The sequence below is a fragment of the Galleria mellonella genome, unplaced genomic scaffold (genome assembly GCF_026898425.1).
Source record: "Galleria mellonella isolate WM207_F2 unplaced genomic scaffold, CSIRO_AGI_GalMel_v1 utg264, whole genome shotgun sequence".
In the NCBI taxonomy this organism is placed as follows: Eukaryota; Metazoa; Arthropoda; class Insecta; order Lepidoptera; family Pyralidae; genus Galleria; species Galleria mellonella.
Window position 1 is genome coordinate 1,844,177 of NW_026442060.1, and position 288,358 is coordinate 2,132,534.

The 288,358-nt window shown below is 32.7% G+C and overlaps 7 protein-coding genes and 1 long non-coding RNA gene across 13 annotated transcripts; 5 read left to right on the forward strand and 3 right to left on the reverse strand.

Moving 5' to 3' along the window:
- Positions 1-40,117: 40,117 nt before the first annotated feature.
- On the reverse strand, positions 40,118-55,804 carry LOC128200732 (uncharacterized). Its single transcript, XM_052895066.1, has 6 exons — positions 55,730-55,804; positions 53,403-53,578; positions 51,271-51,430; positions 44,345-44,518; positions 43,151-43,317; positions 40,118-40,270 (listed from the first exon to the last, which is right to left on the reverse strand). The coding sequence occupies exons 2-6, from the start codon at positions 53,571-53,573 to the stop codon at positions 40,118-40,120; spliced, it is 825 nt and encodes a 274-aa protein (XP_052751026.1). The 5' UTR covers positions 53,574-53,578; positions 55,730-55,804.
- A 30,864-nt stretch (positions 55,805-86,668) lies between these two features.
- Positions 86,669-113,851, forward strand: LOC113510541 (uncharacterized). The gene is made up of 5 exons (XM_052895061.1): positions 86,669-87,485; positions 91,316-91,426; positions 96,681-96,768; positions 110,504-110,639; positions 113,565-113,851. The coding sequence occupies exons 1-5, from the start codon at positions 86,749-86,751 to the stop codon at positions 113,798-113,800; spliced, it is 1,308 nt and encodes a 435-aa protein (XP_052751021.1). The 5' UTR covers positions 86,669-86,748; the 3' UTR covers positions 113,801-113,851.
- Positions 113,852-118,326: 4,475 nt separating this feature from the next.
- On the forward strand, positions 118,327-132,569 carry LOC113509334 (nuclear pore glycoprotein p62). 2 transcript variants are annotated; one of them, XM_052895072.1, is made up of 13 exons: positions 118,327-118,549; positions 118,861-118,917; positions 119,332-119,445; positions 121,273-121,409; positions 122,317-122,371; positions 123,073-123,173; positions 124,452-124,647; positions 125,622-126,278; positions 127,405-127,489; positions 128,635-128,803; positions 129,379-129,554; positions 130,768-130,879; positions 131,847-132,569. In XM_052895072.1, the coding sequence occupies exons 1-13, from the start codon at positions 118,480-118,482 to the stop codon at positions 132,003-132,005; spliced, it is 2,088 nt and encodes a 695-aa protein (XP_052751032.1). In that variant the 5' UTR covers positions 118,327-118,479; the 3' UTR covers positions 132,006-132,569. The 2 variants fall into 2 exon arrangements, with proteins under 2 accessions (XP_052751032.1, XP_052751033.1); XM_052895073.1 differs by lacking the exons at positions 118,327-118,549; positions 118,861-118,917; positions 119,332-119,445 and adding an exon at positions 120,444-120,626.
- Positions 132,570-132,902: 333 nt separating this feature from the next.
- Positions 132,903-137,448, reverse strand: LOC113509422 (checkpoint protein HUS1). The gene is made up of 6 exons (XM_026892762.3): positions 137,278-137,448; positions 136,922-137,128; positions 136,078-136,178; positions 134,933-135,043; positions 134,251-134,428; positions 132,903-133,605 (listed from the first exon to the last, which is right to left on the reverse strand). Exons 1-6 carry the CDS (start codon positions 137,327-137,329, stop codon positions 133,376-133,378), a joined length of 879 nt encoding a protein of 292 aa, XP_026748563.1. The 5' UTR covers positions 137,330-137,448; the 3' UTR covers positions 132,903-133,375.
- Positions 137,449-140,075: 2,627 nt separating this feature from the next.
- On the forward strand, positions 140,076-212,109 carry LOC113509333 (myb protein). 5 transcript variants are annotated; one of them, XM_052895042.1, is made up of 17 exons: positions 140,077-140,269; positions 144,627-144,737; positions 177,789-177,918; positions 178,811-178,960; positions 189,031-189,128; positions 190,076-190,210; positions 191,240-191,435; positions 193,791-193,975; positions 194,177-194,268; positions 194,898-195,043; positions 197,251-197,400; positions 197,934-198,031; positions 199,362-199,557; positions 200,529-200,753; positions 201,401-201,574; positions 205,086-205,205; positions 206,271-212,109. In XM_052895042.1, exons 1-17 carry the CDS (start codon positions 140,247-140,249, stop codon positions 206,388-206,390), a joined length of 2,349 nt encoding a protein of 782 aa, XP_052751002.1. In that variant the 5' UTR covers positions 140,077-140,246; the 3' UTR covers positions 206,391-212,109. The 5 variants fall into 5 exon arrangements, with proteins under 5 accessions (XP_052750998.1, XP_052751002.1, XP_052751000.1 ...); XM_052895038.1 differs by lacking the exons at positions 205,086-205,205; positions 206,271-212,109 and having other exon boundaries at positions 140,076-140,269; positions 201,401-204,094; XM_052895040.1 differs by lacking the exons at positions 205,086-205,205; positions 206,271-212,109 and having other exon boundaries at positions 191,240-191,342; positions 201,401-204,094.
- Positions 211,840-216,132, reverse strand: LOC113523269 (gloverin). Its single transcript, XM_026909162.3, has 5 exons — positions 215,985-216,132; positions 214,947-215,034; positions 214,191-214,344; positions 213,039-213,224; positions 211,840-212,305 (listed from the first exon to the last, which is right to left on the reverse strand). The coding sequence occupies exons 2-5, from the start codon at positions 215,027-215,029 to the stop codon at positions 212,177-212,179; spliced, it is 552 nt and encodes a 183-aa protein (XP_026764963.2). The 5' UTR covers positions 215,030-215,034; positions 215,985-216,132; the 3' UTR covers positions 211,840-212,176.
- A 6,083-nt stretch (positions 216,133-222,215) lies between these two features.
- On the forward strand, positions 222,216-223,081 carry LOC128200741 (uncharacterized). The gene is made up of 3 exons (XR_008252855.1): positions 222,216-222,491; positions 222,825-222,946; positions 223,025-223,081. It is a non-coding gene; the product is annotated as an uncharacterized LOC128200741 (long non-coding RNA).
- Positions 223,082-223,477: 396 nt separating this feature from the next.
- On the forward strand, positions 223,478-224,186 carry LOC128200740 (uncharacterized). Its single transcript, XM_052895084.1, has 2 exons — positions 223,478-223,571; positions 223,659-224,186. Exons 1-2 carry the CDS (start codon positions 223,539-223,541, stop codon positions 224,139-224,141), a joined length of 516 nt encoding a protein of 171 aa, XP_052751044.1. The 5' UTR covers positions 223,478-223,538; the 3' UTR covers positions 224,142-224,186.
- Positions 224,187-288,358: the final 64,172 nt, after the last annotated feature.

Sequence of the window (288,358 nt, forward strand, 5' to 3'; positions counted from 1 at the left end):
ACCTTTAAATTCTCTCCCTCTCTCTCTAAGAGTAACGTATGACTCTCATTACATAGAAAATGGGTCGAGCTCTTCAAGAGATAATCATTACTTCAGATTCGTGCCACAGATACGCATAAACAGACAAGTTAGGCAAAAAAGCTACCCAAATAAATTAAACTTTAAAAACACAGAGTCATTAAATTAATATTTCTTTATTAAAATTTTATGAAATAACTATGTAAACACTTGACCAACTCGTTTGGTAAATTAAAAGCATTGGCCTTCTTACCATCTTGATTTTACAATTTAAAGTGTAAGTAAGTTCATCTATTTCACTATTTACCGAAAAATGGTATGATACCAGCGAAAAATAACAATTAAATCCAAAATCAGGTAAAGTTATCATCTTCATCCAGAAAGGTAGTAAGGGACGAGATGAGAGCGAAAAAAGATAAATAGAAAAAGATAACATATTACGTAAACTCCAAATAGATATAGGGAAAGGGTAGAAACATTATGATGATCAGGTTATGTATTTCTAAAATCCGTTTAACTTCAAATACACTGACAACTTATTACATATGGAATTCACCACAGAAGCAAAAGTCCAACACATCACTGACTACCCAAAATTACAGGCACGAATATCTAAATTTAATAAAATTAAGTTCAATCCGGCTTTAGCTTCTCAGTCGGTGGAATCTTTACAATAGGACAGATAATTACCAAATAACCGATGAACAAAATCCATAAATCACGGTCAACGATTCAGGATCTCTATGGCGAAACTCCGCAACTCAAGATAATCCTGAAGGATTTGTAAATTCATTGCCCACGATAAAACTCGCGCTGAATTAAAATGAAGATTATGAAAGGCTTCGACTGCTATAAAGTTGGATCTGATATTTTTTATGCTCCAATTATTAAATTCTCGGATTTGTTAAATTGTAATGAGGTTATTGATGTGAATGATTCTGTTTGGTAGAAATTAATTTTAACACTTGCCAGATGTGATTGTGTTTTAACCCGAAAATTTTAAATACATGTTTTAGAAGCATTGTCTATTTAAAAGTTATTTTTTATATATTGTATATGCCGTGAATGTATTTTTATTTATTTTAAATAAAAATCTGCATTTCAATCAAAGTTTGCTGTTTTTCATATTAGACAATTTGAGTAGATATCATTTTTAATTTTACATAAATTGTCTAAAAAATGTTTCATACAATATAATATATATATATATATATATATATATATATATATATATATATATATATATATATATATATATATATATATATATATATATATATATATATATATAGTAATGTTATTAATAATAACTTTCTATGACATTAATTATATTTTTATTTTCTTCTTTTGTGTATTATTTCATTGCACATACAATCTTATTAACAAATAAATAATCTATTCAAATTTACTTCTAACTTCATTATTTTAAATTATATTTCTGTTCTATTTTGTTGAATTGCTTGTTCAAATAATCACAGAATAGCATTGAAATACTCAACAAATACTATTTTTGGCAGTTAACGTCTAATATGATGATGAAACCGAAAAAATAATTAAATAGAGTGAAAATATAAATATTAATGTAAAACCAGTTGTATAAAAATATAATTAGGTGTATATACACGAGCGAGAAACGCAAAATATTTTATTCTCCTATAAATCTAACTTGTAAAACTTTCCACAAAAGTTTAAATGTGGAATAAATATTTTACTTTCATCCAGTGTTGTGGTTTGATAACTTTCTTTTAAATAATTCTGTCTTTTATTACTTACTTGATTATTTTGTTTAATTTCGCTACCATTAACATTCCTGCGACTACCAAAACTTCTTGATATTATTATTATTTTTACTATTATTACTGGTTATTTAATTACAATTATTTTGTTTATTTCTGCTACCATTAGTATATGTGTGACTGCCAACACACAACAACAAACAACAACAACAAAGCATCTTCAAGCAAATTATATTATTAGATCGTTGCTCTGAGCCTAGTGATAACCTTTCGGCGCCCTGCGTAATACTGGTATAAGTAGAGGTTCTATGACCTTTGCTATCAGTCATTAATGTCCGGTTATAATTATTTTTATTATTACTGAAAAGATAAAATATAATGAGCATCAATCTGGCCGATATTGAGTGTGTAATGTTTTCAGTTATTTTCTACGTCGAATAGTATGTTTACTAAATGAAATAAAATTTAGTCAAATCACGAAATAGCAAACCACAGAAATTTCTTTCAAAATACTATAAATACTATTATAATTTTATTGTTATAAGTTGCATAAGCACACATTATATTTTAATGTAATAACTACCGGTTTAACTTTCGTGTAATTAGATCGAAAAAGCTCGACTAGTTTCGGAATGTCTCGCGCTCGAGTCATAGTCGCTCACGACTAAGGATCACGAATTGATTCCAAAACTAGTCGAGCTTTTTTTATCTAATTGCACGTAAGTTATTACGATAATTATTATATTAAAATACTATTACAATATTTGTTAATACTCTACAACATTTGATATTTTTATTTTACTATTTATCATATATATAAAATGACAAAAATACGAAGATATGATATTAACTATTTTACTATATCAGACATATAATACAAGTACATTAGTAGATAGTCCTAAAATCGCTCATAAATATAATACACACAAATCATTGGTATTAATACCACAACACCAGCGGCAGCACACCTGCAATGCCGCTGGTGTTGTGGGTGATCATGGCCGGCGGTAGTCACTTACCATCAGGTGTCCCGCATGCTCGTTTGCCCCCTGTGTTGTAAAAAAAATCATTCAAATAAAAATAAATGGTGACTATTTTCATATTTTAACGTTACATGAATGATTTCATAGTATTCCATAACATAATAACCATACGACGAGAAGAATTTAAAATTAAATTCAAATTATATTATAATGAATCATACATTTCAAATTTGGGACCTAATAGAATATGACACAGATCATTTGCTACGCAAGAAAATAGCTGTTTATACCGCGAGGGGCTGGTTAACCGTGAAATTGAATATGTCCACTGGATTTGTACGGGAAAAGCGAATAACATAACATGTGCTTCAATTTCACCACGGCTATAGAGAAGTTGTGGAATGGAGACAACATCGTCGTCTACCTATTTACCTTATACAAATTTTAGTTGTATTTTTTTTTTTATTTGTGTTACCTCATAAGTTCGTCAGTTGTAAACCGATTTGTAAAGATAATATATTCCATAGAACTTTTATTAAAACCGATTCAATAGTTTAGTTTTTAGATCAAAGTAACTAGTTTTACTAGAATTGATGTCGATTTTTGGGGTATCTGTAAATTCCGATATTTTACTAATAATATAAAATTAATTATAAAAATAGTAGGTATTGACCCTTCTGAAAATTATCACTCCATTTTCAAATTGTACTACTTTAATTCTAAGAAATAGTAATCTGAGGAGAATCATGATGTCTTTTTGTCGAATTCAAGATTCAAAAATAACCACAGGTATACCTTAAATGTTTTGAATAGTCTAAAAACTAGAACCTTAAAAGTCATTTAGTATTTAATATAAATTTAAAATATTATCTTCAGTTTTTCAAAAAATATCAAGACTCTTAGAGAGCAAATAAAAACGAATTAGTAATTCTATAACCAAAACTAGATCTTTTTCATTTGATAAACGGAACTCTAAAAACAATAGGTATAAATCAAGATGTTAGTTTTGTTTAAATGTAACAAGCAAACAGAACTACGGCAACGATATTGCGCTTAACTAAAAAATGTCACTTCCAGAATATATTTATGTGTTTGTTTATACGCGGTTTTGGGTTAAACCGTGTGCCGTTTCTCATTCATCATCTTGTCTCTAGCCTCAACAGAAAAACGACGTATATTCAACAACTATACCATTCATTTTACACTTTACATCACAAGGCATAGAGCACTATATTCTATAGCACAATAAAAAAACATACCCGCCAGAGTTGAGCAAGTAAATTAATGTTTATCTTAAATAGTGAATTTTCTGACAAAATGTTGCATTTCTGTGTTCATTTTATTAAAAGTTGTTTATAATTTAAGTGCACTCTAATGTATAATTTTGTACCGAAATGACCTTAATTTACTGGCCTAAAAATAAAAAGAATACATGAAAAAATCCTAAAAAAATCAAAATTTTATAAAGGTAGAACCACGGTCACTCGTACCAACTTACAGGTATACATGTCAGTACTTACTCTCTAAAGCTAACGTGACCTAACGTGTCGATGTACTTGTGATTACTTGTTATTTGGTTATAGAACACGCATTGTTTTCAATCAGTCAACATTTCAGTGGAATTACGCAGTTCTAAAAGAGGTATAATTATAATAAGTGACATAAAACATCAAATAACGGGTTTAAAACTACCGTCTAATGGACAAGTTCTAGCAGTTTTATTTTACAATATCTGTGAAGTGAATTTAACTGTCAATGTAAGCTCGAATCTCACTATTCGCGAGTGTATTACGAGTATCTATTGGGAAAATTAAGTAAGTAAAAATTATTAATTATATATATTTTTTTTTGATGGATGAAAATGGTATGGTAACCCCGCCTTCGCTAACGGGATACGCTGGCGGAGCACCAGTGAAGGGTAATAGATGAGAATGAAAACAGGCCAGTTAGCCCATCATGATGGATTCATCAGGAATTAACCATGATAGTTTCCAGGGAGAACCGCGAGGAGGTCGACCTGAATGGGTATATTGTTAGCAATAGGATTCTCAGTCTCCATTAATAACAATCTCTTTCCCCCCTATTAATTATATTTACTAAGTATAAAATATTCTTATAAACTGAGAAAGATTTGCATTAACAGATCTATAACATAAAACATATTTCTATACTCTGATCTACTTTGGAGGATATGTTCAGAAAATCCAAATACCCTCGAAGCTGTACTAAGCCGCGTTCAACGAACCGCGCTAAGCCACCAGCGAATAGAAACTCCAATATAAGCCATCTATTTCTATACCGGTGTAGATGGAAACTATAAACAGTATTAAATAAATAAATACCACTGAGCATGTTACTCAGCGCCATCTAGGCGCAACTGATCAGAGCTTGTACTATGTATACTAGACAACTGATAGACATACTAAAATATTATTTTTTTGTAAATACTTGCATATCGTTATATTATATGTACTATTCTATAAATATTACTACTAGACATACGAAATAAAAAAATATTTTTTTTTGTGTATATATATGCATGTGTGTATATATATATATATATATATTTAAATTTCTGTCTTTACTACTGCCCACTCACTACTTCTTATATAACTGGAAGAAATCTCTTTTAAGAGACTTTTAGAAACTTATTGTTGTTACTGTATGTTTTAGTGCAATAAAGAATATAAAATAATAAATTAAATAATACAAAGGTCCGTTAACAAAATTTGAATATTTCAACTTCTAATGGATGAACGGTCTATGTCTATGGTTCTAATATTGCAAGTGCGAAAAATTTTACTTTTTATTAAAATTCTTATAATTCCTTATCTTAAACACATATAATAAAATTATTAAATTCAAATGTCTGTATATAAAAAAAAAAAACGCTAAAAACCGAGTCTGATGGACGTTAGACTTGAAATAGAACATTCAGATTGTTTAAAATTTTTTGTTTCTCTGTCTATTTGTCTGTTTTTCTATTTATCTGTTTGTATGAGCTAATCTCCGAAGCTGTTAGACCGATTTAAATGAAATTTTGCACCATGGTACCTTACATCCCTGGGCAATATTTTATTTATTTATAATCACGGAAAATTAAAGAGCTTCCGTGGAATAGTTAAAAAACTATAGTAACTTATACAGCTTAATACACAACCTACTTAAGTAAAGTCATTTTGACCTAATGCAAACAGTAAGAATGACACATCATTTGTTAATTTTGGTCCAGTATTTCCAGACCTAATACATAGGTAGGTACATGCATTGATACATACTAAACAAGAATTACAAATTCCACACGGATTTTCACGCGGCTTTGTCTGAGTACAATTTCCATTAGCTAGTACATATATAAAATAGGTATAGTAACTGGAACGGCAACGCATGAGGGGTATATAGTATATTCTGTTATGTCCATGGTACTGCTCATGTCTATAGGTAACAGTTACCACTTTCCATCAAGTGGGCCGTCAGTTTGTTTGCCATCCTAATTTGCATAAAAAAAGTATATTTAAAGAAAAAACAAGTATATGCTGCTACAAAACTTTAGTAGAAATTTGTATACAAACTGAATAGAAATAATTTGGCCTACTTATATAAAAGTGTTCCACTGATATAAATGAACATTCTCTTCAAAGAAACGTATGTCGAAAATGGCAAATAATTTTTAGTCTCCCATATTGATTCAGCGCAAAAAGCTGTCAAGTTATTGTGAATTGAAACACAAAAAGTTTATAAAATCTCTTCGTGTTCAATATCATTTTTCCCCTTGCATTTTCTTCGATTACGAAAGGAAAATATTTTAAACGTGGACTGTATCGAGAATTTACAATTTACTATAAAATAAAGGGAATAGAAAGAGAGAACGACTTGCCAACTTAACTTTAATTCCACATTACATAGCAAGTAGATATCTATATCCTTAAGTTAAAATCAAAAGCTGGCTGCTTACCACAATTGTTGCAATCTATTCTATCATACACTATATTGTTAATATAATAAATATATTTTATTTACTTATATATCAATAAATTACTTTAGCTGCCAACTAATAACATGCTTTCTAACTGTATTGAGTTGACTGGAAGAGATTTCGATCAGAGATAAGTTCAACCTTGCTCACAATATTTATAAATGCATTTACAATGTAAATTACAAGAGCAATAACGAATATAATAAATTACAAATAAACTTCCAGTTTACAAGAGCGATGAACTTTTGGTTTTTATGTCACGACAGATTTGAAAAAGCAAGAGAGAGGACAAACAGTTGCCATATTAAAGAACAAAAAATATTATTTCAACTTGCCAATATCGAAAAATATATAATATTTGAGTATTTTTAATAAAGTGAGTGAACACCCTTTTTTGCTTATTATTTTGAATTCCAGCCTCGTATATTATGCATACTTCAACTGTCTACCCAATATTATTACGTACATACTCGATACTCCAACTGGCTATCTAATACTGCATGTTACACAGGGTAATAAATTCCGATAAATTCGAACCCAAAAATCCGGTTCCCTTTGTCATATCACACACGTTAGGGGCACGGTATCGTACGAAACATATGCCTTATTCATAGCCTCTGCTGAACACGTGTACGGTATGCCTACATTAGTGACAGTTAGCGGAAATAACAGCGGTTTTAATAATACTAAGCAATAAGTGTTTTATTGGATGGATAAAAATGGAATGATAACCTCGTTTGCGCTAGTGGTATATATTTTTTTATATACAACTTAGAATGACAAACAAGCTGACGGCCTACCTGATGGAAAGTAGTAACCGTCGCCTATATACATGAGCAGTACCATGGACATAACAGAGTATACTGTTTCGCCCATGATACCCTCCATGCGTTGCCATTCCTGAGGAATCAGGAATGGCAACGCATGGAGTTATTCCTCTGTACCCAGTAAATTAACACCATATCCCACCCTTCAAACCGAAACACAGTCATGCAAACACAACTGCTTCACGGTTGAAACACGAATGGAACAGAGGTACCCAAGCAATCGACTTTTGTACAAAGTCTCCATCTGGTATATGCTGACAGAGTACTATTAAATGATGATAAATAAAGATGAAGCCAGGGTAGTTGGCTCATCGTGACGTAATAACCAGGAATTAATAACGATGGTTTCCAGAAAGTACCATGTAGAAGTCAACCTGACATACCCTGTTATTGCTATTGCTGGCTATAAGACTGCTGGTCGCTATTAATAATAATTCCTTCGAACTAATGGCCTTCCTGATGGAAAATAATAACCTTCACTTATGGTCATGAACCATGATCATGTAAAAAATTCTGTGATACTCTTGATACCTCTCCTTTATTTTTATTCCTGAGGACTAAGGCATTATGCCTCTATAGCCTGTAATTTCACTACCAATCCCGCCCTTCAAACCTCAAACTGAAACACAGCCAAAGACAGCTGCTTCACTGCAAAAACTTGAGTAGGACAGTCAAGCAGATGACTTTTATACAAAGACTCTCTCTTTTAAAATATAATACATATAAATAGTTCAGAAATAAATAAAATATGTGTTATTTCGCAAAAAACGAAACGAATTCTACGGTGAATGCACTGATAAACGTTTAAATGTTTCATAAATACTCTACACCCACTTATGTTGTAGACATTGTGATTATATTATTACGAGTTTATATAAGGATTTTCCATCGCAACAAACAATTTTTTTCTCAGCAAACATAAACGGCAGCTTCAATCGTAAAAAATACTAAAAATCGTAATAATATTAAAATAAAATGAACAGGATAATATACTTTATCAGTTGCGTATATAATTATGAAAATCTATTCGGATTTGAATTTAGTAACATAGTCTCAAAAAAATCATTTGAATTATGAACCTTCTTCTTTTAAAAGATGCTTGAAAACGCTCCTCTCGTCAACGAAGCTCAAGTCTCACCACGGCAGGCAAGCTGCCATCGATCACACGGTAGGTTCCGCCGCACCGGAATTGCTTCAGACCGATCCGGATCATGAAAAACAACCGTAAAAACTGACCGGTTTTAAAACGCTATCCTATGCGTGGTACATAATTGCTTTCACATTTACCACTGAACCAGTGACACGCAGAATGGGCATTTGAGAGGAATCGTTAGTAAGAGTTTGCATCGATGGTGAACCGATTTCTTGGTTAAATACAAAATGAAAAGAGGTCGGTACCTTTTTTAATGGGTTAAAAATGGAACGCTAACGCCATCCATTATTAGTAAATGCTAGCTGAGTACCAGAGCAGGATACTCAGTTGGTCCATTGTGACGAATTTGCCAAGAAATAAAAAGCAACGGGGACACGTGAAGGATTGTCCATTACTGAAAATTCCTCTTCCCCCTACCTAAGGCGAGTTGACACTTTAGATACAGTAGTGTCACGATTACCCGAATATTCGATTATTCGGACTTATTCTCCACAGCTCTAATTACCAATTTAGAAATAATATTATGTACTAATTAGGTGTTATGTAATCCGTGATATTTATAGCTCATAATTTTTTATATCGTATTGTCTAAATGAAGTAAGTAAAACCCTTTACATAATAAAAAAATTATAAAATTTAATTATGTACTGTTTGATTTGACTTTGAAATTGATTATCCGGATTTTCGATTATACAAAATATCTTTGGTTTTATTTGATTCGGATAATCGAGATTCTAATGTACTATTAATGTATGACGTCTTATGTTTGTGTGAGGGATTCATAATAAGTAATCTATTCATGACAGTGAATACGTTGATACAGATATTTTTCACTTATATGGATTCCCTAATTCCAATCGCAGTACCTGAATAAAATTTAAATAATAGCAATGATATAAAAGTGCCAGTTCTTACACATACAATCAGCCTATTTAATATGATTATCTCTTAACATTTTCTTTGTTTTGGTGCCTTAAAATAACTAACTCCAACAATCAACATGACTTAAAGAATAATATTATTCTAAGTGACTTTGCCTGTATTGTCAAAGTCTTTATCAGCGGAAGAATAAATATTTAAATGGCTTTACATCCATTATTGGCAATAAAATCCTTAACGGTAGGAACTTAAAAATAGATTAAGATTTGAGTGAATCGTGACCCAATAATATATATAGTACGCCATTTTATAAATACTTTATGTCAATTTAAATTTCTGAATGTGATAATACCAGTGATGGAAAACACCGTTAATAAAACAAATTCATCCGAGGAACGACGGTAGGCTCGCCCAATATCGCGTAGAATTGAAACATGTTCGAAGTGTGGAGTGTTACCTTTACCACGATGGCCAACAACAGTTATCAAAATTGGATCATAGAGAGAATTGAAATTTTCAATATTTTTTTAATTTTTATAATTTTATTACACAATATTGGAGATTGTGTTAAAAAAAACGACTTCCATTGTGCTAAAATCTTTTGATTTAAAGGCTAAACTATTGAATCGATTTTGATACAATTTCTATAATATCTGTAAATATATGTTTTCAGATAGAAAAGATATTTCTAAATCGGTTTTGGAACTGATGGGATTATAGGGTAACAAACATAAAAAATAGAACATAAACATAAAAAACCGAACTGAGTACCGCCCTCTTTTTGAAGTCTGTTGAAAAAAACAATTGTAATCTAAAGAAAACAGGGGGAAAGGGATTGTTAGTAATGGAGACTGAGAATCCTGTTGCTAGCAATATACCCAACCAGCTCGACCTCCTCGCGGTTCCCCCTGGAAACTATCATGGTTAATTCCTGATGAATTCATCATGATGGGCTAACTGGCCTATTTTCATTCTCATCTATCACCCTTCACTAGTGCTCTGCCAGCGTATCCCGTTAGCGCAGGCGGGGTTTCCATACCATTTTCACCCATAAAAAAAAAATCTAAAGAAAACTAGCCCTCAATAGCAAATATAAAATTATTAAAATCCTATCATTATAAATATGAAAGTGAGTAAGTTTGTTTATTACCTCTTAACGTATTAATGACTCTATTAATAATTATGAAATATGCTATACGGAAAGAAAAACGACATAAGCAACTTTTTATTTGGATCAATGAACATATCCCGATCACGCGGACGAAGTCGCAGGTAAAAGCTAGTCAGTTCATAACTGTCGACAATATTACGTAACATTTAATTGACTGTAAGAGCAGTGAAAGCCCTAAAAAGACATGGAAGGACTGTGTGAAAGATGATATGGCCAGAATGGGAGTGAATGCGGAAATGACTGCGAATAGAGAAGATTAGGAAAGAAAAACATATTACATCGTTCACAAATAATAATTAGGATAAGGGTAGGAATATGATGATGATGATGATGACGCAACATTTACACAAAGTAGCACAAACAAATTTAAGAAAAACTTCCCTTTTGGGAAAGGTCTATATTTAGCAGTAGACAATAGGTGACCGATATGAAGATGATGATTATTTAAAAGTAAAAAAAAAATTAACAAGCATCAATGAACAAAACTAATAAATCTGGCCACAAACTAGCAACACTACGCCTAAGGATGATAATTGTATCCGATTTTGCAATACTCATGCTACTTTATTAATTTTTAGACTTACGCGCTGCATATTTTATAGTTTATACGATACGGGATAACAGTAGACTACTAGAAATAATTCAGGTAAATTATCATAGTTTAAATAAATAACAGCGTCAATTCCTATACAATTTATCGGAACACATCAGATATTTTTGTTACTTTCACATTTATTACGTTAAGAATAGATTAAAAATATCGCTTCATGTATGGGATATCAACAATCATACATTCGAATATCATACATACATACATATATGTATCCAAAAATAAATTACAATTCTTTCTTTTGCCCGTCTATTAAAAAGTCCCGAAAACGAACAGGAATTTATTTAAAAGTTCTATTTTTAAATTTGAAAATAGAATCCGATTCCAATGTTCACATGTCAGCGCGTAGCCCCGTCTGTAATCCATCACAGGCAGTCAGTTCCAATCCGCGGCTGAGTGCGCTATGCATCTGTGGTACGTAAAATCAAAGTATAGTCATCGATATAAAAAATTCTAGATTCACATTCCCATATGTTATGGATACCTACTTCAAACCGTAACTTTTTTGCCATCCTTTTAAAATTAAAATCATTTAATATTTTATTGCGCAAGATAAGCTACCTTAATAAGTAGTTATTGTAGACCCAAGATTGTTATAATACACGTTATAATACAGGCAATGACATTTTAATAAAATAAAAGAAATTTATTTAAAAACTCTTTTAAAAATAAGCTTTTATAATTCAATCTGTCATCTCGGAGCAGCGGACATATTTAATTTAATATTATGTCACTAACTTTATAATTTTCTACTTTTTAAGTTCTTTTTATTTGATATTCACATTACGAGGAGTTGAAAAATAAATAATCCGCCATCTTGTGATGTCGGTCATTTTGAAGGTGTTACAATGTTTAGCTTTGAATCTTCTATTGCCGCCAAAATTGAAGCTGTAAGCAAAATTTCAACTCAGTCGAATGGCATGTAGTTCTAATTTAGTATGCTTGATTTGATAAATATAATGACAAAACAACTGGACGAAACATAATCACAAAAAACTGTCCGTTTAATTTTCCAATTTTTATCACTATAAGGCCGTTTTTACAATTGCAAATTTTACTTAGAAGGAAAATATTTAAAGTTGTCTGTGAGAGATTGCTTAGCGTTTTATATTACGTCTCATTAAAATTTTGTTTTTTTATTAAACTTTAATATTTCTAGAAAGTGTGTGACGGTTCGCCTATAGTACAATAGGTTTAATACCATAAGTACATAGAAAAGAAACAGGGGTTCCTATGGGTGACCGCTGCGAAAGCTGAGCTATTTAATATAAACAAACTTTAAAGTCAAGGTTCACAATAGCGTACAGAGAGTAAGACGTTACCATATATGAAATATTGACACAGAAGGGAAACTCCTTTGATGTGTTTTCAAAGTGTAGTGGATGTCACAAGAAAATTAAATAAATTAAACAAAAATATATTATATCTTATATATAACCAAATTATAGTTTACCTTTTATCATCAGGTGTAAAAAGGATGCATACAACACAGTTTAATAAGGTTTATGAGAGTCTTTAAAGTTTTATAAATTCGATAATCAATTTAATAGAAAATACCAAAATACGTTAACATATAATTAAATTGAATTTGAAGAAAAGTTCAGTTCAAATAATGGGCTAAATCTGATTATTGAAATATCTACCCTTCGGTGAGATAATCTATGACGTTATTAGAGAAAGAATAGAAAAAAAAAAAAAAAAAGAGAGTCGCTTTTTAGAATTGCGCAATAAAAAAAAAAAAAAAAAGAAAAAGAAAAAAAAAATGGCGCAGGAGTCGTGTTTTAAGGAACTGCGCAATAAAATAAAAAAATAACTAGGATATAGATCTAGGAGAGACTGGTTCGATGAAGGGGTTTGAGATCTTAGTGTATCACTATGGATTAAGTGTGTGAAATTAATCAATAGAAGACTGGAGAATCCGGTGAGCTTGTTCCATTTATTACTACGTAGTTAGATTTTTGACTGTGATCACAGGCAAAGTCTATACTTAATATTTTTCCCAACAACTATTAAAATACGTATTTAGTCGAGTCCATATACCTTTAGGTAATGCGTATATCGTTAAATGCAATCACATTTGAACAAATTTTACATCAATATAATTTACGTACTTACGTTATTCTACTCATATACAAAATCCAATTATATGGTCGTTTGATAGAACTTCATCAATTTGATTCAATGTTCTAATTTTCCAGTTTTGGAAAATACTTATGAAATCAGCTATTAAACTATTATAATACTAATTAGATTCATATCTAGTTACTATAAATTATTTATTTATTGAGGATAAATAGACTGAAGTGGCTGTGGTCTGGTCTCATTGCTGGGGAAACAACCATTGATGAGACAGAGATGTTATTGAGTGGCGACTCTGTAAATGCAAGTGCGGTATGGGCTACCTCCATTGTTTGGAGTGACTGTTTTATGTGTATTGTGGGGCCGTTCCTTGTGTCAGTCGGTGGAAATTGCCTGTGTTCAGTCGTGGGTTGGTGATGGTTGAGACGATGATGATGATGAAATATTTGTATTTATTACACTATTACAGTATTGGTTTGGAATATCTGTTCATACTTAACGCTTCATGGTGAAGTGTTTTTATACCATTACTCGGTCGACCAGATTAATGATTCTTAGTCTATATTTGATTATCCATGACTACATGTGGGGATTTGTTTTACACCAGATGTACAAAGAGACAGCTTAACTGTTATTTCACGAGACGTTGTTAACTTGTGATTAATCAGTGTCTTTTAAAGGACTTATAGTTCCTTTAGATATATCTCTCTGAATAAATAATTGGTTAATTCACAATGTGGTTAATCAACAATAATATTATATATAATTGACTGGACTTATAGTTCATTCAATAGCACTCATTACTTTTAGTAGCTCTCGACCTATGGGTTGGACTACTCGTTCTTAGGCTCCGGCCTAATCAACAGATTTAACTTGAACCTTGAGTATTCTTGGTATTAAGTAAATAATATTAAATTGACAATGCTATGTTATGATATAGCAATTATCAACATTATATGGCTTGGCCAATTCCAGGGTGTGGAAGGTATCCCCTATCACACAAATCTTCATCTCTATCGGACTGTCTTCACAGGTGATCTCTAATGTCACATTATAGGGCCGAAGGGTTATGTCCCAACAAAGTAAGTTCTGGTGTCTGGGTGATCTCGCTTCTTGGTCTGATCTCTTGTGGAGCCGAAGGGAAACCCCCATTGAGTAAGCTCGTAACAGGGTGACGCTGGGAAACAGTTTCGTACTGTTAGTGGGTGATCTCTATGTCGCCATATAGGACTGAAAGGGTCATCGCCCATGAGTAAGCTCTCGTGTCGGAGTGATCCTGGGATTTCAGTTCCGATCCGTTTGCCTCTGGCAAACACTAATTTATACTGGAAGCATCGTGGGGCTGGTGGAGCCACTGTAATGTTGAAGTAAATGTACTTATGTTTGGTTTGGAACTGAGAATACTCATTCCCTTATTACCATCAGAGTGCATTAATAAATAGTAATACCCTTCCCTACCTTTTAGGAGGAAGAGTTATAGATAGTTGGAAAGTCTTCCACTGGTCCGGGCGTGTGAGGGGCCCGACCGCTCCCCCATTTTTTTTATTATTACAGTTATTCTGTAATTTACTATTAAATTAACATAACTTCCTAGTTACACGAATAATGAGTATAATTCATTAATTATTTTTAATCCTTAAAGCTTTATCAATCATCTTCATTATTTAACTCCTATCATATACCAATTAAAGAACCTTTTGGTTATTACACACACAACGGGTCCTACATTACTAGACGATCACACATTTATTTATCTGGCCAAATGATCAAGTGTTCTACTATAAGATCTGTTCAATATTAAGTGTTTATTGTAAGGGTTTATATGATTCATAGGATGTTTGGGGTGTATAAGGCAATATAGGTATGGGGTTATATTGAGGGTGTTAGGCCATTCTTTAGGGTAAGTTTCATTAGATTTTCATATACTTCATTAGGTAAAGCCTTCGTAGGCTTTTCTTAGGCTTTGTAGGTTTTCCATGTGTAGCTTAGTTTAGAGGGTAGTTATTTTATAAAAGGGGTACACACAGGAAAGGGGGGGACCAGCACAATTGGTGCCGTGACCAGGATATAATTTGTTCATGGCTATTTACATATCAGATCAATAAGAACACTTGGTCACAATTGGAGCTTGTGACTTCAGGGATTGGTTATTAAAATATGAAGGAGTATAAAGTTAAACAGTAATATCTGCTAATAGTATAACTCAAAACCAACTTTGATGATTATGACTAAATAATTATACCGTCATAGATCTAGGATTTGGACCTAATTTCATGATTTCTATGTCTATAGGTAAATAGCCTATTTTACTGTTATCTCATGTTCTTAGGATTTAATTTATCAAATTCATTCAGTGGTTACCTATTGGAGTCAATTATACAACAAATTTACATAATTTGGTTTATATTTTATTTTACTCTATATCAATTGAGTAAATAATATTAAGTATTACACTAATAGGTACATAACAATAGTTGTGAGGATAGCTTACTAGGTTAAATTCAGTTCACATTGATCTAATTTTATGCTATAGGACACATTTATTATTCTTTTGCTTCATTAATTCTCAATACTTACTGAACTATTAATTTAACATTATATAAATTTTATAAACAATAATTATGCTATAATGACTTACACATAAAATTTATTAAATTCTTTTTATTGTGAAAGAAATGATTTAAGATGAATTAATGACATTATTTATTTCTGAGGAAATATCCAATTGACTTTTATTTCATAAATTTTTATGATGCAGTAACATTGATTATATATATAAAAAAAAAAATAATAAATAATTATGATTTGATTTTGATCATCCTAAGATGTTTAAATAGCTTATATAATGTTTTATAGGGGTTTCAAATTGAAAGTTAGACGTTTCATAAAATATCATTAAGGTTAGTTAGGGCCTTTAGTTACTTTATTTGATTACCTAAATTTGAAAATTTAATTAGGTGTTTTCATGTTGTTAAATTTAATTCCAACAATTTATTAGGATGCTATTATAATATTTTATTTATGGTTTTATACATAATTTCTTTATTCCACTTTACAATTATATTTCAATTTTATTTGATTATTCGCTTATTTTGACTTAGACACTTATTATAAAAAAAAAAAAAAAACTTTATACTTATATCAGAGGGAGATTTTGTAGGTTATTTATACATATACACTCTTTACATGCCTAAGCATTTTACATACTTAGATGTTGCGCACACTTAGTTTATTTTGCTCTTTGTAATTGCACATAATACAAGACATTTGTATCTTTTTAAATGATAATTTATTGTACAAAATAAATTAATTGATGTATCTAATATAGTTGGTTGTATTTATGTTGGGTTTGCTGTTGTGATCTTTTGGAGGAGGCGATGGGGGGTGTCTATCTAATGGGGTTACATAATATTTTATTATAAAACTTATTGATCATGTTATTTCTGAGAGTATTAAGAAATAGTCATTGGTAATTTAAGTATATTAAAGGAATTTCTTATAATAAGAATTTTAAACTATGGGGGCCGTTTGTATTATTTTATGCAACATATTTATAGGAGTCTTAAAATTGGGGGGCCGTGCAAAATTTGTCAGACAGATAAGAGTTTTAAACTATGGGGCCGTTTGTATTATTTTATGCAACATATTTATAGGAGTCTTAAAATTGGGGGGCCGTGCAAAATTTTTCAGACAGGGGGGCCGGTGGTGATAAATTATTATTTATATAAGCTTTACTTCTATGATTAAAATTAATAAATAAAAATTAAATTTATTTGAATTTTGTTAGGGACTATTATTTTTTTTTTATTCAATGAACACTAGGTTATTTCTTAGATGAAATATGTATTTGTGGTTACTTAGACGCTTCATAAAGTTTTATTCGTATTGTTTAAATTTATTTTAACAAATTTATTTGAACATCTTCATTTTAACTTGGGATTTTATCTAATCATTTATTTACACTTAGACAATTATTTTAGGATTCCTTTTTGCATTTATTACATTTTAATGCTTAAATTATTTCACTTCATTTCGCTTTAGGTTTTTACTTAGGCTCTTTCGCTTGTTGATATGTTATACTCATACATTTAAGCTTTTAATTATGAACTTCCATTTAAATGTTTTAACTCGTATCTTTTAAATAGATACTTTATCTAAATTTACTGATACAAATAACGTATCTATTAGGTTCTTTACTTGAAGCTCTTCACATATTTAGGTTTTATACATTTAGACTCCTCACTTACTTAGGCTTTTCATACATTTAGGTTTTATAGACTCCATTACACACATTTAGGATTGTATTCATTTATGCTGTTTATGACATTGTAATTACATGCATTGAATTTATTACATATAAATAAACGAGTATAAAAGTTTTAATTATAAAACTTAATGGATTCACTCTATCATTACAGCGTATGCAAATTAATTATAAATAATTATTTACAAATCTATTCATAAATAAATATTATGCTTAATTATTAATATATTGAGTAGAAATTTTAAGGCTATTCATACACATAACATTCAACAACACATAACTTCGGGTTTAAAGATCTTTTTAATACTTTTATTATTTTGAGTCTTAAGAATGTCAGAGTGTTAGGTTAGTATCGATGAATCAATGAAAAATTTAAATGATGATCTTAAGCTCTGTAAAGTTAAATTATATACACATATGTGAAGTACATTTTTAGGGTTGGGAAAAAAAATTGTAACAATAAACTTATCTTGTTGTAATTATCAATCCGGTAAACTCCTTGATAATTAGGGGGCCGGATGTGACGGTTCGCCTATAGTACAATAGGTTTAATACCATAAGTACATAGAAAAGAAACAGGGGTTCCTATGGGTGACCGCTGCGAAAGCTGAGCTATTTAATATAAACAAACTTTAAAGTCAAGGTTCACAATAGCGTACAGAGAAGACGTTACCATATATGAAATATTGACACAGAAGGGAAACTCCTTTGATGTGTTTTCAAAGTGTAGTGGATGTCACAAGAAAATTAAATAAATTAAACAAAAATATATTATATCTTATATATAACCAAATTATAGTTTACCTTTTATCATCAGGTGTAAAAAGGATGCATACAACACAGTTTAATAAGGTTTATGAGAGTCTTTAAAGTTTTATAAATTCGATAATCAATTTAATAGAAAATACCAAAATACGTTAACATATAATTAAATTGAATTTGAAGAAAAGTTCAGTTCAAATAATGGGCTAAATCTGATTATTGAAATATCTACCCTTCGGTGAGATAATCTATGACGTTATTAGAGAAAGAATAGAAAAAAAAAAAAGAAAAAAGAGAGTCGCTTTTTAGGAATTGCGCAATAAAAAAAAAAAAAAAAAGAAAAAGAAAAAAAAATGGCGCAGGAGTCGTGTTTTAAGGAACTGCGCAATAAAATAAAAAAATAACTAGGATATAGATCTAGGAGAGACTGGTTCGATGAAGGGGTTTGAGATCTTAGTGTATCACTATGGATTAAGTGTGTGAAATTAATCAATAGAAGACTGGAGAATCCGGTGAGCTTGTTCCATTTATTACTACGTAGTTAGATTTTTGACTGTGATCACAGGCAAAGTCTATACTTAATATTTTTCCCAACAACTATTAAAATACGTATTTAGTCGAGTCCATATACCTTTAGGTAATGCGTATATCGTTAAATGCAATCACATTTGAACAAATTTTACATCAATATAATTTACGTACTTACGTTATTCTACTCATATACAAAATCCAATTATATGGTCGTTTGATAGAACTTCATCAATTTGATTCAATGTTCTAATTTTCCAGTTTTGGAAAATACTTATGAAATCAGCTATTAAACTATTATAATACTAATTAGATTCATATCTAGTTACTATAAATTATTTATTTATTGAGGATAAATAGACTGAAGTGGCTGTGGTCTGGTCTCATTGCTGGGGAAACAACCATTGATGAGACAGAGATGTTATTGAGTGGCGACTCTGTAAATGCAAGTGCGGTATGGGCTACCTCCATTGTTTGGAGTGACTGTTTTATGTGTATTGTGGGGCCGTTCCTTGTGTCAGTCGGTGGAAATTGCCTGTGTTCAGTCGTGGGTTGGTGATGGTTGAGACGATGATGATGATGAAATATTTGTATTTATTACACTATTACAGTATTGGTTTGGAATATCTGTTCATACTTAACGCTTCATGGTGAAGTGTTTTTATACCATTACTCGGTCGACCAGATTAATGATTCTTAGTCTATATTTGATTATCCATGACTACATGTGGGGATTTGTTTTACACCAGATGTACAAAGAGACAGCTTAACTGTTGCAAGTGATATTATGTGAATGTAATACTTTTAATACATTATTAATTGTGTTACTAGATAAATTCATGTGACTGTGGGGTGTTTATGGTAAACAAGCCTGTATTGTTTAAATAAATATTTTGTCTTGATTTATTATAAACTTTAATATTGATTTTATTGTAGTGAGCAAGCTGACAATAACAACTCTTTGTATATTACTGCTTTTAATAATATTTAATTATATTGATATTATAGGTGTGGATTTATTTCCTAATGGTAATAAATGTACTAAAGGATTCTCTGACTATAGTTACTCTTAACTAGGTATGAGGTACAGTATAAAATTAGTACTAAATGACAAGTATGAGTTATGTATTTTACTCATATTTAGGAAGAAAGTTGTCATGGCGATAAAGTTGTATGTGTGTTGTTTGTTCATGCTATATTGACTAGACAAGTTCAGACAGGGTTAATATTAGTGAATCTTTATTGGATTTATATTTAATATGCATATTTTGAATATTTTATGGGAATAGAATGGAGATATACAAGTAGTAAAATATATTTTATGCATTTAATTATTGAGTTAGTTGTATATGTTGGGCTGTATTCAAGGGGATATGATCTTATTAATATCAAGTTAGGACAATTACTTTAAATATTAATAAAGCAAACACTAACACTGATTATTCACTTCTTTAATAAATTTACATTAGAGGTTAGAAATCAAATAGATAGCATATTGGGAAATCTTCACCACACATGTATTTGAGGAATGTTCTTGATAATTAGTACTGTATGTATATATTATTGCAAGTACAATTGCAATAAGAATGTTAAACTTCTAATCTTCTGTTCATTCTTGAATTTGAAAGTAAGCTTGGCTACTGATATGAATATAAAACTGCAGCATTACTGGATACTATTAATTATTTCTGGTGTAAACCATGATTATTTATGTCACTGATAATTTAGTTGTATATTACGGTTGATATATGATGATTTTATATTTAATTATATTAAACAAATACAAATAAACAAACTTGCTAGTATTTGTTACGTTGACAGTTGTGATAGATAATCAAAATTCAATTCAATACATCAATACGTCATTCAATACGTCATTAACGTGACAGATGTCAAACAAAAGGAGATTATACACGTTATGATTCTATATCTAAGTCTATAGAAAATTTATATAATTTTCAGTTATTTTATAATAACTGTAGGGGAAATATTGGAATTATTTATATGAGAAATTTCACTTAAATGATATGATAATTATTTAAAGACCTAATTTCTTAGGGATTTAATCATGATGATTTAAACACTAAAACACTTGTTTATCTGAGAAATCCTCTTAGTAAATAGGTTTAATAAGACATTAAAAGGAAGTAGATATAGTATAACTATAGTACAGCTACAATAATTGTATGGGACTTACTGTTCTTTCTATACAAATATATATTTAATATATATATATATTTCACATTATAATTATTCAATATACATCTACTACTCAACATACACAAATAGGACTTATTGTCCTTCCTATATACCTATATATAATAATTGACCTGGCACTTTAATGTGTAATTTATCAGTACTTATGACAACAACCAATTAGGACTTATAGTCCTCTCTATAAAGCTACATAATTATTTAATCTGATTATTTCACAATGTGATTAATCAAACCTCTACAAATATTACAAAAGATCTCTATTACTCTCAACACAATAATAGCTTGTTGGACTTAGTGTCCTCAAACTTATAGAAAACCCAACTGGTTATTTCACGAGACGTTGTTAACTTGTGATTAATCAGTGTCTTTTAAAGGACTTATAGTTCCTTTAGATATATCTCTCTGAATAAATAATTGGTTAATTCACAATGTGGTTAATCAACAATAATATTATATATAATTGACTGGACTTATAGTTCATTCAATAGCACTCATTACTTTTAGTAGCTCTCGACCTATGGGTTGGACTACTCGTTCTTAGGCTCCGGCCTAATCAACAGATTTAACTTGAACCTTGAGTATTCTTGGTATTAAGTAAATAATATTAAATTGACAATGCTATGTTATGATATAGCAATTATCAACATTATATGGCTTGGCCAATTCCAGGGTGTGGAAGGTATCCCCTATCACACAAATCTTCATCTCTATCGGACTGTCTTCACAGGTGATCTCTAATGTCACATTATAGGGCCGAAGGGTTATGTCCCAACAAAGTAAGTTCTGGTGTCTGGGTGATCTCGCTTCTTGGTCTGATCTCTTGTGGAGCCGAAGGGAAACCCCCATTGAGTAAGCTCGTAACAGGGTGACGCTGGGAAACAGTTTCGTACTGTTAGTGGGTGATCTCTATGTCGCCATATAGGACTGAAAGGGTCATCGCCCATGAGTAAGCTCTCGTGTCGGAGTGATCCTGGGATTTCAGTTCCGATCCGTTTGCCTCTGGCAAACACTAATTTATACTGGAAGCATCGTGGGGCTGGTGGAGCCACTGTAATGTTGAAGTAAATGTACTTATGTTTGGTTTGGAACTGAGAATACTCATTCCCTTATTACCATCAGAGTGCATTAATAAATAGTAATACCCTTCCCTACCTTTTAGGAGGAAGAGTTATAGATAGTTGGAAAGTCTTCCACTGGTCCGGGCGTGTGAGGGGCCCGACCGCTCCCCCATTTTTTTTATTATTACAGTTATTCTGTAATTTACTATTAAATTAACATAACTTCCTAGTTACACGAATAATGAGTATAATTCATTAATTATTTTTAATCCTTAAAGCTTTATCAATCATCTTCATTATTTAACTCCTATCATATACCAATTAAAGAACCTTTTGGTTATTACACACACAACGGGTCCTACATTACTAGACGATCACACATTTATTTATCTGGCCAAATGATCAAGTGTTCTACTATAAGATCTGTTCAATATTAAGTGTTTATTGTAAGGGTTTATATGATTCATAGGATGTTTGGGGTGTATAAGGCAATATAGGTATGGGGTTATATTGAGGGTGTTAGGCCATTCTTTAGGGTAAGTTTCATTAGATTTTCATATACTTCATTAGGTAAAGCCTTCGTAGGCTTTTCTTAGGCTTTGTAGGTTTTCCATGTGTAGCTTAGTTTAGAGGGTAGTTATTTTATAAAAGGGGTACACACAGGAAAGGGGGGGACCAGCACAAGTGTAAATGAAGACTTAACACCATATGACGTTATATTTACTTAGTGTATTTATTATTTTTTAAATGGTGCAGTAAAGTGTAAAGTAAATAAATAAATATTTATATCACTCAATGTGTATAAACTAAGACCATTGTAATATATATTTATATATGTAATTATACTAAATTTAATCCATTATTCCTCATAAAGTCATTTCGATTACTAAGAAGAAGAAGTCTTTTTTAACAGCCATCAAAACCATCTGGAACAATATGGCTGAGCTCTCTCGTAATATCCGGTGGCTTTAAAAAGAAGATGGCATTTGTTCGCATTCGTGTTTTTCTTCGATATTGATTGAGTGCTTTTGTTAGTACGTCATTCGTTGTTAAATTTAGTACCTCAACATAATTACTTTCAAGTACTTTCATGACAAATTTTGTAATTAAATATGATTTTATCCTAGAAGATTCTCACTTCGCGTCTTTTTCGATTCGACCAATCGAATCGATTATCTTTCTTTATGTAGACTGTCTAATTTAACTGCAAACTAAGTCTTAATTTATACAACATCATCATTGCCTTAACTATTCTCATTTTTTTGGGATCAGCGCAGTATGTGTTGTTTTTCCACAAATCACTGGCAACTGTAATTAATTTGTACAACATGGTTGTTAGAAATAAGAACATATGAGCAGTAGGCCTGGACATAGGCCTCCCCCATAGACTGCCATAAGGAACGGTCCTAATCCACTTGCATTCACTATTTTCGTGCAATGCATTTGTGTTGTCACTCCATCTAGTAGGGGGTCGTCCTACACTGCTTTTGCCCGTATGGGGTCGCCACTTAAGAACCTTTCTTCCCCATCAATTGTCGATTCTTCGAGCTATGTAGCCAGCCCATTGCCTCTTCAGCTTGCTTATCTTTCAACATCGAGCTGTTTTAATTTTATTATATTAATAAAATTTGTTTATGTCTCCTGTCATACCATAATACAAGCTACAATATTTACTATCGTCGCTTCCACAACACACAAATAAAAATCAAGAAACTTACCCCGTAATAGTACACATCGTATAAACTGATTCGACGTACACAAAGTAATTTACATTTACATAAAGCAATATACCTTGAAATCCCGTAAAACTGTTTCAAATTGGTTCCAGCGAGGCTATTCCTTTCTGTTACAACGTCTGCTACGTTTTATTGGCTCGTCACCTATTCTGTCTTGACTATTTTATGAGGACTGGCCATTTTTTTTATTCGAATTTATCATGCAACCAATGCCATTTTTTAAATGACTTCCGTAACAAATTACGTTATTTTATATTTCTAATACGTCACCAATTAGAAGCGATTTCTTTTATTTATGATGATTGATTGAATTTTGATTAATCTACTAATTTATCCGAAGATACCTCATTTAGAGGTGAAACACATTGCAAAACCTGCATGGACGAAATGGCAGTCGAAGATTAAGAGCTAATATGTAAGGTTGTAGAACTTCGGGTAGTAATGGTGGTGGTCAGCCTTCGAGTGTTGGCAGTCAAACACATACTAAAGGTAGCGGAATTAAACAAATTACATACATACATATCTGTCACGCCTGTCTCCCATTAGGGTAGGCAGAAACAATGGAACGCCAAATGCTTCGATTCAAACAAACCTCTTTCGCTTCTTAAACAAATTAAATCAATCAAAAATCAATACATAGTTATCGGATATATTTTAATGGATAATAATGAAATGATAACGCTTCCTGCACTATTGGTATACACTGGCGGGGAAAAGATATCGAATATTGCTCAATATTATAGACTACACTGTGATGCCCATGATACTTCTGTGTTGCCATTTACGACTTCGATGGTTTAGCGACTTAAAATGCCGCTTTAACTTCCAATGGGTTATGGGTTCGATCCTCGCTCAATACAAACTATTATATTTATGAGTATGATTGTTTGTATTAGTCCGAGCGTTTTCTATGTATAATCCTATCAATACCTATTCATGCGGTCGAAGCCGCGGGATACAACTGGTATACATGAATATACCAAAAAAGGAACTAAATGCTTCTATTAGTTGCCTAGCACCCAAAGTTCAAGTTATGTTTACTTTAGTACTAGATGGCGGTAAGTGATATGTCAGTTATTATTTATTTATTAATTTTTAAAGACTATGAAGTTCTACCGTCTGTACTGGATTCCTTCCAATTTTACGGATATCCAAAATTCTGCCAAAAGACCTAGTGCCATCCATCCCAGGCTTTGCTCCTCCAACGTAATCTGCTAGTTTCCACATGATATAACTGCGACAATACAAGCGGATTACTTTCATTTTCTCGGATATATCATGTACACAGCATATCAAGCAGTTTCCATATGAGACTAAATCCACCACATCATACAGAGTCTTAGGAAATAAAATTTGCAAGTTCAGCGGAGTTAGCTCGCTTAGTAACTCGTCGCCGGCGGCACTCGGCGTTATGGAATTAGAGAGCCACAGGTATATCTAATCGGATACTCACTGCTTTTACGGTTAACCAACATAATATACTTATTTGTATATACTTTTTTTCAAGCGACTTCACAAAAGGAAATTTTTAATTCGATTATCTTTTTTTTAAGTTTGTTATCTTATAACTCCGTCACTAATAAAATTTATAAAATTCTTTGTTATTTGGAAGGATATATATTAAAGGTTGTTTCCATAGAAATGTTAACAAAATCGGTTTATTAGTTTAATTTTGAAACCAAAATAATTGGTTATTAGAGTTTTTATTTATAGAACACATTCTTAATTATTATATTTTATAAAATAAGTATCATAAAGCCAGCAGATCATGTTTGTAATACGAACAGTACAATTATCTCACTTGTCTCTGTATCATTACTTATTACTGACAAATATATGTCTACGAGTCTATTGAGTTTTCGTGATAAATCCTCAGTTTTCACGAAGTATAAGCGATAAAAGATTGTTAATAATAGAAACTAGATTTTCCATTACTGGCAATATAGAGAGAGAAAGAAAAGAAGAGAGAAGTAAAGAGAGTGGTCGACTGTCAAGTATACGCAGATGGTAGCAATGTAAAAATGAGAAAGGGCATCTTGTATTTTTTTTTTTTTTATTTATTTACCTTCACGTCCATATATAGCAAATTGTATATATGGCGGACATTATACCAAAAGACGTTTTCTAGTGAAACTATTCTTTCTTCCTGAAGAGATCAAACGACTTGGCGCGATATACTTTGATTCTTTCTAAAAACATAACTTAGTCAATGTTCACCACACGTGGCGGTCGTGTGTACGTAATGCGGAGGATTTTCAAGGGATAACCTGCAACGTCGCCGCTCGTCGATTTCTCGCGCCAGCCCCACGTACAACGTTATATACTGATTTATTGGTTCCGTACCGGTGAGTTACTGTACTGTTGTGTATCGAACGCCAAGTTAAATTACTCAGTTTTATTTTCATCGTGGTATTGTTTGTCTCTGTGCAATGAGTTGAATGGATAACTCGATAAAATTAAAATTTATATGTCAAATACTTGTTTTTCAAATTATATGAACAATAAAGCCTATTAATGTAATAAATGCGAAAGTTTGTAACGATGAAAGGATGGATGTTTGTTACTCTTTTATGCATAAACAACTACTAAACAAATTTGAATGAAATTTGGTACACAGATAAGTTAAACCATATCTTAGCTTATAAAAATAATATATATTAATTCATGCAGACAAAGCTGTGGAAAACAACGTGTAGTATTATAAATGTGAAAGTGTATGTTTGTTACCGCTTGGCGTCTTGACTACTCAACCAATCATTATGCATTTATTCCGATCAGTGAGCATATCCCAGTCACGCGGACGTAGTCGCGGTTAACAACTAGTCAATTTAAAATTAAATATATTTTTTTCTATATAATCGATAATAGAATCAATTACATTATCGAGATATATTATCTAACATTTTGTAAAATAAAACTTTGGCTCACTACACGTTTTGGGAAACTGTAAGTGTGGTGAGTAATTTTCAAATAAATAAATAAATAAAACATATAACAGGTTAACTACGTAAATTCTACTGTAGATAGGCCAATGTGCAATTATATATTTTGAGAAAACATCAATTATTCGATAATCGATCGTTAGTTAACACTATTAAGCACTAGGGCTGTCATTTAAATAGATTTTTTATATTTACAACTTAGAATGGCAAACAAGCTAACGGCCCAGCTAATGGAAAGTGGTAACCGTCACCTATAGACATGAGCAGTACCATGGACATAACAGAGTTTCGCCCATGATACCCCCCATGCGTTGCCATTCCTGAGGACTCAGGTGTAATTCCTCTGTACCCTGTAAATTCACGCCATATCCCACCCTTCAAACCGAAAAACAGCCATGCAAACACAACTGCTTCACGGTTGAAACACGAATAGGACAGAGGTACCCAAGCAATCAACTTTTGTACAGTCTCCCTGTACTATGTCATAATAGGTATGAGACCTAAAAATAAAAATCGCGTGCGACACAATAATAAAAAAAAACTCATTTACAAATTAGCTCCTTATTAAACGAACAAGGTTCAACACCTCCTCGCTATGGTAACAAGTGAATTCATTTCTTACATTTATAGCCACTTTCAAATGATTCATTGTTATGTGAATGAAGGGAAAGTAAGTTGTATTTCGTCCCATTTGTAGTCGATTCAAATCGGCCATTGTTATTAATACAATGGAAACGCAAATTAATGGTGACTTTATAGAACGAGGGTGGTGAATAGCAGTTAAGCATATGGCCCGCCTGACATTAAACGGTAACTCAACACCTAGAGAACATAATGGTAAACTTTATCAAATTTAAAATAAAGTATTCTAAAAATAGGCAAAATATAAAAATTATTGTACATTAAATTTAAAATGAATTGTTCTTATCTTTTTTTTATACCACTGAAGTGGCAAACAAGCATACGGCCCACCTAATGGTAAGCGGTTACTCAAGTTTATGAATGCCTGCAATACTAGGGGTATTACGAGCGAGTTGCCGACCCTGAAGAAACCTCTTTACTCCCCTTTTGAAGAAATCCATGCTATCTAATGCTAGGTCTCTTGGGAGAACCTCGGCATTCTAATTATATTTATGTACAATAAATAATAAAAGAAAAGCTAATTTAAAATATAGGAAAACAATTGACCAATAGTGTTTTAATATATTATAATAATAATGAAATTTTACAATGCAATAAAAAAGTCCCAAATACATATATCAAACTCCCATCGATACGTAATGGCTGGCAAAAAAAAATCACAAGTATTTCAGAACACGTAAAAAAATAGCATTAAAATACAAGCGGGGACCGTGTTAAATGATGTAACGCGTAATATAAATATTATTTACGGTGTAATAACTGAGTTCCTGTGGCGTAATATATCATATTTGCGTTCACCTCACATTTATACGGGATTCGATAGCTGATAGGCAATAGAAAATCTACCTTCAGTATTATATAATGGTTGTGGTTGTTTTGTAAAATATATATTTAAGTATATAATATTAATAATTTATTGTTATTTAAAACATAATACCAACAATATGAACATTTGTACAAAAAATTATATACACAGTATGAATAATCTAAAAATCTTAATTTGTAAATTTAAAATGAATGTAAAAATAATAATATTATTTTAAACTAACAATCAGTCAGAACAATTTTCACGTTCCGTACCCGACCCAAAGGTTCCCATAACGCTTGCAGCGTTTCCACTTTGGATTGCCAGAGATATCCTTTGAGCCAGATATGAACCGGAACGGCGACCAAGACCCCTATCTACAATGCATTGATCCAACTCCTTTATAAAAGATTTGTATTAGTAGATTTATATTAAAAGTAATGTTTACGTACTATACGTGTATTTCTTATGTATAATGTATAATTACTTTAGTTTATTCCAATAATTATGTCACATATTTTTCACCATCTCTGCCCTTCATACGCTTTCTGTTTTTATCTAATAGTTAGCTGATAGAGAATGCCATATGACATTAAGCTCGCCACCCGCACAAAGTTTCATTGTATAATAAAGAATAAATAAATAAATGATAAACGAATTTATTAACATAGTCTGTTTTAATAGAACCTAATAAAAATTATAATTAACCAGTGCGTGTTGCCAGTGATGACTTATGGAACCGAAACATGGTACACGATTGCCCGTATGCGAAAGCTTCAAATTACTCAGCGGGCTATGGAGAGAGCTATGCTCGGAGTCTCTTTGCGTGATAGAATCCGAAACGAGGATATCCGCAAAAGAACCAAAGTAACCGACATAGCACAAAGGATAAGCAAGCTTGGCAATGGGCTGATCACATAACTCAAAGAACCGACAATCGATGGGGAAGAAAGATTCTTAAGTGGCGACCGCGTACGAGCAAACACAGTGTAGGATGACCCCCACTATATAGAGTGACGATCTGAAATACATTGCAGGGAGTCAGTGGATGCAGGTGGCTCAGGACCGTTCTTTATGGCTATCTATGGGGGAGGCTTATGTTCAGCAGTGGACAAATAATGGCTGAAATGATGATAATGATGACGAATAAAAATTGAATGAATAAGTGATCCGATCATAAGACATTCAACTAACGTTCAATAATAGTACAAACAAAAAATCGATTATTTGATTAAACGTTACGATTTGTTACTAATTTCATTTAAAAAGTGTTTCTGTGATAAATTCAATAAACGTTGATTACATTTTAATCAAGTTTTATTTAAATACACTATATATTATAAACTATATTTTAATTATCGCTCTCATGAGAAAGAACATGTCACTGGACATCACTATCTCATTCTGTAAATGGCCTAGAAAATACAGACAAATTGTGAATCTCCTCCGTTTGCAAATCGATTTAAAACAATCGACGTAATTATTGCAGAAATCAAATATACGTCTTACTTCCCAATTCTAACACATAAAACCCTTTATTACCACTCAAACTTCTGATAAAACATTCACAAGGCACTAAGTAAGGAGTTACGTGTTCTATTTAAAGGAAAAAGTCTGCCCTCGGATCAAATTTGATTTTGACAACCCTAATATATATAACCCTATATGTTAGAATAGTAACGTAATATGTATGCATTATTCCTTATATTGTTTTTCTCTTAAGGTTTTTCTTATACAACTTAGAATGGCAAATAAGCTAACGGCCCACCTTATGTAAACTGGTAACCGTCGCCTATAGACATGAGCAGTACCATGGACATAACAGAGTATACTGTTTCGCCCATGATACCCACCATGCGTTGCCATTTCTAAGAACTCAGGTATTATTCCTCTGTACTCTGTAAATTCTCGCCATATCCCACCCTTCAAACCGAAACACAGCCATGCAAACACAACTGCTTGAAGGTAGAAACACGAATGGGACAGATTTTGACAACCCTAATACAGAGAATAGTAACGTAATATGTATGCATTATTCCTTATATTGTTTTCCTTTTAAGTACTTCCTGTTCGATAATCTAAATAAATAACTGGCCAACTTAATTTTTTTTTTTGTTACTAAGTATTTCTCGCGACTTTATCTGTGCAAAATATATTTATTTCCATAACAATTTCAGCTCAATGGTTACTTCGTTATAGAACATTTGTACGCTTGCTTTTTGCGCAGTTTCTAGACCCAGCCGTTTCGAATGTGCGTTATTGAATTCAGACAGTTTCTTCTTCCATATCACTTATAGATTACAGTGAGAATATTCTACTGGGAAACTATATTTTTATTCATCTAAAAATATATTGTTATTCTAGTATCGAAAATGAATTATTAAATTTAAATAGAATTATTTGATAACTTAAATATAAATAAATAAAAATTATAAAAATGAAATAGAATGCTACACGAGCTGTTTCTATAGATCTTCATGAAAATGTAAATACAAATAATGGATCCGACTATAAGACAGTTTACCGATGTCAAATAGTAGTACAAATTGAAACTCGAATGACTGTTATGATTTGTTACTAACTTCATTATGAATATTTCTGTGATAATTTAATCAAAACTCGATTACCTTTTCATTATCATATAATTTTGTTTTTTATTTGAGTAAATTAATTAATACAATGCAAAAGGTTTATTTTAAATCATGTTAACAATTACAGTACATAAATAGATTAAAATTAAGATACAATTTCTTAAATAATATTACTAATTATTAATTGTCTCCCAACGCACCGTACCCAGGCAGCGTACCCAAAATTTGTTAGCATATCTTTTCTGTTCTTAGCTGTAAATTGTATTCCTTATATGTTATATGTTTATATGTTATACGATATCTTCAATAATTCTAAACCAGTTTTTGATAATTGTATGATTGATTTGTTCATTCCCGTATTGATCCCTTATTAATTTTATGACCATCTCCCGCAGGCAAAACCGCGGTATACGGGTAATTTATAATAACATATCGTTACACTATTCATTTATAGACTGGGAGTGTTATCGTGTATGAACACACGAATGCACACGCCGAAATCAACTGAAACTAATGTCTGAAATTAGCGTATTCGATTGATACGGCCTACCAGATAATATTATACTGCTTTATCTATCTTTACGCTTATTGTTTTAGCAGGGCAGACAGGGTACTCCTTCTATATATTTATTTATTTAAACTTTAATGTACAATAAAATTTTATGTACGTTTAGTGAACTTAACCAGAGGAAGACTTTGTGCAAAAGTCGATTGCTTGGATACCTCTCTCCCATTCGTGTTTCAACCGTGAAGCAGTTGTGTTTGCATGGCTGTGTTTCGGTTTAAAGGGTGGGATATGGCGTGAATTTACTGGGTATAGAGGAATAACATCTGAGTCCTCAGGAATGGCAACGCATGGGGGGTATTATGGGCGAAACAGTATACTCTGTTATGTCCATGGTACTGCTCATGTCTGTAGGTGACTGTTACCACTCCATCAGGTGGGTCGTCAGCCATTCTAAGTTGTGTAAAAAAAAGAAACCGAACAGTGTTCTCTACCATTCAACTATTGGGCAAGCTGAGAAATAAGTAGGCGATCCATTGTTGTATACAGGAGCTCCTTTTCCGGAGACTAATCTCTTTCAGAACTCAGAATGTCATAACACCTAACTATTACTGTTAACAAGGGTATAAGGTACCAGAGTGAGACTGTGCAAAAGTCGTTTGCTTGGTTACCTCTGTCCCATTTGTGTTTCTTTTTTTTTATGCTACTTAGAATGGCAAACAAGCCGACGGCCCACCTGATGGAAAATGGTAACCGTCGTCTATAGACATAAGCAGTACTGTGGACATAACAGAGTATACTGTTTCGCCCATGATACCCCCATGCGTTGTCATTCCTGAGGACTCAGATATTATTCCTCTTTACCCTGTAAATTCACGCCAATTACATACAGTGTAAAATTTAATTTTTTTACACCTTTTGTCATTCTATTTTAAACCATAAAACCATAAAAAAGTGGATATATATATAGATGCTACTTTATTTTACTTAAACTGCAAGGACATATGTCATTGTTTATTTATGTTTCAGGTGCAATGAAGAGTTAAATGAATAAATTATATGTACACCTAAACACATGAACTGCTTTATTATTAGTGAAAAAAGTGATTGTTACTTATAAGGTGTAATTGTCCATTTGCTAGCAATATACTCTAACTGGTCGACTTTCACACGATTCCGCCTGAAAACTATCGTGGTTAATTCTTTTTTAATTCGTTACGGTGGACCAACTAACCATGTGTCATTTTCACCCATCACCACTCACTAGTGCCCCATTAGCGTATACCGATAGCGCAGGGGGATTATCATTTCATTATCATTCATTAAAAAAATGGTAATTCAAAACAATAGATTGCTATAAAGCGAACAGTATTATATCGTCTGACGGTAGCTATGCCCAACCAGCTGCACTAATTATATCGGAATTATAATGTCAAACGATAGAGCTCGCATTGTGTGGACGAGTCGGCGTGCTTTGTTTGGGTAGTTTGTGAAATGCCACACAATTTTACGGGCAAATGTCGAGGACAGTGGTGATAAGTATGTGCCTATTACTCATTTAACGATTACCGCGGTATTGCCAACGCAAACTCGATTATCTCACGTTCCCCTGTGAATTTCTGAAAAGTATTTATTTATACTTTATTGTACACAAAAATATAAAAGAAGAATATTATTTACCTGCAAAGATTTTTCCACCGCCTCAAGTCCCGGTTGTGTATTTAAAAAAATTAAATTGTTATAATTTATATTTAATTGAAGATGTACAAGACTCTGTTCCACAGTAAGAAGTGGAAACGCCTCAAGTTACAGACGGTTGTGTATTTAAAAAAATTAAATTGTTATAATTTATATTTAATTGAAGATGTACAAGCGAGCTACCAGTTACCAGTAGTTACCACTCTTGGCAGGCGTATTAGCAACCGCAGTTAGGTTTCGGAGATGGATACTGAGATAAGAGGGATACTGCTGATCATTCCTTACCCTCGCTTGGACGCTTCTTACAAAACCCCACGAGACAGGAAGGAGTGACCTATTCTATGCCGGGACCACACGGCGTTCAGTGGAATATGACAGTAAAATTACAATATAAAATCATAGTTCTCGTAAATGGTAATGAATGATGGGTACCATGTTTACAAGCAAGTTACTGCTTACCATAACAAAAAAAAATACTCATAATAACTATTGATTTATTACAAAACCTAAAACTACTATATATCAAAAAGTCTTGACTTGTAAACACCGTAACTCCATCTATAAAGTAATGAAAAAACTTTCGTGAGTCAAACTTACGTTTATGTACCTACATAATAAAATAGAGAGGTAAATGATGGGCCCACAAATTAATTACCTAGTTGTAAGAAAAATTAACAGCGAAAAGAAGTGTCAAGGTATCATCAAATTAAGTTTATTACTCGGTTTTTATTAGCAGTGGAAGGGAGGCCATTGCAACATAAATGTCGAACATAAAAACACCTCATATAATGCCTACCAATTTACGTTGAACCCTGAATATTCAGTAGTATGTACTGGGTTAGAAGAAAGATTGATGGTAGTTTGTTTAAGAAAATTGTATAAGGGTTCCCACTATAAATAAAGTGGTAATTTATATCAATAGTTCCTGTTGACTCAACAACGAAAGGAGGCTTAGGGTAAAATAAAAAAAACCGGTCAAGTGCGAGTCGGAATCGCGCAACGAAGTTTCGCGAAGCCGACTCACATTATCATCTAGCATTTTTTTTTTTCGTGAAGTAACTTATAAATAAATTTAATAAATAAATTTATGATTTTCGGATTGTTTCCTTTACTTGTTCTAAATGACATTACTTCTTGTTAAATTTCATAATTCTAAGAAAAGAAAATTATACAGCACGCTTACCCAGAAGATATCATTCCACAATTTTTTTAAGAGTCCAAAAATGGGGGAAAAGGGATTGTTAGCAATGGAGTTTGACAGCCTCATTGTTAGCAATATGCCTTATTAGGTCGACCTCCACGTGGTTCCCCCTGGAAACCATCGTGAACAATTCTTGTTGAATTCGTCACGATGGGCTAACTGACCTGCTTCATCCTCACCTATCATCCTTCACTGGTGCCCCGCCGGTGTATACCGATAGCGCGGGTGGGGTTACCATTCCATTATCATCCATTAAAAAAAAAGAGTTCAAAACTATTATTTCTTTTCTCCAAGCAAACGGAAGATGGCAATAAATGAAAAAGGATAATTAATAACAAGAACTAGCGACTCTTATCGGACTGATGTTCTGGTAGTCGCTCCTGTATACTGGCAACCGTTGTGGTTAATTCCTGGTTACTTCATCACAATGAGCTAACTGACTTTATTTCATCTTCACCTATCATGTATCACATGCCCTGGTAGTGCACTAGTGAGTGATAAGAGTTGTGAGGATACCAATAGTGCTGACGAGTACACCCTTTCAGCCAATCTCCAAACGTTCCCCCCTGGAAACCATCATGGTTAACTTCTGATGATTCAATCACGATATATCAACAGACCTAATACTATCCCCACCTATAATGTCATTGGTACCCCATCAGTGTACACCGACAGCGCAGGCGAAATAATTTTGCCAGTAGTTGCTATGCTTGGCGGGCGGGTTGGTAAACGCAGTTAGGTTTTGGTGAGACTTTAAAAGAGGCGCTGCTGCTCATCCCTTAAACATTAAGTTCCCTTAGTCGCCTCTTAAGATACCCACGGACAAGGAAAGGGTGGCCTCTTCTTTGCTGGAACCCCACACCAACACAATGCATAGTTACCATTGTTATCTCTTAAAAAATCACACTTAGCAAATAGCAATATACCTGATGATAAAAACCATTTTTACAAATGTCAAGAATTCTTTATTTCAGTTAAAGCTCATAGTAGATTGGTTTTGTTTATTACATAAAACGCTTCCAATGGTAAACAAAGGAACTTGTACGCTCTCACGGCCGACCGTCAAACTATAGATACCTTGAGGTTCCGTATTTGCGAAATGACTTAGAAAACTAAAGCTTTTATTTTTGTTTGTGTTAGTAACGGCTAAGTCGAATGGGCTCTTGTTTATTTAGGTTTGCAGGAATGTAGGTAAGTAGTAGGCAGAAGTTTCTTAAGTTCGCGTCGGAAAGTTATATTAATTTCTATTCTTAAGTCGTTCATTTACTTGTGATGTAACTTTAGTACTTAGATATTTAGAAGACTAAAATATCGACTAAGTATTTGTAATTATATATTTTTGCAGTGGGAAATTTGAAAAACACATTTTCTTCGTAGGATCTTGTGTTATGGTCCTACTAGTACAACATATTGCAAATACCTCCACAGTTCTGCTCTCCTAGTACTTTATCCTATAAGATTTGTAAAATTTTATAATAATTAGCTATATAATTAATCAAGAATGGATGCTGCTTGTTGAGACTGAGCTCTTGAAGAATACTGCAATTGATAGGAATTTCTTTATTTCTTTTCTTTTTTAATTTCTTTATTTCTTTATTTTTTATGCTATTATTGCCAGTAAATTGTATCATCATATATAAATTTGATGAAAGCAACAACTGAGTTTTTCGCTTATTTTTCTCTACTGAAATTGCATTCTAAATTCGACAGTATAATTATAAAAAAAAATACTATTAAAAAATATTTAAAATTAAAATTACTTAAATGTTATTTCTCTATCAAAAATTAAAAGCAATAATTATAAGGAGTAATTCTTTGAGGTTCTTTTTACGAATATATACAGTGTTATTAGAAAAAATTCAACCATAAAGCAGTTGCGTTTGCATGGCTGTGTTTCGGTTTGAAGGGTGGGATATGGCGTAAATTTATTGGGAACGGAGGAATAACACCTGAGTCCTCAGGAATGGCAACGCATGGTAGGTATCATGGGCGAAACAGTATACTCTGTTATGTCCATGGTACAGCTCATGTCTATAGGCGACGGTAACCACTTTCCATCAGGTGGACCGTCAGCTAGTTTGCCGTTCTAAGTTGTATAAAAAAAAATTCAGTATGATAAAAATATATAACTACGAGAAAGGACCCGTTACTAGCCTGATGTTCAGTAGCAAATGATGAATGATTCAAATAATGGACCGAAGCACATAATTATGATACACAAATTTGAGACGCAGAATTGAATCATTTCGCGTAATAATGACAGACGTTTACGAGCAAAATGAAACTCGATTAATTTACATAAATTGAGGAATTCATTTTAATCATGGATGAACGTGACATTTGGAATTGATATGGCAATTTTTAAGTGAAAAGAAAGTTGTTCTCGATTCATCCGTATGCCAATACTGAAATAATGATAAATTTATTTTTAAAATCTATAGGATTCGCTACCATACTGTCACCATAATATGATAATTGTAGTTGCAGTCTTTCTTTATTAAATTTATTTCTCTACTGTGTTATTTCTATATATATATATATATTCTATTTCTATTCTATTTAACGCCTCAATAAGCTCAACGAAATGGCATACAATTTTGCATACACTTAGTATATGGATTGTAGAAGGACAAATTTCTTTTTATAATTGTCATGCGGACAAAATCATGGTACACGGGTAGTAAAAATAATAAACTAGGTGCTTAGAATATTTATTATATTTATTATATTTAAACTTAATAATGTCATTATTTTATTATTATGGTAATGGTAAAGTTGTCGGCTTATCGTCGCCTCCAACTATACCATAACTTAGATTTTTGACCCATAGGCTTATATGATCTCATGATGCGAACAAAACTTCACAAATAAATGCTTTAGACTTATAGATCTATATACCTTTTGTTTTACCGTCATCATCATCATCAGCCATTATCCGTCCACTGGTGAACATAAGCCTCCTCCATAAACTGTCATAAAGAACGATCCTGAGCCACCTGCATCCACTGAATCCCTGCAATATATTTGATGTCTTCACTCGATCTAGTGGAGTGTTGTCCTACACTGCATTCACCCGTCGCCACCCAAGAACCATTCTTGCCCATTGATTATCGGTTCTTCGAACTATGTAACCAGCCCATTGTCACTACAGCTTATCCTTCGTGCTATATCGGTTACTTTGATTCTTTTGCCGGTACCCTTCTTTATTTACTTTAACCTATACCGCATCAATTGTAAATTCGCATTATTCTTCATTACCTCCCAAAACCTAGTCCGTGACTCTAATTAATATTATTGAAATGGATTGTTTTTGATTAAACTTTTAAATAGCTAACCGTCTCTTTCCTACTGTAAGCCATCATAACCTATCTCGCTTGTCCCCAAAGAAATTGGCTCGGCATCTCCCTCCTACTCGAAGAGTCGTCGTCTCATTTTACCAAAAGATCATTTTGATTGACGCTAGTCTTTTAATGTTAGTCCAAATTGAATATTTTACTTCGCGAAGTGTAATTTGTCTTTCAATGTTCGTAGATTAACTCAACGTTTCAGTGAACCAAACGACCTTATTTCTGGAACTGTATAGATCATTGTGGAGACTACATAATTATAACACTTCGTCTAATTTGCATTGTCATAAATCTGAGCTAGTCCGTGTTGGTTGAGAGTAGATTTTATGGCTTATGTATGATGAACTTTAATTACATTTTAATGGAAGTTGAATCATCATCATCATCATCGTCATCATCATCATCATCATCATCTCAGCCATTATCTGTCCACTACTGAACATAGGTCTCTTAAATAAGATATATTACTGTATTACTATATCGCTTACTTAATAAGCCCTTTTTCATAGCTCCGATCAAAATTGTTAATTTATTTTATTTGTCAACCGACTTCAAAAAAAGAAGCTCTCAATTCGGTTGTATTTTCTTTAACCTTTGTTACCTCATATCTCTGTCAATTATAAATCGATTTGGAAAATTATTTTGTAAGTATATTTTTATGCTCCTTGAATAGCATGTAATCTGACAGTCTACAATGAAAAATAGTAGGGGAAAAGGGACTGCTAGTACTGGAAACTACCAGTCCCATTGCTAGCAATATACTCTGTCAAGTCGACTTACCCGTAGTCCTCCCTGAGAATCGTCGTGATGACCTTCTGACCTATCATCCCCAACTGGTGTCTCGCCAGCGCATACCATTATCGCAAGCAGAGTTACCATTCTATTATCATCCATTAAAAAAATAACACCTCATGGAAGTCGTTTAAAAATGTAGCACATTTTTATCTTTAAACATTCTAAATTAATTTTACACTGACCTTGTTACAAACTACAGGTAGTACTTATATATTTATTGAAAAACGATTCTTTTAGGCAACGTCAAACGATCCGTTTTTTAATGAGATTAAGATACTTATCTAGACGTCTTAACAAAGTTAGATTAAATAAGTTATTTTTCCGATGAATTTATAACGAAACTTCATTAATTAAGATCGCGAAGAAAAATGCCTCATTATTGGAAAAGACGTAATTTTTTAAAATTTTGCTATTTATAAAGCAAGGAATAATGTTTAAAATGTAGTTATAGGCAGTTTAGGGACGAGCATATTTTTTTTAAATAATTACGTGTATAACTGTTTCTTTTATAAAAAAAAAAAAAACTAAATACCAGGTACTAGAGTAATGAACGACATGCCCCGCTTCACACAGTTTTTTTAATAAAATAAAATAAATATATTACTCCCTAATAATGTAGCTTTATATAAATAAGAACATTTTTAAAATTGATTAATTATTTTTGGACTTTATCCGTTAGAAAAAAAAATTAAATCTTTTCCTCTTTATAATTTTAAATTTAAATTTTAAACTATAACAACCCTTTACAATGGTTGATTTATTTTTCCCAGTTATAAAAGCTACCCGTAAAAAACCTAGAAAACATCAATATTACTTCATTATCTAGAAAAATTCCGCATGGTGCCGGCATATAAACGGCCACTCTTTCCATTTGCCACGAATATCGTAAGAGGCGACTAAGGGGAATTAATGGTCGAGGGATAGGCAGCAGCGTCCCCCTTAAAACATTTCTAAACCCTGACAGCGGTTGCCAATCCCCTTACGAAGCGTGTCAATTGCTGGTAAACCCCCCAATAGAGGAAAACCTATGTTCAGCAATGAAAAGTTAACAACTGATATTATCATCGTATCATCATCATTTTTTTTATTTTTAAGTCTGTTTTATTCGTGTTTTAAATTCGGATATGCCCAACTAATTTCCAATCATTCCGAGTTCAGTGATTTATAAAGATAAATATAATAGGTATTTATGTCCATAAATCTTTCACTTAACTAGTAGCAGAGTAGAGAATTATAGATAATTATTACAAATTAATAATACTACTAACAATAGTAGAGTACTATTACTAAATGTTACTAACAATAAGAAAATTAAGAACATCGTTTTAATAATACTTTATTACCAAGTCAGTATAGCGAAATATAATTTTTAGAATAAATATGAGGCCATCTGATAGATAACATTAGGTGCTGTCTATCACAGAATACAGTGTGTACCATATACTTACTATGCCCCCTTTGTATAGGTAATATACAATAAAAATCACATAATTTTATATTCTGTTATTTTTTAAAAAGAAACTAACAAATAAAATAAATATATCATCAATTAACAACAGTATAATAATTATCATAAGAAATTCATATGACATCATCAATTGCCTCCATCGTCATCATCATCAATCGGCTGTATATTGAACCTTGATGATTGTTGCGTGTGTAACTCCTGAGACTCCTCAACATTTGGTATCCTGTAGCCCATAAGAGCAGCACCGTAATTCCCAAGTCCAGTGTCACAGAATACTATCTGATGACAAAATAATCATCAATCAAATAAATTATTTGCATAACATCAAAAAATCAAAATTTGTACACATTACAGGCGAGCAATAAATTGAATAAAAAAATCTATTTAACTCTATGTTTCCTTTGTATTAATTTCATTTAATATCAAATTTAAATATAGAACAATTGTTTCTGATTAGGTCGATGACCTTAACTATCGAATATAAACGAAAAATTAATACTGCAAAAGCATTAGTTACGCGATAATAGAATTATTGCGTAACTAATGCATAATTGTACAATTGTAGAATGGCAATCAAATTAACCACCAACCTGATATTAAATTGTAACCGTCATCTATAGATATGACCAGCACTATAAATACCACAAAATACTCTGTGAAACTCATGTTGCTTCGAGCACTGCCATTCGAGGACAATAGTGTTATGACTTTGTACTCTACAATTACACATTGTAAATAATTTTATATAGCACGCTATATTTTCACATTACGCCTAGTAATGGATTGGGATGGTAAATACATCGTTCTATATTTTCCATTTACTGGATATATAAATATTATTATGCTGTGATTTTTTTTTATTTACATATTAATTATATTATACATTTTATTTATATAATATTTATTACATCAATAATTGATTATGAGCCTGATCGCTTTGTGATTAAAAGACGGTAAGCCACGCCAAAATCCTTCGTATACAAGGCCGTATAAATAAGGTTTCTTCAGGGACAGCAATACGCACGTGACTCTCCTAGTATTACAGGCGTTTAAATTTATATATTTATACAGTGGCCGTTTACCATCAGACGAAGTGTATGCTTACTTGCCATCTATGCGGTATAAAAAAAACTAGAAATTCTTGATAATAGAGGGCGCCATTGTAACATGAACAATTTACTTTTTACTTAAAAGTCCACTCTCTGGTTTATCTGTGTCGTGCCTACCACAAAAACTTTAATTGTCATTCATGAATCCTATATCAATATTAAGACAAGATGATGTACTATGTCACAGATGTGTCCCTTTTGGATAATCTACAAGGAACGTTGTACGCTTTCTTACAAAAGCAATCTACATGAATAATGCAAGAGCCTATAAAAGTCTAAACAGTGTTTGGGAACCGATTTGAAAAACCGTTAGAACACATTTTAAGAACAGATGTGGCTAAACCGTTCCGAAAATGCTGCCGCTCAAAATCTAAAGGAGACAAATTAGATTTCACGCATATATAATGGTGACCATACACGATCAGACCTACCATGAAATGTTTTTCGCAATTTCCAGGTCGCACGAAACAAAAATTTGATGCTAAATTACATAATACATACCGTTTAAAAATATTAAAAATGTTAAAATATCTTTCCTTTGGGCTTTTATGGTGGGATTTATGACGAACGAAATATTAAGCTCCATTTTCTGAACCGATATCAGTATGAACGAAAACACGAAATTGAGTCCTAAAATTCGGAATTTCATTTTATGGTAGACCCTCAAGTTTCACGTCACCTAGATGCTGTATATCTATTAGTATGAGTGTGTGACAAGTCTATTTGAATTCTCAATTCAAAGTGGACAACGCTTTAAGGCCGCTACAAATGTGTATAACTACCATAAAACTAGTAAATACGAGTTTGGCAATAATATATAATGTTTCGAACAGAGAAAGCATTACTCTTTATTAAGAATAATGCTTTCTATTATATTATATTTAAGAATTTTTTTATTTAAGAATATAATATAAGATTATATTTAATAAAGATTATATTTAAGAAATAAAAAAAAGTATATTTCAATAAAATGAAATACTAAATGGACAAAAAAATTAACTTTTTGTTCGTTTAAATTCCATTAAAAAATTATACTGCAAATAGTAGAACTAAACAGACAAAAAAGTCCAACTTTGTTTTACTATCTAAAATGTGATAGAACTAAATCGTAAAACTATATAAATATAATGGAAATCAAATATAATGGAAATCATCACAGAACTGCTACCTATAAATGAAATTAAAGATAAATCGAAAAATCCAATCAAATTATCATTATTTATTTGTACCACTGTTGAACTTTTTGTATTTTTTACGACTTTTAACCGACTTCATTAAAAAGGTGTTCAGTAAAATAGCTTTCAAAAAATAAATCTCGTAAGAAAATTCAATGGTATTTTTTACGACTTTTAACATACTTTATAAAAGGTGGAAGTTCTTTGTACGACTCTATATATTTTTCAAAATATATAGAATAGAATAGAAAATATTTATTGCTAATAAACACACAATCACAATGGAAAATATAGAACATACATATACAAGAAATGCCCCATACTAGGCAAAAGAAACCGGCTCAGCTGATGCTGTGAGTGTCCTAACGCAATGTGAATAGCAGCCCAGCGCTGGTTTTCAGCCAGTCCCTCTCTTAACAAAACACAACAAAAACGCTGGGTTCCACTACAGTTGCCTCTTACAAGATATATCCACCGATTCCTCCGTCAATTGTGGTCCTAAAAACCCTTTTTTATTGTATTTACTCCCCAGGTAACAAGGTAATGTCTGCGACTCAAATAAGACGTCAGTTTTAAATCATTTTAGGGTTGGTCACATCAATATAGCAAATAATTGCTACATGTATTAATACTCTTTTTTTTTTATCAAAATCCTAATTTATTTTTTACACAAATATATCAATTTACTATTTTTATGCATTTTCGTAGTCGAATATCATACTATTTTCATTTTTATCACGTCCAAAACTTCCAACTGTCTTTGGACCTAGAATACTCTCTCTCTACGTATTTCTCATTAAGGGGAAACGCACAACAAATCGCGTCATGATGTATTACCGCCATTTCTCATTGCCGCTACTAATAACCAGTCTTACCTGTTCATCTATCAAGTATCTAATATAGTAGATTTCATTAAACTTCTCGAAGCCCAGCTCCTCGGCGATCTGCTGCGAGCGAGCGGTGGTAAAAACGCCAGCTATAGCCGGTACGTTCGCACTTGCTGCGAGTGGTATAGCGGCTTTTAGCATTTCTTTTGCTATGCCTAGAATTAAATAGGAATTTACTAATAAATTATAACTTATAGGTCGAGGGATGAACAGTAGTGTACTGTCTTAAAACGTCATCAAAAACCAAACTTTTTTTTGTATGCAACTTAGAATGGCAAACAAGCTGACGGCCCACCTGATGGAAAATGGTAACCGTCGCCTATAGACATGAGCAATACCATGGACATAACAGAGTATACTATTTCACCTATGATACCCCCCCATGCGTTGCCATTCCTGAGGACTCAGATGTTATTCCTCTGTACCCAGTAAATTCTCGCCATATCCCACCCTTCAAACCGAAACACAGCCATGCAAACACAACTACTTCACGGTTGAAACACGGGACAGAGGTACCCAAGCAACTGACTTTTGTACAAAGTCTTCCTCTGGTAAAATTGCGATTGTCAACCCGCCTGCCAAGCGTGGCCTCTACTGACAAAACCCTCCAATAATAAATTGCCATAGAAAATGGCCCCGTTCCTTATGACAGTCTATGGGGGAGGCCAATGTTCAACAGTAGACTGATAACAGCTGATATGATGACGATGATGAAATGGGAATTAATGTTGGTGATTATTGAAATTCTATCAAACTTTAAAATGTTTAACTACAAATAGTATCAAATGGTTGATGGTGCCTTAAATATCGAAATCAGAAATGTTCTGATAGTTTGTGAGTGCGTTCAATTGTTGTTATAGTTGTCTGCTGTAAACTGCATTTTATTGTTAACTAATTGTTTCCTGAGATTTCTTCTTGGATACTTTCCAAATTTCATGGAAATCAGTACAGCCGTTTAGTTGTAAAATCATTGAAACAGTTACATTTCCTTCAAGGAATGAAAGTCAACAATCCAATGACTTTCATTATGTTATCTTTTTAAATAATATTTAAGACTATATATAATTTTCTACTAATCTCTCTGAAAATTTTATAAATATATATTCTTTCTTTCTTTTATAATTATGCATTCTTTTTTATTAAAAAATATTACTGTCTTAAATATTTCTTTGTCAAACTAACCTCTGTGTCTGTACCTGCTTTTCAATGCCAGCACGTAAACTTTAAAATATTTCCTTACGCCCAATTTTTCGTAAAGACAAACCGGTTTCTCTATTTCGTTGTAAAAAGTCATCACAGTCGTGTACAGTGGGTTATGTGTCAGTTTTACTCTACTAAATGTACGGGAGAATGCACCTGAAAACAACAAAGTAATCTTTTAATTTTAATGTAATAACTACCAGTTTAACTTACAAGTAATTAACTCAGGAAACCTGCTCTATTAGTTTCGGGATCAGATGAAATCTGCTCGGATCGCTTCCGCTGAAAATCAATGCTGTATCTCCTTGGCTGCAGCATAACGCTGAGCGGGGACCATTTCAGCAAATATTGCGTAGCACCATCACCTACTATTCCTGTTATTTCACTCTATATAAACCTTTTATTCAAAAGAAGAGGCAAAATGCTGGGTCGTCTTATACACATGACGATTTTTTAAAGAGCATAGTAGAAGGAAAAATATATGGCAAAAGAGGATGAGGAAAATCGAGAAATAACTACATGGAATAGATAAATGTAACACTAGGTGTCATGTCGTATAGGGAGCTCAAGAATATGGGCTGAGATAGAGTTGCCTGAAAGAAGATGCATGATTTTTTTTTATACAACTTTGAATGGCAAACAAGCTGACGGCCCACCTGATGGAAAGTGGTAACCATTGCCTATAGACATGAGCAGTACCATGAACATAACAGAGTATACTGTTTTGCCCATGATACCCTCCATGCGTTGCCATTCCTGAGGACTCAGGTGTTATTCCTCTGTACCCAGTAAATTTACGCCATATCCCACCCTTCAAACCGAAACACAGCCATGCAAACACAACTGCTTCACGATTGAAACACGAATGAGACAGAGGTACCCAAGCAATCGACTTTTGTACAAAGTCTCCCTCCGGTGAAAGTGAGTGTTAGTTGTACCGACAAGAAGAAACTCTTAAATGAAAAGAAGAAACCTTTTATGTAAGTGTAACAATGTTTGCTGTATAAACTATTATTTATTTATTTTTATTCCATTTTCGTCCATTAAAAAAACACCTAACTATTTGACAATCCCAATTAATCTGGGGAAAAAATTCATTCATTTTTATTACTCGTACAATGGACAATAGTCAAACAAAGTCCTTCGATCGCGTCATCTGGTAATGCTTTCAAGAAAATATTCTAATCAGAGGACAGGCCGTAAAAATACGCATTTGGGGAAAAGACACTTCAATTTGCCTCCCCCCTCGGTTTCAGTTCTCTAATTTTGCAGTTTTAGAATCTTAACTGTAAAAGTGGGAATGCACAATTTTACCTTACGTTTTGTCTGTTCGTTGTTCCCCTTTCGATAGCATCAACGTTTCCCCTAATATAGACCCTGTCCCTATCGACTACTTGGAATCCAATTTACGTACAAGAATATTGGCGCAAGAGCGAGCTACAGCGGATACTGAAGTTTTTAAGTCTAGTGTTTCATATACAAGTATTTCGTTGCTGACTTAAACAGTTGACTTTACTGCCCGAATATTTTTCTTTTTTTTTTAAACGCCCTTAAACTTAAGCATTTTTTATTATATTTGGATTATTATTACCTTTTATTTATTTATTCCCAATAAGGGTTGACATCAGGCAGGTGGCCGGTCGTAAAACTAAGAGCCAAAACCTTGGGTAACATATTACGCCGACCTCATAACTTACATAATCAAGATAAGGGTAGGAAAATGATGATATTTTATGGTTCTAACATTTATACGAAATCAAATTTTAACTAAGTAAAATGGGCAAGAACCTCGGATGCTGAGTTGAATTTTACAAGTTATGAATTTGTATGAAACCTTACAAGCGGTTGTTTTCAGATGTTCTTATTTGAAAACGAATAAAACGCACCAATAAACAACGAGATATCTCGTGGAAACATTTGATTTAAAGTTGTTTTTAACTCTTAACGCATGAAAAGGAATAAATTGGAAGCCTTTTCTCTTTATGTCTGTGTATTTAGTCTGAACATTTCACTACTCAAACAAATAAATCAAATTTAATGCGGTTTTTATTTAAAGGTATTAAAAGGTAATTCAAATAGATGTTTTAACATATTTAATCTTTCAATTAACGCACGGGACCGTGAAACATCGTATAAATGTCGACTTTAATCGTCAGATTTCGGACTATATGCTTGTTTACCGCCTTCGTGGTATAAAAAAAATAAAAAAATAAATTAATAAATTTTAATTACACGAGAGCGAAACCTTTATTATCAAATAAATGTGCTAGATAATCTTTCACACTGACAATATAACTAAAAAAAAATGCTTCTGTTTATATCTAAAGGTTAGCTGATAAAGAAAGCCATAATACTCAAGTTATCCAGTTCTGCACGTGTTATTCTTACTAATATTATAAATATGAAAGTAAATTTGTTTTTTTTTTGTGATATACACATACTATACGAGATAGAGAAAAGCATATTTTTATCCCAATTATTAAACATATCCCGGTCACGCGAACGAAGTCGCAGGTAAAAGCTTGTAGTACAATCCTATTAATATTAAAAATATGAAAATTTTAACAATATATGGATAGATGTTTGTTACTTTTTCACGCAAAAAGTACTAAACTGATTTGATAAAAATTTGGTACACCGGTAGGTTTCATTGTAACTTAACACACAGGAAACTTTATGTACTGATTCATGCAGGTAAAGATGCGAAATACAGCTATTGAAAAGCTCTAATATCTGAAATTTTCTTTGGAACGATAGTCCATGTCTAGTTTCAGTCCGTCTAGTCTGACAGGATGAATTTCCTATTGGTAATATTCCGGCATTGTCAACCATTTATGACAGACATAAATGTAGGTGACTATAGGTTACGATAATAACCTTAAATCAATGTGGTCCTCTCTAACCGGATGTCTACAATGCATCAAAACATTAGTTAAGAACTAGCAGTTACCTATGGTTTTGTTTGCGTAATCCACCTCTATATTTTAATATACAGATCAAAATCAAAGTACCTTACGTAAATACCCATTTCTTATAAACCATAAAACATGCAGCGCGATAGTATAATAGTTAAAATTAAAATAAACTTTATTTCTATTAGCTTATACAAAAACTGTTTAATATCTTGATTTTTGTGATTTTTGATAGTTTTTTTCTGGTTTTCAGGGTACGATAGGGCTGATATACCTGAAGAAGGCAAAAGCCCTTAAAATGATAATAAAAAAAAAAGCTGAGATCCTATGTTATGAGGAAACAGGCAATTTATATCTGGAAGCAGAACCCGAAACACCCAAACTCAAGTCGATTCAAAAATTGAAATTTAAATTATGTAAATTTTTATATTTATAATAAGTTAATAACATTATCGTTGAATATTTAAAAAACTGTGGTCTATTTACTACATATTTTACTTACTATGTTTGTCGATTACTGACCAATTATTTCGACTCTGTTCGAAAAGCCCTAAATAAAATAGTGACCCCGCCTGCGCTATCGGTATACACTGGTGAAGCACGAGTGAAAGATGACAGGTGAGAATGAAAACAGGTCAGCTGGCCCATCGTGACGAATTCAACAATTATTAACCATGATGTTTTCCAGGGGGAACCGCGTGAAGGCCGACCTAATAGCCTCAATCAAATACCTAAATAGGGTATTTGATTCCATTACTAAAAATCCCTTCCCCTCCCCTTTCTTCTGGATGACTAAGGTGTTTACATCGTAGCGTCTCACCTCACACTGTGAATTATGTTTATTTTCAACAAACATAGTAATATATATTATTTATTATTCTTTAAGTAGCGTAATAAAGAATAAATAAATAAACTATAAATACTGTAACACTCGTCATGACTACATTACGCCGAGCACTTTGTTACACAAAATGGTAATTGCGAAGCAAAGTCTATGTACGCATACACGATACTGCGTTCGAAATTTAAATATTTAAAATCTAGTATGCCCACTAAATATCTTATCGTCGTTGTAAAATAATAAAAAAAAACAGTTCACGGACTAGTCATTATTAACTTTATTTGTTTATATTATAGGTATATAATTTATAAAGGCTTGACACCGTTCCTCTATCGTTTACAACTTCGTGAGCTCTAAACAATACCGTCGAATATTGTGTTGGAATTGGAAAATTAAAACTGTGCGTGAAATGTATTGAGTTAAATCGAAATTTGTCAATTTGTTTGCGTGCGTAGCGGCCAATTTTGTTACCCCCGCCTAATATATGGCGGATATATTCGTCAAAGGCAGCCAATTGAGAAATTCAATTCGAACGTTGTAAAACCATTCAATTTAGCTTAATTTATGAGTATTTTTTACCAATGAATAATATTTTGACAACAACGGGGCCATGCCAGTACTGCAGGGTAAGTTATGACGTAATTGAATAAGGATAAAATCGAAATTACCTCGAATAAACGTCGAATGAACCTAATAAAGGAACAAAAGAGTTCCGCATTATAAATTCATATATTTTCAATCTAAGAGACGAGAATTAACACAATTATTTAGGTGAACTATAATCGAAACAATCTAGTCATGACCACGACCTGTGTAACCTGGTCGAAACGTCAAAATAAGTCGGATAAATTATTATATATTAACCTAAATGATTATATTATTATTGTATTTATGACATAGAATAGGCTTGAATTATTCCTTTCCTGTGGGTATTTTTTATTTTTAATAATGGATAATAATGGAATGGTAACCCCACCGACGCTATCGGTATACCTTTCCCCCCCCCCCCTTCCTGTGGGGGTCGTAAGAGGCGACAAAGGGAGGGCGAGGGATGGGCAGCAGCGTCCCTATTAAAACATCTCCAAAGCCTAACTGCGGTTGCCAATCCGCCTGCCAAGCGTGGCAACTACTGGCAAAACCTACCTAGGGCGAGGTTTATGTTCAGCAGTGAACAGTTAAAAGCTGATATGATGATGATGATGACCTAAATGATCAAGTTAATTCTCGTATTTATATATGTAAGTAATAATTTGTAAAATGTATTCATGTAAGTATATTTATATGATCATAATGTGTAGTAGTTCTTCATTGTACGTATATATATATTATATAGTTTGTGAGTCAAACCGTCTGTAACCGTCTTATATTTTTCATTGCATAATTACATTTCTGTTTTTCCATATATCCGCCTTATGTATCAAAAATTTTTTTCATAATGTGCTCATTAAAAAGTAAATGAACAATAATATAACAATTAATATATAAGACATAATAATTATGATAAAACATATCATAATAGCCATAAAACTGAACTTGAGAATCTTCGTACATTGAAATTACTTTAAATTCATTTTTAAAAATCGAATCATTTCTTCCTCGACGATCTCCATGGCATAGTGGTAGGCACATTGTTTTACATAAATGAGGTTACGGGTTCGATTAACAATCGGGCCGGTTTATAAATTACCATTTTTGATTTAGCTCGGGTCTGGATGTTCTGGGTTGTATCCCTAGATGTTAATTGACTAAATATCCATACCATATTTTCTTTTGGTCGATAAAGTTATTTAAATTTACTCCGTTTAATTAAAGAGGAAAAAAATTAATTGTTAATTGTTATTTTTATATTCCTTATCTTTTTTTTTTGAATTTTTTTTACATTAATTATCTGCTCTCTCTCACATCAAATATATGATGTGTTAATTTGTTGTTGAAACTTTACTGATATATGTTATGACTGTATTTATTATTTGTGTTTTAGGTATTGTATGTTTCCCTATTAAAATAAATAAATAAATATCTTAGCTTGTGAACTAGGCATTAATGTATTAGTGCGACATTATTTTCTTTTGCGTTTCCGCTCTGTTTCCAACTCGCGCCAACCTCCAAATCCTACAGCTGAATCGGAATTCTTTTTACGGATGCAGTAAAAATTTAGGCTCAAAGCATTCAAGGAATCTGCCCCCTAATGTTACGGCCATCGATACACGCCGAAATCGAGTTTATTTCGAATCGATACGCAAATAGATTCCGAATAGTGACTCGATGAAGCCTTCGTCAATGTAGACATCAACAGTGGCATACTCGTATTGTTATACCGTATTTTAGTTTTGTTTGCATTAGAGATATAGTATAAATAATATAATTTTTGAATATTTATCACTATTTGATTGAACATTTGCTAAATGCAACTTAAATATATATTACTAAACATATATATATATATATATATATATATATATATATATATATATAATAATATAAATGTGAATATTTATCCGCTAAAGCAATCTCTTAAAGACAACTTTTTAGTATATATATATATATATATATATATATATATATATATATATATATATATATATATATATATACAATACATAACATACATTTATATATTAGATATTTCCCTTCGTAAATGAAGGGATGAAGGATGGTATTTTTGTCACATTTTCCATCGTAATTTGAGAACTAGATAAATAAAAACTTATTTTAAAATGTACAAATATAGCCCTTTCGTATTCCTTACTCGAACTGGTACATCCATTTTGAAGTCTTGAGTACTCTTTTTGGATATTGAACCCATAAAATGGAGCAAATAAAGTAAAAACATTAAAAAAATAGAATAATAAAACAGAAGTAGTCGCTTAAAAACGTTGTGACGGACGAACGAATGGATAAAGTCCTACCATAAAGATTCTATACCAAAATAGCACAGAACAATATCTACGTACATATGTAACGGGAAATTAATGAACTCACTGTGTTTTTGTCGTTTCCGACAATTGTTTCGACTACGAGTACACCCAAAAATCTTCTTCAGGGGGCGTACAGCACTTTGCGTCACAGCGTCTCGCTTCGCAGTGCGGTCCGCAGCTAATTAATTTCCCGTTAATAATAATCAATGTATCATACATACTATAAACAATACTCACTCTTTTCCTGTATCCTCATAATAAGAACTCCCACTAATTTATCTGTTCCCTCATGAACAGCTGCCATGGACATCTTATCTTTCATCCAAATACGAAGATTGTGCACGAATTCGTCTGTGCCTTCTTGATCTTGAGCAATTTTTACAGATCTGTACGTGATCTGTAAAAATAAATGACATTACATTCAACTTCCAGCAACAGTATTTCCGAACCGATACGACAACATAACCTTCAAGAAAAGAGCATATTCCTTTTTAAAAGGCCGGCAGCACACCTGCAATGCCGCTGGTGTTGTGGGTGATCATGGGCGGCGGTAGTCACTTACCATCAGGTGAGCCGCATACTCGTTTGCCCACTGTGTTGTAAAAAAAATAATTATCTTTCCCTCTCTCTCGTTAAATAGGTAAAAACAATAGAACTGCTCAAATGCTTCGATTCAAACAGGCCTCTTTCGTTTCCTCCACATTCATCAATCTTTTCATACACGCTCGCCGGTTACGGGTACTTTTAATTTGGCCCCTTTTTAATGACAATATTAACAATAATTGAAATAATCGCTTTAACCATTTTCGCAGACGAAATCAGGAGTAATGATGTTGATGACGACATCAGCTGGTCAGTGTCCACTGCTGAACATAGGCATCCGCTTAAGAGGTTTTGCCAGTAATTAGAAGGCTGTTTGGCAATCGCAGTTAGGCTTTGGTAAAGTTTTACAGTAGGTAGGGACACTGCTACCCATTCCTCCACTATCAAATTCCCTTAGTCCCCACCTACTAACAGAAAAGGAGTAGCTTTTTCTATGCCGGGACCACACAGCAAAAGTCAGAAGCAATTGCTAATATTTTATTATTTTAAAAATTCAATATACTTGTATTACAACAATATCTAGATTATTCACTTCTTGATCAAAATTAATGAACTAAATTAAAATTTCATAACAGGCAATTAAGTTTTTATCCGGCATTTACTTGGAAACTCGAGTCATTAAGTTGTTATTAGCCGACTTATTTCTATTCCAAGTTACTCAGTCTAATATATATAGGTAATTTGTGAAGATATAGATATATTTTATATATTATATATATATATATATATATATATATATATATATATATATATATATATATATATATATATATATATATATATATATATATATATATATATATATATATATTTTTTTTTTTGTGTTGTTTCTTTATTATAATTCTTAATATATTGATTTTTTTAACCCCTGTGTGGGTGTTGTCGCATATTTCTGTAAAATAAAGTTTCTTTCTTTCTTTCAAATATATGTATGTATATGCGCACACACACACACACACATTTTTACGTGATGCGTGCTTAGATAGCATACACAATTTTATTAGGTATATGTATATAAATACATATCTTAGAATATAAAGTATATATAGATTCATCATCATCATCATCATCATCAGCCATTATCCGTCCACTGCTGTACATAAGCCCCATAGACTGCCATAAAGAACGGTCCTGAGTCACCTGCATCCACTGACTCCCTGCAATGCATTTCAGGTCGTCACTCCATCTAGTAGGGTGCCGTCCTACACTGCGTTTGCCCGTACGCGGGCGCCACTTAAGAACCTTCCCCATCGGTTGTCGATTCTTCGAGCTATGTGACCAGCCCATTGCTACTTCAGCTTGCTTATCCTTCGGGCTTATTCGGTTATTTTGGTTCTTTTGCGGATATCCTCGTTTCAAATTCTATCACGCAAAGAGACTCCGAGCATTGCCCTCTGAATAGCCCGCTGAGTAATTTGAACCCTTTGCATACGGGCAACTGTGTAAGACCATGTTTCGGTTCAATAAGTCATCACTGGTAACACGCACTGGTTAAAGACTTTCGTCTTCATATAAATATATAGATTGGTAATGTAAAAAAGAGAAAAATATAACATAATTATAATAAAAAATATAATAACGTATACTTATGTTACAAAGAATAGACAAGTAGAACATTCACCTACACAATATGAGCTCGAAGCGGATTTGGCTAGAGTATAAACAAAACTAATTCTAATTAAATGAAATTAATGTTAAAAAAAAGTCAGATTGTTTGTCATTCTAAGTTACACGAATTTAGCAATTGGATAAACATGTCAACAAACCTCTTCAGGCAAATAGTGTTTCTTCAACAACCTAACAGCATCTTCGTATCTCTTGTCCTGCAAGTCTTCGAACCTTATACCGCAAGGTACTCGACCCCATATCGATGGCGCTTTGATCCTTTCTTCTAAAAGTTTCATTTTTTCCACTTCTGCTTCAGCGCTTGTCGCCATTTTATCTGGTCAGAATGATTGATGTTCTACATATAAGTTATAAAAATGGGAGGTTTTAAATTTTGTTTATTATCTTCAGCTTAGATGTAAATATGGATGACATATAGTATGACAAAATAATAATGCCAATGTCAATTTTTTTTTTAAATTCGTCCCTCAGAAGAACAGGCTAAGTTCAAAGACCATTCTGCCAAGTTTTAAATACGAGTATAAATTGTCATTGTATCAAGTATCAAATATACGTCTGTCAAATATTAAAACTCATTTTTAATCTATGGTTAAAATCAAGTTCCTTATTATTACGCTCACATAATAAAAACTGTAATTAATTCTCTATCTAAGCTTAACACTATCAGTATCATTTTATGGATTTTTCGACAAAAGCTATTTTAATCACAGAAAGAATAATTACTACAAATAAATTATTAATAATTATTATGACTATAATCCATGGCTTCATTTTTATAAAAATTCATATAGGAACCTATTCGAGAATAAACAGTATTGATTTTATGCAACTTAGAATGGCAAACAAGCTGACGGCCCACAGTACGGTGGACATAACAGAGTAAGTATACTGTATCGCACATGATTTCAAAGAGAATAACAAAAAAACGATTCATAATTAAACGTAGTCCCAAAAAAATCAAACGAATTGAGAAATTGTTTTCGATTGAAAATATTGTAATTTCATCACTCATAAGTACTCGATTTATAGTTCGTTGACCTTTATCATATAATAATCAATTGAGAATAAATCAGCACCTTTATTTGTTACAATTTGACTTTGTAATGTCGAATGAATTCTAAAGAAATACTGAAACAGAAATTATTTTATACTAAAGCATAAATTTTTATATTTATAAAACGAAGCTTAATACAATTAATGTTTATTTCATGTTGTTTCTTTTTATGTATTATGTATTTATTACAACAAATTTGTTTATTGCTAAAATATCTCTATTTAGATAGATAGATATTCTTTATTGTTTCCTCCAAAAGATTACAACAGTAAACTTATTACAGATATAAACAATTACAAGAAATAATCACAGTAAGAAAACAATGGGCGACCTTATAGCTAAAAGCGATCTCTTCCATACAACCTTTGGATGGAGAGGAGTAATTATAAACAGTATATTCAGATATATTTATATTTACATATAAATACAGGGTGTAACAAAAATATTAACAATTTGAAATTCAACAATAATATTTATTAAACTAGTATGTGCAGAGTAAATCATAATTTAAAATAAAAAAAAAAAACAGTTTCAGTTATAGATCAATAGACTTCAAAAACCAATTTACAAAATTATTTTTTTTATCTTAAAATTTAAAATTGATTAAAAATCGGTTTTTTTAATCAAAATAACTCGTTTTACTACAATTGAAATACTTTTTTATTTTGTGAAACACGTTCTTAAATTATATATAACTAGTTTTTACTCGCGACTCCGTCCGCATGACAGTGATTTATTGATTGACAAGGATAAATAGTAGCCTATATTGTTTTACATCGCATATTGTACATGTATAGCAAATTTCGTAACAATTAGATAAGGCATCAAAACGTCAAGAGGTAACAAACAAACAAACATACTTTCACACTTATAATATTATTAAGGATCCTTATACCGAGTACAGAGTAAGTGACAAATTTATCGTTGATGTTAATATTAAGACATTTTTCAATAAAACAATAATTTTATATATATCGTGAATAAATTTGTAAATAATACTACAACTACTCGTATGACAGTGTAGCCCTCAGATATCAAGAGTTTCTAGGCCGCCATCATTATGCACGAATGTCTCTGTACAGTACGGTGGCTTTACGTGTCCTCCGAAACACAAAACACACCCACAAATGTATGATGCCACGTGAATAGTGATGTCCCACCAGTGTATACCGATAGCAGAGACGAGGTCACCATTCATTTTAATTATTATCGATTAAAAATATACACATACATAAAACATTTCTTTTTTATAAATATATATATATATATATATATATATATATATATATATATATATATATATATATATATATATATATATATATATATATATATATATGATAAAATACAGTAATGAACTATTAAAGAATACAAACGTCCGTTTAAATATCTACTTATAATGAAAAATCTCACCGCAAAATCAATTTCCTATACAAAAGACTTGCTTGAACGAAAAAAAATAAAACAAAATAGACCAGCGAATACAAGCTGGCACGAGAAACTGGCAAAGTTGGCAACACAAAAAAAAAACAAGTAAAAGAAAGCAAATCGATATTTTACGGTAAAGACATCAAAGTTTGCACGATACCCACCAAAATGAGGTAAACGGAAAAATAAACGATTGTTGGAAGTTACGGAAATTGTGAAGGGTTTCGTATAAGGAATTAGAATAAAAAATAAGCCAGCTAGACTAACTAAGTACGTTTCATTATAATAGATACATGTAATATTGTAATTGTAAGTGTTTATAAAGGTTTTTGTCTGTTTTGATGTTTGAATGTTTGTTACTCGAACACGCTTAGACAGCTGACTGGTTTAAATTATATTTAGTTCACAGATATTACTTAGATTCTTCTTTTTTAACCAAATTATGAAAGTAAACTGGTTAATGGGAAAACGTCTGGAAAGTGTATTTATTCAAATAAAGCGAATAGTATTTTTTTTATTAATCCACCACGCAGATTAGAGTGTAGTTTCAGTTGAGAAGCGTTCTTCTTTCTTGTTAGCAAGATATTTAGCCGTTTTTCTTTTTCAAATAATAGTTGAGTTGACCAAACAAAATGCAAGTGGATAAAGTACTGTCAAGGTTTTTCCAAGAGACTACAGCATGGGGTTCTTCGAAAATGGGATAAAGCGATTTCTTCAGGGTCGACAACGCACGCGTAATGCCCCTGATATTGCAGGCGTTTATAGGCTACGGTAACCGCTTACTATCAGATGGGCCATATTCTTATTTGCCACCTCAGTGGTAGAAAAAAAAGACTATAGCAAACTTCATATTAATAAAAAAACTACAATAAATCACAATATTCTTAAGCACCCGTTCACAACTATAACGGATGGGTCAGCCATCTTTGTGTTCCACCATATTATAGGGAACCCAATAACCCAGCCCATCAAGCCGCCACCAATCTCTTTCAGACAAGTTTATTTCGTTCATTTATTTTATTACGGAACTCTAATAACATTGAAGGTTTAAATCGATACAGTCCGGAGTCAATAGTGTTTGGTCGATGGCGTAGTGAAACGTTAAGACTATAAGGATTACGTTTTTATACAATTGTTTCCCGCTTCAGTTGTTCCACTTTGTGATATATTTTGTATTTTATTATTTTTTTGGATGAACGAATGAAATTTATTGCTAAAATGTGATACAATAAGGTGTTATTGTAATATTACATAAGTTTGTTTCGCGTATTTTGTTATTACTGACATGTACCAATCATTAAAAAGTTATGAAAAAATTAATCTTTATAATAAAATTAGTTCTATCATCATCATCATCATCATCATTATCATTTCAGCCATTACCTGTCCACTACTGGACATACACCTCCCCAATAGACTGCCATAAGGAACGGTCCTGAGCCACCTGCATCCACTGACTCCTTTCAATTCATTTGAGGTCATCACTCCATCTATGGGAGGGAGGGGTAACACTGCGCTTGCCTGTACAGGTTCGCCACTCAAGAATCTCAAGAAACTAAGGTGTTTTGTATTGTATTATTTATAAATAAATAGCACTAGAGACATTAAACAATGCCATCTAGAGCCAATCTCCACACAATGCAACACATTTGTAATACATGTACTTCTTGAAGTGTGTAACTTGTAAATATACTAGTTTTTACTCACGACCTGACCTGTATGGGTTTATTGACCGGGATAAAAAGAAGCCTTCTTTCTCCGTCCCATACAGTTTATTTTCTATTTAAAAGCTGCACTTCTATCTCTTTGGTGGATTATTCAGAGAGTTTCTTCACCTCTTGATACGACACAACACCAACTTATTCCTTGATCTGCCTGCTGTAACTATGCCTTAGGGGGCAAAAGAAATCGTTAATAATGAGATCTAATAAGCCTATTAGTAACAATATACCCTAACAGGTCGACCTCTACGCGGTTCCCTTGGAAACCATCCTGGTTAATTTTAGACGAATTTGTCACGATGGGCCAACTGACCTGCTCACCTATCATTCCTCATTGGTTCATCATTATACAGATAGCGTAGGCAGGAGTTACCATTACATTTTCATGCATTGAAATACTATGCCTTGGTTACCCTATACCCTTCCTCCTATTTTACCCTCTATTATAATGTTCATAAATTCCATATTCTGTATACTAAATGTCATAGTGATCGGTTAATCCGTTAAGGCTCTAAGTAATAAACAAACTCACTTTCATATTTGGAATATTAGTAAAAATTTTAAAACTTTTTTTAAATCTTTAAACCATTTAGTCCATCGTGATAACAGAGAATAGTTCTCTATATTAATAGAGACCCCAATAGTACCCTGGATATAAGTAAGACAATAATGGTTTGTTACGGTTATAGTTTCCCACTACTTCGTCCACATACAATCATTACCTCCAGGCCACATGGGAATTTTCTTGGGAAATATAGTTCGTAAGACAATATACCAATATACTCCTACGAGGAGTTAAGTTGTTTGCGTTTGTGTTATATATATATATATATATATATATATATATATATATATATATATATATATATATATATATATATATATATATATATATATATATATATATATATATATATATATATATATATATATATATATATATTTCATTCTGAAAAAAAAAATAGTTGACTCTGAAAACGAAAAGATATGTTGTATATAAAACAAGCAAAAATAAAAAAAAAATCTTTTTGCTTCTGTCGCATTTAATATTTGTTTGGAACTGTTCGGACTGCTAATGCTGCTTTTCTGCTGCTGATTTTCACCACCGTACAACCCGCCACAAAATAAAGTTCCATCCTAACCATCTGCATGAGTGGCGATCCTCCACCGTGTGTTTTTCAAGGTACTTTCTTTTACGCACAACCACTTTTTCGAATCAGCGAGTCTACCATGAAATGAAATTCCGAAATTTCGAATTTAATTTCGTGTTTTTGTTTATCCCAAAATCGGACCAATAAATGGAGTTTAACATTTCGTTCGTCATACATCCTATCATAAAAGTCCAAAAGAATAATATTTTAACATTTTTAATATTTCTAAACGGAATGTATTATGTAATTTTAACATCAAATTTGTGTTTCGGTTGACTCCGAAATTTCGGAAAACATTTCATGGCCCCTCAGCTTCCAACAGCAATATTTCTAAACCGATATGACATCATAACCTTCAAGAAAAGAGCATATTCCTTTTTTACAAGGCTGGGAACACACCTGCAATGCATCTGGTGTTGCAGGTGATCATGGGCGGCACTAGTTATTTACGATCAGGTGAGCCGTAAGCTCGTTTGCCTCCTGTGTTATAAAAAAAAAAATAAGACACCTCATATATTTTTTTTCTCAAAAGTTTCTCCTATATACAAATATCGCAGACATATTTATAATTTCATTATACAAAATGTTTAGTTTTAGATATTGCAGCATGGAATCTCTAATAGTAAAAATATCACCAATAACATCAGAGGAGCCATCTTTACGCTGCTGACCTTTATCAAGTTAACAACTTATATAAAAAGTAACCCGCGACGTCCTTCTGTCTGTATCTCTGCCTGACTTTGAAACTACTTGATGGATTTTATAGCTGTTTTTCTCCATCAATCAAACAACTTCGCCAGTACGTTTTATGTTTCAAAACATATAAATATTTTATGTTCAGAGATAGATAGTCAAGTTTCGTGATTACTTAGTTCAGAAAGAAAAAAGACTTTTTGATTCCTTTACAATTACTGCAGCGATTTAGTATTTGTTTATTTGTTGTTAAAATGGATAAACTTAAAATCCAATCAGCCGATTTCAAACATTTTTTTTTTTTATTTCATTCAAACAAGCTACGTACTTTTGTTAAGTACTATAAGCCATATTTTATTTTAATAAAATAGAAAATTTTGCTAAAATTAAAATAATGTAGTAATCCAAGGTATTTGGCGTGTCTATTGATGGCACATAATATAACATATTGTGTTCATTTTTAAGGAAGATTATAGGCTATTCAACATCAGAATATGACTACGGGCGAAGCCACGGGATATAGCTGTATTATGAGAAATCAATTCTAATTAAATACTTTAATTAGTCACGCAGTGGACAATCAAATAAATGGTACTCCGATTCCGATTCGATTAGATTGATCGACAATCGAAAATTGTGATGAATCGATTCGAGCACAGAAGTGATTAATTGCCTTCAACTCTCATTTGTTGATCGTAGTATATGTTGACTTTAATCTTAAAAAATGAGGGAACATCAAGAGAGTATATTTTTTTTTACTTTTTGACTTTCATATACCATGGTTTATAGATTATAAAACACGGGAATTAAAGCGATCATGTTGGTAAACTATAACCGAAGTGTACTCGTAGCCACAGCCGGCACGACCAGAGAGCCTACGATAAAATATTTTTCGAAATATCGGGACCGAACCAAACGCAAATTTGATATTAAAGTTACATACTGTTTCAAAATATTAAAAATGTTAAAATATTGTTCCTTTAGTCTATTACGGTAGGATTTATGACGAACGAAATGTTATGCTCCATTTACTGGGCCGATTTCGCTATGAACAAAAATACGAAATTGAGTTCTAAAATTCGGAATTTTATTCCATGGTAGACCCCCTGGTCGAAAAGTCGGGTTAACCGAGATACATAAATTATCATAGTTTACCTAAGTATTCGCGTTAATTTCCGTCTCTTATAAACCATACCTTTAATTTGTTCCACAAAAAAAGCTATTTCAAATTCAAATTTATTATTAACCTCAATATTCATTTTTTTAAAGTCTTTTTTATATATTAAATCTAAGTGTAGCTCCCGGCACTGAATAGGCCACCCCTTCCTATCCCGTGGGTGTCCTAAGAGGCGACTAAAGGAGGACGAGGGATGGGCAGCAGCGTCCCTTTTAAAACATCACCAAAGCCTAACTGCGATTGGCAACCCACCTGCCAAGTGTAGCAACTACTTGCAAAACTTCTTTTATGGGGGAAGCCTATATTTAGCAGTGGATAATTAACGGCTGATATAAATTATAATTAATTATATAATTAGTAATTATGAATAAATGACATAGACATAACTTTAGGAAATAATTTGTAAACTAAGTAATTCGTAGCTAAACCGAAAACACATGCTTCGCACATGTGTCAGCTTCGTAAAAATCAAACTTCTTCAAGAAAATTATGGGCCAAAATTGAACCCAGGACCACAGCAATCAAAGAAACTACCACCCACTGAAACACCAGAGTACCACTAGTAAATTATTTGTGACGTACTTAAAGCGAACAATTTTGGGTATCAACTTGCATTCCACTTAGTAACCCGATACCTTAGAAATGAGGTGTGCCAATTCAACCACAATCCTCGCAAAGGCCAATCCAACAATATCTTCAACCCTTTGTTTGTAATCAAATTCAATACACGTTATGACGCCGAAACTGCCAAGACCAACTTTTCCAGTTGAAGTAGGTATAAACGTCTTTGGAAACCATTTCTCAAATAAATCCTTCGCAACATCCAAACGAAGGCCGGGTGATCCGGGCCAAATGGCCCGCTTTCCGTGTCCCAGCCCACACGGAACTTTCCTATACGATTATGTTACATCACTGAACTCTTGATGCGAACGTGACTGGAAATTTTATTCATTATGAATATGTGGCGATCGTATGGGAAATCAGGTAATTGCGCGTCTAATTTAACCCAATTTTGTTTGTTAAACTAAGTTAGGTTAGATCAATCTAATCTAGAAATAGCGCTGAATCATTTAGCAGTATCTGGACTGATTTGTGCAAAACTGAGTTACGAGATTCGTGTTATTGTCAGGTAGAGATTAGATTCTCAATTAATATTATTAAATGTAACTTAATTAATACTGAATTAATTAATGACTTAACCCTTCCACCTAACTCCCATAACTAATTAACATATCTTACAGTAACAGTAAATAAATAAAAATATTTTCTATTCAAGTAAACTTAATTATAAGCATTTTTGAATAATCATTTTTTCATTAATCTACCGCTCAGTTTAAAATGCAATTTCAGCTGAGAAAAACTAGTAAGAAACTCAACTGTTAATTTTTTCAAATATAAGCTGAATTTATCACTAAAATGAAATTAGAATAGAAAAAATAACTATCATAAACAGCATCATGGATATCATAGTATAAACTGTGATGCCCATCGTATCCTCGTACCCTTTACAAAGGACTAAGGTATTACATCTGCAAAACCTCTAGTTTCAATATCATATCCTTCAATTCGAACCAAAATAACAATCAGCATAGCTGCTTTATGGCAGACACAAGTAATAAAGGTTTTTTTTTTATACAACTTAGAATAGCAAACAAGCTGACTGTCCGCCTGATGGAAAGTGGTAACCGTCGCCTATAGACATGAGCAGTACCATGGATAACAGAGTATACTGTTTCGCCCATGATACCCATGCGTTGCCATTCCTGAGGACTCAGGAATGTAGAGAACGCCATTAGATATTAAGTCCGCCATATATACACTTTATATTATATAAATGTGTAAAGAAGTTTGAATAAATAAATAAACAACTTTTATAAAATCTTTGTCTGGTTAATAATATAATAATAATTAATAGCCGACTGGATTTACACTTTCATATTTCATACGCTGTGTATGTGTGTGTTTGTCTCTTCTACATTCCCTATTCCCATAATTACCGTTTTACTGCATCCTGGGTATAAAAATAAAATGGTAACACATTGCATTCTTCCTCACCATACGGCGGAACCAATTTGCTTTTCAGGAATACAAAAAAGCAACGCCCGAGTGAATTCCAGTCAAATTTCGTAGTATCCATAAATCATGCGACATAAATATTAATGTTGACCTGTCTCAAATGACATGTCATTAACATATTACATTCGCGTCATGTATGTAGCGATCCCGTGCAACGTGACTGTTATGCTAAAAATTCGTACCTTACCACGTTACGTAACAGGTCTGTGTGATTAAAAGATGTTTTTTTTTTTAATGCCGATAACACAATGGTACTCATTACGCTGTGACTCGTAGGGCGAATCTAATTTAATTTTTTTTTTTTTTTTTATTTATACAACTTAGAATGGCAAACAAGCTGACGGCCCACCTGATGGAAAGTGGTAACCGTCGCCTATAGACATGAGCAGTACCATGGACATAACAGAGTATATTGTCTCGCCCATGATACCTCCCATGCGTTGCCATTCCTGAGGACTCAGGTGTTATTCCTCTGTACCCAGTAAATTCACGCCATATCCCACCCTTCAAACCGAAATAAAGCCATACAAACACAACTGCTTCACGGTTGAAACACGAATGGGACAGAGGTACCCAAGCAATCGACTTTTGTACAAAGTCTCCCTCTGGTAAACAATGAATTGGAATGTACGCTTGGAAATAAATTTGTCATTATCATCATGATATCAGTCTTAAATGTCCACTGCTGAACATAAGCCTTTCCCTTGGGAGGTTTTGCTCATAGTTGCCACACTTGGCAGGTGAATTGGCAACCGCAATTAGACCTTGGAGATGTTTTAAGAGGGACGCTGCTGCCCATCCCTCGCTCTCCTTAGTCGCCTCTTAAGACGCCCACGGAAAAGGAAGGGCTGGCCTATTCTATACCGGGACCACACGGGAAAGTATGAACCGACTGCAAAATAATTAACAATTTAAGTGTATTTTTTCCATATATCAGAGTATTTACGCATTCGCCAAATGATCCGATTATTACTCTCGTGTTCGTTCTAAAATACTAGATTGGGTATATTTTTTTTTATTTTTTTTTAATGGTTTTTCTTCAGAAAATTTTGAGGAAATTGTTTAGTTGAAGAAGATTTTGAAGAAAACTAAATTAGGCCTCAAGAATTTGGTTTTTTTTTTTTATATATTTGTATTTTTTAAATCGTATTATCATTTTCGTAGTTACATGGTAAAACATAACAACATAAGTTTAAAAAACCAACATAAGTTTGAAAAATTACTTGACATTTGGCCAAAAATAAAAAATCGCTTCTAACAATCCTTTCAAAATATATATAAACAGTAATATGGGGCATTAAAATTCTTAAATTATTACTATTATTTGTGTTAATATATTTTCCTATATTTTGTTTAGTTTCTTTAATCTTAGTTATGCAAAAAACATCCACTATTATATATATATATATATATATATATATATATATATATATATATATATATATATATATATATATATATATATATATATATATATTATCTCAGGTAATGTGACTATTTTCTGCGTAATCAGCTCTAATGTTATGACTATATCCATTATCTGTACCCGCAATTTCATTCGCGTAATTCGTTTTTACGTATTCTACGTTTTATATACGTAGAATACGTAAAAACGTATGAAAAACGGTTTTAATGTAATAAAATATTAGATGTAAATTACGTTTAATAATTTATAACGATTGCTCAAATCGCTAAAGCACTAAAAAATAACAAACAAACAAACTTACTTTCGAACTTATAACATTATTAAGAATAATGATAATCATTTCTTAATATCATAACGTTTCAGTCACAAAACATTTAAAGAAGAACAAAAAGTGGCCAATTGCCAGATATTTTTCCTTTCCAACCCACGGAGAAGCCATAACACTATCCACCCTGATTATGTCCTACATCGACTCGCAATTTTCTAGCCAATTTAAATACAAAAGGGAAGAAATGTGATCAGAAAACAACAACAGGGTCAATACGGTCAATTCTGTTTTATATATCCCTAGGGAGTAGGGCCGATGCGGTCACAGTGCGTTTGGACAACTGAGATGAAATGGAGAAAATATTTTTATTACAATTTTTTTATGTTGTTTGTGTATTTTTTTTTTTATTAATTAATTATTATTATTTATTTAACATTGTAATGTGATGACGATTAATGGTATAAAATGGACTTGATGTATAATGTGAACTATCTGTTTAACTACATTTTTTTTGTATGCCGTACAGGCTAAACATGTCGAACGATATTATATTGTCAACATCTGCATGTATTGATACGCATGTTTTATAAATAAATAAATCTTGAATCTTTGTACGGTATATGATTTTATTATATTCCTATATTTGGCATGTAAATTAAAACAAATCTTCCATAAAAAATATATTAAGTAATTACAGTGAAATCTGTATCAAAAAACGTTGTGTAGTTTAAAAAAAGATGGCGCAGAATTATATGTATAGACGGGGCAGCGATTTGTTTCTTTTTTAAAATACAAAACAACAAAAAAGATGGTTTAACTTTCCGAACAAAATGTATAAAATAGAAAACAAATTAAAAACCTAACTCCCTTTCGAACGAAATCTCACTTTAAATACCTTTATATAATATTCACTGCGCGGTTTTTTTATGAATGAATGAATAATTAAATATTTTATGTATAAGAAACATGGTAAATATTATATTATATTATGTTAAGAATAAGAATAAATCCACATCGTCATATCGTATCGTATCAGCTTTTAACTGTCCAATAATGAATTGTTTTGCCAGTAGTTGCCACGCTTGGCAGACGGATAGGCAACCGAAGTTAAGCTTTGGAAATGTTTGAAGAGGGACGCTGCTGCCTATCCCTCATTCTTCCTTAATGGCCTCTTACGACACCCACGGAAAAGGAAGGGGTGGCCTATTCTATGACGGGACCACACGGAACAAGTTAAAGATAATAAACAAAGTCTACATATTTCGCCATTATTAGTAAGACAAAATTTAAAAACCTAGAAAAATAAACCCATAAATATAAAATAAACAATTATTTTTTAATAATACAGTAATATTATATATTTTTTGATGGGTGAAAATGGTACAGTAACCCCGCCTGCGCTAACGGGATACGCTGGCGGAGCACCAGTGACGGGTGATAGATGAGAATGAAAACAGGCCAATTAGCCCATCATGATGAATTCATTAGGAATTAACCATGATAGTTTCCAGGGAGAACCGCGACGAGGTCGACTTGGTTGGGTATATTGCTAGGAATGGGATTCTCAGTCTCCATTACTAACAATTCCTTTCCCCCCAGTAATATTATATTAAATTATTAACCCATGATGTTCCAGTGCTAGGCAAAATTCCAATGGATGGAGATCTTTGCCCACCGAACAGGATCCATGCGGATAATATAACCCACCCAATTCTACTTAACCTATATCTATAATAGCACTTTGGGAATAAAATATACTGTTAGATACACAATACAATAGGCAATAAAAATAATAATAAAGATACAATAATAATAGCATATCTTTCAATTCTTACCAATATATTACCGCCATATAAAGCATCGTATACAGATATTAACAAGTCATCTCTATTATTCATCTGAGTGGTCTAAACCTATTGAGTTGTTATGTGACGGATGATAGCCCGTTCATCTCGTGTTCAGGAAGTTTGTTTTTCACTGTATTCGAAGTTTTCTCTTATAACAAAAAAATACCGAACCGAATGTCAATGACCTTTATCCTTACAACCTACAATTGCTCCATCTATTTTTATTTGACCAATATCATTAATATTAACTGTAACTCGATGCTTTATTGCAATAAAATTATAACTATAGTAATAAATAATATATGTACATCGAAGATATTTAAAGAGAATTGTTATGTAAACAATGATTTAGACAAATTTTATCTATCTGTATGTTTTTTCCGGCATCACACAAAAATTACTGCACCGAATTCCATTGCAGTTCACAGTAGTATTTTTGAAGATTTAACTTAAAATTTGGTGCATGCTTTATCTTGCTACTCTATCCAGAAGTGGGCTATTTCATTTCCAACTTCTGAAGTACGCACGTACAAAGTAGCGAGCAAAAAGGTAGTTTAGAATAAAAATGTATGCATTCATCTAATATATGATCTATTCGCATATCAAATGCTATATTCTTTGACTATCTACAAAAATATGAAATATTTACCAACATACATTCGTATATTCAACAAAAAAATTCTAATAAACTTTTAAAACTACATTAGTTTTCGACTAAGAACAAGGAATTACATAAAAGGAATGATAAAATAAAAACTGTAAATTATATGGTTGCCTCCTTTCTTCTTATGCAAATATAATTAGTAAAAAGAGGACGAAAGATACATCATCAGTTGCTATTTTTTCAATTCATAGCAGGTTAGTGTATAGAAAATGTTTGATATGTCAATTATTTGTCGATGACAAATTTTACATTACTAGATTACATATTTGACACAGTTTATGTAGAAAGCATACAAGCAGGTTGTATCTGAATTTGGTAGGGTTACACGGACTTATAACATTTTATATATACTAGCCTGCTATAAATTGACAATTTTATCACTCCTATGTAATTCCTTGTTCTTAGGTTTTTAATTTAAAAGATCACAGACAAAGATCGTACAAAGCCACAGATCTATTCGACTATCCTTAATCTATGTTGAGGATAAAAAGAAACATATAATTTGATACATCGTAATCTCTTAATTTAGGAAAATGACTCGAGAATAATGATGATAACATAAATAATAGTACATTTATACGTGAATATCCAACTGCCACCTTCGTTACAGAATTAATTGAGCAAAATCTAGTAGCACCGTGTACAATATATTCGGTTATCTTGTACTTGTAAACCTTTTTACCCCGAGGGATTACTGGAGTTAACGGGCTTAGCGAATGCTTACTACAATATTCTACAAAGTAATGCACTGGCTGTGTTTGTGCAGTGAATTGATTTTTTCTTTTTTTTTTTTGGGAGCTTGGAGTAGGAAAGTTTTTTTATTATTTTTAATTCGACTGCTTTTTCAACTAATTAGAGAACTATTATTATTATATCAACCGTTCACTGACCACTGCAGGACTATATGGGGGCATATACTCCATATGGGGGCTTCCCCCATATGGAGGGTTTTGCCAGCAGTTGTAACGTTTGTCAGGCGGGTTGACAACCGTAGTTAGGCTTTGGTGATGTTTTAAGAAGGACCCTGCTGCCCGTCCCTCGACCGTTAAGTTCTCTTAGTCGAGACGACACTCACGGAAAAGGAAGGGGTGGTTCATTCTATGTAGGGACCACACGGCGACTAAATTATTTAACTTATTTTAATAATTGTTCATGCAATCGATGGGATTATACAACCATGATCAAATCAAGTCTTTATTTTGCTTGTTTATTATGTGACTACACAATAAAATTGAAAAACCAAAATTACACGAATTTAAATCTGTTGTTTTTTTTTTTTTTGATAAGATAAATCTATTGCTCAGAATCATGACCAAATGAAGAATGTCTCCTCACCACTCTCCAAGCTGTGTGATCTTCAGCCATCTGTATACACTTTTAAGTATATTTCATCTGACAGGCTTATTTTACTGCATCGGTCCATCGTGTTTATATTTTTCTTCGACCATTTTTCTCTTCCATATAACCGACAACAATGAGCTTCTCTAAACTATCTGGCTCACGTCTAATCTTACATCCAATGTACTGAAGTCGTTGTATGAAGATGGTCGATTATCGAGTCTTTACTTTTAACTTGGCGAGAATCGAAGTGTATGTAAATTTAACTATCATATGAATTAAATAGTATTCCACAATAAAAAATCGACTTCAATTGTGACAAAACTCGTTATTTAGATTTGAAAACTAAACCACTGAAACGTTTTTAATAAAATTTTTGTAGGAACACATCTGTAAATGTATCCTTTTATTTTCTAAATTTACAACTGATGAAGTTATGAGGTAACAAAAAAAACAAATTCGTTCTTTTGAAATTTAAAAATATATATATATATATATATATATATATATATATATATATATATATATATATATATATATATATATATATATATATATATATATATATATATATATATATATATATATATATATATTTAATAAATAATATGAGTGTTTACGCATTAAAAAGATGCAGAAATTATAAGACAATATAAATATATAAGTTATGAAGGGATCACTCATAACTATTTATCACGCAAAATTGTATGAAATTTGTATGACCCGTTTTTATCGAAGCATTTCTATGGAGACCCATATATATATACATTTTTATATATATAATCTGCGAGTCCATTATTCAAACTAAACTACTAATACCGAATGTAACTGTCTATATAAATATCAAAACATTAAGTTATTCCTGATACAATAATCCATACTTACAAAATTATGGTAATGTAACGTCTTATAGATATTAATACAGAAAGGACAGAATCGACAATGGTCTCTCATAAATATTTATTACGGTCCCTTCGTGGATACACGCCTGTCCGCCTAGGATGGGACATTTTTTGATAATGCAAAATAATATTAAATGATTCACAAGCTTTAAGGGCCCGGGGAAAATGGCGATATTATGAATTTAAGATAAGCTAAGTTATCTGGTTTATCTATCAATTCACTTTCAAGACAAGAAATCGACAATGCAAAAAAAAAAATACTTTTAAAAGATGTCTCATGCTTATACATTTTTGCTAATTCCTATTAATACATTTATTAAGTTACTGTTTGGTTTGGACCATCTACCTTTCTCTCTGTATTTATTTACTATTTATTCTAGGTTGTCTGAAAAGATTGCTTTTAACGATAAGGCTGTCTTTTGTATATGCACATTCTGTATAAATACTCCTTGTCTCTATCTCTATCTCTCTTATCTCTATTGTGCGCAATGAAGAATTCATTACTATTAATACATTAAATAAGAAAGTTTGCAAAATCTTTGAATTTCTCTGTTACTCAATTACGCTGAAATAGCTGAACAGACTTGAATGAAATTTGGTGTACAGATGCACTATGTTATAGATTAATATATAGGATACTTCTATCATGAGCAAAATGAGCAAAATGGGGGTTATGGGTATTAATAAATTAATTCGTAATTTTTATAGTTGTTTTATTAAGTGGACTTACTGGGTACAGAGGAATAACACCTGAGACCTCATGAATGGCAACGCATAGAGGGTATCATGGGCGAAACAGTATACTGTGTTATGTCCATGGTACTGCTCACGTCTATATGTCTATAGGCGACGGTTACCACTTTCCATCAGGTGGGCCGTCAGCTTGTTTGTCATTCTATATCGTATAAAAAAAAACTGTAATTGCTCTTACATTATTTGGCTGTTGGAAACAAATACATACCGAGAGCATATGTTTATCAAATTATTTTAATAGCTATTAAAACTTTTCACCGCATAATTACATTTCCATTGCGTGTTTCGATGGAATTTCATAGAAAAATCACTCTCTTAAATGCATTCTAAAGATTTTTATTTCAATGTACACAAATGTACCAACGGTATAATAGAAAAATATTTTCATCCAAGACCACAGAAGCTATATCGTCCAGTTAACATCGAAGCCAATTACGTCAGCCGTCGAAGACAATTGCCTGGATGGGCAACGGCTGCTTGTTAGCCTGGCTACCGGCCAATTTTTTCCTGAATTGCTTCTCGCTTTACCTACAACAAATATTTTGTTCTTTTATTGATAATTATATGTACTTATTTTAATTATTGTATTATTTTATTTAAAATTATTATGACTTTTATATTATAATTGTAGCAAACAAACTGAAATCTTGTTTGAGAGTTTGGAGTTAATATGCTGGCGAACACCATGCGATGAGAATGGGGTGCAATCAAACAGCGGTGTTATGGTATACAAGCATAATTAATATTCTGACATATTGCCACATCACACATACAGAAGTTACAAAGGGTACAGACACTAATCCAACAGGTTATAACAACGTTTTCTTGCACCCAGTACGTATCATAGCAACAACCTATTTGCGCGGCAAATTATCTGTCCAAAAGACAGGGTTGTCACTATGGTAAACAGTTACCGTAACATATCAGGAGTGTCACGCGCGCATTGCTGCCCGATAAGAAACCTTATAACGCCCTATTTGAAGAACGCTGTGCTGTATTTTTAGGAATTAATATCATGGGCGAAACAGTATACTCTGTTATGTCTATGGTAATGCTCATGTCTATAGGCAACGGTTACCACTTTCCATCAGGTGGGCCGTCAGCTTGTTTGTCATTCTAAGTTGTATAAAAAAAAATTAATACCTCGACTGGAAATTTATCCCATAAATTGAGTGAATACTCAGGGAAAGAAAATAGCTACGTCCTGCAGCTTTGTTTATTAGAACAACAAGTACCATATCTGGCTGAATAAACATTTTGTTAAGTAATTAATCAATTAAATGTAACAAACATCTAGACATCTCAACAAACTTTAAATAATAATAAGTGTAGAACTTTTTCCGCCGCCATTGATCACCCACAACACCAGCGGCATTGCAGGTGTGCTGCCGGCCTTTTAAAAAGGAATATACTCTTTTCTTGAAGGTAATGTCGTATCGGTTCGGAAATACTGCTGCTGGAAGTTGATTTTTGCTGTAGTAGAACTTTCATACTCTTTACCTCCTAGTTCAGTGAGAATCCTTACTAATATTACGAATATTAATGTGAAAGTTGGTGTTTTTGTTACCTCTTAATACCTTAACTTAACCAATCATTATAAAATTTGGTACAGATATAACATAGTATAGAGAAGGACGGAAGCTATTTTTCTTCCCGCTCATTGGATATATCACAATTGCACGGACGAAGTCACAGGTTTTCACCTGCGACTCCGTTCTAGAAGTTAGATAGTTAGCCCTAGATAGTTTTAGAAAACTCTGTTTTCAGTATATAATATTTTATTTGCGTTATGCGCTATATTACATTATATAAACAGTTAATTAAATAGAGCTAAATGTTTCACTACAAATTGCTGTTTCCATTTAATACGTTAACTAACCCCGATGAGCACTGTCAAAATGTGAAAATAATTATTAAACTTTTATTTTCAATGATTTATTATTTATTTATTTAACTCTTTATTGCACCAAAAATATACAATGACAATTAAAATTACAATTTTTTTTTCTTAATGAATTAATTTTTAGGTTAGTAACCGCGCAGATATAAGTTCAAAAATCAAATATTTCAAAATGTTACGACGACGAGGGTAAAGTTCCATACTTAGTTGCTCTACTTTATCTGCAAGTTCAACAATATATTATATATTTAAGACACTGTTAAATTTAACCTGTGTACGAAGAAAACGTTTACAAATTTAATGTGAATCGCTCTTTGACTACAGATTGTCAAAGAAACGTCTTCTAGTATCGGTTTATAAGCAACAGCATATTAAATCTTTATATACAAAGGAACAAAAGCGATTCGAATTCAAATTAAAGTCATCTTTATTCAAATGGACTTGTTTACAAGCTCTTTTAAACTGTCATCTTTTATGATTCCGCTGCTGAGTTTAGAATATTGTTATCTATTGCAAAAGAGCCCGCAAGAAACTCAAAACAGTTACTCTTTTAAATCTCTGTTAGCATTATATGTGTTTCTATAAATATATATATTTGCTGTGTAATCCCGCCATAGAATAGGCTACCCCTTCCTTTCCCGTGGGTGTAATAAGAAGGGACTAAGGAAGGACGAGGGATGAGCAGCAGCGTCCGTCTTAAAACATCTCTAAAGCCTAACTGTAATTGCTAACCCGCCTGCCAAGCGTGGCAACTACTGGCAAAACCTTTTAAATGGGAGAGGCCTATGTTGAACTGTGGAACAGCCATTAAATGTCATGATAATGATGAATATAATTAATATTATAGTAGGCTAATATAAATATCATTGGACATGGATTATGTGCTATGTCAAAGTAAACTCAGACTAAATAAAACTTGTGTTATGATTACTATATTTATATATGAATACACTTAAACACTTTCGACCAAATAGGCGACGTGTTGAAGAAGGGCCAAATTAAAAGTACACGAATCCGACGAGCGTGTATGAAAAGATTGATGAATGTGGAAGAAGCGAAAGAGGTTTGTTTGAATCGAAGCATTTGGCGTTCCATTGTTCCTAATGGGAGACAAGCGTGACAGATATGTATGTATGTACGTATTAAACACTTTATTACATTAAAATGTGTATAATAACGATAATATCTTCCTCTTTCTTTTATTTTATTTTTTATTAAAGAAAAACAGCAGCTAGAAAATTTTACAATAAAAAAAGAAACATTAAAGACAAAACAGCCAATTACAGGTTTTCACAAATAAAACAAAATTTAACAATTTTTTATGACATCGCTAATATTTACAATCAATTAAGTTAAACTTAGAATAACAACATTATAATAGGTAGGCAGTTATGCAAATTATGAGTAAAAAGTTGAAATCACACGCTCAAAGATGAAAGATTATGGGTATATTATTATGTCTACTCGTATCTCCCGACCCGATAGTTGAAAGTTAACGAGTTGTGTAATGTGATATGTCAATATATATTGATGCCCCATTAATTCTCGATTATTCTACGGTCCTTAAGTTAATTCAATAAGGATGGCTCACATAACAGGATTCATATTAGATTTACAGCGATTATTTAAAACTGCTTTCTTTTTTTACAACAGTGTGATAAACAATGAATGAGACACTTAATATTTATTTCTTTTTTTAAACAGTGTGATAAACATATATATATATATATATATATATATATATATATATATATATATATATATATTAATAAGTTACATATATATATATATATGTATTTATAAATATTGTGAGCAAGGGTGGACTTATCTCTGACAGAGATCTCTTCTAGTCAACCCAATACAGTGAGAAAGCATTTCGTTAGTGGGCAGCTGAAGTGCTACAACTATTAATACATAAACAAATATACATACATTGCAGTAGGAAACATTATAATCGTACAAAAAAACCCTTAAGCTGAAAAATGTCTGACATTTGTCACACGTCTGGCATAGAATAGGCCCTACCATTCCCGTAGGAGTCGTAAAGGGTGATTAAGGAAACTTAATGGTCGAGGAATGGGCAGCAACGTCCATCTTAAAACATTACCAGAAAACCATCGTGCTGAATTTCATGTATATTCATCATGATGGGCTAACTGACCTGCGTTTACATCTTCACCTATTATCCCTCCCTGGTGTCCCACCAGCGTATAGGTATCATTAATGCAGGCGGGGTTACCATTCCATTATCATCTATTTAAAAAGAAACAGACGACTTTTTTATACAAAGTCTCGTTTGACGTTTTTATAAACAAGGGGAAAAGTGTGTCAGCAAACGTTCAAGCTAACGTGATTTATGTACTTTTAAACTACCTAATAAGGAATTATAAGTTAGTCTCGCGTTAAAACCTACGATGGTACGTTGAGAAAATTCATTTAATTCTTGCACCAAACTCAATTACTATATGCCACCGAGTTGACACAAATGGAACGAACATATTTATTAAATCGGTTTCAAAATGGAGGACGCTTTCAAATCTATATAAATTTATAATTATTGCTGTGTGTCATATTTATAACTATAAATATGCTACGCGATTCTCTTACGTATATTTACACAAATATGTATTTGTATAACTATAAATTAGTACCCATATGACTAATATAACTAAAAAATTACTTACAAAAGTAGTAGGCACTTTTAATAAATTAATTAAATCTAATATAAAAAAAAACAATTGTTCCATTTTTATGACATGCGAACAAACACAAAAAGTAACACATTGCAAAAAAATCAAAAACTTAGAAAACTAAAACCTCCTTAAAACATAGTCATTTTCTTATATTACTAGAAGTATAACTCTCATTTTTTAAATTTCTATAAATAAACTGCTTGCTCTAATAAATTCATCTCTCTACCATATACGAGTACTGACGAAGTTATCTTGTGAGTTCGCGTGGGTTGACATTTGAACATAAAATATTGCTCGCTTCAATATAGTACTAATAATACTTAGCCTTTTAGCAAATCAGTTACTAAATATCAGGTATATTCGGTTACTATATAAATTAGTAACAGCGTAATCCCTTCTTCGTATTATATACTTCGAAATGGCGTCAGTTTGTTTATTATCTCTTGGCGCCTTGAGGGCTAAATTAATTCTTTACCCAAATATAGTATATCTATCTATACTTATAATAAATCTGTAGAGAGGTCAATTCTGTACATGAAATATATTTCCAAAATAACTATCAGGGGGTGATTAGTGATCGATACTGATGCCAAAAATGCAATCAGTAAACTTTTGTCTGTCTGTCTGTATGTTCGTTATAGAAACAAAAACTACTCGACGGATTTTAACGAAACTTGGTACAATTATTCTTCATACTCCTGGGCAGGTTATAGTATACTTTTCATCACGCTACGATCAATAGGAGCAGAGCAGTGAAGGGAAATGTGTCTGTTACATCAAAACCACTGAACCGTGAGGAAGGACATAGGCTACTTATTTTACGAAAAACGACGGAAACGCGGACAAAGTCGCGGGCAACAGTTAGTATGTAATATTTGAGATGGATAAATCATTTAGGTTATATGTTTTATCCTCAATCAATATCTCTAATACATATAGTTTTATTTAATTGTTTTATATAGTAATATTGTATGTTTTTTTTACAACACAGGAGGCAAACGAGCGTGCGGCTCACCTGATGGTAAGTGACTACCGCCGCCCATGATCACCCACAACACCAGCGGCATTGCAGGTGTGCTGCCGGCCTTTTAAAATTTTGTATTTATTTATGTATGTATATTTTTATTTATTTAATATATTATGCGTATATTTATATTATATGAATTCATCAACTGTTGCTTTATATTTCCTCTATTCAATAATGCACCGCCTATGTATTTCTCGGTTTGCCCAATGGTTGACTGGTAGAGAACACTGTCCGGTGTTAAGTCCATTGCTGAACACACACACCAGAAGGAGATTTTGTACAAAAGTCGATTGCTTGGGTACCTCTGTCCCATTCGTGTCTGTACCGTGAAGCAGTTGTGTTTGCATGGCTGTTTCGGTTTGAAGGGTGGGATATGGCGTGAATTTACTGAGTACAGAGGAATAACACCCGAGTCCTCAGGAATGGCAACGCATGGTATCATGGGCGAAACAGTATAATATACTCTGTTATGTCCATGGTATTGCTCATGTCTATAGGCGACGGTTATCACTTTCCATCAGGTGGGCCGTCAGGTTGTTTGCCATTCTAAGTTGTATAAAAAAATAGCACGCAGCTCATCTGATAATAAATTACTACGCCACAGGAACTGCAGGTGTGCTGCGGGCCTTTTAAAAAGACATAGGCTTTCCTTGTAAACAAATAAATTAAGATGTAAGAAAAAACAAAACTCACTTTCACTACCAATAATAATGTAGATAACTCATCAACTAATTTGAAAAGAAACAGGGTCTTAATTCAGTTTTTTTTTTTTTTTTTTTGTTATTTCATATCTCCGTCAATTATAAATCGATTTGGCAAATTCTTTATTTAAAATTTTTTATAAAACAATAAGCAACAGCTTTGTTTCTTACCCATTCTTCTCAGCTGAAATTGCATTCCGAAGTGGGCGGTAGATTTATAAAAAAAATGCTATTAAAAAATGCTTATTATTAAGTTCACTTGAATAATAAATATTTTTTATCATTACACATATACATAGAGATTGGTCTCTTAAAAATTTTATTAATTTACTTTTAATTTTTTAATATAATACCTTAATTATTTTAAATCGTAATAGCTGTTCGTTTCAATTCAGTTCAGTATTGTTTCTATGTTGGTTGAACCCTGCAAACGTTCTAGAGGCGTGTTTTGACTTCGACAAAATATGTGTTCGTAAAATTTTATTTTCCATCGGTTTCCCGAATGTGAATTTGTTTTGTATTTTCTTTCTTTGTTTGCCGATTGCAATTTCCGAAAAAAAAATACACACGCAGCTGATATATCAATATAAAAGTGTATTGCTGTGTATACCTTTAATAGGTATGTGCAATTATATTGTAATATTTGGTATTAGCGGTCCGTTCCGACGTCGCACGAGTGGACATTTTTACATTTTAAAGTTGCCATTAAGGCTGCACACGCGACAGAAGCTTAAAAATGGAGAAACTTCTCCCGTTTTCCCAACATTTTCCCTTCACTACTCTGCTCCTATTGATTGTAGAGTAATGGAAAGTACTATAACCTGCCCAGGAGTATGAAGAATAATTGTACCAAGTTTCGTTAAAATCTGTCAAGTAGTTTATGTTTCTATAACGAACATACAGACAGACAAACAAAAATTTTACTGATTGCAATTTTGGCATCAGTATCGATCACTAATCACCCCCTGATAATTATTTTGCAAATATATTTCATGTACAGAATTGACCTCTCTACAGATTTATTATAAGTATAGATATATTTTATATCAGAAGGGAAAAATGTTAGTACACTTGATACAACACGACGAACTTATGAACATTATAATAAAAGGTAAGATAGAAGGAAGGAGGGGAAGAGGGAGACCAAGGCATAGTTAAATCAGGCAGATCAAGGAAGGAATAGGTGTCGTGTCGTATCAAGTGGTGAAAAGACTCGCAGAAAATCGTAGTGAGTGGCAAGAGCTCCACCAACAAGAGTGTAGCTCTTGAATAAGATAGATAGATATATTTTATAATGCAATATACTATTGGTGTTCCTATGAGTAAATAAAAATAAAATATTTCTTTTTTCTTTCTTTTTTTATAATTCACGACTGTAATCCCTAATGGGCTTGTCAGTGGCAATTAGCAAGCCAAACACATTAGAATTCAAGGTAGACGGAAGCATGCCTACCGGTATTTATTTATTAAAATGGCAGAATTCTGTCATATTAAATTTTGCTTCGCAACAATTTATAATAAGTCTACTATTGTAATCTTTTGAAGGAAACAATAAAGAGTATCAATCTATCTATATATTTCATTAATTTATATCCATTCAATAAATATTCAATAAATTAAATATAGCTCTATCCGCTGACATTGATGCTCCTTTCCACTGTAGGTTTGCAAGAAGAAAACTCTCTAGAGTTAAGCTCGCCTTTGTACTTTTATGGTAATTACCTGTGTCATATTCTTATAACTGGTGTGTACAATAAAGAATTAAAATAAATAAATAAATAAAATTAATAAATTCACAAATAATTGAAATTACAACCTTTATTTATACAATTTACAGTCGTTAAATAAAAATTACTCTTGTTTGTATTCTTTTAATCTGTAACAAAACGTTAAAGGTAGATAACAAATTATTATTTAGCTGGGCTACCCATTGTGCTTAAGCGGGACGACCTAAAATCTCTCATATATTTCGGGGGCGGTGTCGCGACTTAAAAAAGGGTCCGTTTCGCATATTAGTATTCATTTTTTTATAAAATGTTAGGTCCGTTGTCACGTAAATTAAAAGGAATGTACTCATGGTGCTAGATCCGACGTTTCTTTTATCTACTACCCACCAGTATGAATTTGGAGATGGGATTTTTTTTTTATTATTATTTCAGCCTTTATCTGTCCACTGCTGAACGTAATCCTTCTCCATAAAGGGAGTTTTGCTAGTAGTTGCCACGCTTGACAGGCGGGTTGACAATCGCAGTTAGATTTTTAAAGATGTTTTAAGAGGGACGCTGCTGCCCATCCCTCGCTGTCCCTTAGTCGACTCTTACGACATCCACGGGAAAGGAAGAAATGACCTATTGTATACCAGGACCACATGGTAAAAATAGTTATCAGTAATGGGTATACAAATCTTATTATTAGCAATATAGGGTATATCTTTCCTGTGGTCGAACTCCACGCGATTCTCTTTGGAAACTGTCAAAATATTTTTTGTGAAATTCATCACAATAAACTAACAGACCTTTCTCTATCTATCCTCACTTATCATCCCTCACTATATCATCTCCCTGCTAGCATATAGAAATAGATGAGGACACCATTCCATATTATGTTATCAACCATAAAAAATTAGCCGTGTGGTTCCGACATAGAATAGGCCACCCCTTCCTTTCCGTTGGTGTCGTATAAACCGACTAAGAACAGGCGAGGGATGGGTAGCAGCATCCCTCTTAAAACATCTCTAAAGCCTGACTGCGGTTGTCAGTTCGTCTGCCAAGCGTGGCAACTACTGGTAAAACCTCGCAAGAGAGAGACTTATGTCCAGCAGTGGACAGTTAAAGGTTGATATGTTAATGACGAACGATAAAAAAAAATAATTTGGAATATTGTAATATGTATTTTCTTAATATTTGATTAAACAAACAAAAGCTGGAATGCAAGGCAGTATGTTACATCGCTCTATATTATCAGAATGCGGAAGCGGAATGCGTGATTATGTAAACGGACAATTCCGCGTTCTAAATTTAAATAAGTGCTCGTATTTTAAATCTATTCTTTTACTTTTGAGGTACAAAATAAAAAAAAACCGTACAAAATCGTGGCAAGTCGCCACTTTTACATTAATTGCCTGTTCAGAATTTCAAAGCTTCAAAGAGTTTTCCCGATGAAGTTAGTTATATAAATTGAAACAATCTTGGTGGTGTAACAGTATAATCTAAGGGTATAATATACCGCGTCACCTACCAATTGTCCTAGATTCGATCCCTGCAAAATGCAATAATTTTGATTTATAAGTATATCTGTTTGTATTGGTTTGGTATATTTGCTAAAAAGTAAATATGTCTATCAATTGTCTAGTAACATACTTACTAGACTCTAGTAGGTACCCATACCATACAGTATACCATAGGATACACTGGTGCTCCGCCAGCGTATCCCGTTAGCGCAGGCGGGATTACCATTCCATTTTCACCCAATAATGCATTTGCAAAGGTCGTCACCTAATGTAGTAGTCCCTACACAACGTTTGTCTGTACGGGGTCGCCACTCAAGAACATTTTTTCGTATTTCATTGTATCATGCGTTCAGTGTTATTATAATTTTAATCATCAAAATGGATTTTTTATGGGAGGTATCATGGGCGAAACAGTATCTGTTATGTTCCTGTCTATAGGCGACGGTTACTACATTCCATCAGGTTTGCCATCAGCTTGTTTGCTGTTCTAAAGTGCATTAAAAATCACATGTTTTAATAATATAACTATACTTGTACAAATTTTTATAGCTTCAAAGAATTTTCCCAACAAAGTTAGTTGTACGTATAAATGTAATATAGGTCCTTATATAGCCAAACGAAGGTCCAACGAAACCGCCAACACAGCTGATGCTAAGTGGCACGGCGTCGAGTCACAGGCCGTAATTACAAATTAGTGCACACCACACTCAGGTGTTCGCCGTCAAGAGTGTAACGACCCGTGTTATAGGATCGACTCGTGTAATAATAAGTCAAGAATAATTTTTTTTTAAAAGATTGCAAATGGAATACTAATTATGCCTGTACTATCGATATACACTACTTGGGCACCAGTCAAGAATGATAGATGAAGATGAAGGCAGGTCAGTTAGCCCATTGTAATTAATTCATCAAGAATTGCCCACGATAGTGTTTAGGGAAGATCGCGTGCACATCGACCTGGTAGAGCATATAAATTGCAAGGGGTCATTAATTTTCATTACTAACGTTTCCCTCTCTACCGCTAAAAATATTTAGATCTTTCCGGGAACTAGAGGCTTTATACCTAGCAATATAGCTTTTACCCGTGACATCATCCACGTGATGAGGATATGTATACTAACTGGATTCAAAGGTAGTCCTTTTACAGCTCATATAATATATGTATATCAAATTTAATGATGATTAGTTGGGCCATGAAGGTGCTAAAACGTAATAAAAAATAATTAAATTTTTACATTTATGATATTAATAAAGAAATAAAGATATTGAATACCTGAAGTTCAAAGGCAGGAATCCATCAAGCCATTTTAAACTTCATGGCAAAAATCTGAGCATACAGAATGAAATCGAAATAACTAGGGGAAAGGAATTGTCAGTAATAGAGTATTGTAACACATTTTCGGTAAATTAGTCGCAATATAACAACTGGTCCAGTTTCACACTCTTCAATAAATGCATATATAGGTTTTATGAAATATATTAAAACAAAATGACAAAAAAGAATAAAAAAAAGTGTAAATAAATTAAATGTGTTACACTGTATGTGTAAAAAAATTTCGTGAATTTACAGTGATGATTTAATTATATTATTATAGTTAATTCTGTTTTTCTTATATGCTATAAACGCGAAAGACTAAGAGTTAATATTCCAAAAAAGAGATTCTGAATTAATCTGAATGTTTTTGCAACTATGTTATGCGATTACTTCATTATTTCTGAACTCATTTTTATAATTATTTTTGTTACTTAATTCAGTGATGATTTAATTATAATGTTACGTTTTCTACAATTTTTTATGTGTAATAACTATATGCAAAATCTCCACATTATATGTTATAAATTTAAATATTTACAACACACTCGTAGAGGGGGTAAGGGATTGTTAGCAATGGAGTTTGACAGCCCCATTGATAGCAATATGCCTTATTAGGTCGACCTCCACGTGGTTCCCCCTGGACACCATCGAGAACAATTCTTATTGAATTCGTCACGATGGACTAACTGACCTACTTCATCCTCACCTATCATCCTTCACAGGCGCCCTGCCAACGTATACCGATAGCGCGGGTGGGGTTACCATTTCATTAGCATCCATTAAAAAAAAAACACACACTTGTAGAGAGACGACACATCTTATTGATTATGTGTATATTGGTGTATGTGCATATGTGTATATAGACAGTTAGAATTCTTTTCGCGGAGTATTAAATTATTTTTACTTGTTTTACATATGCATTACAGCATAAAGCGATCCAAACCTTGTATATCGGTTCTAGAACCGACTCCACAGTCGCAACGGCAGTTCGGACAACCTAATTAAAATATTTCGCTACCCTCATAAAAGGGAAAGCAAGTCGAGTGTTTCATTAATTATAGCTGAATTTTTCGAAAAATATTTTTAATATATGTTTTCCACGAGAGAAATTTATCGCGCCGTGAAATGGTAATCTCAACCGACCGCTCGAACGAAATAATTAGCGTTACAATAGAATTATAATTACATTAAATTATTGCTGATTTTACAGAGTTTAATTAGAGTCAGAGAGAGGTTTCGGTGCCACTTTGAATGCCAAATATTTTTTTTTTATAATATTTTTCTAAACTTTCCCCGCTACTTCGTAATGGTGAATATGAAAAGCAGAAAAATCAATAAAACAAACCACTTTTAGGTGGCATTTTAATATTAAATAATCATTTTAATATCAAATTTTAAGTTAGACCTTCAAAAATACAACTGTGTACACTGCATTCAATTTGGTACACTAGTTTTTGCATGATGCTGAAACAAACAGACAGACAGATAAAATTTCTAAAAAATATTGTTTCGACATCTGTTGGTCTCATATCTATATACATATATAATGGGAAATTAATAAACTCACTGTGTTTTGTCATTTCCAACGATTGTTTCAAGGTCATCTGTAAGTCTTCTTCAGGGGGCGTACGGCGATTTACGTCACAACGTCTCGTCTCGCACTATTGGTCTATTGAAACCCCTCATATTTTTTTTTTCTAAATATCTCCCATGTGCAGATATTATCTAGTTAAATTTTATTATATTTAAGTACGTATGTAATGTACATTATAGCTGTACCTCAATTATATAATCGAATCCCTTAGATTATATAAATAGAGTGATTCCATACAAATTCTTCGAGAAAAACGGGTCAACTTTTTCATACAATTTTGCATGTTAAGTTGTGAGTGATGACTTATGACTCCTATATTTATTTTGTCTTATAAATTCTGCACATTATTAATGCGCAAAAACTTATTTTATTTATTAAAGAAATTTATATAAATACATCAAGGTACATTGTAAGTATATTTAACATTAATAATAAAAAAACAAGTCGGCTAATTTGACAATTAAGTGACATAAAGTTGACTGTTTTTTGAGGCTCGATGCTCTATCTATATAATCTAAGTCGAATCCATATGCACAGCAACGCGACCACCACTGAACTATAGAGATAGTACTCATAAAAAATTAGTAAATGGATAAAACTAATTTTTTAAATTAACCAAACCAACACCGCTCGCCCGCCCGCACGGTGCATAGAGTAATAACAATAAAAATACATTGTTAATAACGAAATGTGCAACAAACCGTTATAACTGCTTTAACTTTTAACATTATTTTCGCTAATGTTTGGTTATTAACGTAAAGTTACGATTGCGACTGGAAATCAAATAGTTTGCACAGTTAATAACGTAGTTTTCAAACCAAATTAAATAGTTAAAATGTTGAAAAATAACGTTTACGCTTATTAAATTAAGGTAACATATTTTTTTATGGGGTGATAATGGAATGGTAACCCTACCCGCGCTATCGGTATACACCGGCGGTGTACCAGTGAAAGATGATAGGTGAGAATGAAGCAGGTCAGTTAGCCCATCGTGACGAATTCATCAAGAATTGTTCACGATGGTTTCCAGGGGGAACCACGTGGAAGTCGACCTGATGAGGTATATTGATAGCGATGAGGACTAAACTCCCCATTACTAACAATCCATTCCCCAAGATTACATATTATTGTGCGTATTTTTAGTTAGAATAAAATTAAATTTGTTTCCAGAGACTATATCAAAGTAACACAGTTTACAGTACAAGCGTTGAATAGCTTGGCTATTAATTAGTTTGTATTTTGATTAAAGACAAGTTTACAGGTAGTTATTCAACAATTCAATTACGGCTCCTGTTAAGTTCTGCTCTCCTAGTATTCTCGTGACTGAATTTAATTGCTTTATATATAAAGAAAAAACTACTTCCGTATTTATTTTTCAACTAATTGAGCTACTTTGTTCGAGACAAAACTATGTGTGTTACGAAATTTCATGGCATTTAGCTAAGCCGTTAAGGTGCTAAAAGAGCGACATAGTACATTAAAAATTTATTATGCACTTAGCTAAATAAACTACAATAATAATATACTACCTTATTATATGCTTGAAGAGTTAAAACTTATATTTATAATCCAATAAATAAAATATACACTAAATACGATGACAAATCTTGACTTAAAAAAAATTCATCAGTTGCGATGTTACATAATAAAGACTTTGTTAATTTGAGAATTGTCCTTCGTTTAAAGTTAGTTGAATAGTTGCTAAATGGGAATACAGTTTTATTGTTAAAAATTTCGTAAGTACACATTATATTTTAATGCGATAACTACAAATTTAATTTAATCGTAATTTGGTCAGGTACACTCGACTAGTTTGAGGACCATTCGGTACCCTTAATATGCAGTTGATGGTAACTCCTCTGTAGTGGTGGAAACACATGGATTGAGCAAAGTTACCGCTGTCTCTCAGATTAATTAGGTTTGTTATCTTTGTTTGCAATCACCACAAAGTTAGTTGGTAATTTAAATTGACACGAAGTTTTGTTATCATCAAGAAAGTTTAAGTCCGGGTTGTAAACCACTCATAGTACATATAATAGGATGAGTGCTTAGAAAATTAATTTAACTAGGTATATATTATCACAATTTTTCATAAAAACATTTCTCTGTAGTCAAGTATATTTTTCATTAAAATTTTCGTGAATTTCGAATTCCATTAATAATCTCGTATAAACTCTGTGTTCACTCAAGATGGTGTGGTCACATCATCATATCATCATACTAGACTTTAACTGTCCACTGCTGAACATAAGCCTCCCTCTTGGGGGTTTTGCCATAGTTGCCACGCTTAGCAGGTGGATTGGCAAACGCAGTTCGGCTTTAGAGAAGGACGCTGCTACCCATCCTTCGTCTTCCCTTAGTCGCCTTTTACGATACCCACGGAAAAGGAAGGAGTGGACTATTCCATGCTGGGACCCCACAGCAAAACTTGTTAAAAAGCTTTCAGATAGAAAAAATAAATTATTTTCATTCCCCGCTCTATTTCTCCATACTCCCAAAATAACAGAGACCTCACAGCTCACACTACGTTATCTACCTCTAATCCTGGGATTAGAGCGACCACAAATGCTGACTATTGTCTAAACCACGCTCCAAAATCTAGACACGAGTAGACTATTCAGTATTATGCCAGTCAGTATTTGCACTATTATTCACTAGGGACAACTTGACTTAAACGCTTTGTTTTAACATGTTTAATTAAATAATGCTATTTAGAATCTCGTAACGTTGGTATAAGTGTATGTTTAAAAAAAATATGAGCAATCAAATTTTAACTAGTAAAGAGTAAGTTTAAATTAATTTAAAACAAGAGAAAGAGTCTATTTAATCAAAGTATTTAATATACTTATAGAATTTTTATTTTTGTATAAATAAAAATTTGTATTATTGCATATTATATAATGATGATGATGATATCAGTCATTAACTATTCACTGACGAACATAAGCCTCCCTCATGGGAAGTTTTGACAGTAGTTGTCATGCTTGGCAAACAGATTTTTTTTTTTGATGGGTGAGAATGGAATGGTAACCCCGCCTACGCTAATGGTATACGCTGGCGGGGCACAAGTGAAGGGTGATTAATGAAAATGAAAACAGGCCAGTTAGCCCATCATGATGAATTCATCAGAAATTAACCATGATAATTTCCAGGAGGAACCGCGAGAAGATCGACCTGGTTGGGTATATTGCTAGCAATGGGATTCTCAGTCTCTATTACTAACAATCCCTTTCCCCCTGGCAAGAGGGATTACTAGTAATGAAGACTTTAATCCTCATTTCTAGCAATATAACCTGTCAAATCGACCTCCACGTGCTTCTCCCTGAAAACCATCGTGATTAATTCTGGTTAAATCTGTCACAATGAGCTAACTGACCTAGGTTAATCTTCATCTATGACCACTAACTGGTGCCCCGCCAGCGTATACCGACAGTAGTGTAGGCGGGGTTACCAATTCATTCTTACCTATATAAAAACCGCAATTAGGCTTTGGTGTTGTTTTAAGAGGACGCTGCTATTCATCCCTCGACTATTAAATTCCCTTAGTCAGCTCTTACGAGACCCACGTGAAATTATTGATCTATTCTATACCGAAACCACACGGCACTATATATTATTTTTGCACTCTATGGTTTCTGATTATCTTAATAGAAGACAGGGAAGGAGAATAACATTATTAATTATGAAGATTAACTGCACAATTGAATAAAGTAATTATATTCAGTCAAATAATAATCCAAGTGGTTCTCCCCGGATATACCATAGTTAATTCAAATAACCTAACTGTATCTCCATTTATCATCCCTCACTATATATATAAAACAATAGCAGGTACATTTCTTTCATTTTTATGTACTTGTATTAAAAAAATAGGAGACCATATGGTGTTATATATTAGACGAACAAGTCAACATAATATATAATAAAAATCTAATAAAATTTAAAATTTTCAATATTAAAATTTAAACGTACATAATAAACATTTTTAATCAACATTCTGACAAAGTTTTATTTAGTCGCAGAAAAATACTTTACAAAGAAAATATTTGCAGCTCGATAATTTAATAAGCAAATTAAAATCTTATACCACTTAGTGGTTATATTATTACTTTACTTTGATTTTTGTTTATATGAAACCGGTATACATGATACGAAATATGTAAAAGGATAAAGCAAGAGATGTAGGAATTGATGATAAAGCAATTTTTAATTTCCCTAAAATATGAAACTACTTTGATGAAAAATGCGGTGAAAGAACGATGATAATAGTACTAGGTTATATAACTCCAATCTCAAAACACTCCCCATTATGTATATGACTTTACCAATACATTCTTGCAAAGTAATAAAAAAATTCGCCTTGCGTAATTAAAAACTATTTAAATTTCTCGCCTTAATAAGTTAAATTAAAATGTGACATATTTGTCATTGAAAAGTCAAAACGTATTTGTCAAAAACTGCATCATTCATACAATGCCTATTTGTTTTAATAATTTTCATTACAAAACACAAATGTCTCACAATTTTTAATGGACAATAAAGACAAAGATGAAAACGACAAAGAAGAATCTACGAGTTTTGAAGATAGTATAAATAAAGGAAAAAATCAGGAACAGACACAATTAAAACATGATGCAGGACCATCAAGATCTATATTTCTACCTGGGGCAGTTCCAGATAATCCCAGAACTACTTTTCAACCTAAACCAGGTCTATCTAAATCTGAGCATAGCATACGACAAATTATAACAAGCAAAGATGTAGCCGATGCATTAAAATCGTTAAATTTTGGTACACCAAATCAAATTAATAAAGGGATGAATTTAAATGAACTGAAAATAACAATGTTGGATAAAGAACAAAACTCAAATAAAGATGATTCAACTACTTATATAGATTTAAAAAAATTCATGGTCTCTTGTTTTAAATTGAACAAAGATATGCCCAATACTGTATTGATAGGCGAAGTTCCTATTAATAATCTGCAACCAATTGCTACGATCGACAATGAAGTTATTCAAGAAGTGCCAAATACTAGTTGCAATGACGTTCAAACACAAAATGTGCCTATAGCCAACTTACCGAATGAAGTGATCGTGACAAACACAGCACCAGTTGAGTTGAAACAGTCTAAAGTTGGTTCGGATAAGAAGAAAACATCCGGTAGTTTGTCGGAGCGATCCGATTTTGGCTTAGCCCAAAGAGATTCGCTTTCAAGTATTGGTTCAAATGTTTGCAGAATTTGTATGACACGCGGACGGGAGAGGTTAGAAAGTTTGGACATTGTTTTGAATGTTTATTCTTTGTTACAAAACGGGAGTTGCTGGAGTTGTCTCGTATCTACCTGTTTCCATGTGAAGTCAAGCGTGCTATCTTTTTACATGTAGAATATTTTCGGTTACTTAAATCTTGAATATTTTCAGTGTTCGAAGATAAAAGGAACCTTTGAAAAATACATTCCTTATGAAAGTTTCTTTCGTCTATATATAGCCAAACTTACATGGGTCATTCGACAAAAGTTTACTGTGTAAATCTTTGTCATTTATTTATACAAGAATGGAAACTACCAAAGAGTTCAAAATTCATTTATTCTAGATACAAATCCAATTAACAAAGATTAATCTTTTATTAATTACCTGATTGCTGAGAACATCAGGATATTTTTAGAGTATCAAGTGGATTAGATTAAGTAATTTTTATTATTCTCAATTTCGTGTATAATATAGTACATTTTATATTAGTGGAAGTATATTTGTTATTTATATATATATATATATATATAAATATATATATATATATATGTGTGTAATTTTAGTATGTATGTATATCAATAATTACTAGTACCGTATTCAAGTATTCTGACACTTCTCTATGGAATGCTTTTAACTTGTACTTTATTTTGACTATTTATTTATGAATTCGCCAAAGCCAACTGAGCTAAATTCATTTTCATCCGTCTTTATTCACCCATACCAGTAGTACAGATGTCTTCATTATGGGGTAAATATAACATTTCTAATTTTTTTTTAATTATATTATATATATATTAAAAAAAAAAAAAGGAAAAAGGTTTTTTTTATCTATTACAAAAGACATATTACTTTTTACCTTCAAATATTTCGTACGCTTCCTCCACCATATTCTAAATATAGTCCTGTTCAAGTAAACACTAATCAAATGCCTCTAACCTTCCTTTTGACGTCTACGTCGGATGTAGTATGTTAGGAATTCCTTTGCTTTTCCATACGGAAAAAAGAATAACTTTTATTTTTCAAGTGAATACCTTACAAGTGTTTACTATTTCTATATTATATGAAAGTTTGTTGTTTATATTATATTCTAATACTTGTTACTCGATCACTCTTCAAAAGTGGCTTGACAGATTTTGATGAAATTTGAAAGATTTTGATGAAATTTGAAAGATTATATTTTATTCTTGATTTATACATTATTTAGAGTTTTATACACAATTAAGTTTGTTATTTTATAGCACCTTGATAGCTTAACATATCACTATTTTAATTTAATACACATGTACTATATGGGACGGATACAAGCTACTTTTTATTCCAATCAATGCCCTAGTCTCGCGGGTGAAGTCGCAGGCAAAAGCTAGTCTTACGACAAACTTATGTGAAACAGGCCTTTTAACTCCCTTGTATAATAATACAGACCACAGATACATCATTGACACAGTAATATATTCTTGTCTTAGATTATATATATAGAGCGTCGAGCTTCAAAAAGGGTCAACTTATTGTCAGCTAATTGTCGAATTAGCTGACTTGTTTTTATTAGTATTCTATATACTTACGCACACAACGTACCTACCTAGATCCCACACAGGAGCTTGTTGATAAACTTGAGCGACTGCAAAATCAATGTATTAGATACATCTATAACCTTCGAAAGTATGACCACATATCTAGTTATCGCAGTCAACTCAAATGGCTTCCTATCAGGCTACGGAGAAATGTCCACATTCTTGCTCTTCTTTTCAATATCCTTTTTAATCCAACATGTCCACATTACCTTCAGGAAAGATTCAAATTTCGCGAAATTGATGTTCGCCTGAGATGCAGTAATGACTTCATTATAGATTTGCCTTGTTTTAATACTCAAAGCTATGCCATGTCATTTACTGTACATGCTGCACGTCTCTGGAATTCACTTCCTAATAACTTAAAGATGGCACAGTCGCTGAAATCTTTTAAAGCAGGTATCATAAAATTTTATTTTGAAAATCCCTCTTCATTGAGCCAATTGTGAATATATGTATTTATTATGTATACATGTATGTGTATGTAGGAGTGTATATATGTATGTGTATGTAGTATATATATGTATATATATATATATATGTATATGTATATATATGTGTATGTGTATAAGTTTTTATTTATTAATGTGATATTATTATTCATTTACTTTTATTATTTACATATGTAGGTATATAGAGCTGTTTTTATTGTGTTATATATTCAATTTTTTTTTTTTTTTTTTTACTGGGTATTATTTAGTTTATCTTTAATTGTACGGTTATTACCCTTATACATTCTACAGTTTTCTTTCAGCTTCTCAAAGGTTGACTGTAAGAGATCCCTTTATGGGATAAGTCCGCCATTGTATACTAAATCATTTACTAGTATTTAATCTGACTTATGTACAATAAAGATTTTTACAATACAATACAATACGTAACTTGACGTATCTATAATTAACTCGTTAATAAATAAAATGAGTTTTTGCACATTAAAAAGGTGCATAAATATAGAAATTATAAAAGAATCATTTGTCACGCAAAATTGTATGAAAAAGTTGACTCGCTTTCCTCGAAGCATTTGTATGGAGACACTCTCTCTATATAATTTAGGATTCTTGTATATTATTAAATAAAAATGTATATACATATGGCAAAGAAATTTAATGATATTTAATTATTTATAGAATAACCAACATAAGTTACAGCGAAGCATTTCAGAAAAAAACACACCAAGGGGTTAGATCTACCTGTTGTATATTCTAAAAAAAAAAAAATACTTTTTTTAAAAGTACAGAATATCATCATAAAGTTTATATATACACAATTATTAATCTAATTGACGCATCCATGTAATAGATCAAGACGCCAAGCATTTCTATCTCATTCTATCTCAAGCATGCAGTACCAATAACGTATCTATCGATTACCTTTGCAACTTATCTACTGTGGTTAAATTCGATTCGTAATCGAATGAATTTATTGTATATGAACTAGATAGAGAAAAATCCTATCCCATATCTATATTCAGAATCCTTCATCTAATCAGCTTATCCTGTTTTCCTTATGTCGTTAATTAGCGGTCCACAGTTTACTAGAATTTTCGATAAATCAGCTTAATAACTTAGTCACGTGACCCGTGAAAGTATCAAACTTCGCTATTAGGATCACCCATCAAACCAAAGAACCTTTAGTCTACTTAATATTCAATTAACACAATCCTACTATATGGTTTTAGTAGTTTTAACCCCATACTTGTATGTTAAGTTTAGAGACATTAGTGGTGTAATGCTATAAGTATTGGTTGTAAGTTCGATCCCTGTATATTACAAATATTTTACAGGGGGGAAAGGGATTGTTAGTAATGGGGTCTAATAGCCCCATTGCTAGCAATATACCCTCTCAGGTAGACCTCCACGCGATTTCCCCCGGAAACCATCATGTTTAATTCTTGTCGAATTCATCATGGTGGGCCAACTGACCTGCATTCATTCTCACCCATCATTTTCCATTGGTGCCTCGTCGGTGTATAACGATAGCGTGGGCGGGTCAAGGTCAAGGTTTAGGTCGATCTCAAAATTTCCAAACGGAACCACCTTTGGAAATCATAGTGATTAATTCTTGTGATATTTATCACAATGGCCTAACTGACCTGCTTTTATTTTCACCTATATTCCTTCACTGATGTTTCGCCAGCGTATACCAATAGTACATGCTGAGTTGCCATTCCATAATCAACCATAAAAAAATATACTCGTATTATACAAGTTCCAAATGTTTATATTCTGTAAAATAAAGATAGTCTTTCTATAAGAAAAAAAAAACTATTGTTGCAGATTAATCTCCCCATGCAACTGTAAAGGATCGTTGGCAAATGTCCACCTGAGCTGCTTGGAGCGATGGCTGAACCAAGTGGGAAGGAATCACTGCGAATTGTGTGGATTCAGGTAGTGTACTTCTAGAAGAACCAGGAATATGTTTAAACATTAGAAAGTCTCATCATCATCGTCATATCAGCTATTAACTGTTTACTGCTGTATATAAGCCTCCCCATTCGGGGGTTTTGCAAGTAGTTGCCACGCTTGGCAGGCGGATTGGCAACCGCAGTTAGGTTTTGGAGATGTTTTAAGAGGGACGCTACTGCCTATCCTTCGCTCTCGGTCACCTCTTACGACACCCACGAGAAAGGGGTAATCTATTATATGCCAGGACCGACATGGCGAATTAAAAAGTCTACCGGTGTAAAATTTCGAAAAGAAAAATGACTCACTGCACTGCTTCTATTTATTGGTAAAATATCGACTTTTCTTCCTCGACGCGCATGCAATGCCTCTTGAATGTATAAAACGTCTTGTCTCAAACTATCAATTTACTCCGTACTGTTTTTTCCCTTGCGGCCATGTACTCGATATAATGTGATTTGCGACGGTGGCGCTACAGACACATGCGGCGGTGTGCATAAACTCTCAACCGAGTTAAAATGCAAACAAGCGGGAGATTTTAAATCAATTCGTTTAAAATAGACATAAAAATTCAACAACATGATGTAACAAATTCATAAGATTCAAAATGAAGGGTTGCATTGCGTTCATAAAGCCCCCCTTTAATAGTTTACTTATATATCTTCCATGTACAGACAACGACCAGTTATGATTTTATTATATGTAATGATATACAATATATAATCCTATATATATATATATATATGTTAAATATGTACCTAACACTAAAACAAATATATCTATATAATTACAGGCACAAGAAAAACAAACTAACATTTTTGTTTTTAATGGATGATAATAAAACTAACCCGCCTGTGCTATCGTTATACCAGTGAGGGATGATAGATTTTTTTTTATGCACCTTAGAATGGCAAACAATCTGACGGCCCATCTGATGGAAAGTGGTAACCGTCGCCTATAGACATGGGCAGTACCATGGACATTACAGAGTATACTGTTTCGCCCATGATACCCCCATGCCTGAGGACTCAGGTGTCATTCCTCTGTACCCAGTAAATTCACGCCATATTCCACCCTACAAACCGAAACACAGCCATACAAACACAACTGCTTCACGGTTGAAACACGAATGGGAAAGAGGTACCCAAGCAATCGACTTTTGTACAAAGTCTCCCTCTGGTAGATGATGAAAATAGGTCAGTTAGCCCACTGACGAATTCCACAGAATGAACCACGATGGCTTCCAGGGGGAACCGCGTGGAAGTCGACATGAAAGGATGTATTGCTAGCAATGGCTCAGTTACTAACAATCCATCCCCCCCCCCCCAAATAAATAATAATATAAAAACATAAATAAAGAATGCCAATTTATCAAATAAAGAAGCATTAATAATATTTATAAATGCGAAAGCAGTCGCGGGCAACAACTTAAATTTAGCGGTAATTCTCAAAAACATTGAATTGGTCCGAACAATATCCGATTGTTAAAACTCAAATTTCCAAGTTAGCAATTCGCCTCAGGCTCGATTCGGGCTCGGTATTCAACCAAGTTGAATTAATTCGACCGTTTCACTTAACAGATAGGTACTAATTTACTTCAGTATATACATATTAATTAAAATTAACTCATCTCACTAATATAACAAAATTGTAACCAGACGTTGTCTGTATGTAAATGATATTTATTTAAGAATAATTGAAATTTATATTCCAAAAAAACTTCATAAATGGCGAAACATATACTTTTGATTTAAAAATTAAACTGTATAAATATTATCTTTTAATTTACTAATTTTTTTGTCTATATTTTAATTTCTCACTTAAGTTTGTATATATATATATATATATATATATATATATATATATATATATATATATATATATATATATATGTGTGTATGTATTTTATTCTACTACATTTTAATTGAATTTTCTAATTGCCATTGTATATTTATTTCTCAGGTGCATTAAATAATTAAATTAATATAAAAAGAAATCTTTATTACTAATTTTACTCGCCTCTTTCACCGCTGCAATATCATTGGTTGATTAAATAAATAATCCACGGAAAAATCTCCGTTTTCCAATAAATTTAATCGTCTAATTGCTACCGCCAGGTATCTATAAATTGCGAACGATTTAGTTCGATACTTGAATCGACTCGAAACTTGCCGGCGAATTTATCGTCGGCCATTTTAAATCCAGTTCCAATTATAACTAGCCAATTTATCAAATAAAGAAGCATTAATAATATTTATAAATGCGAAAGCAGTCGCGGGCATTAAATAATTAAATTAATATAAAAACAACTTGTTCTCAATTGGTCGGTTGCAATATAATTTTTTTTTTATATTATTTATATTCTAAATATTATTAGATGTAATATTTTCATAAACTTATTTATTTATAAAAATGTTTATAAAATGTTTACAAACAGTATTGACTTTGAAGTAGAGTGAATTATAATTCAAAAGGAGTTATCGAAATCCATTCCATATGAAAAAAATATGAAAAAAAAATATCTCCGAATATTCGAAGATATTTTTTTTATACAACTTAGAATGGCAAACAAGCTGACGGCCCACCTGATGGAAAGTGGTAATCGTCGCCTATAGACATAAGCAGTACCATGGACATAACAGAGTATACTGTTTCGCCCATGATACCCCCCATGTGTTGCCATTCCTGAGTTATTCCTCTGTACTCTGTAAATTCACGCATTAAATTAAATTATCAAATATATTATACATAGAGTAAAAAGGCTTTTCATGGTTTATTTCTAATTACGAAAGAAAAGATATATCAATATTATTTACCGAATATACCAAGTTCAAAATAAAATAATGGTGCCATTATTTTATTTTGAATATCAGTAATAAGACCGCCTTACTGTACTTATGCAATTGTATCGTTGTGTTTGGAAATTGTTTAGCTTATTTCCTATATTGTATAATTCAAATAAAGTATACTCAAGTATACTTATATATATATATATATATATATATATATATATATATATATATATATATATATATATATATATATATATATATATATATATATATATATAAATATATAATAGTTTTTACATGAGAGTTGCAAATATCCATTCATCTAAATTTACAAACTTTCACATCTACAATATTAATAGGATAATATTTTTATTAATTTAACTTCTCCGAATAAAAATCCTTTTTATTTATTTATTTAAACTTTAATGCACAATGAAACTATGTACATATGGCGGCCTTAACAGCGGACGGTGTTCTCTACCAGTCAACCATTGGGCAAACCGAGAAATTTTCTTTTATGCTTTCAAACTGCGTCGTTTATAAACCGATTTAAAAATTTACTTTTTTACAACAAAGTATATATTTTCGCATTAGTCCCATGGAATTCTCATCAAAATTGGTTCACGGTAGTTATTATGCTTAATTCAATTTCGCGAACGCTTAAAATTGATGGATTTTTTCATGAAATAAAACCTACTTGTTGAATAGTAAATTTTTTTATTCTACCATGCATTGAGTTTCCACTTCATCATCATGATAACAGCTGTTAACTGTCCACTGCTGAACATAAACCTTTCCCATAAGGTGAATTTTACCAGTAGTTGCCACGCTTTAGATTTTTAGTATTGTTTTAAGAGGGACACTACTGCCTATCCCTCCACCATTAACTTCCCTTAGTCGCCTCTTACGATTCCATGGGAATGGAAGGGGTGGTCTATTCTATATCGGGACCACACGGTGGAATTTCCATTTGATCTTTTACAACTGATCCTTTAGACAAGTTGCATCGAAATAAGTTGAAATTACATACATACCTGCAGCGCAAGTTAAAATTTTAATCTGCACACAAACGCCGCAAGCCGGCTGAGTGCAATTCTCAAGAATTTGTATTTATGCGCTTTAATATCTCAAGAATGTACGTGGATTGTTCTATGAAATTACAAATGGGAATTTCCGCGGTATAACATACGTAATAGGAGTTACAAGTAGTTTGCACACTGTGGGCCACAACTTGGTAACTGCCATTTCACAGAATTGCATTGGAATCCTTATTATCCTTAGTAATGGCATAGTTAACTTTTTTTTTTATTATACAACTTAGAATGGCAGACAAGCTGACGGCCCACCTGATGGAAAGTGGTAACCGTCGCCTATAGACATGAGCAGTACCATGGACATAACAGAGTATACTGTTTCGCCCATGATACCCCCCATACGTTGCCATTCCTGAGGACTCAGGAACTTAATAGTGTGATATTTAAAAAAATATAATCCTTTTTCTAAATCTTCATCATTCATCATTTCAGCCGTTAACTGTCCACTGCTGAACATAAGCCTTTCCCATAAGGGAAGTTTGCCAGTTGTTACCACGCTTAGCAGGCAGACTGGGACCGCAATTAGACTTTTAGAGATCTTTTAAGACGACGCTTTTAGAGATGTTTTGAGACGCTTTAGACGAGATTAGGTTCCCTTAGTAGCCTCTTACGACACCCATGGCAAAGGAAAGGGTGGCCTATTCTATGCTGGGACTAAACAGCCATGATTTATTGATTCTAGATTTTACTAGTTTAATAAAATTGTAATATGAGGGTTAATGAGATCAACAGATGCCAATACAATATTTTTTTAAAGTTTTGTTTTTCTGTTTGTATGTTTGTTCCAGTATCACTCAAAAACTATTACACCAAATTTCATTCTGCATTATATTTGGAAACACTAGGCGTCATGTCGTATAGGGAGATAAAGGATATGGCCTGGGATAGAGCTGGCTGGAGGAAGATGCATGGATTGGTTGCACCGACAAGAGGAAACTCTTAAATGAAAATGAATTATATTTGTGTTGCCGAAGGTGTAACTTAAACTCTGGCGTATGTTTCATCTTAAGACGCCATCTCAAAGTAACCTGCTTCATTGGTTTTTCTGTTTCTAAACTAAACGCATTTTTTTTATATATTTATCTTATATATATATATATATATATATATATATATATATATATATATATATATATATATATATATATATATATATATATATATATATATATATATATATATATATATATATATATATATATATATATATATATACACGAGTATATATAGAGCGCACAAGATACTTTTATTCTCATACCCGCGAAAAAAGCCGCAGGCTACAACTAGTAAAAATATTGAAAAATCAAAGCAATCTCAACCCACGAAATACTAAATCTTTTAACTTTATTCCAGTTATCCAGCAATACGGACCCCACGCTATACCGTAGTGCAGGCACTACGGCTGTGGTTCGGGAATCCACGGAATAGGAGCCATTTGCAGGTGAGCACGTTAAAGCATTATTCACACAGATCCGGATCATCCATGACCGAGTTTCATAACTTAGTTGCTAACAATTCACCTTTAAATAGATCAAAAGTGACAGTCACAGTTGAGTTGGGCATTGAATTAATTTAGTTTAGTACACAGAATGTGTAATTTGACTTAGAACTGAAACTGTCAAGTGGACATCCCTAACAGCAAAACCATTGGTCTCAGTCTGCGAGTTACAATTTGACTGATTCTATTACCTTATTAGTAACGAACCATTTGCTACCAGAATGTACATCATCCTAAGAGAAAGATTAATATGTAGATATTTAATGTACACAATTCGTGTTACCAGAGGAAGACTTTGTACAAAAGTCGATTGCTTGGGTACCTCTGTCCCATTCGTGTTTCAACCGTGAAGCAGTTGTGTTTGCATGGCTGTGTTTCGGTTTGAAGAGTGGGATATGGCGTGAATTTACTGGGTACGAAGGAATAACACCTGAGTCCTCAGGAATTGCAACGCATGAGGGGGGTATCATGGGCGAAACAGTATATGTACTTTGTTATGTCCATGGTACTGCTCCCGTCTATAGGCGACGGTTACCAATTTCCATCAGGTGGGCTGTCAGCTTGTTTGCCATTCTAAGTTGTATCAAAAAAATACTCTATTATATTTATGGTACTGTTCATATCTATAGGCAATGGTTACCATTTTCTATCAGGTAGGTCGTTAACTTCTAATTTGCATAAAATAATCATTTTTTTTTGTGACTTACACTGTCAAAACCCTTCCTTGAGCTATGTGAATAGGTCTTTAAACAGGTCAATTCCACACATTTATAGATATAGTCATATACAGCATACAGCGAAGCGGTACCATTTACGCTCCATAAAGAGAATGTACAGTGAACTTTAAAAACGCTGTGTTTCCTTTGAGCAATATTTTAATTAATAATAAAAGTTTGTGTCTCGTTACCTCTTTACCACTATTTCTACCAAGTAATTTGATTATCTTTATTCATACTGCAATAGTTTTATTTATTTACTACCGGCCTGTCCCAACGTCGCACGGGTGGACATTTTTACATTTTAAAAAGTGGCCATTAAGGCTGCACACGCGACGGAAGCTTAAAAATGGAGTAACTTCTCCCGTTTTCCCAACATTTCCCTTCACTGCTCTGCTCCTATTGATTGTAGCGTGATGAAAAAGTATACTATAACCTGCCCAGGAGTATGAAGAATAATTGTACCAAGTTTCGTTAAAATCCGTCATTTAGTTTTTGTTTCTATAACGAACATACAAACAGATAGACAAAAATTTTAATGATTGCATTTTTGTCATCAGTATCGATCACTAATCACCCCCTAATAGTTATTTTAGAAATATATTTCATGTACAGAATTGACCTCTCTACAGATTTACAGTAGGAGCCTTAATGGCCACTTTTTAAAATGTAAAAATGTCCACCCGTGCGAAGCTGGGACGGGCCGATAGTATAATAATAATAATAATATATAAATCATTATTTGCATAAAACATGGTATAGAATTATGTTTTAATTATCTTTAATAGTGTACATGTCTTGTTAAAGTCATATAGCGTGAAAATTCAATCGTTCTTACTATCTACCACGGTTCCTATTTATAACAGAAGGAGACTTTGTACAAAAGTCATTTGCTTGGGCACCTTTGTCCCATTCGTATTTCTACCGTGAAGCAATTATGTTTACATGGCTATATTTCGGTTTGAAGGGTGGGATATGACTGTAAATTTACAGGATACAGAGGAATAACACCTGAGTCTTTAGGAATGGCAACGTATGGAGGGGTGTCATGAGCGAAACTGTATACTCTGTTTTGTCCATGGTACTCATGTCCATAGGCGACGGTTACCACTTGCCATCACATGGGCCGTCAGCTTGTTTACTGTTCTAAGTTGCATAAAAAAAAATGCAAAGGGACACATGATCCAAAGCTGAAAATATGTGTAGACGACTTTTCAAGTATCAAGTTTCCCAATAAAGAATAAAGAAAGAAAGAATAACCATTCTTTATTAAGTTTACAAAAAAATGTAAGTGTCATTATTTTTTCATAATCATTTTGAACTTATTTTTTTTTTATAGAACTATGGTAGTAAACAAGCATACGGCACGTTTGAGGTAAACGGGGTTACGGTAGCCAATAGACGCCTAATTACGACTATATAAGATTCACATCGGGTATATTTCATTATTTTCTTCATTTATACTACCTAATCTTGATGGTATTATAATGTACAATTGTACACCAACAATACCGGATCTATGACTAATTTAGTTAATACAATTTTATTGCTCAAGTGCGGTGTGATTTGTATAATGAGTTTTTAAAAATTTTCCTAAACCACAAAACACAAAATAAAAAAAAACAGCATATTCAATAGTCTATTAAAAATGGTGAGTTATAACTTTACTTTGCAATTCAATTCAATTCAATCATTTATTGCTATTTCATGTTGTAACAATATAGGTCTTAAGTTATTAAAAGTAAAGAATCAATACGAACCCTGGAAGGGCACAGCAATCACATTAATAAATATTTCATAAAGTATATAACAAAATTTTTATATATATATATATATATATATATATATATATATATATATATATATATATATATATATATATATATATATATATATATATATATATGTATCGTCGATTAACATAAAATAAATAAAACATTATTACATTATTTTGTAATAAGAATGCTTATTATCAATAACAGTGAACAGTTAATGGCTGAATAGTCTGTATATTTATTTGTGATTAGTCTTTGTTATGTACATGGTACTGCTCATGTCTATAGGCGACGGTTACCACTTTCCATCAGGTGGGACGTCAGCTTGTTTGCCATTCTAAGTAGTATAAAAAAAAAAAAAGTGATGAAATTATTAACTGCAAATTGTTAGAAAAATATTATTAAAATATAGAAAAAAAAACTTATTCTGTTAAATCTGCAATTTACAGCATTTTATTTTTTATTTCAGCCCTTAACTGTCTACTGTTGAACATAATCCTTCCCCATTAGGGAAGTTTTGCCAGTAGTGGCCTCGCTTAGCAGACGAATTGGCAACCACAGTTAGGCTTTTACAGATGTTTTAAGAGGGACGCTTCTGCCCATCCCTCCAATTTACAGCATATAAGACTAATATTATTTTTGAAAATATAATTATTTTTTTTTTTAAGTTATCACTTCGTTTAACTCTAATACAAGTTATATAGTAGTAATATTAGTATTAAACGAAGCGACGTCTCTTACGACATATCTACTATGGATACCAATTGTCACATATATTCTCTCTGTCACTTCACAATTTTACGAAAATCCCACCAAATCTCACAAAATCTCACTTATAAAGACGAGAGTCAATGAAAAACTCATTTCTATTATTTCTTCTCCTTTTATTTCACTGAAATATATGAATATAATGAAATATGTTTATTTATACATTAGATTAAATATTTCTCCATACAAATGTTTAATTAAAAACAGCTGAACTTTTTTATCTATAAGTGTGTATGTATACCATAATGTAAGTTTACTACATAATATATGGAAGAAATTATATCGTAAGGTTAAATTATAAATAAAACCTAAACAAAATTCTACGAATATATTTGAAAGAACAAGTAAAACTGTGCATAAACGGGGAAGGTGGATAATATATTAAATAATATTATAAATCATTGAAAATTACCACCATTTTAATTAATATATGTATTTTAATTTGTAAGTTATATGAACATATTACATATAGTTATGTATATAATGCCAGAAGAAATAGTTCCGAATTTAAATTTAAATAATCAATTTATTTGGGAAATGTATAATCTAATTACTTGCAACACGAAAATATGGCGCGTTTTGTTTTAATAAAAAAAAAAATGTGTTAAATTGAATCAGCCAAATGTTAATTTAGCTCATTAAATCTCAACACGTTTTTATACTTATAAGTCTCCTTACCAATTCTAACCAAGAGTAGGGAGGATCTAGACTTTAGAAATCCCCTCATATTTTTAATGGATGAAAATGGAATGGCAATCCCGCCTATACTATAAGGATACGCTGGCGAGGCACCAGTGAAAGATAATAGGTGAGGATGAAGCAGGTCAGTTGGCCCATTGTGATAAATTCATTAAAAATTAACCACAATGATTTCGAGGGGGAATCGCGCGGAGATCGACCTGTAAGGTATACTGCTAGTAATTGGTCATTGGATCTCACTACTAACAATCCTTGTTCCCCCACCCCTTCATATTAGGGTGTCTCTCCATTTATCACCAAAGCAGGCAGTCTAAATTTTAATATACACCCTATGCATACTGAACATTCCCTAACCGGAAAAAAAAGGTTTTACCCATCTAAATAAAGAAGAAATTTAAAACAAAAACATCATACGTAATTAATTAATTATCGTCCTAATGACTTCACAAAATACACATTTTGTCACGCATATCATGCAGATGAGGTCATCAGCTACAGCTACTGTTGTTATAATTGATTTTCAATAAAATATCGGGGCAGCAAAATCATTGTCGGTTGATTTACGGCTTCTGAACAAAACTCTCATTAGCATACACAGTGTTCGAGCTATTATTTCCACATTTAAATAATTCCAAATTCAACACGACAGTAGGCAGTTTTAACACAGATTAAATATAAATTATAAAATGTATTCTGGCGCTAAAAATTATAACGATTCGAATTTGGAACGATTTCAGAATGACGTGACTCTTTTTAATGGTGGCCAGCGTATATAAATAAAGTCGGTGGAGTTAACATTCCATAAAAAAGGGGGTTCGACCCCCCAAAACTTTTGAGAACCACTGGTCTAGACAGAGTTATTTTGCGGACGTTTTTTATAAACTGTTTCCTTGTCAGTTATTAAATAAATATCTCAATATGCGTCAGCCCTTCTCCACGGACCATTTGCGATGGTCCGACAGCCCACCGATCCGTCTTCACGTTTTGCGTCACTTCAACTTTTTTGTCACTATTTTTAGGCGATACAAAATCGCCCGACCGGCTTTTAAAAGGCCATTTATGTCGTAAAAGTTTGTTTATTGCTGTGCCCATGTCACGGTTTTGGATACATTACCCTACATTGACTGTATTTTAGACATAAATTGTGGGTTAGCGATAGGAATAATGGAAAAGATGTCGGTTTTTTTTTTGTATGTATTTTGCAACTGTTGAAAAAAATGCTTAGTTTCGATTTTAGAAGAAAAGTGTAGTTCTACAAAAGGTCACTGTTAAAGAATTTTGTTCTAGATAGTTCTTTTAAAATGAGAAATTTTTAAAATTGGAAAGTCGATTTCCATGAAGAGTACAGGCGCAGGTAAGCAGTGTTTTTCTTTTGACAGATGATAATGAAGTGGTAACCCCGCTTGCGCTAACAGTATACGCTGTCGGGTGAGTGAGGGATGATAGGTGAATAATGAAAGAGCAGGTCAGTTAGCCCATCGTGTTGAATAAACCTCAAAGAATTTAGCGCGATAGTTTCCAGGGGTAACCGCGTCGAGGTCGACCTGACAGGGTATATTGCTAGCAATGGGACTGGTAGTTCGCATTACTAACAGTCCCTTCCCTCTGGTCAGCAGAGTGTTAGGGGAATGCGCCAAACATTAAATTGATATCATTTATTTGTGTAAGGTATTTTTATGTAACTGTCAATTTACATAAAAATACCTTTCCCATACCCATTCGGTAAACACAACCGAAAAGAATCGGCAAGCAAAAAATGGAAAATTTACAAAAAAAAACATTATTCGATCCTTCTGCTTTTAGGGTCCCTCGTTAATTATTTATCTATCATTATTTTACTTTTTTTTTATACCACTGAGGTGGCAAACAAGCATACGGCCCACCTGATGGTAAGCGGTTACCGTAGCCTATGAACGCCTGCAATACCAGAGGTATTACGCGCGCGTTGCCGACTCTGAAGGAACTTCTTTACCCCGCCTTTTGAAGGTCATCATTAAAATTAGTCATAATATTATATTTCGATTGATAATACTGATATTCAGTACCTATGTAATGTAAGCGTAGGGGCAAATAAACACGCATATAATGGCTTCATATAAAAAGCGTTTTTAAGTATCGCAAATTCCTAAATATAAAATTCCCTTTTTAATTAATTATCTAATATGGATACATAACACCATAGTCCTCATAAATGGCAACAAATTATGGATTCCAAGGACGTTACAATATTTTCTGTAATGTTCGGGGCTATAGGCCATGGTTATCACTTTACATCAATAATGTTGACCTTAGGCTCCTTTGTCATTCTAAATTGCATAAAAATGTTATATTTAAGTATATCTTCAAATGAAATAAGACAAATGTAAGTCATTAATTTTACAAATTACTCTCGCCATATTTCTTTCTTTGCCATAAATTCTAATTCTTGTTACAAGTCGTGTTTCTTGTTACAAACCGTGTTTGTGCAAGTCTTGCTCCGCGAAAAAAAACAGCATCTTCATCAAAACAAATCTACTCGTTGACAACAGAGTCTCAACAGAGAAATAAAAAAACAAATAGAATATTTCATAGACATTTTTAATATATTTAAATTTTAAATATGGAATTGTGTAAAATAGTAAATTTTGCTATGCAACAAGTTGAAATTTTCTGTTTCGTTATTTTATTTCCTCTATGGGGAAATTTTTCAAAAATCTTCAATTAATAGTTAGGGCACATTGTATAATAATATAATATTAATAGAGGTATAGATATCAAAATGTTAATATGTAAGTGATTATCTACCATAGGGAATTCTATAGCACATTACCCAACCCGTTGTCGAAAGCACAATGAGTTCAATTCCTGATTTGTGGATATGAGGACGTCTATCGTTCGACTAAAAATCACAAGAAATTGGTCTCGACCTTAATATACCAATATGCCCTTTAGAAACAAAGAAAAGATGAAGAGTCCCCTTATGCGAGGAAAGCCACGCCGATTAGACATGCCTTTACTATTGAGGTTGCAGTTGTTCCCGCTTTTACTTTATCTATGCAAGAAAATGCACGTCATTTTTGACAACAGTCAGAAGCCGGTGAAAGAAGCCTGTTCTCAAAACACATTTTTCTTCAAAACTTTGTAAAAACGCGTTAAATACGAATTTTAAATCTAAATCTGTATATTTAAATAAATTTAAGGTCATCTGTACCTGAATAGTGGTAAAATTAAAAAATAAATCCATACCAGAGCACTATGGCCAAGAAATGAAACACTGTAAGGTCTTACTTACCCACTGATATGGAGGGAAACAAAAGTATCCAGGAAGGATATCTCGATATTAAAAAGCAGGGCCCAATCAAGGGGGCAAGAGATTGCGGCAAACGGCTGGCCGTTAAAAGGGCAAATATTATTTATGCCCGGAACGGTGTCTCTGTCAGTCAATGTTGAGAAAATATTAAGCAGAAGACAGTAATTAGCGGGATTCTGTGACGATGTCACGTCACTGGGTGAAGTGAGACAGCTCGTTTGTTCTCTAATATCGCATGGCTGTATCTAATTGAGTTGCGATACACGCGCCACTCGACGTTATCACGCCGGGTGACAGATCGCTTACGTGTTACGTCGCTAAATCGATAACAGGAAACGTTCTCTCACGCTGAACAACGGAGAATCGTTACTTTTTCGGATATACCCCTTGTTCAGTTTTTAGCTACCAAGTTTCACCACTAACAAAAACTTTCAGACTACTAGCGAACCACACAGATTTCAGTTTTTTTTTTTTTTTTTCTAATAAAGTACAGCCCATGTCATGTCAGTAAATAGCTGACAATATAAATTTCTATATATGAAAGGATTTTCAAATTCAGTATTTTATTTTTTGAGTATATCCATTACAAATAAAAATTCTTTTCTCTTTATAATACTAGTTTAGAATTGGATCATTTTCATACTATTGAAAATAGAATAGTAATCTTCCCTGTGTGTGATTGGGACTATACTCATTGCCGTGTGGTCCCGGCATACAATGGAACACTCCTTCCATTCCATTTTTTTTAGCCTCTCGTAGGAGTGCAGCTTGTTCCCGGATATTAATTTCCAGGTTTTTTAGCTAATTTAATTTTCTTCTAAGTTTTCCTCACTCTTTACTACCATGTTCCCTTCATTCCTCAATCTTCATTCCACTTTTTCCCATTTGTCGTAACGATCTTTTTGGTCTATTTCACTTATTGGTTTCCTTCCTTTCCATTATAAAATATAACTCAAAAGATGGACAGTAGCATCCCTCTTAAAATTTTACCAAAAGCTGCGATTGCCTGCCGCTTACCAAGCCTGGCAACGACTGGCAATCCCTCCCCCTCCTCAGTAGGTGGAGGCCTATGATCAGCAGTGGACAATTAACGGCTGACATGATATGATGACCTCATTGCTAACGATATACCCTATCGGTTCGATCTTCACGTGGTTCTTCTTTAGACCGTCATGATTAGTTCCTGACGGATTCACGATCTGCCCTTATTCTCACCTGTCAATTCTCACAGGCACTTCACCAGCTCAAACCTGTAACGAAGACTATTCCGTTATCATCCAATATGACAGAATAAAGGCCAGAAAAATCCACATGACGTTTTGATTAGCTTGCAATTCAAGATAGCGCGTGATCTGACGTAAAGCTGTCTGCACATATTACAACTTGACTCGCGATAGGTAGAATCGATCAATAGTGCTTACAAATTGGCATGTGAATTGACAACTTGGTTAGATGGGACAATATGAGGATACAGTACGGTATCTACTGTATTGATCGGCTCTACTAATCGTGAACTGAATCGTGATAATAATAGTGCCACTATCGATTTGGTTAATAAGCTGGTCTATATTTTAGTATGCACTTTACAGGATATCTATCTTCAGAAAATCCCAACAGGTTTTATAAATTATTTTTGCAGTCAATAGAATATACTCCCGTGTTGGTCTCTTATGAATTTTGTTATAATTACAAGATTTTTTTAGAGTAATGTGTTTATTTCTAATTAATGTAAAATAAATTGTAATCTGCGTCTGTTTATTTCTTTTACATACATACATACATATCTGTCATGCCTGTCTCCCATTAGGGTAGGCAGAAACAATGGAACGCCAAATTCTTCGATTCAAACAAACCTCTTTCGCTTCTTCCACATTCATCAATCTTTTCGTACACGCTCGCCAGTACGGGTACTTTTAATTTGGCCCTTCTTCAGCACGTCGCCTATATCTTTTCTTCATTTAAAACTCACGTAACGCATTTGATACAGGTTTCACTGTCATTTTGATAGTTCTTTACGGAAGGCTTATATATACCAATACATCCGATACATTCTCATTTACACTCATGCAAAACTAATTAATTTGGCCAATTTAAAAATAAGTTAATGATTGTGTATAAATCGCATAATGTGTGAGTAGGCTTAATCATAGCCCAGATTAGTGGCAATTAATTTGGAGTCTACGTAATACTAATTCTGTTTATTGAGTACTGTTGTTGTATGTTAACTATGAAATTAATATTATATCATACCTACGTATACTCTCAATTATTACTATCTCTTTCCCGCGGCGTTGCCTGCATGCAAGCATACCTGCGTGCATCACTATATAAACTATTCTATGTCTTAGATTACCATCATCATTATCATGTCAGCCTTTAACTGCCCACTGCTGAGCATAAGCCTCCCCCTTGGGGGGGTTTGACAGTAGTTGCCACGCTTGGTAGGCGTATCGGTAACCGCAGTTAAGCATTTTAGATGTTTTTAGAGAGACGCTGCTGCCCATCCCTTATAGGATTGCCCATCCCTTATAGGATTGCCCATCCCATCCAAGGTGTTATATCTTCTTTTAGGTGTTTTATTCTTCTTTTGAGACTTTGTACAAAAGTCGATTGTTTGGGTACCTCTCTCCCATTCGTGTTTTAACCGTGAAGCAGTTTTGTTTGCATAGCTGTGTTTCGGTTTGAAGAATGGGATATGGCGTGAATTTACTGGGTACAGAGGAATGACACCTGAGTCCTCAGGAATGACAACGCATGGGGGGCATCATGGGCAAAACAGTATATTATATCCATGGTATTGCTCATGTCTATAGGCGACGGTTACCACTTTTCATAAGGTGGGCCGTCAGCTTGTTTGCCATTCTAAGTTGTATAAAAAAAAGGCGACTTAAGAAACTTAATGGTCAAGGGATGGGCAGCAACGTCCCTCTTTAAACATCGCCAAAAACCTAACTACGGTTGCCTATCCATCTGCCAAGCATGACAACTATTGGCAAACCCCCTTATGGAAGAGGCCTATGTCCAGCAGTGGACAGCTAACGGCTGATATAACTGAAGAGAGGTGCTTTATAACATTAGAAAGATTATAGAGAAAAAAATGCATTAATTAAAGATAATATGTCTCTATGTACTCATAAATCTGACGAAAGTGGGATAACGCGAAAGAGGGATAGGCACGAAACTCAATATGCTCATGTCGCGTCATATCGCGTCAATGTATGAACACGCGTCTGATATAATCGAAGGTTCGCTCAGACAACCTCCGAACAAGCATTGGCCTTCAATTTCCGAAAACACTTGGGAACCCAATGAATGGATAAAAGATTTTTTATTTACTAAATATAGTCAAAAGTATTGGTTGTCCGTGCACCAAGACAGGAACATTAAATAATGTTCTCTTGTTTTTTATCTAATAACTGCGTTTGCTATATTATTTACTTTACTTTTTTTTTAATTTTCTACATATTTTAATTTCTATGTTTTTTTTTTGTATGTTTTAATTGTTATATTTTTATATGTTATCCGTACACGTTGTAATACAATTGTACCTCTATGGGTTAAGTACCTGATAATAAACAATATTATATTATTATTATTGGTAATTGCTAGTAGCAAATCTTAAAATTAATTACATAAGTGTGTAAATATTACTTTTAGAAATAATAAAATTATACAGTGATATTTAAGAAATAACATTAATGAAATTGATGACGTTATATTATAATTATGAATAATATATGTAATGTCATGGTTGATTTTTACAGTCATAAATTGCAATTATTTAAAATAACTTTTATATTAAACTATTATATTTTAAAACTGCTCCAAAGATATAAGTACTATTTATGTATCTGCCGTGAAGCAGTTGTGTTTGCATGTCCGTATAACACCTCAGTCCCCAGGAATCGCAACGGGTGACAGATGTCATGAGCGACACAGTATATTCTGTTATGTCCATGATACTGTCCATGTCTATAAGCGACGGTTACTACTTTCAGGGACTAACTGAGTCCATCGTGATGAATACACACGATATTCAGCACGATGATATCCACGTAGAGGTCGACCTGACAGCGTACTGTTTGCAATAGAATTGGTAGTCCACATTACTAACAACCCCTTCCCCCCGTTAGATCCCTTTACTAATCATCTCCCCTAATCATATTTTTTTTATTATTAGACGACATGGAGTGGTCTCCATCTTGAGCAAACACAGAGACAACACGATTCATGAATACGACCAACTATAAAGAGAATGAACTACATCACTGGTACCTCATTAGCGTAAACCAATAAGGATGTTAAATCCCACTTTAAAATTTCCGTAATTATTTAATAACCTAATGGTCGAAGGGTGCGTAGCAGTGTCCCTCTTAAAACATCACCAAGCTTAACTGCGGCAAAACTCCCCTTATGGTGAAGGCCTTAATGTTCAGCAATGGACAGTTAATGGCAGATATAATAGTTATTTTATTAAAAAAATTACAAACTCCTTTCCAATTTAGCTATTTTATCCACTGTCATGTCTATAAAACAATGCCAAGAATAGAAAAGTACATACCTGCTACGTAATAAAATTAATAATACCTAGCTTTATTCCACATGCAGTTTTTATAAAATAACTAGAATTATGTCGTATTTTTTTTTTTTTTTTTTTTTTTTTTTTTTTTTTTTTTTTTTTTATAGAACTTAGAATGGCAAACAAGCTGACGGCCCACCTGATGGAGTGGTAATGGAAAGTGGTAACCGTCGCCTATAGACATGAGCAGTACCATGGACATAACAGAGTATACTGTTTCGCCCATGATACCCCCATGCGTTGCCATTCCTGAGGACTCAGGTGTTATTCCTCTGTCCAGTAAATTCACGCATATCCCACCCTTCAAACCGAAACACAGACGGTTGAAACAATACTTTTGTACAAAGTCTCACGACGCCGCCGAAACAATATTTCACGACGCTGACCGCAGAGGTCGCCCCGACGTCACCCAAGATGGCTGACGCGTCACTTGACGTGAAGCGACACGCGCATATTGGATTTCTGTCCATCGCTTGTCACTTATTGAGCTAGTATCGTTCACGCGTCGACGCTTATATTAGCTGTCTCTCGATAATTTTGTATTGATATGACATGTTCATATATTTCTACATTTTATTTATAGGTATAATAAATATGTTATTATAGATGTTTTTCTACAGTTGTATATTAGAATAGTCATCTGCTTGAGAACCACTGTCCACTCATGTACCTGTTGTGAAGCAGCTGTACTTGTTTATGTGTAACACTTGTGTATAAATAATTACTAGGAGCAAAAATCAATACTTTTTGCCATAATTAACTACGCAGGAAGGCAAAAAAATGTAAATCAATCATTTTTAGGAATTAATGCACCTATATATGTATGTCTGCAAATATATACTTTTGTGGCATTATATATAACTACCTAGGTGCCTACAAAATTCACGCAAAAATTACTTTTGCACCCTTTTGATAGATATATTTTATTTAGTTTTACTTTCTGATTTCATTCCGAACTGCGTATATTTTTTTATAAATAAAAGTTTTTTCACTTTTTGATAAAAGTTATTTGCAAGTTACGACGCAAATAGACGTACCTTCAAATTGTTGTCGAACGAAATGTAATGATATATTCTGGTGATACAACACTGTCACAGCAAATCCATGGCTCTAACATAAATAAGTATCTAGGCTAGGCATTAAGATTGCTTAGTCTTGAATTACTTACATCTGTCTTTTGGACTAATAACATTAATCTTTGACAGAATTGTACTTAACTCAAGAAAATATATGTCACAAAAGATAAATCTTTGTACAAATAAGCTCTGGTCATGTTGATCTAATCAATGTTATTTCATATTAAAAATATGATATTTTTTTTGTCTGTAGTCTCTTTCAATCGTTATTAAATTGGTATGCATGTAGACACAGTATTTGAGATTGAGAAAGATATAGGGATACTTTTACCCTTGTCGATCAACACATCCTTGTCACGCAGACAAAGTCGCAGGTATAAATTAGTTAGAAATAAATTATGTGATGTTTAATAATTGATTTTTTCACTAATTCATTACTTGGTTTTTAATATTATATATATGTATTTAATTTTTATCCCTTAAGAAAACGCCAATACTTTCAGGATGTCTATAGGCTACAGTAACCCCTTCAAGTACATCAGGCAAGTCGTATACTTGTTCGGTATACATAAAAATAGCAATACTAACATACCAGCCATATTAATATTCTATGCTCGTAAACTGATTTCAAGAATTGTACAGCTACTTATAGTAAAAATAAAACGACGTATTAATTCATATACTGGAAGTTCTACTAAATCGAATTTATAACACTAATAAGTTTTACTAATTTGAATCCAATTTTGAATACTAATAAGGATTATTTTCGTTTATAGTCGGACTGCCTCATATTCTGGCTACTATCCACCGTGACAGCTGGCCTACTCGCGGTATGCATCGTTGGCACACAGTACTTTGTAATCGAGGGCAACAAATTTGGTAAGCTAGCTGCAGGTGCTAGAAAAGAGGAAGGTGTGTTTTAAGATTTTTTATTCGACTTTCTTTTTTATCATTTTTTTGCATGAATACACAGAACAAGCAATCACTGCGACATTTAAGAATCGTTACTGCCTTCATACTGACAAAATAATAATAAATAATTCTTTATTAAGGTTGCCAAAACCAACTTTTTATATTTTTAAATTTTACATATTATTATAATAATAGTTGGGTTCTTTCTTTCACATTGGATTGTTTCACGCAACACAATGGTTCATATACATAGAAAGAATGCGGTCTACTTGCTAACAAAATGTATCTAAGCGACCAACTAAAAGTATCAACGCAGTAAAATAAATTAATATTCATTATATGAAACAACTATTTATAATACCTTTCTATTCAAAATATCAATATTGATAAGTATAATAAAAGACTAACTTTATAACTGTAAAATTTCCGAAAGTCATTGAACTGGTTTCATAGTATCCAACCGACGCGAGCCTACGCCAAAGTTTTCAATAAATACAAGTAGTTTGTTTTCAGTAGAAAAGGCACAAAGCCTAGGCTTCTTTGATAATATTTTTTATACAGCGGTAAGATAGTGTTCAATACTATATAATCATTACTATACAATAATTACTGTCCGACTTGACACACTGAAACTGCGCAGAGATGTTGCATCTCTGTGCATCTTCTACCGAATTTATCATGGGGAGTGTTCTGAGGAATTGTTCGGATTGATACCTGCTGCTGATTTTCACCACCGTACAACCCGCCACAAATTAAAGTTTCATCCCAATCATCTGGACGAGTGGCGGTCTTCCACCGTGCGTTTTTCAAGGCACTTTCTTCCACGCACAACCATTCTTTGGAATCAACTTCCAGCAGCAGTATTTTCGAACCGATACGACAACATAACCTTCAAGAAAAGAGTATATTCCTTTTTAAAAGGCCGGCAGCACACCTGCAATGCCGCTGGTGTTGTGGGTGATCATGGGCGGCGGTAGTCACTTACCATCAGGTGAGCCGCATGCTCGTTTGCCCCCTGTGTTGTAAAAAAAAAAAAAAATATTTACTGTAGCTATTCCTTGTTTTATTTTATCACAAGGAAAATTTAATTCATGCTTTCTCTATAATGTAGATTTGTCTAAATTCACAGAATCGTGGAATGCCGCGGTAAAGAGGAATTACCAATTTCCATTACGACCTTTGATTAAGTTTCCTTTGGACCAATTAAAAGCAAAAGGAAATTCTAACAATACGAGATACGTTGTCATGCCTTTTACGTCTTGTTTATGGCGAAACTTCTCAACGAATTTAATGTCCCCATAAAGAAAGAAGTCTGACAATATCATCACGCTACACAGAACTCGGAACTGAGTTATCTGAGTTTGTTTCATAATAAAAAAAAATCATGATTCTTTTGCTATAGGCACTTTTTATGTTGCATAGACATACTTCTGTATATTTAATCTTCTTTTTTATTTTCCAATTGGCAACAAGAACATTTAAATTAAATTTTACATCGTTTTTTTTTTTTTAAATTAAATGTAAAATGTGATATAATTAAAAATACCAACATCATCTTAGCTCTGAATCCTTATAATTAAAAAGTACAGCTTTTGTTCAACGACTTTAATATAACTTGATATTGTTCTCAGAAAAGGCTTCATTTTATTATTATTTTCTAACCTTTAATTAAGTTTTTCAGTTTTACTTATCTTTATTTTCGCTAAAGCATAATTTATTCTATATGTCGTACGTAGTTTCGCAAACTCTAATCTACAGTCCTATTCTGCAATAACAAATATATTATTATACATATAAATTAATATAGAATCCTATGGATTATAAAAAAAAATATTGAAAATTTAAAATCGGCGTAGATATCAAATAATATATACATATCAGCGCCTCTATCGGTGGACAATGTAACTATTTTACGATATGATCACTAATGTACTTACAAACACTTCATAAAATGGTCGGCCACATCATAAAGTGAACGTTTCTAAGATCTGGCAACGACGTACACACAAAACTGATGGATAACCACCAATATTTTCTTATTGACATTTATAAAATAGTTGTAAACATTTCTTTTTACTTACAAATATTGCCTTTTCTATGTTAGATAGAGAATTTTTACATCAATATATTGAGAACTGACATTTAAAATAACTTCTCTGCTTTCTACTCTATTCGGTTTCATTATATTTGAATTAAATTCTCAAGGTTCGCTGGAAGACAACTCTTACAGAGTTAAGCTCGCCTGTTGTACATCTTTATTTAATATATATTATATGTTTGTAATTTTCTGTGTACAATAAAGAATAACACTCAGGTTGTGGAATGAGCTCTTTGCTGAGGTTTTCCCAAGAGACTACAGCATGGGGTTCTTCAAAAGGTGGGTAAAGAGGTTTCTTCAGGGTCGGCAACGCACGCGTAATACCTCTGGTATTGCAGGTGTTCATAGACTACGGTAACCACTTACCATCAGGTGGGTCGTATGCTTGTTTGCCACCTCAGTGGAATAAAAAAAAAATTGGGATTAGTGATTCCTGAGCCTCCTTTAAATTTGTACTCTAAACCCATCCCTTAAATCTCAATTTAATGTCACAACGAAATCTTTCTTTTAAGAACCAATATGAACTAACTTTCTAATAGACTTAAGAAAAAAATATTACAATTTTAGTTTATGATAGTTATCAAAATTATCAAATTTCACGTAATTACTATTTGGATAGATCCTTTATTACCAACAAAAATAAAACATAATAGTTGCAGTTTAAATTACAAAAATAAAGAGAAAAAATTTGTGCATTTTGCTGGTGATCGGAGCCGCCTTAGCTGTTGCTATATGTGCAACAGCCGAGGCAGCTTTTTATAGTTTAAAAATACAAAAAATAATATTCTTCTTAGACAGGTATCACGCGTATTACAGGTGGAATACAGGTATTACAGAGACAGTAACCACTTACCATCAGGTGGGCCGTATGGATTCTTTTCAGAATTCATGGACTTCTTCGATAGTGCTTTGTGGGTACTCAGTCACCGTGTACTTGTTATGGAAGGACCATTACGTTATGTGGAACAGATGGAGGAGAGCCAACGTGAATGTGAGGCTGCTCCTCTCGCCAGACGCTAATCCCGTGCCATTTGTACCCAGACCTAGATACAACATTGTTTAAATAAAAATTGTTATTTAAATTAAGTGCACATTCCTATTGATGTAGTGTTGCCAGTTGTATTTTTTTTTATTTTTTTTTTTATGATGCGCAAGCACCTGTTTACAATTATTGATTAATTGCCTTGCCTTTGGAAATGTCTGTTGTACCACAAGTTAAAAATAAATAGAAATAAACAAAATGATATCATTTTATGAAATTAATGAATAAATATTTCGTATCAAATACAACTTACGCAAAACTTAAATTACGCAAACTGAGGCGTGTAATTTCTAATAAATTAATAAATAATTCTTAGAATCATTTCTCGCAACACCATCGATCCGATTTCTATTGAAATACTTCAACAGTTTAGCCGTGACAAACAATAAACAAATGGTTAACTGGGTACTAACTTATTAAGATACCTTTTACTAATTATAGAATATTTAGATATTCTTTACCAGCTGTATCACGCGGCTTTGCTCCCGTGCTACTAAATTATATCCCGGTCACAGGGACAAATCCGCGGGTAAAAGTTAGTTAATAAATGGTTAGTTAATAATACAATTTATATCTCGACTGGTTTCATACTGACAACAATGAACTTTAAGCACAGAGGGTACAAACATAGCGAGCGTTCTAAAATTTTGCGGTTTCAAATACCCGCTGTCTAATTGAACGGTCCGTTTCCTAAACGAACCGCAAGTCTGAATCATTACTACGCGGCCATTACAAAAGGCTATCGAATACCTCACTGAAATTGTGTTACAACGATGATATTTTATACACATTTTAATCCTTACAGTAATATTATAAACTAGTCTCATGCCCGTTACTTCGTACGCATGGAATTCATAGGTAGAAAACCAATGAAACTGAGGGTCTACCATAAAATGTTTTCCAAAATTTCGGGTCCGGACGAAGTACAAATTTGATATTAAAATTACATGATACATAAAGTTTAAAAATGCTAAAATATTGTTCCTTTGGACTTTAATGGTAGGATTTATGACAAAGGAAGTGTTAAGCTCCATTTACTGGATCCATATCGGTATTAACAAATACACGAAATTGAGTCCGAAAATTCGGAATTTCATTTCATGGTAGACCCTAAACCACTTCTAGATGGCGTATCATTGTAAAACATACACCAGAGGGTCTACCATGAAATGTTTTTGGAAATTTCGGGGCCGAACGAAACACAAATTTGATGTTAAAATTACATAATACATACCGTTTACAAATGTTAAAATATCGGGAGACAGGCGAGACAGATATTGAAATATCGTTCCTCCTGACTAAGGTTCTGGTAAGGTTTATAATGAACAAAATGTTACGCACCATTTACTAGGCCGATTTCGGTGCGAACCAAAATACAAAATTGAGTTCGAAATTTCGGAATTTTATTTCGTGGTAGACCTTTAGTTTTTAAATAAAACCATCAGAAACATAACTGTGAAAACCGCATCCAATTTAGTGCATCTATCTTCATTATTATTTATTTAATGTATTTCGCATATTTGCAAGATACCAGAACAAAATACAAAATCATACAGTCATAATTTCTAAAATGTATTGTTTTAGCATCTATTGATCTTAGTGAGATCCCTCATAATTTTTCTTAAATATCTGTCATGTACAGATATTTTCTAATTACAATTTTATTATATTGTTAAGATAAGGTTTAACATACAGGTACTACAAATATAGAGTTAAGATTATTTGTTTAACTCTCAGCACTTTAACGACTTAATCACTATGAAATTTAGTATACACGTGTCTGCTACATGAAATAGAGGGTAGAAGGGACTATTAGTCTCATTACTAGCAAACCATCGTGCCGATCTCCAGGTGTTTTCATCATGTTGTATTTATGCACTTACCTTTACCAGAGGGAGACTTTGTACAAAAGTCGATTGCTTGGGTACATCTGTCCCATTCGTGTGTCAACCGTGAAGCAGTTGTGTTTGCATGGCTGTGTTTCGAATGTTTTGAATGGTGGGATATGGCGTGAATTTACTGGGTACAGAGGAATAACACCTGAGTCCTCAAGAATGGCAACGCATGGGGTATATCATGGGCGAAACAGTATACTCTGTTATGTACATGGTATTGCTCATGTCTATAGGCAACGGTTACCACTTTCCATCAGGTGGGCCGTCAGCTTGTTTGCCATTCTAAGTTGTATAAAAAAAAAACATTCTTAAAAAAATCTGTATTTTCTTTCTCCCCTATTACACCTCACTAGTGCCCTGCCAGCATATACTATTAGATCAGGCAGGATTATCTTTTCGTCATCATCCATTAAAAAAATCCTTCTCTGTTACCGCGACAGCATATACGATAGCGCAAACAGGATGATACCTCTGTTGCAAAAATAACGCAGGCAGCGAAGCGTAATATCTTTGCCCTGCACTATCCAAACAATCATGGTACTAATCATATTCCTCTTGAACAATTGGATTCGCCTATAAATCCAACACTCGTTCTTTACAATCTGGCTTGTTTACACGTCGTTTACATAGAATAGGCACTAGGGATGATTTGCAACTATCGCTACGAGGTCTGGCGTAATGCCAGACCTAGATTTGGGTGTTTAAACCGATTTTATGGGCAGTAGGTTACGTACAAACATGCTTTTATATGGATTCACTGAATTAATATAGATTGGAAGCCTAATCAAATGTAGAATTAGGTATGCTTAGGATTAACTAGCCTCTACTCGCGACTTAGTCCACTTTACCAGGATATGTTCACTGATCTAGGTTTTTTTATGCTACTTAGAATGGCAAACAAGCTGACGGCCCACCTGATGGAAAGTGGTAACCGTCGCCTTAAACATGAGTAGTACCATGGATATAACAAAGTATACCGTTTCGCCCACGATACCCCCCATGCGTTGCCATTCTCAGGGACTCAGGTGTTATTCCTCTGTACCCTGTAAATTCACTGTCATATACTATTCTTCAAAGTGAAACACAGCCATGCAAACAACAATTTCACGGTAGAAACACGAATGGAACAGAAGTGCCCAAGCAAATGAATTTTGTACAAATTCTCCCTCTGGTAAATATAAGTAGATAATGTAGCCTACGTCCTTCTGCAAATCATACCAAATTCCACTATGTTTAAGCAGTTACTAAAAGTTAACAAACAAACCCACATTTACATTTAGAATATCAAAATATAAAATGAATGCCTGTTTACATTATACCTATTTATCTGTTTTTTTTTTATTATACCAGCCGTTAACTGTTTTTTTTTTTTATATTATATTATATAAGCCTTCCCCAAAAAGAGAGTTTTGCCAACAGTTGCCACGTTCGGCAAGAGAGTTAGTAACTGCACTAAGGCTTTAACGGTGTTTTAGAGGAACGCTTCTGCCCATTTCTCGATTATGAATTTTTCTGGTTCCCTAATTGCTAGCTAATAGTTTATCAAACAAAAGTGCATAATATCATTGTTTAATTCATACAGTGATTATGAAATAATCATACTTTTTAATGGGTAAGAATGAAACAGTAATCCTACCTGCGCTATCGGTATACGCTGGCGAGGCACCAGGCACTGAGAAACCACGTGGTGGTCGACCTGATATGGTGTATTGCTAGCAATGGGGCACTTAGACCCCATTACTAACAATTTCTTTCCCCCGGGATTATGTACCAATGTACCCTAGCAGATCGATCTTCAGGTGGTCCCCCCTGGAAACCATCGTGTGTAATTCCAGGTGTATTCCACACGATAGGCTAACTGATCTGCCTTTCCTTCTCACCTATCATTTCGCACTGGTACCCCGCCAGCGTATACCGTTAACGCAGGCGGGCTAATTACTCTATCATCCATTAAAAATATAATACTTATAACGGTGCTATCCAAGTGGAAACGCATAGAAGTCGACCTGGTAGGGTACAAATATTATTGGCAATGTAGCTATTAAGCCCTTAAGCCCTAACAAATCCTTTCCGCCTGAAATATCATCATCATTATATTAGCCGTTAACTGTCCACTACTGAACAAAGACCTTCCCTTGGGGGCTTTACCAGAAGTAATCGTTTTAGGTATATAATAATATGATCATATAATATATATTTGTAATAAACATCTATTATATGATATCTATTATATCTATAATATGATATTGGTAAGGCAATCGGCGTGATATTTTATAATTAAGTACCTAAATATTAAATTTATTAGAACAAGATATTGATAACGTTTTTTCATGAAATTAGATATTATATATCCCTAGTTTTCCCTAAAAAGGCCCTAGCTGGTGTTGGAATCAATTTAATAATTACACTAGGTAGTTAAAAGAGAAAGTAATTTTAACTACTACGAGAACTAACTAACTAACTTTGATACTGCTTTGATATTTAAAAATTTAAAGATTAGGCTAATACATTTATTCTAATCAATGCTTTTTCAAAATATAAATAATAAAAATCAAAAAATATTTTTTTTAAATAATAGCAACAAATTATAAATCAATGATGGCAACCGCATCTAAGCTCAGCGCAAAATTAGACAGTTGACATTGACATTTGGATGACATTTATTTTGTTTGTTGATAATGTTGATATTTCTCATAGCGTGATTATTAGCATTAAAAATACTTCTCTATTCAATCAATTTTATTGACTGTTTATACAAAGTTTGTATTGTTTTTATTTATTAAGGAAGACTTTAATTAATAAACGATGAGTTTCACCTTTGGATCAACTACTACGACCTCCGGCGGGACTTTCGGAACAACCACCCCTAGCACTGGTAAAATTAAAAATACATAATTCCTACTATAATTTTGAAACTTTATAAGTATTTTATAAATATCGATAATACATAAATATAGCTAATTGTTATGAATAACTTCCCTAATAAAAATAATCTATTGAGGTTATGTTTGTACTTCGTACAAGTGATTTTTGAGTTGGTAATCTTTCTTGGAATATATTCCGTTAAATGTTTCAGTACACATCTTATGTTTTACGTTTTAACAAATCATAAAGTAATAGTTTTTTTTTCTCCTATAATGTGTTTTTAATTATGATTTCAATATCGTTCATTCATAAATTTATCAGGTTTCTCGTTTGGAAGTGGTGATGCATCTAAGCCCTTATTTGGATCTACCAATAATGGTAAGTTTTCAAAAATAACTTATCTAAAAAAGTATATTTTTTAATGATGATATGTGATGAAGCTTCCCTACAGTATTTGTAATATAATAATAGAATTCTTTATTATTATTGCAAGTTCGCTGCTGATTTAAAGTTACGAGAAGAACAGATGTTCTGCAACATAAATTGCCAACTACAAAAATATATATGACAATAATTGTTGATGATTACCTTTGTGATGCTGTGAGATGTCAGCATAGTATCTGCAACGTCTCTCTTAAAATATCACCAGTCTATTTATTGTTGCCAAGCCTATATTTAGTAATGGACCGTTAATGGTTGATATGTTAATGAAGACTATTGTGCTGAATGTAACATTTTATATACAACTCAATCTTCAATATAAAAATAATTTATAACCATGGCCATTGACAGAAAATAAGCCAGCATTCAACTTCACCAGTCCTACGAGCTCATCTACAACAAACCCACCTGCTTTTGGTGGATTCGCCTTTGGAGCTAAAACCACAGCAGCTACATCTTCTCTGTGTAAGTACATATCACAGGCTTCAAACCATAGTCATGAAGGGAAATGGATTATTCTAATAGGGACTACTAACCTCATTGCTAGCAATACACCCTGCATTGTAAAGTCACCCTTCCAGCAGTCCTGGAAATCATTGTGCCTAATTCCAGGTGTATTCATCACAATGGGCTAATTTACCCCCTGGTAACCACCTTGGTTAGTTATTTATAAATTTGCCACTACGAGCCAACTAACCTGTTTAATTCTCACCTATCGTCCTTCACTGATGCCCCGTCAGCATATACCGATAGCCTAGGCAAGGTTACCATTACATTATCATCACATAAAAAAACCATAGTCATCTCTACCACATAAAATTTTCTTCTTTTAGAAAAAAGAAGCTGTAGTGGCTGTATTTTAATTTGGAGAGAGAAATCATAGGGTACTAAGCCATAAGATCTTAATCTATAACATAAGACGACAGTATGGGGTTCCTCAAAAAGGAAGGAGGAACCTTTCTTAAATTTTTCTCAAGGTCAGCAACACACATATGATACTTCTAGTGTTGTAGGTGTCTACATACAACACTAGAAGTCAGTGTCTACATAGGCTACAGTAACCATTTATCATCGATGGGTAGTATGTTTGTTTGCCACCTTTGTGGTATAAAAAAATCCTCAGGAATGATAATGCATCATATGCTATGCTGTTCATAGACAAAGGTTATCACTTTACATCAGTCTCATTCAGTTATTTATTATTCCATATTTCAAAAATAAATATTTACTTACACAGTAAACTGACACTTATTAACATAACTTACTCTGTAGGTAAATACTTATAATAACTAGAAAGTTAAAAATCCAAGATCCATCTAAATCTTAAATGGAATAAGACTGCAGTTTCATGTTATTTACTAGTACCAATTTGTTCCTTTGCCTCGTGTGTGACAAATATGAAATTAAAAAAGATAAATATAATCCAATACCATGTGGGTACCAAGTTAAGAATATTCTTCCTTGTCAATATGAAATAGGTACTATGTGTGTGTGAATTCTAAAATAATAATTATTAATTTATTTTATTTTAACTGTGTTGTCATGATTATTAATTATTTTAATTTGTTTATTGTAATTTTATTTTCAATATAAGGTGTTAATAATTATCAAAATGTTTAAATTTTCATCAAGTCCAAAGAAAAGGTGTAAGTATGTCCAAAGACAATTTTGTGTTTGCACTGTTTCTAGATTATCCAAACAACTTAATTATATTTTTAAGTGACTAAAAAGTATAAATAAGGTACATAATATTCTCAATTTGACTGTAGTTCTTTGTTATATTATGTTACATAAATTGTTGCTTGTCGTGTTCCAGTTTTGGTTACCTTTTATTCTTTTTTTTTTTTTAATTTTAATCTTTTTTAGAAAAGTTATTCAAAGTGTGCACATACAGTCTTTCTAATAAAGTATTAATTGGCTGTAAATCATAAACATTATCTGAATTACTAATGGCTTGAGAAGTTTCTACTTAAATTTTATCACTATATTTCAGCTCCTTATGAGAACTTTTCGATCTATCTATCTGTCTGTATATAGTGTTTATTACTATTCTACATCTCAGCAACTATTCTGCTGTCGATTTGAAACTATTCCAAGTAAGATACGAATAGTCTTAATTTGCATATTCCAAAACTCTTACGTTTTTATTTTTCTAGTAGGTAGTTATACAAAAAATAAATAGAATAAATATTTCTATTAATTGCTTAGTACGTATAGTAAAAATACCATCTCTCTCTTATTCCTGAGGTTAGTGAAGCGATATACATGTTCAAATAATAATATGTACTTCAGTTGCAAGTCCAACGACGACAACTGCAAGCGCAACACCGACATTTGGAAGTGCCAGTAAACCTGTCAGCTTCGGTGGCTTCCAGTCGCCGCCCAATCAAACCGTCGGTAGTCCTGCCTTCGGGCAGCAATCGGGACAGGTAGTATTTTTCAAAATACTTATTTTTGTGAATATTGAAATACCGTGTCAACGCCATCGGTATACTGACAAAGTATCGGTCAGTTATGATATGTGGGGATAAAGACGAAACAGTTGTCCTATTGTGATGAAGTCACAAAGAATTAACCAGGGTGATTAGGGGGGAAAGGGATTGTTAGTAAGGGAGACTGAGAATCCCATTGCTAGCAATATACCCAACCAGTTTAACCTCCTCGCAGTTCCCCTTGGAAACTATCATGGTTAATTCCTGATAAATTCATCCTGATGGGCTAACTGACCTGTTTTCATTCCCATCTATTACCTTCACTGGTGCTCCACCAGGGTATCCCGTTAGCACAGGTGGAGTTACCATACCATTTTCACCCATCAAAAAAAAACCAAGGTCATTTCCAGAATAGTAATTTTTGACTGAAACTTATTTCTTGAACTAGCAGTAGAATAACACATGAGTCTACAATAGGCCATTCGGTTCCAGCATAGAGTGGGCCATCTCTTCATTTCCCTTGGGTGTCGTAAGAGGCGATTAAGGGGAATTAATAGTTGAAGGATGGGTAGCAGCGTCCCTCTTTAAACGTCACTGAAACCTAACTGTATTTGCCAACCCGTATCAAGTATAGCAACTACTGGTAAAACTCCCCAAGGGGGAAACCTGTGTTCAGCAGTGGACAGTAAACGGCTGATATGACCTTTGACCTACTAGTGATAATAGTATGACCTAATAGATCTACATGTATGGAAATATTTTAGAATTTAAGTTATAATTCTCTTTCCTGTTAGCGCTTTGGTTGATTGAAACGAGAGAGATAGAGAGAGTTAAGTCCATCATTATGTTCACTTATATTAAAGTTGAAATAAAATAATAGTATTTTTTTTTCTCCTTTTTTAAGAATGCGCCACAGAATCTTTCATTTGGGGCCCAACAACAGCCAACAGCAACACAAGGTATTGTTTCCTAGATTAATTCAGTTTCTTAATGCTTTATTTAGTAGTTCTTAATTGTTTAACGATACACCCCGATTTCTCACGGGTAGATAGATAAATTAATATTTCATATTAGCTTTAATAAGCATTTTTTTTTTATTTTTGTTATTTTCAATTACATTTACTCAAGTTGCAAAATTCATATATATTTATAAATTATCTAAGAAACAAAAAGATATATTGTTTTTCTAGTTACATATATTTATAATTTTCAAACGATTTCAAATTAAGGTGGAGGTTTTCAATTCGATTTTTTTTTTATGTTACCTCATAAACAGCTACGGAAAGTTCATTTTTATCTAAGAAATAAATTCGAATTGATCCCATACAAGTTTTATCAAAATCAATTTAGTTAGTTTTTAAACCAAAGTAAATGATTTTACCACGATTGAAGTTTGTGGAACAAAATCTTAAAATATATATACAGTAAATCCTATTAATATAATAAATGTGAAACTTTGTAACGATGGATGGATCGATGTTTATTATTCTTTCACGCAAAAACTACTAAACGGATTTGTATGAAGTTTGGTACATGGGTAGGTTATAGCCTGACTTAGCACATAGGATACTTTATATACTGATTCACGTGGGTAAAGCCGTGGGATATAGCTAGTTATAGAAAAATTAAATAATAGTATTTTTACCAATGTGACCGGCAGCGAGTACGTCGTTCGGAACGGGCTCATTCTCCTTCGGGAAGTCAGCAATGAGCTTTTCGACGCCGACATCTGGATTTTCCGCACCACAGCCAGCTACCACTGTGAGTATTATAATAGCTCACTACCTAGTGTGGTCCTGACATAGAATAGGCCATCCGTTCCTTTCCCGTTGGTGTCGCAAGAGGCGACTAAGTGAGGGCGAGGGATGGGCAGCGGCGTCCCTCTTAAAACATCTCCAAAGCCTAACTGCGGTTTGCCAATGCGCCTGCCAAGCGTGGCAATTACTGGAAAAACCTCCTGAAGTGGAGACTTATGTTCAGCAGTGGACAATTAAAGGCTGATGATAATGATACTAGGCTTTACTCACTCCGCGTATGTTGTTCTGCCATATAAATAGTTTATTCTGGATTGAGACACCGTAATCAGCTAGCGATATGAAATATACTTTACGACCTATTATGAGAATAGGTCGTAAAGTATATTTCATATCGCCTACCTAAAATACATGAAAACTTTAATGGAAATCGGTCGAGCCGTTTCGGAGCAGTTCGACCAAAAACACCATGACACAAGAGTTTTATATATACGATTAATATAATAAAATTAAGCAAGCTAAAGTGGCAATGGACTAATCACAAAGCTCGAAGAACCAACAACCGATGGGGAGGAAAGGTTCTTGAACAGCATCCCCATACACGCAAACGTCGTAAGACGACCCCCTATGTTTTTATCTCATTTCATATACGGACTGTATATATTATGCCTTACCAATGAGATTTGATAATTTTTAGACAATTATTATTTATTTTCTTTTATACTTTTTCTGTGTTCTGTAAAAATCGTTTATGATGCCGCTTTATTACTTATAAAAATATTCAACACTAGCTGATGCCTGCGACTTGTGGTATTTGTTATTCCTTTCAATTAACATTTTTAACCTCCTGATTGTAGTGAACTATGTCTGGGAATTCTGGACCAAAATTAACAAATGACGTGTCGTTCTCTTTGCCTTTAGGTCAAAATTACTTAAGTTGTGTACTAAGTTGTATAAGTTACTAGTTTTTGAACTATATCACGGAAAGTTTTTAGTTTTCCGTGATTAAGAGTATCTGAAATGTTGACCGGGGATGTAAGGTACCACCATGCAAAATTTCATTTAAATCGGTCCAACAGTTTTGGAGATTAGACCGTACAAACAGACAGAGAAACAAAAAATTTAAAAAACCTGGATGTGTTCTATTTCACTTCTAACATCTCCCCCTGGCTCGGTTATTAGCGTTTTGTTTTCTATGTATGTTTTTTATTCTCTCTCTATCTTCTCTATCTCTACAATTATATGTATAGATAATGTAACATTGTTATGAATAAAATATTTGCAGGCAACGACTTCCACAGCGCCACAAACAACCCAGTCCGGCTTCCTCGGTTCAACTACAACGACTAGCAACTTCGGCTCCACGCCGACCACGTCTGCCTTCGGCCAGACCTCGGCTTTCGGCGCTAAACCCTCGGCCTTCTCATTCGGCGGTGGTAACACTACGCCAGCGTTTGGTGCCACGACTACTACTAGTGCAGGTAATAATATTTTTATCCAACTTAAAGAAGTATAAAATATTAGACTAATACTGTTTCCCGCGGCTTCACCTATCTGTTTGAATATATCGAATTACATTCATACATATAGAATTTTTTTCTAACCTATGGACATGAGCGTGCGATTAAGTATGGGCGGATTCCTCTACAGTGCGTTTTTTCCTATTCACTTTCTTCCACGCACAACTTTGGTATCAACTTCTAGCAGCAGTATTTACAAACTGATATTTTATTTATTTATTTATTTATTCATTCATTAGTACAAATATGTGTACATGGCGGACTTAATGCTAAAAGCATTCTCTCCTAGTCAACCATAGGAAAGTGTCAGAATACTCGAATGCGGTACTAGTAGTTATTGATATACATACATATTAAAATTACATATTTAAACGAATTAATATATATGAATAACAAATATACTTACACATTTATGATATATACTATATTATACACGAATTTGGGAATAATATAAAGCACTTATTGCTCGGATAAAAATAAAAAGTGAGCGTGAACGCTTTTTTTGAAAGACGGTTTAGTCGGTAGTCTCTTAATGGCATCAGAAAGCGCGTTCCAGAGTCGTGAAGAATGTAGGAGAAAAGAGTTTGAAGCGTAACCAGTATGGTGAGAGGGGAAAGATAATTGGAGAGTATTATTGGAACGAAGGTTACGTTCGTGAGTTTCAAAAAGATATGACATCGTAACTTTGAAAAAAAAACTATATTTCTTTTTAAAAGACGAGCAACACACCTATAATGTTCCTGGAGTTGTACGTTTGCCCCGTGTTATAAAAAAAAACGCATGCACATTCAAGTATATTTACAAACTTTCACATTTATAGTATTAGTATGTTGATTGCCATACTGGTCATACCAAAGGATTTTCTATCTCTTGCCCTGTGCTTTGTAATAAATATTTTACTATTTATTAATGTATACTTTGAATTTTTTTTCCAGCACCAGCTTTCGGTTCCACACCCGCAGCCTTTTCTTTACCTAGCCAACCGGCGTCCATCCAACCTGCCACTCAGGCAACCAGCCTATCCTTCTCGACACCGCCAACTCAGCAACAACAAACAGGTTTCAGTGCAGGATTGAGCTTTGGCACCTCGCAACCGTCGACATCAGCCCCTACGTTCGGAACTAGCACTCCTAGTTTCGGAACAACAACCTCTAGTTTCCAAGGTCCTGCAACTGGGCTTAGTTTTGGCACTACAGCCGCAACAACTGCCCAAACGCTTAGTTTCGGCACTACGCCAGCATCGACCAGTCAATCAACCGGGCTTAGTTTCGGTACTACCACAACATCAAGTCAACCTGCGACGGGGCTTAGTTTTGGAACAACCTCTGCAGCGCCAACTAATAGTACTGGACTCAGTTTCGGCACTCCAGCCACGTCAGCTCAAACTTCAACAGGGCTCGTTTCGACCGGGCTTAGTTTTGGCACAACACCAGCCACAACCACTCAAGCGACTAGTGGTGGGCTTAGTTTTGGTACATCAACAGCAGCAACTACTCAAGTGACAAGTAGTCTTAGTTTCGGAGCAACTAGCGCTGGCACCGGGCTTAGTTTTGGAGCAAAACCAGCTGCAACTACGGCGGCTGCTACATCAGGTGTGTTAAATATTTAGAACGATTTTAAAAAGTATGACATAATAATAGTTCTATGTTTTCTTTGAATAAAGTTATCAAATTATCGGATACATGCAGTACAAGACCTGAATTAAATACAGGGTATTTTTCAAGCATGAAAATGGAAGCGAATCGCTATTGGTTTAGGCTTATAAGATACCAGTGAGGTTGTAATTTTTTATATCTAGAATAAGTTTACTGTTGTAATCTTTTGTAGGAAACAATAAAGAGTATCTATGATAGACGAAAATGAAGTCACGTCAATTAGCCTATTATGCCGAATTTAGTAATTTATTGATCGATCGAGCAAAAAATTGCCAAATCTGTTGAACAAATTTGGTAATTGGCGAAGAATTGACAAAAAAAAATAACTGAATACTTTACCTTGTTTCTTTTAAAACTCCTTGAAAATGAGTATATATCACAAATAGCGAATGGTATTATCTATCTATGATAATTATCTTTTTTTTTATTCTCTGTATATGTCCAGAACCTTGTCGTCAGTGACATTTCATATCGTGTAAACATTTCCACTGTATTTTAATAAAATTATAAGTTTTGAGTTTTCCTTATCTTGGTAAATAGTGCTTTATTACATATACACTCCTACGGTATGTTAGGATAAAATTGAATAATAATATATAGTTTTGATGGTAAAAATGGAATGATAAGTCCGCTTGCGCTAACGGTATATACTGACGGGGCAATACTGAGAAATGATGGATGAGGAGGACAGCAGGTCAGTTAGCTCACTATGACGAATTCCACAAAAATTTACCATGATAGTTTCTAGGGGGAACCGCGTGGATGTGGACCTGATAAGACACATAGAATATTTTGCTAGCAATAAAATTTTAAACCCCATTACTATACCTTCCTCCTCCAACCTGCTGGTAACATGACGGAGTACCAGTAAGGAATAAGGTTGATGGATTAAAGGATTTAGGGATTTAAGGATCCATGAAGAAGGTTAAAGGATTCATCGTAACGAATTTCAAGGGAAACAACATTATATTGCATACAATGGGGCCACTGGTCTCAGTTCTATCAACAATTAATACTATTATTTAAGTCTGAATAAATGTAACTTTTTTTAATGATTTTTCAGCGTCGACCACAACTCCGTCTGGAATTGCAGCATTGGGAAAAATTACAACATCGGCAACTATGCCTTCGTTAACAACTGTCACCACGTGAGTAAATTGAGTATTTTAAACAGATACATGATACAGTATAAGACACGAAATGAAAAACGATCGTTTGAAATTAACAGTTTTATGTGCAACGTGGAATGTCCTAATTAATTTTTAATGAAAATGCAATATTTTGACATCGTAGGTTCTCAAACTTATTTTGTTCGTCAATCACTGTTCATATTGTAATTAACCACATTTTCTATTTCATAATTTTTTCTACGACAGCATAAGTTCCCTTCATCATTCATTTCAGCGATTTTCGATCCACTGCTGGATATAAGCCTCCCCTATAGACTTAACATAAACTCCCTTAAAATGTAAAATTAAATTATCTGGGGGAAAGGGATTGTTAGTAATGGTATTTAACTACCCCATTGTGGAGGGAAAGGGATTATTAGTTAAACCACGTAGTTCGCCCTGGAAACCATCATGGTTAATTCTTGTCGAATTTATCATGGTGGACCAACTGACCTGCATTCATTCTGACCTATCATCTTCCACTGGTGCCTCGTCGGTGTATACCAATAGCTTGGGCGGGGATACCATTCCATTTTCACCCATTAAAAAAAACTACCCCATTGCTATCAATATATCCTATCAGGTCGACCTCCATGAGGTTCTCCCTGGAAATTATCGTGATTATTTTTTGTGAAATTCGTCACGATGCACTAACTGTCCTGACTTCATTCTCTCCTATTATTACTTATTGGTGCCCCGCCAGCGCATATCGATGGTAATCTCACCTGGGTTACCATTCCATTTCAATCAATCAAGACCGACAGGACACGGCTATCGTTTTGAAATTATCTAAACAAAATTAAAAAAATTATCGATTTTTACTGAAATTCAAACTTAAGATCTCCGAACAGTATTAGTTTATCCATATATATTAAAAGCAATGTTTATGTTGTATATTTATATTGTGTATTGCCTAAATGTGTTACTATAATTATCACATATTTTTCACCACATCTGCCCTTCATACGCTTTCTGTTTTTACCCAATGGTTAGCTGGTAGAGAATGTCATATGGCATTAAGCTCGCCATTTGTACAAAGTTTTATTGTGCAATAAAGAATAAAATACTAATAATAACTGTCAAACCAATTTTAAATTTGAACGATAAATTTGCCTTGTTTCCAGTACAGCAGCGCCGGCACCACCCGCCCAAATATCATCAATAAATTTTGCTCAACTCGAAGAAAGTATCAACAAATGGACCATCGAGTTGGAGGAACAAGAGAAGACGTTTATCAACCAAGCGACGCAGATCAACGCCTGGGACAGGCTGCTTATTGCTAATGGCGAGAAGGTAAACATAATTCACTAAAAGAAAAACTCATGATGAACCTATTTTTTATTTAAAAGAAAGTGTGCTAGCACACGCAATAGAAATGTGTGGTTGATTGAAATAAAAAGAAAAAACTATAATAAGTGAGGATGAAATCAGGTCATTTAACTCATCGAAGCGAATCCGTCAAGATTAACCACGATTGTTTCCAAAGGCAGACTGCGTGGAGGTCGACCTGGCAGGGATATTTTTAATTATTTTTTCCTTATCTATATCACTTGTCTAGCACCCATAGTACAATCTCTAATATAAGTATGTAATCATCATTGACATATCAGCCTTTAACTGTACATTGCTGAATATAGGCCTCCCCCTTAGGGGGTTTTGCCAGTAGTTGCTATGCTTGGCAGGCGGATTGGCAATCGTATTTAGACTTGGAGATATTTTAAGAGGGATACTGCTGCCCATCCCTTGCCTTCCCTTAGCCTCTTATGACACTTACGGCAAAGGAAGGGGTGGCCTATTCTATGCCGGGACCACACGGCCAAGTATGTAAATGTATGTATGTATGTATAAGTAAGAATTATTCATTTCAGATAGTGGAACTAAATGACGCAGTACAAACCGTGAAGAACGAACAACAGAGCTTGGAACACGAGTTGGACTTTGTACTGGCACAACAGAAAGAACTAGAAGATCTACTCGCACCGCTCGAGAAGCAACTGCTAGAAGATGCTGGAGACAGATTGAGGGATCCAGAAAGAGAACATATGTTAGTATCTAGTCCTGTAGCATGTATGGTCAATTCTGAAGCACGATTTACGAGATTTATGAGAGTGGATAAAAAGATGTATATAAAGGCCTTTGACATTCAGTTGTCTTTGTCTACACTGCAAAGATCTTGGCTTGAAGATAATTACTGATATAAAAATATAAAAAGAACAAAATGTATAATTATAATGAAAACATGAATATTATTAAACATAATTCAGTGTTATGAAACAGTGGTTTCTCCTAACTCAAGCAATCGTTACTTAACAGGTGATAATAAACCATGTAATCTACTTTCTTAAACTATCTTTACGTGTCTATGGGTACCTTAACTGGACATATGCCCGTAAGATATATAATATACAAGATGGATCTATCCTCAGATACATTGTGTAGATTGTGCGGTGAGATATCAGAATCCATAAGAACCCCTGATATGCAACTGTAATTCGTTGGCAAATATGCGTATTCTACTGGGAATGGTAGGTTTTATTTTTGGCAACTTAGAATGGCAAACAAGCTGACGGCCCACCTGATGGAAAGTGGTAACCGTCGCCTGTAGACATGAGCAGTACCATAGACATAACAGGATATTTTTCGCCCATTATACCCCCCATGCGTTGCTATTCCTGAGGACTCTGGTGTTATTCTTTTGTACCCTGTAAATTCACTGCCATATCCCGTCTTTCAAATCGAAACACAACTGCTTCATGGTAGAAACACGAATGGGACAGAGGTGCCCAAGCAAACGACTTTTGTACAAAGTCTCCCTCTGGTAACACATAGGATCTATAAAATGATAGTATAAGATTCCCTAGGAGAGCACTTATTAAATAATAGGTCAAAAACATTGAAAAATCTTGAATTGTTTTTGAAAAATTTACAAATAATTGCAACGTTGAAGACGTATAGTTTGCCCTGTGTGACCTGGCATAGGATGGGCTACTCCTGTTCCGTGGGTGTCGTAAGAGATGACTAAGGGAGAGTGAGGGATAGCCAGCAGCAGCCCTCATAAAACATCTTCAAAAGTTGCCAACTCCCATGCCAAGCGTGGCAACTACTGGCACAACTCCTTATGGGGAAGCCTTATGTCCAACAATGGACTGTTAACTGCTGAATAAATAATAATAATACACTATAAGTAAGAAAAAGTTATGAATGCTCTTAAATTCTTAACAACTTTTCGTAACCCAATATTCAATTATGAAATACAGGTATACATTAGCGGAGAATTTGGACACACAATTACGCCAGATGTCTGAAGACCTGAAAGAAGTCATCGAACACTTGAATGAAACAAACAGAAGCCAGGACAGTAATGATCCGGTAAGCCAAAATGTCTTAAATATAAAAATCACGTATCTCAGATGTTAACTCTGTGTGACTCTGTAACCGCTTAACCGGATTTTGATAGTGTATTATTGATTCCAACTTGAAAGATCAAAAATTTACTGTATGGTAGCAGTAATGAAGGGGGGGGGGGGGGGATAACATTAACTAGGTCCGCTATTTTCTTATAATTATATCCCAATATGTGTACCCAATTGCATGTAGATATAAGAACACGTTAATCCCAGCTATGACATGCCTATTTTTTTTATATATATATTATTTCTCCTAGTATGATTATTAATGTGTCAGATATTTCTTTTTCTACTCATTGTACATCGAAGAAATTAAAATAAATTTTATTTTGTGTTCATACATTATAACATGTCTTCAAACGTATGTTAATATTTTAGTAAATTACATTTACACTTTTATATTTTATATACATTTAAATACAAAATTCTGGTCTTGAAGTGTCAGTAACGTATTATGTATTACTAAACCCGATTAAATAAGAGCCAGATAATCATACTAATCGCCTAATCCTCAAACTAGAAGTATGAGAGAACAACCAGAAACCAAATCAGAAAATATTGTTTCCTAAATTGGCCCGACGAAGAATCGAATCTGAGACTGATTACAAAAAAAAAAAACTGATCTCGTAAACTATTACTATAATGCAAGTTTTTAACAATGTAAGGATGGATGAATGGATATGTTTACTCTTTCATGCAAAAACTACTGAACGGATTTGAATGAAATTTAGTACACGAGTAGAAATTTAGCATATAGGATACTTCATGTATTCATTCAAAAAATCATAGAATGCTCATAGTGTTACAGGCTTTCCTACCTGAAAAAAGCCCTTCTTTCAATAATAATAAACACTTCATGTACTGACTCATTGCAGATGGAGCCACGCGATACAGCTAATCCAAAATAATTTTATTCTCTTTATTTCCAGATCGTACAAATAGGCCGTATTCTCAACGCTCATATGTCATCGATGCAATGGATAGATAACTCCATAGCGCAAATATCAACAAAGCTGGATCAACTCAAAGCCACACACGACACATTGAGGAGAGACAACGAAAGATCCTTCCAATTGACATATAATTAGTAACTGTTGATATTAGCAAATATATTAGAAGCCACAAGTGATTTAGAATTGTCTAAATGTTGATTTGATACTATAGTCTGGTCATTTGAATAGACCTTTTGATGAATAATTGTTATTTTTATAATTTTGTCCTATAACTGTACATTTGTATTAGATGTCCATTCGAATTTATATTAATACATATGTAATCACCAGTTTTCACAAATACTCGACAGAGACACTAGAAATCAACATGTATATAGTTTTAATAAAATTTAATGAAAATGCAAGCAATCAAATAAATGGCCCGACCACAAGGCATCACTTTTCATTACCGATTTATTATTAATTCCATTTAATGAGTGTTTCTATCAGAATCTCAACAAAATTTGACTACCTTTTCATTAAGTTTTACTAAAACATATTGTAAACATTTATAAAATGTCCAAGTACATGTAAAGTCTTATATTAAAACTATTTGTCATATAATTTATTGATCACTTAAACTATTTTATCTGTGACTCGTTTAGTTGATTCCTGATGAATTTTTTTTTTCCAAAAATTTCAACACTACTAAAATAGTATCAAACCTATTGTGGCATTTGGTACGTATGTTAATTAAAAGAAAAAGTATTAGACCTCTAAGAAAATAACAATGTTAATGATTATGTTGATTGTCAGTGAAATAAATCGGATTCTTTTCTATGAATGTTTTTATTTAAAAAAAAAAAAATAACATTAAGGACAAGAAATGACACTAACTGCTTCTATCTCTACTTAAACCTCTATACGTTGTAACATGGTGCAGATGATAACTATTTTTGTAGTTTTACTATAAAATAATTATATTAAATAAGACTTTTAGAATATAAATCAATATATATGTTTAGTTTTAGTTTATTTTTTATAATTAATTTAATTATAATGACCTATCATCGGCATCATATTATAATGTACAGAGAAGGCACATCCACAAATATGTTTACACGTCGTGAATTAATTCGAATTGTCCTTTCATTGTATGTTAGCGCGATATTAGGCAATTTTCAGTTGTGGATCATACACGATATAAAGTCACAAAATGTAGAACAGTATTTACAACTCTCGGACACACTACACGGAAAATCGGTCGACGTAACGACTAGAAAGTTTGCGCTAGGCCGGCGAGGTATCTGTCCGATCGCCATCGATCTCTCGTCAACGGAAGATCAGCAACGACACATTTCTTATGTGATCCATCATACTCGGCAGACTGTGAGCATTGACATATGCTCTTAGTATGTTTACACTAAACAAGAATTTAAGAATTTGGGGAATAATTGAGTTTTTGTTCACTCGGTTTTAACATGATCAAAGGCCTGACAATTATGCTTGAATATAAAAAGAAATCATCAATACACAATCCCTGTGATAAAACACTGCAACTTAACATTCTCTTCAGTTTGTAAACACAATATCACTAATTTCTTGTGTATTATACTACATACAGTCCGGTTGTGAGATATTGAGTCTGCACTGAGAAACATGGACAATTTTTTAGCGTCTACCCGGCAGTGACACACTTTGGACATATCTTCATTTATTTGAGTTTCACTCTCAGAGTCCGAATGGTCAATAGGACCTGAAAAAAGATATTGTTTAAATTTGTAGACATATTCAAATTTGCTTTCAAATTATCATTATTCCATCAATGCAATCAATAAGAAAGTACACAATGATTTTTCATTTAAGGTATATACCCTTGCCACCACTTAGTAGCCCTGCATAATTATAGAATAGTTACTGGGATAACTTCCAGTCATGTATTTCAAAAAATTGTTTTTACAAATCATAACAATTCATCAATTTATGAAATAATAACTAATATGAGTCATACTATACTGTAATTATTTAAGTCTACTCACGTTTAAATTCTGGGATAAATAAATAATTACAATATATACATTTTTAAAAACAATTGAACATCTTTCAAGCTTTCTTATTTAAAAAGTATATAGATAGCAAATTGAAAGTTATATAGTAGAATTGCATATAGATCGACCATTTTTCTTTAACAAAAAATATTCACTTTCCTTAAGGCATTATACTGAGTACACAAAAGCGGCGTTTTTATGAAATCTGCTTATTTTATATTGATATTTTAATAAAACTTTTTTACCGATTTTAAGTTATTTGTAAATATTTTGCCAAGGATGACCATAACAAAAATCCAAGTCTTAACTTCCTTTTTGAAGATAGTTGAAAACCTGTTGTGTTAAGTACAAACCTCCATACGTTTCAACTCTCAAGTCCTTGAACCTCGTGGATACTTTCGCCATATCAGTCTTGATTTGCAATGTGAGTCTTCCTTCTGCCGATGCTCTAATCACCACCTCCGCCGCCATGGTTTTCATCCGATCGATGGTTGTACGTAGTTGCTTCAGTGTTGGCAACTCTATGGACACCTGTTTTAATTAAAACCAATGTCAATTTGAAAAAAAAATTAATAATAGAAATACATTATTATAATATAAAATAAAAATAGCTTTTATTCAGTCATTATCTGTTTCCTGCAACTTTGCCAACATAAACTACTTTCTTTTTATTTAGAATCCATAGAAAGGTAATATGTTTTAGGCACTGTTTTGTCTGATACTAGAGTTTCCCTTGTATCTGAGTAGTTTTTCATTCCATATTATTACAGTATATATATTGTATGTATTGTAACCTGTATATATGTTGCACTGTCAATTATATTTTCTGCTTTTCCTGTCTACAGTCAACTGGTAGATAACAGTATATAATCTACCTGTGTTAATGTTTATCAGGAGGGTGATAGATGAAAATAAAAACAGTTTAGTCCTTTAAGTGTGATTAAGTAACAAAAATCCAAACATACATCCTTACAAACTTTCATTTTTATAATATTAATAAGATTAAACAATTGTAGGATAACAATAATGTCTTACATCTGGTTGTGGAGTCCTGGGCTCTTGGAAATCTGACCACATCTTCCTTGGTATGACTACAATGGGAATATCATGTGTTACTTGCCTCGTCTGTTGAGAGCAAGCTGATGGCTGTAAATTAAATCATAATATGAATTAACTGACTGCACTTTAATTGTGAGACTTATAGAGTTTTTGAGTATTATAGAGAAAACCTTAGACATACAAAGACATTATTAGCTGTAATGGATCATTAGCACTCGCTACTGAATACGATTTTATTGGGAAAATATAGAGCACATATGATTTGACATATGATATATATTTAAAAAAAAAAAGGACTAAAAGTAAAAGAGTGTATTGAATATGAGTCAGTGGCCTTTAACATAAATTTTATTAAATGTACATTTTAAAAAAATATATGTACATTTTATAAAAATAATAACATGTAAGATATGAATAGTTTCCTAAGTATTCCACTGATAGAGTCACAATAAGTAAATAAATGTACTTATTAAGAAAATATTAATTGATGATGAAAATTGTTTGAACACTACAGAATTTGGTGGGGTTACATATTAATGTTTTTGATAAAAATTTATATTTAAAATTCATATTCATATATGATAAGAATTTATATCATCATATCGAACATAGTAAAAAAACCCAAAAACCCATCATATCTATATATACATTAACTGTCCACTGCTGAACATAAGCCTCCCCAATAACAGGAGTTTTGCCAGTAGTTGCCATGCTTGGTAGGCGAGTTGACAACTACAGTTAAATTTTGGTGATGTTTTAAGAGGGAACCTGCTACCCATCCCTAGATAATTTAGTTCCCTTAACCCTACATGTTCTACAATACCCATATTGCTATTGCTAATAATATAATAAATAGATTTGCTGTTTTTAAAACTTATATTGATTTTTAATACAATATCTATCTACATATATAATAGGAAATTAACAAACTCATTGTATCTTGCCATTTCTGAAAATCATTTCGGCTTTATTCAGAAGTCTTCTACGGGGATCATAGCATCTTACTTTACACTGTGAATTTTTAATTTCCTGTTATATTATATATATAGAGAGAAATAGACATGCATTGTTACATTACAAAATGACAAGTTTGACTAAAATTCACTTTCAATGATACATACCACTTCAATGTCTAATGTAAGACATGGACCCTGTTTCTTTGTCAACTTCATTTTTAGTGTTTTTGCAGACTTCAGTGTTATTAATGATCTTGCCAAATTACCTGGAATTTTATTAGAGTAAGATTAAGTTTAAAGGGAAAGTGAATAAAAAATTAATAAATGGGAATGAAGTGTATAAATTGGCCTTTTTTAAAACATAGAAGTCCAATTAATGTTTAAAAGCTAGTTTGCTTAAGGTGGATCTTTATGTCAAGTGGGAGTTCGTTTGACAGTTTAATAGCCTGCACAGTGAAGGAATATATACATTACATACCAAATCTTACCAAAGTAATATGAGAATAGTATTTTGGTTAGCACCTTAAGGGCAGTTAAAAAAACAATTTAATAATTTTCAACATTTCTGACCGATGATTTAAAAAAATCTTCTGATAGGGAACTAAAAAATCATAGAATACTTTGCACAAAAATCTACTACTAGAAATTATATATCTGTTTTATGTTTGCTTTGGAAATTTTCAAATGAGTGTATACTCATACAAGTAACATCCACTTAGTACATGCATGTGTGTCTATATGTATGTGTATATATGCATATCTGTGTATATGTATGTATAAAGATATAAGTTTAGTATATAGAATTAGAATATAAGTTTATAATTGTTTTAAAAGCTGTTTGTACAAGAGCGCAAAGCTGCGGACAAACTGTAATGCAGTTTCACAGCACTAAGAATAAAGTCTATGTAACTGTTTACTTAAAATAAATAAATAAACATAATTTTATGACATTAAAATTGATATTTTCAGTACCAGAGACTTGCAGGTTATAGACAACTTAAAATAATACCTGAATTGAAGCCAAGATAAATGTCTTTGTGCTGCTCATCCAATCCAACCATTTGGTATTCTGAGAAGAATATAGAATGTGGTATTTCGCACCATAATATCGGAGGTGCTGGACCACTATTCTCATCACTAACGATAAAATACAGTTGATCACTAGCTATTCTTAGTACACATTCTTTCGACAACTTAGATATTGTTGTAACTATATCTGTAAATTAACGAAAATAAAAAATTATAACAAATAGTTAACACTAATGGAATTTATTTATTTATTTATCCTTCATTGACTACATTACAAAAAAAAAGACATAAAAAGAGAACGCTATTTGTAATCTCATTGTATTAAAATAGAATTACTTGTAAATTCTCTCATAGGTCCGGCGTCTATCATTACTGCACGGAATTTCATTGCTTTTTCAAAAACAACAAACTTATAACTAAGAAATAAATATTATTTAATATTACAAAGTTAATTAGATTGGACCTTAAGATTAAAGACAAAATTCGCGGCGATTATTTGACATAAGATGTCATTTCATTTCTAATTTTTTTACGTACCATTTGGTTATCTATGGTATACCGCTCTCGGTTCCGAAACTATAACCGGATCCGGCTATCGTCAACAAATTCCTAGTTAGCTACATACAATTTTTAATTACCATTCACCATAAAAAGTATTTAACACGTAAATCTTATCGTTGTTATATTTTAGTTTTATATTTTATTTTTTTGTAAACTTCATAACATTTATTACTTTATATTATAATAGCTACATAAAATGTATGAATGCAAAAAAGTAAAATTTCATTTCATAAACAAATATAATTTCACCCAAACATTCCTTTCCGGTAGCAATAATAACATTTAGATTCACCATTTGTTTATAGATAAATAAGTGACCAAATAAACTAAATATACAAAAAAGAAATAGATAAAATCTAGAAAATTATTAAAATGCAATTATTATGGCTAAGAATAAATTGATCTAATATCTAAACTACTGCACAGCTAAAAATAAAAAAAAATTAACTCAAGATAATAAAGGTTCAATTGACATAAGAAAAAACAAACTATTTACTAGTTTGTTGTTTAACACTAGCGAACAATGATTTATATATAAATATATGAGCGACCCACCCTAACATCGCACGAATGCAGTATTTATTTGTGTAATTTTTAAACTGTGCTATAGATAGTAAGGGTAGTATTTTGGCGCATGTGAAAGTACTTCACTAATATTCTTTAAGATTTTAAAATGAACAGCCTAAACTACTTGATGTCTTCTTGCACTCCCCCTGCGGAAAAGCTGGGGAAACCTATCTAGAGCGTTTTGCCCCGCTCAGGTGATGTCTTCCCACAGCGAATGAAAATGTGCGGGTGAAGCTATAGTTTACCCAAATGACTCGCTGCTATATGGTATCTTTACCTGCTGGGTATAAATGAGCCGGACGGCAGGGTTGCCCACATCAGGGATCTACTTTCTCTTCAGGGTCTTTGTGCACGCGAGCTATAAGTTTGCGTGTATACGGTTTGTGGTCCACAGGTCGCGCGTGCGAACATCTTGATAGCCAAGCTGCCAATGAAGTCGTCCAGCGAAGGAATCCGTAGGTCCCTCTGTAATTAGGAATTCAATGTGCGCGCTTTTATATATTTCCTTTTGCATCTTTTACCCTCGTGCCCTACCTAATTTTCGCATAGCCAGCGCTAGCGATAACGCGATAATTTTACCGACTTATTGTTTTTATTTCGCATTATGTTCTGTCCAACTACATCAATTAACATGCTGCAAAAAATAAACTTCGTCGCCCTAAAATTTCTATTTTGATTTAATTATTTGTTTTTATAGGAATTTGTAAAATATACTTAAACCTGTATCCAAACTTTATCTTCTTATCTTACAATCTTGTTACATTTATTTTACTTTTACATAAACCCATTTTAATATTAAACTTAGATATTGTTGTCGCAAACTTTTTGTAAAGCTAAAAATTGATTGAAGCAGTACCGGAGAACATTCCGAACATCGAAACTCACAAATTTACCGTTTTATAATATTAAGTACAGAAGTATAGATATTTTATATATTAATAATGTTAATCTAAGAACACCTACCTAAAAAACAGGGCTTCTTTTCTTGTAGGCATCGTAAGAGGTAACTAAGGAAACTAAATGATCGAAGGTTGGGCAATAGCATTCCTCTTAATACTTTACTAAAGCCTGATTCTGCAGTAAGCAACCTGTTTTCCAAGCGTGGAAACTACTGGCAAACTACCGCCTTATGTGAGAGGCATATGTTCGGCTGTGGTTAGTGAACTGCTGATGTGATGATGATTATGATAATAAAGTGCAAACATTAAACTTAAATAAACATACATAGCAAAGTATATGGATATGAATTAGGAAAATTGATGTTTTTGTAGGCTTCCCAGTATCAAAGATCCGGGATTTGCTGCCCTTTTATGCTTTCATTAATTAGTTTCTTTGTTAATAATGTTATTAGTTTAAGATGGAGCACAAGACAAATTTTTTTTTTTTAAGAAATAGTAAAATAAACAATTAAACAAAATAAAATAGGATTCTATATATACAGTTTCACACAAACCACTAACTGACATTTGGAGTATACAGGAACATATTTTATAATGGGCTCCGTACACGAAGATCCGGTTAAATTAAATAAGTATCTTTTTTTTACTTGTAAAATTAATAAGATGGAAAAATTCATTTTCGGGTTCATTTTCCTAATAATAATATAATATACGCTTCACTATTTCCGTTTAGCAATCTAACATGCTCCTAAGACTTCGATATTGGTAGCAATTGTTATTAGACAGCCGGTCCGATAGTAACAGAGGCAGTGTGTCTTCTAGGAATATTTTTATTATTATTATTATTATATATTTCTTTTATTATATGATGAAAGTATGGAATTTAATTTCATAAATTATTGACGTATTTACGGTAATTTTATTTTTGAAATTATAAATTTATTTTGTTTTTTTATACTAGCAATTTTAAAACCATAGATATCAAGTTTTACTTTATTTACATTCAAAATGGCGGCCCTTGGCTCTGGTTTGTAGAATTTCTATTTGGGTTTCTCTTTCTTATTCATTTTATCCTCCGATGGTACGAGAGAGACGGGTAAAAATATTATGATATCTTTTGATTGTAACGAATGTTAACGAATCGTGTATAAATTTGTACAAAAAGAATATTTATTTTTCGATTTGTGTGCAATTTTTAGTAATTTTTACATTTGATCGGTTTATTTTAATTGATAAAGAATTTAATTTTTACCTTTATTCTCTCAATAGGAAGATTTTATGGAGAATAATGAATGTGCAAGGTATGTTGTCGATCGATAATGTCGTCATTCTGTATGAATATAACCACAAATTTGCTTTCCTTTTATATAAATTTTGATTTGCTTATCTATTTGTTCAGTCTAAATTAGTTTATATGTGTCTCTACCGATCTGCGAACTGAACTGGACTTCTAATTGCCTTATTTGATAGATTGTTCGCAACACCGTTATCCATAACGTTTTTACTTCGAATTTGGAACTTCGAATATTTAACGGATTCTATTTTTTGAAAGGTAATTAGGAAAACGGAATGTAGAAGAAGGTAATTTAAGAAAAAAATAAGAAAGACGATTTTTAACGTATTGAAGTTAGAATCATCGTTTGTTTTGATTACCTACGCTCAGTATCGTTCGAGCACTAATATGGTTCAATGTCGACGTCCATTACGATTATGCAACCAACGTGAACTCTGTCGTGCCGTTATTTTTATTAGATAAATATAAAACTAGTAACAATGTTTCCTTCTGTTTTTCCGCATTGAATCATATTCGTGCTTTTGTCTTTGTGGATAGGTTTTCGAGTAGTTCAGTAACACAAATCCAGGTCAAATTAATTCGTACTTGTCATTACCAGTTTTGTTTATTTATGAAAATGGAATCGTCCACCCACCCAATGGTTTACAATGGCGGGGCACCAGTGGAGTATGGTTTCATCCACATTCTTCATTACCATCGTTTTATGACAACGTATGTAGGTCAATTGGTCCATCGTGGCGTATTGACCAGAAACCAAACATGATGATTTTCATGGAAAATTGCGTATCGTCGATATTAAAATATATTACTAACAGTGGGAACTGATAGCCCTTTTACTAACAATTCCTTCCATCCTTTAGGAATAGGTTAAGTACTATTGTTTACGTTTTTTTTAATTAATGGGTGATAATGAAATGGTAACTCTGCCTGCGCTAATGGTATACGCTGGCGAGACACCAGTGAGGGTGAAGATGAAAAGGCAGGTCCGTTAACCCATCGTAACGAATTCAACGATGAATTAGTCACGATGGTTTCCAGGAGGAACCGCGTGATGGTCGACTTGATAGGATATATTGATAGCAATGGGGACTAACCTCCCCATTACTAACAATCTTCCTCTCTAGTGAGGGATGTTAGGTGAGAATGAAAAAGCAGGTTAGTTAGTTCATTGTTATGAGTATACTTGGAATTCAGCACGATGGTGTCTACGGGGAATCGCGCGGAGGTCGACCTGATGGGGTGTATTGCTAGCAGTGGGACAGTTAGATCCCATTATTAACAAACCTTTTCCCCCTACCGTTTTTTTAGGTAGATAGATATTTATATCGAATTTGTATTAAATGCAGGTAGGTATGTATTTTTTAATAGGTTGAAAATTGAACGAGGTTGGCCATCGTGACGATTTCGTTTTGGTGGTATATTGCTGACAATGGGGTTACTAGTCCCCGTTACTGACAATCAATCAATCAATTTAGTTAGGACCCCAAATTAGATACGTATTTAGGGGATACGACATTTGATTTTAATAAATAACCCACCTACCTCAAAATTTTACTTATTTTTTTTTTTATTTAATTCGATTTATGGCACTACCAGAGTTGTTCGATAACTTAACAGGTGGTCTACCATGAAATGAAATTCCGAAATTTCGGGCTCAATTTCGTGTTCTTGTTCGTACCGAAATCAACCCAGCAAATGGAGCTTAACATTTTGTACATCATTAATCCTATCCTAATAGTCCAGAGGGACGATATTTCAACATTTTTAATAATTTTAAACGGCATGTATTATATAATTTTAATATCAAATTTCTGTTTCGTTCGTCCCCGAAATTTCGGAAAATATTTCATGGTAGGCCCTCAGGTTTTTAATAACTGTATTACGCGTAAGTTTCGTTTGTTATATTGATGTTTTACTAAGAACTAGCTACCCGAAAATACAGCGCATGTTAGTCGCAAATGTATAGCTTTCTATAGATGAAAGAATTTTTAGAATCGATTGAGTATATTTTGAGTTCTATATTACTAGCAAAACCTCAATCTTTCGTCTTGATAATATTATTTGAGACGTTTAGATTCTCTATTTACTGCTGCTTCGCACACTTAATTTCTGTGGAACAAATTTATTTATTTATAGGACCACCAACATAAGATACAGCGAAACATTTTAATACAATACACTGGTACTTTAGATCTAACTGTTCTTACATTTGAAGGCAACCACAGCATGCTTTGTGTTTGATAAACATTAAAATAGAATTAAATTATTAAATGTCATTAAATAAATAAAGATAATACAATAAAACACCTAACTGTATAAATAGGTCTATAGTCTATATTATTTATTTTAATAGATATGATATGATGATAGGTTTTTTTATGTGTGAAAATGGTATGGTAACCCCGCCTGCGCTAACGGGTTACGCTGGCGGGACACCAGTGAATGGTGATCGATGAGGATGAAAACAGGCCAGTTAGCCCATCATGATGAATTCATCTGGAATTAACCATGATAGTTTCCAGGGGAAACCGCGAGGAGGTCGACCTGGTTGGGTTTATTGCTAGCAATGGGATTCTTAGTCGCCATTAATAGCAATCTCTTTCCCCCCAGGCGACGCACAAGTTAGGGATGATGATGAGGAAAGCAGGTTAGTTAGCCCATCGTGATGAATTCATCACGAATCAGCCACGATGCTTTCCATGGGGGACCGCGTGCAGGTCGATGAAGATTTAGCAAACTTCCGTAAACACTTTGATTATGAATCCAGCCAAAACATTCGGCAGCTCAAATTAGATTAAAACACGAAGATGATTTCCTGTCGAGGTTTTTTTAAGAGACTACAGCATAAGATTTTTAAAAAATGGAATAAAGAGGTTTCTTCAGGGTCGGCTACGCGCGCGAAATACCTCTGGTATTGCAGGCGTTCATAGGCTACGGTAACCGCTCACCATCAGGTGGGCCATATGCTTGTTTACCATCTTAGTGACATAAAAAGTACAGTCCAATTTTTTTTTATGAATGTAGATGGAATGGCGCCTCCGACTATGCTAATGATGTATAATATTATGATAGTAAAGGTCAATTATATTTTCTGGTATTCCTGTTTACAGTCGAATGGCAGATAACGCCATATGATGTTATGTCCGCCATTTACATTAGGTGTATTAAAGTTTAATGAATAAATAATGGGCATAAGTGGAGGATGAAATCAGGTCATTTGGTCCATCGTAGGAAATTCACTAGGAATTTATTACGATATTTTCCAGGAGGACCGTGTGGAGGTCGACCTGACAGGGTATATTGCTATAATGTGATAAAGAGTGACATATTCCCGCGTTATATTTTTTAGGGTTCATATTGACTACAGTGACTATATTAAGTTTTTATTAGGTTTAATGGGTGAAAATTGAATTGTTCATAATGGGGAAACTCCTAGTAATAATTAAATCACTAGTAATATGTAATATTAGATCGATCTCCATCCAGGCTCACCTGGAAACCATCGAACCATCATTAACCATCGAATTCACTAGAATTCCCATTGAATTTGTTACAACATGATTTCATCAACACTCATTTTTAAAAAATTCTGTTAACATTCCCACTGCTGGGAATTTTAAACAAAGAAATATTATTAAGTAACCTCCCTTTCTCGTGGGTGTCGTAAGAGGCGACTAATGGAATTTACTGTTCGATAAATGAGTAGCAGCGTCCCTCTTAAAACATTGCCAAAGCTTATCTGCGATTGTCAACCCGCCTGCCAAGCGTGACAACTACTGGCAAAACCTCCCTTACGGTAGAGGCCTTACAGTATATTTAGTAGTGGACAGTTAACGGCTGGTATGATGATGATCATGATGATGATGATGAAATTACTGGCCGTATTACACAAAGTCATCTAGTCCTAAACTGATAGAACTTCTGCTGTGGGTACTAGACAACTAACAGGCATAAAATAATATGTATATTATAAAAAAAGGCATTTAGGCCTTTTTTTTAATTACTACTTCAGTTTGAGGGGTGGGATATGGCGTGAATTTACAGGGTACAGAGGAATGACACCTGAGTCCTCAGGAATGGCAACACATAGGGGGTATCATGGGCGAAACAGTATACTCTGTTATGTCCATGGTACTGCTCATGTCTATAGGCGACGGTTACCATTTTCCATCAGGCGGGCCGTCAGCTTGTTTGCCATTCTAAGTTGTATAAAAAAAAATCAAATTGTTTAAATTCTATCACCCATAGAAAGCTGCATTAATAGCGAGTGACATACGCATATTATTTATGAACATTCCATCTACCCGCACGAAGTCGGGTCGGATCACTAGTCTTAATTAGTCTCATTGTTATTTTTCTTTCAGCATGGAGGATGACACCAAATTGCACATGCAGATTCAGATCGAGAAATTGAAAAATTTGCAAGCGAAACTATCTACAGAAGCGGAGGAAGATTATGTTATCATCAAACAAGAGTGAGTTTTTATATAGATTTTTAATATATCGCTGCTTTGAAACTATAAAGGCGTGGATAGGTACATGCATAAATGATTTTGCACATAAATACAGAATTACTAGTTTCTATATAATTCCTTCTTGCGAAATTGTGTAAGTTTTTATAATAAACTGTCTGAGTCTATCCTAGACATACATGGCCGTAGTAGGGGGAGGGGCAATGAGGAGTAATGCCCTACCTTAAAACGCCCAATGTCCTACCTTAAAATGAAAGGTCCCAAGAAAATTAGACACATTCGCTTTTTCAAAGTTATTTACTTATGGCTTTTGCCCTACCACAAAGTTCCTTTGCCTTACCTTAAACTTGGGTCTAGCTACGGCCCTTCTAGACATACCTGATTTTTTTTAAATCTTCTGTAAAAATGACTCTCTAAAAAGACATATTACAGGATTTTTTTATACCACTGAGGTGGCAAACGAGCATAGGGCCTACCTGATGAACGTCTGCAAAACTGTCTATTTTGACGGTCTTGTACTCACGTCTCTATTTTGAAGACCCTGATTATATACTATGTACCTTGAAAAAATAAATCTCTTGAACCTATATTTGATTTCACCATGTTTCTTTATTTATTTATTTTTAATGAAAACTTATATTTTTTTTTGTATTTGGAATGGCAATTAATCTCACTGATCGCTTGATGTTAAATGATTCCTATACTGTATGTACTGCAATTGTAGAGAGAGTACCACCGGTATTCTTAATCAGTGTCTGCAAAGTTTAGTTTTATTTACAGTTTCGTCCAACATCGAATGATTACTAAATAAATATACTTAACTATTCATTCTTTACAAAACTGACGGAAATTACGGAAAGAGGCACCATTTATCCTGCATTTTAATTTTTCCTTTTTTTAAAATATCTGTTAGGCGTTTCAGAATCAGCCTATAATATATATATTTCAAACTGAGGTCAATCTTTTCTTTCTTCAGAATTTTGATGTTAAGTGCATTTCAAATGAACACATACCTCCTTATTAATAAAAAACTAAAACGCTTTACAAACCTACTTTAACTATTACGGTGTTTTGTCACTGTCTATAAAATTTAAAAATTAGTGCAAAAGAAAAGGACAATAGATATTCTTTTTCATGGCCTATTCATAGTACGTGTATACTATAACAATAAGTAATACTTTCACATCAAATATAAAAGTGAGTTTGTTCGTTTGTTACTGCTTAGCGTCTTAATGGCTCGATAAATCGTCATAAAATTTAGGTAATGAATACACTTGAAATTCAGCACGGTTTCCAGAGGGGACAGCGTGGAGGTCTACCTGACAGGATATATTGCTAGCAATGGGACTGGTAGTCCGCATTACTACCAATCCGTTACCCCACCCTGAAGGTACTATTTGGGATGGAGGTTTACACTTTAACGCGAAAAAATATTAATGTATTCAGATAACGTCGGGACCTTTTACTTTATGATATTGTATTTAAGTATCAGTATCGCTTATCGTGTATGTGGTAGATACGTTTTGTTCGTTGTACGAATGTTGTTCCTTTTACAAATAATGATGGTGATGTCATTTATTTGACCTCTGTATGTTGTTTTATAATCTCGTATTTTAAAATTATGACTGTAATAGTCTGTTGCTTTAGCCTTTAAACATTTATTTATGGGGGTACGGATTGTTAATAATGTGAACTATCAGTTCCATTGCTAGCAATATACCCCATCAGGTCGACCTCCACGTAGTCTCCCCTGGAAACCAATGTGCTGAATTCGAGGTGTATTCATCACGATGGGCTAACTGACCTGCTCTTTCATCCTCAGCTATTACCTTACCGGTGCCCAGCCACTGTATACCGATAACGCAGGCGGGGTTATCATTCCATTATCAGCCATTAAAAAAAAAAAAACATTTATTTATTTTTACTTTATTGTACACACTAATACATAATAATACATAAAAATGTGATACAGGAAGTAATGAACAAAGGCGAGCTTAACTCTAAAAGAGTTCTCTTCCAGCAAACACAAAGTGGAATAAAACATCAACGTCAGCGGGTAGATCGTTCTAGAATATTATGACAATTTTCAAATATAAAGAACTGGTACTGTGTGACGCCAGAACAAACATATAGGCAGACGTAAAATTAAAAAAAAAAAATTTGGTTTGTTTTGCTCTTATTAAGACTCTCTCGTATATTTTTTTCTACAGTACCTCCCATGCACAGTCATCGTCTAGTTACGGTGTATATGATATTATTTAATTTATGAATTAAAAGTATAACAAAATTAGCATTTCTGCTCTAAGCTATTTAAAAAACTCGCGTTTATTAATATTAGGATAATTAAAAACCAATATGTTATGAACAAACAAGCATACAGCTTGCCCGATGTTAACTGGTTATGTTTACCCTAGGTTATGGACGCGACACTGCTATACGCGCGATATTGCTGTCGCAGAATTAATTTTTTTTTAAGTGCTTGGAAATGGGACCTGTATTACAATATTCTGTTTAAAATCGTCGATTTCCAACAGCAGTTTTTTTCTACGACGAACAACTGAGTTTCTGGGTTGGGCTGACAGGGTGCCTGTTAATCAATCTGCGGGTCTACTACGAAATGAAATTCCGAATTTTCGGACTCAGTTTCTTATTTTTGTTCGTACAGAAATCTGTCCAGTAAATGGTGCTTAACATTTCATTCGTCATAAATTCTTCTTTAATAGTCCAAATTTTAATATTTTTAAACAGTGTACACACAGTCTTTTTGACATCAAAATTGGGTTTCGTTTGGCTTTAAACATTTTGGAAAATATTTCGTGGTAGGCCCTCTGTTCTATATTTTAGTTACATATAAGAGTTTCTGACTTGTCTTACCGGACGACAGCTTTTCGATCCTTCCGAAGTGTGAAATAAATGATAATTTTTAAATAATGCAAATATGAATTTTAGAAAAAATATTAAATTAAGGCTATGACTCCAATATTCGATCTTGGGACCCTTTAATTTATATTTATATCAATTAAAAGGTCCCAAGATTGTACCACTATATACCACAATGATTTCCAGGGGGAACCGCGTAGAGGTTGACCTGATTGCTAGCAATACACCCTGTATTACTAACAATACCTTTTCCACCGATGAAATCAGGTCAGTAGGCCCATCGTAGTGAATACGACAAGAATTTATCACTATGGTTTCCAAGAGGAACCATGCGGAGGTCGACCTGACAGCGTATACATATATATCTCTCACACATATACACTTCCTTTCTCCTTTTTTAAATAGTTGGTACTCTAATTACTAATTGTATATCTTCGATTTGAATGATACTTAACTACGAAGTAGGTAGGTATATATCATATCAGTCATAAAGAAAAATGTTACCAATTAAGTAGGTACCTTTATTAGTTCACCTGCATCACAGATAATATAATATTATTACTCTACACATAAAGTCTATATTACACCCCGCAATGAAATGAGAATTAACAAAATAGCATAATAAGTTCGGAATTCTTCGACCATTATGAAACAACCCGCAGCGAGACGAGGACGGCGACAACTCCCCTCGTTACCTACCGCGATCCGTCGGCCTTCCGAGCCGGCTCGGCTTCTCAGTCAGTCCGGCTTCGCGCGCGTTACAGCCGTGATTCGTTCGCGTTCTCTGCATTAAAAAAAAAAAGTTAAAATAAAAATAAATGTTAAATATTGGCGGGAAAATTTTGAGGTTATGTTCAATGTTTACAATCAAGTGAAATGCCTAACATTTTCAATAACGATGATTCTAAAGTTAAGTAAACAAAAGGGTGGTTCATTTATTCATAACGCCCCGTAATTGTTGTGAGAGATGCAATATCAAATTGATGACGGAGAAGATTTACAATATCGGATTTTTGGCGAATCCTTCAACTTTCTGGGCGAGAACACTGAAAACACCACCGTCGGTCGTCGCAGAAAGTGAGTTTTGTTTTGATCATTTTAATATTATTCTCGTATTACATACAATTTTACCTCCTTATTTATAAAAAAATATCATACCTCACAAAAAATAATAAATAAACTCATTTAGCTATTGAATTGTTAAGTTTATTTTTTTATTGCTAAATTCCTAATAAAAAAAATTGTAATAGTGAAAATAGGTAGATATATGTATTTACATCTTATGACTACATCTAAACTCATGTTTTTAGTTGTAATATTGTTTTTGATCTTAATTACTGTGATGGTGTACTTTCTAGCAAAAAAAAAAAACCCATTGAAATCGAACCACTACTTTGGGAGCTATAATACCACAGATAGATACGGAGAAAGGTTACTTCCTGTCGGAAACTAGAGTCCATTAATTTGGCACCCAAACTACCAACCAGCATACTCAAGTACCTATCTATACAATGCGTTATATACTTATTTAACCACCTAAAGTAGGTCGGTACTTAAATTTTTGTTAATATTATTTTCTTGACGGCAGCTCATAATAAGATGTTTTTACTATCTTCCAATGTTTTATTAGATAAGTAACTAACGACCTAATTGTACATGTAACATTTATACTTTATCTATCACACTATGCGCAGTAAATACATCGCTACACGTTGTAGGTAGATAGATATATTATTTTAATGGGGTGAGAATGGAATGGTAACCTCGCCTGCGTTATCGGTATACGCTGGCGGGGCACCAGTGAGGATGAAATCAGGTTAGTTTGCCCAACGTGACGAATTCCTCAAAAGTTAACCACTATAGTTTCCGGGGGAAACGCGAGGAGGTCGACCGGATAAGGTGTATTGCTAGCAATGGGGTTGTTAAATCCCATTACTAATAATCAGTAAATTATTTAAAGAAAGTAAAAAGATAGATAATGTGGCTAATTACAATATGAATGGTGAATGACGGACGAAAAAGTTTGAGAACCTACGATGTCAAAATATTGCCATTTGTATAAAAATCTCAATGTGGGGTGGTAGGTGAAATAAATTTTAAAGGCCGTGACGTAAATGCTTCGGTAGTCAAGAAATTGGAATATTGACCGATATAAAAATACCGCATTGATAGTCATTTGCGTAAAAAAATAGGGCCGGTGCTGGGCTACAATCAAAGACGCATCTGTAATACAGGGATTGGATAAAAATATTTAACATTTGCATAAATATTTGAAGAGGGTGGTGGGCGAAATAAATTTGAGAACCTGTGACGTCAGCGTCAGAATTTTGTGAAGTCTAATCTGTAATGTAGGAATTGAAATATTGACAGATATAAAAATATCCTCGCCCAATTACCTACGTGTTTGACATAAATAAATAAATAATTATATACTCTTATGATTCCAGAATTGCGGTTTAATTTGGTTCATTAGGGGGAAAGGGGTAGTTAGTAATGCGGACTTTTTTTTTAATGTGTGATAATGGAATGGTAACCCCACCCGCGCTAACGGTATACACCGGCGGGGCACTAGTGAAGGATGATAGATGAGGATGAAGCAGGTCAGTTAGCCTATCGTGACGAATCCAACAAGAATTGTTCACGATGGTTTCCAGGGGGAACCACGTGGAGGTTGACCTAATAGGGCATATTGCTAGCAATGGGGCTATCAAACTCCATTGCTAACAATCCCTTTCCCCCAGTAATGCGGAGTACCAGTCCCATTGCTAGCAATATACCTCGTCAGGTTGACTTCCAAATAGTCCCCTCTGAAAACCATCGTGCTAAATTGCAGGTGTACTCATCACGATTGGCTAACTGACCTGCCTTTTTATCCTCGCCCATCATCCCTCACTGATGCCCCGCCAGCGAATACCGATAGCGCAAGCAAGGTTATTATTTCATTATCAACCATTAAAAAACGTGTTTCAACTGTAAAGCAGTTGTCTTTGCATGGCTGTGTTTCGGTTTGAAGGGAGGGATATGGCTGTGAATTTACTGGGTACAGAGAATAACACCTGAGTCCTCAGGAATGGCAACGCATGGGGGGTATCTTGGGCGAAACAGTATACTCTGTTACATGCGTGGTACTGCTCATGTCTATAGGCGACGGTTACCACTTTGCATCAGGTGGGTCGTCAGCTTGTTTGCCATTCTAAATTATATAAAAAAAAAATGATCGCGTTAATTTCCGTCTTTTATAAACCATAATAGTATAAAACAAAGTCGCTGTCGCTGTCTGTCCGTCCCTATGTATGCTTAAATCTTTAAAAATACGCGACGGATTTTGAAGCGGTTTATTTTAATAGATAGAGTGATTTGAATAGATAGAGGAAGGTTTATATGTATAATACATGCATAATATAGTGGAGAAACACTGATAATTTTAGAGGTTTCTGATGTGATGTGATGTAATGTGCACCCGTGCGAAGCCGGGGCGGATCGCTAGTAAACCATAAAACATGCAGCGCGAAAGTCTAAAAGTTAAACAACTTTTATTAAGGCTAAAATTTAAAGGTTTTTGTATTCATTGTGTATTATTTTAGGTACAGGTTATTGACTCTTGTCTGTTTTATTATTAAACTAGCCTTTACTTTTGACTTTGTCCGTGTATGTTTGGGATTTGTTTAGTGACCGAAATAAAAAGTTTTGGGAACTTGGAACAGAATTGGTTTTAATTGGGGAAATAAAAAGTAGCCTATATTCTTTTCCATTGCATAGGTATAGTATGTGTATGCTAAATTTTATAGTGATCGGTTAAACTGTTAAGGAGCTATAGGGGGTAACAAACAAACAAACCCATTTTGACAGTGCGGAAAGGATTGTTAGCAATGGAGTTTGACAGCCCCATTGCTAGCAATATGCCCTATCAGGTCAACCTCCACGTGGTTCCCCCTGGAAACCATCGTGAACAATTCTTATTGAGTTCGTCACGATGGGCTAACTGACCTGTTTCATCCTCATCTATCATCCTTCACTGGTACCCCGCCGGTGTATACAGATAGCGTGGGTTACTATTTCATTATCACCTATAAAAAACCATTTTGACATATTATATAATATTAGTAAGCAGATTTTTTTAGTAATGGTGCTAAATATAGAAAAAAAATGTTACATGTTAGCCAGTTATAAGGCCCGTACACCAAATATGCCAATAGATTCTTGAACACGGTATTATAATGTTGTGAACCGGCGAATTTGAATACACCGACCGACAAATTCGGCCTTCAACTTGCGCGGATTATCCTGCGTGCTTTTCGAAACCTTGAAACGTACAATATCAAGGCCTCACGTACAATATACTTTGCGACAGGCCCACCTAAACTCTTATGGGTTTACGTCATCAAGAGATAGGAAAACAAAATAATTTTCAATGTTCAAGTATCATCGGCTTCAAAAATTTATTTTTATACCAGTAATTATATAGATATATGCTGAAAAATTGCTCGCGGGGATTGCATTAAACATGTTGTATTTGTGAATACAAGATATAGGCCACTAGCGAATCATCTCGGCTTGGCACAGGTAGATAGTGTAGGGATATCTTCTTTTCTGTTTTTTTTTTTTTTTTTTTAATTTGTGAATGGAATGGTAACCCCGCCCGTGCTATCGGAATACACCGACGAGGCACCAGTAGAAGATGATAGGTGAGAATGAATGCAGGTCAGTTGGTCCACCATAATGAATTCGACAAGAATTAAACATGATGGTTTCCAGAGAGAACCTGAAAGGGTATATTGCTAGTAATGGGGCTATTAGACTCCATTACTAACAATCCCTTTCACTTTCTAGTTGAATTTGTTAGGATGGGTTAACTGACCTGCTTTCATCCTCATCTATCATCTCTCACTGGTGCCCCACCGGTGTATACCGATACCGCATGCGGGGTCACCATATCACCCATTTAAAAAAAATGTAGTATCTTTACAAAGAGACTACAGCATGGGGTTTTTCAAAAGGGGGGTAAAGAGGTTTCTTCAGGGTCGGCAACGCGCACGTAATACCTCTGGTATTGCAGGCGTTTATAGGCTACGGTAACCGCTTACCATCAGGTGGGCCGTATGCTTGTTTGCCATCTCGGTGGTATAAAAAAAACAATCTTTCATATTTTTAATATTAGTTTACATTCTTATTATCACTATTAATTGGATTTATGATTAAAAGTTGAACGCTTAAATTAATGTACAGCCAAATCAGTACTGAGTATGGTATGCGTTTAAAATTTTGTGCGGGCGTTCTTTTCCAGCCCGATAAGAAAGGATTTCTTGAAATTCCATCAGAAGCAGAAAATAACAGGTTCCGCGGGACCATAACCTGTTACCACACGCTGTCAACCCTTACTGTCTGTACGTTAATGTGTTATAAGGCCCATAAACGGTATTCTAGACCCGAAATTTGAATAGTTTAGACTTTGTATGATATATAAAAAAAAAAACTTGCTATTTGCTAAGTGTTTAAATCTAAGTAGGTATCTAGTATTAATTTTGTACGTGGATAGATCATACCCTAGAGTAAGATATGAGAAACTTTATATCTTAATTCAAACGGGCAAACCCAAAGTATATACCCAGTTATAAAAAATGTCTAAATTTTTTTACGTGAACGTATACGAAATATGAGTATATGAGAAAGTGATCCAAAGTTTTCGTAATAAAAAAAAAAAGAATAAAAATACGGCAGCGAAAAAAAAAATTAAACTCAAACCTATTACAGTACCTCTAAAATGCGGACAAGTGTACTAAAACAGCCTTATTGAGTGGGCGGACTGGCATTCGCAAATAGTAAATCAACACGCGTCTTGAATGAACTCATGAACGGCGGTTTCATTCAAAACTTTGGTTAGCTTAGCTCAGTGCGCTAGAACTTGGCCTTGGTCTAATAATTTGGTTCTACGTTGATAACACCAATGTCAGAGGCCCTCAAAGTTTATTCCAATTTCCGGTCTGAACAAAGCTTACTTTGTTATCAATATTCACATAAGCCGTAAACACATTATTCTGGGTACCCTTGATACATTTTAATATTACTTATTTAGACAATAATAGCTTCCTAATTAGATTCACTTCGTCTCCTTAGATTAGTAATTAGTGTATTTGCATGTCTATTCGGGGTTTTATTATCATAACCTGCGGTTTATTATTCTCGGCGGCTATACTGTATCAAAGTGTGTTTTTTGTAGACTTAAAAGTATGATTTAATAATAATACTAATATCAAACTTTGAGAAACAGATCGTGAGTCCTATAGTTTTTTAAAATTTAATTATAATTGAGGTATAGTAATTATAAAACGTGCTGTAATTTTATAATATTACTTATATCTGAATTTTTTTAAATCTGTAGAGTTTTTGACATCAATCAAAATTGTAATTAGAATTTTTTAATCTTAGTCTGTATTTAAATATAATGATAAACATTAACAACCGACTTCAAAAAAAGAGGATCTCGATTGTATTTTAGTATGTGTATGTTACGCGATACCATCGCTACTTCGGCATCCAGTTCGATAATTCTTTTTTTAAACACAAGTCATATTTGAAACACTAGATTGAAAATATTTGAATTTAGAATGTGGTACTGTCTATATGTAGATTTTGCTTCGCAAAGAAAAATGACATTTTCGATCGTCATAAAATTAATATGAGATCCACAAGGGATTAAATTACATCGATTGTAAAAGAAACAAAATTTGGTCCACAAAAGAAGGCACCCACTTAAGTAGTGACAAAATCAGTTACTTTGATTTTAAAATTAGAACTAGATTAATCTGATTTTCTTAAAATTTCGACGGGATCAATCTGAAAGTATATTCTTTTAAATTAAAAATAGTTTTCCAAATCGATTTATAAATAACGGAATTGTGAAGTAACAAATCTTTTCCTTTTTTTAAGTTGGTTAAAATAAGGCAGCTTCAGTCATATGGGATCAACAAGGGCCCAGATTCTATATTTTTTTTATATTACTATGCTGGAGAACAAGCATACGGCCCGTCTAATGGTAAACAGGGCTACCGTAGCCTATGGACTCTTCTAATACTAGGGATATCACGCGCGTGTTACCCACCAGTAAGAAACTTTAATACGCTTTTTTTGTCTTAAGAAGTTAACACTTATCCACTGAAGAAGGAATTATTATTATTAAAACGGGTTCAGAATTATGAATAAACGACGGACGTGTGAATTGAGCATTTCTTTTTGGAAAATATTTAAAATTACTTTCATGTCACGTCCATGATGGTCCCATGGTTTCTTATTAATTTAATCAAATACAGGTATGCTATCCCGCCAGCATAACAATTTCCGAAAGCATTTATTTATTTATTTTTAATAAACAATTGTTTTTATTAGCAATTTTTATTATTGTAATTCGTTAATTAGAAAAAAATATTGTGTTGTTTATGTATTTAAATACGTATTCGATTTAATGCGAAACGGTTATATATTTTTATTTATGTCTACAAGTTTCGACACATGGATTTCACCACGTCGTGGTCACGGCAGGAATGAAAATCATGTTAACCCTTCTTTGCATACTGGTGGAAATTTCCATCATAAAATTGAATGCCTAAAACTTGTATAAAAGACCAAGTTCACTTAAGTTGATTGTATCTGCATAATTTTTTAATGTCCATTGTAGAAAAAAAAAATAGCTGTCAAATTTATTGTTTTAACCATTTTTCCTTTAATTTTAAACATGAATTATATCACTTTGATTATATGACTTTGATTTCACCAATAAAAAAATCATGCAAAGAAGGGTCAAGTCCTGGACAAGAATTTAATTAAATTGGAATTACCAATTTCAACAAAACCAATTTCCTAGGATCGTGGACGCTTCCAAAATGTTTTTATTTTTTACCTTTTAAAAATCCATTTTGATTTTATTTATAAAATATTTTAATCAAACGTTAGTAAAATGTGTTCACAAGATGCTACTATTAGTCATGTGAATAAAATAACATTATCCGATTTTTTTATTTGATATGATTATAAAGAAGATTACAAAACCCTAGTCAGCGTGAGAGTGAACCGTGAGTACAATGACCACTCCACCCTTGTGTGCTAGTGCGGGGTAAACGACCACGACGGAGGGTGGTACCCCGAAGGTAGCCTTAATTGCTTCACGTGCATCGGCAGATGGTTGGCAAGGTGCTAGCCAGTGATGTCCCTTTATCGATAGTGTTTATTTTAATTAACCATCTTTACAAAGTGACGGTATCTAAAATGTACACGTTTTTATAACTGAAAGTAAATTGTTACTTAAGAAATCAATTTAAATGTGTATGTAGTTATCACTGAAAAAGAAACTCATTTATGGTCAAAATCAGCTTTATAGCTTAACATAAAAAAAAAAAAAAAAACAGTCGAATTGAGAAACTTTATTTTGCGGAGCAGAATTTACTTATTAGTTTTATAATTTTTTTTAGAAGTCAATAGAACAATATTTTGTATCAAAAATATGTATGTTGGTCCTTTTATTAAGAGAAGACCACTATCTAATACGATATTAGAATTTCATTTAAGTAGTTATTATCTATAATTATTAAAATGATAAATTACGAACGTGGTTTATAATGGAATTTGTTTTATTTTCTTTGTGGTATTGGGACATATTTAAATATGTTCACAACTGTAATCTCATTTGGGGTCGTTAGACGTGACAGTCGAATTTTGCTATTATGCAGTACGTAATACATATCTGCTTGATTTTATGCATTCTCTCCAAAAAATAGTTGAAAATGTAGTATAAAGCGAGTCTGGGACTAATATTAATGTCGGAGCGAACATAAATATACCATTTCAAATAAAAAAAAAAGTATAGTGAACTTGCGCCCTTACGTTTATAAATCGGGGTAATAAACCAGTAGGTTACGAGGGTACACGGCCCTTTATTTGAGATCTGTTGTAAACAACATTGCCTCCGTACTGCAATAAGGCATTCCTAACTCGAATAGGTCGTCTTATATTATGTAAAAATATCAATAATTGTGAAATCATATTGATAAACTTACATTGAAGTAGATATGATGATCACGTCAGCTGTTAAACGCCCACTGCTGAACATAGGCCTCCTTCTTAGCGGGTTTCACCAGTATTTGCCACACTTGGCAGGTGGGTTGGGCTTTGGTGACGTTTTAACACTTTGCTGAGCAGTGATCAGTTAACTCGTCTTTTCATATCCAACCGTTGCTAACGGGTGACGAGGTAAACTCGTCATTGCACTAGCGAGTAGGTACGTCCTCCTACCACGACGGGCAAGACCGTTTGGATTACAAAGCGTTTATGACCAAAAAAATACCATTCTTTGTATTTAGGTTTTTATCACAATTTTAGTTTTGTTCCAAAGATTTCAACCATGACGGAATTCCCGATTGGCAAAGTGTTAAGAGGGACGCTGCTTCCCGTCTGTCAACCATTAAGTTCTCTTAGTCGCCTTTTACGATACCCACGGAAAAGAAAGGGGTGGCCCATTCTATGCCGGGACCACATGGCCTAATGAGGCCCTAAATATTTTTGTTGATTTACAACTCAATTTTTTTCAAAAAATGTTACACAAATGTTACAATTACACTGGCCAAATACTTTTTAATGACGTCACTTTTATGAAAATATATCGATTTTTATTTATAGTCCATACACTCATTATCGATCAATATTCATCGATTGTATGATTGCCCATCCTTATCTAATGTAATGTTTTCTATTTATCAATTTAACTGGGGTGAATGCAGGACAGAGCACAACTTTCACACGATCGTAACAACTGCTCCTAATGTAGATACTAGTGTAATGACACCTAGCAGGTAATGTATTTATTATCTCGTCTTTGAACTTTTTATACGGCGACGTTGACATTTCAGGAATATTCTTTTCCTTTACAACACGCTATAATAAATACACGATAGTACTTAGCGCATGAATAATGTATCGATCGATGTCGACTTTCATATTTATATGTAATTTATGGGCCATCGAATTAACACGAAGCCGTGCAGATAATAATATTTAATCGACTATCTTATATATATTTAAAAAACCAGTCCAATTTCCTACCACGTGGTTAAAGGACGTATTTTTTTTTTCTTTTGACAAAAAGGCGATCAATAGACCAGCTGGTTTGACGCGCGGCAGAAGAAATAATGTATACACTTACAAGGGGGCCCCAAGAAATTGGGGGAGCCTATTATTTCTCAGATCCATCTATTGAACAAAAGTCCCTACGAGCCTAGTTCTTTTGTTACAGACGAGACATATTTGCAATGGTTGACGTATTTTTTCCGTCATGAATAAGTAACATGGGCAGTCATGTATTCGTGTCAAAGTTCATCAAGGCTTTTTTAAACTTGCACAGTGTATTATATCTAAAAATCGATACTGTATTATCCGCGTTTTCTATCTTAAATCACATACAACTGCCATTTTCTTGGTTATTTGAAATGATGTATGTATAACGGCAACACATAGAAATAGTCTGAGTCTGAACAGTGAAACGAAAGATATGTGATGAAAGAATTTATGAATAATCCAATCTGAACCAAGAGATAATCGGGTAGACAGGACTACCTACGTCCGATAAGATGACATACTGAAATAGGGACAAGTGAATGTACTCGGAACTGACGAGTTAATATAAATAGAATTATGAATGTGGAAAAAGCGAAAGAGGTCAGTTTGAATCGGATTAATTGGGTGTCTACTTATCCCAACGGGAGATAATAATAATAATATATTTATGTCTCTTTACTAATAACTTAGGTTTAGTATTTTGGACAAATATACAATAAATACAGATAATTGCTGTTTGAAATAGGTTAAAACCTGTAGTAAAGATCATCAGACCTGCCACCGATACCACCCTTATATAATACAATTAAATAAAATACAGAGCTTTAAATGTCACAGAGCTTTAGTTAATGATAGATGTATGCTATTTTGGGAATAATATACTCACGAGATTTAAAATCAAAGTCAGTACATCACATTGGTGGTGCAGCAAAAACATTACAATGGATGAATGAAGCGATTTAAATTATGTGTAGGTGTTCGAAAAAGCTGCGCCCGCGCGTGCTGTGCCGGCTGCGACCCATCACATTATACTCGTAATATATTCACCGGAGATAGACCTGTAGATTGTGAGTAAATTTAAATGAGGTTTTTGCTATCGCAATGCGTCACGGGGTTCCTTGAAATTGGAAGTATGCTAACAAGTAGGAATAAATTTCAGTCTTACATTTACTAAGTTTATAGATTTTTTTTCGGCGCATTGTAAAGTTTAAATGAAATGAATTTATTTTGCTAGAATGTAGGTAGTTTTAGATGAAAGAGGTTTACATTTCCCATATACATATTTATTTATTAGTTGTTTAGTCTAGAAATATTTGTTGGCATTGATTACTTGAAATTTTTATTGTGAAGGAAGGTAAATTGGTAAATGTACAAAATATTATACTGTTTATATATATATATATATATATATATATATATATATATATATATATATATATATATATATATATATATATATATATATATATATATATATATATATATATATAAATTTAATGTGGTTTTCACAGTTATGACCTTGAAGATGTCTCTTAAAAACTGTTGTGTTGTTTTACCTTGATACACCATCAAGAAGTGTTCTAATTCATTGGTTTCCCTACATTTGAAATCTATGCGTACGAAGTAGCGACCAAAAAACATCACTAGGATTAATATTACTATAACTTATACTTTCGAGTAGGTATGTTCTTCAGAAGTCATTAGCATGAGTATAGTATTATAGTTGTATGGTAAAAATGAGAAATCAATATGAAACAAAAACATAAACTACAAAATTAGCACACTTTTGTATTCTGATTTCTCATTTTTTTTTTTATTATAATCTTAATAATTTTAATATTAGTAAGCAATCTCGCTATTCTTATTTTAAATAGGAATATAACGCACCGATAAATCATCTCGTTGTTTCATTCGATTCATAATCATTTAAGTAATATATTTTAGAATGCAAGGTCATGTCTACAGATTTTTCTTCCTACCGCCAAAAAAAAACAATCCAATTGCTGTAAAATTAAAATGGAATAAACGCGGAAATAAATTCTATCGATTGTAACAAGAATTATAAAAATTTCCTCACAAATGGTGATTTAATTAAGAAATATACATAAAAATTTGAGAATGGTTTTGTTAACATCTGAGTTTTGTTATTGACTTTGTTGAAATAATAATAAAAAAGTTTTTAATTTTTTATTATTATTTCCGCCGCTGTCCACTGCTGGACATAAGCCTTCCTCATAAGGAGAGTTTTGTCAATATTTGCTACGCTTGGCAGGCGGGTTGGCAACCGCAGTTAGGCTTTTAAAGATGTTTTAAGAGGGACGCTGTTGGCCATTCCTCACTGTCCTTAGTCGCCTCTTACGACACCCACGGGAAAGGTAGGGGCGGCCCATTCTATGCCGGGGCACACACGGCGAGTAGTTTTCAATGGTATTGTTTAATTTAGTGTTTCCTTCACTTGTATTATACATTTGTGCAAACTTTAGTGGCTATTAAATTATTATTTAAGTGTATAATTATATATTGTTATAGCTGTCTATTTGCCTTAAATAAATAAAAAATACAGGAATAGGTATTAAGAACATGTTTAGTCGGTATTACATGGCTACTTGAATAATGGATATAAGAATGTCATGATGTATTCATAAAAATATAAAATGATAACTTGCAAGTCTATCGCGATTCTCCCGGCACACCAATGACATCATTATGTCCAGACTTGAAATAAATGGTTATCATATTCGCATACAAAATATACATACAAATGTCTAGAACATATTTAGACAAGATTTTCATATTATAAAAGACCGGTTATCGATATGTTTAAATGAAGTCGTCATTTTTATATTTTGTTAAATTCCAGGAAATGTTTGATTTTATATAATTTCTTTAATTTTTTACAGAATTTCAAAATTACAGATAAATATATTTTAATCCGTAAATATAGTCTTTGAGAATTGAATTGCTTTGGTTTCGTTTTAAATAAATAAATTTATTGTTAAATTTCTATTGATTCTCGGTTTGTCTGCATAAATTTGTTCTAAGCTCAGTCACATTTTTTTACTTTGAAAGCTGTTAGAAACAGTTCGTATTAGGAAAAGAAAAATTGGGTTTTTCATGTATTTTCCGAGCAATATTTCCAATTTTTTGTCCTCGTAAATATTTGAAAAATAATCTTAAATTAATGTAATCGTTCTCGAGTTTTGCGCTTGGCAACATATTTAATGATTAATTTTAGGGTTCCGCATGAAAAAGGTACAAAGTAACTTATGGTGCAACTTTGTTCGGCCGTTTATCCGTACGTCTATCACAGTGCTGTGTTGAAGATGTTTGAAGTTTTAGGGTAATTAATACATTTTAACACTTTCGTCTTGTAATTAATAATTGGTTTTATTTCTCTTGGTATTACGGTGTAATACCAAGAAGAAACAAAAACCCTCAGTGAGTGAGTTCAACTCACACTTGACCGATTTTTTATTATTATTATATATAGATTAAAAAACCATACCCCCAGCCATAAAATATTTAAATAGCTCACAGTAACACTCTTATATCACTATGCGGGTTGCAAACATAATTTGACTTTATTTCTCAGGCCCCCATGTACGTATTTTTACTGTTTTAAGTATTCCTCGGTGTATTACATTAACATACGTGAGGGTGTCTGTTATCGACTGATGGTCCCGTACAACATATGGTAAGCGGGTTTTTAAATCAATTTTACGGACCTCTATTATTACTTTTTTATTAGAACTTTAATATCACGCTTTAAAGATATTTCCTATAATATCTATTCTGTTCATAATTCTATGTTTTTTTGGTGAGTATACACGTCTCACTAAGCAATTATTTTTTATACTTGGGATACTTGAAATTACTAAACAATATTAACATAGATTTTTCGAGTAAATGGTGATTTAAATATAAGACCAAATATTTTTGTGGTTATCTAACGACAGAAGTGTTTTTATTTTAACTGTAGTGCATTATTGTTTAGTTATCTATTATTTACTATATAATTTCTTTTTTCTTTTCAATATCTCCTTCTTTCTGTTTGATTATAAAACTTCTTGAAATAATATTTTTTTTTGTTCATCAACATCATATCAGTCGATAATTGCTTACTGCTGAACACAGGCTTTCTCCTTGGCAGTTATTGCCACGTTTGGTAGGTGGGTTGGTAATCGCAGTTAAACTTTTTAAGAGGGACGCTGCTGTCCATCTCTCGTTAAATTCCTTTAGTCTTTCGACACCCACGAGAAAGGAAGATGTGGCCCATTCTTTGCCGGGACCAAACGACAATTTTTTCTATTAGTTACTAGTTATTATGAAGTGTCTAGAAGTTTTAATAAATTAAAATACATTTAACACTTTAATTTTGTTATAATGACGCAATAAATGCAGAATTTTATCGAAAATAAGATAATTATCCGAAATGTGTAAACTAAGTCATCACGAATCAATTTGAACAATCAAAATTTTTATTCTAAATTGTATAGGTTAAACGTTCTTAATAATCTTGTAGAGTAAGCAGCTTACTAGACCATATAACAGGTTCCCACTACACCAGTTAACTTAAAATCTCAAATTAATTTACTTAATGATAATCGTTTAGCTATTAAGAACCGTGACGGCCATATTGTACGTCATGCTCGGATGATTTGAAGGATGAGGGCTTGGGAATTCTTGTTTATACTATTAGAGTCTCCGCACCTCATAATTCAGTAGTTAAATTTCTTTTGTCTATTGTATGTATAATGGGAATTTAATGAATTACTGTTTGTCGTTTCCGATAATTGGTAGCAATGGCAAGAGAACGGTGCTGCAGGAGCAGCGTTGCTATATGGGGATTTTTTTTCACAATTTTGGGTAAACAAATTTTTGTTTGCGAAATTTTGCAGAAATGTAATTCTTGGAGAAAAGTGAAACGGGTTTGGAGAAATGTGAGTTATTGTTTTGGACAGTTTTGTTACTTTTAAATGAATGTAAACTATATAATATAGTAACAATCGGTTCAGTTTGTGAACAATGAAATTATGACCTTTGATAAGAATTCGTCTCGCCATTGTCAAGAGTTCAAGTGCGAGAACATAATAAACACAACGTCTTGTATTATAAATTAATTAAGTCTTAACTCATTTAACGTTTCTTAATGCATGCAATTATATAGAAATGACATTTAACTGTCAAGTACCAAAAAAAATAATCCTCTCTTGTTCAACACGGATAAACCTATCGATTCCAAAAATAATTATCAAAATCGATTCAGACTTAGCGACTTAGACACGTATCATTCACAAAAAGACACGAAACTTCATTTTGGCACTTGTTTAAAATTATTGTCGTTTTTTCAGAGAAATCTTGTCTGAAAAATTATTTTATACATATGTGGTTACCAATAAATAATTATTCATTAATTCATTTATGTCAGAATTGAAATAAAACTTTCACATTTGTGATTTAGTGGGATCGGAGTTTATCAACATTGTCCTAAATTAATTTGCTCAATGATAAGTTATATTTTAACAATATTATATAGTATTTACGGCTATTATTGGGTGACACTGTACATGATGTCTTTGAGTGATGTGGACTTGGAACCTTGTTATTGAATGAGTCATTTAAAATTGTTTTTAAATAGGATAAATTACTTGTAGCTATTATAACCTTGTTATTGAATGAGTCATTTAAAATTGTTTTTAAATAGGATAAATTACTTGTAGCTATTATATTTTTTCTGTACTCCTAAATGTAATATAGTGGAATTTAGTTTATATAATGTGATACTGCTTAAAGTTACAATTTGTATATCAATAGAAGTAAATTTTGTAGTTTCGTTCGCGTTAAATTCGTATTTATTGTATATATATATATATATATATATATATATATATATATATATATATATATATATATATATATATATATATATATATATATATATATATATATATAATCTGTAGATTTATAAAATTATCTTATGAAAAATCTAAGTCATATTTATATGTAGAAGTGGATATAATAGGAGCTATCTAAATATTATTTTCTCTGAGGAAAAGACAAGTGCCTTCAAATCTGATAAAATTAATATGACAGTAATCCTTATGGGTTCGAAAATATTTTCTAAATCGATTCAAAATTTGCAAAGAAAATAAACAAATAATTGAGAACTTAGTCATGTAAAATTATACAGAAATACATATACGACAATTCAGTAAATAAAAATTCAAATTAAACTAAAATGGATCCAATAACACCCAATCACGCATGAATAAAATCAAAATACTGATTGTAATTTATTGCACTTATAATTAATATAAGGGTGGAACACGCATGCAGGCAGGTAAACATTTTCCCACGATACTAAAAAGGGGCTTGCATTAGTCTGTGAAGAGGGGCACATGCATTACGCATAGGTATGTCCTGTCCTCAATATTTGTAAGCGATTCACCAGATGACATGTATTTTTTAATTCTGCGGTTCCCATGAACTTTAAAAACTTCAGATGTAGATTAAATCGTTTACGTCCTTTACGGTTTTGTGTTAATTCTTTAATGATACTTCTACGTGAATATTTATAATTAATTTCCTATTTTGTACATAATAAAACTCACATATACAAAATGATGGAAAAGAAATTCCTAGTTTGTTCGTATATATATATACATTTATTTATTTATTCTATGTTTTTTATATCTACGCCAAAATGTAACAAAATTTTGCAATTAATAGAGTCTACTCACACGTTAGTCCTATATTTGTTACGACTAATCCGGATCTTTTATTGTGACAAAGTTCTATATTGTGAAGTAAAACCTGCTTTCCAGTGTCCATTTTCCAAATATTTTGTAAATCTAACATATCCATTAAAAACTTATAAAAGTCTTTTATAAAAATATAAAGTGTAATATTCCAGTGAGTGAATAATTGATAATGAATATGAATATTCTCAACGTGTGAGATGAGGGGCATATCGTATATGCATACCTGTTTGTTCTTAAATATTATGTGCTTTCAAGGGGTCCGTAGCTATTGTTAAGTTTCCCAATATTCCAGAGGTGCATTGCCCTCTAAATGGGTCATTGCAGTGAGTTGGTAATTTCTTTGTAAATTAAAGTAAATAAAAACTGCAATTTTTTTAAAATAAATAAAAGGTTAGGTATGCAGTATAAATAGAGACAACAATCACGTAAAAAATTAACAGCAGGTATCTACTAATAGAATATTCAGATAAATTTCATGTGAGTCCAACACGTAGATTTTTAATCATAAGAACAGAGCTACGAAAAATAACGTAAGAATATTGCCTGTTTATAATTTAACTAGCGATCCGGCCCGGCTTTGCACGGATAGATAGAATTTTAAAAAGAACATGTAGCCCATACTATTTTTCGCTTGTAATGTAGTTTTAAGTGAAAGATTTTTTAAAATCGGGCCAGTATTCTGTTTTTTCCATTATAAATAAATAATCAAATCTGTTCTTTTTATAATATTAATATTAACGTTATCTAAACGTTAAGCACAATTACATACCTTTGTATGTAATTTTCAAATAAATAGAGAATATTCATTTACACAAAATCTATTGTTAGATTCAGAACTATTAAAACTAAATACTTATTAATTTGTACATATTACTAAAATCTAACATTTATTTCGATATAATTCTTACTGAATATACTAATATTTTAAATGCGAAAGATGGTTTTGTTACCTCTTGGAATCTTAATGACTTAACCAAACTTTATGAATATTTGGAATATAATTGACGGATAATTTTTTATTAATATCCCTGGCTTTAGTCACGTAGAAAGTAGTATTCATTACAATAACTGGAATTTTCATTTTGATTTAAAGTTGTTACAAATAATGTTAAAACAATTGTAACATTTTTTATACAGTGCATCTAGGGGTTATCCTATTCGAAAGGTACTAAGTTTATCCCGGACCGCGGGACTTAATGGTGCTTTGTTATTGGCTAGGCGCATCCCCCGGTGGCGTTGCGCAGGCGCAGCTGCGCGGCAATCAACGTGGCATTGTGCGTGGGGGGCGCAGATGGCGGCCGCACGCGTACTCCCGCCGATTTCAACAACTACGATAAATCGATATCGCGGTATATTTTATTAAAAAAAAATCATTACAATACAGCATATGTTATGATATTTTCATTGTCATATGTTAAATAAATTGGTAATCTTTCTTTGTAAACTGTTAAATTAAGTACTTGATTTATATGTCACTATAATTATAACACTTCCTTAAGACTGACTGTGATAGAATGCTTTTTTAGCATTAATCTATCTTGCATACATGTAAAAATTAATAAATAAAAATTATTCTAGAGAGAACCAGACAGTGGTCATCTATTGACATAAAAGCACCTGGATAAACAAGAAGCTTTTAAAACAATATACAGTGATACAGTACGCACAAAGTTGATAAATATTAATAGGAGAAACATGCCTATTTATTAAAACCAAACAATTTCCACGTATAAATTAACAGTTCTTTTCACTAATTCTTTTTTTTTAAACAAAGTGTTTATTAAACGGCAGTAACTCAAAACAGATAACACATTAAGCACCCCTAGATATCCCGTTTAAGGTACCGCTTCCAAATCAAATTTTTGATAATTGCTGATCGGCATCGTAAATTTGCTGTTTGTTGACACGTGGTAAAGGCCAGATGGCATATCACCTGCTCGCATTCGAACCACGATTACAGTACAGTCTGCGATCGAGACATTGCGGAACTCGATTCACCGGGACTGCATTCTTTAAGAATGCGAATTCCCATCCCTATACCACGGTCGTTGACTTCAGAATGTTCGATTTTCAAAATACTTTTTTTTAATAAGTAATTATTGAAGGCAAAGGAAATACCATTCATAGAGATGTTTAGCGATAATATAATATAAACTACAGCAATTTAGATCCTGGCGCTTGGAACAATGACCTCATACAATAAACACAATCTTCCTCTCAAGAGGCCCCTCGCTTCCAATCTGTTTCACATAAACTGGGTTGTATGAATTATGGTCACGTTTTATGTTTGTAGAGTTCCTTTAAAAATAGCCTACAGCATTGTACTCTAGCTGTAATTCTGCAAATGAAATCGCTGTAAATGCCATTTATTTTAGAAACGTTTTAATTTATTGCAGAAGAACTATATAATGTAATACCATGTCTTATATAATAAATGTCACATATAAAAGCACTGGTGTGGCCATTTAAAATTGTAAATGGAATAGAAAAATTAATACGAATAGTTATTTTACCTTTCTCTAAGCACCTTTCCAGCGCGTGCTGCCAGTAATTGTATGTAAGACGACATAATGAGGGAAGGAAGTATAAAAAACATAGGGTAGAAATGTCAGGCCATGTGCGCGGGGGCGAGTCATTGTACTCGGTCTTGAGACATTAATCTTTAAGGAATAGGGGAAATGCCCAGGTGAACACCCTCAGTGGACCTTTGTGCCGTGAGCATATATTTTTTATTTACCTTAGATTTTTATACTGGCGGGGCAGTCATTTTTCAAAATATATAATTATTATAATTTTGAATAACCAATTATTTCCTAATGATACTTTTCAGGAAATGTTGTATGAAAAGAAAAAAGATATTGAAATTATTTTATATCTTTATTAAATTTAGCTCGATTCGATTGAATTTTTGAAACAATATTACTGCACCATGGCAGTTTGGATGTTTTTGAATACATAGAAACGTAAAAGACAATTGCTTTTTTAGACTTCTTGCTAAACGACTCAGTTAATCAGTTTCTAACTAAAAATGACTTAGAAATCCTACATGCTGAAATAGTATCGAAAATTTTAAGACAATTCACAAAAAGTCTATTGCAACGCGTAAATGTTTTTTAGTCCGGATACTTTTAAATGACTTTGAAACTGAGGAAGTTCTCAATATGTTGTACCTACTGTATTGTATATATACTCACAAATTTATGAACCTGATATTATACAGTAATAATTTTTCTGCATTAGTTTGTACAAGTTTATTATTGACGAAACAGAAATCTTGCTTTTTGTTATCATGCTAAGCATGTTCGGTGTAAATTGATTAAAAATTTTGCTATTTCACAACATTACGTACACATGTTGTAAACATGCAAAGTTCCAACTAAAAGAGCAGCTGTTGCATTCAACACACCCTTTGTACATAATATCGCTTTTAAATTAAATAACAGCAAGTAATTACTCCTTTCAATATATCCATTGGAGTAATGAAACCACTATTTGGGGCCCTCGATAAAATTCGTGACCGAACTGAGCGCGGTATGCTTTTATTCTTATCTTTGCAGATAAACAAAATTGAGACGATTTGGTACATACCATGTCGCAGTGGGCTAACAAGCAAAAACTTCACATATGCCATGAATGTGTCATTCGCCACGACATTTGGTCGCTTCACGTGACGCAACGCGTTAGAATTCATAAAAACATATTCCCCTCCGTTTAAACAACTCGGAAATTGCTCAGGGATTTGTCTTTTAATTTTATTTGCTCTTGAAATTTTATATTCACACCGGTAGCTTTTGTTTATTTCCTTTTTGTCAGTTCTCATTATGTTGTTGACTATTTTAAAATAGACCTCTACATTCAATAAGTGCTTTTACTCTATGATTTATCTTTATGCATCTTCTGCAATTGAAATTTTCTTTCATTCCACTTCAATCGTCCTAGAAATGGAAACACGATTCTTTTATTGTCCAATTATCAATGCTATGCTCACAAAGCTATCGTTATGTTAAACCATGAGATTGCAAATCTAAAATGTGTTGGTTGCAGATTTAAAATTACTGGAGTAACTACATACTCCATTACTCCATAGATAATAATTTATATACTGTTTGATAGGCATCGCGCATCATTTGAGAACGGCTACATTGATTTGGTTTATTTTTGAAACATTCGTAATAATCCCATTAAGGTGTTTGCGGACAGAAAATATTTGGAATTTAAACAAGACATTGTCTGTTAGATCAAATACAGATATAAGAATTTATTAGTCAGTGGTATATGTTGTGTGCTAATAACAACCTATTAATGATAATAAATTGTAATAATATTTACCTAATGATAATAATATTCTTTTTCTTATATACAACTATGGTGGCAAACATGCTTATGACCCATTTGATGGTAAACGGGGTTACCGTAACTGTAATGGTAATATAGTCTAAAAGTGAAAAATACAATTGTAAATACAGACTAAATTTGCACAGTGTAAATAAATGCCACTACACTCTGATAGAACCACAAGCTTGCGTTATCTCTATTATTTCATATGATATGTGAATATCACTAGCGTGAGAAAATTGTCCTTTAATAAATAGACAAGTGTTTTAGAATTTTGCATCAGACCCCTTGCGCTTAGTCTATTATCTATTTTCGGTATCCCACGTGAGTCGTCCTTTTGGATTAATGTCTGTCTATTTGTCTATACCCTAAAGGAACCTGTTTCTTTTGTTAAAATTACCTTTGCAGGAAAGGGTTCCTATGATGGTGAACTCAGTTGTTTCTAATACATATTTTTAAACTTTTGAAACACTGACATATCATTAATATTGCTTTAAATATTTAAACGGTTTTATTTAACATAAAGACTAAAACGTAAAGACTGGAACCCGGAATTCTATGTACGAGTAGATTTTGCTCCGCAAGAAATAGATTTGTTCTGCAAAGACAAAATTGTAAATTAACGATTTCTCTTCGCTGTTTGGCGCAGCCAAAACCAATGAGATAGTCGGCGTGTGGCACCCTTACCATTTTACGATATTCAAGGCGAAAATCAAAGTCTTGTAGGTAAACCTACCATCTAGCTACTCTATTCATTAAACCTTTCTTTTTTTTGTGCTAGTTTTAGGGCATTGCAATCAATAATACATAAAAGCGACATCTATCAGGATTACCTGATCAGGCATTAGTCTGAAGTAATGCAAAGCTTTAACGACCATTAAGGTCTCCAACTTATATATGTGAGCGATATAGTACAACCACTATCGATTAGAATGTCAACAAAAATACTTTGTATAACTGTAACTATAACATCGATACATTTGTAATTGCTTTTTTATGGCAAAAATTTACGTTATTTTTATTTATATATTTAACTCTTTATAGTACCAAAAACATTATTTTATTTCGCAATTCGGACCAAATTTTTAACATAGCAAGTTGCGGTTCTACGTTCTGACCCTACAACTGAACAAGCTAGTGGTGGTGAGTTTATTTCACGCTCATGATGGACTCGTTCCGATCTGAGCAGTCGCGATATGATTTAGGAGACAAATGATAGCAGCGGGGTGCGGCCACGTAAAACCGACATTTCAGGATCGGACTTTGGCAGATCTAGACGAACTCGGTTTTGAAATCGTTTGTCTTTCCAACGTAATTAAACGCGTCATAATTATTTCTATTCGCTGCCTAGCATAAGGATGTTAATCGTCTCTTGTACCGTGGCTAATTTTACCATCACTCCGATCACCATCCCTATAGGTACGCACATTCCGACTACGTGACTTTCGTGTCGACATTTTATATAAAAAAAAGTTTCAAAACGTCTAACAAATTAAGAATGTAAAATATAAATAGTTACATACATAGAAAAAAAAGCTCAGAACAAGGGTCCCAATAAATCACTTATAGAACGAATACTTCTCGGTAATACAGCACTTAAGATGAAGCGTAAATGTAATTGTAAACACGTGTGGCGTTACTGACTCTGAATGTTCACTCATAAAAATAATAAATTATTTTACTTACTGTTTACAAAAAAAAAAAATAATAATACTCTACTTATACAACAAATAACTGATTTAAGAATTAACCTGCATTTTACTTAGATACAAATAACTTTATTAAAATAAAGCATTACTAGTATAACGAGTAACTGATTTGGGAATTAACTTGCACTTTACTTAGATACAAATTGAATTTTAAAATTATTTAGTTATTTTAAACCACGCAAAATAATAACTAAGTTTATTTGGTAAATCGCAGAACAATAAATAAGCTTTAGTGTCAGAAGGCAAAGCGGGATAGAGGCATTTTTAAACTTCTATCCCACTTCTGATCTAATAAATGTGAAAATTAAAGAGAACTAAAAGTCTGCGTATTGACGAAATCAACTTTACTTGTATATAACAAACTGTTAATGGGGGGAAAGGGATTGTTAGTAATGGAGACTGAGAATTCTATTGCTTGCAATATACACAACCACGTCGACCTCCTCGCGGTTCTCCCTGAAAACTATTATGGTTAAATCCTGATGAATTCATCATGATGGGTTAACTGGTCTGTTTTCATTCTCATCTATCACCCTTCACTGGTGCTCCGCTAGCGTATCCCGTTAGCGCAGGCGGGGTTACCATATCATTTTCACCCATAAAAAAAAACAAACTGTTAATGAATAAACGAATTCCCACGAATAACAAGCTTCTATTCAGCATTGTTTACAATATATATTTATTAAAATGATAATCTCTAAGTATAAATTGCGCATAATCTCTTAACTTCATCTTATTAAAGCTACAGTTTACGAGTTGTTCACCATACTTGAACACATTTTTAATAAATATTTAAAGGATGCAAACAATCATTTCCACTTGATTGGAGGGTATAGAATTACAAAGGCCACGTCGACCACATGCTTTTGTGAGGCGCTTTCTCGTAAGGATTCTGCCACTGTTACAATTTTGTTTATCTTGGTGTATTCCGGTGTCATATTGCATGGTCTTTACATAATAACATATCTACTGACAGTTTGTATTTTATAGTGTTCCATATATATGTCAATATATCTATTATTTACAACATAATATTATGTTATTCCAAAATGTACGTTGTTTTTGATTAGATTTCTATAATTCTTTCCTGAATTGACAGAGTTTACTGCCGTGTTGGTTTTATAGTAATTTTGTCACGATTGTAATTGCTGTCTTTTTTACAAACTGTTTAGTTTTTCTTTTACAACTTGGTTAGTTTTAAATGTATAAAGTTCTACATATTCAAGGGTTTGGTGTTTTTTTTTTCATAAATTTAAAAATAACCAAAATAATGAGGAAAGTAATAGAAGCGTCTTTTTGAATCTACAATTTTTTTATATTATAATTAAATTAATTAGTTTTTAGCAATCGTTATATATGTTAGTAAATTATAGACGTTTTGGTAAGACAAACAATGTTTAAAAACGTCGACATGGTCGCTATATCTATGTATCAGTCAGTCATTATGTGTAAATTTATTTAACTATAGAACAAAAAACATATGACTCAATCCTTAAATGAAATGGGCTCAAGTATAGACGATTATTATATATATCCGAACATAATATGTAGTCAATTATTTACTTTGATCTCTATCTTGTACCTTATAAAGATCAAATTGTAAAATAATATCAACATATACGAATCCATGAAGCTGTAATGTAACAAGAGCTTAAAGTTTATTATTATTTCTGTACAGGACTCAGACTGCATAATAGTTTAATTTGAAACTTTAACATTATTATATAGTTTCCTGGAAGCTTCAGTGAGTTATTATAATTTGAGCTTATAAATTAATACGTGCAAGAAAGAATGTAACTTTAGTAACAATGGAAAGTATTGAGATAACATTCAACATTGTAGGCCGTACACGGTCCAACACGCTACTCCGTTATTTCTAATCGGATTAGTGCATCTTTAATCACCCTATGATATTTATATAGCTGATGAATCTTCAAGTATTTATTCAACAATACATATATTATAAATTTTTATTAAAAATATATGCTACAAAAATTCAATCAGCTTATCGTATATATATATATATATATATATATATATATATATATATATATATATATATATATATATATATATAAAATGTTGTCTGTCTGTGTGTTTCAATTTTTTTTATTCAAATTCTACAATTAATAATATAAGTAATAATATAATATTTTTATAATTGTAGATGTTAGAAATCTCGTTATTTTTATTAACGACTATTTAACTCCAGAAGTGGAGTGAATAACAAGCATCGAATAATTCTTATTTTATTTATATTTTTACGTATTTTCACATTTGTAATATTAGTAAGAAGTTGGAAGTCAATCATGTAAGTTTTCTAATGTTGTTGTAAGAAAGTTTATAATTTAAAAGTGTTAATAAATGGGTCACACAAAAATAAGGGGACGCAACGCAAGACAGGAAGCACGGGCGATGCGTGAGTTAACAGGACATTTCCTCAAGGAACCCCTTAGGGACCTGTTTTTTGCCATATTTTATATCTTTTATGTCGTGTGCGAGGAAAACATCATTTGACCCCTCACTTTATAAAAGATATTAAGGACAATTATCTTCAATAATTTTTTTTTCATTAATATAAATCTTAGTTCATTTTTCTGTGGTGTAATTTTTAATACTTGTATTTTTTTTTATACAACTTAGAAAACAAGTTGACGGCCCACCTGATGGTAAGTGGTAACCGTCGCCTATAGACGCAAGCATATAAATTTTGATAGCAATTCTAGATTTCTTATGTCTATAAAATAAAAAAAAAATTCTAAACTGTCCTGACGTCGGAAGACAAAACGATTATAAGCTTCTTGAAATGCCATTTAGTATATTTCTATACATGTAAATATTAAATAAGTTAATGTTCAAATAAAATTTGTTATCACTCTAATAAATATGAATAGCGTAATTTTAGGTTTATGCAAAAATGATCTGACGACCACGAAACTGCAATTTCTTTTTAGATACAAATTTTATAAACAAGTATTCTTTACAAAATTCTTGACAAGCTCTGTATATATTGTAGATCAGTGGTTCATCGGGTTACTTATTTTAATTACATATTCGTATACCGTGTACATAATTTTTTTTATATCAAAGTATTTTAAACTTCCGTTTACTTTGATTTGATGACTAGATTAGATCACGACACTACTTTTATGAATAACGTACGAAAGTTTGTAAGTTATGTGTTAATAATAAAAATTTGCTGTCGGTGTGAAAATTTTTCTTATCAACATTATTTCTGATTAGAGTTTTTGGTATCTGGCAATGCCCTTATACTTGCATTCATAATAATAGCTAAATCTTATCATTGTGTCTGTTACAGGAAATGATTGAATATTTCTGATACCACTTCAATTTAACTCACCGACTTATATCAAAGTTTATGTTACAATTTATTTTATAAGGAAGAAAAAGTTTCGAACATCAGCTGATGTAAAACATTTGCAACATTTCGCATTCATCCCCTCAAGTCGCGAACAAATTCCCGTTCGGAATTACCGTAGCATCCGGTACACATTTAGGAATGGGCAGGAACCCTCTTGTTTTTGTATGTTTTTTCTTTTTTGCACGCCCTATAGTCTGCTCTACTTAAAGAAATTTACTTTTATTTTGATACATTTAACTCCTATAAATAAATAAAAATTTGATAAGTAATACTAAATTCTATAGTGTAACAGATATTTGATGATCTATAACTTTGCTTACTATGATACTAAGCTAACATAACATTTGTCTGGACTCTGACCTATCCAATAAAAAAAGTATAAAATCGATTTTCTTTGTTCCTTTTCTATACCAGTTGCATACACCTGCTTTCCTTCATTTGTGTTGCGTTACACGTTCCCATTATAGGGTATGATTTTTGTACCTGGTCCGTCGTCCTTGTCGCTCTTCTTTTTATTATAATTTTCTGTCGCGCTTTCGTCCCTTCCAGGGGTTTTGTCGATCCTTTCACCCTTATTACGTCTTGTATGTAGTTCGTGTAGGTGTGTTAGTGAATATTTATTTTTGTGTGAGTGTGGGAACAGGGGAAGGGAATTTTTCTTAGTAGTGTAGTTGCTTGTGAGGTTCGTTGCGCATGAGTCGCCTATAAGTGTAGAAATGTGATTTGGATGTGTTTTGGCGGGAACTCTTCGGGGATTAACGATAAGATTTGATGTGCAATTTTGCTTTTTAGTGATAATGTGTAAGTTATACATTTTAATGTGACGATGGAGCGTTACATGACGTGGTGTATCTTAATATTTCTCTTCGGATAATTCAGCGGGATGTTATATGAGTGAGTTTTTATATGTTAATCTCTTTTTATTAACCAATTTTTGTAGGCACACTTACTGCGAAAGAACTTCTGATTGCGAGTAAGTAAGAATGTTAAGGGTCTTGCATGTCATTAGTTAAAATAAATACAGTAATTTAAAAAATCAAAGAATTAATACATATTATTAAACCAAATCACTTTATTTTGTATTTACAGTATTTTAAATTACTTGGCGACCTTCAACAAGTACGTCTCTCTGCAATGAATGAGAACAAAAACGAGTTTCTACATCAGCTGATAGTATGCGGCTAATGGCTATGCATAAATTGTCTACTAGTTTTTATTCCCATTCTTATCTCATCGAAAGTCGAATCAGGAGTTATTGATATTATAAACCGGTATGGGTTATTTTTCCACGTCTATATGAGAACTCGTTTCTTGCTAGTGAAGTAGATCCTTGGGTTCCTGTGGTTTTATTCCCATAATATTGTAAATTATACCTTGTAGTCAAGGATATAGATTCTAAAGTAGAAGATCATTACTATATATAATGCGTAAGCTTGAACAAAAGGAGTCATCTTTTTCTGGATATTCATTTACGAATTGGAGCGTTAAGCGTAGCACCATTAAGCGTAGGTATCTCAATAATTCAGAAAGATTCGGATATTTAAAATAATTTTTCGTACTTATATATAATGTTATGTTTATTTAATTCCTAGAATTTTAATGGCTCAATCACTCATCACCAAATAGTATTTGGGTTGGATTAAAATAACTTTTCATTCCAGTTAACAATACATCTCCTTTATACTATCAAAGTTGCAAGTAAATAAACTGGTTGTTTATTAAGCCCGGTTTTATTACATTCCATTATGCTGATGTTAAACTTTTGATAGACTTACCGGAGTAGTAGTTATCATTATTTATTTTGCTCACGAAATAACTGCTACAGGACCCAAAGGAACGGCCCTAAGATAAACCCTTGAGGAACTTCTTGCAACATGTACTTTTGCGTCAACTCTTGTTGGTTGTGATACACCATTCCGCTATTCCTTATTTGTGATATTAAGTTTGGATTAGTAAAGTAGTTCGAGTGTCTTTGAGATATATCTCAGGAGAAGTAGGGCTATTTAGGGAAATCAAGGATATAAAATATTATGTAAACATATTCAGGAGGCTATTATGTTTTTCCTTTATTGTTAATGAAATCACGTAGTCGATTTAAGTCAAATGGACAGATTTTATTTTCTAAATGAAGATGTGCATATTCTGGGTAGCCAACAAAAGTCAGCTATTTTTAATTTAAGAAGTAAATCCTTTGAATTTCTGTTTTTTGAAGGGGTTGGTAGTGTCTGTTTTTTTATTATTTTAAAATAATGATAAATTATATTATTATAATAACAAATTTTAAAAGGCACTTGTTGAAGTTTGTGGATGTGTTTATATATCAATGCAATCATTTGAACTTTTTCAGTTAAATTTACATGAGCAACATGAGTTGCAGATTGTCTATATGGACTTAGGAATCACAAATGTTGATCAACTGATACTCAACAAAACTTCGTGATGAATATCTAGTTTAAGAATTAATAATATTTGCCACGTGTATAGCAGGATTACGTAAGCCAACGTGAAGCTATGATAGGATAATCAGGATTCGAACACAATGTAGTACATTTACATCTTTTTATAATATTGAAAACCTGACCGGCAATTATGTAATCAAGACGTAATTCTAGATATCTATTTCTTTTTTATGTTTCTTTTATAATTCAATTTCAGAAGAATTATCATTAAAAAAAGTAGTTTCACGCGTTTCCTTTTAGTAAAAAAAAGCTTTTATATTTTAAATTAGCTGTATTCCGCGACTTTATCCACGTAAATCAGTTTGTCAAGTATCCCATATGCTAATTTAGGATGTGGGTAAGCCATGTATCAAATTTCATTCAATTTGTTGTGTCCTTTTTTTTTGTAACGTGAAGTGTAACACACATTCATCCAATCATGTATGTATACTTCGAAATTTGGCATTTATAATAATAGCATTTATTTTCTATATTGGTTTAAGGAACCCTATTTTATTTTTGATTTCATATACTAAATAAAGTAATAAGTATACGACATTTTACTTCATAGTTATCATAAAGTTTTAACACCACAACCAATTAAGCACTTTCATATTTCCAGGACTGAGTGTTAAACTTGCCGGCTTCCCTATTGTTTATTTAAATTGAGAAGATAAAAACTTGTTTTTCATCTTATCTACAGATAAGATTTGACGAAGAAACTAAACAAAGGGTTGGGTCCTCCAATGCTTATGTTGTTGAATTTTGACATTTTTTCAAAAAGGTTACAATGTATGTAAATTTTTAACTGAAGAAGTGTTGTTAATGATAATGACTGAATAATTGAATTTATTTGAAAAGGTTGTTTTTACATAAACATCTTTTATGGAAACTTTAAAGTACCAAGTAAAGATTTATATTGACAAGCTTATGTCTTGTTGCCTATTCGTTCAGAACATTCTGCATACTTCTACTGCAGATGTAACCTTGAGTATTCAGCATATTGCCTTGAATCTCTCGACATCTCTCTACATTTACTCTTTTTATAACAAGTGCAAAAGTAAAGACAGTATCACTTTAGACAGCCCTAATAATACTTTTCATTGTCTCAAATGATATTTGTATTATATAGTTTGAATAAAATGTATTTATTGATCTTCATTTATTAATCACATCGTCAGTACTATCGTGATATAAAGACAAAGATTCTTGCAAAAAACAAAGACCGTGTACCTATTATACTGGTATTGTTTTATCTATTTTAATTGTTAATAATCTGATAATATCTTATAACATATTTATGCTGAACGTATATTTTTTTTTGTTAAATTGCCTATACTATGGCATAAAAATACCAATATTCTCAATTTAATGATGGATAACCTTAAGATATAAGTTTTGTTAATTCTGTTAATAAATCAATGGTGATAAAATATCTTTGTCAACAGACGAAGCGGCTATGATTCAGAGACGAGCGAGTATTCAGAGGACTCGGCGGTGTACGAAGATGTGTCGACTACAACCAAAAGTACTGGGCCGCGGAAGAATATCAATAGGGGGAGGTGGACTAAGGAGGAGGTATGATACACTTTCAATTTTCTTTATTATCGCTTATATATATATCTTTTTAATTATAATCTCTTTCTTTATTGTTGTATTCATATTCATTATATCTATTAATTTCTTATCACAGCAGTTCAGTTCACTTCCGATTATATATTGTTTAAACGATGTGTACAGAATAGCAACTCCGCTACTCTACTCTAGCGGGATACCAGTGTGGAATGATAGGTGAGGATGCAGTCAGTCAAATCAGTTGGTCGATTGCGATTAGCGTGATTTAACTATATTATATTTAATGAATGAATGAATATTTATTTGCAAGAAATATGGTAAATATACAGATAGATAAAATAATATTAAGTCCACATATTTCGCATAATTAGGCCTGCAAAATTTTAAATACTTAAATATTAAATAAACAATTCTTATAACGAAATATACTTCTTTATAATGATATTTAGCGATGTCAGATTAATCTGATTAATTTAGTTTTTTCACCATGACATTTTACCATCGCCGAATCACAACTTTTTGTGTTTGCAGGATCGAACTCATGGCCAGTCTTGTTTTTTCTGTATCGAGGTATTTAACCTCTATAGTACTATTTTTCGACAGAAATATAATATTGGTATCACTAATTGTTGCTGCATATTGAGGCCTTTAAATGTTATTTAGTATATTCCCAACTCACATCGACTGGACGTTTTTCAGATTCCAAGATTTTATAAGTACGATCTTATCAACCATAACTTTGTAAAAAGAAAATATTTATTCACATGATTGCACTAACCAGATCTGTAACCAACTTTCCCTGAAAAGACATCGGAATGCTGTTACCGTGCTGTATTCCTTGCCGGTACGGATTGTGAGCTGTAGATTTTTAAAGGAAAGTATACTTTATTTCCAGGATAAGAAGTTAAAAAATTATGTAAGGATGTACAATGAGAACTGGGAGCTGATAGCGGCCCACTTTTCCGACAGATCAGACGTTCAGTGCCAACAGCGTTGGACGAAGGTCGTCAACCCCGAACTAGTCAAAGGTCCTTGGACCAAGGAGGTGGGTACCAGTCTTAACCTTGTAATGTACCATAATAATAGAAACTAGTTTTTCTCATAAATCCACTTAATGCTAATTAATGTCTAGATGTGTGATTTGATGTATGCGAGACGCTTGGTGATTTGAATCCATCAGTTTGACTACTATAAAGTAGTTATAACTCGATGAAAATAGACTAGGTCATTATATGTAGCGTTTGTTGAGACATTCATCGTAACATTTAATTATCAATTTATTAGTTTAATAAAGCGTAGCATACTTTTGTACATCTCACTTGGATAGTATTTCTACCGAGACGTGGCACATGCAAAGTCGTGTTTACATTTAAATGAATTTGAATGCCACTGCAATTTTTTAATAGAAGAAGCGAAATAATTTTGTTCCCCTATCGACGTTGCTGAGCAAAATCGTGGGCTATACACTATATTTTGTGTTGTCCAAGGAGGTCTTGTTTATGTCCAAAAGATAAGGGAAACTCTGTGTTACTTTACCGAGGTCTGTTTTTTGTATTGATAATAGCAAACAAGCTGACTGCCCACCTTTATAATAAGCGGTAAATAAAGATAGTGTACCACGGATATCATAAATATACTATGCTGCTCATGATACACTAAGATGTTATCTTTTGTGTTAAAATAAATAGTCTTGATTATCTTACCCTTTAGATTGATACAAAATGCACGCAATCTGAGATAGTAGATAGGAGGACCCCCGGATAGATAATCAGTATGCTATGTTGTGGCAAGGTATATCGATTGAAAGTAGATTGTCATAAAAAGAAAGGATGGGGGGGGGGGGGGGAGAAGGAATTGTTAGTAACGGAGACTTGTAAGTCCATTGTTAGCAATATTCTATTCTATCTAATCTATCAGGTCAACCTCCACGCGATTTTGCTCGTAAACCATTGTAGCTAATTATTCTTGTTTTTGTTACGATGGGCCAACTGATCTGCTACCATCTTCAACTATTAATCCTTCTCTGAAGCCCGCCAACATATTCCGATAGTGCAAGCGTGGTTACCGTTCAATTATCATCCATTAAATAAAAAAAGAGTAAAGATTTGATTTTATTGTTTGCAATGGATCAACAAAAATAGGGTCTTAATCGATTTTAAAAATTCGTCCACCTATAGAAAGCTATATTATCAGCGATTAACATGGACTGTTTTATTTTCAAAAATTCCGTCCGAAGTCGGTTCGAGGCACTAGTTAAGGGTAAACACGAGTTCTATTGAGTCCACGATTCCAAGGAAGGAAGCACCACTGTGACTCATCGGTCAGTCACCATTATATTGCACCTTCGCACGCATAGAATTCCCGCATAATTTATGTTATTCAATGATACGAGATACTACTAATACATAATCCCACTGTTACATGTGCAATTATGTACTCGTGTCTATGGTTAATTAATAAGGTTTCGATTAACTTATTAATTGTATGAACATGTTTTAACTTTTTTATACTATTGGAAGTGAAAGACAAGTTGATGGATCTGACGTCTGATGGAAAGTGTTGACCGTTCGACCGTATGGACATTGTAGAACATTGTCCTATTTATGATGTTTCTCGAATGTGTCTTTTTATCTTTATGTTACCTATCGTTATTACAATGGTGGTATTGCTGTAACTAAGCAGTAATGGTTCCTATTCCTATGTCCAAAAACAGAATTCAAAGTAGCGAATTAGCTTTTAAAATTCACTACTTGTAGTTGTAATTTGCATTGCCCTTGTGTTCTTTATCGAATGGTCGTATTCCTATAAAAAAATGCGATTAACCTCATAAAAATATTTAAATAACAAATAGCGATCGATATCAAATTTGTGATGTGAGCAAAATACTAAAATGACTGTGGCCCATCCACTTTCTAAGATTTTTATGATCGAGCCACTATTGTTTACGACCTTACCACAAAGAATTTTAAGTACATATGTACCCATTCATATTATGTATAGTTACAGGTGATATCAAAACCATGAGCAACTTTTACAGATTTTGTTGCCAGTGAAATTAAACATTTTTCTAAATATGACGTGTCGAAAAGAAGAAAAAAATGTTGAGCTTTCCATATACAGTGAAAACTTTATATAGCGAAATTGAGGGATCGGGTATTTTAATGTGATATAAAAAGTTTTTGTTAAATGGAGAGGAAAAAAATAATAATATAATGTTGTACATATTTTCAGTTCGAAAATTTGATAGCAAATAAGAATAACGTAAATATATTTCCATAGTAATAAAAGGACAGTAATGTACAATAAGTAAACAATTACAAAAACAAATGAATACATTTCTAAAAATTTCATGGTAAGTACGAAATATTTACAACTCTGTGTCAGTATTCTGTTTGAAGATCAGTAAAACAAATGTTTATCGGGATCTAAATAACGATATATTGTTTTGCTATTGAAAGTGGTTGCAACACTATAAAGCCTGTTTCAATACAAGGGTAAGGGGAAGATTTTCGTTATATAGAATTTCGCTATACAGAGTTTACACTGTACTAATATAGAACCTATTAGTTTGGGAGGTTCAAATATTTTCTATAGCATGGGTAGATTCTTAGTTTTACGAGGTTGATTGACAACCGTGCATACCGAGTTTCTTCCTCAAAGGAAGAACGTAATATCGATTTTAATATAAATATTTAAAAATTACGTTTGTGAATTTACTACGTCATAAATGGTTAAGTTACTTAAAGACATTGCCATTCTGGGAATTATAATTTAACATCCGTAGTATGAATGAAATAAATTATCAAATTCGTCCTCTACACGTTGGCGTCATGAATAATTTTAAGCGACGAAAGGGAATTCTTAATTCGATTAGATCTTTTTCTGCGTACCTATGGTATAATATTGGTTCAGAATTGATTAAAGATATTGTATACAATAACTTGGCCGATTGTGAACCATTTTGTCTGTTAGTTAACTGTAGAACCAGAAAATACGTCTTCTTGAATGTAGTACTTATTAATATCTCGTTAAAACTAGTTAGTAGCTAGTGCTATCCATACCGCCGTAGTGTCACAAAATAGCCCTAACATATAAAGGATGTTCATAATATATATTGCGCAATGTGTATATTCACAAAGATAGATGACAGTCTATCTTTGTGTATACAACCTCGTGTCACAAAAATAATAAAATATTAAATTTAGACTATATTTATACTACTAGAAATTCAATTAAGAGATAAGTCTGTCTGTATACATTTTTGTTATAACCAGAAATCTATAAGTGAATGTACGAAAGTTTATTTATATAAATAAATAGACTAATTTATGATAAGGACGTAATCTATATTAAAAAAATGCAACCAGACGTCATTTAAAAAAGTTCTGTCCATATCTCAATCATTGTAAACCTGTTTTCTTTCTCATATTTTCAAGTGTAAGAATGTAAATTAGGTGTGTCCAAATTATACAATATAGGTGGTAGAATTGTTATAAAAATAATATTAATATTAAACTGACTTTAAAGCCTCTTGTTTGTCTTGATCTATTTATAAGCTGGCGTCATAGTCCAATAAAATTATGATAAGTATCTTTATGTCATATTGCTTTTGATACTACATATATATTATATAATAGGTCTCACCATGTGGTGTATAAAAAGTGCATTTTATCTCTAATCGTCATTCATAAATCTAATATTTTGAACCTATATTTAAGTATCCAATTTATTAATGTTTTGTTATTTTACATAGAAGATCGCTTATTTAGAATACTTTAAGACTTACTCAGGGTTATTTAGGGTGACGCCTATATTCAGGCCTATATATGGCTGACTATATATGGCTAGTTAACGGCTGGTATGATGATCATTGTCAAGTACTGTAGTGTTTTGCCTCTTCACTGTATTGCAGGGGCCACGAATTTGTTTTTGTCTACAATCAAAAATTATAAAAAGTGACAGTGGATACATGACCTAAACTTTTAATAATTATACTTAATGACATGTGTATCAAATGCGAAATTACATTTAGATTTTTTATTCACGGCTTTGGAAATATTAGATGTTATTGAAAATTAAATGACCGTTTACCGAACCTTAAAGGTACTTCCATATTTTAATTAAGAACTTAAACGACCGTATATAATTCGAAACAATTTACTGTACAAATTACCTTTGCAGAAAAAAAAAATGCTTTCAAATCTTCTTGTTTTTAAGATTTGCCGACTTTATAGTTTCGCCGAACCGGAAGTTAGGTACTTTGAACCTATGTCCAAGGAATGTTTATAAGTATAGCCTCAAGAATGTATAGAGACTTCATTATAAAATAGGATTTACTCATGTGTTGATTGAAGTTGCAGTTTATCTTTACGTAGCAAAAACTTCAGGAGCAACAACTTTTCAGGGGCAATAAGATCATTATTTTATATCTAAGTTTATGGACGTCATAAGACATGATTTATGAGGCCTCCTTGTCGCCATAAACCGTAGAAACTTTCCGTGCAACTTATTGTATTTTTTTATGCAACTTGGAATGACAAGCAAATTTGTCATATTTAAAATTATTTTTCAGGAGGACAATTTTAAAATTTTATCCTTGCGTGTAATTTTTTTTTAATGGATGATAATGGAATGGTAGCCCTGCCTGTGTTGACGGTATATACTGGCGGGGCATCAGTGATGGATGATTGGTGAGATGAAAAGGCAGGACAGTTAGCCCATCGTGATGATTGCACCAGGAATTCGCCACAATGGTTTCTAAAGGGGACCACGTGGATGTTGACCTGACAGGGTGTATTGCTAGCAATGGGATTGGTAGTCCGCATTACTAACAATCTCCCCCCCCCCCCTTGCGCGTAGATAAAAGCACAGCTCGCATCCTAGAGTGACTAGACAATTTTGGGCTGTGTACGATTTATTCTACCCTCCTCCCCTCCCCTTACACACGCGTATGAACTCACCTGATGGAAATTAGAAATTTTCGTCTGTGAAATACGCTCGCTGCCTAATTTTACATAATGTGACATGAATATTCTGAGACATACTTCCCAGTAATTCAAATAGGTGGTCAATCAACTTGTTTACCTTTACCAATTGTATAAAAAAAAGTTTTTAGCATTTATATCGATATACAAATTTATAGTTTTGCTAAATTTAACATATGTATAAACTATGACTGTTGATTGTAGCATAATAATATCCTTACCGACCTTGACTGGGTCAAATGTTTTTTGCCTCGTTTGTTTGCTTGATGGATGAGTGTATCAGTTCGCATATGTTTATATTACATAATAATAATTATAATTTTTAATCATACTTAATTTATTATTAGTCTACATTGCTATATACAGATCATTAAGCAAATATAAATAGACGAAATTAGTATTTATGTATTTTTAATTGATTTAATGATTTAATGCTAACATAAACAAATATTGGAAGATATTGGTGTCAACAAATTTAAAAAATGAAACGTTTATCAATTATTTTTATATTTTTGTTCTTCAAAAAAGTATACTCTTTTTAAGTACTATTAAGGTTACTTCAGAGTTCACAATGCGTACGTGACACCCCTAGCGTTCAGGCATCCACAGACTTAAGTAAACGTTTACCATCATACGGGCTGAATGCTTGTTTGCCAATTTTGTGATATTAAACAAAAATAAATCGATATTTATCAATTCTGAACCTTCTTTATATATTGGATTAAATTATAAACTTGGAATATAATAATTTTTAAACTATAAATGTCTTGCTGGAATTCTCGCATAAAAAAGGTCGCTAATGCATTATTCTTATACACCGGTCCATTACTGTTTCAATTTTTTCCCAATAAGGCGTTAACTGCAAAAAGCATTTTATCATATATATTTACATTACTAACTGGGACTTAGTTATTTGGTAATTGTTGTTTTAACAGAAACCATAATTTTTTTATTACATACGATCATAGTTTTTAACAAATTGCGTGTAGTCCAATTAAAAGGAAATTCCATTAATTGGTTCACAATAATTGAGTGAACTATTTGTAACATACTGACTCAAACAAATAGCATCGTCAAGTGCGAGATGGTCTTACGTAATGGGGGTTCCGTAATTATAATAAATACGTTTTTATAATATTTTCTTTGAATGAAAATTTGAATTATTTAATTTCATCGTAAGTCAAAAATTACGAGGCTAAAAGAATATAAAAACCGGTTTTAGAATGTGCAAATAAAGCCCTTTGAGTGATACCCTACTTGAATTGTGGTAGAGCCATTTTTAGACCCCTCCAGCAAAGAAAATAAAATATTATTTTAACAAGGGTCATTTGCAATAAGGGTGGGTTAACAATATTTATAATTATACCGAAACTTAAGTCGATAGCGTTATATCGGTATCCAAATAAAACTTTTACATTTACAATATTAGTAGAATTTATTCGTCGAGATATCTATCCTATTGACATAATAGTTTGGGCAAGGGTCCCTTTATTATTACATAGTTACGGATTTGTGGGTACGATATGACTTAACTTTTGCAGTTATCGTCATCATTTCAGCTATTCATTGTACAGAATATACGTCTCCCCAGTAGATTGTCATAAGGTTCTGTGCCACCTAATGCATATTTGAAGACGTCATAGAAGCATTTAGATAGAGGTCGCTGATTTCTCATATACTTCTTTTGCCTTGACTCAGTTGTCATACGAGAATCATCCTTATTTTTTGAGTAATATGGACTTTTCAATCAATCTTGAGGACTATATCTATATACCAGAAGGAGACTGTACAAAAGTCATTTGCTTGGGTACCTCTGTCCCAGTAGTGTTTGTGCCATGAAGCAGTGTGTGATATAGAGGCATAACACCTTAGTCTACAGGAATGGCAACGCATGGGGGTTATCATGGGCGAAACAGTATACTCTGTTATGTTAATGGTATTGTTCATGTCTATAGCCGATGGTTACTTACTCGTACTACGCAGGGAAGCTTAATGTTCTTTATTGGGATATTTATTTCGCTCTATATTCGTGACCGAAATCTATCCTTACAGAGCCTCCATAAGTCAAAGCCGTCAATGGTATTGTAAAAAGATAAGCAAAAAATAATGAGAGAATCATCTGGGTGGCGTGCGAAAATTCGTTACTTAACAAGGTGAACGAGTTGGCGCGTGGCGTGGGCGGTACAAAAAATACGAATCTACAACCGCCTGATCAGCTGACAATATTTCATAGTACGAATAATGGATGTGGGATTTCATATTTTGGTATTTCCAATGTAAAATGCCACTTTGTATTGACCGTGTGGGTATAAAATAGGCCACCCGTACTATCTGTGAGTATCGTAGAGGTGACTAAGGGACCATAAATATTTGAAAAGCCGTAAAATATCCAGAAACATCTATACTGTGTTTGCCAATCTGCTACCAAGCGTCACAACTATAGACAAACCACCTGTATACCTGAATAAGAATTCTCGAATACTCTTAAAGAACATTTAAAAAAAATTTGGTATACTTACTCAATACATTTAGAAAATATGTACTTACGTTATGTACGTATGAAAAACTATACATTAGTTTAAAATTAAAACAGTGTCTTACATTCTTATAATACAAGAAATTAAATGTGCCTGGTTTTTTCATGAGGCACTGTATATGTTTTTATAATAAACTTCCACCTGGTGTTTTTTAATTGAAAAATAAAATTAATATATAAATAAAAAGAACTCTGTACCAAAGCATATTATAAAATAAACAGCTATTTCATCATCATCATGGATTCGAACTTTTCTTTGTTTTTCAGGGTATATATTTATATATTTTTTTTCTTATTCTGATTTTAGATGCTGTTAATTAATATAATAATTTCTTTTAAGCAGATGTGTTATTCCTGTAATAGTATTTATAATTTTAAAATAACGTATCATAAAAGTCTATTACAGACCTAAATGAATAAAATTTGATGGATTTATTTTGATTAATAGAAAATGTTTCTCAGATTTAGGCGTAGCAGATTTACATTGGTCTTACTGAAACCATGAGAGGGAGCCTTAACAATTTTTTTTTAATATGCCCTATGTACAGACATCGTTTCATTACAATTTAATAAATTAAACTTTTTTTTGGCTTTTTTGTTGACGTTACTCTTTAGAAAAAAAATATAATTTTACCTATATTATTTTTAACCCTCTGTAAACTATTTTTGCTGTATTTGAAACTATATATTTGAATCCAACCCATATAATGCTGTTGTTGTACTATTTAGAAATTATAAGCTCATATTTTCATCCGTGCTATAAACAGCTACATAAATACAATACTACATAATACGTACAATGTAATAATACATATAATACTACACACATACAATGTTTAACGTATTTTATGTCACTGCAGAAATAAATAATTTTATCTCGAATGGATTCTGAGAATCTTTCAAGGTCTCAAGTAAAATAATGACGTAATAAGTTCTTGTATTTTGTGAACTTTATGGAAGATGTGAAATGAAGTAATATACCTACATATGAACTATATTAAAAAAAAAAAAAAATATATATATATATATATATATATATATATATATATATATATATATATATATATATATATATACTATTTGAGACATCAGTTCTTTTCATCCAATGCGGTACTCACTAACATAATAAATACATGATCCCATTTGTAATATCAGAAAGGTAGTAAGAATATCTGTAACGTTCATTAAACAGATATTTTATGCTACTATGGTGGCAAACAAGCATAAGGCCCGTCTGATGGTAAACGGCGTCACCGTAGCCTATAGACGTTTGTAACATTAGGAATGTATTTTGATGGGAAAATGTATTTATTGTGTGACTAAACTTGATTCATATTTAATTTAGTTGATCATTGTAATAAGCTGTTATAATTTCAATTGATTATGTATTATACAATCATTTAGAAGTTTATTTAATATGAAAAATATTGAGTAAAAACTAAGATTATCACGTAATTAATTAAAAATAAACATAAACGGGTACATATTGTAAAATATTATTCTCCATATGAGCATGGTTTGTATGATTCAATACGAGTGAATGGCTGAAGTGATAACACGGACTTTCCTGTTGTTGTGATAAGAGGTAGTAACTACTAACTGGGGGGCCGTATGTTAATATTCTTTAAAAAATATTTTTAATTATTTACTGTATAAATATCTTTCATTTAGTGCAATATACACTAAATGAAAGATATTTATATTAGAATTAATTACATAATAACAAGTCAAGTACTATTGTCGTATTTCAATAAGAGTAGGAGAATTAGATTTTGCTTCACAAAAAAGAAACACCGACTTCAGTTGTGGCAAAATTTAATTAAGCATAATCACAACCATGAACGCAATTATTTGGAACTAGAAACCAAACTAATGAAGTGCATTTTATGAATTTTCTGTGGGATCAATCGGATAGTATGCTCTTTGATTAAAAGAGAAAATACAGTTTCCTTAGTTTTGAGGTAACAAGCATAAAAGCAATATACACCCGAATTTATTACCTTTTCAACTAGCGTAAAAACAAATAGATAATACTCTTGTATTTAATTAGTTTCATAATTATGTAGTAATTGAATATTGACAGTAGCTGATCCGATATACATACATATATATCCTGTCTAAATTCAATTCTTTACTTCCCATAATTACAAACAGGAAAAATCCCAAATCGTTATCGCATTAAGTTTTTATTATATATTAATAGATCTACATATAAAACACCTACTGTTTCTAAATCATATGTGGACGATATGCGTACACAGTTTGAAGGAAAGTCTCGATTTGAAAATGAAAATGGATATGATTATACTAGTTACTTCGAATATTTTGAAAGAATATCAGATGAAATTATGATAAAATGGATATAGTATGCTAAAAAGAAATGAGGAGACATAGACTGAATTACCATGATCATGTAAATTGATATTGAATTGTATGCATGAAAAAAATATGCAAGTCGATGAAGTAAAAGTTGAGTGTAAGGATAGAGACCTATGGTGCTTATCAGTAGTCTTCTTTGCTTACCACGTAAAGTGTTATGATACATATCAAAAATCGTGGAATATTTATGTGAAATGCTATTGTTTTTCATTACAGGAAGACGAAAAGGTTGTTGAGTTGGTAGCCAAATACGGGCCAAAAAAATGGACGCTTATTTCACGGCATCTCAAAGGCAGGATAGGGAAACAATGCAGGTAACTAAATCTAATTTATTGTAACATCATTTTTATTTCATATTAACCGATGTGCTAAACATTGTTTTTGTTCTCTACCGCCTCCTACCAGGTAAATTTTTGATTATTATTATAAAAACCTATCTTTAAAATTGGATAAAAAATACATGTGAATCAGAAAATTCATTGGTTATTTGAATAGATTTTTTTTTGTTTAACTCCGCTACTATTTTTTTTTATGGGTGTAAATGGTATGGTAACCCCGCCTGCGCTAACGGTATACACTTGCGGAGCACCAGTGAAGGGTGATAGATGAGAATGAAAACAGGCCAGTTAGCCCATCATGATGAATTCATCAGGAATTAACAATGATAGTTTCCAGGGAGAAAAGCGAGGAGGTCGACCTGGTTGGGTATATTGCTAGCAATGGGATTCTCAGTCTCCATTACTAACAATCCCTTTCCTCTCACTCCGCTACTATTAGTATCTATGACTGTGCTAACACTCACTACCAGAAGTTTCATAACTTTCCATATTAGCTATCAGTCTCCGACTGTTACTTTGTTCATATACGTTTTGTAACACGTGTTTTACCTCTAAACGAAGCGTCTTCAGGCAAATTATTAGATTGTTGCTCGGAACTTAGTGTTAATTATTCGGCACCCAAACTCGGTGTCGAACGCTTAACAGTGGGACCACACTCCAGTATGCCCAGACCCACGTCAATTAATAAAAATTCTTTTCCTAAATTGGGCTGACTAGAAATCGGCCCCCAGGACCTCAATTATCTTAAAGCAACGAGTCCAACCACAGCGCCACGGAGATCGTTAATAAAATACAAAGGACACATATGCAAAATTTCATGCTTCTGGACTCACTAGTTAGGTTGAACATTCTTTGTTAAGGTTAGAGAGTTTTTTTTTTATTAAGGATCTGGTTTATTTAACATTTTGCTATTAAAATTTCAGGGAGCGCTGGCACAATCATCTAAACCCATCAATAAAGAAAACAGCGTGGACGGAACACGAAGATCGCGTTATATACCAAGCACATAAGCAACTTGGCAACCAGTGGGCTAAGATAGCGAAGCTTCTGCCGGGCAGGTGAGAAGAATTATGGTTACTGGATTATTATTATTTTTTTATTGTAATTTTGTAAAAATAACTTAATCGCGAGTGGTAACAATGGGTCCATGAAACTCCTCATGTTTATAGGCGACGTTTATCGTCTTCTCCTTCACTTCATCCTTTTCAAGAGTAAGTAAGTTTTTGGCGTCGACGTTGAAGCTTGTTTTACCTTTGCACTGATTTTTTAAATGGATGGATGTGATGATTAGTCAATTGATCTGCCGATGAGCATTGCTCAATTCAACTGACTATTTGTATCGACTTCAAAAGCAATAAAGTATATAGCTATATGCTATATTAATAACATACTATATTAATAACATACTATATTAATAACATACTATATTAATAACATACTATATTAATAACATACTATATTAATAACATACCATATAACAGTTCATAGGTTGCTAGACCCTATGATCTGTATGAATTTATGAGCATTCCAAATACTAAAATTCTCTTTTTTCTTTATCTTCATACCTTTTTATATCACTGCCTCAGTAACATGGTATAAGGTTCAGGGTTTAAGTATGTATATATTAGTTTCTTTATCCTACTATAACTACTAAATGACAAAAAGGATTTTTTTTAATGGGTGATAATGAAATGACAACCCCGCCTACATTATTGGTATACGTTGGCGGGGCACCAGTGGGAGATGATAGATTAGGATGAAAGCAGGTTAGTTTGCCCATCGTAATGAGTTCCATAAGAATTAACCATGAACTTGTCAAAGGGGAATCGCGTGGCGGTCGACCTGATAGGGTATATTGCTAGCAACGATTCTGTTAGATCCCATTACTGACAATCCTTTTTCTCCCGACAGAAGGGATTTAGACGTATAAGGTGTTTTTAGAATCCATAGATCATCCCTAATAACACAGGCTATATTTCTTTTTAAATAGTTTTTTTGTCAGGGCAGTCATGTTTTGTTTTTTTTTTATGAACTAAAATGTACTTGTGTACACTTTAGTAATTTTAATACACTTTTTTATTTTACAGGACGGATAATGCAATAAAAAACCACTGGAATTCAACAATGCGAAGGAAATACGACCCAGATTTGCTGGACAGTTTCGAGAGTATACGACGAAAGCAGACGCGGGTAAAGCCTCAAGTGGCCACATTCGATAGTTTTAGTGTATATAGTGAAAGTGCTAAAGTGCCAGAACAAAAAGTGCAAACGCTCTATAACGAAGTTAGTGGTTTGCTTTTTGCTTTTTATGTTTTTTTCCCTCCTTGTTTGTCACTTTGGCTAAGGTATCATTTTTGTGCGGTTATATCGTTACCGTTTCTTCAGGTATTTCGGGTAATTCTAAATTGCTAATCTAAGTGCAGGAATTCATGTATAAATGATTATTTTTTAACTGTACGTTGAAGTTAACGAGTCATTTTATTCTTTTATTTTATTTTCAGTAACCATTAAAATACTAACTACTAATTTAATTATATTAGGCAAAGTGACAAAACGTGTTATGTATTTTAGAAAAATGGTTGGTTTTAATTTTCATATTAATGAATAGAGATATGCCTCATAGTAATATTTTATATTAGTAAATTGAAAAACAGATAACTTAATGAATTATTTATCTTCTAATTTATTTATTCATTAGGATTTATAAATATAAATTTATAAACTCTCACCCATTTTTCTTAAAGTGATTAAGTATGACAAGTAATTTATTATGTTTTACATATGACTACAGTATAGGGTTTTTCAATAAACTTCTGTTTTGCAAAAAAGTGTTGCTGCAGGCATCCATAGGGTAGAGTGACCGTTTAACATCAGACGGGCTGTATGCTTGTTTGCTACCTTTGTGGTATAAAAAAAAATTTAAAATGTTTTTATAAGATATTACTATATTAAATGGATCCTTCTGCTAACGATTTTTAGGTGCTTTACATACATGAAAAAATGTTTTTTAATATTTTACTTGTCATGAATTTATTTTTTCTTTTGCCTTTACCTTTGTTGTTTGGATATTGATATCAGTTGATACTTTATTTTTATATTATTTAAATATATATTTAAGTATTTTATATGTTATAATTAATATTATAAATGCCAAAACTTTGGATTACTCTTTCACGCAAAAACTAGTTAACAGGTTAGAAGGAAATTTGGTACCACGTACTTAACACATGGGGTATACTTTATATACTTATTCACGCGGGCGAAACCATGGGATACAGCTAGTATGTATTAAACATTTACTTGTGTCTCTGCTATCAAGTAGTTGTGCTTGCATAAAGCTATGTTTCGATATGAAGGGTGGCATATGGCTGAAATTACAGAATATGACGATTCAAGAGTGGCTACATATAAGAAACTACTGTGGGCGTTACAGTGCATTCTGTTATGTTTTTTGTTCTTTTCATTTTTATATGTTACCACTTCCCATCAGGTAGACTGTTAGCATGTCGTTTAAATTTGTATTGATCAAATTATAATTTACTATTTGTTATGTTCTAATATTTAACTGATATCAAAATTCATTATGTATTTTTTCTTACTGTAACATACTTTATTCTATAAGGTTCTGTTTATCACCTCTATGGGTTAATATCATGGGCTTTTCCTGATAAGAGTTGCAATAATTATTTTATTATAAATATTAAATTAAATTTATATAAAATACAAGACACCTCATGCTTCGAATCATTCATAATAATGGTTTCTACTATGTCTTTTTGTTTGGGTGTTTGTGTGTATGTATAATTATGATCAATTTCACATTTACTAATATCAAGTAGGTAAATGTACATTGTTGTGATTAACTAGCTAAGTATTTATTAATTGTATTCTGCTATCTGTTCATTTATGTAAAAGTTTATAAAACTGTCTCAGATATTTGTTATCAATCACTTTTAAACAGTTGCACACACACACACAGTTTTTATATAATTAAAGATTGTGTCCCATAAAAAAAAGTCTAATTCAATTATGACGAAATCAGTTATGTCGATCTAAAAACTAAACTACAGAAACGATTTTGATAATATTTCTATGAGACTAATGTGTAAATTTGTAGTAAATCAAAAATGGATTTTTTCAAATCGGTTTAGAACTGACGGAGTTATGAAGTAATACACGTAAAAAGGACAGTACAACCGAATTGAAAATCTTTTGGAAGTCAAATTGAAAATTGGAAAAAGCTTAACATGGTACATTGTTTATGATATAATATGACCTAACTGGACTAAACGATTAAAAAGTTTATTTGTATCGACTAAAATACATGTATGTACTTGACAATAAATTTTTATTGTTATTATTAAATTTTATCTACGGCTTCGTCTGCGTGACTAATATGACATGGGAATAAAAAGTAGCCTACGTTCTTCCCCATCTCAAGTGTATATACCAATTTTACTGCCGATTGGTTGCCGTAAAGCGCCAAGAGGTATATCCTAATTTATTATTATTATTATAATGTAGCCTGTCCTTCTTCATCCCGAATACTATATATACCGAATGTACTGTAAATTAGTCGCTGTAATAGACAAACAAACATACTTTCACATTTATACTATAAATTTGCAATTTTCACAGCTATGGGACGCTATCCACAACGAGTCGACGCAAAGCAACTCGTCCACAACCAGTCAGCCGTCGAAACAGATGTTACATTGCAGACAGCTGTTGAAGAATCAATTGAACAGTTTGCAACAGAAGCCCAAGTCGCCTGAAAGGGAACTAGTGGCGGCCGACATGGAGATTGTTGAATCGCCTTTTAAGTGAGTACTAATAGAAATATTAAACAAGTTTCACAAGTAGATTTTGCTCCACAAATAATCGTCTTATTGCTTTCAGCGTATATCATTATGTGGTATATAGGATAGGAAAATTCTTAGCTTTACCGGTTGTACCGTTAATCACAAGTAAAGCTAAGACTTTGATTGTCTCTACAAGTTATTTATGTGCACTGTATATTACAGGTTTGTGAATATAGATTCGTTACCTTCAAACTCCCCTCTCAAGAACTACTTCACGCCGGCTGCGACCAACGACACTGGCAACCAGGATGCTGGTAATTATACTTTTTTTCTATTTATTATACCAACAGTCATGTATAACATTACACTTTGAAGTTCTAGAACAAAAGAACATCTACTTTTTGCAAAAAATATTTTTGTTTATAATAATTAAAATTAGTTATTTTTGTTAATTTTAAAAGATTAATTTTTCCAAATTGTAAAAAAAATATTATCAAATCGGTATAAAAACGTTGCCAAAAGTATTCTCATTGGTACAACACTAATAGAAACTAAACCTTTTCCATCATTTTACTTTTAATTATTTTTGTTTTTTTTTTTTATCTATGTGGCTATTGATATTTAAATCTCTCATCCTCATACAGTCCCGTATATGGACGGTAAGCATCTTACTAATATAATAAAGTTGGAACTAGACGTCTGTATATTGGAGTTATTTGAGAAAAAAATATGTGAGGGGTCTTGTTTTCCGGAAGGTCTAACTCAAAAACTGATCTAGGTTTTATCTTAATACGTCATCTAGAGATTATGAGAGATATATATTTCCTTCTTTATACTATTATATTATTTTACTGATATTTATATTACTGAGATCAACAATAAAGCGACGATCAACGAAGCGGTTGTAAAGTTAAGCATTATATATTTCTGTTAACATTTTCAGTTGCATACGCAGTACAACCGGAATCTATTAAAGAGGTGGTCGTTCCATCTGTATATACATCGCCCAAGAAGAAACCGTCAGAGAATAGTCCGCCTCCGATACTGCGACGGAAAGCAAAGAAAACACAGGGCACGCCCAACCCTAATGTGAGTTAATGTATTGTATCGATATTCCATTATTTATTACCTACGAAAAAAATGTCCTATAAGCATGACCTTTTTCTATCCAAGAACTCTGTCATATAATCTTTTTATCTTATTTATTTACACTTTATTGCACCATTTATAAAATAGTAAAATACATTTAACTGTAATAAGAAATTATATATATATATATATATATATATATATATATATATATATATATATATATATATATATATATATATATATATATATATATATATATATATATATATATATATATATATATATATATATACATATACATATACACATATACACACACATACAAGCTTAAAAGCACACATACAACAGGAGAGAGTGACACTGAAGTGTCGTATGTATCTTGTCTTTTATGTATCTTGTTTTTTATCCGAAAAGCCATGTTTTTAAATTGTTTCCATAGAAATATTATTAAAACTGGTCTAGTAATATTTTTTAAATTAAAATAAATGGTTCGGCCACAATTGAAGTGAGTATTTTTTTTCATGGGACAAAATCTAAATTTATCCTAAAAAATCAGTTACATTCGTTTTTTTTCTGTTTTGCAATGTTTTAATCATAATATTAACTGCATTGTGAAAATAAAAAGATTGTCCAGATGATTATCATGTTCTAGTGATGTGTTTACTAACATTATTTATTTAGACATATTTGCAGTAAAACTACAAAATTTTAACAGACTTCAAAAAGGAGGTCCTCAATTCGGTTGAATTTTTTTTTTATATTTCAAAATTCAAAATTCAAAAATCATTTATTCATGTAGGACATTTTAGCCGCTTATGAACGTCAAATTTTTACATAATAATTTTATTTTTTTCCCTACCGTCCAGTTCGGTATATAGATCCAATTGAGAAGAACTGGCAAGAAACTCTATTGAATTACTTTTTTTTTAAAGCCAGTTTATTTACAATGTATATTTATATAGGTGTCTATGTCTAACATTAAATGAAAATTCAGTGCATGAACAACTATTGCCATGCACACTCGTCTTTCAAGTAATCGTTTAGTGAGTAATAGGCTTTGCTCAGTAAATATGATTTAACAGATGTTTTGAATTTATTTAAGGGTAATTCCAACATATCCTTTGGTATCTTATTGTAAATTTTTATACCTATTCCCATAAAAGACCTATTAACTTTTTCTAAACGATACTTGGGGACAGCAAGTTTGTCTTTAAATCTAGTATTAATATTATGAATATTGCTGTTTTTTGGAAATAAGTCAAGATTTTTATGAACATATAGGATATTTGAATATATAAATTGAGAAGCAACGGTGAGAATATTTGCCTCTTTAAATTTCTCTCTTAATGAGTCACGACTCTTCATACAGTAGATCGCTCGAACGGCACGTTTTTGTAATATGAATATATTCTTAATATCTGCCGCTTTTCCCCATAGTAATATTCCATAAGAGAGTAAACTATGAAAATAACTAAAATAGACTAATCTAGCAGTATCAGTATCAGTGTACTGTCTAACCTTACGCACGGCAAAAGCTGCTGAACTTAGTTTCGCTGCAAGGCTTTGAATTTGTGCACCCCATTGTGTTTTATTATCTAGTGTGATTCCTAGAAAGACAGTAGATTCTATAAATTCGAGAGATTCGTCATTTAATTTAATATTGCAATTAGTATTAAAACTTTTAGACAGAGAGAAATTAACACATTTGCTACATCATAACCGATTTTGTAGTCTTTTTTTTGTCTGAAAGGTACGGAATCATCCCATAGGTAATAGTTTCATCTTTAAATCAAAATAATCAGATTTGCCGCAACTGAAGTTGGGTTTTGTTGTAGAACGCAATTTTATTTCATTAATATTTAATTTAAAATGAATCTTTTAATTAATTTAATTTTTAAACTGTTTTGTATTTAATATTGAAATGATTATTTATTTATTCACTATTTATTTCTACAATTAATGGATAATACAAAATATATAGATTCATTACATTTATGAAGTACAAAAGGTGGTCTCGTCGCTAAAGCAATCTCTTCCAGACAACCTTTGGATAGAGGAAAAAAGAAAAACACTGCAGCTATTTGGCGTAAGGAGTATATGTAATAAAAAAACGCATATGTTAAAAAAAACAAATTTTTTTTTCGTTGATCGAAAATTGCCTTCTGTTTATTGTGTATATTTATAATTAATTATTAAAATTTCAGGCGTGGGCAGATACGTTAAACAGGATAGAGTCAAGAGAGAGTGGTATAACGCCAATAAAGGCTCTACCGTTTAGTCCGTCGCAGTTCCTTAATTCACCGGCGCCGCTGTCCTTTCAACAGTTCGATTCTACCCCGCTCAGGCAAGCTAAGGTATGTACAAATCTTAGATTATAAAATATATAGATTGGTAATGTGAAAAGGAAATAGAAAAGAATATATACTTTAGAGCGAGATAGACAAGTAGGTTATTCACCTATACCATATAAGCTCGAAGCGGATTTGACGGGAGTATGAACAAAACAAGTTTTAAGCAGTTGTGTTCACATGGCTGTGTTTCGGTTTGAAGGGTGGGATATGGCGTGAATTTACAGGGTACAGAGGAATAACACCTGAGTCCTCAGGAATGGCAACACATAGGGGGTATCATGGGCGAAACAGTATACTCTGTCATGTCCATGGTACTGCTCATGTCTATAGGCGACTGTTACCACTTTCCATCAGGTGGACCGTCAGCTTGTTTGCCATTCTAAGTTGTATAAAAAAATTTAAAAATAAATTTACGTTTTGAAATAAATATGGCTGGTTACAACCCATGTAGATGGCTAATTCGTAAATTGTAACCAAATCTTCCTTGTGGAATTGTTTATGTTTATTTAAAATTGAAATAATCTCATTATTTTCAGGAATGGAGTCAAATGGCAAGTCCCCTTCTGCATACACCAACACCAGCCAACGCCAATCTGACACCTGTTAACACACATCTTCGAAATAATACACCCAAGTAAGCATCTTACTTATATAATACCAGACCAGAGGGAGACTGTATAAAAGTCGTTTGCTTGGGCACCTCTGTCCCATTCGTGTTTCTGCCGTGAAATAGTTATGTTTGCATGTCTATGTTTCGGATTGAAGGGTGAGATATGGCAGTGAATCAACAGGGTACAGAGGAATAACACCCGAGTCCTTAGGAATGGCAACGCATGTGAGGTATCATGGATGAAACATACTCTGTTATGTTCATGGTACTGCTCATAAGCGATGGTTACCACTTTCTATCAGGAGGGCCATCAGTTTATTTGCCTATGTTGCATAAAAATAATAATAATAAAATTGTAACTATATGATGTCTGTACATGGAACATATTAAAAAAATAGTATGAGGGGTCTTAATAAGACTATAATAGATGCCAAAACAATATTTTTTTAGGGATTTTGTCTATTTGCATGTTTGTTCCGGCATCACGCAAAAACTATTATAGCAAATTGGTCGCGGTTTTTACATTTATATTCCTGAATGTCTACCATAAAATCTGGTATATCTTGTTTCTTGATACGCCACCTAGAGTTACTTTTTTTCAAATACGGAATTGAGTGCAAAAGAAAGAGACAAAACAGTTCAATGGCTAAAATAGCTTTATGAGAAGTTTGATGTTTTTATGTATAAGGGAGTTCTTTATTCTTTATTGTACACAAAACATACTGTTAATCACAATTCATTATAAACATAATGTACAAAGGCGAGCTTATTTCTAATAAGAGATTTCTTCCAGCAAAACCTTTTCATGTAGATTGTGTTATTTTAAAAATAATAAGTTATACAACAACTGATCTTGGCACTTTAGCTCATAAAGTTATAATATAGAGAAAAGTTAGCATACTTATTCTTTTGTATAAAATTATCTATATTTTTGTTATACAACTGGCCAAAACCTCTTGATATTTGGGGGAGGAGTCTGGATCAGCATGTATTTATACATAAGATATAGGGAAGGGGGTCTCTTACGAGGACAAGGGCCAGCCATTAACTGTCCACTGTTGAATATAGGTAACCCCCCTTGTTGGGGTTTTGCCAGTAGTTGCCACGGCTGGTTGGCAACTGCAGTTAGGTTTTGGTGATATTTTAGAGAGACGTTTCCGCCCATCTTTTGACCATTAGGCTTAAGGCCCTGGTTTGAAGTTAGATTATGTTATTTCCTTCATGAAATGTAAATGTAAATATTTACATTTTATTGTCTTTAGTCCTTAAATAACAGGAGCTTCTGTACTTTTGTTTTTATACAATTATGATTATTAAATTCGATAAACAAAAAATATATTTTGCTTGTTTACAGAACTCCGACGCCATTCAAAATAGCAATGGCGGAGCTTGGCAAGAAATCTGGTCTTAAGTATGAACCGTCCAGCCCTGGGCGGCTGGTCGAAGACATCACCGAGATGATCAAAAGGGAAGAGAACTCTGATAGCACTGTTCATCTTAATGATTCCATGTTATCGTCTACTGCTGACCAAGATGCTGCCAATGGACAGGTAAATATTATTTTTAAACGACTTCAAGAGATTTTATCTCTTTGTCTATCTGTGTTAGTTTCGGAATCACTAGAAACTTCGTCTGATATAAAATCTGCGGGTAGACCATGAAATGAAATTCCGAAATTTCGGACTTAATTTCGTGTTTTTGTTTATACCAAAATCGGATCAATAAATGAAGTTTAACATTTCGTTTGTCATACATCCTATCATAAAAGTCCAAAGGAACAATATTTTAACATTTTTAATATTTCCACACGACGTATATTATGTAATTTTAACATCAAATTTGTGTTTCATTTGGCTCCGAAATTTCGGAAATCATTTCATGGTAGACCCTCTGATGTATATTTTTATCTTGATACACTATCCAGAAGTGGTGTATTTCCTACTTCTGAAATACACGCGTACGAAATAGCGGGTTAAGTTAGTCGTTTATAACAATTAAATTGGCATTTCAACCAAAACATATAATACAAGTAACAGCTGGTAAAAACACAGATTGTGCCCACAATTATTAGTTTTTTTGGTCTTCATTTAGTTTAGACTATGTTATGCAGTTGAGAAGTTCATTATCAACGTAAATGCATATTATGTTTCTGCATAGAGGATATGACTGAAGAAAATATTACTTTTTAATACTGCTACGGTGGCAAACAAGTATACGACCCACCTGATGGTAAGCGGTCACCGTAGCGTATGATCTGCAATACCAGAGGAATTATGTGCGCGTTGCCGACTCTTAAGAAACCCCTTTTTTTGAAGAAATAATGAAGGAACTGTAAGGTGATATTCGTAAAAGAGTGATTTTGTGTATGACGGCCGATGTAACAAAACATAGTTTTCAATGATAGGATAAAGGCAAAGATTGCCTTGTCTTAATTTTATCATTTGAGATGGATACGTTATGCCCTCTGCCACTGTTTTTTATCTATGTCGGATTTACATCCTGTGCATTTACCGTTGGGCAGGTGAACGACTCCGGCATAGGCAGCAGTAAGCGGCGATGTTCAGATTCATCCCAAGCGGGAAAAGAAAACGTGCCGGGTGCAGGAGGTACTACCGGCGGACATAAGCGGGCACGAAAGGCGCTAGCGCCCGCGTGGGGGTCGGCCGCCACTAGCACGCCGCATTCGCATGCAAATCTGCACGCACACCCGCTAGTACCGGATGTATCTTTCATCAATGAGACGCCGGTTAGTACACATTACTCTTACTAATATTAAAAAAAAAAATTACTGGAAAATGTACATGGAATATATTTAAGACCAAATAATAGAGGTCATAATAAAAGTCAAAACTTTTACAAATGAATTTTTTTATTTATCTGTATGTTAGTTTCAGCGACACTTAAAAATTACTGTACCAAATAAATAAAATTACTTGTTATTAAAACAATTTTATTTATAAGCATTTTTGAATAATATTTTTATGGTATTACATACTAGGTTTAACCCCTGTATATGTTTGCGTAATCTGTATATGTTCACGAACCGGGATAAAAAGTAACTTGTGGTCCTTCTTTCTTCCATAAAGTATGTGTATACCAAATTTCATAAAAATTGATTAAGCCGTTAGGGCGCTGTTAGATAACAAATAAACCCATTTTTACATTTATAATAAGTAATTGAATATTGACAGATTTGAAAACAACTACAAGTTTGTCAGGAGTTCCTCGAGAGGCAGAAGTAAAATTGCAATAAAGAATAAGAACAAAAATTTGTAATACCTACTAGATAATAAAGTATGATTTATATAGAAATAGCAACAATATGCTAATACTAAATTATTTATGATTAAGTATTTGGTATATTTCTAACAATTATTATTTCAATTGTTACAGAGCAAAACATTAGCAGGGGATAGCTCAGTAATGTTCTCTCCGCCGTCCATAGTAAAAAATTCCTTATTAGAAGAATCAACCAGCCTCCACAGTCTAATCAGCACCGACAATACACCGGAAACGAGCAAATACGAAGATATTGATATAGAAGCTGTCATCAGTGAGAAAACAAAGGTACAACACAGGTCCTTACTCCGTACTAATCCTTCACCTAACACCTTTCCTAACGAAATAATCTACCAAGACATATACGAGAACGAACTGCAAAATCCTAACGTTTTCAAAAATATAACCAACACACAATCGCCCAGGAGTTTTGCTAGATTAAACGCGGATAGATTGAGAACTATTACGAGCGCAAACGATATCTCTTGCGATACAAACTTGATAGCGCCTAAAGAAGTATTAGCTAACGCGTTAGCCGACCATATATATAAAGTGACGAGTCAAAAACCCTCTACCTCGCGTATAGACGCAATATTAACTAATAAAATATTAACTAGTAACGTGAGAACAAATGAATATGCGGATAAAGAGAATCAGTGGTGGCAAATGGAGAATAAAGACTCTGGACAGACGGGTGATTTCTTTCCAAATGATTATTATGCGTTTAATAGTAATTACGATTGATTCTTTGACCCACATGTTTGTGGTGAAAGATCATAAGTATCATTGGGCTAAACAGGACTATTAGTGTTACGCTTATTTGAATGGACTGTGAATAATATAAAAGTATTATGCGTGAAAATATTTAAAAAATATATGACGGCCAAAAAACCAGCAATAATAATATATTGCTACATTTAACTAGGTGGGTATTTTGTAGTTTATATTATGCATCTAATATGGCAATTTCGTATTCAAAGAATATAAAAATCAGTACGATATAAAATTGTTGCCAAATAATAATGTAAGTTAATCTAGATTACATCTCGGAAACAAAAATAAGTTACAATTTATTTTAGCATAACTGTAGTTAAATACTTATAAAATCTACTATATCTACCAAAGTTTCTAAAGTGGCAATACTTAGCACTGGACATGGGAGACCCAATTCTCTTTTAAAATAACGATAAAAATGTTTATCAGTAAAATAATTAAATGAAAACTCGTCTTTACATATGTTGTCTTTGTACAACAATTAATATTCAAACTCTACACGTCCAGTATGAAATATTATAAACAATTTACATTATATTTCGTCACTTTATTGTATCAGTATTGTGTACAAGATTTAAAAAAATAAATATTGAATCAGTGTTGTAGTTGAGAGATAATTATTTTAAAGAAATACTAAGTCGGTGTGTAAGTAAATGACACGTGCGACTTAGTAGTACTCTAAAATTTCTAATACAAATAATACAATAATAGAGTCTCTTTTCTTTGATAATTGCATGATTCCATATCATTAATATTTCATGTGTGCAAGCTATATCATACAATACCTTACTAATTGATGTCCATCAGATAAAAAAAATGGTAATTACGATAACGATAAAAAATAAAAAGTAAATTGTTTATAAGAATTTATGCGTGTTTTTAAATTAATTGTATATTTTAATAAAATATTTTTGTTTTATTGTATTAACTATTGGTTTTCGGATTTTAGTGTCCTGTGACATTCCTTATCGTGTCGCTGTAATCAAATGTTTTTAATAATTAAGTGCACCAAACTATTTTTAACGTATAACGAGATTAGCACATAAGTAACCAAAGATGAAATTTTCATCAAATGAATATCGTTGTGAATTAATTAATATATTGATAAAAGTGTTAGGTTTAAATAAAATCTAGACATAGTTTTTAATATAAAAAGTATACCTCAAGTTTACCATGCACCAAATTATTTTAGTGTTACTAGAATTAAAGTACAATCTTTGATTTTTTAAGAATTTCAAGTATTACTTTCTTAAGTGTAAGATTAAAAAAAATACTTTTTTGGTGTAGCAACAAAAAAAAATGTGTAAACACATTAAACATTTTGTAGTATTTAGCAACAAGGCCATATGGACAATAATTCTTAGGCCAAAAAAGAAAAAATAATGACGTAAGATACTAACAATTCCTTGTGTTAGGTCACCTATCCTATCCCTGTATTTATTTATTTAGAATGTCTGTTAATGGTAATATTTGCTTTGTAATTTGCGTTTAAAATATTAACAATTTTAATATCCAATATTTTCTAAAAAAAATTTCTACTATGCTGTCACATTGGTTGTGTATGAATCCTATTTATTTCACGTTTTATTTGTTAAACTTATAACTTTTTTTTATATATATATAAACGGCAGCTATACTTAAGGATACTTTATTTGAAATAAGCAAATGACATTATCCAAAATCACCTTTTGTTCCCACCTTTTGTCGTCCCATTCCTCTCCATTTTCCAGTCCTATCACAATATTGACAGACCAGTGTTGAATCTACATATTTTTGTTTATTTATTTTATGAAGCTTATTTATTATATCTTGTTAAATTGATTGTTTTTTGTTATTATTTATGTTAAATTGTTTTAATTTATTTTGTAGTGGTAGTTTTTATTTTGTATTATGGCAACATTTTGTATTTCGAATTGTGTTTTCTTTTGAAGTAGTCTAATGTCACTGTCAATATTGTTTGTAATCCAATCCACAAAGTCCAAATGATATCCAATGTCATTTTTTATTTCAATAAATGTATTTTATACAGTATAATTTGTTTCGTTTTTTTTTTATGAACCCATGTATGAGTTATTTGACTAGTCAGTCAATTTATTCAATACTAAATTAATACATACTAATATTTTTAACTCTTTTTAGAGTTAAAAATGACTTAGTTGAAAGTAAATGTAAGTTTACATGTAGTGAGTAATTTCTTAGAACTACCTACTGTATAGATTTTAAATTTTAAAAATAACTAATAAAAGCTAAAATATCTGTAAGTAATATAGACTATTTTTCTAATGGGAAATAATAGTAAATAACCACTTAAATTAACCACGTAGAAAATAACCACTTAAAAATCGAATAGTACACACATTGATATGTACAAAAATCCGAGATATAGATATTTACGCACAAAAGTTGTATTAATGAAAAGTACTTAGTTATCGTAGGGCCATATCTATCTAGAATGTCCGAATCTTAAGTGCATATAAGATTTATGGATTTGTTTTAAGTGGATTGTTTCAAGTGGATGAAACAGTGTAATCTCTAGACAACTGATTAAGCACTCTATCGATATATCGATTGAGTATTTAATCGCTACTCGCGTAACATTATCGCTACCACTACCCTCTAATGTATGTTCATTTTGAAATTATCCATACAATAATTTAAAAAGTTTATATTGATGGTAAAATGTTAGGATAGGATGTTGTAATAGACGTTTTTTATTCACCCCAGAAGGTAACAGGAAAAGTCTTTTTTAGGAGATGAAAATGGAACTGTAACCTGGTTCACCCTGTTGGTATATGTTAGAGGGGTATAATAGTAATAAAAGCAGTAATATTGGAAGAAAATGAAGTCAAGCCAATTGGGAAATCATGACTAACCAGGTGCTTGTTTTCATGGTGAATCATGTCGATGTCAACCTGACAGGATATATTGTTAGCAATGGGTCAGCTAGTTCTATTACTAACAATGCCCTCCTCCTTTCATCTAAGGTAGTTATCATATACCAATTTTTATACGTCCACCATTTTAGATTCGCCGTATATCTGGTGAGCCGATAGTTGTGAAGAAATCCGCCGTCAGATCGATCAAGTTTGACCAAGAGCCGAAAGAACAGGAAGAGAAGTCTTCCATAACATCCGTGTTTATGTCGGTTGGTATTTAAATTTATTCAATTCATGGCGCCCTTGGTGGTATAATATAGAGATTTAACACATGTTCCAGTGGCCATGGGTTTGATTCTTGTATAATACAAATTTTTGTATTCACAAGTATACCTGTTTCTATTAGCTTGGGTGTATTCTAATAGTGGTCTAGTACCCATAGTACAACCTATGCTTAGTTTGCTATATGAAGATTTTTTTTATGCAACTTCGAATGGCAAACGAGCCACATGATGAAAAGTGGTAACCGTCGCCTATAGACATGAGTAGTACCGTGCACATAACAGGCACCTAAAATCAACATTAAGGTATCTGAAATATCATTATTTCAGATCATATTTGTACATGATGTGAACATTCGTTCACATGGATACACAATAAAAATGGCTTACTATTCAGTAAGACACCTTTATTCTTTGAAATTTACTGCAGGTTTTTCTGTAGTTTTTATATCTATTTTTTTTATATTTTCGAATTTTTGGTGCAACGTGCAATTTATTGATGAACATTGATTTGTTTTTCAATTGTGAGATTGCTAGCCTATTTAATGACAAAAAAAGAAATGTAGCCCTCACTAAAATATTAACTCAAAATTTTGGAACAATTGAAAGAGCAAAAAGCTCTTTCCTTACGTCTGACACAAACTCATTTTGCTATAATTTTGTATAGTTTGGTATTTTCCTTAGTCTTTTACACATTTAAAGATTTGAGCCCCACGTTTTAAGCTATATAAAGACTGCGCAGTTTGGTACATATGTAAATTCAATGTGTAAGGTTTCTAGCAATGGACGTATGGTATGGCGAAAAAAAGTTAAAAAAGTGTGTCAGTCGACAGTACAAGAAGGGAACGCTTTTATTGATCGTTTTTATCAACGCCACAATCGTTTGCTAAATATTTTGTATTTTTTTAAAGAGTTTGACAGCATCTGGAAACTAGCCCTTTAGAGCTTATCTTATAAACAACTATAGTGTTGCCAGTATAATAAATTTGTTCCAAAATGCTCATTTTCCTTATCTACCCTTGTCTTACTATAATAACATTTTGAAAATTCTAGGATGATGATAAATGGGAGACGTTCGCGTGTGGCAAGACACAAGATCAACTGGACTTAACTATATTAGCGCATCAGTATTTAAGGAAGACAGCGTTAAAACCTAGGTCCCTTAACTTCTAAACTAGAATTCTTCATTGAATCTTCGCATGTTTGAAGTGTGTATCTGTTAGAGATGAGTGATATTGTCAAAATATCAAGATATTGTTAGTTTAATATTGATAAATGAGTTATTATCGTAACTAATTGCACATGTATCGATATTTTGCCTTAAGTATCGATATTGTGATATATTGACGATATACCAGTATTGATATTAGTATATCGATATTTCAGTCCTTAATATTTCGATATTATTCATAAATATTGCTCATCTCTGATATCTAATATAGAATGGAAGCGCAACAATGTTTTGTCAGTTTATTGATATTGAATTTTTTTTGTACATATTATTTATTTAATTGTATTCTAAGTGATGAGCTAATATCAATTATGTAAAAAGTCTTCTGTAGCAATATAAGAGTAGCGTAGCGTCTACATTTTAAATTACGCTTGAAATTTCTTTCTTAATTCGATTCAGTTGTATTAGGCACAATCTCTTCTATCTATAAAAAAAAAAAAACCTCAAACATCTATTATAGCTAAGGAGGTGTTTTGTCTTATTGTATTTGTATTATTATAGTGATAAAACACTTATAGTTAAAATATGTTTCTAGAAGGTTTAATTTTAATTTTAATGAAGAAGTGTGTATGTAGTTTCTTTAATTAGTTTTAATGTAGATCATTTTAATGTATGTTAAAGTACACTTAATTTGCTTCTATATTATGTAATTTATTAGCAATTTTACCTCAACTAAAATATATGTTTGAAAACATGTATGTAGTTATATTTTCTATTATTATGTAAAGATGGAAGTACAGATTAGTAAAGTAAAAAAAAAGCAGTCATGTGACAGATACAGCAACAGTATATTGTTATACCATTTTATTTATATATTATGTTCATATACTCACAATTCTTTAAATAGGCCGTACTTTATTTTATATTTATATTATGTAAATGCAACTGTCAATATTGATTGAATCTTTTTTTTTTGAATAAGGTGTGTGATTATAGTTATAAGTTAGCAATTAATTATTGATATAATATGAATTAAAAAAAAATTAACAAAATAAATATTGTCTTTTAAGTTTTATATTCTTTTGAAATAATATACTTCATATTATATCAATTATTTAAGTAGTTAATAAAAGTAATAAATACGTTTTAAATGTTTTACCTTTTTAATATTTGTGTGAATACAGATTTTAGTAATTTTTGTGGTGGATTAAAATATAGCAAATTATGTAGGTCTCTTCATTATATGTACAATATATGAACCGATTTTGGATATATTTACTTTTGTTTGTGTTGTCGAAATTAATATTTTGTATGTTTCTTTAGTAAAGTTTTCCTTTGGGCACAGTATTTTTTTTTTAATATAATGACAGATATTTACTATTCGACGTTGGCGCTGTACATTTTATGTTTTATAAGAGACGGAAATTGACGTGATAATTTCTTTAATAGCTGAATTGATGGGTAATCACACCTGCGCTGTCGGTATATGCTGGCGGGGCACCAGAGAAAACATAGATATCTAAAAAATACTTCTGCCTCGAAAGCGGAAACATGACAGTGCTACAGCTATCAGTCTCGTGATTACAACCGTTGTAGCTTGGTCGAAATGTCGAAACAATTCAGGTAAATTACCATAGTTTACCTAAATAATCACGTTAATTCCTGTCTCTTATAAAACATAATGAGAGATATAACTAAAATGTTTCTTTTACATCAAGTTAGCTTAAAATTTGTGTATAAAATTTAAATTGTTTTACTTGTTTTTTTTTTTTTTATAATATTTTACTGTCAAATGGATTATATTCGTAGACGAATATCTATTTAGAATGAGAAAAAGTGGTTGTCTTGACACTGATTCAATTAAAAATCATCAAGTATGATGAATGGGATCATATTATAATAGCGCCATCTGTGTTTAGATTTTGTCGGCTGCCATTTAGTGTTAAATTTTTAAATTCTAAATTTATTTACATTAAACAGTCGGAAACAGTAAAAGAATTGTACAGTAAAAACATTTAAAATTATGTCTTTTGTAACATTTTGATTTTATAAATAATTTATTAGAAATATTCGTACAGTCACGTGTAATAATATGTAATAATTTTTATATATCTACAACTTTCTTCAACACAAAAATATACAGCTTAAATTACATGAGGTAATTATTAACAAAACAAACAAAAATACACATGCATTGTATATATTTGTATTATATAATATATTTTAATTTATTTTCATTCATTGTATAACGAGGATTGGTAGTAGAGGGCGATACTGTGTCGCAATTGAAATTAGACAAAAGTTTGGAACATAAAAGCACAAGCATTTACATTTTATTACATATGACTGTACCGAAAATTATTAGAATTAATTTTACTTTAGAAAGCGATAGTACAAATTTAGGAATAGACTTCGCAAATTCGGGTAATGTTACAAAAATATGACATTCGGTAATTTCGTAACTAAATTAAACTATAAATGAAATTAGGGAATTAAATTTAGAATAGAAATAGAGAGACAGGATTATTTGTCTTATAAATGCCGTTGTCTATTTTTGTATTACTAATAAATTGATAAGTGATAAGTTATTATTAAAATGTATAGTATTAAGAATTGGTAGTAATTATCATTGTATTCGGATGGGAGCAAATATTACGAATGATTCTTATTATTTTGTTTTCTTTTTAACAAATAGGCAAAGGTCGTAAACGGTACAGTTTAATCTTATTTATGTCTATACATATATATAAGAGAATTTTTTTGAACTCACTATGTGTGTCGTTACCGACAATTGTTTCGACTTCATTTGGAAATCTTTATAAATTTATTTTTATATTATGTTCCATTTATAATAACTACAAATACAGATGATGTTAAAGTGGTTAGCGTCCCTTTAAGAGTCTGTTCTATCAGAGAATTTAAACATTTTCATTAAAGAAATATGCGTTGAAAAATAATAAAAAAAAATTTTGTGTCCCATATTTTAGTATCATCATCATATCAGCCGTTAACTGTCAATTGTCCACTGCTGGACATAGGCCTCCTCCATAAGGGATGTTATGCCAATATTTGCCACGTTTGGCAGACGTATTAGTAACCATTAGTTCTTGGTGATTTGTTTAAAAGGGACTTTGCTACTCGTTCCTCGACCCTCGGCCCTTGCCATGCCTGGATTAAATTGTGAAGTTAGAATCCTATATGAACCATTTTTATGTCGTGATCCAATAAGCTAAAAAAGTTAAGTAAAACATCTTGCGACTGAATTTACTAATTAATAATCGATCAGAATAATCAAAAAGTTCTTTCCCTGTATTTACTACTACCACACTACTATCTTAACAATAGGTGACAGTAACAAGTGACGATCAAACGGTACGTTACGTTAGACGCATCTTTCGAGGGCTTATTTTTCAATAGACTGCGAACCGCTTCAATGAGAAACGCGAACCCCCCCCCCCCCCCCCCCCCACGATTGAGAACTATAGGAGTGGTGGCCAATTTGACTTGGCCCAAGATCTACTGTTTATTGACGAAACTCTGTGCGATCTACAAACTACATACTTCTTGAAATCACAAATGAAACAATATAGTTTCAGTACACAGTTATGTAGTATTGTAGTATTTGTTTATTTTATTAAGAGGGAAAACATAAAGCTGAAAATTATTTTTAGTAAATTCTTATTTATATTAGTGTGAGCATTGTTTCTGAGCGTCTTTCGCTAGATTAGCAAAATGTTATATTTTTGCCTTGCCACGTTCGACTGGACTATTAGTCGTCACGATCTTGCCACAATCGACCCCTGCTTTATAGAGATCCCTATTTTTATCTCACTGCTAACAACTTTGACTTCACCCTGTGAATTTTTAAATATTTCATTTTGCAATAGTTAGACAGTGTTGTTTATTTAAATCGTGTTTGTAGAAATATAAATAGAAAAAAAAGTTTTGCTACATTAATAACTTTAAGAAAAATTATGTAACGCTTATTAATTTTGTAGATAAATTTAATATAAGCGAAGAAATATTTATATAGCGTTCTATTATGTTAACTATAAATAACTTTATTTTGCGTTTTACTTTGTATTGTCTATTCTGTATTTTTTATTTAGTTCACTGTAAATTATGGTATTGAATTTTGTATCTTAATAGTGCGTGTATTCTTTTTCTATATTTTATGTAATTATGTCGGATAGAGATAAATTTATAAGTTGATGTAAGTGATTCAAAAGAAATAGAAGTATGAATAAATATTTTTTTCAAGGAAGTAACAACTTAGCTTCTCGAAATAAATGGCAAAGGTATCTATCGATAGATATGTCATCGCTACCGCATGCTTGAGATAGAACGAGACATCATTATTCCGTGTCTTTTTTCCTCCTGTGCACACGAGAACCGAAATTTATTCATCGATAGACTTGACTACCGTTTCTCTATGGGGCAGTTTATAATATTGTTCAAAAGAGAAAAATAATTGTTTATAGTAACTATGAGACATACATACATACATTGTATGTGAGTTTGAGTGTTTTAAAGTGGCAATAATTATCATCGCTCTTATTTGTAAAAAAATAAACTTTTCATAAACTCATATTCATTTATTTTTATAAACTTATATTTTAGATATTTAATTTTTTTTGAGCCAATTTTTTAGTTTGTCATAAAGAACATTACATTGGTTAAAATAGGTTTGAGGGAGATTAAGTTTTATGAATGAGGTACTTAGGATTCTTTTGGCGCAGTGGCAGCAATTTTGATGTACCTAATTGAAACCTTCAAACTATTTACTACTCGAACTAATACTATCTAATATATATAATATACTAACTAATCGAAAATTCAATATGAGTTCAATTCACGCTGATTTATTTTGTTATTGATAAATCTCTTTGTTCATATGTTTCATTCTTGTGTCTCTCAGCAATTGATATAAATGCAACGATTAATTACCCAAATTATTCTGTTTAATCATATTTTCGACATGATTACATGAAATATATTAGAGGGCGCCACCGCTCTATCAAACGTATGTTTCGTTTTAACAATAGTTATGTTATTTTAAATTTTGACTGGAAATTGCATTTTAAGTTGTCTGCCTTCGCCATTACTATGGTATTATGGTGTTTTATACAAAGACTAAGGAAGATTGTTTAGTTGTTATTGTTTAGTTTAGTGCCCATTGTACATATTTAATATTAAGAAGTTTTCAGTAAGATGGAAATAAAGAAATAAAAATAAATATATATATAGGATTTATTTATTTAGTTATGTACCTATCCTCTTTGATTAGTTAAAAAAAAGTTATATCAATTTTAGAACATTTTTATCCTTAAGACGTTCTAAAAGGAACTTTAAGAAAAAAAGTACAATACATAAAAATATTGAAGTTTTAAAAAAAATCTCAATAATTTAAGAATAAAATTCCAGTAATATTTCAAATATATTTTATTTTACTTATTTATTTATTTTTATATACAACATTTATTTACAAATGACATGTAATGTAGTATTTTAATTAGAATGTCTATATATATTTAAGTATTAATTAAACTTAAGTAATACCTTATTCAAGAAGATTAGTATCTTTTATACAGTTAATACGTATCTTTCATAATTTTTAATTCTAAAATGCATTCTTAATACAAATGTAAACTTGTCTTTTTACATATGCACTAAGCACAGATTTCAAAATACGTTGTTAGAACTCGTAATAAAAATATAAAAACACCTACTCACATGTCAGTTGACTTAAAAAATCTATCAAACGTCAAAAATAAAAAGAAATATCGACTTAGAAGCGGTAAGTGTATCCCAATCTACCGCCATAGTCCTGCATACGTCCGATACGATCGTAGGTGCCTTGTGCAGATATTTCGCCATTTCTGCCGACTGGCCATCTCCCGCCAGCGGCGGCTTGAATCTGCAAAATGAAAAAAAAAATTATTTAATTTTTATTTAAGAATCAAATATGGAAAATAAGTGGACTTAATACTATAGACATTCTTTCCCAATCAACCTTTATGAACTTTTTGACCTTTCATGCCAAGTCTCTTGTAGATTAGGCAGGGAAAAGAGTGTCAAAGGTCTATATCCTTACATCGCCTTAATGGTTTAACCAATTACTGAAATTTGTTATACACTCAGGCTACTTTCTATCCCGTTCAGTAAACATCACGCGGGCGAAGCCGCTGGTAACAGTTAGTCTGTTATAAAATGTACGTGCATGACTGCACTTCATCATCATCATATCAGCCTATAACTGTCCACTGATGAACATAAGCCTCCGCCTTGAGGGGTTTGCCAGCAGTTGCCAAGTCTGGCAGGCGGATTGGCAACCGCAGTTAGTCTTTGAAGATGTTTTAAGAGGGACGCTGCTGCCCATCCCTCGTCCTTCCTTGTTCGCCTCTTACGACACCCATGGGAAAGGTGACCTATTTTATGCCGGGACCACACGGCATGACTGCATCTACTACTGAATAAGGGAGTTTTTGTATGTATCAAGATAATTACATATAAGTATTATTATTACTTATTTCCGAATTTTGAATGAAGAATGAAGTATCTGCTGCATAATTTGTCATACAACTTTGAACCTAATGTCTAAAACATCAGTTTGATATTAGATTTTCATTATGATAAAAGTAAAAACTCACCGCTGTAGGACCGTGCATCTGCTTGCTAACGTCTAGTGAAGCGGAAGTGTGTTTGCTTGCCCAGTCGACGCGCCCGCCGAGGTGATTGCTGTTCCCATACGGGCTCAACACCCGACTACCGTACGCCGTGCCTGTTAGTTTACCGCGGTTGTCGTTGATGAAGTTATGCTGATATCCGAGCTTACCCTGATAAGATTAATACTTAATTTACTAACTTTTTTAACTTCATTCATCGAAAGAGAGACTGTACAAAAGTTTCTTTTTTAATGAGTGAAAATGGAATGGTAACTGCGCCTGCGCTATCGGTATACGCTGGTGGGGTACCATTGATAGATGACAGGTGAAGATGAAGATAGATCAGTTGGCTCATCGTGAAGAATTCTACAAGAATATTGCTAGAAATTCGCCTTGTATACCCCGGCATGGAATGTGCCATCCCTTCCTTTTTCGTAAGTGTCGTGAAAGGTGACTAATGGAGGACGAGGGATGAGCAGCAGCGTCCCTCTTAAAACATCTTTAAAAGCCTAACTGTCAATCCGCCTGCCAAGCGTTGCAACTACTGGCAAAACTTATGGGGAAGGTTTGTGTTTAGCTGTGGACAGTTAACGGCTGAAATAATTGCTAGAAATGGAGCTGTTAGAACCTATTTCTAATAATTCCTTTCCCCTCTACTGTATAAAAGTTGTCTGCATGGAAACACGAGTGGAACAGAGCCACTCGTGTTTCAACCGTAATGCATCGGTACTTGCATGGTTGCGTTTGATGAAAGGTGAGATATGGAAATAAAATTGCGGGGTGCGGAGGCATAATTTCATAATCCGGGGAAAAAGAGATTACTAGTAATAAGCATTAGCAATCCCATTGCTAGCAATATACTCTTTCAGGTTGATTTCCAGGCGATTCTTCCGGAAATCGTCATGGTTCATTTATTGTTAAATTTGTCATGATAGGTCAACCGAACTGCTGCTTCTTCATCTATCTTTTACTGGTGCTTCGTCAGTATATACCGATAACGTAGGCAATGTTACCATTCCTTTATTGTCCATTAAAAAGAAATAATAGCCCTCAGGAAAAGTAACGTATGACGTATCATAAATATCTGAGTGTATTCTGTAATGTATAATAGTATGAATAAATATACTATCTACTCACGAAAGCAGATTCGCCCCTCGAACCCAAGGTGCCAAAGACTTTATCATTAGGAGAGCCGTGTGCCAACGTTACATCGCCATTCTTATTAACAGATAGTTGTCGACGAAGTCTTAAATGTTCATTTTGAGATCGAGATATATACCAGTCAGGATATCTGAAAATTAAAGACACAATTATATTCTTCCTCTGTCTTCACATCAGTTTCCTTACGGGACAGAACTAAGGGCTCTAGACTTCTGTCCTTTTATATCTGATATTTAATGGAAATATTTTTAGGTTTTGGTATGCTCATCAATACGTTCATTAAAAAAAAAGAAATGAGTAATATGCTTACGACTATAATTCCTGATGGGACAATCAAAGGGATTATCCAATTGCTGCCCTTGTGATATATCGTTGAGCTTATTTGAATCCTATGTCTATTATGTAGGATTCAAATATGCGGTGCGTCAGTCTACCAACAATTCTTGAATTGCCAAGGGTCGATAATGACTTTTTTTTATTAGTGGTGGTTTAATTGGACATCTAAATTAACACAAACTTTTCAGCTTTTGTCAGATTCAAACTCACTACTTTTTATTAATCGGAGTAGTAAATCACTAGACATGACTGTCTTCTAGAATTTAACGAGGCTAATTTTACACCAGTTGTCTCAAGCCTCTTTCAGTTAATGATTTTAGGACTGCTTTTGTTATTATCTAATTAAAAAAAAATCCTATTAAAATAAATATACTCGTATATTCGTTGATAATATACCTGTCGACCATAATGTATGGCTGAATATATTCTTGCGCTGCAACAGCCACCAGAATGCCAGCAAAAATGTACAGGGACTGCATCTTTTCTGTGAAATGAGAATACTAAGCCTTGGTAAATCCGCTTACGTCTGGGTATGCGAATTCGAGGTTAATCATGATTATGATTCCGCAGCTATTTTCCTCAACGTAATGATGCAAATATCAGCATATATCCTCCTATCAGCTTAAAAGATCTATTTATAAATTCATCTCAAACATAACGTGGTAGGCAGAGTATTTATTTAGTCACCAGTCAAATTTTTTTATAATACGTAACATTTTTTTATACCACTAAGGTGAAAAACAAACGTATGCCTGATGGTAAGCAGTTATCGTAGCTAATGAACGCCTGCAATATAAGGATCATTACGCGCAAATTGCCGACTCTGAAGAAACCTCTTTACCCATTTTTTTTAAGAATGCTGTAGTCTCTTGGGAAACTTCGACAGGGAACTCATTCTATAACCTGAGCGATGGCGAGACGTTCCATGGTAGAAAGTGGCCGTGGTCATCATATTGAATAATTCCTCTGAGCACAGTCCGTTGTACTTCGACTTGTCGGAAGGCATTTTTTTTAACTTAAGTATTAATAATTCGCTTTTAACTGTCATTAGGAATGGGGTAGACAGTGGGGGGGGGGGGAGGAAAGGGATTGTTAGTAGTGGAGACTGAGAATCCCATTGCTAGCAATATACCCAACCAGGTCGACCTCCTCGCGGTTCTCCCTGGAAACTATCATGGTTAATTCCTGATGATGATTCATCATGATGGGATAACTGGCCTGTTTTCATTCTCATCTATCACCCTTCACTGGTGCTCCGCCAGCGTATCCCGTTAGCGCAGGCGGGGTTACCATACCATTTTCACCCATAAAAAAAATGAGGTAGACAGAGGCAATTAAGATAAATTTTTAGTTTAGGAATACCATAATGGTAACATGGATTTTAGATTGACTTATTCATCGGAATAAAATAAATAGATCAAGTTCAATACTCACCAATTTGTGTGGTACTCTGACAATAAACTCACGAGACTGTTGCATTTCTGACTTTCATGGCCTATTTTATACGAAACAAAATCAGAGATACTGGTGGATACTCCAGGACCAGGGATCTTACAGTGCAAAAGGACCAAGTAATTCCCCTTTACGTGCAGTATCAATAAAATGGCAATAATGTCTCTGAGGTCGAGGTCGAAGAGGTTATCAGTGTAACGCGGGGAATTAATCCGTAAGTTGTTAGATAAGAAATTAATTGAATCATTGTGCACAGTTCGTCGAGTTCATTTTGTAGGTTAGGTATTAAAAAGCTGTTATATATTGTTACATAAAATTAACAAAATCCTTTAATCATGGTACAATTAGTTATTATGATTAAAAAAACTAAACTACTGAAAGCTATTTATATAAAATTTTAACTGAATTTTATATACTTTCAGATTTTTTTTTATACAACTTAGAATGGCAAACAAGCTGACGGCCCACCTGATGGAAAGTGGTAACCGTCGCCTATAGACATGAGCAGTACCATGGACGTAAAAGAGTATACTGTTTCGCCCATGATACCCCCTATGCGTTGCCATTCCTGAGGACTCAGATGTTATTCCTCTGTACCCAGTAAATACACGCCTTTCAGATAAATAAAGAATTTTCCAAATCGGTTTATAAATGACGGAGTTTTGAGAATTCTCTGAATCATTCTGAATCATATCTGAATTCATCTGAATTTATAACCTCCTCCTTTTTTCACGCTCGGTTTAAAATTCTGATGTCATAAAGTTAATAAAGAAATGGGTATCTTATTTTTGTATGAGCACAATGATTGATTGGATATCGAGAAAGTCGACTTAAAACACTGGCATACATCAATCGATCATTCATTTATATTTTAATAAATATATGGTTTATGATATTACAAAGTCGATATTACAGCTAGCTTTTATCCGCGACTTTGTCTTCGTGACCGGTATATGTCATGATCATCTCCATAGACTGCTATAAGGTCTCTCTGTGTGTGTGTGTGATTATTGAACACATAAAGATAATTTGTCTTTTATTTTTAAAATAATGCAGAAACGGTAGGTACATTACCAAAATTAGAAAGCAATTGTAAGTATTATATAAATATATTATATTGTAAGTACATTTTATTTTATAGATAAATATATATGTTTTTACAAGTGCCATAGACAAAAACTTTGAGATTAAGAAAAAATTTGGTTTATTTTGTTTTTTATCTCTTTCTATTCGAAGTGACTTTATGGATAAAATAGGAAGAGACGAAAGACTATTATTTTTAAGAACACTTACTTCCTGTAATGCATTTGAGGTCGTCACTTTATCTAGTGGGGGGTCGTCTTAAACTGCGTTTGCCCGTACGGGGTTGATTAATTGGAATAAGTAGTCCCTATGCCCTTCTTCATCGCAAATGGTACGTGTATACAAAATTTTATGTAATAAAGAAATAAACGCATTTTCATATTTTTAATTAGTAGGATATTAGAAAAGATAAGCCAATTTGTCCTTTAAGTAATCGTTTAGTGTGTAATAGACTTTGTGTATAAATAATAAGTGTTTTTTTAAGAACAGTTCTAAACTTATTAAAAGGCATATCCAAAATACCCTTTGATATCTTACTATATCATTTAATTCATTCGTACATTCCCAAACATATTATTTTTTTCTAAATGATACTTTGGAACAAAAGACGTGTACATAGATTGTGCTATTGTATTTATTTATTTATTCATTAATTCATATATGTGTACATGGCGGACTTAATGTTAAAAGCATTCTCTCCCAGTCAACCATAGGGAAGTGTCAGAATACTCGAATGCGGTACTAGTAATTATTGATATACAATATATAATAAATATATATATATAACAAATATACTTACACATATATGACATATACGATATTATACACGAAATTGAGAATAATACGGTACTTACTGCGCGGATAAAGTAAAAAAGTTCTACTCATGTTTCTGCAATGAATCTCTGTTTTTGAGTGGTTGTGTATTTCGGCTGGTATGTATCAGTGTAATTACAGGTGTTGGAGGCCTAACACCATAGCCCATCAAGAAGCAACGGATGAAGAGCACTATCGGCGTCACAGTGTATTCTGTGACTTCTATGGAACTGTTTATGTTTATTTCATGCAGGCAATGTTCCAACAGTCGGGCCATTAAGCTTAATGTTAGCCATTAATCTAAATATATTTAATTGGTAGCAGCATCCCTCTTAAAAAATCATTAAAGCCTAACTGCGATTGCCAAGCTGCATGCCAAGCGTAGTAATTACTGGTAAAAGGGGGGAAAGGGATTGTTAGTAATGAGATTTAACAGCCCCATTGCTAGCAATACACCCTACCAGGTCGACCTCCACGCGGTTCTCCCTGGAAACCATAGTGGTTAATTCTTGTTCAATTGGTCACTATGGGCCAACTGACCTGCCTTCATCCTCACCTGTCACCCTACACTGGTACCCCGTCAGCGTATTCGGTATACGCTATAGTGCAGACGGGGTTACCGTTCCATCTTTACTCATTAAAAAAAAAATTACTGGTAAAATTCAATAAGGAAGGCCTATGTTCAGGGGATAATTGACGGTGGATATGATGGTGATAATATTTATACATTGTAATTTTATTTTATCATATATTGATTTTTGACACAACGATGACATTTCTCACCATAGAATAGAAGCAAACATGGTTGATTAGTGGAGAATTCTAATTGCATTAAGTTAATTTTTTTTATACAATTTAGAATGGCAAATAAGCTGATGGGCCACCTGATGGAAAGTTGTAACCGTCGCCTATAGACATGAGCAGTACCATGGACATAACAGAGTATACTGTTTCGCCCATGACACCCCCATGCGTTGCCATTCCTGAGGACTCAGGTGTTATTCCTCTGTACCCAGTAAATTCACGCCATATCCCACCCTTCAAACCGAAACACAGCCATGCAAACACAACTGCTTCACGGTTGAAACACGGGACAGAGGTACCCAAGCAATCGACTTTTGTACAAAGTCTCCCTCTAGGAGACTATATTTTCATTTAAAACAGTTATTTTATACGATATAGTTTTTTACAACACACGGGGCAAACAAGTATGCGGATCACCTGATGGTAACTGATTACCGCCGCCCATGGGCACCCGCAACATTGGAAGAATTTCATTTATGTTTTTGGCCTTTTTAAAAGGACTTGATTGGTTATAAAATGACAACAGATGGTTATAGGATCGAGTATAGGATTCCTATACGACGGACGATAGTGGAAGAAATGAACATCTCATGGTCTACCTTTACATAATGGTTTTGCTACTGTAGTTATCATCAGAAACTGACACATCTTGCGAAATTGCCTTCTGGCGCAAACCAAAACCTATTAGCATGACAGAATTAAATTGTCTGTATAATTACGTGGATTTAGTGACGACAAAACAGCGGATAATTTAGTGATTAGTATTAGCTAATGTAGTGTATTGTAAAATCTATATTGTATATCCTTTACATTGGATACATTAAAAGTATTTGTCATCCCCGGTGAGCACACAATATTGGAGGAGTTGCATTTGTGCTGCCGGCCTTTTTAAAATGAATATGGGACATAACCTTCAAAAGGGCTCGATTGGTTATAAAATGGCAACAGATGGTTATAAAATTGAGTATAGGATTTCTATACGATGGCGGTGGAAGAAATGAGCCAACATCTCACGGACTACCTTCATGTAATGGTTTAGTTACTCTAGATGTCATCAGAAACTGACACATCTTGCGAAATTGCCTTCTGGCGCAAACGAAAACCTATTAGCATGACACAGAATTAAATTGTCGGTATAATTACGTGCATTTAGTGACGACAAAACAGCGGATAATTTAGCGATTAGCTAGGATTATCATATCAGCCGTTAACTATTTGCTAATGAACATAGGCCTATTTTTGTTACTAGCCTATACTAATAATATTAGAAATTGGAAACTCATCTAGCTATCTAGATGAGTTTCCAATTTCCAAAATTCCGTCTAAAAACGCATAGGGTTCCTGGTATTTTCACGTGTTTCATGAAACGATCATGCTGTTTAATGGTTTTGTTGCCAGATAAGGCAGTCTATTGTTTTGATTAATGATATTCACCCATATTTCGATAAACTTCTACCCAAAAAAAAAACCTACACATTATTTGTACTGACAGGCAACCACAGCTCATGTTTGGATCATTTAAAAATGATTATTTTTCTAATACGATATCAGATCCCATTTTGGAAGCGTAGACTCGGATCCTATAGACTGTGCCATATCAAGTTATTCGAAATAGGGGTACGTGAATCAATCAATAGCTTGAAACAGCGACTCATTTATTACTAGGGTTGACCTTCATAATATTGTCATATATCTACATGCACTATTATTAATAATACATATATCTGTCACGTCTGTCTTCCATTAGGGTAGCCAGAAATAATGGAATACTAAATACTTCGATTCAAACAAACCTCTTTCGCTTCCTCTACATTCATCAATCTTTACATAGACGCTCGCCGGTTACGAGTACTTTTAATTTAGCCCTTCTTTAGCACGTCGCTTATTTGGTTGTCTAGGGCGGCCCCTACTGATTCCTGCTCATTTGACAATTGTCATATGTTACAATGAGCACTTAAAGCCGTTATCCGGTAAGCAATATTTCTGAGATGCTTTGGCCTGGCGTTTGGCTTTCTTGTAAAACAAAGTTGCACTAATAACTTTTGTCACAAGATGGCGACACCCTTATGTGAGTGCTGAAATGCAAGCGAAGTTTCCGCTCAATAGAAGAACCATAGTCGTATCCGAACATCCTGAAGTTAATTTACCTAGACAAAATTGGACTGTTTGAGAATAGTTATTGGGCTTAAAACTGATTACCCTATAAACCAGCTTGGCTCGAATAGTTGTAAATTGGAATACCGCTGTGGCAATTAAGATTGCATGTCACTGCCTGAATTTAGTTTAAGTCTGGCGTAATTTATCGCTTGGGTGGCTTCACCGATACGTATCTTGTTTAGGAACTGTTCCAATCTCTTGTTGTAGTTTTTCCTTTAAACTGCTGAATTGGGATGCGTGAAATTGTGAATGAACTCTCTATTCAGGAGATACGAAACTCATACAACATATTTTTTATTTTATAGCATGAAGGTGGCAAATAAGCATACAGCCTGTCTGATGTTAAATGGTCACTGTAGCCTATGGACGCCTGCAACACTGGGAGTGTCATGTGTGCGTTGTCAACCCTGAAGAAACTTTAATACACACAAATTTTGAAACTCTTCATGTTGTAAGTTTTAGGAAAAACCTCGGCAGAGAGCTCATTCCACAGCTTGAGTGTTTACGGGGAAACATACATAAAATCATATTGTACGCGACCATTTTAGTTCTAGCATGTGAGGGTGAAATCCCTCTCGATGGCGAGCAGTGCAATAATAGAAGGTGGTTGTCGACATCATTTCCTAATAATTCCTTAGAATACAATTCATTATACGAGCGGTAAAACACATAAAGGGAGGCAAATTCTCGCTTTAGGTGTTAATTTATTAATTTTTATGCAAGTATAAATGAAGCTGACGGTACATTTGATGTAAAGTGGTAACTGTCACCTATATAGATATAACTTCACCATGAACAATGGAAGCTGTTATGTTACCGTTTTTGAAGGTTAAGATACTAAATATACCTTTATATCCAGTATTATCTAGTAATTTCACTACTTTATTATTATCACACCCTTTAAACTGAAATAAAAATCAATGTTCTATATATGTATATCAGACTATGTACACTATTCTATAGGGCTAAATAAAATTTAGTATGCAGTGTATACGGCATTACAGTAGGAAATCAAAATCGATTCATAAAACATAAAAGCTTAATTAAAAGTAACAAAATTTAATATAAGTCTGTGACTTGGTAACAATGTTCCTTTAGTGTATTCCAATTTGGTTATCCAAGAAGTATACAGGTACCTATAATAACCGTTTTCCGCTCAACTCAGTAGTTCGGAATACGTCAGAGGGTAATACCGATAGAAGATATTACAGTAAAGCCTGTATTTCTCAGCTGAGCTTGCACTAAATTAATTTCTTATCTTATTTATATTTTTAGCTTTTTATTCATTGTTACCAAGTGCTTAAACCATTACCTTTAGATATCTTTCGTCTCATCTGTTTTCGCAATAACATATCGCACGCTTAATAATAAATAGAAATAACTCAAAAATTGGGAAAATCTAGTTTTTGTCATAAAACATAATAATAATGCGAAAAGAATAGGTAGAGTTCGACAGCCTTTCAATTTTCATGAATAAGACGGAGATAAAAGATCGATCGCCTCTTTCATTCCAAACGGGTTGGCAATGTTGTCTGTCAAAAAGCGATGCATTTAGTGATGAATCAATCTTGGTAAAAAGTAGACGTACGTTTTTGTGGCGTAAAGTAGAATATTGCTGTTTACAATTAAAACGTGAGTATATTATTCATATTTTTTTAATAATAAAATGCAATATTTCAATTTAATTCTATTTAATATTTAAAATTGTGGTATTGTCAAATGCATAATCTGTACTTATTTCAGTTTAGTTTTAAATTGTTTCAGTGGTTTAAGAAGTAACTTGAGTTATTTCAGTTTATTTTTAAAATTCTATCGCATTTTTTGTAACATTAAAACCTATTTCAGTTTATTATCAAAATGTGGTAAGAGTTGGGTTAAATTTTTGTTTTTATCTCAGTTTATTATTAATAGCAAAATAAATTTAATTGATGTTATTGTAAGTTATTGCTTTTTCTGATTATCTAGGCTCTGCGACTATGCGAAAATGTTTTCAAGAGGCCGAAAGATTTTAGGTCTACTAAATATCCCAGCAATCGAAAATGAGGGAGAATTAGTGTCAAGTGTTGGACATTGATTCAGATTTATTGGTAAGGCACTTACTGTGTCCTTCTTTATTACTATTTGCAAACATAGGTAAGCGCAAACCTAATCAACGGTTGTTTCAGAATTCACAAGATCAAGATAATACCTCGTTAAACATAGAAAATATTAATCATTCGAACGAAAACTTTAGTACTATGTTACATTTTCAATTATTATTTTAATTAGTTTCACAAGTTTGTATGAAAACAAAGGAGATCCGTTTTAATGATTATTTACTTTTTACAAAAACCAATTTCGATTGAAATTAAGAGCAATATTAGTACCAAATATGACCAGCCTCTTTCTATAACAAAAAGTCAAAAATGTTTTCCTTTGAACCTTGTACCTGATTATGATAATCAGTCGTGCATAGAAGACGAGAAGACAGTCGCAAATACTGCGCGTCGTTCATCTACCAGTTTGATTTCTTCTTCAAATTTGTTTGGATCCTCTTCAAATTCAGACAGTTCAACGTCATCCAACAAATCTGGACGAACAGAAGGAAGTTCTGTTTATTTCCAAGTACTTTGACCTAACCAGATTGCGAATGTTTCTTCTGTAGAATCGAGCCAAGACGACATTATTGAGAATACGCCGATGACAGATCAGTTAAAATACAGCAGAGACAAAGTAATTTTCAGTTTATTTTCGACTTATTTATCTTTTATTATATTTCTCTAAGTTTTTTTATTTATTTGCCCTTTCATTTCTTTGCAGCTACAACTTGCAATTAATTCTGCCTTACATAAGCGTAGATGCTGCCTTAATAACAATTTGGGGACAATATCTCCAATATACACTGATGAGAGTGATGTAGATGACGATGTCGCAGATCCAACATTTGTTTCCGAAGATCAACTTACTGAAAGCTGTAGAAGGAGGTTTAAATTAGTCCCGGCAACCTCTAGTTCTTCAGATTCCGAGCCTGAAGTTGAGATTGAGCAAAAAGGTCGTAAACGAACCCAGTGTCTACAAAAATGGAAACAAAATAAGGCAAAACAATTGAGAAATCTTGGAGAAAAATATGTATCCCTTTCTAAAACTAAAAAGACGATGCCAAGCCGTTGTCTTAAAATACCATGTGAAGAGAAATGCCACTTAAAATGTTTTCAAAATATTAGCACTGAGGAAAGATATAAGATATTTCGTAATTTCTGGAAATTAGGTGATTTAGGTGAGCAAAGAGCTTTTATCAATTAGTCTATGGTTGACCTGATGCCCAAGTATGCAGAAATGCATAAAATGAATAAACACAGCAGAAAAGCCAAGAGCTTCAAACAAGGCCTACTACTTAACCTCAAACGAATGTCAGGATTAGAGTCTGCAAATTATTTTTCAAAAGCACTCTAGATGTGACTGACCGCATGATACATACAATCCAACATAAAAAAGATAGTACTGGAATAGTGCAAGGAGACCTTCGAGGAAAGCATGGGAACCACAGGCAATTGAATAAGGAATTATAGTAATATAAGGAAGCATATAGATTCCATTCCTCGGATTGAGCCGCATTATGTTCTTCAAGGCAGTATATTGACACAATTTTAATGTCAATACAGGAAGAGTATCAGTAAACTGGAATGACATAAAACAGATAAAAGTTTCTAAGGAGAATCCATTTACAACTTACTACAAAACATCTTACGAACAAAAGACCTGTCAGGAAATCGATATAAGGAACAAACGAAAGAAGATGCCACCCATTAATTTAATCTCTCTTGAAAAAGCATATACTGAAAAGCAAGAGTTAAGTGATAATAAGAAGAAAGACTTACGGGAACTTCTCAATAAAGGTCTTATTCCTCCATATTATTATCAAAACTTCAACAATACTACTTTGTCTGATTAAGTTAAAACCTATACTAATTTTTCACAGTGATTTTATATTATTAAGTACTACGATATAAAAGGGATTTTTTTTTTAAGTTTTTGATTATTAGAGATTTTTATTTTTTTGTTTGTTTTAGAAGTCGATTTTGTTTTAAGCTCTAGATCTCAATTATTCCAAAGTATAGGTTAAATAACAAGTACCTTAGTACGTTATTTGTGTAGTCCTAATTTCACTAAGGCTCATTTTATTTGATTTATTGAACATGATGATGATTATTATATTTAAGTATTAAGATTAACGTGATGATTTCTACCTTACTCAATGTGTATTAAACAAGGCTGTTTTAGTTTATGCTAGAAGTTCCTACTTATGTTATTTTCATATTTTTTGTTACTAGTTTGTAAGTCTATAGGTGCAAAACTTCAAGACTGAAAGTTTATGTTGATTAAATAGTATCCAAGCCAAGTCGTAGTTTTGTTTTTCACTGTTTTTTTTTAATCATTTTACTAAATAATTCTGTGAATACAGAATTTAAATATTATATAATAAAATAATTTAAATTGAAATTATGTTTTTAAAAGTAGCATAAATAAAAAAAGAAAATATTTTGATATAAATTTCAGTAGTCGTATACTTACAGATCAAAAGAGAAATAACACTCATAGCTACCAATGATTTAATTTTTCTTTTAAAATAAAAGAGAACTATTTAGTTAAGTGCCATAGCTTATATGTTTTTGATTACTTTGTTTTTGTAATAAACTGAAATAAGTCGCAGGCTTTTTTTTCTTTTCAGTTTTTTTCGGAGTTTCCAATATTGTAAAATGGTAATTGCTATACCAAATTGAAGGTCGATATCTCTACTTTTAGATTAATTTCTTTTATTTTGAGAAATATGACAATTTTTTACATTTTTTTCATATTTAGTGCAACGAGTCAAACTTGCAAAACTTAAAACGTAATTTCCCAACATTTCAAATTTTTGAGTTATTTCTCTTTATTATTAAGCGTGCGATATATGTGTACATGTTTAAAAGAACCTTCTCGTCTGGATTAGATTGTTTATAATTGAACATGATAGCTTAGGCTTCTCTTGTATTTATAATTTTTTGTTATACATATATCCTTTTTAAATCCTAAAGCACGCCCTTTCTCATTTTCCACTGACCCATCGTGAAGTATTTATTAGAAAATAACTATGTTAATATCGTTGGCAATAGAACCGCTAGATGTCGTTTTGATAATGCCTTTCTTGCATGTTGAAATACTATTACTCGTTAGGTGAGTCCTTAGTTAAGTTACTTAGTTGCTTAATGTTAAGTTATCAGCCGTTAGCTGTCCACTGTTACACACACACACAATATACCCCCCCCCCCCATTGGAGAGTTTTGTCAAGAGTTGCCATGCTTGGCAGACGGGTTGGCAACCGCAATAAGGGTTTGGTGATGTTTTAAGAGGAATGCTACTACCCAGCTTTAGACTATTAAGTTCCTTTAGTCGCCTCTTACGATCCCCACGAGTAAAGAAGGGGTGGCCCGTCCTGTGCTGGAACCACAGGGCGGAAAAATAAAAATAACAGACAATAATAATAAAATTAAACTATCCACACATAAATCTGAAAATCGGTTTAAGCCTGGAATTCATTATTTGCATTTCCACACTCAAACGTTTTGTAACTAAACTACCATCATGCTGCTTTTAAGCAAAATAAAACTAACTTCAAAACAAACTCAGCGTCGGACCGTACCATAAACTAATTTGAATGATTCATTTGATGGGTGATATGGGACTCGTAAAATGGGATTAGTTGAACACGAAATTAATTGCGTTTGGACTATCAGTAGCAAAAAGCAAATAAATTTTCACGTTCACAAGCTTTGAGTTGTTTTGTGTATTTACAATTAATTACATTGAATAGAAGTAATCGTAAAAGTGCTGCTGTACTTATAAACAGTTCTTTTGTATTTTTTTTTTTATTGAATTATAATGAAATAGCAACCCCGCCTGCGCTATTGGTATACACTGGCGGGGCACCAGTGAGGGATGATTGGTGACGATGAAAAGACAGGCCAGTTAGCCCATCGTGACAAATTCAACGGTAAATTAGTCACGATAGTTTCCAGAGAGAACTTTGGAGGTCGACCCGATAAGATATATTGATAGCAATAGGGACTAACCTCCCCATTACTAACAATCCCTTCCCCCCTAGTTCTTTTGTATTGTCGAAGCCAATCTTTGTTTACGTAACCTTCAGAATATTTGCATTTGTAGCGCTCAGTTTTGTGTTGAGTGTTATGTTCGCCACAACGGCTACAGTTTACGATTGTTTTGGACTATTTTTTTTTTATTTTTAATTTTATCAATTTTTTTTATGTTACAATTTTTTATTATTAATAAGCTTTTCGTCCGTTTCCTCGTACGTGTGGATTTCAGAAGTAGGAAAACCAGTGAAATAGATCTCTTCTAGATAACGTGCTAAGATAAAACATACAACAGACTTTAAAACCTTTATGAATACAACTATGAAAATTATGTAATCAGACGAATATACGGACAGATTGACAAATTAACGGATTGACGGCTGAACGGACTGATGGACGAACAGACGGACGGATGGATAGACAGATAGACAGACGGACAGATAAAGAGACAAAATTTCTAAAAAATATTGTTTTAGCTTCTATTTACCACCTTCTTTATACCACGAATATGGCAAACAGGCATACAGCTCTTCTGATGGTAAACGGTCACTGTACCCTATGAATACCTGCAATACTAGGGGTGTCATGTGCACGTTGCCAACTCTTAAGAACCTTTTCTGAAGAATTCCACAGCCTGAGCGTTCACGAGAGAAAATTTTTTTGAACCCGCATTTAGGTTCAACCGTGTGAGGTTAAGGATGATTATAATATGCACAGATCCACTATTTTACTAGTACTATAAACTAACAAGCAAATTTATGCGTAGCAATATATACAAAACTATTCGAGCGAGGGTGCCGCCCTCTGGTGTCGAGAATTACCACTGCGTTACGATGTTGTTAATTGTAAAACAGCAATCCCCGAAGTTATTTAATTATCGCGCTCAGGTAACTTCCATTCGCGTGTTACGTCGCATTAGACCCGCCAATTAAACATAGCTCTCTATTTAAGCGAAGTAAACGGGCGGCCATGTTGGAAGATAGATATTTAAGTGTTTTCTAGGAGGAGTTACTCAATTCATTTGTTTTTAGATTGATTACTAAAAAAGAGCATTTCCTTTATATATTTTGGCTATGTTACGGAAATACGTCGGTATGGTATATGTTGGTCGTATTGGAAAATGCTTTTTTTTGTCTAAAAGGATATACTTACAGATTGGTCTATTAAAAATTTTATAGGGCGAGGGATGGGCAGCAGTGTCCTTCTTAAAACATCTCCAAAGCCTAACTGCTATTGCCAATTCGCCTGCCAAGCGTGGTAACTACTGGCAAACCTCACCAAAAGGGAGGTTTATGTTCAGCAGTGGACAATTAAAGGCTGATATGATGATGATGATATACTTGTGTCTTACATCTCTTTTTATCCAATTGTGGTACAAAAAAAAAGGTTAAGGTTTTTCATTTATATTATCATATCTCCGATACAATCTATATTATTATTCTCTTATCGTCTTCTAAATTACTTGACATTACATAATATATAAAAAAAAAGAAGTAACAAGACTTCAATTTTAGATTTTTTTAATATAGAACAGAAGAATAGAAATTTCTAGGAGCCACAATTATTAATGCTCAAACTTCATTCTCTTAGTAGCAGAGCAAGTTGAAGCTCTCAGCTATTATAAAGTAAATAAGTAGGGTGCATTGTAAACATACGATAAATTTGCATAACCGCTATGTTTTAAGATCGTAAGTAACAATATGGCGAAGTAATTTGCGCGCAAGGCTAGAACGTAGCTAGTAAGTAGTTTCAAAATGGAAATTAATATCTTTAAAGGATATGTTTATTTATTTAGTTATATATATACAGTATCTCAAAAGTCTATATATATATTATGTAACAAGAAAGTAATGAACTCATTTTGTTTGAATATAAAAAAAAAATAACAAAAATATAAACATAATTTTAAAAAACAATATCTCAAAAGATGTTACATTATAGAAAAAATATTTTTTTTCTTTTTTTTTATTAATACTGAAGGATCCTGCGTTTGATTACGATCTTAACCGTTGGAAAGCGATGATGTGGTCTAAGATTGAGCTCACGGGCCCATTAACATCTAATAATAAAAAAATAAAATAAATACTAATAAAATTAAATAATAGTTTATTGGCACAAAATGTTTTTGATTTTTACACGACTTAATTAATTCATAATAAATAAATCTTTTTTTAGGAAATTTATAAACTGAACATTTCTTTTATTTACTAAGAAATAAAATATTACTTTTTATCCGCATGACCGGGATATAAAAAATGACCGCATGGTCAAAATAAAAAAGTAGTGTGTATCTTCCACCATCCTATATAATATATATACGACTATACCAAATTTCAAAATGATTCATTAAGCCGTTGAAGCACTAAGAGGTAACAAACAAACAAACTCACTCTTACATTTACAATATTAGTAAGAATTATATAGATAATTATTGTGTAATGTAATATCATATTCAGTAATAATATAATCAATACCTTATTGCTGTCAATTAATATGAATTCACGTTAGTTGACAACCAAGCGTAACCAGTAGTAAAATACAAACGTGTGTTTCGCAGTAACAGTTCGTTGGACAACAAGTCATCCAGATCTAGTCTCGTCCACTGTAACGAATCCGTTATCTGCATTAAGCTTAGAGTGTAATGTACCAATCTGGTAACTGGCTGAGTACGGCACCAAGTTTCCATTTGTGGGACGGAGGGGATTGTTACATAACGGGGCTAATACTACTAATGATATCCAGATCGACCTCCACGCGGTCGTACCCTGTACACCATTATGTTTAATTCACGATAGGCTAATTGACCTGACTTCGTCTTCTTATATTGTTATTTTTCTTTTTTATGCAACTTAGAATGGCAAACAAGCTCGTCAGCTTGTTTGCCATTCTTTGTCAGCTCGTCGGGCCGTCGCCCGCCTGATGAAAAGTGGTAACTGTCGCTTATAGACATAAGCAGTACTATGGGCATAACAGAGTATACTGTTTCGCTCATGATACACCCCATGCGTTGCTATTCCTGAGGACTCAGGTGTTATTTCCTTTCTACCCTGTAAAATCACTGCCATATCCCACCCTTCAAACCGATACACAGCCATGCAGACACAACTGCTTTACGGTAGAACACGGATGGGTCAGAGGTATCCAAGCAAACGATTTTTGTACAGTCTCCCTCTGGTGATTCCTTATTGATACTCCGCCAGCGTATATTATGTTGCCAAATAACTTAAAAATAGAAAATAAGTATAAAAAGATTACAAGTGTATTAAAACAGCTTCTAATTAATAAAGCCTATTATTATATTAAGAAGTATGTAAAGGATTAATTAATGCAATGTCAGCCTCTTTCCACAGCTTGGTATGTCTAACAAGGTGCATGATTATGTATTTTGTAATGCCTGTAATATATTATATCATAATATTGCTATGCAGGGGGAGAAGGGATTGTTAGTAATGGAGGTTAGTAATCCCAGTGCTAGCAATAAATCTGGGATTCATCGTGATTTTTTTTACGAGACAGGGGGCAAACCAGCATGCGGCTCACCTGATGGTAAGTGACTACCGCCGCCCATGATCACCCACAACACCAGCAGCATTGCAGGTGTGCTGCCGGCCTTTTAAAAAGGAATATACTCTTTTCTTGAAGGTTATGTTGTCGTATCGGTTCGGAAATACTGCTGTTGGGAGTTGATTCCAAATAATGGTTGTGCGTGGAAGAAAGTGATTGATTTATATTTGAATTTGTTTTTTTCTTTTTGAAATGCCAACTGACCTGCTTTGTCGTCATCTATCATCCTTCAGTGGTACTCCGCCTGTGTATACCGATAGCACAGGCGGGGTAACTATTCCATTATCATTCATTAAAAAAATATTGTAATGCAACTATAATAAATAAATATATAAAAAAAAAATAGTGCAGGCGGGATTATTACTCCATTTTTACAAAAAAACTAATTTAAATCTGTTTAATAGTTTTTGAGTAAAAGAGTACCAAACATCGTTTTTTTCATACTCACAAACTTTCGCATTTATAACATCAGTAATATTTAATGTTGTTATTTTTTTTTGTAGGCACTGGAATCATTCTTATTATTGTAATAATTGTTAGTAAAACCTATCAGCACTCTAGAATTCTATTTAGCTGTTTAGGCTATATATTGTGCCAGACATAAATACATGCATCAAAATACATTACCCTTCTTTGATGAGAAAGCGAGTAATAAAGAGAAATCCTCATTTCTTATCAATGTAGTCTTTTTACATATATATTTCTATAGAGATTTTTTTTTATTATTTTTTGTTTTCCAGTAATTTTTATACTATAATATCTAATACTAATTATTATTACACCAAATTTAACCTAAAAAATAGAAAGAAATATCAATATAGCAATTAGATGTTACAATAATGAATTTTATCGACTGTTAAATTTGTAAATTGTATAAGTAAAGTATTTACTTTACCTTAATTTATCATCTTATAATTTCTGAAGGCCCATTGAGCCTTCTTTATTAGAAAATTAACAAAATAAAATTTGGATCTTAAGGCATTGGGGTAGAGAGGGCAATGCCATCTAACTTTCATAGTTACTGGTACATTATTGAGTTACCTCACCGAAGAATGGAGGGTAAAGTACTTTGGATATTATATATCTATGTAGGTGTACATTGTATTTACTTAAACGCTTGATGGATTTTCATCTATTCTTATATAAAGTAGAAGAGTTTATTTGTTCGTTTGAACGTACTAATATTTGAAATTATCAGTCGTTTATAGACTATTATTATACATCGCAGTACGACCACGGGCGAAGTCGTGGGGTGTAGCTAGTATATGAATAATGTGTTGTAATAGGATGTTACATATAAAAAAAATACAAGAATAGAATAAGTTAAACAATAAGATTAGAAGTTATTTACCTGTCATTGACTTAAGCTAGCATAAATATGTAAAAAATCAATAAATGTTTTATTAATATATTTTTTTTTATACAACTTAGAATGGTAAAAAAGCTGACGGCCCACCTGATGAAAAGTGTCCGTGGTATCCGTCGCTTATAGATATGAGCATATAGATAACATAACAGAGTATACTGTTTCGCCCATGATATCTCTCATGCGTTGCCATTCCTGAGGACTATTCCTCTGTACCCAGTAAATTCACGCCATATCCCACCCTTCAAACCGAAAACACTATTTTTTGATTAAATAATTTATTGAAGTCTTGCATTAAATAATTTAATGAAGTTATGCATATATTGAAGTCATACATTCATTCATACACTGAAGTCATCCATTCACTAAATCATAGAAGACATGCAATATTTTATTCATTCGTCAAAATATTACTTGTTTTAACAGACTTTTTGTGATTTCATTGCGTCCAATTGTTAACATGTAGGAATCAAATACAGTCCTTTGTATCAACAATGACACATTAAAAGCAATAGTGAAGTGGAGCTTTCCTTTTTGTTAGAAGACAGAGTGAGTTAACAACTCGCTCGTCCCATTTCGCGCTTCAACGAAACGCGCCCCTCTGTTGATTCGGGATAGTGTTACAATGAGAGGGAATAAATTTTTTTTTTATTTCTTTTTGGAAGTGTCACACAATCGCACTATTCGCCTTTTCCTCAAGCTAGAATGTGTTTTTGGGAACCACCCATCAAATATCCGGGTGTATAACTCATAACACCCCATTCTGAGTCAATTCAGAAAAGGTCCCATAATGGCTTAATCGGGAATTGAATCCAGTACCTCATTTACCTATTATTGCACCATATGGTGTAATAATTCGATTTAATTCGATGACCTATATAGGTCATCGAATTAAAAATGTATTGTATAAGGATTTTGGACAATTATAATTTTTTTTTTTTTAATTTTATTATCAATAAAAATACAAGTTACAGAATTTTGTAACTTTGTATATTTATAATTATACAATGACTAGCATCTTATTCACTTATTATATAATTAAATAAATAAATAACAATAACGTCATATAATAATAATATATAATAGTAATAATATTTTTTATTCAAGCAAACTTTATTATATTTGTATTTTTTAATAGTATTTTTTTTTATGATTCTACTGTCCATTCGGAATAAAATTCAGCTCAGAAGAACTAACAAGGAACTCAACTGTTATTTTTTTTTTGACAAAAGTAGATTTTACAATTATATATTTGTGTCAATATTACAAGATATTATTATATTTGCACAAGAGTTATTCAAATTTACATACATAATATAGTTAATAGAATATATAGTTTAACAAGCCAAAGAGGCAATGCTGCCGGTGTTTTGGCTGCGCTGCCTCGGTGTGGTGCGTTTAGGGGCTTACTATTTATTAATTTTGTTTTTATTTCAAAAATTGTGTAAGTTCTTCGCTTCTAATTGCTGTGCCCGACAGGGTCTACAATGTACAGTATCAATTATTAACATCTTTTATAATAATATTGTAGAATGCAATAAATAAATTAAATTGAATTGAATTGACTTGAAGTTTATTTGACATGATTAAATTCCTTGATTTTATGGACTATCCTTTTGTTAATGGAATAATAGCAATGCAAAGATGAATTGTTACCTTTTGTACAATTTATTACGCGGATTTGCTTAGTAGCATCTTATTTATATTTAAAGAATCTCAGTGTGTCACTGTACTCTTTCTTATTTTCATAAACTTTTCCATCTCTGTCTATAACGAAGTCCCGAGCGTCTGAGACGTTCATCCTACTACCTACTACGTTTTGAACTTCACAAATTTCCGCCCGTTGGCCGCCTTATTGGTCGCTCACAGCGTTATTTATAATGGTTATTATTTATCGTGTCATTCGAAGTGTGAAATTCATATTACTCACACTTCGATTGTTGTATGATTTTGTGGGATTTTTCGGGGAAATTAATGAAAGAAACTCCACTTTTATATATCGATATTTTATACAGATGTATTTACAGTAAATATGTACTTATATTGTTACATTTTTCTGTTAATAATATTAAATATATATAATATTGAACATTTCTGTTAAAAGTTGATAATATACAAGGAGACAAATTGATAATGATACGTACAAAATAAATGTAATTTCCCTATTCATTGTTTGTTATTTCTTTTTTTATGTTACTTAGAAGGGCAAACAAGTTGACAACCCAGTTGATGGAAAGTGCTAACCGTCGCATATAGACATGAATAATATCATAGATATTACAGAGCATATTGAGGCGCCTATAATACCCTTCATGCGTTGCCATTCCGAAGGACTAAGATGGTATACCTCTATATCCTATAATTTCGTTGCCATATCATACTCTTCAAACTAAAACACAAACATGCAAACACATCACTTTCACGGTAGAAACATTAATGAAACAGAAGTACCCAAACAAACGACCTTTATACAGTCTTTTTCTGGTAAATTTGTACTTTATTATCAGTACCAAGAAGTTGCATTTACATATACATTTGGTGAGTAAATCTATTCAAGAAATCCAATATTGTGATTTTAATACTCATTTACTTACTTCAAGAACTTAGGAACTAAATAAACGGGAACTATCTACAATAGTTCTTAGTTAAACACAACTCCAGTCTGATATTATTTGTGTTGGCAACTTGATGAATTTGCTGAACGTGTTATCATTGAAAACGTTTACATTGTTTAAAGATGGAAATTTCCCAATCGTTTGTCTTGACAAGTCAAAATTATCCTTCTGTCTTCTAGAGGTAGGTAAGTACTTATAGGTTCCGCCGTTTGCCGTGAAGACAATAACAATTAGACTTTGTTTATTGAATTAAGGTTCACTTTTGAATGTCAATTAAGGTGCAAGAAAACACACGTCTTTACTGGAGTGGATATATTTTCAATTAATTTAAATTTAATGCCATTGTTGTTTTTAAACCTATGGCGGCGAGACTTTGGTCTATTACCAATTGCATATAGACATCGAAGCTAACTAGTGTTTGTATCTATTGTTGATATTATAAGTATATTACGTCAACAGACTTCAATAACGTCTTTAATTTAATATCACTCAAAAAAATAGTTACAGTGTTTTGTATACCAATAAATTAAATTTGATAATTATATAGATCTAACTTTTTATACCACGAAGGTAGCAAACAAGCATACAGCCCATCCCATAGGAAACGGTTACACTACGGGTGTCACGTGTGTATTGCCAATCCTAAATAATACGTTATACATATAATAGAATATGTTAATTACTATATACTTAAAATATTTGTTTAAGTACTCATCATTCTTCTTTATTTCAGCGGTTAACTGTCCACTGTTGAACATAAGCCTTCCCCTTGGGGGGGTTTGCCATTAGTTGCCACGCTCGACAGGCGGATTGGCAACCGTAGTTAGGCTTTAGAAATGTTTTAAGTGGGACGCTGCTGTCCATACCTTGCCTTCCCTTAGTCGCCTCTTACGACACCTACGGAAAAGAAGGGGTGGCCTATTCTATGCTTTCTATGCTGGGACCACACGACCAATTGCTATATGCAAACAGATAAAATAGTACATTGACAGATATTGAATAAACCGTTCTCATAAAGTTAACAACAAATTCGTATTAGGTGCTTACTTTAGAATGCGTATTAAAACGACTTCAACGAAAAATATTTGAACAACTGTTTTTACAGTACGAAATTAGAACCTTTTATATTTTTATCGAAGTGCTTTTTAAATGAATACTTTGGGTTTTTAAAGTAACATTAAAGCTTTTAACTCTGACGTCCATTACGGGATCGGAACTGAAGTTTTTCCACGCTAATCTCATCGTGGTGTTTGTTTAAAGCATTCAGTCCTACGAGAATGAGGCGATACGTTAATATAATTATCAATGGTAAGAAATTTCACTATGGGCCTTCTTATTGTACCTACAGTTTAAAAGGTTCAGAAAAATATGAGCATTATTAGAAGAATAGAATTAATTTAATTTAATGAATAGTTTATTGGGACAACAATGTTTTTGGTTATTTTTATATTTGTTACGTTAAGTCACAAATTACAACGGCAAAACTAATCTCATTATGAATTTTATTTTATACCTACTGCATTGGCTAGTTATAGAATTCATATCATTTATGAATAAAATAGGCTTTTAAAATAGATTAAGTAAAAGAAACACAGACAGTCCTTTGCAAAGACTCTGTCCTCTCTGTCTATCTTTTAAAATTTTTATTGTATATATCTTATATTGAAGATGTTAAGATGATTTTATAGATTTAGATAACATTGTATATTACAATGGCGAACTTATATCATAGAGGGATCTCTTACAGTCAATCTTTGAGATTCTGAATGAAAACTATAGAAAGTAAATAAAAAGAGTGTAGAGCCTGAAGTAAGAGGAACAGTTGATATTTATGTATATAGCTTTCAAATACAGCTACATTATCGCTTTCAGTGTGCCACATATTTAACTCGAAAAGCAGTTAATCGTCTAAAAGGTCATTTAAACGAAAGCCTTTTGTAATTTACGTTTCAATTTGAATGATTTCCTCAATAAATGTTGGAAAACGGTTTTGTTTGGTGTTCATGAAAAGTTCGTAAATTTTGATAGCTTGTACTTTCATCTATTTAATGAATGATTATTAAATTTATTGCTTTAATTATTCAAGATTTTCCAGCGTAAGATTTGCCTGTGGAGACTTCAATTGGTATACAATTCATATGAGTATATGTAATATAGGGAAGTAAATTCAATCGTTTGGATAAAGAATTGTCAATATCGATTCTGAACTGACTGAAATATCATTTAATATGAAATTGAAAAGGCGCATTGGGATACGGTTATTTATAAATACGTTTACAAATTATTATATACTTTTAATTTCTTTAGTCCACAGAGTCTTTTTAAGTTCATAATTCTCGTATTCAATAGGCATATGGTCAATGGATCGTCGAACAATTATCACGGGAGCCGATTTTACGAATGGGGAATAAATAAATAGAGAGAGTCGCTTCCTGGCGTCGTTAACATTAGGATGTAACAAATTTATTGAAACCTCGTATTCCTAAAGTATGCCTTTAGGACATATCGCTTCAAAATGCGCTCGAGAGCGCTGCTTGTTAGATTCTCAGGTTTCTAATTGCTAAACTGAAAATCATGTTCCTAAACTGCATACAGGTAAGATCACTCATTGTTTTCTCAGTGTTATCTTTTCTTGTAATTGTTTGTATTTATAATAAATCTACTATTGTAATCTATTAAAGTAAACAATATAGAGATTCAAAGACAGACTTTATACAAAAGTCGTTTGCTTCATCTGTCTTATTCGTATTTCTACCATGAAGCAGTTGGGATGGCTGTGTTTCGGTTTAAAGGGTGGGATATGGCAGTGAATTTACAGAGTACAGAGGAATAACAACTTAGACCTCAAGAATGGCGACACATGGAGGGTATCATGGACGAAACATAATACTTTGTTATGTCTATGGTACTACTCATGTCTATAGGCAACGGTTACCACTTTCCATTAGGTGAGCCGTCAGCTTTTTTGCCATTCTAGGTTGCATAAAAAATAATGATATAAAAGTTGAAATACAATTTTTTTTGTTAAAAGTATTTGGGTACCAAAACCTAGCTTATGGAGTTTTCGTATCTCATCTTTCGATAAAAAAGTAACTAATCTAAGATCCCGCGGCTGATTTCTGCAGGAATAAGACATGCTTCATTAAAAAGTCTTGCCGAAGTTAGCAGTGAGATCTTAGTCTAGACAATAATGTATCGTGCGATGTATCCGAATGGGAAACAATCTCGTATGCATCATAGGCAGAGAACTGCGAATAAAAAGAAACGCAAATGAAATGAAGGAAACAGGCTCATTTACAGTGATCCTTTTAGCACACTCCTGTTGGGACGAGCACACACTGGCACTTAGCTTGGGGAAAATACTCTTTGGAGTATACAAAAGTACTTATATGCACCCATACAATACGCGCCCCTAATCATATTTGTTGAAGCTCGTGTTATTACTTTTTTCTAAATTTAGCTATGCCATTTCCGCTCCCATTTCCTTAGACAGACAGGCGAAAGTCGATTTGCGAGTTTCCCTCTTTTGATGCATTAGAATAGAATAGAATAGAATAGAAATCATTTATTCAAATAAACTTACATTGAAGCACTTTTGAAAAGTCATTACATTTTTTTTAATTTACCGCTCGTTCGGAAAGCTGTCTCATCACAAGAAGAACGAGCAAGAAACTTGCGTGATGCTCTTTTAAATAATTTTATTATTATTTTACATTTTTAAGTTTAATTGTGTGAATACAAACCACCAATTAGCACTAATTCAATTAAATACTCAAAAAAAAAAAAAAAATTGAATACATAACCAACTGGTTAAACAATTAATAAGAGGAAATCAGTCATAGTGATTAGAGCAGACCAGTCCCTACAAGCAGCACCCGTTCACGAGTATGACGGATGAGCCAGCCATCACTGCGCTCGACCATATTTTAGGGAGCCCAATGACCCGGCCCACCACGCCGCCACAAGTCTGGACATTTTAGTGAGCATGACTACTCAAAACACTAGACCACGTCAAAGCTACTCACAATTGCCATCTGATAGTTATAGTATTCACATTTTACATAAGAATGCATGCGGCAATTAATACAAAAAACCGCTACGCTTTCATATTTCTAAAATTAATCAATTAAATCAAGAAAGCAATGAGAAAAAAAAAATTATAACGTTGTATGCTAATAAACTAATTATTTACTTGATATGTTGTCATCTATGAATTCGTCTATCCTGTAATAGGCTTTCTTACATAAAAATTGTTTAATATAAGATTTGAATTGCCTCTCTGTCAGATTTAATGCAGATTCCGGCAGTTTATTATAAAATCTTATGCAATTACCATAGAATGAATTACTGATTTTGTGCAGACGGCATTTAGGTAAAATAAGCTTATTTATATTGCGTAAGTTTCTACTTGTACAGTCTTTGAGTTTTTTAAAACTCGCTAAGTTCTTCCGTGTATACATAATATTTTCATAAATGTATTGTGAAGTAACTGTGAGGATATTTGAGTCTTTAAAGCACTGACGTAATGACTCTCTCGAACCCATACCATAAATAGAACGTATGGCTCTCTTTTGTAAAACAAATATAGTATTTATATCGGCTGCTTTACCCCACAGCAGTATGCCATAAGACATTATGCTATGGAAATAACTAAAATATACAAGTTTAGCCGTCGCCACGTCTGTTAATTGCCTAATTCTTCTAATTGCATATGCAGCAGAACTGAGTCTACTGGCCAATTTTGAAATATGGGGCCCCCATTGTAATTTCGAGTCCACTGTTATACCTAAAAAAACTGTATCATTAACAAAATTTACTATTTCGTCATTAAGCAATAACTGTGTATTTATTAGTCTTACATTAGGAAGTGTAAATTTTATACACTTTGTTTTGCTGGAATTTAATAATAGGTTATTACATGTAAACCAATTTAATATTGCAGACATAGCACAATTTACATCGTCTAATTGATTACTTTGACGTCCAATTTTAAACACTAACGAAGTATCATCCGCAAACAGCACTATATCTGCAATTTTCTCTACCATAAAGGGAAGGTCATTTATGTAGATTAAAAAGAGAAAGGGGCCTAAGATTGACCCTTGTGGAACGCCCATCTTAATATTAGCTCCCTTAGATTTTACACCGTCAATATCTACAGTTTGAACCCTATCCTCTAAATAAGTTCTCATTAATTTTAGATCATTATCTCTTATACCATAATGTTCGAGCTTGTACAAAAGCGTTTTATGATCCACACAATCAAATGCCTTTGATAGGTCACAAAAAACTCCGAGTGCATCCTGTGACCTCTCCCAAGATTCGAAAATATGTGTCATTAGCGCAACACCTGCGTCAGTGGTAGACTTGCCGGCGGTGAAACCATATTGCTGACTGTGAAGCAGTCCGTTAACCCTGAAGTGATGTAACATTTGATTTAACATTATCTTTTCAAACACCTTACTTAGAACTGGCAAAATAGATATAGGTCTATAGTTCCCTGGCTCAAATTTATCTCCTGATTTAAATAGTGGGATTAATTTGCTAAATTTCATTAAATGTGGAAAAACGCCATTATCAATACATTTATTAAAAATAGTGGCTAGATATGGAGCAACAATATCTATGAAAGAACTAACTACTTTTACAGACATGCCCCAAAGGTCTTCCGTATTTTTTAAATTTAGCTGTTTGAATATTTTTATGATATGAAAGGGGCTAACATGTGAAAATTTAAATCTTAAAGAACAACAACCGATATTAGTCTCTAGTAATTTTTTTGCTCGAGATTGAGATGAGTCCAGAGAAGATGTAATATCAATCGGAATATTAGCAAAAAAATCTTCAAAAATATTAACTACATCTTTTGTTGTTGTTATTAATTTATTATCATAATTTAATGTAAATTGATTACAGGCTATTTTAGATCTTCCAGTTTCTTTATTTATAATGCTCCAGATGGTTTTAATTTTGTCAGAAGACTGCTTAATTTGTTTATTAAAATAATTAGACTTAGCCATAATACAAACTTTTTTAAAAATTTTAGAATAATTTTTTACATAAGTGGTGAATTTGTCATCAAATCGATATTTTTTTTGATCGTATAAATCAAACAAAATATTTCTACTTTTAAGTATTCCTACTGTTGCCCATTCCGTGAATTTAGATTTAACATGAACTTCTTTTTTCTTGAAAAATTGTTCATATTCTCCGGATAAAATATTAATTAGCTTGGTGTAAAGATAATCAGGATTATTACTAGATTGTAACAGCAAATCCAATTTATTTTTAATCGCGCTTTTGTATTTATTAATATTGTAAACGTTTATTTGTCTTTTTGATTTTTTATTATTGTTGACTTTATTGATTTGACTGCTAAACTTAACAACTTGACCACAGTGATCTGAAGGAAGTTTATTTAATATGAATTTTTCTGTATACTCGCAGTTACAAAAAACATTGTCAAGACAAGTAGCAGACGTGGCAGTTACACGAGTGGGTTCATGAAAGACATGACATAAATCAAATGACTGAAATAAACTAATAATTTTTGTACATGTGGGTGTGTTACAAAGAATATCAACGTTAAAATCTCCACATACAATAATTTTTTTAATACTATTAAATACTTTTTTTAAAATATCCTCCATCACCCCTTCAAAAACATTGTAATCACTATTAGGAGGCCTGTACACACATATAAGGATATAATTTTCTAGTTCTATACAAGATAATTCTATACAACACTCAATAGAAAGTCTAACAATGTCAGCACGTTCCTTTACTTTAATATTATTTCTTGCAATTATCATAGACCCGCCTCTGTTAACTGACTTTCTATTGAAGCAGCTGACAACGTTATAATTATTTAAATTGAACATCATATTGCTTTCTTTAAGCCAATGTTCTGTGAAACAGACAATATCAATATTATACTTTTCTAAAAATAATTGTATAATTAACTCGCTGCCGGGAAAACTTTGTATGTTCTGATGAACAATTATTAATTCTGATTGCTTTCCCTTTGTCTTTGTGAGCAGTTTAAATCTGCAGTCATAGTACTTATGTCACAAATATTAATAGAATTATCTGTTATGTCAGCATTTTTATGTTTAAGTTTACCATGTAAACTGTTCATGTAGTCAATATTATAAGCCACTAAAGTGGCTATTTTATTTTTAGATGATTTAGAAAGATACATTGTATCTTTTGTCAAATAAAAATCACTAATAAAACTATTAGTATCAAAAAATGTCAAAATGTCACTATGACGACATGTCAATGTATGTAATAAGTTATTCAGGTAATGTACCTTACTGTTAATTTTTTTATGAAGATGTCTATTTGTGTAAGGAAAAGCGCACAATACAATCTTATACACATTTAATTGTAATAAATATTCAATTCCTTTAATTACATCCTGTCTATTTAATTGAATACTATTACCAAAAAATAACACAATTGTGGTCATATTGTTCATTTTCGTAGACTTAATTTTATTTATTATTTGTGTAAATGATGCTTCTGGCATGCAGTAGTTTAATAAATCACCCTTAAGATGATACTTCAATATAGACCCAAAGTTACAGCCTATTCTGTCAGAGAACACCATTGTGCTACTCTTAGGGTTACAGTCACTGGCACAAACACCCTGAACTTCATTTTCCAGCACAGTTACAACTGAATTGTGCTTTGTTCCCTGGATAACATCCTTGGGTAGAGTGGGATACATTGTATTCTTACTATTGTAAAGTGTTTTGTGTAAATATGAATGACAAAAATAATTTAGTTGTAGTTCACAGACTTATGACTTTTGAGGACTTTAGATGACGCCATAAATTTTGTGTGTCAATTGAAATCTCTAAGTATCTCTCAGATGATAGAAAATACTCAAATATTTTTTTTTTTATGAATGATAATGGTATGGTAACCCCGCCTGCGCTATCGGTATACGCTGGCGGGGCACCAGTGAGGGATGATAGGTGAGGATGAAAAAAACAGGCCAGTTAGCCCATCGTGATGAATACACTTAGAATTCAACACGATGGTTTCCAGGGGGGACCACGGGGAGGTCGACCTGTTAGGGTATATTGTTAGCAGTGGTACTGATAATCCGCATTACTAACAATCCCTTTCCCCCCTAAATACTCATATTAGAGTAATGAAGGTGGTAGACGTGTCTTCTGGCCATGCTCATGCCCATGGATGCCATCATTATTTCCTCATCATGTTAGTCGTTAACTGTCCACTGCTGAAAATAGGCTTCTCCCATAATAGGGGTTTAGCCAGTAGTTGCCACGCTTGACAGCCGGAATGTCAACCGCAGTTAGGTTTTGGTAATTAAAAGAAAGACGTTGCTGCCCTTACCTTGACCTTTAGGTTTCCTTAATCGCCTCTTACGACACCCATGGGAAAGATAGGAGTGGCCCATTCTATGCCGGGACCAGACGGCCCATTGGTGTATTGAAAGTTATTTTACAGGGTTTGGTCTTTAAAAAAAGGCAAATGATATATGTGCCTTTTTTTAGACATATCCCATGAACAGGTCTTTACATCCTCTGGTAGGCACTTGATAATTTTAGGGTAGATACAGCCCATCTGCTCCTTATCTTTAAAAATGCTTATGCTTCTGATATATTAGATTGTAATATGCTTGGTAAAATGCTGACATCTCAAGTATTATATTCACCATAGTGGAAGTAATCAACAAATGTCTCCGACTACCCCATTAGGAATTATAGTCATGGAATTATACACAATAATACTTATAAGTACTTTTTTATGAATTTAACAGTTTTTATTATTATTTTCCTTTCTATTTTCTTTCTTGCAATTATCATTCGATAAAAACTGTTTCATCAAGTCACGAAAAGGGATTTGTTTGTTTGTTCAATCACCATGAAATTTGGTACAAATGAACTATATGGAATGGAGAAGGACATAGGCTTTTTTTAACTCGACCAGTGAACATATTCCGGTCACGCGAACGAAGTCGCGGATAATAGCTAGTGATAAATAAATAATGATCGTCAAAATAAACAATTTGTAGTAAAGTACAACCAATTTTATGCATAATATCAATATTGCCCAGAATTTCCGATAATGTCGACTTACATGAGTATATTATATTACCTATATGAAGTTATATTTTTATGCGTGCGACGGAAATTATTACTGCAAGGAATCCACGTTGCAAAGATTCTCAGCTTTTCACAACTGATGTCACTTAAGATCGAAATAAATGGTGCTTCACATTGGAAAGCGGGAACCTTTTCGGACCCTTTTCCGATTTCAATAGAGCCTGCTTTATCAGACATCTTCGCTGTTACGTTTCAACTTCCACAAAGTATATTTATAGATCTTATTTCTATAGAAATAGAGGTTGAATTTGATATAAGAACGTTTTAAGGTAAAGGCCCTTTTTGGCTTTGTTGCGGATTTTTATCGTGACGTTAGAGGTTTTTTTTTTATTTAGTGAGATATTGTAACATCAGACTGGTTAAATAGAAGGCCAGGGGCGATGGTATTAACCAAAAATGGACTCTAATTCTTTGAGAATCTTGACGCTTTTGCCGAATTGATAGATCGAACTACGTTGGTATAGAATGCTGTTTTTATATCCTTTATAAAGGAAAACGAGCTGATGTTTCCTTTGTAGTAAATATGAGGGACACAAACGATGGTATAAGCATGACGTTTCTTGTATCAACATAGGCGATATGTTCGGCTACAGGGTCACTCTTGTCACGTATTCGATATCTTTCTACGTACATTGTGTTTCGGTTTGCACAACTTTTATCATTGTGTAGGATATTTTCGGTTGTAATACTGTTTATTTATTTTGTTATAGTATTTATTTTATCTTTACTAATATTATAAATGTGTTAACATTAACTATGTGACTTTAGAATTAAAAGTTTTGATTTGTCACATCATTTGATTGGTTGATTGGCTTGTTTGATTCGAAGCATTTGGCATTCCATTGTTTCTGTCTACCCTAATGGAGACAGGCGTGACAGATAGTATGTATGCTGGAGTTTCGTCTGATGATTACGGAGTGTTTGTGTTCAGAGATTTAACACTTCTTTGCATACTGGTGGAAATTTCCATCATAACATTGAATGCCCAAAAATTATATAAAACATCAATTTCACTTTAAGTTGATCATGTCTGGATACCTTTTTAATATCCATTGCGGAAAAAAAACCATAGCTGTCAAATTTATTTTTTTAACCATATTTCCTTTAATTTTGAACATGAATTATAACACCTTGATTTATTTCACCAATAAAAAAAAATCATGCTAAGAAGGGTTAAAATCTAATGTTATTTCTATTATTGTTATGTGAGTCAAATGTTATTAATATTTATCCATTTAATTGTAAAGTATCTATATTTTAAAGTAGTCGTATTTTATAACTTTACTAGCGTAGATTAAAACATAAGATTGTTGTAATGAGATTATCAGTAATATATAATATCAAAACAAAGAATCCGATCAAAACGCATATAAATATCCGGTATACATGTCCGTATGGTCCTTGCATATAATCACCCCTTTCTTTCCTGTAGATGTCGTAATAGGCAAATTAATGGTAGAATTATGGGCGGAAGCGTCCTTAGAATATCTCGCCTAACTGTGGTTGGCAACCCACCTGCCAAGCGTGGCAACTATTGGTAAAACTCTCCTAATGGCGAAGTCTTATGTTCAGCAGTGGACGGTTAACGACTAAAATGATGATGATAATGATCCAGTAAGGGAAATATTGAAATTGATTATGACCTTTTTCCGTCATCAATGTCCAGAAGAAACTAATATATATATATATCGGAGCGGTATCGATATGACACATCCCTAGTCTATAAGCAACGGTTAGTACACATCGTCAGCTCACCTGTCATTATTTTTTAATGCAATATCATTAAAAAAAGAACCATTAAAACAAAAAAAATATACATTGAAATCTTTTTAACTGATACCTATCCTTTTAGCACAAAATATAACATCGTGTAGATAAAGACTAACATAAAACTAGACAGGATAAACACAATGAGTACGGCACAAAAGAAACTTAAACAAAACATTGGAGAGATCGATCGTTGAATGTTTCACAACAAAGTATTTCGCCGGGAGTAGATCTTTTGTCCCTCGAATTCAATGGTCTGTGAATTAAATCATAATAAACGGATATTTTCTGGATGCGTATTAGATGGAAGTAACGGTGGATGAAAATTTTATACAATGAAACGAAATTGCAGTCGTTAGAAAATGGCGTCCTTTGAAGGACGTGTTCCACCATTGAAACAACATTTTCAACAAAGGAACATGGATTGGAAAACGATAAAAAAATTTGGGCATCTAAATAACGCAACACGTTCAATTGTTGAAATACTATGGGAGAAAAGTACTATCGCTTTCAAATTTATTATTCATAAACTCTCTGTCTTAACATATTCGATGAGGGGTGAAAGAGATTGTTAGTAATGGGGATCTAACAGACCCATTGCTAGTGATATACCCTATCAGGTCGATTTTCACGCGGTTCCCCTTGGAAGTCATAGTGGTTAATTCTTGTGCAATTCGTCATGATGAGCACCGTATATCTGTAGCGCAGGCGAGGTTATTATTCTATTATCACCCAGTAAAAAAATCATACTCTCTGGCGTGGTTAAAGTTTTAGTTTTATGCACAGTTGACGAATTCGATTTTACCTTGAACACTTACCTAGTTGAATGAAACATTTTTTATTCTCATAATGAGGGAGAAAACGATTAAGGAAAAAACAGTTTATTAGACAAAAACCAAAGTAAAAGTGCAGTGACAGTGGTATAGTATAAGGAACAACCAGTGGAGTAATGCGTTTAGCATGTCTCAAATTTTGAACATTGCACGAGAATTCAGATGCACTACTCCTAGACTAGACGTATTCATTGATTGACTGGTGGGAAAGTGAAAGCTTTCTTTTAGACTGTGATATTAACTTTATTGTTGCTTTCTAAAGGAATCCATTTAGATTTTCTTAATAGTATTAGCATTCTATGACTTCTAAATGCTAATTCTAATACTAATCTATTCCTGTATTAAATTTTATACAAATCAGTTTAGTATTTTTTTAAGTGAAAGAGTAACATTCATCTATTCATTCATCGTTACAAACACTTTCATTTTTATTACGTTACTTTTGAATTTTTTGGAATATTAGTCATTTGTTAATATTGGGTATAAAAATGATGATTTTTTGAAGTTATATATCGTAATTGGCATCATTAAGACTATTAAATAGAGTTTACTTTTAAATATTTTTAAGTTTAATTTTAAATATATTTAAGAAATAAATAATTAATTATTATAAACTCAAGATCATACAAAAACAAAATTACAAACTTTACAAAATTGTTATTAGTGAAATTTGAATCTTTTTTTTATATATCAATGTTCATACGGTATTTTAAATATACCTATTTCTAGATCCTGTTTTCCTAGTAGACAGTTTACTCTTTTGTTTATTTTATATCTGTGTGAGATATAAACGAGGCAAGTCTTCGGGACATTATCAAGGGTGTTGAGCGTTGGAAAATTGTTGTGGAAATTCTACAATCTGAGACAATGAGTATTGGATCCGAACTTAGGGAGCTGTTCAACAATATTCTAAATAACTTTTAATGGCGATGAAACTTCAAATACTTTTTAACAAACTTACGTTTTTAATGTTACATATTTCATAAGAAAGTGCGCTCAATAAGCTTTATTATAAAACAAGATTGATTATTTATTTAGTTGCAGAGAGTGTTTGACAGTTTTCCAACAATCCTGGCTTTTTTAGGCCTTTTTTTATATAATATACTAGCTGTTGCTCGTGGCTGTGCACGCGCGGTGTGTTTCAAATAAAGTTGATTTTTTTTAGAACACATCGGACAAACGAGTATGCGACTCACCTGATGGTAATTGATTACTGCCGCTCATAAGCACCAGAGGAATTGCAAATGTGCTGCCGGCCTTTTAAAAAGGAATATACTTCTTTCTTGAAGGTTATTATGTCGTATCGGTTAGGAAATACTGTTGTTGGAAGTTGATTCCAGAGCGTGGAATAAAAATCTTTCTTAGTTCAACTTATTATTCAAATTTTTTAAACTTTTTACATTTATTACTTTTGGGTGTGCGTTGAAAGTTAGAATAAACCATTTTATAAATATTTAGCGATCAGCCTGGCTTCGTACGGTTTTTTTGATAATAAAATGCAGCCCATGTTAGGCGCTGCTATTATAGCTATTGTATATCACAGTAGATCACTTTATCAGTAGATATGAGCCGGTCGTTGAGCGTAGTCGCGGATTAATACTAGTCTCTTATAAACTTATTATTTTCTTTTTCAAGGCACAATTTTTGTGATTACACAGCAATGCCAAGTCCAAAATTTCTTCGTATTTGTAACGGAATCCAATCACATTCATTCGAGTAGAAGAATAGGTACATTATTGTTACGCCCCAAAAAATAAATTGTACCTACCTATATACTATTTTTGATATTCAGCTAAAAGTATGTATGTAAGTTTTTTTCTTTACTGTTATTGAGGTACATATTTTATTACGACTGTAAGCTTTTTTTAATGGGATAATGGATGAAAATGAGCTATCGGTATAGACTGGTGAGGCATCAGTGAGTGATGATAGGTCATAATAAAATAGGTCAGATAGCCCATCATGACAAGAATGAATTCAACAAGAATTAGCCACCATAGTTTCCAAGAGTATATTGTAGTCTCTAGGGGAAAGTCTTGATTCTATTTGATAAAGTTTGGAAATGAAGTCAGATAGTAGGTACAAATTCTTCATTTTATAGTCTTATCTGACAAAGTTGAAAGTTCCCTTCTTTAGGGGGGAAAGAGATTGTTAGTAATAGGGTCAAAAAGCCTTATTACTAGCAATATACCCTGTCAGGTCGACTTCCACGTGGTTCCCCCTGGGAAACATCGTGACTAATTCTAGTTTAATTCATCAGGATGGGCTAACTGACCTACTTTCATCTTCGTCTGTCATCTATCACTGGTGCCCCGCCAGTGTATATCGATAGCGCAGACGGGGTTACCATATCATAATCACACATTAAAAAAAAAGTTCCCTGTTCCCTTCTTTATTGAGTAGTCGGTCAAAACCATCATGGCAGTCATTAAGTAAAAAAAATATATTCAAGTATCACAATCTAAAAATTTTTGTAAAATTCGATTAGAGTTCTTGAATAACTTGAGATATAGGTAGGTACTTATATTAGAAATATATATTTATTATTACTAAAACTTTAAATTAGTATTTTTTATATTTTTGTTACATTATATATGGAAAACATATTTTTAAATCGCAACTTTAAATCCCCAGCCACAGTTGTTAGGGAAGTTTCATATCGGTTTTTGTATAAACTAAATAAATGTTGCCAGCACTTCGCTTTGAAACTGTGAAATTTATCGTACATTTTCACTTGATTGTAATTGGTAACCCGTGTATTGTTTTAAATTAATTTAAATCGATAACTAAAATACTTTTCATTTATTTAAATTAATTTATAAATATCATTAATAGTTTATTATAATTTAATATATAATTAAAAAATTATATAAATATTATTGTAATTAAAAATAGTGTATTGTAATAAAACACGAATCGCGTTCATAAATAAGGGCTTCTGTCGAGTTCGAAGCTAGTCGGGAATCGCCGAATTAAAAATGTTAGTAAAATCGAGAGTAAAATAATAATAATATTAAAGTTATATAGAGAGAAATAAATATGTTAATAATTATTACTAAATTTATTACTAAATATAAAAATAATATTTATTAAAATAAAATAATAAATAAAAAATAATATTTATTACTAAATTTTACCCCTTCTTCGTCTGCGTGATTAGGATATTAATTAACCGGGACAAAAAACGTAGCCTATATACATATCCATATATATAAATATAAAAGTGAGTTTGTTTGTTACCTTTTGGTGCCTTATCAGCTCAATCAATCTGCATAAAAATATAGTACGCACGTAGTATTTGGGACAGAGAAGGACAAGGGTTACTTTTTATCCCGGTCAATCGATGTATTTGGGTCAAGCGGACAAAGTTCTGGTTGAGAGAATTTAAAAAATAATTTAATATGTGTTTATATAAATATAGAACAATTGTACTAAGTAGGCATGGGTAATATGAGTACCGTTTAGATATCTATATATTGGATTCCTATGGATTTTGGTGATGGAGAAAAGAAAACCCATTTCGCTATCGTTCACAGCGATAGATACATATAATAATTCTGATCGGTTGCTACACTTCCATATTATATATTGAATAAACGATATTTTATATATACGTTATTGAGCCTATTGTAGCTACAATATATAGATATTGTATATATTGCAGCTAAAATATATAAAATATCGATATATAAATATTCGATATACTGGTACTTAGTAAGTTATCGATATATGGACATTCTTATTTAGAATGCTCCAAATACGTAAATATAACATAAAGAGATTTATATTAAAACTCTCTCGAGATAGTAATTCTAAGATTGTAATTAACTGTTTGCAAGTAACTGTAAATGATATTAATTTATTTAACTAACTTTTTGCCCGCTATTTACATGTGTGTGTTAGAAGTAGGAAAACTAATTAAATATATACTATTTCTAAATGATGCATCAAGATGAAACATACACCAGATTTTTAGTTAGACATTAAAAAATATAACTGTGAAAATTTAATCAATTTGGTACAGTAGTTTTTGCATGATACCGGAACAAATATACAGATAGACAGACAAACAGACACATTGTTTTGGCATCTATATTAGTCTTATTAGACCCGTCATATCAATTGTTCTTAAATATAAAGATAAGATTAATCAGTATATACTGCTGAACAAAAGCCTTTCCCATAAGGGGAGTTTTGCCTTAGAGATAAGATTAATTTGGATTATGAAGTCATTACAACAATAGTAGCTAATCATTATCTTTTATATTTTATTTATTTATGTGATTTCCTGTCTTTCTATTATTGAAGGTTATATCATTTACATTAGTCAGTAACAAATTTTACATTACTAGTTGAAATATTATCCTAAATATTTATTTACAAATAACAAGAAAAAGTAATTAAAAATTGTATTACTTATGTTTTATATATCTATTTAGTTGTATATATACGAGTATATGCATATTCCTTCATATTTATGTGTGTGTTATTTATTTTATATAGATATACATTATTAGTTGTTATTTTCTTTATATATTCCAGTAATGAAGTACCGCGTTCGTGATTCACTGTACATCCCAAAGGTAGAGAATGCTACTAACATTAAATGCGCCTTTTGTACCATATTTTATTTTGGTCAATAAAGTTATTTAAATAAATAAATTAATTAATTAATACTTGTCTAAAATGTTGTTACAAAAATTTTTATTATCAAGTTATTATATTATTATCAAATCGAGGAGATTCACAATTTGACTGTATTTTTTATATGTATGTTATGAGATATCTTCTAGTCTATTTTACGTCGATTTACATAATTCTTCCTATAATAAATGGGGTTTTGGTCCCCTATAAATTTTATTACCACCTTAAAACTACTGTTATTTTTTAACCAACTACAAAAAGGAGGTGGTTTTCAATTCGATTATATACTTTTTGATGTTTATTATCTCAGAACTGTGTCGTTCATGAACCGATTTGGAAAATACGTTTCTATTTTAAAAATATAGATTTCTAGATTGGTCTCATAGAAGTTTCATTAAAATGAGGTCAGTAGTTTGGCATTAAAATAAAACAACCCCTGCCAAGCGTGGTAACTTACTGGGCAAACCCTCCTTATTGGGGGAAAGGGATTGTTAGTAATAGGGTCTAACAGCCACATTGCTAGCAAGATACCCTGTTAGGTCGATCTCCACGTGCTTCCCCCTGAAAACCATCTCGGATAATTCTTGTGGAATTTATCACGATGGCTAAATGATCTTTATCCTCATCAATCAACCCTCATTGGTGCCCCGACAGCGTATACCGATAGCGCAGGCGGTTTTACTACCCCAAAAAAACTCTACTTAATATAGGGGAGGTCTATGTTAAGCAGTGGAGTAGTGGTTAACTAGCTGATATAATAAAAAAAATAACTGGTTTTGTCAGATTTGAATTTATTTGTGGAACAAAATTTGCTTGTTAGATATATATATATATATATATATATATATATATATATATATATTTAAAAGCGAATTACAAACCTACTTCACAACCTACTTAGGTGCAAATTAAAAATGCTAGCAGAGAGGAAACAACTCAGCGAAACTTGGAGCGCGGTGGCAACATTTCCCCCTACGTACTGCTTGCCACGTTAAAATATTTTTGCAACGTAAATATTATTTCAGTCGATACATTAACGTGAGCGTGGGCACCGATTTAGCGCCGTCAAATGGAAAAACCTTCGAGGGGCGTATTATTGGAACTCGTGGTGATAGAAAATATATCGATTGATATATTTTAATGTAAGATATATGGTATGTTAAAAATTACATTTATTTTTATTCGGTCATTTATTATTGCTTCTTTTCTTAGAACTTCCAATATGAATAAATTGCGATATATGTATAGAATTACCGTGTGTTTAATAAAACTATAGGTAGTATTATATTATCTGTGCTTATATATATCTCTGGTTATTTCCCGCCAATGCAATTAATATGAAATAAATGAAATAGTCGTGTAGTTCCAGCATAGAGTAGGCCACCCCTTTCTTTCCCGTGGGTGTCTTAAGAGGCGAAGGAATGGCGAAGGATGGGTAACAGCATCCCTTTTAAAATATCTCTAAACCTCTAACTGCGGTTGCCAATCCGTCTGCCAAGCGTGGTAACTACTGGCAAAACCCCCCAAGGAGGAGGCTTATGTCCAGCAGTAGACAGAAGGCTGACATGTTAATGATGAAATGAAATATTATCATCTTCATCATTTATCCACTGTTAATTGTCCACTGCTGAACATAGGCTTCTCCCTTGGGGGGTTTTGTCATTAGTTATCATGCTTGACAAGCGGGTCGGCAACGGCAGTTAGGCTTTAACTATCTCTCTAAATCTAAACAAAAATTTTTTTAATTCTTTAATTTTAAATGCAGTAAGACATATTTTATAATTAGCTTTTACCTGCGACTTCGTTCGCGTGACATGGATATGTTTTTTTATGATATATGAAAATGGTATGGTAACACCGCCTTAACATTTTAAAATTTTAATAAGTGGCCAACTTATTAAAATGTTAAAATGTCCACCCGTGCGAAGCCGGAACAGGTCAGTAGTATAAGAATAACATTGTTTATAATCGACGGTTACCATTTTGCATCAAGTGGGCAGTCACCCTGTTCTCCGTTTAAGTCGCACAAATAAATAAAACGAGCATAATGTTATCGTGCGAGTCAGAATAAGTACTGTTGCTGTCCGCATTTCATTTCCACCGCTATTAAGCAGATTGAGACTGGAAAAACAAGGACCTGGAAAACTTACGTCTCGCTGCAACTGTGCTCCTTCAGCGTTTGCCGAGACCGGGGTAATTTGATTTTTTAATTTAAAACAAGTACGTACTTGCTTGCTTGCAATTTTAAGAGGCGGAAATGGAATGGTAAACCCGCTTGCGCGGTTTACGCTGGCGAGGTACCAGTGAGAGAGGAAGTCAGGGCAGTGAGTTTATTGGGATGATGATGAAGATTTCTGGTGCGGACCACGTGAAGGTCGACCTAACCGACCTTTATAGCAGCGGTGTTGTTAGATTTCATTACTTAACCGATACGACAACATAACCTTCAAGAAAAGAGCATATTCCTTTTTAAAAGGGCGGCAGCACACCTGCAATGCCGTAGGTGTTGTGGGTGACCATGGGCGGCGGTAGTCACTTATCATCAGGTGAGCCGCATGCTCGTTTGCCCCCTGTGTTGTAAAAAAAAAACTTAAATTGTAACTAATTCACATGATTTAGTTTAAACATTTAAATGACTAATATATAAATATAATATATAATATATAAAAAATATAATTAAAGACTAGGGTTTAGTCCATAGAATACATTTTAGATTAATATATAGGAATAAGTTATTTTATAATATTATAGTAATTCACGCGAGAAAAGCAATGGATTACCACCTAGTAAAAGATAACTATTATAAAAAAAACTTGCCCAGTAACGTATAGCGGTAATTATGAGGTACACGGTAAAGCCGCAAGGCTAATGATTTGTTCCATTTGTAGCATATCATTGTATCTTGTACTTAATAAATAAATTATTTGTTTCCTTTAATCCTAGATTATTATTATTAGAAAAAGTTATTGTGGTTTATAGTTTTCAAATAAAAAAAAATATAAAAAATGTGTTTCAACCGTGAAGCAGTTGTGTTTGCATGGCTGTGTTTCGGTTTGAAGGATGGGATATGGCGTGAATTTACTGGGTACAGAGGAATAATACCTGAGTCCTCAGGAATGGCCACGCATGAGGGGCATCATGGGCGAAACAGTATACTCTGTTATGTCCATGGTACTGCTCATGTCTATAGGCGACGGTTACCACTTTGCATCAGGTGGGCCGTCAGCTTGTTTGCCATTCTAAGTTGTATAAAAAAAATGTATATAAAATATGTAAAAAAAAAAGTAAAATTATGTCGGATATTAAAATGATAATTTCAGAGACGCGAGCGAAGTTGCCAACGCATTTTAGGTAGAGTATTTTTTTCGTCTCGTTACGAATGTTTGTGATGTTAACTCTCAGTTTTTCAATCGACTTTGGATTTTTATATTTGTTACCATATAACTCCAACTCTGTCAGGTATAAACGGACTTGGAAAATTCATTTTTTACCTGAAAGGATAAACTTACAGATTGGTCCTATAGAAATTACATTATATATATATATATATATATATCAGTCGCCGTGTAGTTCTGGCATAGAATAGACACCCCTTCCTTTTCCGTGGGTGTCGTAAGAGTCGACTGAGTGAAGGCGAGGGATGGGCAGCAGCGTCCATCTCTAAAGTCTGACTGCAGTTACCAATTCGCCTGCCAAGCGTGGCAACTACTGGCAAAATCTCCCTTACGGGGAAGGTTTATGTTTAGCAGTGTACAATTAACAGTTGAAATAATAAAAAATATACAAAGTAAATTTGGGTGTATAAATAAATAGCAATTATCTATTTAATTGGTTGATTTCAGTAGTCTTGTATTCTTATTATTAAATTTAAAGGCATTATATTTACTCAGGTAAGTACATTTGGTCGTATCTCACACTATGTAACTATCTATTCAGTCCGTCCCCATCTCCGAGTTCCTGTTTTCCCTTGGCTTTTTCGAGTGTTCCATTTTCGCTCGAACGGGACGAGGCGACGGTTTTTTAACTTAATGAAGGAAACTCCGCCTGGAAACAGGTGCTTTTACCTTGTTTTTAGTTACCATTTTTTTTTTAAGTTCTCTCGGGTAATGTAATGAGATTATCTGAACGTTGGATTTTAGACAAATTTTGAAATAACAGAAATGTTATTTTTTTTACAATGTTTCCCATGTTGAAAAATGTAGATTATTATTATTTTAATTAAAGGCAAAATGGTTAGTTTTAGGTTTAGGTTACTTTATTATTATTATATATACCTATTTAATCCTGTCAAGTGATTTTTTCACAGTTCTATTATTGGTTGTCATTTAATTTTATTGCAGACTGCATATATAATTTTTCAGAATTAATTTAAAAAATATTTTTTAATATATCGAATTAAAATACGAGTAATAAAAAATCATATAACACTGATGGAAAATGATACCCGTCATATCGTCATAGTCGTAGAATACTGACGGATCTGACGAATATTACATATAAAGATCCGTCAGTATTCTACGACTATGACGATATATGTAACATAATAAATGTCACAGAAGACACCTTTTATGTTGCCATTACCTGTATTATACCGGGTTGAAACTGATTGTTAGTGATGGGGATATAACAGTCCCATTGCTAGCAATATACTTTATCTGATCGATTTCCACGCTGTTCCCCCTGGAAATCATCTTGGTTAATTCTTTATGAATCGTCACTGATCTGTTTCATCCTCACTTATCATATATGTGATAGCGCAGGCGTAGTTACCGTTTCATTATCACCCTTTAAAAAAAATGTTATACCGTTTGTATTTTTGTTATATTCTGTTAAGAGAAGGACTGGATGAAAATCAGTGCTGTGCAGCTGTTTACGTTGCAATGGGGTATTCATAGGATCAGCTGAATCAGTTCCCTTTGCCTAAAATGACACACTTCTTATATATTTTTTTTTTACAACATAGAATGGCAAACAAGCTGACGGCCCACCTGATGGAAAGTGGCAACCGTCGCCTATAGAGATGAGCAGTACTATGGATATAACAGAGTATACTGTTTCGCCCATGATACCCCCCATGCGTTGCCATTCCTGAGGACTCAGGTGTTATTCCTCTGTACCCTGTAAATTTACGCCATATCTTATATTATATATAAATTATTTCTATTATATTAATTATTTCTGTATTTCCTGTTGTAACTATGTATTTTTCTGGCAATATTTTTTTTACATTTTATTCTTATGTCTATTTAATAGATTTTTATAGGTAAGTCCGGTATATAACGGTGAAGACAAATAACATAACTTTCCCTTTTCAAAGTTCAAGTTTATATTTTAAGTAACAATTGAACCCCTTTATTATTCCTAATAAAGTTACACAATAACTTTGTTCTCAACATAGAAATGGTAATAACTTACTAACTTGTACAAGTTATAATAACACTTAACCGACCAGTTATGGGAGAAGTTTATAAGAACCATTGTCTGCAATGATGACTGACAGCTCCAAAGATAGCAGTATATAATTTAACCGGTCGACCTCCACGTGGCTCTCTTGGTAACTGGTTATTTCCTTGTGGCGTGACTAATTACTAGTAACCCCTCAATGAAGACTACTAATACTAGGAGCACATGGTGTAAGATTTCGGCATAGAAAGGACCATCTCTTTCTTTCCCATGAGTGTCGTATGGGGGTGGCAGCAGCGTCACTCTTAAAACATCACCAATGACTAACTGCGGTTGTAAATTGTAAATCCGCCTGCCAGATGTGGCAACTACTGGCAAAACTCTCCTTATGGGGAAGGCCTATGTTCAGCAGTGGACAGTTAATCGCTGATAAAAAGAAAAAATACTAGACTAGGTTTGTTTTTTGATGGATGATAATGGAATGGTAATGAGACCAGAGGGAGACTTTGTACAAAAGTCGATTTCTTGGGTACCTCTGTCCCATTTGTATTTCAACCGTAAAGCAGTTGTGTTTGCATGGCTGTGTTTCGGTTTGAAGAGTGGAATATGATGTGAGTTTATAGGGTACAGAGAAATAACACCTGAGTCCTCAGGAATGGCAACGCATGGGGGTTATCATGGGCGAAACAGTATACTCTATTATGTCCATGGTACTGCTCATGTCTATAGGCGACTGTTACCACTTTCCATCAGGTGGGCCGTCAGCTTCATTACCATTCTAAGTTGTATAAAAAAAAAAGAAGCCGCTTAAAGGTCGACCTGATAGGGTATATAGCTAGCAATGCCGCTATTAAGTCGACATTGTTAACAATTACTTTCCCCCGTGTCCTATATATTAGGATATAGGGAATCTATTTGTTTATCAAATTTCATTCAAATCTGTCCAGCCGTTTATGTGCGAACGAGTAAAGAACATCTATTTACACATCCTCACAAACTTTCGTGTTTATAACAGTAGTAGGATAGTAAAACCTTTACAAACGTTAGTAAATTCGAAGTTTTACATCATAAGGAGACAGCCCTGAAGAGCACTAGCACGCGTGTAATGGAGGACGTCAAAGCGTCTATTAAGCACTAAAAGCATGTTTCAGTGAATCGTGTCTCTGAATTCCGAAGGTATGTAGCGATTAGGGTTGTCAAAAATGTAAAAAGAAATTCTATTTAAGATGCCAAATAGAAAATAATATGTCAGCGTAACATGTACGCATTTAGTTTAGTAGATAATGTTATAATTACTTATTAATCAACACGTCTACATTTTTATTATCTATATTATTTTTATATTAATTTTTAATTAAATTAACTATATTGTTATTAATGTAATTAAAAAAGGTTGTCTGGTAGAGATTGTTTAGCGATAAGGCCGCCTTTTGTATCACTTCTCATTAATATTTTTTATTTTTATTTTATTTTATTGGCACATAAAACAGATTACAACCATAAGAAACTTAAGTAATAAGTACTAAAGTACATTTGTGATTCGGCTAGGTTATAATCCAATTATATTATGTGCACAGCTTGAGTAATTCATTAAAAGAAAACACATAATATAAAAAGAAATAATTAAAATGTTATATAAATATATAAAAGATAAAACTATATAAAAATATTTGTTATTTCTCTTTTTACTTGGTGCAATGAAGTGTAAAATAAATAAATAAAATACATTGGCCGTCAGGTACCGGCATAGAATAGGCCACCCTTTCCTTTCCTATGGGTGTCGTAAGAGGCGACTAAGCCGCGAGGGATGTGCGGCAGCGTCCCTCTTAAAACATTTCTAAAGCCTAATTGCGGTTGCCAATCCACCTGTTAAGCATGGCAGCTATTGGCAAAACCCCCCAAGGGGGAGGCTTATGTTCCGCAGTGGACAGTTAAAGGCTGACATGATGATGTCTACATTTATAATTTATTTATATAATTATATTGTGACAATTATTCTCCAAAACTATCTATAAATTTAATAAAATGTTATTATTATTATCCACAGATCTGTTTGAAGTCGGCGCCAAGAATCAAAATAAGCCTGAAACATGATATAACTTATAAATAATATAACATATAAGATTGTGTTTAAAAAAAAAATCTGAAAAAAAAAAACAGCAGTAACAATTTTGATTTAAAAAATAAATTGTTGCACTATGTTTGTAAAAATTTCTACGTGATTAATCTATAAGTTTATCCTTTTAGATAAAAAAGAATTTTTTAAATCGGTCTATAACTGACTTAGAGTTATGTGGTAACAAACATAAAAAAAATACACCCGAACTGTAGAACTCCTTTTTATGAAGTCAGTTGATAAATAGAATAAATTAATACCGGAATATAACTGTAATGAAATACTTAAATAAATATTTGATTAATGATTAAAAATCAACTTATTTAAATGAATGTAAAGAAATATTTTATATTCATGATAGGGATTTAACGCGACGCGGTTAAAGGTAAATTGTACCTATATACCTAATTTTTATTCACTATGTTTCGACGTGGAATGCATTACGTCGTGATCACGATAAGACTGAAGTGAACAGTCTCCATCTGACAGCCAACACAGTTTTTTCGGCTACCCTCTTAATGTCATAATATATATATATATATATATATATATATATATATATATATATATATATATATATATATATATTAAATGTATTATTAGTATGTGAATTAGACTAAAATTTAATAATATTTTGTTTGACAATACCCCGCCTGAGCTAACGGGATATATATATATATATATATATATATATATATATATATATATCCCTTACAACGACGGGTTATATATATATATATAGAGTAAATATATATATATATATATATATATATTTGGGGGTACAGTGCTGGCCATAATACATACATATCTCGTTCATACAGTCCTGAGTAAAGAATCTTATTAATATAATAAAATAAATAAATAATATATATAATAAAGTATAAGGGCCTTAATAAGACTAATAGAAGCCAAAATACAAATTTTTAGTATTTAATTTATTTTATTTAAGTACTTTGAGTTTTAGTATTTATTTAATTTATTTTGTCTATCTATGTGTCTGTCTTTATATTTATTTTAGAATCACACAAAATATACCATTTGATCCATTGCTAGTTTTTTTTATGGGTGAAAATGGTATGGTAACCCGGCCTGCGCTAACGGGATACGCTGGCGGAGCACCAGTGAAGGGTGATAGATGAGAATGAAAACAGGCCAGTTAGCCCATCATGATGAATTCATCAGCCTGAAGAATCATCATGAAGAATTAACCATGCTAGCGATATACCCCGTCAAGTCGACCTCCACGTGGTCCCCCCTGGAAAGCATTGTGCTGAATCCCAGGTGTATTCTTTCCGATGAGCTAACTGATCTTCATTTTCATCTGTCATCCCTTACTGATGGCCCGCCAGTATATACCGTTAGCGCAGGCGGGGTTGCCATATCATTTTCACCCATAAAAAAAAAAAAACATTTATTGTATATTTCATGAAGACAGTAATGGGATCGAATTTGCCATTTGCTCCGAGTGGTGCTACGCTGACCTTTATTGTAATGATACATTTATTGGTTTTTCAATAAACATTAATATTATCGTAATGACATTTTGCAATTTGCGATGCGACATTTTGAACAACATCTTAGGCGGCATGTTTCTTTTTTTGTTTACACTTTTTATGATACTGATTTATAATCGCGGATACAAGTGAAGGAAGATAGGTCACTATGAGTTCTGAGGGTACTACGAGAGTTTATTTTTAATAGGTTAAAATGCTAATAATAATAAATATAATACTAATGAGGGAGACTTTGTACAAAAGTCGATTGCTAGGGTACCTCTGTCCCATTCGTGATTCAACCGTGAAGCAGTTGTGTTTGCATGGCTGTGTTTCGGTTTGAAGGGTGGGATATGGCGTGAATTTACTGGGTACAGAGGAATAACATCTGAGTCATCAGGAATGGCAACGCATGGGGGGTGTCATGGGCGAAACAGTATACTCTGTTATGTCCATGGTACTGTTCATGTCTATAGGCGACGGTTACCACTTTCCATCAGGTGGGCCGTCAGCTTGTTTGCCATTCTAAGTTGAAAAGATTCAGCGGTTCCGGCTATGCGTTGATATATATGGGTCAATCAGTCAGTCACTCACTCACTCAGCATTTTTTTTATACATATAAATTTTTGTTCTAGCAATATACGACCCCTTCCCCCATTCTAACAGTCTTTAACAGTCTACTGCTGAACTAAGCCTCCCCAGTAAGGGGGGGTTTTGCCAGTAATTGCCACGCTTGGCAGGCGAGATAGCAACCGCAGTTAGTTTTTAGTGATATTCTAAATAGTGTACGATAGATATGTATGAAGATGATAAATAATAATTCCAGCCTGTTACTTGCTTGCTGTATACATTATGTACAAGAATAATTCATTTAATGGCGTAAAATAATATAGTATAAAGGGAAATATTCGCGCCCCCAGTACGTGATACTCGTGATGTATTTACTGTGAATATTCCGACATTATGGAATATACCTACGTTGTCTAAACACGAAATAAGAACATGTGGAAAAGCTGCTTAAGCGCATATATATATATATTTATTTATTTATATGTAGATATACAATTATTTTTTATAATTTATTTCTCAGTAACATTTATTTGCATTACAGTTTACTTTCTCCGTTCTGTGTAATAAATGGTAGAGATATATATATATATATATATATATATATATATATATATATATATATATATATATATATATATTTGTATTTATAGGCAGAAACAATTGAATGTCAGATGCTTCTTTTCAAACAGATCTTTTTAGTTTCCTCTATATTTATTAATCTTTTCATACACGCTCGCCCAAATAAATCTATATATATATATATATATATATATATATATATATATATACAAGTACATTTTTTACCAATAAATGACAGTTATTGACTTTTAACAGACTAAAAGTCTATTTTTTTTTTATTTAACTGAAACAATTAACAAGTCGACGGCGCACTTGATGGATCTTTTTAGTGGTGACCGTCACATATTTAGACATGAATATCATCAAACGTGTCACAGATGATACAAGAAATATAATAACGATACATAAAAAATTTTATACCTTTGAGTATTAAGATATTATTTTTATTAAAAAAAAAGTTAAAACATTTTAACGAAACCTAAAAGTCTATAATTTTTTTATTCATAACTTAGAATGGTTAACAAGTCGACGGCCCACCTTATGGAAAGTGATAACCATCGCTTATAGACATGAATATTATTATGGTATCACAGATGATACAATGTTTATGCATGATACCCCCCATGCGTTGCCATTTCTAGTCGATGAATATTAAGATATTATGTTATTACCGAAACACAAAGCAAACACAACTGCTTCACAGTAGAAACACGAATGGGATAGAGGTAGTCAAGAAATCGACATTTGTACAAAATGTTTTGTCACTTTCAATTCAGTACAAAAGAAAAAGACAAAACACTTCAACGCCAAAATAGGTTTATGAGAGGTTTGACATTACGAGTAAGGGGCTTTATATTTATTTCATGTCTATAGGCGACGGTTACCACTTTTCATCAGGTGGGCCGTCAGCTTGTTTGCCATTCTAAGTTGTATAAAAAAAACACAATTAGTAAAAAACAACAGCCGATACAATAGTTTATTGATAATTTTTGAAACATTTTTTAACATATCGAAGATGATATCTTAGTATACTATAATGCTCTAAGACATTGTTTCTCAACCATTTTTGTGTCGTAACCCACGAAAAAAACAAGAAGTTTAGTAAAGACTTGCGACCCCCTCATTATTTCTAGAAGTGAAGTTAGTAACAGAATGAAATTGGTAATCGAATGATTTAAAAATCATTCCAATAATCTGAATTAAATTCTCAGACGAATATTTAGTAGTTGGATTACTAAAGTCGTGCATCACTACGTTAAACGAATCTTTAGAGGTCTTATTATTTTTCAACAGACTGCGACCCCCTTTAGGAACAAACATGACCCCCTCCTAAGGGTCACGACCCTCCGGTTGAGAAACGATGCTCTAAGACTATCATCATCTGCTAAAGGTGACATTTCCAGTATCTATAAATGCACGGTACCGCTTGAGCGAGTGAGATTTATAGGGTCGTGGTTACCGGTTATAAATTCAGGGGCACGTATGCGTGTTAAATGGATTAGTGTTTGCTGAATGATGTATTTTTACCTTTTACGATTGCTTCTCGGTATATTGCTAGATTCGCTTCACTCAGCTGATTTATTGAGTGGTTTTCAGTGTTGCCTAATGTTTTGTATCGATTATTAATCGACAGTCTGTTAGTCACTAAACTTAGTAGTCAATTTATAATACGATTAGTAATCGATAATAAAAATGATTCGAGTATAATTTTATAAGATAGTATCGATTATTTATAAATTAATCGCCAATTTTGCATAGCGTGTTCGATTATAATTCATTATTAAATTATATTGGAATAGTTGCCTAAATCTTTATATCCATACAGTCCATTTGATTTATACTCTTACCATCGAAAAAGGAATTGATACTTTTATCATTGTAACTGAACACTATCGATTATTTGATAGATAAATCGATTGTTATAATCGATGGGTAACACTATTTTTCGGAGGCCAACAGTTAATGTATAGGTGTCGTGCGAAAATATCGTTTTATGTGCATTCGATTAGGTATGGAATATTGGGTGTCTTTTTGATGTATGATTTAGGATTGTGTCTGAGATTGATTCGGGTTTTCCGTAATATATCAAGACGTGAAGGATTTATGTTACTGTAAAATAAATTTTGTTTTTTTTTTTGTATTCTGAAAGAAAATGACAAAAAGGATAAATTAGACCTGAAGGTCTTATAGTAAAAATAATTGATTTTCAATGGAATCTTTATTAAATAAATAAATTATACGTTTAATAACGTTTATGTTACTGAAATGTAGGTATATTTTCTTATGACATCTGGATCGCAGTAAAGCCCCGTTCAACTAAGCTGTCATCTCTTGTTACTATACTACTATGTTACTCAGGTATTTACATATATTTTTATTTTTATTAAATACTTTTGAATGTGAATATAATATGTTATTTACGAAGAAATTACTGTTGCCAGATTGAGTATTTGGGTATTAATTTTCAGGTGAAAATTTTTAGTGTTAGAGAAATTTGGTAAGAATTGAAATTTTTGGAGAAATAATAAAATGGATATGGAAAATGTTTTTCTTTTTTATTTATATATGTTTATAAATTTATAGAGCATATCATTGAAAATAGCAATATGAAATAAAGAAGTCAACGTGTACACAATGGCTATATTGTTTTTTTTTCATTTTTTTGTGTAATGATTGCAATGGTTACCAGTTAAAATGTTGTGAAAACCGATACAAGTTTGTAATTGAGCAAAATTTGAGGAAATTGTATCAATTCAGAGAAAAAATATATTCTAAACTACTGTAATAAATATTATATCAACTATTATTTATATATATAATATATATATTTCATTTTATAAATTGATTTTTCGACCAATGCACCACCATTTACTCTTTATGTTTAGCGTTACAGTGGCTTAGCTTAACAATAATATACTATATTATATATATATATATATATATATATATATATATATATATATATATATATATATATATATATATATATATAAAACAATATTATATACTATATTTTTTTTATAAATATATATGTTACATAGAATATTATGCTCGTGTGGTCCCAGCATAGAATAGGCCACCTCTTATAGGCCGATGGTCGTGTCTAAAAGCCTAACTGCGGCTAACCAGCCTGCCAAACGTGGCAACTACTGGCAAAACTCCCCTTATGGGGAAGGCTTTTGTTCAGCAGTGGACAGTTAATAAAAATAGAATACTATATAACAATGGATGCATTATACTGTATGCAAATGTATAGAGGAATCATTGTCTGAGCATCTATGCATTGTCTCACAGATAGATTAGATTTCAGGGACTGCAGTACAGCTTTGATTGGATCGAACGTTGCTTTGAGCAATTTGTATACGGTGATTGTCAACTGTGTTTCAGTAACAGTAGCTACATACTATAAGTTATACACATACCTACTATTGAAATGGTCAGAAACGATGAATGATTTTACTATAATACTTAATCTCTATTAAGTATTATAGTAACCACCCCTTCTTTTTCTGCAGGTATCGTAAGGAGCTACTTAGGGAATTTAATAGTTCAGGGATGAAGTAAAGCGTCCCTCTAGAAACATCACCAAAGCCTGAATGCAGTTGCTAACTCGCCTGCTAAGTGTGGCAATTACTGGCAAAACCTCTCTTTATGGAGAAAGCCTATTTGTAGTAATATTTTTAGCTGATATGTTAATGATGATACAATAGTGTATTTACTGTGCTACAGCAAATATTAAAAAGTGTAGGTACAAAAAAATTGCGGTCGTAATGGTGAGAAAATAGCAAATCCGATGAAAATGTTTAAAGTTAACATGCACAATTGAATATCTGTTGGTATAAGTAAATTTTGCTCCGCAACAATCAGAATATTGTTCCATAAAAAAAAATACGATAGTCCGATGATCACAAAATTAATAGATATGGTATCAAAATATATGTTATGGGATAAAATCTATCTATTGCAAGTTATCAAAATCAGTTATCAAAAAACTACGAAACGACAGAAGACGAATTAATTTACTTCTCTTTTTGGAAGTTGTTTTAAATAGTAAAGTAGGCAAGCAGAGCTGAATGGTCAACATTGGACTTTGAGTAGCGACTTATTAATTTGTTCGAAGATTAGAGGTGAAATACGTGTCGCAATATGTGCGTGGACTGAATAATGCTTAGAGATTGATGACTAACATATAAGAAATTTTACTACTAATAATAGTAGTAAATAAAATAAAATAAAATATAAAATGTAGCAGTGCTAATGGAACATGAATTAAATAAAATAATTCTAATAAGCTAACCAGTGATATGATTTTTCATTAAATAACTTCTAGTTCAGGAAAATAGTAAAGAAGGCATTAAAATCAGTATAGGAAAGGTTCAACTTTAAATGCCATCTGTCCAGACAATTAAACGAATAAGATATAACTGTAGAATCGTTTTAACAAGTTGTATCGCTCGTAGTTAGCGTTGGCTCGGATCCAAACTTGAATATAAACGATTTACATGCACATTCTCGAGCTAGACTTGAATGTTGCTTTCGTTATAATAAAAAAAAAAAAAGAAAACATCACGATTCTTGTTTAGGTATTTTGATTTATACGGACAAAGCCGTAGGATACAGTTAGTGACTAATCATCTTTATAAATTAAGAGAGGAAGGAGATTTTTTTTGTATCGGAACATTTAGTATTCGACGTTTCTTTGGCGTCTGTCGTCGATGGGTGACAGGTGGGCCACATATATATATATATATATATATATATATATATATATATATATGTATAGCTAGCAATGGGAGTCTTAGTCACCATTACTAACATTTCCTTTCCCCCCTCGGTCAATATATATTGTAACTATTTATTTATTTTTACTTTATTGTACACAGAAATTACATTGTTATAATTTATTTTGAATAAAGATGTACAACAGGCGAGCTTAACTCTGTAAGAATTCTCTTCCAGCTAATCTTAAGTGGAAAGGAGCATTAATTACCAGCTGGCAGTGTGCAGTGTGCAATAAGAAATAGAAACAGTACTAGTACTTATTATTGTTATACATTTATTATTTTTAGTATTACTTAGTAGTACTAAGAAATAACAATTGTGCTTAGTATGTATTTTGATAAAGACAAAAACTATATATATTGTAACTATAGTATATGGATATTACTATATATTACCCACTCTTAGTATGTTTTTTTTATACAACTTAGAATGACAAACAAGCTGACGGCTCACCTGAAGGAAAGTGGTAACCGTCACCTATAGACATGAGCAGTATCATGGACATAACAGAGTAAACTATTTCGCCCATGAGGACTCAGGTGTTATTCCATATACCCTTCAAACCGAAACACAGCCATGCAGATACAACTGCTTTGCGATTAGAACACGAATGGAACAGAGGTACCCAAGCAATCGACTTTTGTACAAAGTCTCCCTCTGGTTATGTATATTTGCATTTATGTTAATTAAATTTTAATATTATAAAGTAAATTATAATAAATTTATTTTTCATTCTTTTTATTCCATTGCGGTGGCAAACAAGCATACTGTCCACCTGATGATAAATAGTTACCGTAATCTATGAACGCCTGCAATATCAGGGGCATTACGCTGGCATTGGCGACCTTGAAAAAACCTCATTAGATACTCCTTTTTGAAGAACCCCATGCTGTAGTCTCTTTATATTATGTCTATTATAGATTATAGAACATATTCCTACCTAAACGCTTACAACCTACCAGCAATTTCTCTAATGGAGGGCGGAAGGGATTGTTAGTAATATGTACGTTTCTTTTTGTAATATGGATAAAAACATATTACGCCGACCCTAAATATTAATTAGGATAAGGGTACGAAGATGGTGATGAGTAATATTATATCACTCAAGAGTGAAAATCAATTTGTTAACTGCCCCTTAAACAGTGAAGACTGCAACCTACCCAATATTTTGTTCGAGCACATATAAATGTAGGTGGCTCATGAATATTCTGTGTCCACTGTGAGATTTATTAGGGACGGTTTCCCGTCTTACTAGATTTATGCCCGCACGGACGGACGGACGGAAAAGCGTACCGAATTAGATTTGTGACGTTTTCACTGAGCCGTTAGAGGTGACCTTAATAGGTTTTGCAGTTAGATCTATGATGTCCTTTTGCTAGTATTAATTCACGCCTCTATTTTCTGTAATGTAGTTAAGTGCCAATTTGGTTCTATTGTCTATATATATTTTCTTATGTAGTTATGTGCCAGTTTTTTTTGTCTATATTTTTTTTATACAACTTAGAATGGCAAACAAGCTGACGGCCCACCTGATGTAAAGTGGTAACTGTCGCCTATAGACATGAGTAGTACCATGGACATAACAGAGTATACTCTTTCGCCCATGATACCCCCCCCATGCGTTGCTATTCCTGAGGACTCAGGTGTTATTCCTTTGTACCCAGTAAATTCACGCCATAATTAAATAAATAAGACAATTATACAATAAAATAATATATCACCCAATAATGTTTGCAATAATATGAAGGAAACACACAAAAAGAAACTCTATTATTATTATTTTATACACTATTATTTAATAGAAATAAAACAAATCCTACTATACTTTTAAACATTTCTATTTTCCAAAGGCCAAAGGATTCAACGTTGTAAGTTCTATGAAACAAATTTAATTTCAAACTTCGCCTTCGAGTAGGTGTTTGTTTAAAGGTTGTTTCTCGGCTAACAGATATTTTATACAATGAATAAGCTTCAAGTCCTTGAGTTTTAATGTTATGTTAACTTTATATTATAACTAATATTAATCCCATACTTCGTTCGTGTGACTGGGATTTATAAGTTGCATTTTATCCATTAAACCATTATGGTTTAAGAGATAAAATGCAACTTATGAACTTCTCTATTCATAACTTACATACGTTAACGGTTTACAAATAAAAAAAAAAAAAAATTACTTCTTTGTGGCAACACCAATTATTTTGATTTAATAACTCAACTACTAAACCGATTTTGAATTTGTAAGTATATTCTTTCAGATAAAAAAAGAAAAAAAAATTTCAAATCGGTTTACTATTTATAGAGTTACGTGTATTAGGTATCAAACATATTAAAATTCAACTGTATTTAGAACCTCTTTCTTTTTGAAGTTGGTTGGAAATATTACATGTTTTTCAAATTTCATGCTAATTGGTTGAATTATTAAAATCCAAGTAAATTTTTTTTTATACATCTTAGAATGACAAACAAGCTGACGGCCCACCTGATGGAAAGTGGTAACCGTCGCCTATAGACATAAGCAGTACCATGGACATAACAGAGTATACTGTTTTGTCCATGATACCCCCCATGCGTTGCCATTCCTGAGGATTCAGGTGTTATTCCTCTGTACCCAGTAAATTCACGCAAAATACAAACAAACTCATTTTTACATTATTATAGATCTCATTATCATGATATTATCAGTCATTATCTGTCCACAGCTGAATATAGGCTTCACCCATAGACTGTCATAATGAACGGGATCGTTCCTTGCGGCAGTTTATATTTGGGGAGGGGGGAGGGAATTGCTAGTAGTTGCCATGCTTAGCAAGTAGGCCGGCAACCGCAGTTTGGTGACATTTTAAAACGGACGTTGCTGCCTATTCCTCAACCATTACGTTTCCTTAGCCACCTCAAAAGATATTCACGAGAAACGAAGGGATGACCTACTCTACGCCCGAACTACATGGCATGTTGTTTAGTATATTAGGGTAGAAATTTAATGGATTACAAATATCAAAAATAATAAAAATATCGAGTTTCTTGTACTGATTTAATAAATGAACACGCTAGTATAAAAAGCTTAAATATTCGTGGTTTTGACCTATGTTTGTTTGGAGAAAATATTTATTGGTAGAACACTCTCTTCAAAAGATACTAACAACGTTAGTTTAGATATATGAAAAATATATAATATTTTATATTTAATATATAATTAATCATATATAATTATTATAAAGAGAATATGTTTGATATTTGTGTTTGTAATTTTATAATTTCTTTCATCTATAGAGAGCTCTACTATCAGCGAGTAACATATTATCAAAAATATATTATTTATTTTATTTATTTATTTAACTCTTTATTGCACCATAAAAAATATAAATAAATATATATAAATTATAATATATCATTGATAAAATATATATGTATATTTTCAAAAAAAACGCGTGGAACCGGGGCGAATCGCTAGTATCTGTGTATTAAATATTTAGATGTTTAGGCACCCTTCCATATCAGTCCCATCTCCATCATCCCAATCACAATAAAAGGGAAACCACAAAACTCCGCGCGGTGATTAGTTTACGCGAACTCGCTAACTCTTCCAGAAACTCATTCGGTCTCTTAATTAAATGAATGAATTTGCCGGGACCAAGTTTAAGTCGATTATTTTACTCACTGAACTGTAGGACTCCTCAATTTGGCGATCGATACTACTTGTTATCGAATACAACTCGATTGGAATTCGGTTTTTAATCTAAGAGAGAGACACTTAAGTCGATTCTGAAATATTTTTCTTTCGAATCCATATGAGTATATAGTATTAATTTTGTAATATTAAATACAATATATCAGATTGTGTAGTACTCAATGAAATAAACTATAGATCAGACGGAAATCCTAACAATAAATGAGGATATAATTCTGAAATATTTATTTATTTATCACTTTTTATTGCACTATTTAAAAAATATTACAAAATATATAGAGGTATACATTACACATATGAAGTACAGAAGGCAATTTAATCGCTAAAACAATCTTTTCCAGACATACTTTGGGTACAGCAGAAAAGAAAAAGACGGTAGCTATCTGTTTAAAATATAGACGAATTACATTATAATTTTATGAAATTTATATTATAAAAAATTGTCATTTTTATTAAAATGATAATTTAAAAAATAATGCAATAATATGTCCAACCTTGTTATATGGCAGAATATTAATGTCAATACAATAATATTTGAGAATGAAATGCAAAGTAACACACACAAGCCCAAGATGTTCAAGCGATACAAAATTTTTTTTTTCGGTATGTATGATGATAGTAGTAGTAGTAATAGAAATTAAAACAATTTTGTTTAGAAATTTTGTGTTTCTGTCTGTACGTTTCTCCCTACATAACTGTGATCTTCATGAAGGTCTAATTTAAATACTAGTGTATTTTTTATTTTCATTTTCTTACTTCGGAAATCCGCGCGTACTAAGTAGAGGGTAAAAGGGTAGTTTAAAATAATAGTCAGCATCAAAATTATGTTGCATATTTGCCCCTTAGGATTTACAGTATTGGACGAATTTCGTTCTATACTAATAATTATATACGTAATAAGAAAGAAAATATTTTGTGACAGTATTTGTATTCGAACTTGATTCGATTTTAATTCGATTAAGTAAAATTATATTTAATGTGAGAATGATAACAATAGTTGTAACAAATCTAGAGGATTCGCCAAATGTCTGTTCGGACGAGCAGCAGCACAGCCGCTGTCTAATTCACGCCTCACAAATTAAGTCCCACTTAATTAATTCAAATATTTTAGATAATAATATTGTGAAAAATTTATATAGATTTATACCCGATTGCTAAAGAAAAGAGTGTAATGTTTCAGCGTGTAGTGGAAATGGTTTTGACTTCTGACGTACAGTACCGAACGATGGTATTTTTATAGATAAATATGGATTACTAACCCCGACTGCGTATTTGATATACGCTGGCGGGGTACCAGTGTGCGCTGACAGGCGAAGATAGTTAACCCTTACAACCCTTTGCATGATGGTGGAAATTTCCATCATAACATTGAATACCCAAAAATTATATAAAAGAACAAGTTCACTTTAAGTTGATCGTGTTTAGATATCATTTCAATGTTTTTTTTTTATACCACTGAGGTGGCAAATAAGCATACGGCCCACCTGATGGTAAGCGGTCACCGTAGCCTATGAACGCCTGCAATACCAGAGGTATTATGCGCGCGTTGCCGAACCTGAAGAAACCTCTTTACCCCCCTTTTGAAGAACCCCATGCTGTAGCCTCTTGGGAAAATCTCGGCAGGGAGCTCATTCCATAACTAGAGATGCTGCCGGGCTTCGTACGGATAGATAGAATTTTTAAAAATAACATAGATATGTTACTTGCTAATAAAAGAGCTTTAATTAGGTGAAAGAATTTTTAAAATCGAGTAGTTTTTAAATAAACAATCAACCTTTTATCTTTATAACTTTTATTAATAATTTAAATGCGAAAATGAGTTTGTTACCAAATATGGTAACAAACGAACAAATTGATTAAACATTGGTAACCAATCACTGTGTAATTTGGTATAAACATACTGTATGTGATACAGAAGAATATAGGCTACTTTTTATCTCGGTCAGTAAACATATCCTGGTCATGCGAACGAAGTCACGGGTGAAACTTAGAGTACTAAAACAACATACAAACAAAGTACAAACTCTACTAATAAAATTTCAATGACCGCAGACGATAACTATTTTTAGATAGATCAATAAACTAATTTTAGTACCTACTACCTAGCATTGCACTTGTGTGCCTATGTCGAAATTCAAATAAAAGCCAACTTTATTTGCGACTACGTAAGGATTATTTTGGCGGTGAAAAATAAAGAGGCTTGATAAAGTATTAGCATACCTAAATACTGTAAAATTATTAATGTTTAAATTTTAAAATTCACATTTTTAAATGGCTAACTGTATAATACCGCAGCTTCGTCCGCATGGATCTGTTATAAAGTGTCTTATTTAGGATATAACCTACTCGTGTACCTAATTTTATTGAAATCCGTTCAGTAGTTTTTGCGTGAAAGAGTAACAAAGACTCATCCATCGGTCCTTATAAACTTTTGCATTTATAATATTAATAGAATTATTAATGGATGATAATGGAATGCTAACCCTGCCTGCAGATGTACAGACAAGAATACAAAATATTGAATACAAAATTTCTGTCTAAAACAAACAATAACATCAGAACCGACACGAGTGTGAGCAGTGTCGGTTGCAAAATCAGTTCGATTGAATTAGTGAAGATTTTAAATCATATTTACAATAATAAAACTTTTAAATAATATAGTTTACTATCATCTACACTAATAATATAAAGAGGAAAGATTTGTATTTTTGTGTGTATGTTTGTAATGAATAAACTCATAAACTACTTTGCCGATTTCACTAATTCTTTCATCGTTAGAAAGCTTCATTCCCCCTGAGTAACATAGGCTATATTTATTGCTAGAAAAGATTAGGGATTCTTATTAAAACTTTAGTAACGTAACTCAAGGTGTACAAAAAATGCTATAAAATATCTTTCGTCGCGTGCGCTGCGGAAACTATTGGTGATAGAACAAAAGTATGTTCTACAATATTGAAGAAAATATCAATAACTACAAAAAACTTCACGATACTATATGTCCAACTATTATCGTGATGTCGTGATATCGAGTTTGCTAATAAATGAACTAATGGTAAAACAATTTTCAGGCTTTCGTATTGAAATCGAGTTTAGTTGTCAAGTTAATGTAGGAGTAGTTATTATGTAGTACTTCATATTAACTGTAAATTGACTACTGCCGAAAACAGGTATCCCCCTAAGGGGGTTTTGCTGGGTTGTAATTGCCATGCTAGATAGGCGAGTTAGCAGGCGGGTTGGTAGGTGGATTGGCAACCCCAGTTGGGCTTTGGTGCTTTTAAGAGGCACGCTGCTGCCCATTCCTCGACCACTATTTATTTAAGTAATTGATGTAGTATTATAGAATAGTTATTGATTTTCTATTCATGTTACTAATTATAAAAATGGCGACAAGGATTTCGATTTAAACCTGTACAAGTAAACTTTTATTATTATAAAAATGTGAATTAATTTTTGTAAGTACTTTTTATTGCTAAGTTTCCTTCAAAATGTTAAAATTGTAAATTTGTTATAGATACAAACAATTACAAGAAATGATTACATTTAGAAAATAATAGGCGACCTTATTACTAAAAGCGATCTTTTTTTTTTTATAGAACTTAGAATGGCAAACAAGCTGACGGCCCACCTGATGGAAATGGTAAAGTCGTTTTTTAACAGAGTATACTGTTTTTTATGCCATTCTGAGGACTCAGGTGTTATTCCTCTGTACCCAGTAAATTCACGCCATATTTCAAACCGAAACACAGCCATGCAAACACAATACGGTTGAAAGGTTCTCTTACAAGTAACTTTAAATGTAAAGTGTTTTTTAACTTCTGACTTTTTTTTATATTCTGACTCGATTCGTCTTTAGTAATATAAAGGTCTTTATATTTAGATTATAAAGAACATTTATAATTATATATTTTTTTAAAATTAATTTATTTTATTAAGTTTAGATTAAAATATGTTGTAGTAAATTAAGTGTCTTGTTTGCTTCTAGTAACATCTGAACATGTTCAATATAAATCTAAACGCCTTGTGCTTCAAATGCAATATAAAGTTCACAGAATCAAACGGGGTGTATCCAGCAAACTTAATTATTTCGCCTTGCGAATCACTAACTCTTGTACGTGATAGCTGTAACTCTTAATTCGCACAGACACTGCCCATATAGACTAGAGAATTCAGTTATTATTTAATATATTTTTAATTAAAAGTAAATAAATTTATATTAGTTAACATATTTAATTCAAAACGTATAAATAATTTAATGTTTTAGAATTAAAAGTAAGTAAATAAATAACTAAAAGATGTTCAACAAATCCTGTAATGTTGGTGCAATAAAGTGTTAAATAAATAAAATAAATAAATAAATATTATTCATTGTTAATTTAAAGTTAATTAAAATTTAATTATTAGTATTTAATAGATATCAGACTGTCTAACCACAGATTTTGATTTATTTTATTTAAAAACTATAACGACATTATATTTTAATATAATAACTATCGGTTTAACTTACGTGTAATTAAATTTAAAAAGCTCGACTAGTTTCGGAATCAATTCGTGATCCTTGGTCATGAGCCATTAGGACGCGAGCACGTGCCTGAATGTTATTCTAATTAATTACACGATCGTTAAATCGGTAGTTATTATATCAAAATGGTATAGTTACCATTATAGAATCGCCAAACTGCTTATTAGTTTGTTGATAATATAATACCATATAATCATAATATCTACGCATTATGGATACTTACAATCCTCTATTTTTTGAAGTTGGTAAAAATTCCGCTATGAGTTAGAAGATCTCTAACGCCCATTGTTGTAGAACTGCGGTAAACCGCTGTAGATTCCAGTTTGTATAAGCTACAAAGGTGGGAATGTATTAAAGGAATGTCTGGTTTGGTTTTTAGTCGGTAGAATGGGATTCATGTAATGACTTCGTCCTCAAAAATAAGCAACTTTAATGCTGATTAATGATTGATGTTCGGTTCGGGATCTATCCTGGGCTATCTACTGAATTGGCAGTTCTGAGTCTTAAGCATACTGTCCAGTATTATACAAGCAGACAAACGCCGATATTTGCATGTCTCCTGGATCGTTCCAAGGCCTTAGACCTTGTTTCTTATGATATCCTCTGGAAAAAGCTTAAAGATAGTAACGTATGTAGTAGACTGATTAATACAATATATTGAAGGTTTGGTATACCCGCCAGGTAAACAGCGTTCGGTGGGGAAATGCGCTTTTCGAGGAATACAGGCTGGAATACGGAGTAAGGCAAGGTGGTTTAATCGAGCCCAGGCTCTTCAATTTGTACATAAATGATCTGATTGTTGGACTCAGTAGTAGCCGTGTTGGATGTCACGTAGATAATGTCTGTGTCAACAACATTAGCTATTCTGATGACATCGTGCTGCTGACTCCAACGATCAGGGTCCTTAGACAGCTTATGCATATGTGTGAGACGTACTCATCGAGTCATGGGCTAAAATATAATGTAAACAAGACAGAGTATTTGATATTTAAGGCCAACGGTAAATGTTTTACGCATGTACCCGATATCCAATTATACGGAGCAAATATAAAAAGAGTGCATAAATTTAAATATCTGAGGCACTATGTTACTGATGACCTTAAAGATCAAACTGATGTTGAAAGGGAGTGTAGGGCATTGGCTGTAACATGTTGGCCCGCAGGATTGCCCGTTGTAGTAAAGAAGTAAAAATCACACTCTTCAAAGCATACTGTTAAACATTCTAAACGAGCAGCCTGTGGGTCAACTGCACACAGGCCTCACTCAGTGCCCTACGAATCTAGTATAATAACAGTTTTAGAGTACTGTTGGGGCTACCTCGCTTCTGTAGCGCCTCTAGCATGTTTGCTCAATCTCGCGTAGATGATCATTATGCTATAAGGAGAAAGGGAACTGTATCATTGCTACACAGGGTTTAGAACTAACACCAACAGCATTCTGAAAGTAATAGGCGAGAAATATAATTCAGATCCTGATCTAGTCGACTGGGTCATATCTGAATGAATTGCTTTAGTTAAATGTTCACTTTGATTGCTTTTCTTTTTTTTTACTAATATAGTTTGTAAAGAAATTGTTACTAACAAAATGGACCAAATTGTAGTTTGAAAAATAAAATATTATTATTATTAATTCACACACACACACACACACACATACACGCACGTACGCACGCATGCACACTAGCTACTTTTCCCGGTCAGTCAGATACCACTGATACTAGTCTGATATCTATATTTTAATCGAGTTCTTCATTTAGATATTATACATTACAGAACCTTAGTAAAATCCCACTACCTATCCTTATAATCACTTAGTCCTCCGTATTTCCAGTTTTATGTGTGTTATATATATGTATGTTAGTGTTGTATATTTGTATGTATTTATGCGTATATATGTATGTATATGTATCCATATGTGTATGTGTATATATGTATATGTTTGGATATATGTTTTTATTTATGTATGTGTATATGATTATGTTGTCACAGATATTTATTATTTTTACAAATCTGTTTTTTAACGCGCTAATTTATAAGTATATAACGGATCAATCTATAAGTATATCCTTTCAGATATAAAAGAATTTCCCAAATCAATTTATACATAAAGATAAATAATACAACGTAATTTCTTTCTAAATTGTTTTCTTGTAATTAAGTTTACTACAATAAAATATATTATTATTATTCAAGATATTACTTCCAGACAAATAATCTGTACTATTAATACTCTATGATGATAAATACAAAGGTATAGAAAAAATAGTTTTGCTACAAGGTCTGGAAAAGAGTCTTTTCTAAAATTAAATTCTCTCTCAATTCAATTTAAGAAATATGATTATGTGTTGCCAGTGACATATCCTATATTTAGTTGTGTAGAAGACTTTACAAAGTTCGTTAAGGTTGAGTTATTCTAAAATTAAATTTTCCATTTTATTATTTTTTTTTTAGTTATTTTATAAGTGGCCAGTCACATAAATCGTATCTATGTAGTTTGAATGGAGAAGTTTATCAAGTTCATCGTGAATTATTTTATTTTAAAATAAGAACTCTTTAAAATAAGATCTCTTTCATTTAAAAGTAAAGAAATAAAAATTAAAAATATTACAAGTCGCCAGTTACACGGGTCGTATCTAGTTGCGTGGAAGAGTTTACCAAGTTCGTCGGGGGCGAGCATCGCTTATTGATTTACGGAGGCGCGAGTGCCGTAAAGAGGTTTGCGGAGGTTATTCGATAGATTGAAAGGAAGTTCCTCGTCTTTCTGAAGTCAAACTTTGGAAAAATACAATTACGCCTCGGCAATGAAGTGGTGTAATCAAGTTTCCGAGTAGTCTGATAAATGTCTCTTAGGAAATGACTTAATAAAATTAACTTTGTGTACTTTTATTGTAAAGGAGTCCTTTTTATAGTGAAAACTGTGTGCAAGTTCGTACTGCTGTACGATGTAGTCTGAGAGTTCCTTAAAAAGAATTTTATTCACAAAATAATATATATATTACACATAGCATGTCCTGGCAACATAGCAGTAAATCCATATTGCAAAAAAAAATGGTGAAAATCGGATCAAAATAATTACCTTACTATATTGTATTACTAGTTAGCCACCCACGACTTTTTCCACATAATCGTAACATATATATAAGGTATTAAGAGAAAATAAAAAAAATATACTTCATTTATGATATTAGTAAAGATTATCCCTACATTTTGTACATTCTCTCTATTAAATTATGGACATTCGGTGCGTAAAAGTTTAAAATAAACTTTGTCTATTACTTTACAATACTGAGAATCATCAGCGAATATAAAATTCATGTAACAGCTACACCGGAATAAATTCCCCAATTAAACTCGTTTCAGCTAAAAGAGTTCAAAGACAGTCAGGAACATTAAAACAAAGAAGAAATCTTTAAACTCCTAAGTGAAATAATTATAAGGAAAGTGCTTCTTTGGGCTTGCCACCGGCAATGACCCCAAATTATGACGAAACTGTCAATCGAAAAACTTTTTAATAAAAATGGAAATTTCTTTGTACCAATTACGAATTGGCAGTTTCGGACATTAAAGGATTCGTACAGAAATAGAATGTTCGACGATTTAACTAAAAATAATGTCAGAAATCGCTCGGGATGACATAATTGCTGTCAATTATTATATTTTTAGGCATCTTTTATGAAAATAAATTTACCAATCCTTAATATTATCTTAAGTATTAACACCGATCACTATGAAAATTTTTGTATAAACGTACTATTCGTACATAGGATGGAGAATGTTTTAGGCTACTTTTTATTCTGGTCTTTAAACATAACCCGGTCATGTAGTTTGGGGGAAGGGGATTGTTAGTAATGGGGTCAAATAGCCCTATTACTAGCGGTATACCCTGTCAGGTCGACCTCCACGTGGTTCCCCCTGGAAACCATCGTGACTAATTCTAGTTGAATTCGTCAGGATAGGCTAACTTAGCTGCTTTCATCTTCATCAGTTATCTATCACTGGTGCCCCGCCAGTGTATACCAATAGCGCAGACGGGGTTACCATTATCACCTATAAAAAAACCCGGTCATGGATGTGAAGCTGTGAGTAAAAGCTAGTTTGTCTATATTTCCGTGTGTGTGATTACGCGATTATTTTACCAATTCTGACCTTAAAGGATATACTTGGCGATTATTAAAATTTCTATATCCAATAGAAATTTTATATAAATAGAAATAGTAGATTAGTAGTAGTAGATTTAGTAGTTTTAAAGTCAAAATAACAATTTTTGGCACAATAGAAGTCATTTCATTTGTAGAAAACCACATTAAATTATTTTATACCCTTTTACTCTTAATTTACTGTGATATCAGCCCTATATTAGTTTTCTGACATTTTTTTTATATAACACAAAAGACAAAGAAGTCGCGTGCTCATCAGACGGTAAATGACTACTGCCGCCCATGATTTTCAATACCAGAAGCACTGCAGGTGTGCTGCCGCCTTTTTAAAAAGGAATATGCTTTTTTTAAGGTTACGATGTGGTATCGGTTCGAAAACATTGTTTTCAAAGTGTGGTAGTGCGTGAAAGAAAGTGCCTTGGAAAGAGTACTTGTGCGTGGAAGATGCTTTGAGAAGCGCGCAGATGGTTGGGATGGAACTTTAGTTTGTAGCGGGTTGTACGATGGGTTGATGATGGAAAATCAGCAGGTAATCAATCCGAACATTTCCTCAGAATATTCCTTATGATATGTTCGATAAAAGATGCATAGAGATGTAACGTTTCTATGCAGCTTCAGTAGGTCAAACCTTTGATTGTCAATAATTCGGGTCTAATGGAAGGAGTGGTACTGTGGTGCTCCTGGCTATATTTGAGAACAATATACCATATGTGACCGGACTTGAGATGCTGTTTTTTTTGCGGATTTAAAAGCTGATATAACAACTGGTCAAGGTGTTACAAGAGAAATATATGAATATAGAAATAAATACAAGAGTGAATAACTATTTCTGGAAGAAGGATTAAGTAGATAGTTTGATGGTATGGCAGTCTGTTTCTTTAGGTCAACATTTACTTACAATTTGAATAGATTATCAAATAACAAATTATATACGACCTAAACATTCGATAAGAACTTTCTCCCTGAACTGAAATGTAAATAACAAAAAAAATATTATAATGAAGCCTTAGAAAACCCCATGGGAGGAGTAGAATACATTACTATTATCATACTTTTATGTTCCCCATACCTTATGTTCTTGCAGCCTTTCTTTCGGAGAAAATATCCAATTAAACGGATGTTTTTCATGAAGTTCCCTCTTTATTCGGACGGTTCATGAATAAAGGATGAGAATAGACGGAAAACTGTCAAGCGCGAGTACGGGATAATCGATAGGTTCAGTGATAGAGGGTGATCGATAAGTTTTATTCATAACTAGATTATACCCGCGACATCGTCCGGGATATCTTTATTAACTGGGATAAAAAGTAGCCTATATCCTTTTCTATATCCATATAGTACATTTGTACCAAATTTGTTATTAATTGGTAAAGCTGTTAAGGTGTTATGAGGCAACAAACAAACAAATAAACTCACTTTCACATTTATAATATAAGCAAGGATTTAACAAGCTCGAGTAATTATATTATAATTATCATCATCATCATATCATCCATTAATTCATTGTCTGCTGCTGAACATAAGTCAACTTCATAAAGGGTGTTTTTGTTAATAGTTGCCACGCTTGGCAGGTGGCTTGGCAACCGAAGATAGACTTGAGTGAGATTTTAAAAGAGACTTGCTGCCCATCGCTTGACTCGAATTCTATTGCAATGTATCTGCATTATTCAGCTTTTTTAATTTAGTTATACAAAGTAATAGAATTACAAGCACTCTTAAACCATTATAGCTGCGCTTTGTTAAACTATATAAACAAACTTTGCTTTGTGTTACTTGAATTAAAATTTTGGCAAATAACTTCTTATTACTAACCTTTGTTATATATAAAATTCTTGTTGATTTTGTATAATTCTTAATCAAATAGTATGCTGTACATTTTCTGTAAGTCAAAGGTAGATTTCTTATGAAAGATGAAATCTTTCATAAGAATTAGATTTTTTACAGAGTCAAACTAAAATTGTTTATAATCATATTTTTGACTGATTCCTCGAAGGGGAGAATGTATTGTTAGTAATGGGGATTAGTAGCCTTATTGCTAACAATATACTATATCGGGTCGACCTCCTCGTGGTTGCCCCTGGAAAACATTGTGGTGGGTTAATTGACCTGCTTAATTCTCATCTATCATCTCTCACTGGTGCCCCGCCGGTATATACTGATAGCGGTGGGGTTACCATTCCATTGTCATCCATTAAAAAAAAACTGATTCCTCGATGGAGGGTCTCAATTTAGTTGTATTTTTAGTTGATTCCCTTATAACTTCGTCGATTATAAACTGTTTTGGAAAATTATTTTTTTATTTTAAAGGACATGTTTACAGATTGGTCTCGTAGAAACGCCAAAATCGATTTAGTACTTTAGATTTTAAATCAAAAGTCGTTTTTTTTTTGTGAAATACAATCTTATTATGGTTTATAAATATTTTTCTTGTTACCTTTTATTATTTCTTATGCATACCATCATACCTATATTGTAGTATAAATTATAAGTACCTACCTATTCTATTGCGTATGTTTTCAGACTTATGTATTGTGAAAGTCTGTAGGATTTATGTTTTGCTAAGCTACCTCACTTACTCATATCCAAATGACAAATATAAGAACATAAGGTAGAAAGAAACGGACGGTATAAGAGCAATAGTTTATGTCCAAGAATTTAACCCATTATGTAGCGAAAGCCTCGAGTCTAGCCGTACGAAGGGCTTACCCTTTTTGTCGTCCGGCCCTTCCATCTGTCCTTTAATCGTGTAAGTATTTCAAAAGATAGTTGGAATGTTTTAGTATTGTATGTTTTGTATTAATCATAGCATATATCGTAGTTTTTCTTTTCACTATATCGGTCTTTAACTATCTAATGCTGAGCGTAGTGCTCTATTGGGATGTTTTGCCAGTAGTTGCCATGCTTAGCAAGTGGATTGGCAACCGCAGTTAGATTTTGGTGATGTTTTAATAGGGACGCTAGTGTTCCATCCTTTGACCATTATGTTCCCTTAGTCCCCTCTTATGACTCCCACAGGAAAAGAAGGGCCAATTCTATATCAGGAATATAATATATATATATATATATATATATATATATATATATATATATATATATATATATATATATATATATATATATATATTATTTTTTTATGGATGACAAGGAGTGGTAACCTCGCCTGCGCTATCGGTACACACTAGCGGGGCACCTGTGATAGACGATATAGGTGAGGATGAAAGCAGGTCAGTTAGCCTATCGTGACGAATTCCACAAGAATTAACCACGACGGTTTCCAGGGGAAACCGCGTGGAGGTCAATCTAATAAATTGACAGCAATGGAGTTGTTATACACCTTTGCTAACAATTAGTTATAATTAGTATATATCGTAGTAGTTTTTAATAAATGATTATTCTATTAATTTAAGATAATAAATGTAAATAAAATATGAAAGTTTGTAACGATGGATTGATGAATGTTTGTTATTCTTCCACGCAAAAGCTGTTGAACTGATATGAATCAAATTTGGTATACGTGTAGGGTATATCCTAATTTAGCATATAGGATACTTCATATACTGATTCAAACAGGAGAAGCCACAAGATACAAATAGTGATAAATAAATGGTATAAAAGCGGGCAACACACCTGTATTTTCTCTGACGTTGCGAGTGCTTATGGGCGGCAATCACTTAACGTCAAGTAAGCTGCATGAACTTTTGTCCCCTATGTTAAAAAAAGGAAAACAATGTTCTCGTATATGTAAAAGCAGAAAAAAATACGTATATTTCGGACAATATAGTATGAGGAATTTATAAAAAAAGTACCTACAAACGTTTAAAAGGCCAGCAACATACAAACAACTCCTCTTGCGTTGCAGGTATTCATGGGAGCCGGTAACCGTTTTTTATCGAGTAGACTATCTACTTGTTTGCCTCCCTAACAATAAAAAAGGAGATTTTATACATAAGCCACTTGTATGGTTACTTCTGTTCCACTCGTATTTCTGCCATGAAGTTGGGAGATCACAGTGAAATTACACGGTTCTAAGGCATAACCTCTAAGGGTATTAACCTCTACGGGATTACTATTGTATTCTGTAATTAATTATTTTTGTATCTAATATTCTGTTCATATCTGTAGGCGATAGTTTCACTTTTCATCAGATGGTTTGTCAACTTGTTTGCTATTCTAAACATCATGATATTATAAAGAAAACAAGAAGTAATACAGCATTGTCACAATTGGAATAATGCAGTCCACTGCTACATAAGAATCCCTCAAATCACGCCACTGAACACGATTGGCTCTTCATTTCCAGTTTTAAATAGTAGTATAGGTAGGGGACACCAGTGGGAGACTTTGTACAAAAGTCGATTGCTTGGGTACCTCTGTCCCATTCGTGTTTCAACCGTGAAGCAGTTGTGTTTGCATGGCTGTGTTTCGGTTTGAAGGGTGGGATATGGCGTGAATTTACTAGGTACAGAGGAATAACACCTGAGTCCTCAGGAATGGCAACGCATGGGGGGTATCATGGGCGAAACAGTGTACTCTGTTATGTCCATGGTATTGCTCATGTCTATAGGCGACGGTTACCACTTTCCATCAGGTGGGCCGTCAGATTGTTTGCCATTCTAAGTTGTATATAAAAAAAAAAAAAAAACTGTTGAGGTTTTATTTATATTACTTTAAAAATAGAATTATTTATTTTCTTTTTCTGTCAATGAAAATTTTTGTTATTAGAGCACGTCATTTTTAAATATCACTATGGAAAATATAATATATCTTTATTCAGTATTTCCTATTTTATTGTTCTATCCAACGAACCCTTCACAGGTACTACTGAGTTACGATACAATTAGTACTTAGTATGTACTAGTATATATAGTATCTAAATATACATAATCCTTATTATTTCCTTGAAAAAAATTTCACTACAACACATTGAGAAAACAATGGTCTACCTAAAGTGATCTCCATAAAGAAAAAAAAACTGCTTAAATCAAGGCATGATTAAGAACGTATTAGATAGAACCCCAAAAGTATTTTCGAGAACCCCCGATGTCAATCAAACGCTGTCTTTGAACGCCTCGACCTACTTTTTGTGTTGTTTACTGTTTTTCTCCACTTTCGCAATTTTGACGTAGTTTAGGTCTAAGATGTTTATTGTATAAATTATTTATTGTTTTGATTCCAACGCTCGTAAGATATGTCAAACAAGAGATGTTTCTGAAGCCGGTATTATTCAGATTTATGTTCTTTCTTATACTACATATGTGTATTTTATTTATTAATTTTTGTATGCAACTTAGAATAGCAAACAAGCCGACGGCCCACCTGATGGAAAGTGGTAACCGTCGCCTATAAACATGACCAGTACCATGGACGTAACAGAGTATACTGTTTCGCCCATAATACCCCCCATGCGTTGCCATTCCTGAGGACTCAGATGTTATTCCTCCGTACCCAGTAAATTCACGCCATATCCCACCCTTCAAACCGAAACACAGCTATGCAAACACAGCTGCTTTACGGTTGAAACACGAATGGGACAGAGGTACCCAAGCAATCGAATTTTGTACAAAGTCTCCCTGGTCTGGTCCCTCTTAGTCACCTCTTACGACACTCACGGGAAAGGAAGAGATGGCCCATTTATTGTCGGGACCACACGGTATACATAACATCATAGAATAACAATGTGTGAGGAGTACCATGTGTGGAACAGTATATCCTGTGCTGCTCATCTCTATGTAGATTGTGCTTAATACTTTCTATTAAATAGGCCAAAAGCTACTTTGATATATCAAGTTATATAAAAAAGTAGGCTCTCTTAAAGTCTCTTAAATATGTATTTTATGTAGCAACTTCAGTAAAAAAAAAATTTACCAGTTTCATTTTTGGAGTGACCCGATTTCTTAGACAATTCTGAACATAATTTGATCATTTTTTTAGCAATCATTAGCGCGTTGGTGTTATGTTAATTATCGTATGATGAAGTAGCTGTTCTATTTAAGAGAGTAAACCTTAGTTACTTTAGACGAGAGGGTATAAAGTAAGGAAGCGTAGTAATATTCAAGCGTAATGTGCTTGAAGATTTGAGTGCTTCAGTTTGGGTGGTACTTGTTTTTTCCTTTGTTTGGCCTCGTCGCAATATTGCTTCCAGGCACAGACTTTATTCAGCATTGACATGAAATCCGATTGAAGTTTAAGATCTGTAAACAAAATCCAATTTTTTTAACCGACTTCGAAAAAGAGCAATCTAATTTCGTCTCGTGTTTTATAGAAAAAACTTCACGTGCGCACGTGACGCCGTTGCTACTTCTGGCTTCAATAAACTGCAGTAACCATTTACCATCAGACAGTCTGTATGTTTGTTTGTCACCTTTGTAGTTTATAAAGAAAAAAATACACACAAACCCTTACTTTATATTATAACCGAAGGATAAATACCCCTAATAGTAAACTACTTACAGAGATTAGTTTCTTGTAAATTGTCACAATCCATCATCTCAGGCCTCGGGTGACCCCTAAAAGGAATTCCGACGAAAATCTTTCGAGAATTGCGTTACATTGCTCGTAATATTATGTGCTCATTTATTTTGGAGATGCTTTTAGTGAAAGCCAGGGCTAGATATACATCATGTCTCTAGGGTGACTAAGGTAAAAAAATTAAAGGTGAAAAAATATGTTTTAATAGTAGATGCTGACTCTAAAAGGCAGAACGTAAATAAAGTCTAGATACAAATACTAGATATATAGTAATGTAAAAGTTTGTGAGGGTTTTTATATGGATGTTTGTTACTCTTTCACGTAAAAACTACTTAACGGATTTGAATGAAATTTGGGACACGAATATTTATTTTTTATTTATTTATTTACACATATACATAACAAACTGTTCAGTTAGTAATATCATTCATTAGATACACTCTCTTTTTAAGAAAAAAAAAAAAATAAATTATTCATGTTTATATGACAAAACAATATAAAAATTAAGATTACACAATTATAAAATAACATAATTATTTAATTTTAAAATTACTATAAAAGAAGAAAAAAAAAACGTAAGATGAATGTATATAATAATAGGTTAATATCTAATATATAAAATTCTCGTGTCGCGGTGTTTGTTACAAAACTCCTCCGAAACGGCTTTACCGATATTTATGAAATTTTGTGTGCAGGTCTGAGAATCGGCCAACATCTATTTTTCATACCTGTCAATGATAAGGGTGACCCACCTCAAAATATTTTTTTTTATTTTTTTGTCATTTTTTTATTTATTATAACTAAGCATTGAAAAATACATGCAAGTTTAAATTTTCATCGTTTTACGATCAACCCCTGTATTTTAATTGCGATTTTTATATTTCGCAATAAGTGGTAAAACAACGTTTACGGGGTCAGCTAGTAATTAATATAATAGGTTATACTTTTTAATTTAATAGTTTCCTCTTATTGGAGTAACTAATTCAAGTAGTCTTTTCCAACTAGATCGATTCTAGGCCATGTTTTTGACCTCTCTATACGACATGACATCTTGTCGTTTCCTTATCTATGTACTGGTCTCTCAATAGTCCTATGTAGTTCTTCTCCTTCCTGTTTTATCTTATATTTTTCCTCCTAGTATGTCCTCTTTATAAATCGTCATGTCGTATAAGGTGGCACAGCATTTTGCCTCTTATATTCTGTATTATACTAGACTTTGTACAAAAGTTTTTTTTTCCTCTGTCCCATTCGTGTTTCTAGCGTGAAGCCGTTGTGTTTAAATGGCTGTGTTTCGGTTTGGTGTGAATTTACTGGGTACAGAGGAATAACACCTGATATATGGCAACGTATGGGGGGTATCATGGGCGAAACAGTATACTCTGTTATGTCCATGGTACTGCTCATGTCTATAAGTGACGGTTACCACTTTCCATCAGGTGGGTCGTCAGCTTGTTAGCCATTCTAAGTTGTATAAAAAAATTAACTAATATTTTTTTTGATTTTCGGACGAATAAAACGAGTAAAAAAATAAAAAGCATTTAAGAAAAGTATATTTTACTGTATAGAAAAACAACTTTACAATGACAGGCGACAATTTATCAACTGATTTCAAAAAAGGATATGTTTTTTATTGCGGTTGTAAATTTTTTATGTATATTTTCTTATAACTTCGTCATTTATTGCTTTGGAATATTGGAATATTATTTTTTTACCTGAAAGGATAGATATACTTTCAGGTTAGTTCCATTGAAATTTCATCAAAATCAGTTCATTAAACTTTAAATCAAAATAACTGGTGCTACAATTGAAGTCTGTTTTTTTTGTAGAACAAAATCATGTGTAGGTCGAATTAAAACTATTTGAATTTAGAACGCGGAGTTACTTAAACCTTTATAAGTAAATATTGTTACGCAAGCAACAGGTTTTTGTTTTCTAAACAAAGACAAGCACTTCAATCGTTATACAATTAATATGGAATTAACACGAGAAATAAACTTTATCGATTGCAAAAAGAATCATCAAAATTGGTTCAGAATTAATGACGTTATTGCGTAACGTAACCACCAAAGAATTTCAATCGACAATTTTCTCTAATCACATTATTTGTCATAGTGTCTTTTTATATTACACTTACATTCTTCTCAAACTAGAATCTACTTATAAACAATAAGGTAGATTAAACGTTAATTTATATTATAACTAAAAATTGTGTTTTATAGAAAAAAAAAAAACAATACGACGTCAATTGATTTAAAAACTAAACTACTAAAAAGGTTTTAATAAAAAAATTATGAGATAGAGATCTTTCAGATAAAAAAAAAGAAACAATTTTCCAGATCGGTTAAGAACTAACGTTGAGTTTATGAAATAACAAACAAATAAGATACAATTGAAATGAGGACCTTCTTCTTTTTAAAGTCGGTTAATTACATATTATTTTATTTAAGTGCATAATAAATGTATCATGCTATTAGCTCAAAGCTGGCGTCCTGCCATGCACTAAATGTCCCGTAATGGACTATGAAATATAATTATGCCTATCTGCAATCTATAATATATATAAGTACATATATATACAGTTTCTAGCTTCAGATTAATTATGAATTAATGACTCATTTGTGTCAGTATTAATGAGCATCCAAATTAGTAAATTGTAATAGAATATGTTATAGATTTCCCAGTAGTAAATAGATTTGTATTTATTTGGCTGTGTGGTCTAGAATAGGCTACCTCTTCCAATCCTGTCGGTATCGTAAGAGCCGGTTGCCAATCCACCTGTCAAGCGTGGCAACTTCTGGCAAAACTCCCCAACGGGGGGGGGGGGAGTTATGTTCAACAGGGGACGGTTAAAGCTTGATATAATGATGATGAAATTGCAAGATGCTTTGTTCTCATTTATCTAAGCAAAGATGTAGTATATAGTTAGTCTGTAATTCAGTCACGCTGAATTGGCTGAATGGCCTCAAATGTAGATACACATATAGAACATTGACCTTCTTTTTCGGTGGGTGTCGTATTGGGGTAATCGTGTAAGACCATTTCTCAGTTCCATAACCCATCACGGGTAACATGCACTGTTTCAAGATCTTCCATACGTCCAATAGTATTTATTCATTATTAAATAAGATTATACAAACTTTGTTAAACATATTATATAATTTCCTTTGACCTCATCTTCTGGTAAGTAACACTCTGGATACTGTATAAGAACATTAATGTATCCAGTATCTCCGAATGGAGGTCGTGATTTCTTTGAAAGCCTTTATATTACGATCGTTCGCTGCGAGACGATGTGCCACGGAGCTAAAGAAACTGGAAGTGGTGTCAGAATAGTTGGTTTTCGTTTCGGTAGTTCGTATTTTAGTAAATCATACTTAGAGTTTACTTTTTCATGTAACTTAGTGTTATGTATGTTATATGTAGGTAGATATCTAGAGGTAGTTATAGCGGTGGCTGTGTCCATCGACTAGTAAATTAGTAAATCAGTGCATAATCGATCGGTTTCATGTTTACTTGTCTGCTCCGTACATAATATTTAAAATGGCAAGCAAGTTAACCTATTTAAGTTGATTAACCTATTTTAACCATTTTTATGTTTTTTTATTTTATTTCACCTGATAGAAAGTGGTAACCGTCACCTTTAAACATGAACAGTATCATGAACAACAAAGAATGCACGATGA

Bases quoted from the DNA above. Each gene is read 5' to 3' on its own strand.
- LOC113509333 (XM_052895038.1), top strand. From the start codon at position 140,247: ATGGAGAATAATGAATGTGCAAG. The intron at 189,129-190,075 runs GTAACTAAATCT...TTAAAATTTCAG, and splicing joins AGGATAGGGAAACAATGCAG to GGAGCGCTGGCACAATCATC. The intron at 199,558-200,528 runs GTAAATATTATT...ACCGTTGGGCAG, and splicing joins AAGATGCTGCCAATGGACAG to GTGAACGACTCCGGCATAGG.
- LOC113509334 (XM_052895072.1), top strand. From the start codon at position 118,480: ATGAGTTTCACCTTTGGATCAACTACTACGACCTCCGGCGGGACTTTC. The intron at 119,446-121,272 runs GTAAGTACATAT...TATGTACTTCAG, and splicing joins AGCAGCTACATCTTCTCTGT to TTGCAAGTCCAACGACGACA. The intron at 122,372-123,072 runs GTATTGTTTCCT...TGTGACCGGCAG, and splicing joins ACAGCCAACAGCAACACAAG to CGAGTACGTCGTTCGGAACG.
- LOC113510541 (XM_052895061.1), top strand. From the start codon at position 86,749: ATGGACAATAAAGACAAAGATGAAAACGACAAAGAAGAATCTACGAGT. The intron at 96,769-110,503 runs GTGAGCACGTTA...TTTCGTTTATAG, and splicing joins GGAATAGGAGCCATTTGCAG to TCGGACTGCCTCATATTCTG. The intron at 110,640-113,564 runs GTGTGTTTTAAG...GGTGGAATACAG, and splicing joins AGGTGCTAGAAAAGAGGAAG to GTATTACAGAGACAGTAACC.
- LOC113523269 (XM_026909162.3), bottom strand. From the start codon at position 215,029: ATGCAGTCCCTGTACATTTTTGCTGGCATTCTGGTGGCTGTTGCAGCG. The intron at 214,345-214,946 runs GTATATTATCAA...TTTAATTTTCAG, and splicing joins CCATACATTATGGTCGACAG to ATATCCTGACTGGTATATAT. The intron at 212,306-213,038 runs GTGAGTTTTTAC...TTCATTTTGCAG, and splicing joins AGATGCACGGTCCTACAGCG to ATTCAAGCCGCCGCTGGCGG.
- LOC113509422 (XM_026892762.3), bottom strand. From the start codon at position 137,329: ATGAAATTCCGTGCAGTAATGATAGACGCCGGACCTATGAGAGAATTT. The intron at 137,129-137,277 runs GTAATTCTATTT...GTTAATTTACAG, and splicing joins ACCTATGAGAGAATTTACAA to ATATAGTTACAACAATATCT. The intron at 133,606-134,250 runs GTTTGTACTTAA...ATCTTTTTTCAG, and splicing joins GAGAGTTGAAACGTATGGAG to GTCCTATTGACCATTCGGAC.
- LOC128200740 (XM_052895084.1), top strand. From the start codon at position 223,539: ATGACAGATCAGTTAAAATACAGCAGAGACAAA. The intron at 223,572-223,658 runs GTAATTTTCAGT...ATTTCTTTGCAG, and splicing joins TAAAATACAGCAGAGACAAA to CTACAACTTGCAATTAATTC.
- LOC128200732 (XM_052895066.1), bottom strand. From the start codon at position 53,573: ATGGCGACAAGCGCTGAAGCAGAAGTGGAAAAAATGAAACTTTTAGAA. The intron at 51,431-53,402 runs GTTTGTTGACAT...TTATTTTTACAG, and splicing joins AACACTATTTGCCTGAAGAG to ATCACGTACAGATCTGTAAA. The intron at 40,271-43,150 runs GTAAGACTGGTT...TTTTGTCATCAG, and splicing joins GATACTTGATAGATGAACAG to ATAGTATTCTGTGACACTGG.